The sequence below is a fragment of the Vespa mandarinia genome, chromosome 6, assembly GCF_050613455.1.
Source record: "Vespa mandarinia isolate Hongniang chromosome 6, ASM5061345v1, whole genome shotgun sequence".
NCBI lineage: Eukaryota > Metazoa > Arthropoda > Insecta > Hymenoptera > Vespidae > Vespa > Vespa mandarinia.
This window is the reverse complement of record NC_140815.1, coordinates 5305482-5593839: the sequence shown is the minus strand read 5'-3', so window position 1 is coordinate 5593839 and position 288358 is coordinate 5305482. Positions and strand designations below refer to the sequence as shown.

The 288358-nt window shown below is 33.8% G+C and overlaps 17 protein-coding genes and 1 long non-coding RNA gene across 33 annotated transcripts in view; 7 read left to right on the top strand and 11 right to left on the bottom strand.

Annotated features, from left to right (window-relative positions):
• Ephrin (ephrin) overlaps nt 1–22578 on the top strand; it is a 34425-nt gene extending 11847 nt beyond the window's left edge. Inside the window, exons 2-5 of the mRNA XM_035864953.2 lie at nt 17907–18042; nt 19198–19495; nt 20414–20725; nt 21354–22578. Of these exons, the coding sequence (XP_035720846.1) occupies nt 17907–18042; nt 19198–19495; nt 20414–20725; nt 21354–21499 (892 nt within the window). The 3' untranslated portion in view covers nt 21500–22578. The remainder of the gene's footprint in view (nt 1–17906; nt 18043–19197; nt 19496–20413; nt 20726–21353) is intronic.
• Nucleotides 22579–30571: 7993 nt separating this feature from the next.
• U3-55K (U3 small nuclear riboprotein factor 55K) lies at nt 30572–33065 on the bottom strand. Its single transcript, XM_035864297.2, has 8 exons — nt 32810–33065; nt 32413–32549; nt 32158–32255; nt 31845–32072; nt 31646–31755; nt 31364–31560; nt 30952–31289; nt 30572–30829 (listed from the first exon to the last, which is right to left on the bottom strand). The coding sequence occupies exons 1-8, from the start codon at nt 32858–32860 to the stop codon at nt 30594–30596; spliced, it is 1395 nt and encodes a 464-aa protein (XP_035720190.1). The 5' UTR covers nt 32861–33065; the 3' UTR covers nt 30572–30593.
• Nucleotides 33066–33596: 531 nt separating this feature from the next.
• On the top strand, nt 33597–34677 carry LOC146872958 (low molecular weight phosphotyrosine protein phosphatase). Its single transcript, XM_085658018.1, has 5 exons — nt 33597–33785; nt 33865–34055; nt 34156–34317; nt 34394–34472; nt 34538–34677. Exons 1-5 carry the CDS (start codon nt 33749–33751, stop codon nt 34546–34548), a joined length of 480 nt encoding a protein of 159 aa, XP_085514144.1. The 5' UTR covers nt 33597–33748; the 3' UTR covers nt 34549–34677.
• Nucleotides 34638–35612, top strand: LOC118440774 (low molecular weight phosphotyrosine protein phosphatase 1-like). Its single transcript, XM_085658019.1, has 5 exons — nt 34638–34772; nt 34868–34915; nt 34973–35163; nt 35228–35389; nt 35472–35612. The coding sequence occupies exons 2-5, from the start codon at nt 34879–34881 to the stop codon at nt 35556–35558; spliced, it is 477 nt and encodes a 158-aa protein (XP_085514145.1). The 5' UTR covers nt 34638–34772; nt 34868–34878; the 3' UTR covers nt 35559–35612.
• A 235-nt stretch (nt 35613–35847) lies between these two features.
• DhpD (guanine deaminase) lies at nt 35848–38943 on the bottom strand. 3 transcript variants are annotated; one of them, XM_035864298.2, is made up of 9 exons: nt 38803–38943; nt 37690–37836; nt 37333–37575; nt 36940–37158; nt 36751–36858; nt 36571–36678; nt 36341–36506; nt 36107–36253; nt 35848–36047 (listed from the first exon to the last, which is right to left on the bottom strand). In XM_035864298.2, the coding sequence occupies exons 2-9, from the start codon at nt 37786–37788 to the stop codon at nt 35848–35850; spliced, it is 1290 nt and encodes a 429-aa protein (XP_035720191.1). In that variant the 5' UTR covers nt 37789–37836; nt 38803–38943. The 3 variants fall into 3 exon arrangements, with proteins under 3 accessions (XP_035720191.1, XP_035720195.1, XP_085514143.1); XM_035864302.2 differs by having other exon boundaries at nt 37690–37826; XM_085658017.1 differs by lacking the exon at nt 38803–38943 and having other exon boundaries at nt 37690–38115.
• On the top strand, nt 38121–41712 carry LOC118440771 (uncharacterized). 2 transcript variants are annotated; one of them, XM_035864296.2, is made up of 10 exons: nt 38121–38544; nt 38939–39015; nt 39163–39505; nt 39590–39925; nt 40038–40320; nt 40397–40562; nt 40621–40763; nt 40830–41157; nt 41235–41428; nt 41510–41711. In XM_035864296.2, exons 1-10 carry the CDS (start codon nt 38427–38429, stop codon nt 41583–41585), a joined length of 2064 nt encoding a protein of 687 aa, XP_035720189.2. In that variant the 5' UTR covers nt 38121–38426; the 3' UTR covers nt 41586–41711. The 2 variants fall into 2 exon arrangements, with proteins under 2 accessions (XP_035720189.2, XP_085514142.1); XM_085658016.1 differs by lacking the exon at nt 38121–38544 and adding an exon at nt 38636–38645 and having other exon boundaries at nt 38939–39078; nt 41510–41712.
• Nucleotides 41713–42238: 526 nt separating this feature from the next.
• On the bottom strand, nt 42239–46051 carry LOC118440908 (post-GPI attachment to proteins factor 6). 2 transcript variants are annotated; one of them, XM_085657540.1, is made up of 13 exons: nt 45862–46051; nt 45584–45755; nt 45267–45480; nt 45065–45192; nt 44715–44998; nt 44355–44638; nt 44148–44276; nt 43859–44064; nt 43628–43785; nt 43307–43539; nt 43023–43217; nt 42800–42940; nt 42239–42621 (listed from the first exon to the last, which is right to left on the bottom strand). In XM_085657540.1, exons 1-13 carry the CDS (start codon nt 45950–45952, stop codon nt 42604–42606), a joined length of 2253 nt encoding a protein of 750 aa, XP_085513666.1. In that variant the 5' UTR covers nt 45953–46051; the 3' UTR covers nt 42239–42603. The 2 variants fall into 2 exon arrangements, with proteins under 2 accessions (XP_085513666.1, XP_085513665.1); XM_085657539.1 differs by having other exon boundaries at nt 42245–42727.
• Nucleotides 45680–49228, bottom strand: LOC146872957 (BBSome complex member BBS1-like). Of its 2 annotated transcripts, none has more exons than XM_085657541.1 (9): nt 49123–49228; nt 48574–48863; nt 48306–48483; nt 48027–48236; nt 47649–47944; nt 47332–47581; nt 47070–47249; nt 46063–46996; nt 45680–45861 (listed from the first exon to the last, which is right to left on the bottom strand). In XM_085657541.1, the coding sequence occupies exons 2-8, from the start codon at nt 48585–48587 to the stop codon at nt 46370–46372; spliced, it is 1755 nt and encodes a 584-aa protein (XP_085513667.1). In that variant the 5' UTR covers nt 48588–48863; nt 49123–49228; the 3' UTR covers nt 45680–45861; nt 46063–46369. The 2 variants fall into 2 exon arrangements, with proteins under 2 accessions (XP_085513667.1, XP_085513668.1); XM_085657542.1 differs by having other exon boundaries at nt 48306–48478.
• Nucleotides 46280–48653, top strand: LOC118440791 (uncharacterized). The gene is made up of 4 exons (XR_004837928.2): nt 46280–46418; nt 47370–47744; nt 47838–47989; nt 48097–48653. It is a non-coding gene; the product is annotated as an uncharacterized LOC118440791 (long non-coding RNA).
• LOC118440790 (uncharacterized) lies at nt 49195–50990 on the top strand. Its single transcript, XM_085657543.1, has 7 exons — nt 49195–49500; nt 49595–49688; nt 49759–49867; nt 49923–50045; nt 50133–50291; nt 50371–50511; nt 50649–50990. The coding sequence occupies exons 1-7, from the start codon at nt 49296–49298 to the stop codon at nt 50820–50822; spliced, it is 1005 nt and encodes a 334-aa protein (XP_085513669.1). The 5' UTR covers nt 49195–49295; the 3' UTR covers nt 50823–50990.
• Nucleotides 50991–51174: 184 nt separating this feature from the next.
• On the bottom strand, nt 51175–57065 carry LOC118440789 (protein dispatched-like). Of its 3 annotated transcripts, none has more exons than XM_085657537.1 (11): nt 56831–57065; nt 56300–56346; nt 56007–56144; nt 55259–55942; nt 54791–55178; nt 54511–54712; nt 54044–54431; nt 53371–53952; nt 53009–53309; nt 52634–52934; nt 51175–52559 (listed from the first exon to the last, which is right to left on the bottom strand). In XM_085657537.1, exons 3-11 carry the CDS (start codon nt 56085–56087, stop codon nt 52265–52267), a joined length of 3222 nt encoding a protein of 1073 aa, XP_085513663.1. In that variant the 5' UTR covers nt 56088–56144; nt 56300–56346; nt 56831–57065; the 3' UTR covers nt 51175–52264. The 3 variants fall into 3 exon arrangements, with proteins under 3 accessions (XP_085513663.1, XP_085513664.1, XP_085513662.1); XM_085657538.1 differs by having other exon boundaries at nt 56903–57065; XM_085657536.1 differs by having other exon boundaries at nt 56300–56896.
• Nucleotides 57066–57204: 139 nt separating this feature from the next.
• Pfdn2 (prefoldin 2) lies at nt 57205–58616 on the bottom strand. Its single transcript, XM_035864334.2, has 3 exons — nt 58447–58616; nt 58240–58363; nt 57205–58064 (listed from the first exon to the last, which is right to left on the bottom strand). The coding sequence occupies exons 1-3, from the start codon at nt 58593–58595 to the stop codon at nt 57888–57890; spliced, it is 450 nt and encodes a 149-aa protein (XP_035720227.1). The 5' UTR covers nt 58596–58616; the 3' UTR covers nt 57205–57887.
• A 2132-nt stretch (nt 58617–60748) lies between these two features.
• Vang (Strabismus domain-containing protein Vang) lies at nt 60749–63771 on the bottom strand. 2 transcript variants are annotated; one of them, XM_035864306.2, is made up of 4 exons: nt 63635–63771; nt 62214–62808; nt 61966–62124; nt 60749–61875 (listed from the first exon to the last, which is right to left on the bottom strand). In XM_035864306.2, the coding sequence occupies exons 1-4, from the start codon at nt 63769–63771 to the stop codon at nt 61039–61041; spliced, it is 1728 nt and encodes a 575-aa protein (XP_035720199.1). In that variant the 3' UTR covers nt 60749–61038. The 2 variants fall into 2 exon arrangements, with proteins under 2 accessions (XP_035720199.1, XP_035720200.1); XM_035864307.2 differs by lacking the exon at nt 63635–63771 and adding an exon at nt 63404–63559.
• LOC118440777 (DNA fragmentation factor subunit alpha) lies at nt 63615–70316 on the top strand. Of its 3 annotated transcripts, none has more exons than XM_085657586.1 (4): nt 63615–63783; nt 68139–68320; nt 68419–68731; nt 68810–70316. In XM_085657586.1, exons 2-4 carry the CDS (start codon nt 68143–68145, stop codon nt 68928–68930), a joined length of 612 nt encoding a protein of 203 aa, XP_085513712.1. In that variant the 5' UTR covers nt 63615–63783; nt 68139–68142; the 3' UTR covers nt 68931–70316. The 3 variants fall into 3 exon arrangements, with proteins under 3 accessions (XP_085513712.1, XP_085513711.1, XP_035720202.1); XM_085657585.1 differs by lacking the exon at nt 63615–63783 and adding an exon at nt 64111–64247 and having other exon boundaries at nt 68810–70315; XM_035864309.2 differs by lacking the exon at nt 63615–63783 and adding an exon at nt 64241–64324 and having other exon boundaries at nt 68810–70313.
• Nucleotides 64413–66727, bottom strand: LOC118440776 (D-beta-hydroxybutyrate dehydrogenase, mitochondrial). The gene is made up of 6 exons (XM_035864308.2): nt 66393–66727; nt 65824–65907; nt 65566–65740; nt 65360–65481; nt 65195–65299; nt 64413–65115 (listed from the first exon to the last, which is right to left on the bottom strand). Exons 1-6 carry the CDS (start codon nt 66600–66602, stop codon nt 64717–64719), a joined length of 1095 nt encoding a protein of 364 aa, XP_035720201.1. The 5' UTR covers nt 66603–66727; the 3' UTR covers nt 64413–64716.
• Nucleotides 70317–70396: 80 nt separating the features above from the next.
• On the bottom strand, nt 70397–72280 carry LOC118440778 (uncharacterized). 4 transcript variants are annotated; one of them, XM_035864312.2, is made up of 5 exons: nt 72052–72280; nt 71606–71690; nt 71420–71498; nt 71226–71354; nt 70397–70759 (listed from the first exon to the last, which is right to left on the bottom strand). In XM_035864312.2, the coding sequence occupies exons 2-5, from the start codon at nt 71675–71677 to the stop codon at nt 70533–70535; spliced, it is 507 nt and encodes a 168-aa protein (XP_035720205.1). In that variant the 5' UTR covers nt 71678–71690; nt 72052–72280; the 3' UTR covers nt 70397–70532. The 4 variants fall into 4 exon arrangements, with proteins under 4 accessions (XP_035720205.1, XP_035720208.1, XP_035720206.1 ...); XM_035864315.2 differs by having other exon boundaries at nt 71606–71681; nt 71960–72279; XM_035864313.2 differs by having other exon boundaries at nt 71606–71681; nt 72052–72276.
• Nucleotides 72281–100561: 28281 nt separating this feature from the next.
• Nucleotides 100562–104684, bottom strand: LOC118440880 (nuclear exosome regulator NRDE2). Its single transcript, XM_035864566.2, has 10 exons — nt 104274–104684; nt 103515–104188; nt 103078–103441; nt 102849–102995; nt 102497–102765; nt 102098–102426; nt 101467–102004; nt 101239–101388; nt 100988–101160; nt 100562–100903 (listed from the first exon to the last, which is right to left on the bottom strand). The coding sequence occupies exons 1-10, from the start codon at nt 104350–104352 to the stop codon at nt 100645–100647; spliced, it is 2982 nt and encodes a 993-aa protein (XP_035720459.2). The 5' UTR covers nt 104353–104684; the 3' UTR covers nt 100562–100644.
• A 2328-nt stretch (nt 104685–107012) lies between these two features.
• Nucleotides 107013–232589, bottom strand: LOC118440972 (MAM domain-containing glycosylphosphatidylinositol anchor protein 1). Of its 3 annotated transcripts, none has more exons than XM_035864755.2 (15): nt 232434–232589; nt 218930–219163; nt 205807–205939; nt 191099–191304; nt 169382–169492; nt 161165–161392; nt 154651–154802; nt 146353–146494; nt 121140–121270; nt 115658–115817; nt 114347–114694; nt 112241–112507; nt 107931–108170; nt 107682–107794; nt 107013–107349 (listed from the first exon to the last, which is right to left on the bottom strand). In XM_035864755.2, the coding sequence occupies exons 2-15, from the start codon at nt 219045–219047 to the stop codon at nt 107272–107274; spliced, it is 2427 nt and encodes an 808-aa protein (XP_035720648.1). In that variant the 5' UTR covers nt 219048–219163; nt 232434–232589; the 3' UTR covers nt 107013–107271. The 3 variants fall into 3 exon arrangements, with proteins under 3 accessions (XP_035720648.1, XP_085513800.1, XP_035720647.1); XM_085657674.1 differs by lacking the exon at nt 232434–232589 and adding an exon at nt 222553–223259 and having other exon boundaries at nt 107682–107814; XM_035864754.2 differs by lacking the exon at nt 232434–232589 and adding an exon at nt 222553–223259.
• Nucleotides 232590–288358: the final 55769 nt, after the last annotated feature.

Sequence of the window (288358 nt, the reverse complement as noted above, 5' to 3'; positions counted from 1 at the left end):
TGACACGAACTCGTTTGTTTTCTCTCATCCCTTTCGACAAGAAGAGAAAGAGAGAAGATAAAAAAGGAAGAAGAGAAGTATAAAAAAAAAAAGAAAAAAAAGAGAAAAAGAAAAAGAAAAAAAAAGAAAAACTCACGTAGCTAGAACCCCCATGCATCTATCTACGCGAACTTTTTAATCTCTTTTATATCTACTATTTGCTGCATACTTAACCGTATCTATACGCTATCGAGTTTCACTAAAATAGGAAAGCCGAAAAAATTCAACTTCTTTTTTTCCGCATCTCAAAAATAAACGATTCTTCTTTTTTCTACCTGGTGAAGGAAAGGAACCCTGGGTCCATCGTTGATTATCTTCTTTGTTCGACATATCTCTACATGTTTCTTCGAAGTTTACACATTTTTTTACCATGGCCACAGATGATTAATGGGTGGGATCTTAAAGGCCGGAAAACCACTGGCTAATGGATCGACATATAGACACGAATTTATTTGTTTCTCTACCGCTGGTGTAAAGATAATTCTCTTCACCCTCGAGGCGCCATGCAATAAAAAATAAAAGGAGAAAAAATAAATAAATACGAGAATATGAAGGAGGTCTCTTCTATTGGCAAAAAAAAAAAACTGTGTGAGAAGACAAAGAGTAGGTGGGATAGAAGTTGTTGCGATAGCTTCTTTTAATTTTAAATTTAAAAACAATCAGGAGAACTTTAAGAGAACGAAATACTACGTATAGGGAGAAATGAAAGCGAAATAAATTGATATGCCTTTTCAGAAGCAATTCGTTACGAGTCCATCGGGTATCTCTTCGAGTGGTTTCGATAAATATAGGTTCTTGGAGAATGGTTAACGAACGACTGTGGGTCGATCGGTTGGAACGCCATTGCCAGTGCGTCTCATTTAACGTACCATAAATTTAAGATTCGAAAGCAAAGACTAAAAGAAAGAGAGAGGAAGAGAAGAAAATAGAGAGAAGAAAGGCGGACAGAACTACCTGAAGCCAACTTTAGTCAAGCGTTTTCTTCCTTCCCAAAACCCTTTCTCTTCTAAGATACCCTTCGTACTACATATCTATAACACGCATATATATATATATATATTTTTTTTTTTTAATTTCGTGGTCTTACCCAAGCGAGAAGGATTAATGAGTGCTCGAGACTCTCGTTGGTTATCCTCAAACACCCTATTCCATCCACCCCAGGGTTGCCAGGTTCCTCGAAGTAGGAATGCCATAATCTAGATAACCGACCATAATAGAATACCTGGCTCTGGACTGGTCGCTTTCTACCTCGTTGCACCATCAGCTTCCTTTCTCTTCTCTTCACCCTCCTTCATTTCTCTTTCTTCTTCTTTTCAATGCCCTTATGCAGTGTTCTTTCGAGCTTGCTTTTCTGGGACGTAATACTCGAGCACGTCGTCGTCGTCATCATCATCGTCATCGTCGTTGTCGTCTTCTTCGACGGCCAAAGGGCATTCCTCGTGCTCGACAAGAGATGCGGAATGTTGAAAATCGAAGAGAAAGGGAGGGTTACAACCTATAGCCAGTTTTCTACCAAAAAGACATGTGTTCTTCGATGGACCGAGGGATCCTCTATCACGTTCAAAAACAAGGAAAACTGCTGTTTCTTCCAGGGTATGAACCGAAAACTACGATAGTATCGAATTTCTACGGACCATGCATCGGACACGCTAACGACAGCCTCTACATTTCTCCTTACGTCTTTTCTTTCTCTCTCTCTCTCTCTCTCTCTCTCTCTCTCTCTCTCTCTCGCACACATACACGAACTTGCTCCGTGAATGGCTCCATCGATGGGCAGCTACATGCGGCTCTCTCGTTACTTCTTTCTTCTTCCTCCTCGTTAACTACCCGAACGATAATTCACTCAATGCGACGAGAACGAGAACGACGACGACGAGGACGACGACGACGACGACGACGACGACGACGACGACGGCGGCGGCGGCGGCGGCGACGGTGGCGGCGGCGGTGGTGGTGGTGGTGGTGGTGGCGATGCGATCGAATCGTTCTCCCAAGAAAGCCAGTAGCCGGTAGCACGGTATTCACAGAATTTTATTTTACACGCTGTTAGTCCCTGGACGACGACGAGGCAATTCTTTTCTCGATTTAATCGTCCGCACGGATTCGCCTTCGATGTGTCCGCCTTTATCGCTACTTACGATTCTCCTTTCGAGGGCATTTTCAACACTTGGAGGATATTTTTTTTCACGTAGATAAGTAAGTACGTACGAACGTCAAAGGGTATCAGTTTAAGAAGAATTCGATCGAAGTCCTCCTCATGGTACTCACTTTTTCACTTTTTTCTCTTTGCTTTTCTTTTCTTTTTGTTTCTACTTTTTTAACGAGCATTATTTATCAGAGAAAGCAACGGTAATTAAGGAGTCTTCGCGAAATATTTCTCACGGTGATTAGTCAGTTCACTAGTTCTATTTCTATGGTTCAATGCCTTTAGTTGCACTGTAAAAGAGGTATTAAAAAGGTATTACTTAAGTGTATCCACGTCGTTATGTTACTTTAATTATTTTCTGACCATAACGACGACGATCTTTTCAGTTCTTTTTAAAAGAATATAAATAAATAGGTATATACGAACGTAGAAATATCGATCGTTGAAATCTGCAAATTGATGAGAAAATTTCTTTACCGAACGAGTTTCGTTCGTTCCACGAACGACCCAGGATAAAGGATAAGATATTATATCGCAAGCGTCAAATGTGTTGCTGCAAGTGCAGTTTGTGTATATCGCTTTCGCTACGTTTGACTTCCGGTTAGGCTGATAGGAATGACGTTCCGGGAACCAGCCCGAAGAAATAGTAGAAGCGCTACGAATAATCGAAGGTATTTACGTGCTTCTGCACCTGCTATCGAGACTAGATACAAGGTAAAAACCAGTTTGACGCACGTTATACCGACGAAAGTGGCATCGTTCTGTATCCATCAAGAAAGAAAGAGCTCGTTGCTCGCGAAAAAGGAGAAGGTCGAAGGATATCTTTTTACGTTTCGCATGTAACCGGTAATCGAATGGCAAATAAAAACGTGCGTCTCTCGAAGAACCAATTAGTGAAACGTGCGTAGGATAAAAAAAAAAAAAAAGAAGAAAAAAAAGGAAAGAAAGAAAAAGGATAGATTTACGAACGTTAACATTGTAAAATAAGATTGAGAAAGAGAGAAGGAGAGAGAGAGAGTGAGAGTGAGAGATGGAGATAGAGAGAAAGAGAGAAAGATCTTACACGCAAGGTGTCTCGCTCGACCATGATTACGAAATTAACGAAATTCTACTTTGTAAGAAGGCGCGTGTAATCGAGGCCTTTGGATCGGCCATGCCATAATCTCGATTTTGCACGCTTTGTTACGAGAGCTTATCCAGGAGAGCCGCTCGATTCGGCCGAAGTAAAAACGTTAATTGCAATTTGCAAAAGCGAAAGAGAGGTGAGTTCTCCTCTATTCGAAGCGCGTGTACACGGGGAAGAGGAGAATCGAAAAGCGGAGCAATGATGAAAGAGAAAAAGAAAAAGAAAGAGAGAGAGAAAGAGAGAGAGTAAGAGTGAGAAAGAGAGAAAATCTTGCAGCTTTTACGAGCTGCCAGTCAAGTGAAAGAGAGAGAAAGAAAGATAGATAGATAGAGAGAGAGAGAGAGGGAGAGAGAGAGAGAATTTGATGGCCGCCAAGTTTCAAGGCGTTTTCTTACTACGCTTCGCGGCACAATGAGGATCCTGAGTGTTTGACAGCTCCTAAAACGATAAGAAACGAGCGCTCGCTTCGTTCCTCATTCCCGTTTAAAGTTTCATCGAACGGTCGATGTGTGACCGATCGCTCGCTACCCCTCTCTTTTCGAGTCGAGTTTGAGTTTAACCGTGACGTTCGTGTAATTCTTTTTCCTCTTGGACGATCGACGTTCCGCTTTAATATCATTCCTTATCGTTCGTGTTCGATTATAAGGTAATCAAAGAGATTGTACGTATGATGATCGGAGATTGACAAATGGTACGAAGATAAACGTCGCGAAAATACACGGATTAAGAGTATTAATTCGTTCATCTTTTCTATGGTTGCATAGCGCTAAAGTTATTACGTCAGAGGTCGAGGGTTAAAACTGGCAAATATTTGTCGACGCCTTTTAATCTCTACCAAGCTCTTGTAAACTAAATTACACGTGCCATATGTTCTATTATTTCAATGAATACGACAAAGGAATAAATTTATGAACATCTTGAAATAATGAAAAATTCTTTGTCCTATCGATTTTTAATCGGGATATTAATTCTTTATCGGGTTTACATTATATCTCTATGTAGATAATGTAAGGTTCGTTAATACTACTTATTAACAATCTATAAGTATTCTTCTTCATAGATAGTATAAAAGATGTTTCTCTTACAATGATTCCGACTGAGTCATCGTGTCCTCGCATGTTGATCAATCGCTTTCTATTCCTTTGTTTTGATAAGTTACGTTAGGACAGTAATAACAAGTCTCAACAACGGGTGATTTTATATGTACAACATATAAAAAAAAAAAAATATTCGACAGAGAAAAAAAAAAGATTTATTTTATTATGCGTGATGTAAACTCATTACATCGTACAGCATTGTGAAAATGCTGATATATTAGTATTGGAGTCATACTTCGATGAGATCGTGTCTCGTAAAAGATTCTCTTCGTAACTCGTAAACGTTGCTCCTCCTCTTAACGCGAAAACGAAAGAAAAAGATATCTGTAACTCGAAATGTATCGAGCCGATCGTTTGCAATTTAATTACAGAGCTATCGAAAGAAGGAAAGTAGGAGGAGGAGGGAGGAGGAGGGAGGAGGAGGAGGAGTAAAGAAAAAGAAGAAAAAAAAAAGCCAGTTTAAATTAAATCGATGCTTCTTATTTCCTGAGAGTTCGTTGGTATCATACGATACATTGGTTAGAAGAGTATACGATTTAATCGAGCTCACTCGAAAAGTAGATGTTTTACTTTTAAACTACCCGTTAACCGCGAAAGTCCTTTTAAAAAGGACGTTCGATCGAATTCTTTCCATGTAAGGATATTGATTCGCCAAAATCATTATTTATCAGCAAAAGAATCGATGAAGAAAGATCGAGAGAGAGAGAGAGAGAGAGAGAGAGAGAGAGAGAGAGAGAGATCGATCGGGAACGTATAACGTTTGGCAAATTATCGGGTTTGCAAAGAAGACGCCGACGTCGTTCTCGCTAGCGGCACTATTCTAAAATCATCGATAAGTTATCGTCGATTGGCGGTAATTCGCCCATCATACGTGGAAGTTCGCCACGAAACGACGACTCCTTCGAGCTCTCATCTCAGAATCTCGTCGTATAATCGTACGCTCGTCTCTAAACCATCGAAGCACTTTACCTTCAGGGTACAAGCTCTCCTCTTCCTCTTTGCGTCCTATTCTTTTTCTTTCTTTCTTTTTCATCTTTTCTCTTACGTACATACACTTATCATGCGTCTCACGTGCCGCGAGAAATCAACGCGACCTTTGACGCATAAACGTTTACGAAGCTACGGAAAACGTAAGCTATGTGTCGAATCGTACTCTCTCATACATGTAACAAAAGTAAAACAAAGAAAAAAAGAAAGAGAGAGAGAGAGAGAGAGAGAGAGAGAGAGAGAGAGAGAGAGAGAGATTTGTGTACATATCTTGGCAGAAGGAAGGAAGACTGGTTTAAAGAATCACGCGTTAGTCGTCCATCTTTTCTATGAAATCCGATAAGAATACTACATATATTGAGATAGAGCAAAACAGAAAGAGAAAGAGAGAATATATGAAGAATATCCTATATAAGAAGTTCTTGATACGTTTAGATCTATCGTTCGTACGCGACAATTCCTTTTTATGGATTTTCATACAAACCAAAATGCGTTTTCGCTCACAGAAAATCCCATAGTATCGGGCATACTATTCCCATCGTTCGTTTTTGAATAGGGCATTCGGATCCATTGGAATTTTTATTCGACCGAATGGGGAACTTAAATGCAAACTTTCGATACACAATACCTTCGACAATCATTTCTTGTCGTCTTGTTTCCCTTTCTTTCTTTCACTCTCTCTTTCTCTCTCTCTCTCTTTCCCTTTCCCTTTCTCTTTCTCTTTCTCTTTCTCTTTTTCTTTCTCTTTCTCTCTCTTTATTCGTCCCTCTCTTCGATTCGCTTTATGTCCATGAGGACGCGCGCATGGTAGTCTCTCTCGCCAAATACACAATGCGCACGCTCGAGCGCTGTGTAAACGAGGAGCATTGAGATTCCGCGAAGACCACTCATCGTACAGCAAACATCCTTACGCCTTCGATGACTACCTCGAGAAGATGAATGAAATCTTAAGGAGTACATATTCAAGAATGAGTTTCGAATTGAGTTCAAACAAAAAAAAAAAACAATAAAAAGTAGAAGAAATTTTCTACTCCCTACGTCCACTTTCTTTCTATCTTTTATTTTTCTCCATTTCATAGGGTGGTCCATATCAAAACCGTTTGTTTCGGACAGGCCGATCGTAGTTTATGAAACGCTATGAAATCGACGTATCATCGAACAAGCCGAAGTGCTCGTCTCTATAATATTTTCGTTATTACTTGCATCCAAAAATATATAAGAGATATTATTATCGAGGCCTATACCTTGGAGGTAGGATAAAGGCTGAGAAAGGAGATCGGGGAGGCCGGTCTTTTGAGAACGAAGCCGATACGCGTACGGAGAAAATGTGCCGCGTAATGTGCCGCGGGCCCGAAATGAAGATGACCAGAACGAGAGAGATAGAGAAAGAAAGAGAGAGAGAGAGAGTAAGAGAGAAGAGAGAGAAGAGAAAGAGAAAGGGAGAGACAGATAGATAGATAGAGAGAGAAGGAGGAGGGAACGCACCGGGAAAGAAGGCAAGGCAGATGCGTGGCCCTGCCCAGAAAAAGAAGCAGCTGCGTGAAAGACGCATCGAGAAGAACTTATTCCTTCGACTACCTTCACTGAGATTCTATGAATTCCCTTTTAAAAGGGAGAAGTCGCAATAGGCTGTTTTCGAAGAGTCTTTGACATCTATTCTTCTCCCCTTCCTTTAACTATTTTCATTCGGTTCTCGACTTTTCAAACACGAATTCATTGAAACTCTTATGAAAAGCTTCGAAAAAAGACGTACGATAGTATCGTATCTTAACTAACGTTCGGTTATAGTAATCGTAATTTATGGAAGAACGAACCAACTCGGAAAGTACATTTACCGTTTTTGATAAGGATATCTCCGACGTGTAATCTAGACGATGAGCCTTATCAAATACGTGGAAGAATAGTCGTCTTCCGAGAAGAAGCAATCTAGCGATGTGCGATAAGCTCGTTGCATTCTGTTCTACCCTCTCTCCCTCTTCTTCTTCTTAAAGATTCTATGCAACCGAATCGAGCGAATCAAAGAGGAGAGAGCAGAAACGGGCTTACAACGTTATGGCCACTTTGTGTAAGCTGTTTACGAAACGCGTGGGTATAAAGTTAAATTAAGTCGTCGTCTACGCGCGATACCATCTGCTCCGTCGCCTTCACGTCTTCGTCACTTGTAAATCAGCGTCTGTTCTTGAGAATTTAAAAGCACGCTTTAAACGTCGAAGAGTATCGTATTACAAGTTGGCTACTCGTTTAGGAATGTTTCCGTCAAATCTAATACCACGACATATTACCTCCTATTTCTACCGGGGTTCAATTTACGAATTAAACTTTGGCTAGGAGTAGGGTGTAAATCAGAAAATCGACATTAATAAAATATTTTTGGAAACTGCACTTGAATTTATGAACTCGTACGGTATAGCAGAAAATAGGCAAGAGGTCGAGCGTGAGCATTCGAGAAAAACGCGAGAGAAAGGAGAAAGGCGAAGAAGAAGAGAAGAAAAAGATAAAGAGAAAAAGAGAGAGAGAGAGAGAAAGAGAGAGAGAGAGAGAAAGAGAGCTCCGGTTATCAAGGGTTCAATCTTCGGAGCACGGAGCCGGTCACTATATGGAATTCTAGGGATACGGGGGAGGTAATCGATTACCATGGGACCGATCTCTCTCCTCCTTCACCTCGAACTTCTCTTTTCCTTCTTTTTTCTTTCCCCTTCCCTTTTAGAACCGACGCCAAAATTTATACCTGGCGGGCTGCTCCAGAGATGCAGCCTTGTCTGAATGGAGGCTGGGCATTCAACAGCGCCGCGAACTGTGAAACGAAAAATATATGGTTTCCAAAAGGAACGGCCTTAGGTCGCGTCTACCGCGTTGTTGCGGAGGAAGGAGAATATAGCAACGAATATAGGAACGAAGGAAAAAGAGAACCAACACGATTTCTCTTCGATGGGAGAAACGAATTCTTTGAATTTTCGAGACCATGAAGATTAATGCGATCGAGGCCTTTTCTAATACTAGCACCATAACCACCGTGGCGAGGATCTTCCCGAGGAACGGTCTAACGATTAGGCACTCGAAATTGTCCGTATCGAAAGATTCGAAAAAATCTCGTTAGAGAACAAGGAACATCTTGTAAGCTTTCGGGATACTGCTAGCTTGCTCGAAACGTTGTAATCGAATTAAACTGAAGAGACAAAGAGAGATAGAGAGAGAGAATTTTTTCGTCCGATCATTTTTTTTCATGGGATATCTCGTCGCTTTCGTCACGCAGCCTCTGTCACCCTATCCACCCTTTCGTTTTCCAACTTGTCTGGCTCGTAGCGTGGCATTTAGAAAGGAAAAAAAAAAAAAGAAAGAAAACGTCTAGCTACATGCAACCCTCATAGACTATTAACTCCAGGCAACAATGCTGCGCAAACACGGCGTGCCACTTCTGTCCGCAATAATTTCTTTCTGCCGTGCTACCTCGGGGTCATGACAATGGGCCGGCGGTGTCTCCCTCCGACGACCAGGAAGGATCCAGATCAAGAGCGTAGCGCTACGTGCTCGTCGTCGCGCCCTTACCTAGGATACCTACGATCGAGTGCCAGTATTATTCGACGAAAATAAGCTCGACGATAGCAACCTTGTAAAGTGGTAGTAGAGTAAAGAGGATTAAAGAGGGAGAGGAAAAAAGAGGAAGAGAAAAGAAATCATGAGACGAAGACGAGTCGAAGGAAAATATCGTTGACGAATCGAAAAGAGGAAAAAAAGAAAGAAAGAATGAGAGAAAGATAAAGGGGACATACATTGGTGGTACCTGAATACCCAAATTACCAGTTCTTAATGGCTTCCTTCGTCTACTCCAAAGGTATATATCTCGTAATCTTTTCGTCCGAGACCTTGAAACGAAAAACGTTAGCGTTCGTTGGTTCGCTATAGAAAAGGGAGGCCGAATACACGTCTCTCTAGTTTATCCTCTACGTACGTACGCTCCGTTAGGCCTCCATTTGTCTAGGACTTTAGGATTTATGTCGAGCCTCATACTACCCCGCCCTAGGATCTTACCTAGGGCTTTCTAGCTATTCACGTTCAGTGCTCTTTGGACCACGAATGTAGGAGGAGAAGAGAGAATCCCCAAGGTTGATTTCTACGCCACTTGCCGGTATGTATTGGCACAACCACTTGCCTCCTCCGCTGTTCTTAGGGCAAACAAAGGCAGAAGATTCGGGTACCGTAGGGAGATCCTTTGTCCCGAGGGATACGGCGAACGTGGTGTCGTCCATTCGGAACTCCTCTCTTTCTCTCTCTCTCTCTCTCTCTCTCTCTCTCTCTCTTTTCTTTCTTTTCTTCTCTTTTCCTTTTTCTTTTTTCTTTTTCTTTCTCTTTTTCTTCCCTTTTCTCTTTCTTCTCCGCCCATTCTTCCTTTTTTCTTCTGTCTCTTTACTCCTAGAGATCGGAGTCACGTGCGAAAACGAGCGTAGGTAAAAGTCGACAGTTAAAGAGGAGGATTCGTAGGTTTCCGTTTTGAAGTAGCACGGTCTTAAAGTTTACTCGAGCGCTTATCGCATCATAAAGCGATGACGAGTTCCTTTCCTCGAAACGCAATGGGGCCAGATGCGAAGAGAGATCGAGCACGATGTGACGTAGGAAGGAACTAGAGGATAGAAGGAGAACTCTTCGTCGAACGGACTCGTCGAGTTGTTGACGGACGAGGACACAAAAAGTTATCTCTCGGGAGCGTGGTCTAAGTCGTGCTGTCGGAAAATAAACGATAACGACGACATTTCCAGACGCACGAGACCCGTCGACACTCGCGCGAAAAGCTCTCCTTCGCGTCTACGCTCTGTTATGAACGTTAACGTCTATTTTATCGTCGGTGAACATCCTCTCGTCGGTTTACGCGCGTACGACGACGCTCCGTTTCATATAATAATATATCTTATATAGGGAAAGAGGAGAGAAACTCGCGGATTATCGCTTCCCTCGATTTCTCTCTCTCTCTCGAGGGACAAAGGCCCATCTCGAACATAAGAGCGATAGAAGAATTGCAAGAGAAGGGTCAGGCTGGTTTAGTGATTTTCCGCGAGTGAAGCGACGTGGTGCTGGTCACGCGAATTCGTGACCAAATCTCGAGAATCTTGGATGTGTCACGCCGGCGTGAAACGTCACGGCGTCGGCAACTAGGAAGTGACCCCGAACTGTCGCACGGGTGTACCACCTCTCCTTCTCCTTCTCCTACCTGCGCGCACGACGATGTCCATAAACAATGGAGCTATCTTGGGGATATCAACACGATGGGTGCCCGAGGATCTGACCCAGGAACGGAGCCCTGACCTCGAACGTGCATCGAGACACGGGTTATCTTCCATATCGACTGGACAGAAATGTCTCAATGCCCGGCACGGATCCTTGTCGAAACTAGAAATCTTATCCGGCGTTCGTTCTATTTTAGATCTAAAGTCTATCAGAAAACGTGAATGAGGTAACTTCTATAGCTCGCATTTGCGATTCGAATCTCTCTTTGAAACACCTTTCGGATTCCATTGCCTTGGAGATCCGGTAAAAACTATACTTTAAAGGAAGTTACAAGTGGCCAGTACAGTGTAGGGAAGGCAAACATCGGTCTCGTTACATTTTCAGACCCTCGGTAGGATCGTTAACCTTCGGCCCCTTGTTACGCTTCTACGTCGAACATAACCGAGGACGTATTAACGATCCTCCGGAAAAATATACTACCATAAAAGTTTCCTCTCCTCGCTTCTCTCTTTTCTCACCATTTGGTATTCTAAAATTAAACGAATCGAATGGGATGCGGCAAAGTTACTTAAAATTGATAAGAACCGTTCCTTTTATTGTCAACTCTATCTCAATTCCAGCAAGATACTTTGGACGATACAATATCGATTCGTACGCGAGCTATACTATCGAAAATCGACCTCGATCGTAACATTTCTTTGTCAAAGATACGAGCATTTCTATAATCGTAAACCTTTCATCGGCTTCACATACACGCGTATATACAAATACTTTATTACAACACTACTGTAAAAACGAAGAAATTTTGGTTTACCAAGGTCGACAATCTTCACATACACACACACACACACACAATTTTCTACGAAAAAGGAACGGTACCTTACGTTGCTTTTCTTTCTAATCGACATTTTGGGGATCGTCGTAAACATGAGGATCGTAAAATCAAATCGTCGTTAAGTGTCATTCGCCGAGGGACCGTCTGAGAGAGAAGACCCAGTCGTACATCCGACTTTCTCACAAGGAGAAAGGAGATAATTGTAAGAAAGAAAGAGAGAAAAGAAGTGACAAACAAAAATCTTATCCACTCTTTCACGAAAAAAAGAAAAGGGAGGGATTGGGATTATAGATGAATTCTAAAAAAAAAAAATCCTGAAAGTTTTTGAATCCTGAAGAGTTTGAGATTTAAGAGAACGTTCAAAGCGTGATCTTTTCTTGAGTTATCGGCATATTTAAAATGATTCATTATTCATCGATAAAGCGAACCTGAAAAAAGTAATTAAGCGTTATATAGCTTATATTAATAATATAGAAAAATGAAGATGAAAAGTGTGCGAGAAGAAACACGTGCGTGAAGATCCCTCGAACTATTTCTTTTAACGTCAACCCTCTGATCTCTCCGACCGACACTGACACTCCGTCCAGCCACTTTAGAGTCTCTACGCCTCGACGAGGAAAGGAAAGAGGAAGGCGGTACGCGACGTGCGTACGACAAGCTGCAGTTCGTCGTTTGTACGCCGTTCCACGTTTCGGACCAATGCGGTTCTTTTAATAGGTCGCGAGAGACCGCGATCGATGAACTTTCCATACGTTAGAAGACACATTCCGAAAAGAATAGATGTATTAAAATGTATTCATGTTTTTGCGAAGTTATGACTATGTCTCGATAAATTAGAATGGAATATACCAAAGGTTAAAAAATCTAAATGTGATAGATGTCGAATTATTCAATGAATTCGATATCACAGAAATCAACCGATATATCAATTTATTTTAAATTTAAATACTTCAGATCTATGTCTGTTTATTGATTTTTACGGAAGAAGATAAATTTTTCTTTTCTATCTTTTTTTTTTTTTTTTTTTTTTGTGTGTAAAAATTATAACTGCAAAATCTATATCTCTATTTAAAAAAAAAAAAAAAAAGTACGGAAGAGAGACAATGATATTGATCGAAATTGCTTCGATGTTGATCGTATTAATTACTGCAAAAAATAAATTGACTTAAGGGTAATTACTAATTAGTAACGGAGATATTTACCTACTTTAAAAATCGATCTCTCGGTTGCTTTCACGAATGAAAGCGTGTAAAGAAATTTGTACGGCTCGTTAACCGTGAACGTATTCCTTATTGGTTCTCGAGGAGAATTATGTTGTTAATTTTCAGCGCTCGAGCAAATTACTCTACAACGTAAAATGGAAAACGTAACCGAGTGAGTATCGGTAATGAATTAGTCAGAATGGCTGCGACAAATCATTGTACTAACAAGATTTATATACCTATACGTGCTCGCTTTACACTTCAAATTTTCAAAAAAATGAAGACATAAAAGAAAGAAGAAAAGAGGATAGATATCCTCTGCGGAATTTAACCTTGGGCTAAAAATTAAGAACTGACGAACAATTTCGTTGACTTGTTCGTCTTCCGTGTTCCATGAAATCTTTGAAAGAGAGAAAGAAACCGTTCGCACGAACGCGCAAAAAGCTGAAAATTACAGGTGATTCGCGATACCAATGGGACTCTTCGAAACGATTGCTCGTAGAAGAGAAGACTTTTATAGTTGACTTTTCCACGTTTCTGATACATTCACGGAAAAGAGTTCAAGGTCTCGCGATTGCGCATCGTACGATTGTATGCAAAGTGCGCGTTCGCGCTTGCACATTCACCACAGTGGACTCGCTCGACTCTCTCTGCCTGCTTAGGAAGGAATACGAAAATAGAACGAGCGAGACAAATTCGCCGGCAGTGAGCTGCCGTCGAGTCTTCGAAGAAGTATCGGATAAATATTTCAAAGTTAACGAATAATAACGTTCCTGATGGCTTTCGAGACGTTGGTTAAAAAAACCTCGTGAATGAAATGATCCTCGAGCGCTTATACATTCGTCTTCTTTTTGCTCTCTTTCTCTCTTTCTTTCTCTCTCTTTTTTTCTTCTTTTTCTTTTTTCCTTTTTCTCAGTTGCATTTCTTAGCGTATGCAACAAAAGAACCGGTGTTCTGTAAAAGAATAAGACCACTCGAGGGAACCAATCGCGACGTCGACGTCCGACATCTTTCGAAGGGAAAGACAGGTGCAAGGAACCAATATGTAACACCTTCCGAGAAAGAACGCTTCGCTGATTTCGTTTCCCTCTTATTCGAGACTTTTCATCTCTAATTCGTATTTCTTATTAACTTATTACGATCGAGCAAATAGTATACGAGCTAACAATTTTGTACATTCCATGGGAAATCGGTAAACATGCAATATGCAAATTGTTGAATAAATATATGTTTTCATTGCTATTATATTACATGTACTAATCATTTGTTCAATTTATACACTATCGATATTACCGTAATTTGTTGTCTAAACGCATCGTTCGTATTCCCATCTCTCTTCCTTCTGTTCAAGCACGTTTTCCGACGATACGATCGCGTAATAATTATATGCGCATGTATAATCAACGCACGCGCGTACGCCATTGTATTCGTCTTCCTCGTTGCACGTTTTTTCTTCTCTCTCTCTCCCCCCCCCTCTCTCTCTCTCTCTCTCTTTCTTTCTTTTTCTCTTTCTATCTTTCCCATGTGGCAAGGTCGTTAGAAATATTCATATCTGACTTCCCCCATTGGAGATCGTAAGTTAATGTCTGATTTTTTGATAAAGAAAAGAATTCCACCAACAATAAAAGGTTTTACGGCGAAAAACGAGCAGCTATTCTCATTTCTAATCAATCCTCGTTGACATCAAAGAGTAAAAGAAAACTTCGTGGAAAGAGATGTACAATACGATGCACAATAGTTTCTTCGCGAATGAGTGTGATGAATGAGAGATAAAGATGAAGTCAAGCGTTGCACCCGTGTTTTCGTCCAAATGTCTTCGATGTCTCTTTTTTGTCCTACCCTTTCTTTTCCGTTCTTCACCTTACTTCTTCTTCTTCTTCTTCTTCTTCTTCTTCTTCTTCCTCTATTTCTTCTTCTTCTTTATCCTCTTTCTGGACATACCCTCTCTTCCCTCGCGCACAATCTCTTTGACGCAGACTTGTCTTTGATATTCCTGCCAGAAAATCCCACTTAACGCATAAGCGTCTGCTTTCTCCGTACGACTCCCCCGATCCGTCTCATCATCGTCTCGCACTCACGTCTTTCTACGTTTGTCTCTTTCTCTTCGTTTCTATTCTCTTTCTTTTACTCTTGGTACTCCTCTCCTTTTTCATGGGCATGCGCATCATACGTGAAAACGCGGCGTGACAGAAAGAGAGAGAGAGAGAGAGAGAGAGAGAGAGAGAAGTAAAGAGGAGCACTCGCCTTTCGTTACTCCGAGCTCGTTTAATTTAACGAAAGGAAGGTTGAAAGGAGGATCGATGATTAAAGGGTCGGTATGCGAGCATGGAGAGCGCTAAATCGTTTGTCCGTTCGCTCTTCGTTTAAATCGAATTTTCTCTATCTAATAACATTTGCGCGCTTCTTTTTAATCGGCGCTCATTGTCGTTGGTGAAGTCAAACTTGAGATCGAAAATCGACGATGACGAGGTAGACAACGAGGAAAGTAGAGAGAAAGAGAGAGAGAGAGAGGGAGAGGGAGAGAGAGAGAGAGAGAGGATGATATTACTCTCTCGACGCGATACTCGACGGATAGGAATTCTCGTTGGACTTGCGACGATGGGATCCGCCGATCGGTACACGCCCACTTTTTCGAGATTCCAATTAGGCCGACCCTTCCGTAGGTTTTATTCGGTAGTTAATTGGTATCCAGGGGACAGCGGTGGGTGATGGCGATCGGTAGTGGGGATCGAGTCTTATATTTATTGGCTCCTAGATAGCGAATTCAAAGGAAGTGTCGCGTACAAATTACAACCGAACGTTCCTCTCGTTGCTTCTGATCTTTTATAAAAATCCTTACTTTCGTATATTTGCACGGTAGCATTCGAATTAAACGAAAGTCAAACGAATACGGCATCAATTCTGCCATATTCGAAAAAGAAGAATAAGAAGAAGAAATGAAAAGCGCGAACTCGTAGGAAAGTGCTTTTTAAATATTAAAGACTATAATAAAAGAGGCGGATCGATGGCCATAAAACCACCTTGCATGGGTATTATTATAACGTTCTAGCCGGATCCACTGAGATCCATAGAAACTTGTCTACAGTCTGGGAAGTTGAGAACGTATCCCTGCACGCGTGTTAGAGTTTAAGAAGGGGTCACTAGGAGGCTCCATACATATTCATGCCGAGTATTTACCTAAGGCCAGAAAAGAACTGTTAAGAACGAAGGCAACGTATTGCATTAATACAAGGGTCCTCGAGGATCCTACGAATACATAGGTATATGCAAATGACACCGTTCTCGCGTAGAGAAGAAGGAGCCTTTTTTTCCCCCCTTTCTTTCCTTCTTTTAAATCACACATCGAGACTACCGAAGCGAAATGCATCAACTTAACGAGCACACCGAGATAATACAGAAAGGAGTCCGCCTTTGCTTCACCATGGGAAATGATAAACGCCATAAAAAAGTATACGGAGATAAACGAATACGTTCGTGCTTGGAATCCGGAAAGCCTTAGGGAGAAAAACGATCAAAGTCTCGCCGTTCGCGTCGTTGGAGAAATTGGTGAATGGCCAGGTTGCGAGTGCACGCCCACGCACGCTCGCACATTGGACTCTCTCTCTCCTCTCCTCTCCTCTGTCTCCTCTCTCTCTCTCTCTCTCTCTCTCTCTCTCTCTATATCTATCTATCTCTTTCTCTTTCTCTCTTCTTTTCTCGTACGCGCGATTCGTCGAGGTCGTCGTTTGCCGAGCTGCGTTTAGGGTCGACGTATAGTATCGACATGGGGGCACAAGGAGAGAGAACGGATATTATCGCCAAACGTTAATTTCGCCGAGGCCCGGCCTACCTTCCAATTTTCAAGCCCTTACACGCCCACTTACGAGATTGTCCGTTAATGCTCCGAAACGTCCAGACGCGCATATTCGACGCCCGCGTTTCGCTGCTGCATCTTGTTGCACCAACGACCGTATATGTCGTCATCTGTACATATGTAGGCACGTTCATTAAAGGTACGTCGAACCCATCGATCGATCGAACCAATTGATCCACTTTTCCCTCAGCCTCGTAAATTTTTATTGAGAATTCCCTGAGAATTCAAGGAAATTTTCTTCCTCTTTTTTTTTTTATTTACTTTAATTTAGGTGATTCTTTTCGACTTATCTTCAGCAATTGCATTTTCAGTTTGCGGACAAACGAGAAAAATCAAATACAGATCGAAGGGGGTTTACGAGAAAATCGAAAGAAATTCTCGCGAGGGCTAAATAGGGCGGCACGAAGGGCGAAGAGAACGTTACCGTACAGTCTCCTGTATATCGTATGGACACACGAAGAAACGAGCGTTAATGTGTGCGAGCGCCGTTGGAAAGAACCGGTTGTATAGGAACCGTCTTCCACCTTCTCCTCTTCTCTTCTTTTTCCTTCTTCTCTTCTTCTCTTCTCTCCTTTTGCTCATCCACCGACCTTTTCGTTCCATCCTCACCGACGCTCGGACTAGCTCCCATATACAGGGTGTTCGACCGTCTTTCTCCGATTCAAAGAAACACCCAACAAAGATTTTCCTAACTCATAATACAAAATACCTTTGGAGTTTCTTCAATCTGTATTATACCTTACTCGGAGAAATGCAAAGCTTTATAAAAGATGAAAAATAATATTACACTTATATACACTTTACCAATTCGTACAATTAAATCGGGGACGTAGAAATAAAATGAAATTAGAAAAAAAAAAGAAAAAAAAAAAAATATTTCTACATTTTTATTTCACGAGTGTAAAATTCGTAAACACGAGGAGAAAAATATCTCCGTTCTACGATAATTCATCGATTTGATAAAAAAAGAAAGAACAGAGAAACATAGGTGCTCCTCCGACTAAACGGCAGCGAGACGGCTTACTCCAAAAATAAACACCCAACGAAGTGGAAAGAGGAGGACGTCGAACCGGATGGTAGAAACACCCAGTATAATAGACTCCCTCGTGTTCGTACGTGCGCGATCGTGAACACGCGTGTGCGCGTAGAGGCTTCTACTTGCGCTTACGCGAAGGCTCCGACACTATAGGCGCCTGCCTATCAGACGTTGGGTGCCTACGAAATCGAGTCGACTTTTTTCTTTATTTTTTATTTATTTTTTTTTTCTCTTTTTTTTTTGTATCCCGTTCGGCTACCGAAAGGAGCCACATTATAGGATGCTCTAAACGAGACTCTTTTAATTTTTTGTAAACATTTCTTTTTCTTCTGCTAATGACACTTTTTTTTCTTTCTCTGTTACAGATTTCGAATAGACAACACGGATCATATAATAGACGTGAACAAGAACAACGCGGTGTTCGAGTACGATCAAGTGAACATAATTTGTCCGATGTATAAATTGGGCACATATGATCCAGAGAAATATCTCATTTACAACGTAAGTATATTTTAAAGATTTCTTTTTCTATCTATTCATCTATATACAAGATCAATGAGATAAATGCCGGATGGTTTAACTTTAAAAAAGATCACAGGATCTCTTAGTACATCGCGATTCTATATATCGTGACGATTTGTTTTAAGAATTTATTTACACGGAGATAAAAAAAAAAGGGGGGGGAAGAGATGGGAAGGAGATGCGAACACCCATGGGGTGCATCGATGACGGACAAGCCTTACGACGAAAAAATAGTTGAGGCTGGTTTCCGTAATGTTTAGACAGCTGCTACTACTCGAGACCAGTTCTTTGACTACCCGCTTTTCTTTCTCTCTCTCTCTCTCTCTCTCTCTCTCTCTTTCTCTCTCTTTTTCCTCCTCCCTCTCACCAAAAGTGACTTCGTGCGCGAACTTCCAATGGAAAAGAAACGAAGATGTTGCCGTTAACGATCCGTGCAAAGCTTAAAGAGTTCCTCTTTCGGACATTTACATTGTCTCGACTCGGTCGGGTAATCGGCATGCCAGTCAGCAAAAGGTAGTATAGCTTTCGCGACAACGACGGCGTCGCGACGAATTCTCCTTTCCCCTCCTCCCCCCACCCTTTGGAAACTTATCAAAGATTCTGTCGTCGTCCTCATCCAGATACCGTAGACGTTCGTGCATCGTTCACGTATTTTCATGAACTCATCGAACCGATCTAATCGCAGATCGTGGCCTTCCTCATAGCGTCCACTCCATTGTCTCGATAGCCGTTCTCTCTGTACGGCGATTAGGATCGACACAATAGATCTTTTCCCTCTTGTTCTCGACTTCTCTTTTTCTTTCTTTCTGCCACGAACGACGTGGCAAAAAGGCCGAGAAAGGGTTCGAAGGACGGACAAAAATTCTATTCGTATCCCAATACACAGTACCCCGGCTGTTGAAACTTCTTTCACAGTAGTCAATCAGCGATTAATGCCATGCTTGAGCAAAGAAAAGCATAGAGAGATAGATAGAGATAGATAGATAGATAGAGAGAGAGAGAGAGAGAGAGAGAGAGAGAGAAGAAAAGAATAGCTTTTTCCACATAGTCTGTGTTGACCGATCGTAACGAAAATGAAAGTTTTCAGGTTCACGATGTGGGCGTATCCGCTAATCTTTTTTCTGATCGTTGCAGGTGTCCAAGGAGGAGTACGAGACGTGTCGAATAACAAACCCAAATCCTCGCTTAATAGCAATTTGCGACAAACCATACGAGGATAAGTACTACACGATCACCTTCAGGCCATTCACGCCGCAACCGGGGGGCCTCGAGTTCCTGCCTGGCCACGATTACTACTTCATCAGCACCTCGTCCAAGGAAGATCTACATAAGCGTATCGGCGGACGATGCACCTCCGACAACATGAAGGTTGTCTTCAAGGTTTGCTGCAGCAACGACACCTCCTCCTCATCCGCCACGTCTCGCAACAACTGTGAGTATTGTATAGGTCATCGAGAAAAGAAAAGAAAAAAGAAAAAAAAAAAAAAGAAAAAAGATAAGAATAAAAAAGAAACCTAATTTCCAAAGAATATCTTTCCGTGCCCGCTTTCAATCCTTCAATTATTAAATTAAATACATGAGACAAATTACAGACGTTGTCTATATCAAAAGTCGGTACCTTTCAATTTCATTCTTGAAATCTTTTTCGCACTTCACGCGTTACACTCGCATCGTTCGTTCACGCATATCTTGTGTCGACTCAAAGAAGAATGAAGAAAGGAGAAGAGAAAAGAAGGACCGCGCCATAAATTCATTATCCCTTAATCAGTTATAAGAGGAACGACTTCCATAACAGGCGGTCCACTCACCGCTACTCGTTCGTGTCCTCCTCGGCAGTCTCATTCTTTCATATATTTCCTTTTCTCTTTCCCTCTGCCTCCGTCCTACTATTTTGCCCTCTCCATTTCTCTACCGGCCTTTCTCCGCCTCTTAAATAATCCCTATCAATTATAATTCTTAGCGCGCACCATTTGTTGCGGTTAGACCACTGTCCCAGAGCACGATAAATTCCACCATTTCATTCCACCGAGCGAGCACTCGTCTCCACCTAATTCGTTCCGAGCATCCTTCTCTCGAACGAACTGGCGAGTGCACACCGAGAATGATTCGTACTACGTAATGAGCTATCTTACTATCTCTCCGAGCGATAAACTCGTTCAAACTCATCCACGAGAAACTTGAGATTCTACTTTTTAGCGTACTCTTTTCCATCTTTTCTATATATAGTACCCTCTTTTTTACTGGTTATTGTATCAAACATTTGAATAAAATAAAAGAAGACAAAAAAGAAAACAATTAATTGCCTTCAAAAAATATCGTATAATAATAAAAAGCATTGTTCTTACTTTAGCCGTAGCCGTGACCAGCAGCACCGTGCCCAGCAGCAGCTCAACGAGCACCGCGGTTTTGGGCGGAGGAGCTGGTGGTATGATGCCACCACCACCGCCACCGAGCGTCCTCAAGGGTGGAGAACGATTCTACCCGGGAGGCAACATTCATCATCATCGCGATCATCATCAACCGGCTACGGTGATGCCGACCCACGTTCCCCCTTCAGCGTTGTACCCTGTACATCCGCATCAGCCACAGCCTCCGATTCACAATGGACCCCCGTCTGTCTCCTCGCCGCCAAAGACCTCGATTGGACAGAAGAAAAAGAATAGTACGTATATAATCTTATATATATATATATATATATATATATGTGTGTGTGTGTGTGTGTGTGTGTGTGTGTGTGTGTGTGTGTGTATGTATGTATGTATGTATGTATAAGTATCTACGTATAGCTATATACGTATTTGAGTATCTAGTTATATTTCATTCCGAACCGTCGAATTTCTTTGATATAAATGACTAAAAAACGTGAAACCTTTCCTGAAAAATGTAACACGGTTCATCTCGTTCTTGTCTCGCGTCCTACACCAGATGGAAAACCAATAAAAGTAAGACGAGGTGCGACGACTTCGTAGATCTCCCGAAAGCCATCTGTCGGTTTTGCCATTCCTGCATATCTTTTATCTTTTTCTTTTTCTTCTTTTTATTCGGGGAGGGGTGGATGGAAGGGGGGAAGGGGAGAGATTTCCTTTTTCTTGTCCTTCACATCAACGCCTACGATAATTCGAGTCGTACACAGCCGGTGCAGCTATTTTGCATTTGAGCGATAAACGATGTGCGCGAATGGCCATTAACGAGGCGTATTTCCGTGTGACTTGACCGTGGAGAAGTTTTTATTTCCTTCGCGTCGATTTGGTAGAAACTTTCTCACGTGGGTCTCTCTTTCAAATTTTCAGAGGAATACTCCGATCATCCTAATGAGGTGGTGAAGAACGAAGAACTAACGTACAACGGCGCGACGTCGTATGGGTTCGGGCAGGTCCTGTTCCTGATGGTCTCTAGCGTTTTGATAAGTGTTCTCATGCCGCAATTGCTGCGGTGAAGCGACGACATTACCAACGAAGAGCGTATCCCATGCGTCGAACCCCTTCTTCTGTGATTATCCTACGTTTAATTAATTTCTTGAGGCACGCAGCGCCTCTATCGTGCGCTGCAGGCCCTCGATCGTGGGACACGCGCGCAGATCAACCATCATTCGGTTTGACCCGAGACCGAATACTGAGAAGGAAAGAAGAAATATCTATTAGATACTGCTGGTAAGAAGGTATAGATATATATACAGATGGACCTAGAAAGACTACGTGTCTGAATAAAAGACTCGTGGCAAAGCCATATTAATTACTAATAAAAAAGGAAAGACAAGCGGGATGGCGTATAGATGTCGAGATGGTCAAGCAAGACGACGAACGACGAAGAAAGATGAAGGAGAGCGAAGAAAAAAAAAATGTTGAAAAAAAAAGATGAAGAAAAAGAAAAGAAGTAACAAGGAGAAACGCTGCTACTAGATACTATTATAGTACGCCCACTATTATCACTACTATAAATGGTAGTCGTATTGGTTGTCCTTCGTATCGTTACGCTAATTCTAGGTATTTATTCGAAATACAAGAGAGCGTGATAAAAGAGAGAGAGAGAGAGAGAGAGAGAGAGAGCGAGTGTATGAAAGTAATGTGTGACGCGTGAGAAAAGTTGTGTGCGAGTAGCGTGTTAAATATCTTCGGAGCGAATAACGTTAGCCGCGCATACGAGTTATAATCTAGCCAGAAAAACAAACGAACCTTCGTCGAATCGACGGAAGACGAAACTTAAACGATTTTTCTCGACAAGAACAATGAGATTATCCATCGTTGAAGAACTAACGTTGAATCGTTCTAACGGTGAATCGTTCCAGCTCGTTTCCCATTTGAATCGTCCTGCGCGTTTACCTGTACATTCGTTGACCCACGATAATTAACACGCCTGTAAATAAATTCCTAACAAATATGTACAAGTGACTCCAGCGGCTTCTTCGAGTTGCAAGGAGATTTAGGAGAGTGCCGTATACTAGACGAATCTTATATATGACGCACGAGAGAGAGAGAGAGAGAGAGAGAGAGAAAGAAAGAAAGAAAGAAAGATAGAGCGCGTAAATTCCCACTAAAAGTAAAGACCCGTTTGCGAAATTTATACAACAAAAACGCGAGAACGATCCATCGTCGATATTGAAAATTTCATAAAATCGAGCGACAGTTCAATGGATTTATCCCGATCATGTGCATCGATTCAAATTTGACAAATCGGCGATTGTCGACTATCTCTTCTCGCCTCGATCGTGGCAAAAAATATATATTATCCGTGCGAGAGAGAGAGAGAGAGAGAGAGCGAGAGAGGGAGAGAAAGAGAGAGAGAAAGAGAGAGAGAAAGAGAGAGAGAGAGAGAGTTTAAGCGCCAATGAGATAATTCTCTGTGAGTGCGTGAAAATTGCGAGAATGTGAAAATTTGTATAATACCTGTACCATATTGAACTCTATCTATAGATCTGTATTATATTTATTATCCGCTATTATTATACTACGAATATTCAATCGATATTCTATATTTACTAGTAAAATATTAAATTTAATAGCGAATAAATTGCGTATCGACGGTGGGAGACAAAGGGAAACAGAGAAAGAAAGACAGAAAAAGAAGGCTTATGAGAAAGGAGAACAATGAAGACTCGAGGCCTCTTATTCTCAACGTACGGCTAAACTCTCGTCGCATTTGTTGTTTTTTTTTTTTTATACTATCCGTTATATCGGATCTATGAGTAAGCATTATCTATTCGCGAATTTAATCGATTGGGCCGTTCGATCGTCTTCTTTCCTTTTTTCTTTGTATCTTGCATTATCTTTTTGTTCTCTTTCTGTTATTTTTGTAATTCTATTTATTGTCCGTCGTTTCACACGCCACACCTACGCATAATCCTACATTGATATACACGACACGCGGCACATTACACACATTATACACAATTACAGCGTGAGTTGTCGCACGCGAGCGCGCGCACGACGAAAACCGCGAGAATTCGAGAATGCAAGAGAATATAAGCGCGGACGAATTTTCGTTTCGCATTCGCCATTGAGAGATGTTTAGATTTAATGAATTATTATTGTAAATATGTGTATGCGAAAGAATATCGTATGATAATGATCATGATGATAAGACGATGCTGTTAACGCTGGAGAAAAGAGGGAATTTGCGAAAGAATCGAAAAAGACCGAGAGAACGAAAGAGGACGAGAGAGAGAGAGAGAGAGAGAGAGATATCCTTCTTATTCCGAATCGTAGATAAAGAAAAAATGATAGAGAGAGAGGATCCTTGAACGCATAGGCCGCTCGATCGACCAATCGTTTTCGTCTTTCGTCAAACGGATCGTCGTCCTTCCTGCACCGACCTAGAAAAGAACGAAAACAATGAATAAGATCGGCCAAAAGCGAAACAAAGCGAAAGAAAAGAAATAACTAAAACGCGTGTTTAATGTTATCCACTACAGTATTGTTAAGCCTAAGTATTACATGCCTACGATCCACGTCTGTTTGTCTGTCTGTCTGTTCGCGTGTCTGTTTACCGTTTGTATACTTTTTCCTCATACGTTATTAATCGCAATAGCATATCACAATGAATATTACGATGATGACGTTTTACGAACATCAATAGGAGACGATTTTATCGGCCGCATTAACGATTCGTCGAAAATTTTGTTTCTGACGTTACTCCGTTTATTTTCTATTTTATTTTGAAAATCACGGACATTTTCGTTTCCATTCGAAATACGTTTTTGCAACGACAGTCGAAGGCTGTAAACCGAGAACCTCAAAGACAATCACTCGCACATTGTAAATTATCCGAAGCTTTTTCTCAAAGTAGATTGATCGTAAACGCCAGAATCCCGTAGCTAATCGACTTACGTCCGAAATAGAAGAACTTCACGCAGATGTATGTACATACAATAATGTTCGGTTCACGGCCCGTCTCGTTCAAGAACGTACGTAAAGTTCCCTTTACGTTGTCACATTCGTCGTATAATTAATTATATTTTTTTTTTTTATTCATCGTGCGAACTTTGAATCGTAAAAAGCATCAGTGGAAATCGTCTCTCATTGTTAATTTCGTAAACGATCCGTCATCGAATCCACAATTGATCACATACACACACTTCAGCGCCAATAAAGCGATGCAGCAAACGTACATAGATCCACGTGAATGGTACTCGTTCGTACGGACGATAGGTGAATACAGTATAACAATAATATAGAAACGAACTATCGATAGAAAATAGACAAGGTCACTCACTGCAGTTTATTTTATTTTTGTCTCTTTCTCCTCATTTTATTTTTCACATCCTAACGCATCCATTCCATGCAGACCGAATCTCCTATCCACATTTTTTTTCTCTCCATGGATCCATGGTTCGCGACGTGACAGTGTTCCACTATACGAAGATATATTTTGATAGATACGAAAAATGTTCAAAGCACAGAATATCGCTAAAGAATTTGTATCTATACGTGCATAAAGTATATGTATACATGCTGATGTATTCAAGTACATATGTAGAAAATCATTCTACATCCTATGCAATACCTGTCTATTTTAGCGCGAAACTATCTATCTCGCTATCCTGGTCAACGTTACTGGCGTCCCCATATAAAATCGTCTGCAAAAGATAAAGTGGAACGCGTCCTGCCTTCGTACCTAAACTTTATATTATTTTTATTTATTTATTTTTCTTTTTTTTTTCTTTTTTATTTTTATTTCTTTTTTTTCAATATTCTCTCACAGCGACATACATATTTGTACTTTATGTTTATTCAGATCTTTTACGTCAACTTTTCATTCTCGCTTGTGTATGCGCGTGCAAGAACAATGTTGAGAAAATGTGGAGGTCCTTTGAACCGCGACCGAAGGACACGCGTTATATTCTCACCTATATAAAATATATAAAACTTATATGGAAGGATTCGTCCTTCTCATTTATCAAGACCGGAGTTAACAATTTACACCGCGTCTTATACACTGCCAGCGGTTTGATTAAACTGTAAAGGCCGAAGGAGGAAATAGGGAGAAAGATAGATAGAGAGAGAGAGAGAGAGAGAGAGAGAGAGAGAGAGAGAGAAAGAGAGAGAGAGAGAGAGAGAGAGAATGAGACAGAACATTTTTCTTATTAAGTAGAAAAGGAAAAGATAAAAAGAGAAAGAAAGAGAGAGAGAGAGAGAGAGAGAAAGTGAGCGAGAGAAAGAGAACGAAAGCGAGAGAGAGAGACATTTTTGTAAATAAGACGATCGATAAACAATTAACACAATGAAATTTATATTAAATGCATAGTAAGTACGAGATAGGTTTCTAATAACGATTTATTATAAAAGTGAATGTACGTTGATGTCTAAGATTTTTAACATGAAAACACACAAAGTGGTTATAATTAACTATGATTATTACTCATAGAACGAGAACACAAGTACTAATTAAACGAGAGGGTTTAAAATACGAAGCCACAGTTAGACAGATCGTGAATCTTTCACGGCGCATATATTATTTTATATTCGGTACATACATTGACACATACGCTCACCGTAATGCGGTAAACGTACACGGCATCATGTGAACAAAAAAAATTAAATTCTCACTGAATGGTTAAAAAATGATTGTCGAGTTCGTAGGTAAACGAAAAAAAAAAAAAGAAAAAATATCGACATACCGTCGATTTTTTAAAATGATTTATCTAACTATAATGTAATCGGGGATATCGTGAGATCATCAAGTGCCATGTACGTTTGTTGCAAAAACGGGTATGTTAGATTGCGTGTGCACATTCAGTACAGTACGTTGTTCATTAAACAAAGCATACAATACAAAGTAGTGTAGCGTTCATAATGGTAGTCCACTGTAGCGAAATAGTGTTTAAACAAAGCAAACAAAAAAAAACCGGAAAAAAGACATAATCAACAAAAAAATTGCAGGTAACCGTACGTAATAAAATCGTAAAACGATCTTCATAAAGGATACACGCATACACATATACACTGATACATCCATACACACATATATACACACACATATTTTAGAGAGCACAAGAGAAGCAACGAGAAAAAACACACGTACACCACTCGAAGAGAAGAAAAATCGTCTCGTTCACGCGGTAAAAGAGGGAGATTCCATGTGCGCGCGTGTGAGTGTGAGAGAGAAAGAAAGAGAGAGAAAGAGAGATGAGAGAGAGAGAGAGAGAGAGAGAGAGAGAAAGAAAGAGAAAGAGAGAAAGGAAGAGTGTGTGAAAGAAGAAGAATGTGAGAGAGGGAGAAAGAGGAAGGAAGAGAGTTAGAATGAAAGAGGACACAAGGAAGGATGCAAGAGAGATGCGATTGGCGCGTACGATGCGTGTTATCAAGAGTAGTACACGCAAAATGGAAAATAACAATGCGCGAACGTAGAAACGTTGGCGTCACATAAGTTATGTAGGTATATTGTATATGTATATCGATATCAGAGATATATCGATGAAAAAGTTAAAAAAAAAAAATACAAAAAAAAAAAAGAAGAAAGTAAAACGCGTGAAATGACACCTGACGAAAGGGAAATGGGGACCGAGTCTCCTTTTACTCATCTACACACATACATATACACCGATGCAATGGCATGCTCGCCTCGGTGTAGGTTTTGTTTGAAAGTACCTTGCGCGAATCGTCTCTGTAGTACAAAAGAATGCTCGATGTATGAGATATATACGATCGTTTCACTTGAACGACGTATATTTTTCAATCGCTGGTAAACCCATGGCATCGATTCGAATAATTAATTGTTCTGTATTTTTTTTATTTTTTTATTTTTTTCTATTTCTTTTTTTTCCTCTACATTAAGGAAAACAAATATAATCCTTGAAAATAACGTGAAAATTTCCAAATAAAGGACGTTAGAATAAAATAAAACATTTTATAAAGATTTCTTTTCTCATTTAATTGATTGGATGCCTTGGTCGAAGATTTTTTGGAGTTTTCATTTAAAAATGAATTTGCTCGTGTACTCGCCGTAAACATATCTTACTTTTTAACTCCTATTCTGTGAAAAAAGAGCTGAGAAAGAGAAAGCGCGGAAAAAAGAGAAAGAAAGAGAGAGAGAGAGAAGAATCATGAATGAAAGAGGGAAGGAAAGAAGTAAAGAAAAAAAAATGAATTTTTGTTCGGTCGTATTCTTGAATTTTTTCGCGAGACTTCAAAAGGTCTATTAATATATTTGTCATCTCATTTCGCTTCATACATTCCATCAAAATTGTAAAAGACACTGTGTATACGGACAAACGCTTTACACTTGCAGAAAGTAAAGATAAAGTATTTGAATTGTTATCGCGAGCAAAGGTTTTATGAATTGTTTGATGAACGTTCGAACGATGCACGTCATCGATTCTACTGAAGTACATTTTTAAATATCAATTAATTAATTCTCCAGTAGATTCGATTGGAATGATTTTCGGACTATTTGTGATTATCGTTTGGCCTAAAATAGCGAAAGCCTCGTAATTGCATATTAGAGACAACGAATTTTTCAAAGTAGGGCTATCAAGTTATATCCATCTAAATATTTCGCGTTCTCATTTATATTTTTAGCACGATGGCGATTCATATGCAAAAAAAAGATGGTTGTGATGTGATTTCGTTGTTTTAGGGCACGCTTCAGAACGAGATTCATAAACTTGTTTTACCTGATAAAATATCGCGTCGTTTAAAGATCAGATTTATAGAAATTTCTAATATTCCACGAAGTTTCGCAAAATTTTCTTCGAATTAGGCCTACGTTAATAAGAATCGAGATTCGAAAAAGCGGATAGTGTATTTGCCAAAGGTACTTTACGTCAATTATTTCGTGTAACGCTTCATTGTACGTGTGATCGATGATATCTCACCGTTTTGTCGTAAAGATAAATATGACTTATGATAGCATGGATGTCAATGTTTTCGAGACTAGCACGGTACAAAAAAGCTCACATCATGGAATACCGCAAAACTTTGTATAGCGACAGTTATAACTTGCACAAGGTCACCCAAAACGTGTAATATATTTGGATGTATATTTAGTCGAGGAACACTTGTTTGTGTCGAAAAATGCGAAGATGTGTGCATGAAAAATAATCATTCTCTCCGCTATACATAATTACGATTATTTCGTTCTTAAAAACCAATAAAACTTCATTTGCGTCCGAATTTTACGACGAGATAAAAGAAAAGCATCGATACGATAAGAGATTTCGTGAATGTAAAGCGAAATATTAAGATAATTTATCGTTAGTTCCTAGATTACGAAGAGTCCTATTACTTCGATGTGAATTGGCGGGTTATCGAAAAGATGGATAAAAAGATTAATTTATGAAAAGAAGCGAAGAAACGAATTTATATCCTATGAGGCTGCGGGACAAAAGACTTGAAAAAAAAAAAAATAGATAAAACGAGGCTGCGCCTTGAAATGATGTACTTTGATGCGAATTTCGATTGAAATGATGTTCGGTCGATTTATACTGAAAGTAGATCCAGCGGAGAGAAACGAGAAATTATTAATTGTGCGTAAATGCAGGGAACGATATCGCTTGATGATCTTCAAAACGCACTGGAAAGCACACTCATGATCTAGAAATAAATATTAAAAGAAAAAAAAAAAAAAAAGAAAAAAAAAGAGAGAGAGAGAGAGAGATTGAGGGATTAAAAAAGAAAAAAAAAGAAGAAAAAGAAAATGTGAAGAACGGCATGAAGAAAAACCACGTGGGAAGGCCCATTTGTCGCACTTGTTTGAAAAAAGAAAAAAAGAAAAAAATAAGATTATTACAAGAATGCACAAGTAGTAGTGTACACACGCATGTACTGTTTGTTACCGCGAATAAATATGCGAGTTTAAAATCAGGTTTGATTTATGTGTACACGGTGAGGGCCGAGCTTCGTACGAAAAGAAACGCAGGTGCTCGCGCGAGAATGATTCAATGATGGTCCTTTTTCGAATGAGGACGATCGAATTTCAACGCGTTCTACTTGCGCATCGGAAAAAAAAAATAAGGAAGAAAAAACAAAAAAAAAAGAAAGGATAATACAACATTTCTCCTGAGCACACGCGTTTTCTTAATACGGCGATATTGTTATTATATGAACGAACTCAAGACGGCATGGTATACAAGGCTAAGAACAAGACCTAAAATGGGGACATAATATTTTATAACTCAACTTTTGTACAGAATAAATAAATACTTGTACTGTGGACCAATATTTCTTTCATTTCATTCTCATTTATAGCCATGCACGGCGCAACGTTATTTAAACTTTACAATAATTGGCATGTGTAACTATTCCAGAAAAGAATAATTATGAACAAAAATTACTTCATAAATATATATTAAAGGCACTTAACTCTTTCACTCCAAACGATGAATATATATATATATGAAAAATGAACGCTCGGAATACTTATATATACGCCTATCATAATATATCATGTTCTGCAATTTTTCGCACAAAACTTTACGATTAACTCAATTGGCAATAATAGATCTCATTTTTATCAATCATTGGTAACTCAGTCGATAACATTAGATACTCTTTTTACTGACCAAATAATTCAGTCGGCAATAATGGATTAAATATATAGCTAATAAATCGAGAACATCTTTTCATTTTTAAACCTTTGAAATAAATAAAAACATATTCGTCGGATGAAAATTATTGAAGAATATTGAAATCTGAAGAATTCCGCACTGAAAGGGTTAAACGTTTTTTATAATTTTATCATCTAAATTACAAATATTACTTACATTAAAAATATATTATTCCTAAGAGAAATTTGAAATGAATTATGTTATTTACAAAAAATAATTTTATTTATATATACTGCAATAAAAAAGTACGTCATATCAACTTTATAAAATAAAAAAATCAATCAAGCATCATAAACGCTTCGTACGTCAGCGTCAAGTTATAAACGATGCGTCCGTCCATGGCAAAAATATTATTTCACAAGCATACTAGACCGAAAGAGTTAATTTAAAATTATTAAAATAAAGTTTATATTATGTATCATTTATATAATGTGCTTGGAATATTATATAAATGATAAAATGTAATAATTAATCTCTTAGATAATATATATTATTTGTTTGTTTTATTTTGGACTAATGGTATAATAACAATACAGTTTCTGGCTTCTGGTATACGCCACCATCTACCAAGCTTGTGTTCTTGACCAACACCAGCAATCAGATTATTACCATCTGGTGTAAATACCAATGAGTTTATAAACCCGACTAATTTTATTGTAAATAATGGATGTAATGATTTAAACGAATCACCGCATCGCCACAATTTGATCTCTCCATTTTGAGAACCTAATAAAAGGAAAATATTATTACATTTAAAGTTGTGTAAATCGTAATAAAATAAAGATATATAAAAAATATTCAGAATTTTTAAATACATATAAGAGGTATCTTATAAAGAAATATTTTACCAGATGCTACTAAATCAGTATTCAAAAGCGTTGCTATGCTCGATATCCATTTTGGTTGCCCATTATTTTCATCTATTCCATGAGCCTCGGGTACACAACATAAAGGTTTTTTTTTTAGACAACCCCATACACATAATGAGCCATCATTTCCACCACTAAAAAAGTTCTCTTCATTGATAAGTTTAACGATATCTATGCTGCCATTATGACCATTAAAAATTAATTGCGATTCTTCTACAATTTTCCATATTCTAATAGTTCCATCATATCCACCACTAGTTATAGCGCGTTCTCTTGATAAAGCATCAATTGATGTGATACCATTTTGATGTCCAAATCTAAAAATAGAATTGTACCTTACACTTACACATTTATGTGGAAGTATTAATTCAAATGTATAATATATACCTACAAAGATTCAACATATGCCATATCATCTAAATTCCAAACTTTTATGCTTCTGTCTTCAGATGCAGAGTAAAGTGTGTGAGTATCTTTTCGAAATATTAAACCAGTTATTATACCTCTATGTCCTTGTAAATTTTTTAAAAGATTTAAACTTTCCCCACAAAATACTTTAATATCCTTACAACCACCATCTCCAACAACCTAATAAAGTATTATTCGTAAATTAAAAACATATGTTTAATATATAGAATATAGATTCTATATATTATATATTGTATATATTTACCAAAAATTTGCCATCAGTACTAATTGCCATACAATTAATTGATTTCATTCCATCCTGTCCTTTTCTTTTTCCTTTTATAATTTTTAATTTAGTTCTTTCCTTTAATGACCCTACAGTAATATTGAAATAATGTAAATTACATTATTTTTATAAATATTATTTAATTATTTTTTTTAATTAAAAATTAATAAAAACTTACATTTAACTAAACTACCATCTTTAGAACTTGAATATAAAATGTTCCCTTTATTAGAAATACATAAACACGTAATAGAATCTTTATGAGCTTTACATCTCAATATTATAGGATCTTCATGAGCAATATAACGTTCTGCTACAATTTTTCTAAGGCATCCCTTTTCTTCCAAGTATTCATCTTTTAATCTTCTTGCAACTGCTCCTTCCTCAAATTCTGCTCTATCTTTCTCTATATATGTATCAAAATATATTATAAATTAATAATGCACAGATATTTGTAATAAATATATTACAGTTCATCTATATTCATTAACCTTCTTCCTCAATTTGTTGAAGATATTTTTTAGCCAGCCTAATACGTTTTTCCTGAACGGTTTCTTCAGTTTCTGATTCACTTTCAAACTCTGGTGATCTTAGATTATAAAACAAAATTTATTTTTATTTTTTACAAAGTTATCATTGCTTTTTTTCTTTTTTTGTTTCTATTAATTTATTTTCAAGTACAACATATTTTTTATGGAAAATGTATAACATTGTAAGCAAAATGATTAACTATAAATTTTACTCACTTTTCATTTTCTTCTGCAAGTTCTTCGTCATTACTAGATATACTCTCATTGTCAGTGGGTATAGACTTTTTTACATTTTTTTTCTTTCCTTTCGAAGTAAATGTACTTTTATCTCTATTTTCAAAATGTCCATTATACTGAAATATAAACAAATAATATTTCAATAGATAAATGTCAAGAGTATGTAATATTTAATAATTAATAAAATTAATCAAATACTAAATTAATACTAAATACTAAATTAATTTAATAAAATTTCAGTTATTAACTCTAAATTCTACTAAGTATCAATGCTATACTCTTTGTTTATAATAAACTGCTAAAATAAGTCTAACCTATAATAAGCTATTTATTACAGATGTTTCATTTTGTCAATTTGTAAATATTAGTAACTTACTTTTCTTTTAGTTGCTCCCTTAACTCGATTGTTCCTTATAAAAAACGACATTTTAACATGTAAATAACGTAATGTTTAATTAACTTCAGATATAATTTTCTAAATTAATATTAAGTATACCGAGCACATGGTAAAAAGCATGAATGTTACATTCTTACTGTCGCCCTCTAGAATAGGCTAGAGGGCAACACGTATAAAGTATGCGGCGGGTAGACAAAATTTTATTAAGACTATTCAACTTTGACTGTATAATGACTTACACCAACGATGAGAATGAGCATAATTCTTGACCGATTTTGATGAACAAGATCTCATTTTAAAAACGAAGGTTTAGCTTTTGAAAAAAAAAAGATTTTGCTTTTTCGAATTTTTAAGAAAACTTTATTTTCTTTGAAAAAAATTGTTTTAAAAAATGATACTTTTTCAAGAATTTTTTTTATGGTTTCCTCTACTAAAAGTAATCTACTTTACATTATTACTATTATTACTACTATTACTATATAATAATACATAATGTAATAATATAATAAATATACATATATATATAAGTATTCACTAATTATTTTTAACAAAGCATTCGACAAAATTTTGTTTTTACACACAATTTATATACTAATTATTATATGTATCAATTATATTTATTATTATCGTACCTAGCATAGATCACTGCAAAATGCGCATTATTATAAATCTACATGAAACCGATCGTTAGTATGAGTGAGAGAAATATAACCAACCAACAAGCTTATACAACTATACGATAGCATTTCCTGCTTGCACTTGTAGTTCATATTTTATCCTACCTGTCGCTAAAGTCACACACACTTAGAGCGAAAGTAGTAAAAAAAATAAAAATTATGTTTTATGTGCAAATCTAACTAGTAAAATAATAAAGATAATAAAATTAACAGTGAAATAATAAAAGTAATAAAATTAATCATGTCACAAAAGAAAAAAGTGCTTATGATTTGTTTAGGTATTTTTATAAACCTCCTTTATTAAGTTGCTTCTTTTCCTATATAATGATATAATCTTCATATGAAAATTTTTTTAAGGAAATATTTGCCGTTCTCCTATCGCAGAAGCTGTTTTTGATGATCAAATTAAGAAAATTGGTTTAACTGATCAATGGGAAGTAGATAGTGCAGCTCTTATAGGATATCATACTGGTAAAAATCCTGATCGAAGAGCTATGTCTGTATTGAAACAAAGAGGACTTACTAGCTATTCTCATCGTGCTAGACAAGTATGTAATGTTTCTGATAAATAACATAAATATAAATTATTTTCATATATATTATATATGTAAATATCATATAAATATCATATATTGTTCCTATTTTTAGATCACAGTAGATGATTTTAATAAATATGATTGGATATTTGGAATGGATGTTGAAAATATTCGAGAACTAAATAAACTAAAACCACAAGACAGTAAAGCGATAATTGAATTGTTAGGAAAATATGATCCAGAAGGAGAAACAATAATACGTGATCCTTACTATGTATGTTATCATATTTTTTATATTCTTATATACGTTTATTTGAATAAAATTTAAACAATATAAATTGTTTTTATAGGATGATGATAGTACTGGATTTGAGAAGGCATATGATCAATGTGTAAGAAGTATTACAGCATTCTTACAGAAGCATAAAGGTAATTAATTTCTTATTTAATTGTATAATGTTTGTTACTGTATAATTTAATGTTTATTTTTTCAGATGTAAAATAATGACAACTTAAAAATAGAAAGAAAAATGTTTATTTTCAATTTATAAATATTCTGGAAAAAAAATTTAATATTTTACCTACAGATTAATATTAAAGAAATAAATAATTGTCAAAACAAAAAAAAAGCATCATTTATATCTGTAGCACATAATGAAAATGTCGCAATCTTCTTATACAGTCGCGATTCATAATTTACAAATCATTAATTTGTAATATAATATATAAGTAAATTCATTTGTGCTACACTCTATTGTTTATTATTCTTTTCTAATCCATTTGTACATTATTATTGTATCTCTAATTATATATTTATTTCACAGTTTCGCAGAATATGATAGGAAAAAGAAAAGTACTTATGGTTTGTTTAGGTAGGACTGCAATTATAATAATATAATATTATGAATTGATACTATTTTTCATTATAGGAAATAGTTGTCGTTCTCCAATAGCAGAAGCAGTTTTTAATGCACAAATTAAAAAAATGAATTTAGTTAATTATTGGGAAGCAGATAGTGCAGCAATTTTGGAATATCATATAGGTAATCCACCTGAACCAAGAGCCATGTCAACACTTAAAAAAAATGGAATCACTGAATACTCTCACAAAGCAAGACTTGTAAGAATATTTTATATAATTTAATAAAAAAAAAAATTTGATATTATAATTATTGCTATTTTAGATTACAAAAGCTGATTTTTACAAGTATAATTGGATATTTGGAATGGATAGTTATATAATGGAATACTTGTACCCGTTAAAACCAGAGAATAGTAAGGCTATTGTTGAAATTTTGGGAAAATATGATCCAAATGGAGAAATTAATATAAGAGATCCATTATTTGTATGTAATTTTTAATAATAGAATCTATAGCAGCATCTTATAAAAAAAAATTTTATATCTACATGCTATAATTTTGTTATAGGACAATGGTAGTCATGGATTTGAAAAAGCATTTGAACAATCTCTAAGAAGTATACAATCATTTTTGAAATATCATAAAGATAATTAAAATAAAACTTGGGAAATATATATTCAGAACCGGCTTAAATACTCTTAAACTGCATTATTGACCATCTATGTGCTTGCATGCATTGCATAATTACTAGCACAGCTTTGTATACATGTACTAAAAATATACATTGATGAATCATACTAATTATACTTGTTTAAAATATTAATCAATAAAATAAAATATATCCAAGTTACAATTTGAAGATAAATGTGAAAATATATAATATATATTAAATGAAATGAACTATGTGATATACAAAGAATAAAAATATGTGATGCATATATTTCTATTTAACTTTATAACCAGAAACATAAACTTCAATAATGTTACGATCATCTCCAGAATATATAAATCTTTGTAATTGTTTTTCTAGTGAATAACTCATGAAATCATCTAATGGCCCATTACTTACACTCATATCTACTATAAGTGCATCAAATTCTTTACCAGGTATTAAATTACCTACCTCTTTGTTAATCCCTAGTGCTAAAAAATTTAGGAACAAATTAAGGAAAAAGCATTAGATATTGAATAAAAATACTTACATATAGCGCCTCCTAAAGTAGCCATATAAAACACTTCTTTATAGTTGAGACTTTCATAGTCACTTTTAAACATAGCAAGGTTAGTTGATACTTGTAACGCAGATCTCATTGCGTCCACCATACTAGAGCTTTGTCCACCTGCTACATCTAGTAAATAATAAATGAATATTTATTTATATATTATTTATACAAATTTATCTATCATTTTACAGCTTTTAAAAAAATTCTCAATACCTGTCCCTAGTCCTATTTTAAGTCCTTTTGATTTTAATTTTTGTATGTCACACATACCACTTTTTAAACATGTGTTAGAAGATGGACAATGTATAATTGCTGTATCATTTTGTTTAATAAGCATTATTTCATCCTCTGTGAGGTGTATTGCATGAGCTAATATTGTCTAAAAAAAATTTTTTTAATCTAATTAAAAAATGACTAATTTTTATATACATTTTTTAATTTACCTTATTAGTTAGAAGTCCAGCTGCATTATATACACTAGCATAAGATGGATACTCCTTGAACATATTTCTTACTGCTTTAATTTCATCTATATTTTCAGAAATATGTGTCTAAAATAATGATATTTTTATAATTATGCTCTGAAATAATTAATTATTGTACAATGCATTATTTATAAATACTTGTATGTGAAGATCTCTTTCTTTAGCCAGGTTGCCCAATTCTTTCATCAATTCCATATCACAACTCAAAGCAAATCTTGGTGTAATGATTGGTTTTATAAGATGATTCTATAACAAAAATTTTTATAAAATATTGAGATTTCAATAATCTAATTACCATGATTAGTTAAGACCATTGTTTTCACTTACATCAAGATTTAAAATATCATTTATAAATTGTATAGTATTTTTTATAGATTCTACAGTATTTTCATAGTATCCATCGTTACGATATGCATTCATATTTACTTTTCCTATAAAGGCACGTTGGCCTAAATGTGCAACTGCTCGTGCAAGTTCCATAGATGCTTTTCCATATAAAGATGCAAAATAACATGCTGTTGTTGTACCCATGGCAAGAGTACGTTTCTGAATATTATGTAAATATATATATATATATATATATATAAATATAAATATATATATATAATATACATATATATATTTATAATATATATAAATATATACATACAATATATATATATATATTTTTTTTTTATTTTTATTTTATTATTAAAAATTAAAATAAAAAATCTTACAAACCACAACAGTTTCAAATACATGTTTAGCAAATTCTTCATCGACATATTTTTTTTCTAAGGGGAAAGTATATTTTTCTAACCAATCTAATAGATTTTTATCATAACCCAAACCAAGATTAGGAAATTGAACTGCATGAGTATGACAATCAATAAGACCTGGCATTAAAAATTGTTTGTCATTTAAAAAAGTGACATGATCACCTATAAGTGCACTAGGTTCTGGATTCACAGTAACATCAATGATCTATAAGTTTCAAATGTTATAAAAATTATAACAGTTGTTTATATATGTTTATTTAATTTAAATAAAATCATGATAAATATTTATTGATATTTTATAACACATCTCAATTTATACCTTGCCATTTTCAACCATTACAGCAGCGCGATCAATCATAATTAATTCTCTTTTTTCGTTAGAATGCACCAAGGCACCAACGAATATTTGACGCTTCATTTTAGAGAATTTTTTAAAATGTTCAGAAATGATTTAAACTGAAAAATTCTTATAAAAGTATTATATATTTAAATCATTTTTCTTTTGTGTGTTATTTTTAAGAAAAAATAAAATTATCGTCAAAAAGAAAAATAAAAATCGATTTTCGATACTAATGCATCAGTCGTCTTATTTTATTGAGTCATTCCTACCAATAATTACATTGAATTAAATATTTTTGAAAATATATATCTTCTATGATCCATAAAGTTTTGCTCGTTTATTTGTCCAATGTTGGCGATTTGTCAACAATGGCAACGTTGTCGATTTGCATTCGGAAGAGCAGAGAAGTGATGCAATCTTTATTTAGCGTTTACAATGATTTATATTTTTAAAACATTTCTAATTAGTTATTAATTACATATAATTAGAATTTTTGATATATTGTGAAATAATAGAAAAATATCTATATAATGATCTCAATAATAATTTTTGGATTGGCAAAAAAGAAACTTTATCAATATATTGATCAAACATAAACACCATTGTAAAAAGATCTCTTTTTACGAAATATTTGTTTCGTGGAACTAATTTATATCAATTAACTTTAATCGTGATTATTTCTATTTTTTTTTTTATTTGCGAGTGCGATATTAAATATGGAAAGTAAAAAGGAAAAGAAACAAGAAAAACTGAAAAAAACAGAAAAAGTAATATCCGATCCACATCGCGAATATTTGGATATGGATACCGATGAGGAAGGCCATGAACGACGAGGTAAAATAATGAACTCTTTCATCAAAATTTATAATTTTTCTATATTATACAAAAATATCGAGTTCATTTATATTATATAAAAAGAAAAAAGAATTTATCGCGTAAGTAATTTATATTTTTACATCAAGTTATAAAAAGTTTATCTAACTTTAGATAAATATAATGTATTTTAAATAATTTAGTCAACGGATATTTTATTATATAATTTATCGATCGAAAATTTGTTCAAAAATTTGAAAATAATTGTAATCGAAATACCTGCTGCTATGCCAATATGTTTCCAGGAACAATAACAATTTTACCTGCTTTAATGAACGTGTGAAAAAAAATAATTATCGATTATATTTAAAAAAAATTAATTGACCTTATGTATTTATGGATATATAAATTGCAGAAACTTCCGAGAGTGAATATGAGACTTCTCCGGAACCAGAAAATCCTATTTATACGGAGCAAGAACTGATAACACTAGTCAGTATCATAATTGCTCGTTGAGCGGGAATATTTAAAATTATCAATCCTAATCAAATGCATGTACTTTCAACTAATAGAACTAAAACCAACTAATAAATTTAAAAAATTTATTATATTTTCCATCATAGAAGTATGTTTTCTTAGGTACAATACGTAAAGGATTTGACAGTACTTTCTCATCTTAAAGAATCGGATTGGAACGAAAGCTGCTACGAAGTTATACGAGAATATTTTCAATGCGTATCTCATACTATATTGATTATATTTTTCAATCGAAATAAATTGATGGCATCTTTGAATCTGTCCGATTGCAAGGAAGTAGATCTTATGTATTTTTTAAGATCACCATTACAAATCTATACAACTGATAATTTTCTCAAAACTATTTTCTGTGGGAACATTAACGAAGATAAAACAAAATCGTTTTTTAAGTTTCTACAAAATATATACGCTCCTGTTGCTTTAAATAGTAACGAGTGGCCAGAAAGTACTTTTTTTTATTATATCATTTTATAATCATAAATTAATTTATGACTTATATTGCATATATTTTTTTTTTATTATATTCTAGTTATACAGAATGATCTCTATTTGAACTTACACAATCTTTTAATGATTTTAAATGAGCAACTTTGTAAATCAATAAATCGAACGATTTTGTATGTACCAAGAGAACGTTTACCTGAATTACGTGGATTTCGATTATTTTATGAGCATGATTCTGTAATTAGAGAAGAAAAAAATACTGTCATACAAATGCAAGAATTTCATATAAAAGAATTAATTGGAAGATTGGAAAAGATAGTCAGATGTTGGATAAAACAAATACATGCGGCTTTAACTTCTACGGTTATTAGAAAAAATATCGAAAGTATAATGGATGAATGTAATCATTGGAAAAATATTTGTTAGTGCAATCATTCTTATGATTATTAAGAATATTTAATATTTTAGAATTTATTATAGTATATTATAGAATTTATTTTTAATTAAAATCATATTTATATGTATATTTTTAGATGATAATTTAAATTCTTTAAATAATCAATTATCGAACAATGAAGTCCAAGCTATTATCCAATTATTAAAAAATATGAATTCATCTAGTGTAGAATCATTTCCAATATTTATTAGAAAACTGCAGGAAGCATTGATGGAATCTTCATCAAATTTAATATACTTAAACATTTTATCTGAATATTGTACAAATTTATGTATCTCGGATAATATAGAAGTTAACGTGACGAAGATATTACTCCTGATACTACTCATTTGGATGGAATCACCTTTTTATAGTATAACGTATATATAAATACTTTATTAAAATATGTACAATAGAAAATTATGTGATATTAATATAAAATTTATATTTTTATAGAAATAATATAGGGTCCCTTTGTCGAGCATTAAGTACTCAATTAATATCTCAATGTCAAAGATATATAGATATAGAAACTGCAATTAAAGGACATGCAGAAAGTGGGATACATATGCTAAAGAAATCTATATCTACCTGTCAAATGTACAGGAAAGTTTATGAAAAAGTAAGAATACATCTTTTTTCATCTTAAAATTAATATTAAAATTTAAAATATTTTATAGTTTGTAAAAAAGATAGCAACTTCTATTAGTCCTTATAGAATATGGGATATAGATGAAGAAATGGTTTTTAATAGTATTAATGCATTTATACAAAGATGTCATGATATTATCGAAATTTGTAATGCACGAATTATTTTTGAAAGGTAATAATTTAGGAAATCTAATATTTGACTTCTTCTACCGTGTATATTATTATTATATTACCATAGGTGTGCTAAAGAAGAAACATTTGGAGGTGCAAAAGGAATAGAATATGAAAAATGTTGTCAACAAATTGAAAATCTATTTTATGATAATTTGAACAAAATTATTGCAATTCAAGAAAATATATTAAACATTAAAGATACTAATTGCAATATAGCTATACATAAATTTAAAATAGCTATAATACAATTAGAAAATATGATTAAAAATTTAATTAACCATATTTTTGAAAACATTAAAAACATTGATGAAGGCATTGAAGCAATATATGCTTTTGAAAGATTTAAGTATCGATCGTGTTTAAAAGATTTAATATATGAAAAATGGATACAGGTGAAGTATTTACAAGATAGAAAATATATGGTTGTTATTTAATATATTTATTTCTTATAATTTTGTTATGTGCATAGATGTGGAAAATATTAGATGAAGAAATAGAAATTTGCAATATAACTAAAATTAAAGAAATAGGTGCATATCATCCGCTTATCAAATCCTTTTCTAAGTACTTGAATGTGCAATATACAAAAAAATATTATTTAAAAATGCAATATACAAAAATGATAAATGCATCTTATTGGTTGGTAAATTGTGTAGATGAAAGGTGTGTGCAATATTGTGAATTCATGGTTTCAATTGTATTTTTTATAGAAAAGATATAGATATTAAATTTAAATAATTTTAGGTATTCCCTGGAACGTTATAACATTGTAATAGATCAGTTAGAAGATACTTATACTAATAATAAAATAAGAAGCTAATCAAACGATTTAAAGAATTCAATAAAAATGAATGCATATTAACTAGCAAAACAGTTGATCATTTAAATTTAACAATCTATATAAAATTCATACTTCGTTTTTTTTTCCATTTACTTATAATGTCATTTTGAATATAATTATACATTGATGATAAAAATATAAATATAATATTTATATAAATTGCAGATTCTAACTATTCTTAAATAAGTATTATAGAAAACTATTATGTATACTTTATGTATACAGAAACATATAAAGTATTAATAAAAATATATCTATAATATTACATCTATATATATTTATACCTTAAATACATCTTACTATATAAATTAATATGTCATGAATTCTCTTGTTTATAGAAAAACATTATAAATATTTTACTTTTTGATATTAATTTGAGTTTATTGTTACGTTTGTAGGAACTATATTAAGAAATTGCATTTAATTATTAATAAGAATCTTTTCTTTAAAAAATCTTATTATTAAATTAGAATAAGATATATCTCTATATTTATTAAAATAGTTTATATATATATATATATATATATATATATATATATATATATATTTATATATATATATATATTCTATTAGGCACTATGCACATATTTTCACATAAAATTGATTTCTATTAGCAGAGCTAATATCTCCTATATATTATGATTCGTATTATTATAAATTTTATGCATCTTATCCAATATATAAAATATGTTCAATTTAGAGATTAATATATTTTTATAAAAAATATATTGATCTTTTAATAAAGAAATAATTCTCGTATGTAATATACTGAATTATCATATTCTTATTTTGCTTATTAAACATATAAAAGATTCCTATACTTATAAACATTTTGTTAGTTTTAATTATCAATTATAATATTATTTTGGCATAATATAATTATAAGAAAGTTTTAAATGGCAAACTTTTGCTTTTGTTATTTATCTGAACACAATTACTATACTTTCTTACCTATTTATTACTGTAAAAACTGGACTTTCAAGGTAATCTTTATAGTTTAACAACTCACTATCTTCTGTGAAAGAATTAATATCCGAGTTATTTAATTGCTCTGTCCGTGCAGGTGGTAATAAAAATATTAAAGATATAGCTATTACTATGTGCCATGCACTATGGACATACTGTAATAAAATAAATTTATAATTTGTAAGATTTCTCTAAATAAAATCATTACATCAATTATATTTACATACTTGGTAATTTGCTTCTGTTTCAACTAAAAAAAAGAGCAGTAAGCCTACACCCGCTAATAATAAGCCTACTAACAGCTTTGATAATCTGTTAGGTTTCTTCCAACTTCTTAGATGGTAACTACGATATATATATGTTCCAACCTACGGGATTTTTAATATAATTAAAAACGTATCATTATAATATTTACAAATAGATAATTAAGATATGTAATAATTGACTTACTGGTATTATAACACCTATTGTCAAAGGCATCAATATACTAATTAAACTTGTTCTATCAGATTGCACTTCAAATGCAATTAGAAGTACACCAAGCATATGACAAAAAGATACGAAACGAATGGGTAATCTTGCCATAGCTACAAGTGTTACCCATAAAGCTAATATACTTGAAAAAAAATCGCAGTATTGTAAAACCTAAATAATCGTTTAGAAAAAAAATGGTAATTTATTTCTATATCTCTTTGTTTAAATATATAATAATATATAACTAAAAAGAAACTTACTTCAAATTTAGTAATACAATAATTTGTAGTACGTTGATCGCAGGCATGGTAAAGAGTAGAAGATAACATAGTAGATAAATAAATCAATCCTTCTGTATAAAGTTCTCGTTTTATAGCTAAATATATAGCTGGTATGAAGAATCCATTGCTTAATGTCAACATTAATGTTGTTATAACAGCAGAAGTACCAGAATTAATAGTAATTGTATCAGTACAACCCCATCCTTTATATCCTAAGTATGTAATAGATAATTAATAATTCATACTTTTAAATAAATATAAATTTCCTTTGCATATTTTACTTCGTGATAAAGTTGTTACCTTCAAAACAGTCACAAGCCGTATAGACAAGAAGATTTCTATGAATTTCTTGACAAATTCCATGATGACCACATGAATTATTACCAGAAAATACACATTGTCTTGTATGAATATTCAATGATACTAAAATTTCTTCCATTTCACAATTTACAGCATGGCTATAAATAAAATTATTCGCGCATAAAATGACTATACCATAAATATACGTACACACACAAAATATAATCTTACTCATTTATGTAACATGTGGCTTGTAAAAAAATATACCATGTATCTGGTTGTGGATATGGTATTAATATACTTTCATCATGTTTACCTGATGAAGACAAGTTCATAAATAGTTTTTTATCTTCACATACAACTTTGTTTTCTAGTATATTAGGTGCATGACCTTTTTGAATACAAACAGCTACAATGATTAATTGTTTTGTCATCGTCTATTAAAAGTAATGATAATTATATATTATATAATCTACACATAAGTATGTTTTCAATAATTTTTGTAATATCAGTTTCTTACCTCATACATTTCTAAATGAATATTAATTTCAAGAGTACCTCCAATATCTACTAAAGGTAAAATATTAAACTGTATTATTATTGGATATGAATCCATTAATACCAACCAAGGAGTTAACCATTCTCTTCCCTGAAGAAAATTATATATATAAAATAATATAATTTTTTATCTGTTATTAAGTGTAATGTTATTAAATTAAAAACATACTTGCAATAAATAACTTGAAGAAAATACTTGAGAATGTTTAACTCTAACAAGTTGATATCTTGGAAAGCATTTATCCTCTACATCAGAATTTTCTCTCCGTACATAAAACTGACTTTTATGTAGATCTATCAAATCATTAGATGAATTTATGTTACGATTCCAAACATCATAGTTTTTATGTTCTTTCAGATTTTTTGTTGATATTTGTGTCACTTTTTCAGTAATTGATGACACATCTAAGTACTGTTTTATAAACTGTTTCTCTATTAGTTTTATAGGACATTCTACAACGATACATTTTATTTTATAAAATTAAAAAAAAAAAAAATTAACTCATATTTATAATTACAGAGTACTTACCTGAAATACTAACTTTGACGTTAAATTCTATTATACTATCTGAAATAACTAACAAATAGTAATAACTATCTTCATATGGGGAAGATATTGTAAATGTATAAGAATCTAGCATGGTCAAATTTCCAGTATTACTTGAAGGAGTATTATTATATATTGGTAAAACACGACCTTGTAAAGCTATATTTTTAATACAAGGTTTATGTATATTACGAAAGGAATCTACAGTAAAATTACATCCCCAAATGTAAACACGTAAAGTTGATATTCCAGATGGCACATATATCCTGAAAAATATATAAATAAATAACTTTCAAACTTTTATCATGTCTTAATTCATTATATATACTTACTTGTAATAAGAAGATGTTTCTTTTGTTTTCAATGTGGTTTGATAACCTACAGGTATATTTTCTATAGAATTTGCTCCTACCCATAATGCTACAGAACCTATGCTATAATGACATTTGTGAAAAAGGCCCTGAAATATTAAATTAAATATCTTTTAATATTTTATCTCCTTTAATGATTATGAATGAAACTGTACAAGCATACTTGTTGTTGAACTTTTTTATCCCAATGAGATAAATATGCTGCCACAAACCAATCCCCAGCTTGTGGTCCATAAATTGGTATAACAGCCATACTCTTTGGTTCAAAAAATGTATCAGTTGAAATTACCAGTGTATCATTATTTAATGGATACATATTTGTTGGAAATGTCATATTATCAATAGATAATACAGGATAACTACCCCATCGTAAATGTCTACAAGATATTACTAAAACTTTTATCTTGTCCTAAGTTCTTTTTTTTTTTTTTAAATAAGATGAATTAAATAATGACATTTACAAATGGAAAAGGCACTAACATATGCACCTTCCTTTGGGGACAATTTGGTCCATCCATGAATGCTGCAAATTGCCATGTTGCTCTAAGGATTTCCTTTGGAACATTGAAATGAAACATAGATACATCTGAATAACTTTCAAAGGATTGAAGTATACTTTCTTGACTTGCTTCTGGTATTATACACAATGTACCTATATGTTAAATTAAGTTATTCAAATAATAAGAATAAGTAACATAATCCTGCATATCACAGATTATTTATATTATGATCAATGTTGACTTTGGAAACGAACATACCTGGAAGAAAAAGTAATAAATATACAAAGAAAAAGTAAAGATAATAGAAATGTTGACTTGAGAAAAAACGTTTCGAAAATATGGCAATCATTATATAAACATAAAGTATAATAAATATTAATATTTAACAAAACATATATAGAATTAAGTAAAAATTTTATTATGAATACTTTATAAACATAATTATAATTTCGTGTTTACAGGTAAAGTTATGTAGAAACCTTCGTCGATTCGCTACTAATACTGATGTTTGCGCTCTCTAGTGTTAAAATGTAAATTGAAAAAATTCTATCACATTCGAATGTATCATATTTATATTTATCAATTTATATTATTTTTTTTTTAATAAAAATTTATTCTTATAATCAGTAATAAATTATAATTCATAAAGATATATTTAAAATCTCATGAACAAAAAATGATCATCGAAATTATGATATTACGAAATTATTTAAAACGTAAAAAGTTATTCAATCGATCAACGATGAATATATAAAATGAAAGTTTTTTAAATTTCGATCTCTTCTTCAGCAGTTGGTAAAATAACATTAGTGAATGTAAGTGGTTTTGATTTATCCTTTTTGCAAAGTAAAACTTGTACCTTGCCAGAAATTTTATTTGTTAACGTAGCATCAATTGTTATCGGGATTGGTATACCACTGGGTAATAAAGGCAAGTTGACAACACGTTGATTGACTTCTGTATTTTCTCCTCTACAAACGATAAATAATCCAGTATCGGATAATCCATCCGAAATATTCGTGATCAATATTTGAATTCGATAATTGGGTCCTAAGCCAAGGACATTAGCCTCCAAAGATATTGGATCAAGTCCTGTATTTTCACAACCACTTAACAGATCAACAGCATTTTTGGCAATAGTTAAACGTAGTCGTAGAAAACCTTGTTGAAAAGTATTATGAATTTTCTTCGCTTCAGATCTTTCTCTTATTGTTTGCTCCACGAAAAGACGCGTTTTTTTTGGTATTACAAATTTTGTACCACCGTTTGGTGTCACGGAGAAAATTGTATTATGTATACTAAAATCTGCAGTTCGCTTTAATATCTTCACACAGAGACCACCACTGACTGTTACCATTGCCATTGTTCGTTCTTCTTGTCCCATCCGTCCATACTGTAAAATATCCGTTTTTTTTTTTATATAAAAGTTAGTTGATGATTATTATATACAGTAGATAAAAAGATACCTTTATTGCAGACACTGGTTCCATTGTCTTAATCGTGTCCACATGGTGTTTACCATCGTATATTCGTACACCATATCCAGCTGTACTGACAGCTAATAAAGAAAGTCCGCTTTGTGGTACTGGCAAACTTGCCATGTCTAATATAATACCTGGTACATTGATGCTCCATATTTTAATACCCTGTAAAAATAATATATGCATGCTTATATATATTCTTTTTTTCCTTTATTTTTTTTAGAGATCTTTGTTTCTAAATTTTTACTTTTTTTGAAAATCCTAATAATGTTCCATCCATAATAGCGACTGCTGCACCATCACCGTTAAGAACAGAGATGGTAACAATCGGAGCTTCAAGTTTTTCCCAGAGTTTCACAGGACTTCCTCTTCGTATCGCTCCTATATTTCCGTCTCTGCCGATCACCATAATTCGTCCATCGCCAGCCCATAAACCAGTAGTGGCAAATGATACAGGAGACCACTTTAGAAGATGCTTGTCCATAATGGTAAATGCTCTAAAAGAGGCGAAGAAAAAGTGAAAAATTGAAATGATTCTGTAAAAAATTAATGCATTTTTCGTACCTCGGATCCAATACGAAAATCTCTTTGTTTTCTGTACCGATTATAAGACAACTACAAGCGGGATCATTCCACGAATCCTTCCTGATAACACCAAGGGTAGTCACTGCATTATTTTTAATCAGAGGTATTCTTCTGTATTGTTCCGCAAAACTCATTCGTAAATTCACATCCATCGATAAAAATTTTAAGGTACGCGGAGAAATTGCTGCTGCCCCAAGTTCTTTCAATAATGAGTCTAGATCATCGGCCAATGTCAGCACATTTAATTCTTCTTCGAGACCAGCCTTATGCCATATCTGAAGAAAGCTCGGGTATATCGTGCAACGCAAATAATATTAATGGTACAGGAAAAGTATATAATTTTAATCTTAGACGCACTTCTCGCTCTTTAGGATGAGCTTCGAGATGCGGTAAGCAATATTTAAAAAATGGTCGTAAATTCTTAAAGATATAAACGCTAGAACCGGCTCCTGCAGCTAATACGGCTGATTTGGGTTCACCATTTTCTGTATAAAATCCAGCGACTCCGCAAGGTGGATCTACCATATTATGCTCCGTTATTTGATCACTCCCTTTGTAAACGCGTATCTTAAAAGAATAAGAAATTATTCTTCATGAATAAAAAATCACAATATCAAAAGGATTGATGTTAAATACCTTTGCTGAATCAGCATTAACGGATCCTAAATCGGTAGACACAAGACGCGCATCTCCATCGCCGATTGCATCAAGCATATCGAGTCCACCAGGAAGAGTATAAATTTTAGCGCCCGGTTCCCAAATGGCTTCCAACCACCTGCTTGTTCCAAGACCACTGCCTGAATTGTGATCTGCCCTAAAAATAATGATAATTAAAAAATACAAATTTTAACATTATTTTAAAATATGTGAGTTATATAGAATGTAAAAATTGATATATCTTTACCTTAATCCGTGCATATTGAAATTTTCGAATATTTTAATAAATGTTTACTTTTATTTTATTAATCAAATTGAGTTGCGCTTAACAAAAAAAAAACATAAATATATATGTTTATATAATCTTAATATTTTTCACAATGTTATTCGCTCTAAGTAATAGCGTTTAATATCACGTGCTATGTTTGGCTCTACGTATCCATGGGAATCTTTTACTAATATACGGCATATTAAGGTATCAGTAGGCATGCGCTCTTTAACATATTTCTTCAACTTAAAGCGATTAATTTATGAATCCTATAAAATTGAAAAAAATTTATAACCTCCGGAACAAAATAAATTAATAAACAGAAAGATATAATAATGAGCACTTTCGGAATATAAAAATAGAATTATTTTGTTACAATTTCTTATACTGCAACAAATAAAAAAAAAGAAAACAGTAAAATGTCATATTAAAGAACAACCATTCGTATATGTAAAGTATATTCGAGATAGTTTTATTCAATATACATATATTAAGATGTATTTAATAATTAGAGAAATGTTTACCTACATCGTAACATTGTTATCATTAGCATCATGTTTATTTTCCTTCTTAATTGAATAGTTACCAATCAACCTTCAGAGCTTTTGTTAACTACACGAACAGTAAACTCTTGAAAATTTGTAATGGCGATTTGTTTTTTCTTTCAGAAAGTCTTACTCTTATATTTTTCTTAATTGACAATGGAAACAGAAACTCCGTTATCTTATTACAGATTTAAATCAAGACCAACAAATAGACAATTGTGGCCACAAAATAAAGAAGGCGAAAGCTTGTTTAAAGATTGGATTAATCGTGTTAATGTAACGTTAGATCCATGGGATAGAATCGATTCTCCACAATTCATAGACTTTTTTAATATACCTGAACTCTCTGATAGATTTTTTGGTATACATTTATATCTTTTTAGTATAATAATTAGATTATCTTTTATTCTTACGCAAATTTATTAATGCGATTATAAATATTTCTTTATGTTAAGAAACGAAAGAAGAAGAAAAACCATTGCAGCACAGTGCAAATGCGCAGAGACTTCCTCGAACGAGTGATTATAACGATCAAAATGAACTAATTAAGTAATTGTCATGCTAAATTTTATGACTTTATATCTTACGAACGATACGTCATTTGTTGTTTTTCTTTTAGCTTACTAGACAATTTTTCTTTGACGAAAGAAAAGAAACAACAATTGGATAAAAACATTGATATCGATAAAGAAAATCGAGGGGAAAAGAAACGAGATTTAACAAGACAAGTATTAATTTAGTTTCAAAAATATTTGACTTGCTTTAATTCAATTAATATTTCAGTGTATTCAAATGAAACATAAAACAACGACAAGAGAAAACACAAAAAAAATAACAGAGAAAGTGCATACTGCCGTGAAGTCTTTTAATTTTGATTTGCGAAATAAATGCAAACAACAACAAGAGGTAAAATATATTTAAAAAGCATGTTATCATTTTTGATAATTTTTTATTAATAATTATGTTTTATTTAAAATTTTTATTATCATTAAGACATTTAAAGAAGACAAAAAATTGCATGTATTTGGAGCGAAACCTGTACCTAAATTTATTAAAACATTGGTACCATCAAAGTCTAATTATACAATTGGTGAAAAATTCAAAGAATCGAATAAAATAAATTCCGAAAAATCTATTAAAAAATGTCCGGAAGTACGTTATCATGTAATATTCTAATATTATTTGCATGTTTTTACTATGTATAATAAATACTTTCTTTGTTTGCGAAAAGATTTGGAAAAAGCCGCCATTCTTACCTAGTCTTACTAAAAGAATTTTAAAAATACCAGAAACTCCACTTCTTTTGACAGCAGTTAGAGCTAAAGAAAGAAAACGCTTCGAGGAAAAATTAAAAGAAAAGGAAAAGGAAATGGTAATGTTAAAATGTTTATTTCTGTATATCATTTATGTATATCTTAAACGTTCATTTAACATAATTTTACATTCATTACAAGAAATAACGATTCACATATCTTCAGATATACTTACATATAATTTTGTAATTGACAGATTGCTACAACTGAGAAGAAATTAGAAAAAGAAGAAATTGCTTGTTTGAGAACCAAAAATTTTCATAAAGTTCAACCTATTCGCAAGTATAACTCAAATTTTACGCGAATCGAGAAACGTCCTCTTATTGAACCACTAGATCCATTGAATCATAAACGCCGACGACGCGTTTAACAAATTTTTAAAATAAAATAAAAGAAAAGAAAAATAACAAGCATTTGCTTTGTTTTCTTTTTAACATATTTTCTCATTGAAATTTACATTAAGCTTGATATAATATATTTTTATTGCTACTTTAATGTTATTTTAAAAAAGGGCAATTCTTTTTTTGTAAAATTTGTATAAATACCGTTTGTATACATATATTTAAAAAAAAAATTCATAAACGAATATATTTTTGGCTCATTAAAATAGTTCAGTATAAATTTTTCTATTATAGAGACATAAACATCAATTGTTGAGGATTAACAAATATGATGATTTGAATGATAAAAATTGTAATCGTAACAATATAATATTTATCATACTTTACCAACAATTACTTTCGTACTATATATATTTCTTAATTATTATTATTATTACTTACCAACTTAAAGTGGTGAACAAAATTTTGCTTTTGTATTTATTTCTAGATTTCATTTTATTAAAATTTGTCCATGTTAATATTATAAAAAATAAGTAAGTATGTTATCAAGGAAATTGTAAATTAAGACGTATTCATTAAATTAACAATTTGTACCCTATACTTAGAATCAGAAAATAATTGTCTCCAATTCTCATGCATTTATCGCTAAAATTTTTTGTGGTCAGAGAGAGAGAGAGAGTATTTGTCCCTTTTATTAAAGATATTTAGCACTATTAACAAAATTACATATAATTAATCTTTTGATATAATAAATCTGTTTATCTACAATTAGTTAAAAAATATAAATTCAAAGATTGCAGAAAGTCTAACATTTATAAAGTTAAGCTTAACATTTAACATATATCAGAAGATTACTATATTGTTAAATAAGAATAATATATACTTGAACTTTATATGTAAGAACAATATTTAAAAATAATAGGAATACAAAACGATATATTATATAATATATAATACATTCATCACTAACGCAAATTAATACTGTTTCGTGAATTTGCAGATATGTAAGAGCTTTAAAAATTTTTTTGAATTGTCTCTCAGATGGCATTATTTGTAAAGAAATCTATTTACCCACATATATATATATATATATATATATATATATATATATATATATATATATAAATCACATGAATGAAGTTATTAGAGAATGAAAAATAAAGTGTATAGAGATCAAAAAGATAAATAGAGCTATACGCACTCTGTTATTACCTGCATGCAATAATATATATGTATATGTAGTATGTGTATTTGTGCGCGTACATACGCAAATATGTAAACCACATAAAGAATACAGGAAGCCCAATGAATGTCGACGACAGACAAACATATAAGTAACAAACAGTCTTATTAACTACGTGAACACAGCCAATGACACATTAATTAGATAAGATCGTAGTTCCATATAGTTCACAATGAAGGTAACACATGATCAATAATATTATGTTTTGAGATTTATGAATGTAGATATTCAATCAAGATCGTCCATTTGTTTTCGTCTATTATTCCACACAGTGGTTTGATTAGTATCTAAATAAAGTAATGCCGATGTTGGTGATGGAGGTAACGATGAAGAGGGAGGTCGTGCAATAAGAATTTCCGGTTCACTACAATGAAATTGACATACTGTGCTAGAAGTACTTAATGTTGATTCAGATAGCATTCCCTTTCCTTTCCCTTTTTTTATTATTTTACCGTTATCTCTATTTGTTTCTCCTAAATCTTCTGATTCTTTTTTATGAAAACAAAATAATAATTTTCTTCCCCTACAATTAATATCAATCTGATTAATATTAAAACCAAAAAATAAATACTGTTGTTTATATGTTCGATATGTTACCTCGGATATTGAAATTGAGCAAAATGCGATGATGGACCAATGACTGCTAACATTGGACATAAAAATAATGTAGCATAAATCCAACTTATTCCCATCACAAGTAATAGAAATACACCAATTTGTATATATGCCAATACATCAGAGGGTAACATGAGAGCACCAGCAACTCCACTTGTTAATGTTGCCATCAGTGTTGGACCACCCATTTGATCTAATGCTGCTTTAACTTTATCAATTCTTTGTTCTGAATTGCATGCTCGATAACTTACAGCATAATGTAAACTGAAATCTACTGCCAAACCTTGAGAAACATAAAATTCTTATATCCTTTCATATATATTTAATATTATCTATTTAATATATAATTAATGTTACCTATGGCAGTAGATACTGCAACACTTTCAAGAACATTAAGTTTCCAGCCGAGAAGAATTAAAGCAGCAACAGTCACTATAATGGCAGCACCAATTGTTATAATTGCATACATACTAACTAAAGGATTTAATGTTACGAATGCTAATACTGCAAGTGCTAAAATCAATGAAACGATCATAGCCCAAATAGTACCCTCGTGTAATGTACGTTGTAATTCATAAAATTCCAATTTACTAATGAACCATCCTCCTTGCATAGTTATAGGTGCAGTTTTTAATTGATCTTGCATCCAAGTCTCTACCTAAAAATATAATAATTATTCGAGGAGCCTTCTTAAATACAACATCGAATATAAAACTTACTTCATGAAAGAATTGATCCATATGAAAATATGAAAGACTGTAGTCATATTTACTATCATATTCTACAATTAACGCCTTTATTTCAGGCACTGGTAATGTCAAAGATTCTGTTGCATTTGTTGGTTCCAATGAAGTTTGTACTGATTCTTTCAAAAATTTTAAACCTGCATAGACTTGACCACCTCGATTCCACAAATAAGAAGGTGTGCGATAGAGTTGTGCAGCAGCTTCTGCTGCACACTGTTTTAATACATTTGGCTTATAAGGAAAAGAACTTCTTTTACAACATGGTGAATAATTAATATGCGTGTCTACAGGATCTTCACAATGCCTTCGCATCCATGTACGTAACGATTCAATAAAACAATTAGGAAGAAGTGCTCCTAATGTATTACGATAAAATGGCTGAATTCGTAGATTACGGCAGAATTGTTGCAACCATAATTGAGATTTCGGGTGGGACACGTCGAAAGATTCATCCCATACTAACATGCCCTTTTTATCAGGATTAAGATAATCTCCATTATCAACTGGTTTTATACCCCAAACAAATCGTAGTGGTAAGATCTCATCACCATCAATCTAAATTCATATAATTTGCATCTTTATAATAATATTTATATATTGAATATTATTTATTTAATTTATAATTTATATTATTTATAATTATTACCATTTCATGTTTTTCGAACCAGAATTGTCGAGAATAAATTAAATCATATTGTTCAAAAGGGTGAGAAGTTTCAAATAACTGGAAGTCAGGAGTATCAGGTAACTGCAGTCCTGGATAGTGAAAAACTACTATGCAACCAGCTGTAGCTAAGGCACCCAAACTCACAAGCCAAAACCATCTTAAACTAATTGCAATTTTTGTGAGGAAGACACTAAATATAAGAGCAATCTTATCTGTAAATGTTCGCATAGGACGAATAATTTTCCTGGTAATAAAACTCGCAGGTGACAAAGTAGTTATTCGACAATGTTCTGATACTACTACACATGCTGGTAGCCACGTGATCATTAAAAAAAAATTAGTAATCACAGTCATTCCTGAGAACAAACTATATATCACAATTATTAATATTACATAAAAATCTAAAAGAATGCATTTATGACATATCAATATAAATATTTTGTTACCTAAAACAGTTAATGGCAGTGACATTACTGACAATAGATGCAAAAAATGCTACTGCTGTTGTTAATGAAGTAACAAACATAGATGGTATTGCATGTTTCATGGTTTCCTGTACTAATCGTGCTAATCCACCATTAGAAAGTTTTTGTTGCTTACAACACTCCCAAACTTTGCAATATATAAATGCATCATCTGCACCAATTCCTTCAGAAAACATACTTATCACAATTATATATGATATTTAATTTTTATACAGAATTAAAAATATTAAAAGAAACTTACCAACTGCAACCACAATTGCAAGCAAATTCATAAATGGGAAGAATTTAATTTGCAAAACAAGAGTATATACTGCATATGAAATGCCAAGACTAAAGAGTACTGCAAAGAATGTAGTAATAGTTAATAATAAAGATCCAGTATATATCCAAATGCATAGAGTCACAAAGCCAAATCCAGTTAGAACCAGACTAAAATCCGATACCAAAAGACGATCAAATAATGTACTTTTTAATCCTAACTGCATGCCTTGTACTTTAAATTTCCCATAACTCAGATCATTATTATTTAACTCTTTGTAAAAATCTAAACTGGCTGAACTAGCTGCAATTGGGAGAAATAGCATTACAGATTGCAATGTTGAATGTGACTTATTTAAAGATTGTTGTTTCTGCAAAGAAATATATAATTTAATATAAAATTATTGCTCCTGAGTACAAAATAAAATTAAGAAAACAAATCGATTCTTACATGACTTGGAATGAAATTTACATCTAAAAGATAATGTAATAGATGATAAACTGCATTATGTAGATAACATTCTGCTGGAACACGTTTCTGACAATTAAAATCTTCTGCACAATTAATAGTCAATTCCAAATTATGATAATAATAAGCACATCTTCTTAACAAAGTTTCTACTCGAATAAGATCATTCTCAGTCACTCCCAAACAAGAACTTCGATTAGACAACAATGCTACATAGTTAGCAGGTGACCAACTTCTGCAACATTTATGTCCTATATTATTATGTTCCTCTTGAATCTGACATAATGAAGGAAAATGAGGATTTGCTCTAAGTGCAGCATCAATATGACACTGAGCTAGAACACCTTCCATGGTCCATAAACTTTTTTCTTCTGTTTCTGTGCCTATAACTACACGAGCATAAGCAGAACTTGGTAAATTACAGAAGAAGCTTTCACTGTCCAAATTATTATGATTTTTTTCATCTTCTATAATATTTAATCGATTCTTATTTCTTAATTCTAATAATTCTTCCCATTTATCTTTGTTATTATCATTATTTGAATCTTCTTCTGTTTCATTTTTTGTTACAATATACTTTTTTCCTTTTTTTCTGTTAATACTCTTAGGTTTTTTTCTAAGAATACCCTGACTTGTCCAACCATAACTTTGTGTAGTCGAGTCAGTCTGTTAAAAACAGTTATTTATATATTATGATATATCTTTAGAAAAAATAAAATAATTGAGTTACCTGTTGATTTATTTGTTTTAAATAATAATAATATTCCAAAGGATTATCAACAAGCTCTCCTCTAGGGCTGGTTGCTTCCATTAAATTTTGCCATGCTGTCAATCTTTGTGCTAACACAGTACCCCGTGCTTCAAATCCCTTACAATGATAAATACATATATAATATTTATTATTATATATATATATATATATATATATATATATATATATACATATATATATATACACATATATATATATACACATATATATATATATACTTGTAGAAGCACATAACAATTAATAATGCTCACCAATTGAGGATCAGAAAAATCTGGAAAATTTTGAATAGTACGAGGAGCTATTAAACATGTACAAGAAAATAGAAATACTGTCAATAGAATAACATATGGATGATGTGCAACTATACGAGAAAACCACCACGCTTCCATTTTTAGCCACTGTTATATTTCACATAGATATTATTATTTCAAATCTAGATTAGCATGGTATAATAATAAAAAAGTCTTGATAAAACACCACTTAAACACATTACACTTTAGAGTAAAAATAGATTATTTCATATGTTACTTTCAAAGAAATTAGTGTCAAAATATAGTCTAGAATTACTAATACTATATGACGGTTTTATAAGTATGCACTTCACGTTGAAATCATAATTTTGTATACGTAATGCATACATCTTCGATATTTTAAATGTTGAACTTTTATGATTGCCTATCTGCACTTTACTGATTCCATTTAAGAAAAATCCACCTTTTATATGTGCAAATAGTAATATTAATTAAAATATGTATATATCGAATCGATATTTTTTTACTTACATCGATTACGATACAAAAATAATCATATATTTATTATAATACAATATTCAAACTATTACACAATTATTTTACGGTATCATTGGAAAAGTAACATGGTTGATCCATGAGAAGGGGTGGCACATGTGTTTACATCGCTATGAGTGGTACGATCCGATAGCTTGTCCGAAAAGCAAATCGAGAAGTCGATTGCTGAAATGGTAACGTTCGTAAATTGTCTGTCTCATTTTTTCTATTTTATCTCTCTCTCTCTCTTCCCAATTTTTTATGTTTTTTATTTTATATAATAAAATATATACATAATACGATTTATTATGATTTATTTTAAATGATATTTTTATTTAGCAAACTAAACACACGAAATAGTCAATTGGACGATACATTAGTATACGCATATTTATGAACAAATCCATTAAAAATACATTGAAAAAAGTAAAATAAACAATATTATTTTTATTTACGTATCTTATGCCTGCAATATTTTATTTAATATAAAATACAAATTAATTTAAATATTGCCTTTTTTTGCTTACAGTTTATGATGTTAATCATTACAAATAGTATGTCTGTGTTCAGTCCATTACACTAATTTGTTCAACAAATTACTAAGCGTTAAGTGTACAATATTTTTCATATCATTGTATAAAGCTTGACTATGAAGGTTTTCTTTTTTTGTATTTATATGAAGTAATATACATACATGATTTTTTGCTGAATATTTATAAAAAGAAAAATAATTTGGTTATAACTCTTAGTTACCAATTTAAAAGAAACTACCCTTAATTTAAAAAATATTAAAATATGTTCTTTTTATATAATATTATAAGACTATATCACTTAAGTTTATCTACATTTAAAAGAGTTTTATTAATAAATTTTATAAATAAGAAATAAATTTGATATTGGTAACCAAAGGTTATGTGTGTGTTTCACATATTCATCAAATAAATAAATGCAAAGAAAATGATCTTTAATGTTACTGGTAGTTTATAGAATAAAGCATTGAAATTTAATTTTTTAAGATTAATATTTTTAAATTAAATGAAAACATTAACGATGTTTAAACCTCAATAGGATTTACAACAATTACATTCCTTTTCGCTTCTTTTGATTCTTCCTCCGGATGTTGTAAGTCATCCTGACCTCGAATTCTGATATTATGTTTTTCTTTATACTCATTTATTTCGATACCTTTTTTAGTTAATTGGTCATTCAAAGCTTCTATTACTTTAATCAACTAAAAATAATATAAACAATTAAAGTTATACAACAATAGAATATACTTTTATATAATTATATAAAAGTACATATTTTTACATAATTATATATAAGATGTTCTATATATTATAATATCATGTACATATAGAAACAATAAATTAAAAGATAAATGAATATTTATTAGTTAATCAAACCTGTTCTTTGTTTGTTACTAATGTGGGCATAACATCTTCGACAGTACGCTCACATAATACTCCTCCAATCATTCTATAACATTTCCTTTTAGGATCAACGTTTTTTAAAGTATCGATAACAATCCTAAAAAAAAATAAATTATTATATCAACTATTTTTATATATATATATATATAATAATTTGTAAACATAGGTTAAAGTGCATACTTATGTTCATTTAATTCCATTTCCATTTCGGACAATTTATTGGCCATCATTCTTTGTTCATTTCGAAGTGTTTGAAATCCAGCAAATATTTCTTCATTTGATTTTTCACCTTTTGAAGATGTTTTTCCTGATTTTTTTTCGCTAGCCATATTAGGAGATCTGACCACAACTCAAAGAAACTGAATTAGCCTAGTAGTTTCCTAACCTATACGATCATCTTGAGAGATGCAAAAATTATGGTATGTCTTCATGTTCTCGAAATTTATCATTGCATTTAGAACAAGGCGTATTTTTATAATTCGACGTCATCGAACTTATCGTATTCATTAGTATCAGCCATACATTTTTATGTAAATTGAAATAAATGAAGATAATGGAACTAGTATTTATAAAGATTGTTTTGAAATTCTAAACAAAAAAAATTATTACCTAACCTCTTAATATTTGTTTTTTTTTTATATCATGTACATTTTTTTTCATATGCTATATAAATAGTTTCAAAATATATTAAAAATAAAGTAAAAAAGTATTTGCTATTATAAACATCATTTTATGTACCAATCGGAATTTAACAAATAGTAGCAAGTAGATAACAGGAAAGATCCCAAATTTTAATAATGTTTAATATACACTTATTGTACATTTTTAATTTTCTTTAATATAATATTATATACATCTACACCTAAAATGTCTAAAAGTAAATATTCTTTTGTTTATCAAAGTTATAATCTTGTCTCTTATTATACAAATATAATAATACTGATGGGTCCAAATAAACTGTTATAAGCATCTGTACATCAAATGTATATTTCATCATTTATCGATACAATCACCACGCTCACACATAAATAAAATAATTTTATAAAAAAAAGTTCATACATTCCAAATACAACATATCCACAAATGCACAAGAGCACAAACTTACAGATAAACTTAAGTATTTTTTTAAGTACAGTCTAAATAATTTTTATACTCTACAATCTTATTCATAATACATTTTATAAACAACATGAGGCAAGCAATATATAATATTTAACATTAATGAATTAATTGTGATATGTAATTGTAAAAATAGCATCATTTCTAATTCGCACTAGATGTAAAATGCTTAAAATATTGTATTATACTATTAACAAGATATTTTTCCTTAGTTAGGAAAATTATTTGTCATATTTGGAATGCAAAATACATCCATAGGGATAATACAATTTGTTTTTTGTATAAAAAATTCTTTGCCGTTAGGCCTATAATCCAAACATTATAAACTTGTGTATATATGAATATATACAAGCAGTGAAGCAAGCATGAAATAGATTTCTGCTTTTTATTTACATGTCTTCTCTTTTTTTATATTTTGTATGAATAGATATCAGATGTTGTTTAATTGTGATTTTCCAGTCTTATGAAATTATATGTTGCTATAAATTCAACACATGATAGCAACAAATAAAGAAGTGCAAGTTTATACCTGCTTAGCACATATCTGGTATAAGAATACTATAACATTAGTCATGAAGTATTTGAAATGTTCATAATATATTTGGCTTTTCAAATCCCATTATGTATATATAAAGAATAAGTTACTATAATATCTAATCACAACTCACAAGAATATTCAAGGTACTAAAGTAAAAGAAATTTCTTGGTATAATTTAAAAAGAATGTAATGTGTATCTAAATTATCATTTTCATCATTAAACAATTTCATTACCAAAACAATTTAATGGCTTAACCTTGAAGTAATACTTTTAATTTGTTGAATAACTATTTTTACTCATAGAATTAATTACATTTAGTAATTAATAAAACTTGTAAATTCCAAATGACAATAATACTTTACTTATGATATTTTTACAGAAAAAAAGTCTGTAATTTTAAATATAAATTAACTAGTATATAAAAATCTATAATTATTTTAATTATATTTTATATATTTATACAAGTCATTCATATTCAATTTACTTACAAGCAATGTTTGCTTGTATAAAAAGGAAAGTGCTTTCATACTAATATTATTCACATGTACACAATTTCATACAATGTACTTAAAATATATTTCTTATATAAATCAGTGAAAAATTGATTAAAGATGCCTAAAAGATCTTCAATGAATAACTTATAGATTAAATGAGTATAACATAAATATAAAGTAAACTAGATTAAATATATAAAACTTTGTATAAAAGATATTTATAAATATTATTAAAAAAAAAAAAAAAAGTAAATAGATAATAAAAATGAGTATTGTATTTTATTATCAATAGATAATGCTATCAATATGGCATCATCTAATAATGCAAGTAATATACGAAATTATGTATGCAAAAGTATGTGCATATATTTATGTATTAAAATATCTAAAGCTTTTATGGCCTTGGAAATAAGTATTATCAATTTACTTGATAAATACTATATTACAAATAAAACTTGGTTTCAATTTATGACAATCAAATTGTTCATATATACTTTTCTTTTCAATGTTAAATATTTTAAAATTTGTGCATTTTTATGCTTTTTAAAATTTATGCAAATTCACATCCACTAATATGATAAGCACCTTGTAATAGGATGTCTAAAAAATTTTCAGTACTACTACACAGAAGTTTCTGAATTCAACCTCAAGAGAAACTTATTAGATTTAGGATGTGCAAGTTGTTCAGTGAGATGAAAATGCGGTAATCGATATGCTGTGCACAAAAGTGCAATCTCACCTTGTCTTAACTGAAATTCACAACCATTTGCAAGAGGTCGTGATGGCAACTCACCTTCGCAGATTAAAGCCCAATGATGAGAATCCTTTTGTCTTTCTTTTTCATTAGAAAGAACAGGACTTGTCGTAAAAAAAGGTTCCAAAAATGCACGCGGTGCTGCATCTTGTGCTAAACATCTTGCAAAACGATTTAATATTGATTCTACAGAATGACGAGGTTGTTGACGTGTAACTCTTAAATATTTTTGTAAAGCTCTTGCCATAGATGGAAATACTGCCTGTGCAGCTTCCATTGGGTCCATAGGGCCAGGACCTGGCGTGGATTCAACTTCAGAATGTAATCGTTTGATATGAGCAAATGCTTCTTCCGCAGCAGTAATTAAACGTGCTCTTCGCTTGCGTACTCTTCTCTCATAATCATGTTCTTCGTAAAAGCGGCCATTATGGCTAGAATCTCTACGTCGAGCTTGTGCAGCTAATACTGCTCTATCGCCGCTACCTCCACGCGACTGAACACCACTTGAAACACCTCCATCAACGTCATAAAATTTGAAACTTGATTGCTTTCGACTTGATTTAGAAACAGGTAAACGTTCCAAATATGGATTATAAATTGGAAAATCTGTATAATACCTTTCCAATACCCATACTGCTGCTCTTTGTATTGATAATTGTCCTATTGCATAAGATCTCGATTCACCATCTGGAGATCTCACAACCTATAATGAAACATTAAATTGAAGTATCAAATAAAGACTTAAATCTATTATTTATTATGTATATATTAAATTCATAAATTCTCTATATACCTTAACATAGAATGTCGGCTGCAAATGACGAACTTCTATAAGTAGCACAGCAACATAGTGAATGAATAGCAATGTATCTGCAAGAGTACCCGCATAATTTACTAAACTTTTGTACTCTGTTATTTCACCATTCGCAGCAGTCTTAGCACTTTCTGTAACCTAAAATTATAAATTATATTAAGTAATAAAATTATATTGTAATTATAATTATAACAGTTTATTAGATGATGTAGTAATAAATCACATACCTGAACAACATAAAACAACCAATAAGTACAAATGCACAGCATTGTAAGAAGTAACACACCAGCTCTGAATAAAAATACACGTGGCATAGTAGCATTTTGTGGGCGTAGAAATACAGCCCAACTTCCAATAACTAATAGTACTAATTTAAAGGCTAATCCTAGCAATTGGCCTTTGCATTCTGCATTGCATGAAAGTAATTGTAATTTTTGTTGCATTGTTAATGCAGTTGTTGTATCAGGAAAAAATCCTAATTTAGGTAGTATGACCATTGCTATAGGACTTAAAAAAGCACATATTCCAAGTAACACAGCTATTATTGGAACAATATGTCGATTGCAGGTAGATCCGAATGAAGTGTCAGATTCATTTGGCCAATGAGTTACATCTTCAGTCGATTCTGACCTATCAGATGTATTGCCAGTTACAGCTGTAGTATTTTCTCCCCAATTTTCATCTTGAGGTAATATTTGTACTTCAATAACCTCTTGACCTAAGTTATCCACACTATCTCCACGTACATTAACTGTTGTTTGAAAAGGAGCCATTTCGTTTGTATTTATATTCTGTCTTTCTTTTCTTTGACTTCGACTACTCCTAATTACAAAAAAGAATCAAACATAGAATAAAATCATAAATTATCTTGAGTTAATGCACGTTTACATCTGACATTATTATCTGGATATATGTATCATATACTGATTATAAAAATAAAATAATTGTTTAAATTGTAATAAACAACTAACCTAGACTAAAAGAAATGTATGCCTTAATACATGATTGTTTAATATCATTTATATATTTGTTTTTTAACAAATATATAGTATTTACATATATTAGATATAAAATATTTATTTATATTAGATTCAGATCTTACAATCATTTCACAATAAAATTATCAAAGTAAAAACCTGAGAGAAGAATTTGATTCAATAGAACAAATTAGCCTACACCCAAAACTATATAATTAACTCATACAATTTCTATCAGTAAATTCGAATTAGTAATGAAATTGGTATTTACATCAGTTCGTAATAAAAATATGAAAATATATTGTTGACATTTAATACATAAATCTTAAGTAGAATCTTTTGATCGTTTATATTGTCACAGGCTATGTATTTTTTGACACAATTATTCATTTAATAAACTCTAGATGTAAACGTACTATTGAATATCATACATATCTTACTTCATGCTCAATAATTCAAACAATCACGATAAAATACAAATCATTCAAAATATTATAAAATAAATACAAAATAATAGAAGATAAAAAATATAAAAGTACACAACAATGCAGTTGGTAAAGCGCTGATTAGCGCTAGCTTTTGAGGATCGGGATCGAGAATTCTGCAAGAGTTAATCGACTGCAGCGCCTCTAATTTTCAGAAAGAAAAGTACATCAAGATTCTTACGATACCTTGTAGTTCTGTGAGAGTGTTGTCGATGATGAGATTTGGTACTGTTGTTATATACTTTATGGTGTTTTTGCGAAGACCTGCTGTGCTGGCTATGGCTATGCTCGCTAGCCCCTGATTTTACGCTCTCCGTCTCCATTCCCCAGCATAGGTTACCGCTCTTGCATTACTCCATACAAGCATTCCCTTCTTTCTACGTGTATAAACGACAGGCACATTTACGGAATTCGTTAAAAAGTGTAATTAAAGTTTTATCTTAAGATCTTCAAATGACACATTATTGGCATTAAATCCTGAGATCGTTTTCTGTCCATAAATTTTCACATTTTAACATTTCGATGATTCGAATTTAATGAATCTATTTACGATGTTCTACCGTATAAGAATATTAAGTGCACTTATGATACAATTCCTTTACAAAGCTTTAAAAAATGACGCCGCCACGCCTAGCGTTTATCATTTCCATTCTTCTTCGCCTTCTTTTGAAACCACATTCTTAAGTAATCCCTAGAGATAAAATCTCTACGATATCTAGGGACTTAGACATATTCGACCAAATGGCGAAGAAATTCGATTCAGCAGATTCTAGGGTCTAAAACTAGTGATAGTTCCATTGTAAGTTACTTGAATTTTTTCTATCGTGTTCTTGTAAATATAAAAATAATTAGAAGACTTATCAAGTGTTTAATTTTGTAAGTGATTATTTATTTAAAACATTGCTAGATATTAATTTATAGTCGATACGAAAAAAATCTGAAATAATTTAATATTAAACGAAATATGATACATTATTTTATATACTTTATTAGGTTACATTTGCAATTTCTTGTATTTTGATACAAACCACCACAACCAACTCATTACATATAATCGCTCAATGAGACCATTAATTACAATAAACAACAATTAAAAAACATGGATATCTTAAAACTGTTTTTATCTAATTAGGCAGTGTTCTAGGTTTAAGATAATCATATGATTTTGCTAATGAAGCTTATTGGTGTAACTTAGAATGTATATAAAAAGCATTTGGGTATAATTTTCAAGTAATTTCGTAGGTGAACACAATGTGATAGGCTCAATATTAATTAGTGTACAAAATATCATAAATTGGTTTTGGAAGATAATCACTGCATAAAGCATGCATTCGTTCTTGACGTGATACTGGAGTATACCTTTGCATTGGAAATGTTTTCAATACACTGTCTGTTAAAGCTCTAGTAACAGATGTTAAGTCTGCTTCAGGTCCTTGTGTATATTTTTCAAGAGCTAACATTTCTTTTTGGAATAATTCTTCCCCATATTCCTTACGTGTTTGAGGATCAAGCTGCATCCACATATCCCGAGCTTGTTCCAGTAATGAATTATTGTCTTTTAACCAAGCATTACCAGATACATATTCTCCAGTTTCTACAATCACTACATCAACTCCCCATCTTCGCATTTCTAATCGAAGACAAGAACCCCATGCCTCAATAGCAGCCTGAACATGTTAAAAATGTTATATTCTAATCAACTTTTTAGTTTGATTTTTATTGTAACAAGTAAATTTCTAACATTACCTTGACTGCACAATAAATGCCTCTTACAGGACTTGGTATGCGAGCTAAGAGACTACTCACTATTACAACACGTCCTCTTGATCTTCTGACCAATGGTAAAAATACCTATAACAATTATAAATATATATAAAAATATTTATATTATAAATAGACTAATATTATTACCTGTGTCAATCGGGCTAGACCAATAAAGTTAATGTCTATACTTCGTTTTAAAACCAAAGGAGGTACCCATTCACATTCACCTAATGTTACCCATGCTGCTGCATGCACTAATGCCCATAATCCTAAGTTGGTTCATTGTTTAATAAAATATAAAATTTAATTATTTTATTGCATTTTTTAAACAAAGAAAGATTCATTTATTATACCTGGTGCTTCATCTGGTAAATTTTCATTCACATATAGAAAAATTGAATGTATATCGTGTTCACTAGTAATATCAAGTTGAAGTACATGTAATCTTCCAGATGCATCTTGTTTTAATTTTTTCATTGTTTCTTCAGAGTCATCTTTATTATTAAATCCAGCAAACACTGTGAAACCCTGTGATAAATAACAGTGCTTTGTTAAATAATACTATCAATAATAACAATACTATTGAATTTTTAAACAGATGAATACCATACCAAGTCATCTAATTGTTTAGCCAAAGTATATCCAACTCTTGAATCACACCCTGTTATAAGCACTGCCTTTCCCGCTGCAGTAACCTATTATGTATATAATTTTTCGGTCCATGATTTCTTACTATCGTATTATTAAATATACACGCATGAGAAGTTCTAAAAGACTGCATTGTTATACCAATATATTATAAGTATACAACTATATACAAAAAAAGAAAAATCTTTATGAAGTATCCCAATGGGAATAGTATGCAATTTAATAGTCTAATCAATTTAATATTACACAAAAAAGGTTAAAAATTTTAATGGCAAGATTTTTTAAGAAATTTGTACTCTAAAATAAAAATTCTTTGCTGATTTGATTAATTATATGTATTTGAAGTTATTATTTAATGTTATTAATATCAAAAACATTTACTGTTTCATTAAAAAGATATTGACAATAGAAATTTATTGTGATAATAGATAAATTTATTATATAAGTTATCATTTAATGAGAATATATGATTATTTTTAATGCAGTGTATTTGCTATGTTTTTATTATATAGGCATGATATGAATGACTCACCTTTAAATTATGGTAAAATAATGTAGAACTCACTGATATCACTAACAAAAGTAAGAACAGTGCAAAACTAGATGTTTGTGAAATACCAAAAATATTTAATATTGTTGCCAGAATTACTGCAACTGCATGTGAAAATGCGATTGGTAATAAACATCTTTCAGCTAACTCCCAAGTTTGACTATCATCTGATTCTTTATTAACACTTGGCATTTTTTTGTTATTTTTTAGAATATCCTAATTAAATTTAATTCTTTCCATCCAGATACAGCTTATGGCTCATTTAAGAGCCTCAACTGAGCTAAGCCTGGGCTAACTTTAATCTTAAGACAGTATCTAGTCTTGTTGGTCTAAATTTAGTTGCAGTGCCGTGTCCTAAGTTCACAAGTCCTAGTCAAATTTGATACCCGATCTAAAAATAAATTATATTTGATTTGTCTAAATCTGAATTTTATTTTGTTTAATTTTTCATATAATTTTTTAATTTACTAATATTATTTAATTTTATTATTAACTTAATAATATTTTGAAGTAAGTATAAATACAAACATTGTTTTTTATATTCGAGATATAAAATATTTCAATATATCATATATGTGTATACTTGGAAACATTTAATTAATAAATATAATCAATATAAATGAATTGATAAATTTATCTAATTTGATATTTCATATATAGTTGTTACTTTATTAGACATTCTTAACGTATATATCATTCTATACGTATATATCGTTATTTTTTTTTAATTAAAAATTTGATAAATAAATGAAATGTTATATGAAATATAAGTATAAAAGCATAAATCGCGAAAATGTATCAATAGTAATATTTGATTGTTAACATTATAAATATAATTGAAAATGGAATATTTTTGTTGGTATATTTAAAGAATTACTAGGTAAATATAAAGGAATATACATAAAAAAAAAAAAATGTTTTTTTTTAGATTAATGATAATCTAATATTTGTAAAATAATAACGAATCAAATAAACATATATAAGAGCAGATATATTATTTAGAAGTTTTTATTAGCACAATTCTTTGATAGTAATATTTATATAAAATTTCATCCATAAACAGTGGTATAGTTCGTCCGCCCGAAGTGAAAATATGTAGTCTACTGTAGGGTAGGTTATTGATTTCTGTCTAGATGCCATGTTGGTAGTGAATACGGTTGGGGGTGTCTCTTGAGTGTATATATATCGCAGCAGTCTGCAAGGAGTATAAATAGGAGGGGTAGTTGCACCATTGACCCAGTGTTGAGTTGACACACAGTCAGTTCAGTCACTCAAGCGTTATCGTTAAACATTGCCGTCTTCTACATTTTTTATTCTTTCATGTGAATCGCTAATGCTATACTAAAATTCGTAAAGAACCAAATTGATCCAATACAATCCTACAACACTGCCCTTTCGTATTTGCGTTTAAACCATACGAATTTTTATTCGAACCACATCAGTACTTATATAGTGCTTTAATATAACAACGTTTGTAAACGTTTATAGTTAATAGTATTGCGTAAATGTAAGCTCGATTGCATTTCATTTAAGGATATAAGTGCATTGTCCAACAAATGTGCAACGAGAATCAGGCCTTATAAGTGTCAATTTAAAAAAAAAAAAAAAGTGAATTTCTGCTCTATCAAAACCATTGTTTTTATTCATTATTGAAAAATTGAAAAAAGGCAATTTTTTCGAAAACGTATTTAAAAAAATTATTGTGAATCTATTATTTACAATTTGAAGCAACATGTCAGAGACAGCAGGGATAGTACAAGGATTGGGTAATCCATATAAGATAGTCGATCATGCAAGAGAAAGAAGAAAGGGTATCACTGCCTCTTCTTTAAAAGATTTAACTAATATTGCTCGAAATCGCTTGGCTTTACCACCAGATGCAAATCTTACAATTGTATTAGAGCAAGATGGTAAGAGTACATTATTATTGTATAGAGCATATCTTAAAATTTTGTTCTAAATTTAAATTTATTTTTAATGGTTAAGGTTTGGTTAACTTTGTATTTAGGAACCGAGGTAGATGATGAAGAATATTTTGCAACTTTGGAAAGAAACACCAGTCTAATGGTTTTATATGGAGATCAGAAATGGATTGCAGCAGGTAGTAGCAAAACTGCTTCTCGTTATATTGTTGTGGATGATGTGGACAACATAGAAGGCACTTCAAGAAGTACCGAAATCAGACGTCGACGTCCTCCAATAGAACCATTGGTTTCATCGCTACATGATGATCCATCACATATTTCATTACTTGGTGGAAATGATTTAGAACTGCTCAGTGATATGGATCCTGACAGCTTAGCTGATATAGTACCTGACAGGTCTGTGCTTAAATTTTATAAATATATAAGAATTTCGTCATGAACATTTCTTATCTTCTCTTTTGCCATTTATTTTAGGATTTTCCTTGAGCAATTGAAGGAAGCATCTGGTCGATTTCTCGCAGAAAAACGACAAGCACAGGAGTCAATGGCTCTTCTTCAGATTTATGCAAGTGGTGGAGAAATGGAGCGAGCGTAGGCCATGTGGGGGGTGGGCGCCCTCACATTGGCTAATATGTATCGAGTTAGGCGTCGTATTTTCTATAAAGGTCGCCAATTACAACAAACTTTAATCCTTCTTTGGAATTGAGCCCATACAACATTTACTTGCAAGCCTCATTTGGAGCAAGCAAAAAATCATTGTACTACAGCAAAAAATGAAAAAATTTATGGATTAAGGATTTACAATTCTTTTCCATATAAAACCTGTTTACCAGGGTTGTTTTGAAGAAAGTGAGATGATAAAGAAATACGTACAGATACACAAATAATTCTATTTGACTACAAATGATTTATGGAGTATTTGAAAATATTTATTCAGTCCAAAATTATCAAATTTAATAACCAAAGATAAACAAAATCGTGCTTATATATCTAATGAGTTAAATATTGTATAATTAGATCAGATTTTATCTTATGTTTTTGTTAATATATATATTATTAACTCAAGAATAGATACTTTGGACATATGTTAAGTTTAGTATGTGGTATATGGAATTGCTTTAATACAAAATATGATTATAATACAAATATATAAAGTACTTAGCCATTAAATAATCTGAACATATTTGATAAGAAAAAATAATGATGTCAAAGAAGGTATTCCGTCACGATGTTATCATATCAGTATTAGCACAAGAATATGTTTTATTTATATATTTTATGTAGATATATCCATACTGAACTTATGTTCAACGAAGATTGATGGAATATTTAAGACTGAATTTATAGGAAAACCGATTGCATCCCCATTAAAATCACCAATTCATTGAACACTAGATGTAGTGATGTATTAGAAAACAAAACAATATCAATCCTTTGATACCAAACGAAGTTGTGCATTTGATAAAAAAATCAGCAGAAAATAAAGAAAATAGACAGGTGTTCCTGAAAAGATTATACATATGCACAATTAGTAGATGAGCTTCATGGTACTAACTGTTCTTCATTTGTAATAAGCAAAATAATTTTTAAATATTTAAACAAATTGTTACTATTACAATTACATTATGTTGTATTTTACATTAAACTATATGTAAAAGTTGAATGACGCTATATTTTAAAAAGAAAGAAAGGAGAGAACAGTGAATACAATGTGTATGTCTACTCTTTACAGGTACTCCATATTTAAATATCGTGACATTCTTTGATATATATATCTTAACATACATATGCAGAATTTTAGTGTTTACATTGTTATCCTTACAATAAACGTCTAATTTATGTCATGCAAAACTAGTCAATGCAACGATCAGTATAAGGATATTTATTACTTGGTAATATATAGATACATCACTAAACCAAACTGCATTTGTTGTGTATTAGAATTATTTTAATTTCTAATAAATTAAAAGGAATATTATTCATACTTGAATTTTTTAGGTATGATAGTATATAATTAATATATTGAATAGACTGCCAATTACAAGCAACACACATTAGTGCTCAATATATTGTATTTAATGATTGTTTTTAATATTTGCATTCAATGCAATTTTGAATAACTTTATTATCTTCAGTCTATAGTATTATTATAAATATATTTTATTAACAAGGATATATTAACAAATGAACAAACAACTTATGTTTTAATAGAATGTAAAAAACGCGTATTTATAAGTTCATACAGAGCGTTAGATGCATTTTTAGATTTATTAGATGCATTACGCAATTGACAAACCGCCTCTTGTAAGACAAGTTCGCTTCTTAATAATTGTCTGTTGACAGCTGATAATTCTTGAACATCATTAACAACTGTTCCTTCTGTCATCTGAATTATATCTTTATCCAATGTTTCATTACATTCACCTATATAAAATATGAAAGTAACATTTTTTATTTGCATTACATTATTATCGTTATTATTTAAAATAGATAATATTTCATAAAAAATAATTTTTTCTCTTTATAAATATACAATGTATCATTTATACTATATATACATTTAAAGTATATACATAACAGGATAATGTTCTGCTTGTGAGTAAAACAAATTTTAGGTGCTAAATGAAATGGATCATAATCCATTAAATTCTTACTTCAGTAAAAAAATTGCATTATCGATAAAAATGTTTCTGCATCAAAAATATTATATACAATACTGTGTTTTAGCTATAGGGATGCATATTGTACTACTATAATATTAATGAAATATGATGTTATTAAAAGCATCTGTTTTACATTCTTTCTGTAACCAAAACCTGTAGGACATTAATGTATTTCTAAAAACATAATTATTCAGCCTTATCAAATAAAAAATCTTTGTATTACTTACGTAGTTTTTTATGAAGCAAGCTATTATATTTAATGCTGCTTTTCTTGGATTTTAGTGTTTTAACTTCTGCATAAGGTGGGCAAGTCATAGCATCAACTGCTCCACTGATACTGCTCAAACTTGTACCATCTATAAATATGGTATATATTACTTAAATTTACTATATAATGTATAAAAATTATTATCTGAACTACCTTCATCAGATTCAGGAGCTTCGCCAGTAATAATCGTGCCACAATAATTTGGTGTACGTACAGAGGGAAATCCTATGCCCTGAAAGTTAAAAAATGAAATTATATATACAAATATACACATTTACACAAATACACATATAACATATTATTTTTTAAATCATTTAAATATTATAAGAATTAATATACCATAGTGATACTAGCAGTATCATCATCTGATTCTGGTGCCTCTCCTGAGATAACTACAGCTTTCAAGTCCATTTTTCTATAAAATCTAGAAATTAATATATATTCTTTTTTCTTTTATAATTGAATTTTAATTGGTTTTAAGTTCGGTAATTTTAAAAACATTAAAACAAAAAATATAATACAATAAAAAAATTCAATAACGTCATAACAAATAATCATATACCCAAAATATATTATAGTAATCTTTTTTTAGGTTATGGTTGACGTATATTTTAAAATTCTAAATAAACAGAATATATTTCGATAGTAGGTTATAATGCTACGTTTGCTTTTTACACTTAATATTATATATACCTAATATTATTTTATATTTTTTTTTACTTAAAGGAAAATTATTGTTTTAGCTTAAAAGAATTAAGTCTAGGACTATGAAAGCGCAGGTTTACCGTTAAAAGAAGTTAACCAAATTTTATGACATTTAATAAAAAAGAGTTGACCACCACCTTCCGTTCGAAGCGTAATTTCGCGATAGATATAGATAAAATATGAATTAGAAATGTAAAAGAAGAACATTTTCCCCACTATGCGCCCATTGCGACGGTATATAAATAACTTAATTTAAAAAACTCTACTGCGTAATTTAATAAACGAGTTAGTGTGTAATAGACATTTTTGTATATAATAAAATTTTTTGGAACAAAAATAAAGATAGCAATAATAAAGAAATTAAAATGTTTCAATCCATTTTTCGAAGAAATTAATTTATAATTCAATTATATCTAAAGTGTTTATCTAACAATACATACTTTACAAAGTAAAGTGAAAATACATTAATGTTAAGTTACAATTCGCTAGAAAAATTTTAAAACATTATTGAAATATGCAGCCATTCGCTCGATAGTACTTCTGCTATATAATCGAAATTTAAATTTCAATATATAACAAATACTATTGACCCAGGTCTCACCACGAGGAGGTTGCTGCATGTGGAGACCCACGAGCTAACGGTGACTCTACTTTACTCTAAAAATCCGCGTTCCACGATACCGATTCATTATGCCTTCCGCTTCGGATATTTTGGGCATGGTTCAAAGCTAACAGGAAGTATCTAGCCTCAGCTACAGGGACTCCACTTACAGAAAGCTTTACCGTTCAACACCCTCCGCCTCAGGCATAACGAATTATTAAGCACATCTGAATTCGTGCATCCGAATTTCGAACAATCAAAGCGCATTAATCGCGTTCGCGACACTCACGTGTGTATAGTTACGTAGATTCTACTGTTCTATCCAAATTCGCGAAGTAATCTAATCGATAAGTCGAAGAAATTAAACAAAGTCCCCGGTAGGACTTTCAATCGCGCAAGCGAACTCTCACGTGAGTGTTAGAATAACGGTGACTCTAAGTTGAAATCCGAAGCGCACTCCGAATTTCAACACTAAAACGAAGTCCATGATAGGACTTTTATTCGCGCCCGGACACCCACGCAAGTGTTCGAAAATCGGCGACTCTACTCTAAATAAACTAATCGAATATTCGAGCAAACAAAACGAAGTCCCCGGTAGGACTTTTAATCGCGCACGCGAACACCCACGCGGGTGTTAGAATAACGATGACTCTAAGTTGAAATCCAAAGTGACATATGCTAACCGGTATTTAGACTTTCCATGATATTTGTCGGGATTTCCGCCCCGCTACCAAACATTAGGATTGTCATAACATCAGCCAGCTATGTACAGCACTACAAGGTAAACCGTTCGCGCACCCCAAATTTCAACACTAAAACGAAGTCCATGGTAGGACTTTTAATCGCGCCCGGACACCCACGCAAGTGTTCGGAAAACGGTGACTCTACTCTAAAAAAACGCGTTCGCGTGGTAATCTAATCGAATATTCGAGCAAATTTAAACGAAATCCCCGGTAGGATTTTTATGTCGCGCTCGCATTCATTCACGTGAGTGTTAGAAAAACTGTGACTCTATTCTAAATTCGCGTTTTCGATTCGAACTATCAAACGAGGTTTAATCGCGCCCGAGAACACCCACGCTTGTGCACGCCGACACGCACGCGAGTGTTCTTCCTATCCTGCCCGTATTCTCGCGTAAAGATCGATGATGAATCCAGCCATGCTACGATGACGCATCCGATTGCAGGTGAATCTATCTCTCGATGATCTATCCTGGAAAAAAAGAAGATAAGGAAAAAATAAGAAAAGAAAAGAAAAGACATATTGAATATCGCTCCATGATTGCTCGGTCATCCCTGAAAAAGAAAAAAAGAAGATGAATAAGAGAAATAGAAAAAATATATAAAATAGAAAATAAATACGTATAAATAGATAAGAGTGCTGGAGAATGAAAGAGCTCTACACGATGCTGAAACAGTTGCCCGCACCATCTCATGGGTCCTACCTAAAACTTATAAATCATAATTAATAAGAATATATTAATAACATACCTAAAAACATAAAAACATAATTAAAAAGAAATAACATAAATAAATGTTAAAGAAACATAATTAAAAGGAAATAACATAATTAAATTCTGGAAAGATATAATAAAAAGAAATAACATATTAATAACATAATTAAAAACATAATTAAAAACATAATTAAAAACATAATTAAAAACATAATTAAAGAAGAAAAATATGAGTAATAAAAGAGAGCTGCTGAAAGATAAAACAATAGAAGTAGCCCTGCATGCTGCTGAAACAACAGTCCGCTTCATCTAAATGTTCCTACCTAAAACCTGTAAATCATAATTAATAAGAATGTATTAAAAACATAATTAAAAAGAAAGAACAAATATATATTAAAGAAACATAATTAAAAAGAAATAACATAATAAAAATCTGAAAAGACATAATGAAAAGAAATAACATCTTAATAACATAATTAAAAACATAATTAATAACATAATTAAAGAAGAAAAATATGAGTAATAAAAGAGAGCTGCTGAAAGATAAAAAAATAGAAGTAGCTCTGCATGCTGCTGAAACAACAGTCCGCTGCATCTAATGGTTCCTACCTAAAACCTGTAAATCATAATTAATAAGAATATATTAAAAACATAATTAAAACCATAAAAACATAATTAAAAAGAAATAACAAAAAAATATTAAAAAAACATAATTAAAAAGAAATAACGTAATAAAAATCTGAAAAGACATAATGAAAAGAAATAACATATTAATAATATAATTAAAAACATAATTACATAAGAAAAATATTAGATAGAAAAGAAAGCTGCAGAAAGATAAGAGAATAGAAGCAGCTTTACACGATGCTAAGACAGGAACCCGCACAGAGGCCCACACCCATGTCCCCATCCCATGGGTCCCACCCGAGACTTATAAATCATAATTAATAATAGTAAATAAAAATGAAAAATATGAAATAGAAAAGAGAGCCCCAAAAAGAGAAAAAAGGAGATGAAGTTCTATACGATGCTAAGAGAGCAACCCGCACAGAGGCACACCCCCATGGACCCCTCCCATGGGTCCCACCCGAGATATATGAAGGATTATTAGTGAGAGTAAATAAGAATAAATAAAAATGACAATGGACATAAAATTGTGATAGATAAATTTCCTTGTCGTTCTGTAAGAAATTATTGTACAATAGAATTCTGCCATATTCCTTCTTTTGAAGTATTATTAGCGATATAAAATAGAAAAATGTTAATGTTCAGTTGGAATTAGATTAAAAAGATATTGGGAAAGTAAAAAAATATGCAGCCATTCGCTCAGTAGTACTTGCGTTAAAGATTCTACATTAGATTATGCAAGTAATACCGACCCAGGTCTCACTACGTGGAAGTTGCTGCATGTGGAGACCCACGGGCTAACGGTGACTCTACTCTAAAATCCGCGTTCCACGATACCGATCCGCTATACCTTTCCGCTTCAATGCACTGGCTTCTTAACTAACAGGGTATGCGTAGCTTTAGCTACTGCACACCTCTTACAGATAGCTCCACCATTTGCACCGTCCGCTTCAGACATAACGAATTATTAAGCACATCTGAATTTGTGCTATCCGAATTTCGAACAAACAAAGCGCACTCCTTAGACTACTACTCGCGTCACGACACTCACGTGTGTGTTATAATTACGTAGATTCTACTGTTAAGCCGAAATTCGCGAAGTACCCCCAACGAAATTTTGAAGAAATCAAACGAAGCCCACGGTAGGACCTTTAATCGCGCCCGAACACCCACGCGAATGTTAGAAAAACGATGATTCTACTCTACAATTCGCGTATTCGATTCGAACAATCAAACGTAATATAATCGCGCCCGAGAACACCAACGCCTGTGCCCGCCGACACGCGCGCCAGCGTTCTTCCTATCCTTCCCGTATTCGCGTGTAAAAATCGAGGATGAATCCAGCCAGGCGACGACGTATCCGTGTGCAGATGAACCTATCCCTCGATGATCTAACCTGGAAAAGAAGAAGTTAAGCAGAAAATAAGAAGAAAACAAAATACATAAAATAAACATAATTAAAAACATAATTAAAATCAAACACATAATTAAACACATAATTAAATACATAATTAGAAAGAAGCAACATAAATAAATATTAAAAATACATAATTAAATGGAAATAACATATTAATAACATAATTGAAAACATAATTAAAAATGAAAAATATGAGATAGAAAGGAGAGCCGGAGAAAGAAAAGAGAGCACCAGAAAGAGAAGAATAGAGAGTCCCAAAAAGATAAGACAAGAGAAACAGCTCTATATGATGCTGAGACAGCAACCCGCACAGAAGCCCTCGCCCACAGGCCCCACCCATGGGTCCCACCCGAGATATATAAAGAATAAATAATGAAAGTAACTAAGAATAAATAACAGCGGAGATAAAAGAGAGATAGAAAAATATCCTTTCCGTTTCTCCGAGAAATTATTGTACAATAGATTTCTGCTATATTTCTTCTTTTGAAGTATTATTAGCTATATAAAATGAAAATATATTAATGATTAGTTGGAATTAGTTTGACAAGATATTGGAAAAGTAATAAAATATGCAGCCATTCGCTCGGTAATACTTGCATTTAAAAATTTACAATTAAACTTTGCAAGTATTAACGATCCAGGTCTCACCACGAGGAGGTTGCTGCATGTGGAGACCCACGGGCTAACGGTGACTCTACTTTACTCTAAAAATCCGCGTTCCACGATACCGATTCATTATGCCTTCCGCTTCGGATATTTTGGGCATGTTTCAAAGCTAACAGGAAGTATCTAGCCTCAGCTACAGGGACTCCACTTACAGAAAGCTTTACCGTTCAACACCCTCCGCCTCAGGCATAACGAATTATTAAGCACATCTGAATTCGTGCATCCGAATTTCGAACAATCAAAGCGCATTAATCGCGTTCGCGACACTCACGTGTGTATAGTTACGTAGATTCTACTGTTCTATCCAAATTCGCGAAGTAATCTAATCGATAAGTCGAAGAAATTAAACAAAGTCCCCGGTAGGACTTTCAATCGCGCAAGCGAACTCTCACGTGAGTGTTAGAATAACGGTGACTCTAAGTTGAAATCCGAAGCGCACTCCGAATTTCAACACTAAAACGAAGTCCATGATAGGACTTTTAATCGCGCCCGGACACCCACGCAAGTGTTCGAAAATCGGTGACTCTACTCTAAATAAACTAATCGAATATTCGAGCAAACAAAACGAAGTCCCCGGTAGGACTTTTAATCGCGCACGCGAACACCCACGCGGGTGTTAGAATAACGATGACTCTAAGTTGAAATCCAAAGTGACATATGCTAACCGGTATTTAGACTTTCCATGATATTTGTCGGGATTTCCGCCCCGCTACCAAACATTAGGATTGTCATAACATCAGCCAGCTATGTACAGCACTACAAGGTAAACCGTTCGCGCACCCCAAATTTCAACACTAAAACGAAGTCCATGGTAGGACTTTTTTCGCGCCCGGACACCCACGCAAGTGTTCGGAAAACGGTGACTCTACTCTAAAAAAAACGCGTTCGCGAGGTAATTTAATCGAATATTCGAGCAAATTTAAACGAAGTCCCCGGTAGGACTTTTAAGTCGCGCCCGCGTTTATCCACGTGAGTGTTAGAAATACGGTGACTCTACTCTAAATTCGCGTTTTCGATACGAACAATCAAACGAAGTTTAATCGCGCCCGCGAACACCCACGCTTGTGCTTGCCGACAAGCGTGCGAGTGTTCTCCTATCCTGCCCGTATTCTCGCGTAAAGATCGATGATGAATCCAGCCATGCTACGATGACGCATCCGATTGCAGGTGAATCTATCTCTCGATGATCTATCCTGGAAAAAAAGAAGATAAGGAAAAAATAAGAAAAGAAAAGAAAAGACATATTGAATATCGCTCCATGATTGCTCGGTCATCCCTGAAAAAGAAAAAAAGAAGATGAATAAGAGAAATAGAAAAAATATATAAAATAGAAAATAAATACGTATAAATAGATAAGAGTGCTGGAGAATGAAAGAGCTCTACACGATGCTGAAACAGTTGCCCGCACCATCTCATGGGTCCTACCTAAAACTTATAAATCATAATTAATAAGAATATATTAATAACATACCTAAAAACATAAAAACATAATTAAAAAGAAATAACATAAATAAATATTAAAGAAATATAATTAAAAGGAAATAACATAATTAAATTCTGGAAAGATATAATAAAAAGAAATAACATATTAATAACATAATTAAAAACATAATTAAAAACATAATTAAAAACATAATTAAAGAAGAAAAATATGAGTAATAAAAGAGAGCTGCTGAAAGATAAGAAAATCGAAGCAGCTCTGCACGATGCTGATAGAACAGTCCTCTTCATCTCATGTGTCCTACCTACTGCTTGTAAATTATAATTAATACAAAATATATTAATAAAACAACTAAAAACATAAAAACATAATTAAAAAGAAATAACATAATTATATTCTGAAAAGACATAATTAAAAAGAAATAACATTATAAAAATCTGAAAAGATATAATGAAATGAAATAACATATTAATGACATAATTAAAAGCATAATTAAAGAAAAAAAAGTATGAGATAGAAAAGAAAGCTGCAGAAAGATAAGAAAATCGAAGCAGCTTTGCACGATGCTGATAAAACAGTCCTCTTCATCTCATGTGTCCTACCTACTGCTTGTAAATTACAATTAATACAAAATATATTAATAACACAACTAAAAACATAAAAACATAATTAAAAAGAAATAACATAATTATATTCTGAAAAGACATAATTAAAAAGAAATAACATTATAAAAATCTGAAAAGATATAATGAAATGAATTAACATGTTAATGACATAATTAAAAGCATAATTAAAGAAAAAAAAATATGAGATAGAAAAGAAAGCTGCAGAAAGATAAGAAAATAGAAGCAGCTCTACACGATGATAAGAAAGCAACCCGCACAGAGGCCCACACCCATGTCCCCATCCCATGGGTCCCACCCGAGACTAATAAATCATAATTAATAATTGTAAATAAGAATGAAAAATATGAAATAGAAAAGAGAGCTCAAAAAAGAGAAAAAAAGAGATGCTGTTCTATACGATGCTAAGAGAGCAGCCCGCACAGAAGCCCTCGCCCACAGGCCCCGCCAGTGGGTCCCACCCGAGTCTTATAAAGGATAATTAATGAGATTAAATAAGAATTAATAAAAATGACAGTGGACATAAAAGAGAGATAGAAAAATTTCCTTTTCGTTTCTCTGAGAAATTATTGTAGAATAGATTTCTGCTATATTTCTTCCTTTGAAGTATTATTAGCGATATAAAGTGGAAAAATATTAATCTTCAGTTGGAATTAGATTAAAAAGATATTGGAAAAGTAAAAAAATATGCAGCCATTCGCTCAGTAATACTTGCGTTAAAGAATTTATGATTAGAGTGTGCAAGTAATACTGACCCAGGTCTCACTACGTGGAAGTTGCTGCATGTGGAGACCCACGAGCTAACGGTGACTCTACTTTACTCTAAAATTCGCGTTTCGCGATACCGACCCTTATGCCTTCCGCTTCGGATATCTTGGGCATGGGACAAAGCTAACAGGAAGTATCTAGCCTTAGCTACAGGGACTCCACTTACAGAAAGCTTAACCGTTCGACACCCTCCGCCTCAGGCATAACGGATTATTAAGCACATCTGAATTCGTGCATCCGAATTTCGAACAATCAAAGCGCATTAATCGCGTTCGCGACACTCACGTGTGTTATAGTTACGTAGATTCTACTGTTCTATCCAAATTCGCGAAGTAATCTAATCGATATGTCGAAGAAATAAAACGAAGTCCACGGTAGGACTTTCAATCGCGCTCGCGAACACTTACGTGAGTGTTAGAATAACGGTGACTCTAAGTTGAAATCCGAAGCGCACTCCGAATTTCAACACTAAAACGAAGTCCATGATAGGACTTTTAATCGCGCCCGGACACCCACGCAAGTGTTCGAAAATCGGTGACTCTACTCTAAATAAACTAATCGAATATTCGAGCAAACAAAACGAAGTCCCCGGTAGGACTTTTAATCGCGCACGCGAACACCCACGCGGGTGTTAGAATAACGATGACTCTAAGTTGAAATCCAAAGTGACATATGCTAACCGGTATTTAGACTTTCCATGATATTTGTCGGGATTTCCGCCCCGCTACCAAACATTAGGATTGTCATAACATCAGCCAGCTATGTACAGCACTACAAGGTAAACCGTTCGCGCACCCCAAATTTCAACAATAAAACGAAGTCCATGGTAGGACTTTTAATCGCGCCCGGACACCCACGCAAGTGTTCGGAAAACGGTGACTCTACTCTAAAAAAACGCGTTCGCGTGGTAATCTAATCGAATATTCGAGCAAATTTAAACGAAATCCCCGGCAGGATTTTTATGTCGCGCTCGCGTTCATTCACGTGAGTGTTAGAAAATCGGTGACTCTACTCTAAATTCGCGTTTTCGATTCGAACTATCAAACGAGGTTTAATCGCGCCCGAGAACACCCACGCTTGTGCACGCCGACACGCACGCAAGTGTTCTTCCTATCCTTCCCGTAACCGTGTAAAAATCGATGATGAATCGTACCAGGCGATGACGCATTCGACCACGGATGAACCTATACCTTGATGATCTATCCTGAAAGAGAAGAAAAGAAAATGAATAAAGGAAAGATAATAAAATAGAAGTAGCTCTGCACGCTGCTAAAACAACAGTCCGCTTCATCTCATGGGTCCTACCTAATGCTTAAAAATTAAAATTAATTAGAATATATTAATAACAAATCTAAAAACATAAAAACATAATTAAAAAGTAATAGCATAAATAAATATTAAAAAAACATAATTAAAAATAAATAACATAATTATATTCTGAAAAGAAATGATTAAAAAGAAATAACATAATTAAAAACATAATTACAGAAAAAAAATATAAGTAATAAAAGAGAGCTGCTGAAAGATAAGAAAATAGTAGTAGCTCTGCATGCTGCTGAAACAACAATCCGATTCATCTAAAACCTGTAAATCATTATTAATAAGAATATATTAAAAGCATAATTAAAACCATAAAAACATAATTAAAAAGAAATAACATAATAATAATCTGAAAAGACATAATGGAAAGAAATAACATATTAATAATATAATTAGATACATAATTAAATAAGAAAAATATTAGATAGAAAAGAAAGCTGCAGAAAGATAAGAAAATAGAAGCAGCTCTACACGATGCTAAGACAGCAACCCGCACAGAGGACCACACCCATGTCCCCATCCCATGGGTCCCACCCGAGACTAATAAATCATAATTTATAATAGTAAATAAGAGTGCAAAATATGAAATAGAAAAGATAGCCCCAAAAAGAGAAGAAAAGAGAAGCAGCTCTATAAGATGCTGAGAAAGCAACCCGCACAGAGGCCCACACCCATGTCCCCATCCCATGGGTCCCACCCGAGACTAATAAATCATAATTAATAAATAAGAATGAAAAATATGAAATAGAAAAGAGAGCTCCAAAAAGAGAAAAAAAGAGATGCAGTTCTATACGATGCTAAGAGAGCAACCCGCACAGAGGCACACCCCCATGGACCCCTCCCATGGGTCCCACCCGAGATATATGAAGGATTATTAGTGAGAGTAAATAAGAATAAATAAAAATGACAATGGACATAAAATTGTGATAGATAAATTTCCTTGTCGTTCTGTAAGAAATTATTGTACAATAGAATTCTGCCATATTCCTTCTTTTGAAGTATTATTAGCGATATAAAATAGAAAAATGTTAATGTTCAGTTGGAATTAGATTAAAAAGATATTGGGAAAGTAAAAAAATATGCAGCCATTCGCTCAGTAGTACTTGCGTTAAAGATTCTACATTAGATTATGCAAGTAATACCGACCCAGGTCTCACTACGTGGAAGTTGCTGCATGTGGAGACCCACGGGCTAACGGTGACTCTACTCTAAAATCCGCGTTCCACGATACCGATCCGCTATACCTTTCCGCTTCAATGCACTGGCTTCTTAACTAACAGGGTATGCGTAGCTTTAGCTACTGCACACCTCTTACAGATAGCTCCACCATTTGCACCGTCCGCTTCAGACATAACGAATTATTAAGCACATCTGAATTTGTGCTATCCGAATTTCGAACAAACAAAGCGCACTCCTTAGACTACTACTCGCGTCACGACACTCACGTGTGTGTTATAATTACGTAGATTCTACTGTTAAGCCGAAATTCGCGAAGTACCCCCAACGAAATTTTGAAGAAATCAAACGAAGCCCACGGTAGGACCTTTAATCGCGCCCGAACACCCACGCGAATGTTAGAAAAACGATGACTCTACTCTACAATTCGCGTATTCGATTCGAACAATCAAACGTAATATAATCGCGCCCGAGAACACCCACGCCTGTGCCCGCCGACACGCGCGCCAGTGTTCTTCCTATCCTTCCCGTATTCGCGTGTAAAAATCGAGGATGATTCCAGCCAGGCGACGACGCATCCGTCCGCAGATGAAGCTATCCCTCGATGACCTATCCTGTAAAAGAAAAAGATAATGAGGAAAAAAAAGAGAGCAAAAAAATATATAAAACAAAAAATAATATATATACACATATACAAAATACAAATAGAAAATATACATAAATAGATAAGAGATCTAGAAAAGGAAACGAAAAGAGAAGCAGCATGCATCATCCCATAAGTCCTACCTAAAGCAACTAAAATCATAATTAATAGAAATATATTAAAAACACAATTAAACACATAATTAAAAACATAATTAAAAGGAAATAACATATTAATAACCCAATTGAAAAACATAATTGAAAAAGAAAAATATGATATAGAAACGTGAGCCGGAGAAAGAAAAGATAGCCCCAGAAAGAAAAGAATAGAGAGCCCCTAAAAGAGAAGACAAGAGAAACAGTTCTATATGATGCTGAGACAGCAGCCCGCACAGAAGCCCTCGCCCACAGGCCCCGCCAGTGGGTCCCACCCGAGATATATAAAGGATAATTAATGAAATTAAATAAGAATTAATAAAAATGACAGTGGACATAAAAGAGAGATAGAAAAATTTCCTTTTCGTTCCTCTGAGAAATTATTGCAGAATAGATTTCCGCTACATTTCTTCTTTTGAAGTATTATTAGCGATATAAAGTGGAAGAATATTAATGTTCTGTTGGAATTAGATTAAAAAGATATTGGAAAAGTAAAAAAATATGCAGCCATTCGCTCAGTAATACTTGCGTTAAAGAATTTATGATTAGAGTGTGCAAGTAATACTGACCCAGGTCTCACTACGTGGAAGTTGCTGCATGTGGAGACCCACGAGCTAACGGTGACTCTACTTTACTCTAAAATTCGCGTTTCGCGATACCGACCCTTATGCCTTCCGCTTCGGATATCTTGGGCATGGGACAAAGCTAACAGGAAGTATCTAGCCTTAGCTACAGGGACTCCACTTACAGAAAGCTTAACCGTTCGACACCCTCCGCCTCAGGCATAACGGATTATTAAGCACATCTGAATTCGTGCATCCGAATTTCGAACAATCAAAGCGCATTAATCGCGTTCGCGACACTCACGTGTGTTATAGTTACGTAGATTCTACTGTTCTATCCAAATTCGCGAAGTAATCTAATCGATATGTCGAAGAAATAAAACGAAGTCCACGGTAGGACTTTTAATCGCGCTCGCAAACACTTACGTGAGTGTTAGAATAACGGTGACTCTAAGTTGAAATCCGAAGCGCACTCCGAATTTCAACACTAAAACGAAGTCCATGATAGGACTTTTAATCGCGCCCGGACACCCACGCAAGTGTTCGAAAATCGGTGACTCTACTCTAAATAAACTAATCGAATATTCGAGCAAACAAAACGAAGTCCCCGGTAGGACTTTTAATCGCGCACGCGAACACCCACGCGGGTGTTAGAATAACGATGACTCTAAGTTGAAATCCAAAGTGACATATGCTAACCGGTATTTAGACTTTCCATGATATTTGTCGGGATTTCCGCCCCGCTACCAAACATTAGGATTGTCATAACATCAGCCAGCTATGTACAGCACTACAAGGTAAACCGTTCGCGCACCCCAAATTTCAACAATAAAACGAAGTCCATGGTAGGACTTTTAATCGCGCCCGGACACCCACGCAAGTGTTCGGAAAACGGTGACTCTACTCTAAAAAAACGCGTTCGCGTGGTAATCTAATCGAATATTCGAGCAAATTTAAACGAAATCCCCGGCAGGATTTTTATGTCGCGCTCGCGTTCATTCACGTGAGTGTTAGAAAATCGGTGACTCTACTCTAAATTCGCGTTTTCGATTCGAACTATCAAACGAGGTTTAATCGCGCCCGAGAACACCCACGCTTGTGCACGCCGACACGCACGCAAGTGTTCTTCCTATCCTTCCCGTAACCGTGTAAAAATCGATGATGAATCGTACCAGGCGATGACGCATTCGACCACGGATGAACCTATACCTTGATGATCTATCCTGAAAGAGAAGAAAAGAAAATGAATAAAGGAAAGATAATAAAATAGAAGTAGCTCTGCACGCTGCTAAAACAACAGTCCGCTTCATCTCATGGGTCCTACCTAATGCTTAAAAATTAAAATTAAGTAGAATATATTAATAACAAATCTAAAAACATAAAAACATAATTAAAAAGTAATAGCATAAATAAATATTAAAAAGACATAATTAAAATAAATAACATAATAAAAATCTGAAAAGACATAATGAAAAGAAATAACATATTAATGACGTAATTAAAAACATAATTGAAGAAAAAAAATATGAATAATAAAAGTGAGTTGCTGAAAGATAAGAAAATAGAAGTAGCTCTGCATGCTGCTGAAACAACAATCCGCTTCATCTAAAACCTGGAAATCATTATTAATAAGAATATATTAAAAACATGATTAAAACCATAAAAACATAATTAAAAAGAAATAACATTATAAAAATCTGAAAAGATATAATGAAATGAAATAACATATTAATGACATAATTAAAAGCATAATTAAAGAAAAAAAAATATGAGATAGAAAAGAAAGCTGCAGAAAGATAAGAAAATAGAAGCAGCTCTACACGATGATAAGAAAACAACCCGCACAGAGGCCCACACCCATGTCCCCATTCCATGGGTCCCACCCGAGACTAATAAATCATAATTAATAAATAAGAATGAAAAATATGAAATAGAAAAGAGAGCTCCAAAAAAAGAAAAAAAGAGATGCAGTTCTATACGATGCTAAGAGAGCAACCCGCACAGAGGCACACCCCCATGGACCCCTCCCATGGGTCCCACCCGAGATATATGAAGGATTATTAGTGAGAGTAAATAAGAATAAATAAAAATGACAATGGACATAAAATTGTGATAGATAAATTTCCTTGTCGTTCTGTAAGAAATTATTGTACAATAGAATTCTGCCATATTCCTTCTTTTGAAGTATTATTAGCGATATAAAATAGAAAAATGTTAATGTTCAGTTGGAATTAGATTAAAAAGATATTGGAAAAGTAAAAAAATATGCAGCCATTCGCTCAGTAATACTTGCGTTAAAGAATTTATAATTAGAGTATGCAAGTAATACTGACCCAGGTCTCACTACGTGGAAGTTGCTGCATGTGGAGACCCACGGGCTAACGGTGACTCTACTCTAAAATCCGCGTTCCACGATACCGATCCGCTATACCTTTCCGCTTCAATGCACTGGCTTCTTAACTAACAGGGTATGCGTAGCTTTAGCTACTGCACACCTCTTACAGATAGCTCCACCATTTGCACCGTCCGCTTCAGACATAACGAATTATTAAGCACATTCGAATTCGTGCTTCCCGAATATCGAACAATCAAAGCGCACTCCTTAGACTACTACTCGCGTCACGACACTCACGTGTGTGTTATAATTACGTAGATTCTACTGTTAAGCCGAAATTCGCGAAGTACCCCCAACGAAATTTTGAAGAAATCAAACGAAGCCCACGGTAGGACCTTTAATCGCGCCCGAACACCCACGCGAATGTTAGAAAAACGGTGATTCTACTCTACAATTCGCGTATTCGATTCGAACAATCAAACGTAATATAATCGCGCCCGAGAACACCAACGCCTGTGCCCGCCGACACGCGCGCCAGCGTTCTTCCTATCCTTCCCGTATTCGCGTGTAAAACTCGAGGATGAATCCAGCCAGGCGACGACGCATCCGTCCGCAGATGAAGCTATCCCTCGATGACCTATCCTGTAAAAGAAAAAGATAATGAGGAAAAAAAAGTTAGCAAAAAAATATATAAAACAAAAAATAATATATATACATATATACAAAATACAAATAGAAAATATATATAAATAGATAAGAGACCTAGAAAAGGAAACGAAAAGAGAAGCAGCATGCATCATCCCATAAGTCCTACCTACAGCAACTAAATCATAATTAATAGAAATATATTAAAAACACAATTAAACACATAATTAAAAACATAATTAAAAGGAAATAACATATTAATAACCCAATTGAAAAACATAATTGAAAAAGAAAAATATGATATAGAAACGTGAGCCGGAGAAAGAAAAGATAGCCCCAGAAAGAAAAGAATAGAGAGCCCCAAAAAGAGAAGACAAGAGAAACAGTTCTATATGATGCTGAGACAGCAGCCCGCACAGAAGCCCTCGCCCACAGGCCCCGCCAGTGGGTCCCACCCAAGATATATAAAGGATAATTAATGAGATTAAATAAGAATTAATAAAAATGACAGTGGACATAAAAGAGAGATAGAAAAATTTCCTTTTCGTTTCTCTGAGAAATTATTGCAGAATAGATTTCCGCTACATTTCTTCTTTTGAAGTATTATTAGCGATATAAAGTGGAAGAATATTAATGTTCTGTTGGAATTAGATTAAAAAGATATTGGAAAAGTAAAAAAATATGCAGCCATTCGCTCAGTAATACTTGCGTTAAAGAATTTATAATTAGAGTATGCAAGTAATACTGACCCAGGTCTCACTACGTGGAAGTTGCTGCATGTGGAGACCCACGGACTGACGGTGACTCTACTCTAAAATCCGCGTTCCGCGATACCGATCCGCGATACCTTTCCGCTTCAATGCACTGGCTTCTTAACTAACAGGGTATGCGTAGCTTTAGCTACTGCACACCTCTTACAGATAGCTCCACCATTTGCATCGTCTGCTTCAGACATAACGGATTATTAAGCACATCTGAATTTGTGCTATCCGAATTTCGAACAAACAAAGCGCACTCCTTAGACTACTACTCGCGTCACGACACTCACGTGTGTGTTATAATTACGTAGATTCTACTGTTAAGCCGAAATTCGCGAAGTACCCCCAACGAAATTTTGAAGAAATCAAACGAAGCCCACGGTAGGACCTTTAATCGCGCCCGAACACCCACGCGAATGTTAGAAAAACGATGACTCTACTCTACAATTCGCGTATTCGATTCGAACAATCAAACGTAATATAATCGCGCCCGAGAACACCCACGCCTGTGCCTGCCGACACGCGCGTCAGTGTTCTTCCTATCCTTCCCGTATTCGCGTGTAAAAATCGAGGATGATTCCAGCCAGGCGACGACGCATCCGTCCGCAGATGAAGCTATCCCTCGATGACCTATCCTGTAAAAGAAAAAGATAATGAGGAAAAAAAAGAGAGCAAAAAAATATATAAAACAAAAAATAATATATATACATATATACAAAATACAAATAGAAAATATATATAAATAGATAAGAGACCTAGAAAAGGAAACGAAAAGAGAAGCAGCATGCATCATCCCATAAGTCCTACCTACAGCAACTAAATCATAATTAATAGAAATATATTAAAAACACAATTAAACACATAATTAAAAACATAATTAAAAGGAAATAACATATTAATAACCCAATTGAAAAACATAATTGAAAAAGAAAAATATGATATAGAAACGAGAGCCGGAGAAAGAAAAGAGTGCCCCAGGAAGAGAAGAATAGAGAGCCCCAAAAAGAGAAGAGAAGAGAAACAGTTCTATATGATGCTATGAGAGCAGCCCGCACAGAAGCCCTCGCCCACAGGCCCCGCCAGTGGGTCCCACCCGAGATATATAAAGGATAATTAATGAGATTAAATAAGAATTAATAAAAATGACAGTGGACATAAAAGAGAGATAGAAAAATTTCCTTTTCGTTCCTCTGAGAAATTATTGCAGAATAGATATCCGCTACATTTATTCTTTTGAAGTATTATTAGCGATATAAAGTGGAAGAATATTAATGTTCTGTTGGAATTAGATTAAAAAGATATTGGAAAAGTAAAAAAATATGCAGCCATTCGCTCAGTAATACTTGCGTTAAAGATTTTATGATTAGAGTGTGCAAGTAATACTGACCCAGGTCTCACTACGTGGAAGTTGCTGCATGTGGAGACCCACGAGCTAACGGTGACTCTACTTTACTCTAAAATTCGCGTTTCGCGATACCGACCCTTATGCCTTCCGCTTCGGATATCTTGGGCATGGGACAAAGCTAACAGGAAGTATCTAGCCTTAGCTACAGGGACTCCACTTACAGAAAGCTTAACCGTTCGACACCCTCCGCCTCAGGCATAACGGATTATTAAGCACATCTGAATTCGTGCGTCCGAATTTCGAACAATCAAAGCGCATTAATCGCGTTCGCGACACTCACGTATGTTATTATTACGTAGATTCTACTGTCCAATCCAAATTCGCGAAGTAATCTAATCGATAAGTCGAAGAAATTAAACAAAGTCCCCGGTAGGACTTTCAATCGCGCAAGCGAACTCTCACGTGAGTGTTAGAATAACGGTGACTCTAAGTTGAAATCCGAAGCGCACTCCGAATTTCAACACTAAAACGAAGTCCATGATAGGACTTTTAATCGCGCCCGGACACCCACGCAAGTGTTCGAAAATCGGTGACTCTACTCTAAATAAACTAATCGAATATTCGAGCAAACAAAACGAAGTCCCCGGTAGGACTTTTAATCGCGCACGCGAACACCCACGCGGGTGTTATAATAACGATGACTCTAAGTTGAAATCCAAAGTGACATATGCTAACCGGTATTTAGACTTTCCATGATATTTGTCGGGATTTCCGCCCCGCTACCAAACATTAGGATTGTCATAACATCAGCCAGCTATGTACAGCACTACAAGGTAAACCGTTCGCGCACCCCAAATTTCAACAATAAAACGAAGTCCATGGTAGGACTTTTAATCGCGCCCGGACACCCACGCAAGTGTTCGGAAAACGGTGACTCTACTCTAAAAAAACGCGTTCGCGTGGTAATCTAATCGAATATTCGAGCAAATTTAAACGAAATCCCCGGCAGGATTTTTATGTCGCGCTCGCGTTCATTCACGTGAGTGTTAGAAAATCGGTGACTCTACTCTAAATTCGCGTTTTCGATTCGAACTATCAAACGAGGTTTAATCGCGCCCGAGAACACCCACGCTTGTGCACGCCGACACGCACGCAAGTGTTCTTCCTATCCTTCCCGTAACCGTGTAAAAATCGATGATGAATCGTACCAGGCGATGACGCATTCGACCACGGATGAACCTATACCTTGATGATCTATCCTGAAAGAGAAGAAAAGAAAATGAATAAAGGAAAGATAATAAAATAGAAGTAGCTCTGCACGCTGCTAAAACAACAGTCCGCTTCATCTCATGGGTCCTACCTAATGCTTAAAAATTAAAATTAAGTAGAATATATTAATAACAAATCTAAAAACATAAAAACATAATTAAAAAGTAATAGCATAAATAAATATTAAAAAGACATAATTAAAATAAATAACATAATAAAAATCTGAAAAGACATAATGAAAAGAAATAACATATTAATGACGTAATTAAAAACATAATTGAAGAAAAGAAATATGAATAATAAAAGTGAGTTGCTGAAAGATAAGAAAATAGAAGTAGCTCTGCATGCTGCTGAAACAACAATCCGCTTCATCTAAAACCTGGAAATCATTATTAATAAGAATATATTAAAAACATGATTAAAACCATAAAAACATAATTAAAAAGAAATAACATTATAAAAATCTGAAAAGATATAATGAAATGAAATAACATATTAATGACATAATTAAAAGCATAATTAAAGAAAAAAAAATATGAGATAGAAAAGAAAGCTGCAGAAAGATAAGAAAATAGAAGCAGCTCTACACGATGATAAGAAAACAACCCGCACAGAGGCCCACACCCATGTCCCCATTCCATGGGTCCCACCCGAGACTAATAAATCATAATTAATAAATAAGAATGAAAAATATGAAATAGAAAAGAGAGCTCCAAAAAGAGAAAAAAAGAGATGCAGTTCTATACGATGCTAAGAGAGCAACCCGCACAGAGGCACACCCCCATGGACCCCTCCCATGGGTCCCACCCGAGACTAATAAATCATAATTTATAATAGTAAATAAGAGTGCAAAATATGAAATAGAAAAGATAGCCCCAAAAAGAGAAGAAAAGAGAAGCAGCTCTATAAGATGCTGAGAAAGCAACCCGCACAGAGGCCCACACCCATGTCCCCATCCCATGGGTCCCACCCGAGACTTATAAATCATAATTAATAGGAGCAAATAACAATGAAAAGTATGAAATAGAAAAGAGAGCTCCAGAAAGAGAAGAAAAGAGAAGCAGCTCTATAAGATGCTGTGACAGCAACCCGCATAGAGGTACACACCCATGGGCCTCTCCCATGGGTTCCACCCGAGATATATATAGAGGATAATTAATGATAGTAAATCAGAAAAAATAGAAATGACAGTAATTATACGAACGATAAAATGCTGAATTTAATTTGATTAAACTTAAGAAAAACAAAAGATTAATTAAAAGGAAATGAAATATTCTGAACACATATATAAATAAATATTATTCTCTCTGAAAGAAATATTATATTTATTAATTGATAATATATGATAATATATGTACATGTTGTCTATAACTTTGCAAAGAATATCCTATTGTTTAAATATTAATTAATTATTCCTTCACGTGTTCGGGATCCCACGACTTAGACCTAGCTGAAAAGAAATAAGGAAAGAAAAAAGAATTAGTATATATGTATATTAATTATACGAACGATAAAATGCTAAATTTAATTTGATTAAACTTAAGAAAAATAAACGATTAATATAAATAAATATTATTCTTTCTGAAAGAAATATTATCATATTTATTAATCGATAGTAAATAACAATACATGTATATGATTTTTATAACGTTGTTAAGAATATCTTATTGTTTAATCGTTAAGATAATCCTATTTATTAATTATTCCTTCCCGTGTTCGCGATCTCACGACTTAGACCTAGCTGAAAAGAAATAAAGAAAAAGAAAGAATATGTATATATGTATATTAATTATACGAACGGTAAAATTCGGAATTTAATTTAATTAAACTTAAAAGCTAAGAAAAAAAAATATTAATTAAAAAAGAATGAAAAATTCTGAATACTGATCTAAAGAAATATTATATTACTTTTACATTTCATAGATATGCGATTTTAATATAGAACTCGATTTTATTAAAATTAAATTATGAATTAAATTGAACTTTAGAAAAGAAAAAATGTGCTAAATCTATCAATCGACTTTAACGTAAAATTTGATTTTATTAAACTCGAATCATAAATTCAATTAAGTTTTAAAATAAAGTTTAATATTAAAAAGGCATAAAATATGAAATAATCCTATTCGCGTACGCGTGGCAATGTGGGAATATTATTTACGGAAAGTTACTTCGTCTCAGTTTTTTAAATTTATACCCGTACACCCATCACCATAAGAGCATTTTGAGTGACAACATGGTAAAATTAAAATACTAACATAGTAAAACTAAGAGCCATTCTCGAAAGTTCCTAATGAACCTTCGAAAATAACTCAATAGCCTAATAGTTGTCCTCTTGAGCCACATGTTGTCTTCGGCATATAGCCTCTTCTTTGCTTCGTGCCTCAACCTAATCGACTATCACTCTAAAACTGTAACGACAAAATTTGATTCCAAATTCTAAGATGTGAAAGAAAACCCTAATACAACCCTAACGAATCTGAAAATTTATTATTATCCTTTCGAAAGATACTTTTTCGCTGCGTGGGAGAAATTACATATTAATTATAAAAAAATTAGAAATTAGATAATAGTATATTAATTGCTGAAAATCCTGAGCTAAAAAATAATTAATTTATCATCTAGGCTTACGGACTACGTCTCTTTGTTTTTTAGCAACCATTCTATTCGATTTTTCTCTTTCAAAACCAATGACTCTATCGAGACTTTTTTTGTATCAATTTAAATTGATTAAATATTTAATTAATAATTATTTAAAAATATAAAGCAAACCCTTGGACGTTCCTTCTTACAAACGAATATTTTATATATTGTAATAAAATCATCCACAGTTTCGTTTGTAATCCAGAGACTATCCATCGCGAGTGTCTTCTTGCTCCTTCTTTATTAGAACTTATGAATATCGATTCTTTACTTATTTCCGCGCGAGTAAAATATTTAAAAATGTATTAAAATATTCAAAATCTCAAATCATTATAAACGCGTTTGAGCAAGTAGACCCTATGCTGATCTAATAAATAAATCAAAAAATAAGAAACCATTCACGAGTAAATCTCCGAAGAAATTTACTCGTGGTCACTCAATGCTCTTCTACTAATTAATTACAACCAATCACCCGTGTCGATTCGGACCTTTCGTCCACGACATGATTGAGTGATTGGAGGGACTTAAAAATTCACTCACTACTTAAGAAGATCTGCGATGGCTCCAAAACACTCGTTCAGATCGAAATTCAGAGTGCATGATTCGTATGTGGTTGAAAATTAGGTAGGCCGACATCGAAGTTGACCAATAATCTCTTCAATGATGCACTGACTCTATTGCGCGATAGTTATTTTTTAACGAACGGTCACTGAATTTACTTCGCGAAACTCTAATGTCTTTTATAAATACAGCCTATGCGACTGTTTAAAAATTAATAAACATTGCAAACAAACACTGACTCTAACGACTGCATTGCACGCAGACGTTGCAAAAACTTTTGCTTTTTAAATCGCGAAACACGAACGAACGAACACTGCTTCTACTTCGCGATATTATTATTTAAGCGATACAAATATTCGATTACATCATTGGTTCCCGCCCGATTGTTATGATGTTCTGAAACAAAAAAATTAAAACAAATTTATAATATCACCGTTATAATAAGAAACTGTATAAATTATTGAAGGAATGTGGGATATAAAAATATATTTACCTTGATATTCTTTGATACTTGTAGCAAAAACATCCTGAGAGTCTTTCGATGTTTACTTGTAAAAGGATAAAGGAGAACTGATCGGGTAATCGTTCCAGTCAACAAAAAAACAAAATTTCAATCCTTACTTGCCGGAGTGTAAGAGGAAACAAACTCGGTAACTTTGAAAGTTGAGATAAAGCGTGTTTATGTTTATATCACACATGGCAATTGTCCCGAAATTAAAATTTTTAAGTATACAAATAATAAATTAAAATTATTCTAAGTCCCGCGCACGTATCAGATTTTTTATTTATAAAATAAATGTACTATTGTTTAAATATTCCTTTACTCTATTCCGCGTACTTGAAATATTGTTTAAATAATTGTAAAATTACCGAAAGAATTAATTTTTAAGTTTTCGCGAGTAGGAAATGATGATCACGATGTGCACACGCCGGAGTGCAAGAGAGGACTAACTCGGTAATTGTCAAAGCTAAGAGAAAGCGCGTTTATGTTTACATTATACAAGGCCGACTAACCCGAAATTAAAATTTAAAGGTAAAAGAATTAAATATTAAAATTATTTTAAGTCTCGCGCGCGTTTCAGGATTTTTAATGTTTAAATAAATGTACTACTGTTTAAATATTACTTTATTCTAACCCGCGTACTTGAAAGATTGTTTAAATAATTATAAAATTAGCGAATGTATTAATTTTTAAGTTTTCGCGAGTAGGAAATGATGATCACGATGTGCACACGCCGGAGTGCAAAAGAGGACTAACTCGGTAATTGTCAAAGTTAAGAGAAAGCGCGTTTATGTTTACATTATACAAGGCCGACTAACCCGAAATTAAAATTTAAAGGTAAAAGAATTAAATATTAAAATTATTTTAATTCTCGCGCGCGTTTCAGGGTTTTTAATGTTTAAATAAATGTACTACTGTTTAAATATTACTTTATTCTATCCCGCGTACTTGAAAGATTGTTTAAATAATTATGAAATAAGCGATTATTTTAATTTTTAAGTTTTCGCGAGTAGGAAATGATGATCACGATGTGCACATGCCAGAGTGCAAAAGAGGACTAACTCGGTAATTGTCAAAGTTAAGAGAAAGCGCGTTTATGTTTACATTATACAAGGCCGACTAACCCGAAATTAAAATTTAAAGGTAACAGAATTAAATATTAAAATTATTTTAATTCTCGCGCGCGTTTCAGGGTTTTTAATGTTTAAATAAATGTACTACTGTTTAAATATTACTTTATTCTATCCCGCGTACTTGAAAGATTGTTTAAATAATTATAAAATTAGCGAATGTATTAATTTTTAAGTTTTCGCGAGTAGGAAATGATGATCACGATGTGCACACGCCGGAGTGCAAGAGAGGACTAACTCGGTAATTGTCAAAGTTAAAAGAAAGCGCGTTTATGTTTACATTATGCAAGGCCGACTAACCCGAAATTAAAATTTAAAGGTAACAGAATTAAATATTAAAGTTATTTTACGTCTCGCGCGCGTTTCAGGATTTTTAATGTTTAAATAAATGTACTACTGTTTAAATATTACTTTATTCTATCCCGCGTACTTGAAAGATTGTTTAAATAATTATAAAATTAGCGAATGTATTAATTTTTAAGTTTTCGCGAGTAGGAAATGATGATCACGATGTGCACACGCCGGAGTGCAAGAGAGGACTAACTCGGTAATTGTCAAAGTTAAAAGAAAGCGCGTTTATGTTTACATTATGCAAGGCCGACTAACCCGAAATTAAAATTTAAAGGTAACAGAATTAAATATTAAAGTTATTTTACGTCTCGCGCGCGTTTCAGGATTTTTAATGTTTAAATAAATGTACTACTGTTTAAATATTACTTTATTCTATCCCGCGTACTTGAAAGATTGTTTAAATAATTATAAAATTAGCGAATGTATTAATTTTTAAGTTTTCGCGAGTAGGAAATGATGATCACGATGTGCACACGCCGGAGTGCAAGAGAGGACTAACTCGGTAATTGTCAAAGTTAAAAGAAAGCGCGTTTATGTTTACATTATGCAAGGCCGACTAACCCGAAATTAAAATTTAAAGGTAACAGAATTAAATATTAAAGTTATTTTACGTCTCGCGCGCGTTTCAGGGTTTTTAATGTTTAAATAAATGTACTATTGTTTTAATATTACTTTATTCTATCCCGCGTATTTGAAATATTGTTTAAATAATTATGAAATAAGCGAATATTTTAATTTTTAAGTTTTCGCGAGTAGGAAATGATAATCACGATGTGCACACGCTGGAGTGCAAGAGAGGACTAACTTGGTAACTGTCAAAGTTAAGAGAAAGCGCGTTTATGTTTACATTATGCAAGGCCGACTAACCCGAAATTAAAATTTAAAGGTAACAGAATTAAATATTAAAGTTATTTTACGTCTCGCGCGCGTTTCAGGGTTTTTAATGTTTAAATAAATGTACTATTGTTTTAATATTACTTTATTCTATCCCGCGTATTTGAAATATTGTTTAAATAATTATGAAATAAGCGAATATTTTAATTTTTAAGTTTTCGCGAGTAGGAAATGATGATCACGATGTGCACACGCCAGAGTGCAAGAGAGGACTAACTCGGTAATTGTCAAAGTTAAGCGAAAGCGCGTTTATGTTTACATTATACAAGGCCGACTAACCCGAAATTAAAATTTAAAGATAAAAGAATTAAATATTAAAATTATTTTAAGTCTCGCGCGCGTTTCAGGATTTTTAATGTTTAAATAAATGTACTACTGTTTAAATATTACTTTATTCTAACCCGCGTACTTGAAAGATTGTTTAAATAATTATAAAATTAGCGAATGTATTAATTTTTAAGTTTTCGCGAGTAGGAAATGATGATCACGATGTGCACACGCCGGAGTGCAAGAGAGGACTAACTCGGTAATTGTCAAAGTTAAAAGAAAGCGCGTTTATGTTTACATTATACAAGGCCGACTAACCCGAAATTAAAATTTAAAGGTAAAAGAATTAAATATTAAAATTATTTTAAGTCTCGCGCGCGTTTCAGGGTTTTTAATGTTTAAATAAATGTACTATTGTTTTAATATTACTTTATTCTATCCCGCGTATTTGAAATATTGTTTAAATAATTATGAAATAAGCAAATATTTTAATTTTTAAGTTTTCGCGAGTAGGAAATGATAATCACGATATGCACACGCTGGAGTGCAAGAGAGGACTAACTTGGTAACTGTCAAAGTTAAGAGAAAGCGCGTTTATGTTTACATTATGCAAGGCCGACTAACCCGAAATTAAAATTTATTGGTAACAGAATTAAATATTAAAGTTATTTTACGTCTCGCGCGCGTTTCAGGGTTTTTAATGTTTAAATAAATGTACTATTGTTTTAATATTACTTTATTCTATCCCGCGTATTTGAAATATTGTTTAAATAATTATGAAATAAGCGAATATTTTAATTTTTAAGTTTTCGCGAGTAGGAAATGATAATCACGATATGCACACGCTGGAGTGCAAGAGAGGACTAACTTGGTAACTGTCAAAGTTAAGAGAAAGCGCGTTTATGTTTACATTATGCAAGGTCGACTAACCCGAAATTAAAATTTAAAGGTAACAGAATTAAATATTAAAGTTATTTTAAGTCTCGCGCGCGTTTCAGGGTTTTTAATGTTTAAATAAATGTACTATTGTTTTAATATTACTTTATTCTATCCCGCGTATTTGAAATATTGTTTAAATAATTATGAAATAAGCAAATATTTTAATTTTTAAGTTTTCGCGAGTAGGAAATGATAATCACGATATGCACACGCTGGAGTGCAAGAGAGGACTAACTTGGTAACTGTCAAAGTTAAGAGAAAGCGCGTTTATGTTTACATTATGCAAGGTCGACTAACCCGAAATTAAAATTTAAAGGTAACAGAATTAAATATTAAAGTTATTTTAAGTCTCGCGCGCATTTCAGGGTTTTTAATGTTTAAATAAATGTACTATTGTTTTAATATTACTTTATTCTATCCCGCGTATTTGAAATATTGTTTAAATAATTATGAAATAAGCGAATATTTTAATTTTTAAGTTTTCGCGAGTAGGAAATGATAATCACGATATGCACACGCTGGAGTGCAAGAGAGGACTAACTTGGTAACTGTCAAAGTTAAGAGAAAGCGCGTTTATGTTTACATTATGCAAGGCCGACTAACCCGAAATTAAAATTTAAAGGTAACAGAATTAAATATTAAAGTTATTTTACGTCTCGCGCGCGTTTCAGGATTTTTAATGTTTAAATAAATGTACTATTGTTTAAATATTACTTTATTCTATCCCGCGTACTTGAAAGATTGTTTAAATAATTATAAAATTAGCGAATGTATTAATTTTTAAGTTTTCGCGAGTAGGAAATGATGATCACGATGTGCACACGCCGGAGTGCAAGAGAGGACTAACTCGGTAATTGTCAAAGTTAAAAGAAAGCGCGTTTATGTTTACATTATGCAAGGCCGACTAACCCGAAATTAAAATTTAAAGGTAACAGAATTAAATATTAAAGTTATTTTACGTCTCGCGCGCGTTTCAGGATTTTTAATGTTTAAATAAATGTACTATTGTTTTAATATTACTTTATTCTATCCCGCGTATTTGAAATATTGTTTAAATAATTATGAAATAAGCGAATATTTTAATTTTTAAGTTTTCGCGAGTAGGAAATGATAATCACGATATGCACACGCTGGAGTGCAAGAGAGGACTAACTTGGTAACTGTCAAAGTTAAGAGAAAGCGCGTTTATGTTTACATTATGCAAGGTCGACTAACCCGAAATTAAAATTTAAAGGTAACAGAATTAAATATTAAAGTTATTTTAAGTCTCGCGCGCGTTTCAGGGTTTTTAATGTTTAAATAAATGTACTATTGTTTTAATATTACTTTATTCTATCCCGCGTATTTGAAATATTGTTTAAATAATTATGAAATAAGCAAATATTTTAATTTTTAAGTTTTCGCGAGTAGGAAATGATAATCACGATATGCACACGCTGGAGTGCAAGAGAGGACTAACTTGGTAACTGTCAAAGTTAAGAGAAAGCGCGTTTATGTTTACATTATGCAAGGTCGACTAACCCGAAATTAAAATTTAAAGGTAACAGAATTAAATATTAAAGTTATTTTAAGTCTCGCGCGCATTTCAGGGTTTTTAATGTTTAAATAAATGTACTATTGTTTTAATATTACTTTATTCTATCCCGCGTATTTGAAATATTGTTTAAATAATTATGAAATAAGCGAATATTTTAATTTTTAAGTTTTCGCGAGTAGGAAATGATAATCACGATATGCACACGCTGGAGTGCAAGAGAGGACTAACTTGGTAACTGTCAAAGTTAAGAGAAAGCGCGTTTATGTTTACATTATGCAAGGCCGACTAACCCGAAATTAAAATTTATTGGTAACAGAATTAAATATTAAAGTTATTTTACGTCTCGCGCGCGTTTCAGGGTTTTTAATGTTTAAATAAATGTACTATTGTTTTAATATTACTTTATTCTATCCCGCGTATTTGAAATATTGTTTAAATAATTATGAAATAAGCGAATATTTTAATTTTTAAGTTTTCGCGAGTAGGAAATGATAATCACGATATGCACACGCTGGAGTGCAAGAGAGGACTAACTTGGTAACTGTCAAAGTTAAGAGAAAGCGCGTTTATGTTTACATTATGCAAGGCCGACTAACCCGAAATTAAAATTTATTGGTAACAGAATTAAATATTAAAGTTATTTTACGTCTCGCGCGCGTTTCAGGGTTTTTAATGTTTAAATAAATGTACTATTGTTTTAATATTACTTTATTCTATCCCGCGTATTTGAAATATTGTTTAAATAATTATGAAATAAGCGAATATTTTAATTTTTAAGTTTTCGCGAGTAGGAAATGATAATCACGATATGCACACGCTGGAGTGCAAGAGAGGACTAACTTGGTAACTGTCAAAGTTAAGAGAAAGCGCGTTTATGTTTACATTATGCAAGGTCGACTAACCCGAAATTAAAATTTAAAGGTAACAGAATTAAATATTAAAGTTATTTTAAGTCTCTCGCGCGTTTCAGGGTTGTTAATGTTTAAATAAATGTACTACTGTTTAAATATTACTTTATTCTATCCCGCGTATTTGAAATATTGTTTAAATAATTATGAAATAAGCGAATATATCCATTTTTAAGTTTTCGCGTGGAGGAAAATAGAATCACGATGTGCGCACTTCGGATTCACAAGAGAGGACTAAGTCGCTGATGATCAAATTTATTATAAGACCCTTTTATATTTATATTGCACAAGGCAATCAATCCCGTTATAAATTTTCAAATTACAGTGATTTTATTTAGAATTATTTTATGTATCTCGCTCGTTTTCGTCTATTTAATGTTTAAAGGAATATGCTGTTCCATAAATATTTCTTTATTGTACTTCACGTGTATTAAAGTTTGTTTAATTAGTTATAAAATTACCGAAAATAGTTATTTATTAATTTTCGCGACTAGATATAGAGAGTAATGATGTTCACTGGTCGGAGTGCAAAAGAAAACTAATTCGTCAATTGTCAAAGTTAATAGAAAAACCCTTTATGTTTATATTGCATATGGCCAACATCTCTGAAATAAAATTTCAATGTATAGATATTAGATTTATTTTTAATTTCTAACCAGTTTTCATTTTTGTAATGTTTGAATGAACGTAGTATTGTTTAAATATTATTTTATTGTGTCTCGTGTTTTTAAAGATTGTTTAATTAATTATATAATTTCCAAAGTATTACTTTATCCGTTTTTGCGTTCAAAAGACATGTCAGGCGTTGAAATTCAAAAGTATTCTGACTCGGTTGTCGTTATAATTAAGAAAAATAGCTTTTATGTTTATTTAACAAAAGGCTATTTTTCCACGTGTTGAATATTTTAAAGTATGATAATTTGAAATTAAAATTGTTTAAAGTTTCTTGCGTAATGTATAAACGAATCTGCTATTGTTTAAATATTAGTGTATTTTACTCTGGTACCAGTTTTGTGATATTAATATTTATTTACATTTGTTTATGAAATTATTTTTGATATTATTTACATTATATACACATATATTCGTAAAAAAAAACATTTATATTTAGAAACAAATTGTACATAAATAACTATTTTTTATAAATGACCACGCAAAATATTTAATTCTTCTGGTGTAACATGCATTCGTAATTCTTTTTCACGTATCACATCTTGAATTTGTGTTAATAATTGTGGTGCAACTTCAGCCGCATCAATATAAATACTTCTTGCCCAAGGACATAATGCTACACTTTCATGATAAACTTCTTCTCCTTTTTTCTCGCATAAATTATGTTCTCGAAGAAGAAGCATATATATTCTCCATAAAAGTGGGCAATATCTTATTTCTGGTGTTCTTAAAAACAAAGAAGTATAATAATTATAAATTAATGTATAAATAAGATTATATAATTTTTTAAAGAAATTTTTTAAGAGAAACCTTGCAAATATTCTATGAAGTGACAATAATTTGTTACGTGATGCACAAGCTGCATCATGATCAAGTTGCATTAAAAAATGAGTTCGTTTACGTCCAGCTAAACACAAGGATAATGCTTTCCAAACTGAAAACTCGGATTTTGTATTGTTAATTTTCCAACTTGGTAATTCACTCTATAAAAATATCTGTTGCTTAAAATATAGATACTAGAACATTAAATTTTACATTGATTTGCAAGTTTTCAAACTTACCTGTTTATGGGCATAAATCGATAGTGCATAAAAATTATCTGGATATAATTCTAACATATCATGTAATATTTTATTCAAATTATTATCCAGATCTGGAAAGTTTTCATAATGTAATTGTAAAATTACAAGTTCACTTTCATATATCATTTCCTGCAATAAATAAAAAGTATTACAATAATAACAATAAAAGAACAAGGGAACAATAATAGAACAAAATTAAATTTATACCTGTAAGTGGGATTCTTTGCAATGTTCTATACAACATTTGTATATATTAATAATTTCTTCAATATTATTATTTTTTACATATAAAAATAATGTATAACATACAATGACGTCACAATCCAAATTTGGTAAAAAAAACGTATCTATATCTTTATTCATTGGTTCTGTCTTTAAAAAATTGTTGACACAATCTCTTAAGTATTTCTCAACAAGTAATAATTGAGTATCAGTTGATCCTGGTACCATATGCTTAATGACATTTAATATCTTTTCTTTGTGTGCTTCTTTATATGTTTCAGTATTTAATAAAGTTTCAAAAAGTGTCCTATACAAGTTAAATAAAGCAGCTTTTTCTTCATGATCTGATATCATAGACGGACAAGTACAATTAGATTGAATAGCCGTTTCTAAAATATTAATACAGCTTTCAAATCTACCCATTTCTCTTTCTATTAAAGCATATTCTTTATAAAAATGTAAGTTATTTCTATTTACATCTTTTTTTAAAAATTCCTTCAATATAGATTTCAATTTTTTTCCCCTGCAAAGAAAATATTCATATATTCGTAGTATAAAATGTAAGGTATATTTCATTATTATTAGATTAGAAATTATTTCATTTTTATTAACTCACTTATTATCATATTTCAAAGGCTCATCTTTGTTAAGAAAAACAAGTAATCTTTCAAATCTCAACCACCATACATATATATTATTGCGCTCAAGATTTGGTAAATTATCAGCAATTGTATGAAATGTTTCACGTATAAAATCTAAGTATGGTTCTTGTGCAGGATGAAATTTAAGATACTGAGGCCCAGAAGTTAAATGTCCTTCAAGTATCCCATGCATTAATGCTTTCCTTTTTTTATGACCAGCCATTTCACCTACTATCGGATATGCAAATGGAAATAATACTTCTGAAGAATCCACACCCCATGCAAATTCTTTTAGACCTAAATTCTATATGTATAAAAATTCATATGAAGACATTAGAAATTATACTTCAATCTAAAATTATGATTCAGTTTACCTTCAAGATGCAATTTCTTGTTGGTAATAGCGGTATTTTTAAAACTAAGAGACTATAAATTGCCATACGAAAATTCGAATCACGACTAATTATTGGATGTACAAAATCGGCAACATCTTCTGGTATAACAAACCTACGAGAATCCCCAACTAATTCTAATTCCTCTTTACTAACACTGATCCAATGACAATTTTCTCTTAATGATTCTGTTCTCAACCATAGTTGATTTAATGGCAATCTTGACATTAATACCACCTCTTCCATTCCAACTGAAAATATTTATAAAATCACATTATATTTGAATAAATTAATGTTATAATTATAAGTCTAATATAAAAATAAATCAACTTACTTAGTTTTTTTTCATCTATAATTTTTTTAAAAACCAAACTATCTCTATTCAGATTGAGATTTAATATTAGATTTAAACGTATTGTTTCCCACATTTGTTCCCACAAACCAGTATGTCTCAAGAAAACTAAGCACTGGTATAGCATTTCTAGTATTACAATAATGAAAGTAGTTTAGAAAAAATGGTATATAAAAATTAAAATATTAGCAAAAATAATTAAAAATACTACCTAATAATCGTTCATCATAAATGCGCGGATTTGTCCGAGATCGTTGTCTTAATATACAAAAACATTTTGTATATAAATCTAAAACTTTAGGGACAGTGCACATTGCTACTGAACCTTGTGTAGCCATTATTAAAGCTTGCCATAGAATAACATTTCCTGTGTCCTTGTTAACTAATGTTTCCATTTCTTTTGAAAATTCGTCAGCAGGTGATATTTCTTCCATAAAGCGCAATTTTAATTTTAATAATTCTATACAATCTGAATTTTTTTCTAAAGCTTTTTCAACTATTGATAACTTCCTTAAAACTGTAGAACGTTGAATATTCTTAGCTAACTGATGTTTTTGAAATTTAGTCAGAGTATCCTATTTGTAAGATATAAAAAAATTGTATTACAATTAATTTTTAATAATATTATCTTTTTAATAAATAAATTACCTGAAACTCAATGTATTCCAACCATAGTTTTATGTTTTTAGGATTTTCCAATAATTTTTCATTATATTCTCGTGTTTTTAATGTTTGCTCTTCTTCTAAATTTGTACACCAAGATGGAATTTCTTCATTTTTATTTATTGTTGTATCTTTGGCGATTTCTCTTTTAATTATTAAATCATTCTTTTTTGTTTTTTCTGGTAGATCAATGTTATACGCATGATATCTTTGATAAATATTTTTTTTAATTTGTTTATAGGAGACAAAACCAAGATATTTTTGTCCGACATTATAATATGGTCTTGCTCTAGAACATAATGTATTTACTGTACTGTTTCCTCTATCTCGATGTTTGTCTTCAAAATATACATTTGCTACATCTCGTTCATATTCATATTTGTTTTTCTTTTTACTACTAGATTTTCGTTCTTTCTTACGTTTTTTTGTATGTTTAGATGTTTTTTTTCTTTCCTCACTTGTACGTGATTTAACCAATTTAATGGAATTATAATAGGAATGTTTATTTTCGTGAGAAGATGTATTAGAAATAGGAACATCCGTGGAAGTAGAGAAATCATTATCTGACGAATTGTCTGAAGAAATATCTACTACAAGTGTTTGCGATTGTAAATATGTTTGAAAACTTGAATTTGATAACCAATTTGTTGATGTATTATCTGATATTATAAATATGATAAATAAATAAATTAGAATTTTGGTTTTACAGGAAAAGAATGTCGATAATGGTTTAAGAAAGTTTACCTTTTTGCAATTGTTGTGAAACATTGCTATTTGGTGATTCAATTACGTTTTCATTTGAATAAGCAGGAAACAATGACATTATTTTTATTTCCAGTTTAATAAACACCACAAATTAATTTATAGGTTATGATCTTTTTATGAATCTTTCATGTTGACAGTGTAGCAACATAAAATGCGGTATATTGATTAGTTATGTTGGCAATACACATTTTTCATAAGGCGTAATAGTAATGTTTCAAACAAACGCGTTGCACAATTGGTCGTCCATACATTGCAGTACCAAAAATATAGACATTCGCCTTACTGAAATTCTATTGCTACGGTTCTTAGGTATAGCCTAATGACAAGTATAGACAGTCAATGAAACAAATATATAATCTCGATATATACTGATCGGACGATAAAACTGGTATGTACTATTCCTCAAATTCTATGCGGTCGGTAAAATAGAAATTATTTTGGACATTAGTTCGATCGACAAAAATGGATTCTATAATCAACGGCACGACAGTAAAGCAAGGATCTATTATTACTAGAATGTTTACTCTGTTGGTAAAGAAATTTATATTATCACCTGTCATTTACTCGGTTGGTAAGAAATAATAAATAATAAATAATAAATTGGTCAATTTTGTTTACCGTGTCGATAATGCTATCTTATTTTTTTTTTATGTTCTTATAATACGGTAATTTTTGTATTATTTTTTTTATGCTCCCACAATCCTAAATTATCAATAATTATTGACATATATAAAATAAGATGGCAAAAATTTGGTCTAATGGTATATGTTTTTTATTATCAATATAGAGTACTATTAAATCGTGTAAATGTTTCGATTTTCGGAAATAATCATCGAAATTTCTGATCTTTTGTATAAATTTCATGTATCAAAATTTTTAGATTTTATACGAGTAGAAGATTTTCATATGTATCAATTAAATATTATATATTATCTTGTATCTCATTATCATTGGTTTGAGGCTATATCAGAAAGGAGAATAATTTTAAATAAGCGCTTATATAGAATAACTTGTATTTAGAACTTTAACATTATATTGTATCGATAATAAGATTAAAGCAATAAAAAACGCACATTATATTTTTGTTTAATTTTTAATTTTTTTTAGAGCAAAAAACCGAGAAGATGAGATACGAAAATAAAAAGCATGCTAATTCGTGTGAAGTAAGATATTAAACGAAAAAGCAAAGTTTAATTCGAAAGCGGTTATTCGAGAATTTGAGAAAGGCAATATTTTTCTAATGTTCGCTGCTTTATTCGGTATTTTCGAGTAGGTATACGGAAAGGTCTATAGAATGAGTCGAGATTTTCGGTTGGCGGTTAAATCAGCTGCTTGATTTCCCGAAAATAGGTAAGAATCTCGTGCGGTTTGGACGAGGGTATGCACCCAGCAAAGCAGCCACAGTGTTGCAGTTCTACATAGAAATTCCATGCTCGTTCGTTTCTACTCGTGGATCGTAAACGGACGTGCTCGAACGTGAAATCATAAAAGTTTCAACCTGCGAAGACGTTAAGGGGATTCTCGGTACGTCTGCACGTAGCTCTTAGGTAAAACTCCACGAGTAAGATCCTTTTTCTCAGCCATTTACCATCCGCTACTTCTCTCTGCTCTTCTCTCTGCTCTTCTCTCTTTTATCGCTCGATATCGTGCACGATACCTCCAAGTATCTACATATCTATGACTTATGAGTCTATCTAATAAATGTAACTATGTATATATTTTATATATCATTTTGAAATTAGATAGATTCCCTATTTGTTTCTATTTAGACGTTCCGCGTTGGTAAAAAACCATTAAATATATATAACGAATCTCTTGCGAAAAATCGATTTTCGTTAACAATATATATTTTTTAATATTTTTCATTTGCAAATTGTCTCAAATTCTTTTTGCTGTTTTCATTTTAGAATGCGAACCGATTTATCGTTATAAAAGTTTTTTTTATAAAAGTTTACTAACGAGTTCGAAATGTTTGAAATAATGATTGGAAGTACGTAAGTATGCTTTTTTAGCATTTAAAAAAGTGGCAAAAAAAAGTCGGCCAAAAGTTCAAATATCATATTATATTCCGGTCAAAGTATTTTATGTGCTTAGGAACAATTTGCATTTTTGATAAGCAATTTATTAGAAATACTGAAGAAATAGGAAAAAAATAAGGAGGTCGAGATATCGTGGAAGAGGAATTGAAGAGTACGCCACGATCTATCACAAAATATGTCTATCTAACAATGCGAAGATTTACGCGCCCTAAAACAAAAATCGTTACGAAAGGAGGCCAAGATAAATCTCGTACTTTTTTCGTCCCACATTTTAGCGGTGACAACTGTGGAATCTTTCTACGAGTATGAAACGTTTGGTTACTTAAATTATATTTTTCGTTGTACGATAGTGCTTTCTCTATAGATAATGATTTACTCTTGAAACATTTGTTAAAGTCTTTTACGTTCGATCTTGAACATATTCGTACGCATATAGCATTACTCTTGATCATATTTTATAAACATTTTAATATTCCTATATATATATATATTGTATATATGCACACATATACATATGTATATATATATATATATACATATATTTATAAAGAGTATACAATTTTAAGGAATAAAATTTTGTTCCCGGCAACGATAAATTGGGTTTATTGGATGTATGTTTCTCGAACGTAACACGAAATTGATGTGTTTTTATTTATATACAATATTTACAAATGCATAGTGAATGGTTATAAATGTTTTCGTATGGTCGAACGTGTACAACATGGCGTAAGCATGATTTGGCATTTTCCACATGTCTCCATCTCTCGTCGCTTCTTTTCCTCCGGAATCCATTTATAAATCAGAAAAACCGTTTACCCTGCTGGACGTGATTCGATGATCGGGCTTCGTACGAAAGATTCGTATTTTGCTGCTCGTCTTTTGGCAGGATCTTCAAACCATATTGTTATTTAATGTCCAATTCTTTTGAGATTTTCTTCTTAAATGCAGCTCTCCTGTATCGCCGTATTTCTCATACTTTCGGGATAACGATGTGGCCTTTGAAGACTATAGAACGTCTGGAAATAAGATAGATTATAGGTTTATAAAGCTATTATTTCTAGAGATTCACTTATAATAATTAAAATGCTTAATTTTAAAGTGAATTTAAATTATTTTTAAAATTACGAATCGACAAACCAATTGAAGATGTAGACACATATTGTTGCAATATGTTATTAATGTAAAGTAATGTAATTAATGTAAAATTTTGTAATATAGAATTTATTTTATTTTTTATCTTTGTTTTTGTTTTAACATTTTACATATATAAGATATAATAGAAAAAGGAAGAGAAATGATTAACGAATACAACGTCGACAATAATCACAATAAAAATTCGATTACTTACACTAGGCGATGTTCGAGAGTAAGTTGAGTCTTCTAAGACATCGTGCGACATCTCTCGTCCTTCCAATTGTCGAGGTCGTCGTGGCAAAGAGCCACAAATTGGAATTTTTCTATCTGAAATTGTATCGAAAAAACTTATCGATGTTATTATTTCTGACTATATAATTTTTTGATTATCTGAAGAAATCTTTTGATAACAGTTTTTCATTTCTATTCGAATAAGACGAATATCGAGAAGATAAAAAATTACCTGTTAAATGATGTGATAAGGCCGTTGTTGGTATAAGATCAGGATTTCCATCCTCTTCTTCGGCTTTGCTTGTAAAAGTCGCAATGCTAGATTGTTGAAGTGGTTTTGGTTTTGTGGGTGTCGCCGCGTGTCTTCTCCAAAGAGCCATCAGGACGCCGGTTACGATTAGACCCAACCCGGTTGCCGTACCGCCTAGCCCGATCAAAATTGGTGACATGTCGACCGAAGAAACCGATTCGCCTGTAAACGATATTTTGACAAGTTCCATTCGCAAATAATCAATTTGCTTTTGTCCTTCGACGAATTTAGTCTCTCAGAATTTTTTCTTTTCATTTGTCGAAGTAAAACGATACTTTCAATATTTCGCAGGAGAAACAATAAAAGAAGGATCGAAAAGAAAAATAAAAGGAAAAAGAAAAAAGAGAAAGAAAAAAGAAAAAAGAAAGTGAGAAGAATACGGTATCTAGATATCCGTGTATTTCTATTTTGTAACACCACTAAGCTTTTCACAGAGTAGTCCGTTATTTTAAGATAAAATAAAAAAAAAGATCAAGATGCAACCATCGAAAGAAATAAAGTTGATATATTTAAACGGAATATCTAGAGACAGATGATTTCTCGAGTTTGAATATGAGTGTAATTTTTATTTTACAGATGTCTGAATCGATCGTTCTTCGTACTTTAAAACTTCGTAAACTATCATCTTCCATCTTCTCTAACCTATGCTTGTGCAAGAAAGATCGTCTTATTTGACCATATATCCGTTACTTTCTCCGGTCACCAACACGAATCGTTTTCTTATTTCAACGATCTGTTATATGGGCAAAGCCTGGGGATAGAAGTAACCGAGCGTTCCATTTAAGCTTTCCTTGCACGAGCTATGGTTAGGTTTGAATTGCTTCAAGAGATATACGTCTCTCCTCTTTCTCTTTCTCTCTCTCCCTCCCTCTCTTTCTCTCTTTCTCTCCGTCTCTTGGATTCTAATTTCCTTGTTCGCTTTGTCTGGTAAGTAGTTGGTGCAGTTGATAGATGCGATTCGAACTGCGTTAACTCAATGTATATATGTAAATCCATACACACACACACACACACACATACATATATATATATATATATATATATATACGTATACATGTTAATGTGTGAGACCACAACCGTCAATGGCTAGAACGTATAATTTATTTTTAATTAAGACAGTATTTTAGTAAATCATAAAATGACACCTCAAATCTTTATCTCGCAATTCTATTAATTCTACGGGGCAATAGGTATTTTGGAAAATTTTCCATGGATATCGAATATTCTTTCAATTCGTTCAATTGTCTTTTATTTTTCTAATCTTTTGGTTTTCCTTTCATTCTATTTGTCTACCATTCTACTCAGCAAGGTTTTACTCAGCAGTACTCTACTGGAACCATCTCTAACCGTCCTAGACGGTTTAATGAAATTCCTAGATGACGTTCGACTGTCTTCCCTGGTTTAAAATGAAATTTTACAAGTTGAAATACTTACTTCGTGTCGTCGACATTACGAAATGATTTGTCAAAATTTCGAATAAATGAATCGTTTTATTCATTCGAAGAAAACGCCCTAACGATAAACGATATGTCCGTATTTATTAATTGAATAAACGATAATCGTTAAAGGTATTCATTAATCGTCCTTTCGTTGAAAAACAAATAATTTCTATCCTATGGAACAATGCAAAGAGCTTTGATAATATGAATTAAATTTTTACGTTATATCGTACGATAAATAATAATGGAAAGTTTTTCCTGAACTTTTAGGTATCTCGCAATTTCTGTCTTCCGACGCTAAATACAATGAATAAAATATGTGAGAGTAAAAAACAAGAAAAAAGGAACGTTGGAAGAGGAAGAATTTGAAAAGATTAAACGAAAATTAATTTGTTTTTCATTAAAATCTCATCGGGGATGTATCGCGAGAGGTAATACTATCGTTAATAATTTTGGAAGGAGTATGGTACGGAACGCTGGACGAAAGAAGATAGAGGGGAAAGCTTACGAAAGAGCGTAATGATTCGTCGTTCGCGCTTTTCGCCTATCAAGAGCTCTTCTCTCCTTTATTAATGGACGCGCATAAGCGCGCCCGTGCGCGATCCTCTGTCACGGAGGAAGATTAACGAAGGTGACGAAAATTTTCGGTGCACGAAAATAGTAGCTCGGTCCGGCACGTTTATTGGAGAACGTACGGACGACGACGACGTATGGAAAGGAGGGGTGGATGACGTAAGGGAGGAAAGAGAAAGAGAGAAAGAGAGGGAAAGAGAGAGAGAGAGAGAGTGAGAAAGAGAGAGAGAGAGAGAGAGAGAGAGAAAGCAGACGAAAGGACGGACCACCGCGGACGAGAGAAAACAGAATGCATAATAATAGCTCATAAATTTTGAGGCTTGTTTCCGGCTTCTGTAGAGGCACACCGTTTCATGTTTCACCATGAAACGGGTACCGCCACCATCGTATCCTGACCTGACCCAAGGCTGACCTCTCTCTCTCTTCTCTATTTCTATGCGTATTTGGCTATACGCCGGAACTGTTCGGCCGAGAGATCATTTGCATTCCGATAATTCCGTTTATTTCCTTCCCACGGATGTTCGTTAAAAAATAGGATTTCGCGGCGGACCTTTCGGCTGTGTTATTCCACGGTTATTTCACTCGCGGCAAAGTGTAAAATTGCTTTCGCAGTGAACAGAATAGGAGGAGGAAGGGGAAAGGGTGACTCCCCTCCGGTGGGAAAGCTACGATTCGCTCGATTCCGGTATTATCGCACAGTAAATCTATGGAAAGCTTTTGAGTTCTACCGTAACGATCGCATGCGGAAAAACGTTTATTTAATTTGGGATAGAATTATGGATACACAAAATACAATGGTGGTGCGATAACCGATGTCGATCTGATAGACAATCAACGTATAGATTGATAAATCATCGCAAATAGTTTCGTTCGATGTATATGATCTAATGCTAATGACCCAACGTTCGCGATTAGATTCGCGTTCGCTTTGATTGGGTACGATCACGTCGACGATTGTAAAAATTTATGTGGTCTACAGTTCCGGTATCGTGATTTTATACTACATCTACATGTATACATATGTGCATTTCGATGACGTGATGAAAAGCGAAGCTTTCGAACTGGAACGATCGCAAAAAGCTTTTTTTTTTTAAACGACCAAGTGGCAGATGGTACGTTAATATTGTTTCGATCATTCTCTCTCTCTTTCTCTCTCTTTCTCTCTCTCTCTTTTTCTCTTTCCTGTATCATTCTGCAGAAACATGTTGCCTCAAAGGATTGAAACTAGCGGCCGTTTTCCGTGCTTCCAAATGTCGCACTTTCGTGCTTTATAAGTGCTGAAAAGATAAAACTTTTTTATGACTCCTAACTGTTAATTGAGAATATATAATATGAACTCGTATATCGTGCGTATTTGAGTAGGAGCAAATTTTTTTTATTGATAATAGTTATTTTATCAGTTTAATTGTACAGTTTAATTGTATTTGAAAATCAAATAAATCAAGACATACGTTTAGATATCGTTAATAGTTTTTCCCAAATTTGTATCATGAGACCCTTTGAAAATTGATAAATAGGCCATAGTTAACGTCTATTATGTTTCCATGATATTTCTATAAATTCATTCATTCAATAGACTATAGTACGATTTTAATTGCATATATATATATATGTATGTCTATGTTATTTATAAAATAAAACGAATTTTTTCATTTATTATAATTTCTATACTATTCTATATATACTATTCTATCGTGTTATTAAAGAAAAACCTTTCTTTTGTGTATTTCATTTATAAAATTGACTAATATTCAACTGACCATTGATTATTCTATAATGAATGAAACAGAATGAAATAACGATTCATGATTTTGTTACGATTCGGAAATGATTCAAATAAACTTAATAGTTTGATAAATTGTGGAAACTATAATAAATAATGTTCGAGATATCAAAACTAATTAATATTTGTTATAAAGAAATACGACGAAATAAATATTAGTTGTTTTTCTTTTCTTTCCTACGAAGATGGAAAAAGAATGTGAGAAGAATATATTATGGCAAATACTCTAGCAAGGATTCAGAGGGCGTGGAAAATCCTTATTATCGCGTTAGAAGATTCTGAAAGGCTACGGTGGAAAGACGACTCATAGAATTGCATCGTAATTTAATTCTGAGCGGACGGTTCGCAATATTTTTCGTTTCTCTTCTTCTTTTTTTCGTTTTGATCTTCTCTCGTAATCTTTTAGAATTTAATTCGCGTTAGCGATACTCACGCACCGGTATATTTCGCTACGCCTTTCAATGCGACTCCTTCCATGATGACTGGGTCGCTCGAACCTTTCACGTTCACTGCATAAAGGGCAACAGTTGTTGGTTTGTGAAGCTTCAGTTCCCATATAGGATTCAGCGATTCGAACCTTTGCTTGTCCACAATGGCAACAAACTTTTGGGGTAGTCCGCCGTCGTAACCCTCCACGCAGGATATCTTTATCCACGAGTCGCTTTGATTGTAGGCGGTACAATTTTGCAACGGGTAAGGTCTGCCTGCGAAGTAAACAAGCTTTTTTTATCAAAGAAATTAACATGTCAATATGTATATATATATATATATATATATACATTAAATATATTAATAGTACTTTTCACCTTTGAAACAATTTGTCAAAAGAAAGAATTATTTCGATATCAAGTTTGCAACTAGAACGTTTTATTTAGAACATACGCGGAAATAAATGTGTTCGTCATTAACGGAATAAATGGAAATGTTGAACCCACGAGACGTAGATACTTCAATATGTGTTGCAGAAAATTCTCTTTTTCGAATAATAATCCTTCTCGACGAAACAATCGATACGAGCGAAAAATGGAAAACCGGAAGAGGCAAACAGTGCCTGCTATATGAAGAACGGCAACTATTGCTCGGCGAACCGCGTAACTTCGTATTATTGCACAGGGGAAAAGTGCAACGTTATTTGGAACCTATAAGCGAACGTATAAAATTACGATTCTGCATCATAATTATCCAATTCATTATTGACAGTACGCTTAGCATTAATTGTCACTAACATATACGAACATATACGTAAATAAAAGCAATTGTAATATCGGTGTATTATTTTACGTTCATTTAAATTTTCAATCAAATTATGAAGAGACAAATAAATGAGATCATCTCGAAGATTTGAAAAAAATTCGAAGATAAAAAGGGATAACATTCGTTCGTTTTCATTCGCCGCCGTTGGCATGCATCGTCGTTTCGTTTAACGATTTAATTACCAATGAACGAACGTTTCCTATTGCTTTACGTAAATAAATATACGGAGATATTGTCAGTGTACGACGATAGAACGTAGATAAAAAAATGAGGAGTGCGAAGAAAGCAGGGAAGGTTACGAGAAGAGAGCAAGCGGGAGCAAAAAAGTGCTGTCCGGTAATTACATAAGAAATACATTGGCCCTTCGTGTAAAATAAATTATGTGTCCAATTACCGCAAGCAGCACATAGAAGGAAGGGTGGGATCCAGGGAGTACTTGAGTCAAGTCGACGCGGCGAAATATTCGACCGAGTCGAGTCTGGATCGTTCCCGTGGTGATTTGGACAAAAGCATCTAGTAGCGAATTCGCACGGAAGCAGCAAAAGTTCGGTACACTCGATACGTATGTCGGTACTATGATACCTTTGGACAATAGTTTTACGTTTTCAGCATCGCCTGTCTCCATTGCCTCTCTTCGGTACGTAATGAACATATTCAATTATGGTTTTCATTAAATTTTCACAAATACGCACGCACCAGGAGGCGCGACGTGGAAAAGTTTTGCACGATCATGGGCGCTCGGGCGCAATGCACCGAGGTGTTTTTCGCTTTCTCACTCCGATGGATACGACGGATTTTTCTTTTAATCTCTCGTTTAAGAGTCTCGAAGAAGAGAATGGAATTCTTTTTTTTTTTTATAATCGTCAAACAGTTAGCTCGAAAACGTAACGCGCTTAGAATAAAACGCGTACATAAATTTCATATCGATGTACATTGACGCGAGCTTCCGGAGAAACAATAAATTATCTCGAAAGCTGATTTTATGTTGCATTTGTTGCAATCAAATCTAAAATCCTATTTAAATCTAAAAATATATGTAAGATAGACACTGTCATAGGAAATGATAATAAAATTGAACGAGAAAAGACGTACTTAACTATTTGGTGACTAATATTAGATATATAAGATAGGTATTTTCTGACGATAAGAAGGACGATACCTTGTCGATGTTGTTTCTATTTCGAGAACTTAACTAGACGAATTTCGGGAGAAACATGCTGGTGGATGGAAAGGACCAATGTGTAGGAAAGGTAGGATGAGGTAGGAAATAGGATTAAACTTGCACGAACCTGCTGCTATAACCTGATACAGGCAAGGTTGCTTAGATTGGCCAACGACGTTGCTTGCCCAGCATCCGAGCGTCCCATAGTCCATATCCGTTGACGGAGTGTAATTCAGTCTGCTTATCGTACTCTCGCTAGTATATTTCGTGGACGGAATGTCGTTCAGATCTCCGCTGCTGTTGAATGTCCAGTGGAAGGTCACCGTCGTTGGATTCGCTTCAACCTCGCAGACTAAGCTTATGGTTTCGTGCTTCAAGGCACCATGCACGTCTTCCGGAACATTAAAAGGCGGTGGCGTGGCGTTTTGATATCTCCAACCTCCAAAGTTTAACACGTGCTTACAGATCGGTGAGACTAAAGTGGAATGAAGTATTTTATTTCTCCTTTCTGTTTATAATATGTATGAATGGCTGGGGTCGTTCGATATAATAGAACCAATGTTATTAGAATTTTGTAAACATACACTCGGGAGGATCTTGGAAGGAACATAATATCAACAAGCTTGAGATGACTTTTAAACAGTCGTTAGCCAGCAGCCGTACGGATCAGTTGTGTTTTTCGTTTCGTTCTATGTATTTGCGTATATCTTTTATCAAAGTGATTTTATTATGTATTATTATATCAGTGATATTTTAATCGATTATTTTCACGTTTAATTCTCTCTAATATTCTTACAGAATAATTTATAATAACAATTTTCTATATAAGATTCCCGTGCGTTATACATGTCGTTTTGTTCGTTACCTTCAATGAAAATTATGTATAAAAGACGTATTTTGATCAATTTTAAGTTTTACAGCAAGTAATCGTGCAGTGTGAAACGTGTATTTAACAATGGAAGAACGAAAGGAGATCGGAGTGATTCGACGGCAAAGAGAGAAGAAAGAGAAAAAGAAAAGAAAGAAGAGAAGATTAAGTTCAAACAATAGATTAAGTGCGACGTTGATTGTATCATCGAGCTTTTGTGGCTTATGTGTGTCGTAAACGTAAGTCGAAAATCTACGATCATTTCCATCATGAATTTATTACTTTCACACTTATTTATTACATATTCGTATTTAGTTATATTCGAACATTTAATCGATTTATGAGGGACAGTAATTTTATTTTTTTTTCTGAATCATGTTTTATCGCAAAATCGAATCGGTGAAAAGCATTACGTGTAGCAGCGTTATATTTATAGATCAATACGATACTAAAGTTTTCATAAGAAACATTTCGTTCATCTACCTTTTTCTTTATTGATAATATTTGATCGTAAAGAAAGGTCGAAAGACGGGGAATTATAAAAATAATGAGTACGATAAACATACTCACACATAACCTCTAGATTGACGACGTTAGAACTCTCTTGACCTTCGAGATTGGTAGCCATACAGGTGTACTTCCCAGCGGATTCTCGTGTTATGCTTTGAAGTACCAGAGAATGGTCTGAAAGCACTATGCCGGCGGTAACGTCGTGATGGAGTTCTTCCTCCTAAATAAACAACCAAAAAATATTGAGGACGTCAAAGAACTGCGCATTAGATTTTGTTGTCGTTTCATCGTTAAGGTAAAATAAAAGAAAAAGAGGGGATTAATAAAATGACGTACAAAGAATAACAATATGTTGTGTAATAAAAAGAGGAAGATTGGATATACGTACGTATACATATATACCAGAAATGTGTACTTCGTTAAAAGTAATACAATAGTCCATTTTTGTTGTTTTTTTTTTTTTTTTTGTTTTAATGAAAACTTCATAATGTTTGTTTGCGGACTACAATACTCAAACTTGTCTCGCAACTTTTCTAGTATTCATAGCCAAAAGAATTTTATAATTTGTTTTTTCAATGGCAGGTTCGGCGTAATTTAAAAGTAATTTTACGATATGTGGTAGACGAATAATAGCGTGAGATGAGTCTTTATTCGTCGGGTAAGGCACAAGGGAGTAGAAGGAAAGTCGAGTTGAGCGGCGATTCGATTCTCGGCGGTTGACGCTCTCTGGTCGCGAACGGTTAGTTCGAAAAGTTAATTCTCTGGATGAAGTAACTTGGAAAAGTTAACGTAACCTTCGGCATATCTTTCTTCTCTGTAATTTCTCTATTACTAACTATATGACACTTTCCAGCATCTTTTCTTCTCCCTGATTTATTTCTTATGCATTCTAATTTACAAGTTATTATAGTTCTTTTTTTTTTATTTTTTTCTCTAAGATTCCGTTGTTACGCAAAGTATTTCTTGAAATATTTCGTATATTGCATATTTTATTCGTATTAGAATATCTCCGATTTATTACCATCCATCAAACTACAAATTGTGAAACTTCTCTGCTCATTTTTGATTTTATTCTTTTTTAACATACGAATCAAAATTTTTTGCCTTCGATTATTCAAATAATTTTTTTAACATCATACTTTTTAATCAATATCGAAAAGAGGGAGAGAAAGAGAGAGAGAGAGAGAGAGAGAGAGAGAGAGAAGAGAAAGAGGGTAAAGCAAAAGTGATTCATTTATGTATTTTATATATATATATATATATATATATATATATATATATATGTAAAAGGTGTGTCAATAGTTTTATCGAGTAACTAAGTTAACGTTCAACTTTGTATTCGGCGGAGTTGCTTTCTGATCAACGAAAGTGACGAGCGTACTCGAGGAAGGAATCACGGCTTGTTATACATTGACTTTGTCATCGTCGTCGTCGTCGTCGTCGTCGTCGTTTCGACGGAAATGGCAGGACAAAGAGAATTTACGATGTACTAACTCGAGTAATGTCTCGTCCTTCATTCTATGTCTTGTACAACATTCAACGTGTCCATTTGATGTCCTTATACTGACACACATAGACACGTAGTGTCAGTAGATACATTAGTTTTGTCTCTTCCTAACTCAAGCAACATTTATTGTATATGGATATCTGTATACACAATAGCGACATTATAATTTCTAAAAGTAATGAAAAAGATTTACAGATCAAATGAAAAATAATGCGATTGAAACGAGAGAACTTTTTTAACGACAGAGATTGAGTTTAAATCTGGATTGCGCTCTTTTCAAGTTTTTGACGTTGATGGATACGATGTGAAAAGATTGTTTTATGGTGATATCTAATAATCCCTTTTCTATGACTCTTACAAGGGTCGTAACTTCTTCAAGTTTTCATCTTTGTATGAAGATTTTTGTATCGTTGAATTTTTTATTTTTTTGTTTCTTCATTTTCATTGTTCCGTCGTTATTTCCCGTAAATTTATATTTACGATAATATCTCGTAATACAGGCATACATTAGAAAAGTAAAAATTTTTGAAATGAACGTTGTAGTCTTTTCTCGAAGCAAATTGGCAAATGTGAAGTAGATCGGAGCGTCGTTTATTTGTTAGGTAAAAATTGTTACAACTATCTTAATTAAAGTTTAGATATTTTGGGAGAACAAAATTATTCGACATAGAGCTTTCTAAGAATTTTAGGTCAATACAGATTACGTTATTATGGATTTTCGACAGTAAAAGAAGAAAATATTACGATTCTAGAAAGTAATAATCATACAAAGGAAGTTCTCTGTCGTGGAGAAACGAAAACGTCAAGAAAAACGTGTTGGTTAATTCACGTCGAAAATTGAGTTACTCTTTGCGGCTCGTAAATACGAGTGAGGGCGAGAATCTTGGGTGTCTCGAGGTTCGTTCGAGAAAGTTTCATGTCGAGCAAGGATCTGAATTTTCTACGTGAATATATTCTCTCTCTCTCTCTCTTTCTCTCTCTCTTTCTCTCTTTCTATATGTTCTTCTATATATATATATATATATATATATATATATATATATATATATATATCTTCCTCTTTCGTCGACGAGTTGGCGGAGCTCTAAGTATTATTTGCAAAGTACGTCGAGCAGAGGGAAGCAGAGTAGTCGCTAAATTTGGTTGGCACATACAATAGGAACGACTAAGATCGTGTCGGATCAAATAAGGTGTACTCTCGAAGAACGATGAAACGAACGCACATAAGGCCAAGTATCGTTCTATCTACTCGAAAGTGCTCACACGCACTCACTGTAGCGGCCACAAACTTTCGTGTTGTTTTATAAGTATCTAACGAGTACAGTATATTCGTTTATATTTGGTATCGAGGAGTTTACAGAAACTTGAATTCTTGCTAACGGAGCAAGTAGAACAGTTTGAATTTTAGCTTCAATATGTGTATACATTTGAACTTTATATTTTTATTTTTCACTATTTATACTTTTATTTAACAAAAATTTCCAAGACATAGGGCTTGGGTTTCGTATGGAATGCTAAGACAAAGAAAGATATTTTCAATAAAATATCTTTATTATATATTATTTAGAAGTAAACTAATTATTTCTTCCTATCTGTTCGTTTAGAAAACATTTCGATATCTAGTCTTAATCTTTTTTGACTGTTGTAACAAATTGATTAAACCGAATAAATTTTTATATTCATGTGCAATTTCATTGTATGCAAATATATACATATGCATATTAAGGTTTTATTTGTTGGTGAGTTTTTTCTTTTTTTTTTGCTTTACTTCTTAGTACTCACTGTGTTTATTTTTACTTTAATACAACATAAGAAATAAGGCAGAGATGATGCCTGGAAAGTTATCTAGAGCCGTCGCGTATCGGAGAATATTTGGTATTAAATATTCGTATTCCCTGTCGGAGCGATAATAGACCTACCGGGTTCATGTCTTCCAGCTATGAAAAAGCTTGGAATATACGCGCGGCACGTGCTCCTTGTATGCATGTGGCTGTCTGCGATCTCGGTTCTTTTCTTCTGACTTTCTCGAGACTAGCATACACACATGTTTATCTGTATTATAGTATTTATATATAAGATATCTACCTATGCCCTATTTTTGCGTCTGAATTGTGAATTATGCATCTTCGAGTTATAAATCGTGTATTTACGAGTTTATTATAAATAACCTATCAACGAATCATAATTTCGATTATTCGCAAGCTAAAAGATGATTTGTTATTATATGTAAAGTTATGGAAAATATGTAAATTTAATGTAATATTGTTGGAAAGTATACCAAGCGAATCATGCGAAATCCTTTTATTCGTATATTTTTTTCGTTATAGTAACGTTCATAATATTACCGAGAAATCCATGACTCGTGCTATGCTTTATGATAGTCTATGAAATTAGAGTAATATTATATTCCGGTATGACTCTGTTATTAAATTAAGACCAGGGCATTAATTAAAACTTCATCGACGCATTCGAAAATACAGTTTTTTCATTACCGTACGATTCCAAAAAAAAAAAAAATGCAACAATTTATATTTTGCATTTACATTAATGTGATTCGCATGAGAAATAATTATTTAGTTGTAAATTGAATTTACCGTATTGAATTTACGTAGTTATGAAAAAAAAAAAGAAAAAAAATAAATTAATTGTTATTGCAAGATGTTATTCCTTTCACGGATAAAGTATGTAGTATATTATACATATTTACAGACAACAGAAAGAGAAGCAGTTTTTCGATTACATCGATGTAATAAAAGAAAAAGCTTTTATTATTATGAATGACTTTAAGGTCGGACTACGTTGAATTTCGTCTAGCAATATAGTAGTATGGTAAATTAAAATACGATCTTTTCATTCGTAGGTACAGTTAAACGACTAAGTGGACTGAACTTTCTTCTGTAATAATCCGTAATATTTTTTTTTTCTTTTTTTATTGAAAAATAACGATTAAAGGAACATGTAATTGTATGTGCATGCACTTTCCGACTGGAAAATTTCTTTTTGGTCGCATCAACGATTCTGACGTGTTACTTTTAGGCAAGATGCATTTGCGCTCTTACGAGATTAAAAGGTACTACCCAATGTACTTCAAAGAATCGACGGAAAAGTAGAGAAGAGTGAATCGATAATACTCTCTATTCTTTCTTCTTTCTCTTTCTCTCTCTTATTCTAAAAGTTTTATTTCACGACGAATGATGGGATAGTGCCGTACGGTGAAGAAAGCGGTAAAACGAGAAGGAGCGATAACGAAAGAGAGAAAAAGAGAGAGAGAGAGAGAAAGAGAGAGAGAGAGAGAAAAGGCGGTCAGAATCTTTCTAGGATTTCCCTATTGCACCTTGCTGTTGTTCAAGTATTCAAAAAAAGCTCGGTACCTAGCACTTGAAAAGCTCCGCCGTTATCTTCGGTCACTCGAGGATCGTCGTGTTAAGCCTCTTAAGGAGGATTATGCTTTCCATCATTTCCTAGTCCGAATCAGTACGCTTCCTGGGAGGATTGGCGAAATCCTACGTAGCATCCGCCTAGTCTTTTCCTATTCTCATCCTCTCTCTTTCTCTTTCTCTCTGAGCTTTCCGACAACGCGAACTAGGTCCTCTTGTGTTCTCTCCACGGGCCCTACGCTGTCACCTCGGCTCCAGCGATCTTGCGTCGCGTGAACAGCCTCGGGACAAAACGAAACTAAATAGGAAAACTGTGTCAGGTTAGTTGGTCACACTAATCCTTCGAGAAAGATACTATTCCGAACGACATTTATGATATTTTAAAGAAATTTTCTGTCACAATTATCGCACTATTTGCAACAAGTAACGATTTATTTTTTAATAGGCATTGTGTCATCGATTTCATACGCGTCTATTGTAAAAGGGACGTAAGTGAAATATTTAAAAAAAATAATAGCATCAAATCCTGAATATATGTAGGTATTTCGTAGAAGTTGCAATTTGTAATTTTCCAAATGTATGAACATTTTTAAAAAGGATAAAAGGAATGAGTTCTATATAATATATAGTTGTCGTTTTAAGATCGATTGATTCTTACCTCATGAAACCAAGTTAGTTTATAGGCTCTAGGATTGGACCTGACGGTGCACTCGAAGTAAACGCCGTCGCCCTCTTTAATGCGCTTCGGATCCAGGGAAGAACCCATTTTGAGAGTGACGATAGGCGCATCTGCAAATTGAACAAGTCAAGATATTGATTAGATTAGAATCAGTTTTATTTAAATTGCAATTGACTCGAGTCGAATAAAGAATCGAAATAAGAGTTTATTTTTCAATAGATTTCGGCGAATCTTTACAATTAAACATTTTAAATGTGTAATGTACGATGTCTTTAATTTTTTATGTTTATATGTACGTACATTTGTACTTACATCGTACGGTTTGTTCTATTCGTAGAAAATGACGTGTTTATGCGTAATCGGATTTCTTATAATTTCAAATTTCTACATCATTATTTTCATCCGATTATAGTATTATCATTTTATCCTAACGAACGAATTATCATATTTATACGTAATTGAAATTTTATGTCGATTAAAATTTCATCTCAAAAGAAAAATTTGTATATTTTTACCTGCGTTTTCCGAATTCTTTCTCATAAATTTCGTCGACAATTCAAAAACAAGACCCATCGAGGAGTAATTGGTCAATTAGCAGAGTTCTCAACGAAGACTTACTTTTCATCCATATGTAAAATTATTTTTCTTGGCAATTGATCTTCTGGAAAAATTTAAGAAAAAATCAATTTCATTTATCTCGAAGAAATCTAAGAAAATCGGTCTGTCCGTACCAGCCAAATGCCAAAATCTGTTTTATTTAATGATCGATAAATTCATATTAATCATTGTAACGTTGCATTATTTATATCGTTAATAATTATTCATTGTATTACTGTTGGTAATTAATTAAACATATTTGTTTACAAAATTTTACAAATTATTCAATTTGGATCAATTACCCAATATTAATTTAGTTGTTAGTCCAGTTCGGCGACCATCGAAAAGAATATCGCGAATTGGCAGCTTTCGAGGTGGTGTACCATGATGGCCGAACTTGGAAACAACAGAGAGAATACGTAAAATTAATTGTTATTTAATTAGTTTATATTTATATAGATATAAATAGAGATAGAAAATTTTAATTGCAAGTATTACTGATTTCACGTTTCAAATCACTCTTTAATATCATTGAAGTTATTTTATGGAAATTGGTGATAGACTGATTGTTGCGTGATAATAGGTAAACCTAAAAAGATATTTGAGTAAAAAGAGTAAAAGAAATTTTTCAAATAATTCCATTTTTATAACGCATTTACTTTTCGTCTCATACATTTTATAATTCGCAAAGTTTATGTCTAAAGATGAAATATTCTTATCGTGAAGTTTTTCGATCGAACGGATTACATAATACTTCTCATCGTTCAACGACAAAATCGTTTCTACCGAAATATGCAATAAACGAATATGGAAGTTTTCGTCTTTGTAATAATTTTTGAAAAAGAAGGTAAAGTAAAGATTAATTTAACAAAATAGAAAGGAAGAGTGAGATATCATGATATTTTCGAAATTATTTCTACTGCTTCCACGAAATGTTATTTATGAACCGAAGGGGAGCAAACCGCGCCACAATAATATGCGTACCTATATTATCGGGGGCGGCGTTTAATGAAATTTGCATTTTCGCTTGCGCTCGTATTCAAAGTACCAAAGTCAAAGGCGAATCTGCGACTGAAATGCGACTAGCGTAATAACGTCACGCACGAATTAACACGAAATATTTATTCGACTGCTTCCTAGTACGAATTACGTGTCGAATACTTCCATTGATATACCTATTGTTTTTTAAATACTCAGATACGCAATTTTTTGATAATTTTCTTTTGCAAATAACTATGTTTTCCTTGAATCGTTAGATAGTTAATATTATAATAAATTTTAATATTGTAATAAATTAATATAAGATTTATAAAATTTTGTAGATTTAAAAGAGTAGAATATTAATTTTTAAAAATATATCTTTACATGTTGTAAAACGTGTATTTACGTATAAGTTACGTATTAAATATGATATTATTTATCAGTATAGACTATCGACTTAACAATATTCTTGAGATCTATAGTCATATAGATTTATAAAAAGTATAATATTAGAAAATTTTTAGCTTATTTATTTTTTCTTTTTTTTTTTTTTAATACTTTTACGACGTATGTATGTATTATAAATGACATAGATACGAAATATAGAGATTCGAGAGTCGATATATAGTAAGACCAAGAAAGAAGAAGGAAAAGAGAGAGAGAGAGAGAGAGAGAGAGAGCACAGATAGCAACGTAAGCGCGAGCATGTGGCGACGAACGATATGCGGCACGCACGCGGCTACGTCGAAATGCGAGAGATGCGAGATTGGTCATGCATACGTATACGAACATATGTAGATATATACATATGTAGATATATACATATGTAGGTACGTATATATACTGTATACACCTTTATGCATGCATGTAACCACTTATAGATTGGTGGACGATCGCGGGAACTGGGAGTTCGTACTACTGCGGCTAGTAATGAGTAGTAAATATGTACATTGTGTGCATATATGTATCTATTTTCAACGATCACATCGTCAACATTGTCATTATCAATATTAATATAATATCATGTTGTAGGAAAAGCGCATGTTACTTAGCTTTTTTCCCCCTCATTTAACTAAATTATTTTCAATTATTAAGTAAAAACATTTGAGAAGCTTTTGGTTTATTCATTATTATCTTCCCCCGTTTTTCAACACACGATATAGGGGTGACAGTTTATGATCCATATAATATCCGAATTTTGTACAGATTTAATTTTCCACTTTTTCTTGTTCTTTCTTCTCAAATCTATGCCAAAGTGGAAGGTGAAAGAAAGAGAGAAGAGTAAGAAATAGAGTCGCGACTTTTTCTCTCAACTTCATTAACGTGGTTCGTTTGGCCTCGACTTTTTTTGATTTTCTAGCAACCCTAATTCTGCTACTAGCGACCCTTTGTGCCACAATTGTTCTTTATAATGAAGAAACGAAGTACCTCGAGCTAAAAGAGCTCAAGACTATATTCTCTTCCGGTCGAGCGACCCGGTTTCAATGAAACCATTCTCAACGTTCCCATTCCGCCATCTTCTTTTTAACCAGAGAAAATATATACTTCAGACTATAAAGACACGCCCGGTAGCGAGCGAGTGCGCGCACATCTTTTTATGCGGTTCGATATATCATATGCTTTCCTGTCTACCGTAGAAAATTACGATCCAATACGACGAGATACGATCTTAAGCGCGGCAACGATCGTTCTTAATCGTTGCCGTAACCCAAAAAGAGCTCTCGAGGTTTCACCACTTTAGTTTGTCTTCGTAAAACATTTATAAAATGTGCTCCTACGACACTCAAGTAACCATTTATCGTGCCGTAACGAGGTGCGCATTGCTCCGAAATATTAACAAGTGTGCAGTCGACGAAGTTAATCTACCTCTCACTAGATTCCGTTTTCTATCTTAGTAAAACCATATCAGGATATATTATTATTTTTTTCTTTACTTTTGTTTTTTTTTTTTAATATACAGTATCATTGTTTAACAGAGCACTTGCGATACGTTTATTTTTTATATTTCTTTTTATTTCCTCTTCGTGAGTGTTTGAACGAACGCGTTTGAAAAAACTCGAAGAACTGAGTACGAATACGAAAAGAAATAAGTGTCGATGGGAAAGAGTGGCAAGCCGCGTTCCAATTTTCTTTGCGCACCTCTTTTAAGATCTCTTCTCACTTCTTATTTCCCCTCCTACCTTTCTCTTTTTCTTTCTCTATCTCACTCCATTTTCTTTTTCCTTGAGTTTGTTCTCTACATTTCCTTGGCTTTCCTCTTGCTTTCTTTCCTACCCTATTTGGCAAGGGGTTATCGATAACCGAAGAAAAGAGGTATCGAGTCAATTTATCCGAGACCGATTTTTGGTCACAGAAAGCAAGTGGACCGCTCTGAATGTACACGTTCACCCAAACAAAGAATGTTCGCTAGATACTCTATCTAAACATCGACGTTTCTTTGTCTTCTTTTTGCAACGTAGAAAACGCTTTTTTTTTTATTTATGTTTTTCGAATTAACCCTTTTTAATATTGCGACGAGCGATATCGTTTTTCGTAATCGTATATCGTTTATGAGAATTCTAATTTCTAATCTTTTTTATTTTTTATATTTTGTCGAAGTTTCAACGATATTCGTTATTATATCGATTGAAGGTGACAGACGAAGTTTAAAATCATTGATCCGTGTAAAGAGAATACAGCAGATGTTTTTGAATTTTGAAAGGTGATACGTCATACTCTCATTCTTTTCATTCGTTCCATTGTTTGTATTAACACAGCCATCGATTTGAATTTTGTCAACGGCCAAGACCGATTTCGGAAAGCAATTCAAAAATATTATTTGAAGATACGAACGTGAGAGTAAATGATAAGTTGATGAAAATATTGATAATTATGATTTAAAGAGATACATTAATAATTTTTGGTCAGTTTATTAATTGTTATAATTTCGCATGTTTCGTTCTGTTGAGAAAGATCACGAGAAGTGTTTTTATGAACGTGTCACGATATAAAATTATTTGTTCGGAATTTACACTACGACATTTTCGACGGTTTAATGTATTTTACAAGAAAAGAGAATGTCGTTTGACATTATTTTGATTACTTTTACAAGGTATTTTTCCAGATGAAATGAAATAATGAGAAAAGCTCGTTAAGCAGTACTAAGAGGATGTTTCGTTAGTAATGACGTTTATGAAAGGAAGTTTGACATTTAGATGTGGTAGTTATTTTGCTGATAGTCATTAGAGCCTGTTGGTTTTATGGTGGTTTCATTCATAATGAATTCAATTCGTCAACTTCATTGTCAAGTGGAAATTCTTTGACAAAAGAAGGAAAATGATTAAGCCTCCAAGGATAAATACGCGCGAGTGCGTACGAGAGAAAAAGAGAGAGAGAGAGAGATAGCATAGAAAAGATAGGTAGTTCGGATTCAACTAGAGAGTGACTTAAGGGGGGATTAGGGGGAAGTATGGTCTGGATCCTGGTCTATCGAATATGTTCGAGCGGATACTTCGCGATATGAATTTTGCAACGAGCGTCGATAGATCGGTAAGATATTGTGAGCCGGATTCCAACACTGCCGAGTTGTCTTATTGTGCAATGGCCCGATAGATATTAGCGTCCACGATAGGCTTCGTGAAATTTTTTAAATGTTGGATAAAACGTATTTTACGAATTTGAGAAAAAAAGGATAGGAGGAAATGAGAGAAAGAGAGAGAGAGAGAGAGAGAGAAAGAGAGAAAGAGATCGTAACATTTTTTATCCTTTGAATTTTCATACACGTATGCTCGATCTATGTTTAAAATTCTGTCTTCAAAAGTATTACAAGTACTATTAAATCAACGTATTGTATTTATCGGAAGACCTATTAAAATCATTGGATTATTGCCTCCTTATTTTTTTATTGCAATTTATTCACCTATCATCTTCACGCACTTTAAGCACACTATCTCTTTATTTTCCTTCTTCTACCTAAATAAAATTCTAAAGAATTCATGGTATATTGTATGTAATCAGGGGTGTTGTTTTTTTTTCTTTACGGCGACAATTTAATAATCGTAAAAAATACGTTTGCGTTTCTAGTATTCTATAGATCAATCGGTATAAGATGAAAAGAAAAAGAGGAACTCTTATGATCGGAATTTTGAACAGATTCTATTCTAATCAGAATGAAATTGAATTCGTGCTTCGATAATGAGTCGAAGGAATGTTAATGCCCGCATGTAATTTAATTAAAACTTTATTACGATTTTGAACGATTTGTCGCAAGCAGAAACGCGTTTCTCTTGAAGGAACGTAGCAGGTCATGCTCTAACCGACCAAAGTGGAAATTAAAAGCGAAGGATCCTTCTGCCAGGTTAATCGGTAGAGCTTAACGATTCAAAGAACGTGGAATTTCCTCGATGGTATTTCTTAGGTATCGAATTATAGGACAGTTGGGTAAGGGTAGGTGGTAAAGGCATGCTCTTTGAATTACTCGGAGCCATTTAGCAGTGGAAGTAATGCAGCTCGATAATGGCTTTTCTACGTACGAAGACAATGCCTCTTAGATTTATCGTTTTTACATGGCACTGACGCTCTCTCTCTCTCTCTCTCTCTCTCTCTCTCTCTCTCTCTCTCTCTCTCTCTCTTTCTCTTTCTCTTTCTCTTTCTCTTTCTCTATCTTTCCCTTTCAGAATAATCATGACGCACGTTTGCTTTCTTCAAACTTTATGGTTTCCTAGCAATAAATATATGAAGCGCCATGCACAAGAACAAACATGCCAACACCGATATAAGAAAGGATTCGGTAAAGTTGTGCGATATCAAGCCTTACTGCTCGCTGTGCGACTTTTTAGAATATGTAACTAGAAAAACTTTTGTTTCAGTTACACAAACGAAATTGTATTTGAAACGGGTTTTTAGTTCTTCCTTCTTTTTTCTTTCTTTTTTCTTTTTTTTTTCTTTTTTTTTTTTAAAGTCACAACTTAGCATATACACGGTAATATAAACTTAGCATATCAAGATAAAAATGTTCAAGAGTTTGATAAAGAATTGAAAATCGTTTTGTTTAAACAAAAATTCAATTATGTGTATGAAAAAATGCCGTTGAAATACTTAATAACAATAATATAGAGGTAAAAGTATAAACATGAAAACTATGTAGCATGATCATAACAATAGTCGTTAACCGGTAATGTCGCATAATATCTATCCGATAGTAGGAATCGTGTAGTGTGCTTTGGATAACCATATAGATTAATCGTTTGCGTAAATAAAGATCATGATAAAGATACTAAATTTGATGGCGCGATAATGAACGCGTCTAGAGTATGGTAATAACAGACAGAGTTGAAAATCATGCTTCCGGTAGAGTTAATGGTAAGACTAGATGATAATTGGCCGTAACGAGTTAGAAGTTGCGGAAGATAAACCGTAGACTGTAGAACATTCGAAATTGGATGTCTTCGCGTTTGCGTAGCGATAAGATGTTACCCGGGTTCTGGTTTATATTTATGTAATCATTCCATTTCTCAATTTGCAGTTTGCAAAGAAAACAAAATTTTGCAATTAGTGTTTGAATTTTTGCACTTTACCGTGTATACCGCGAATAGTTGAAAATATGCGAGTATATATCCTATATATGATTTATATATATCTAAAAGGCGTATAATCCTTCGATCTACTTCGAGTTTTCGTCAATGTTAGCAAACTGAATAAGTTCGCCTGAATAAGTTTCTTGTGGGTTCTTCGGTTGCTCAGAGGACGATGTGGTTGTTCCTTTTGTGACCTTTTGAGGTTGTAAGGCCCAAGTTCGACCATCGTGGTATACCACCTTCAAAGGAGCTTATTTGTGATGCAACCTTTGATTATTGTCAGATTAGATTACACGGCGAATTAATATAAGTTAATCGGAAAAAAAGTTATTGGGGGAGAAAAAAAAATTGGAAATAAGTTATTGAAAAAAAAAAAAAAACAGTTAGAAAAATAAATGTATTCAATTAAATAAGAATTAATGATTTGAGGTATAAAAAAGATGAGATATATTTTATAATGAATTTAATTGTAAATATTTTTTCGATTAATTTTTCGTTTATAAATGGAATTCTACTATTGGGGAAACAGACCATTTTGTAATTTTCCAAATTCGAAGAAAATTTTAAAGCACATTTTATCAAAGCTTTTTTAATTGGATTTTAACATGTTTAATGAGTTCCTGTCGATTGACCGATATAAAAACTGTTACGCAAATTGGAAAAATGATAGAATATGAAGATTCGTATTGAATGTGAAAGCTATTTAGTTTTCAATAATATATTTATATATAAATAAAACTATAGAGAGGATTTATAAAATGTAAATACAAGAAACGAGATAGAATACGATGATAATAAATTTGGAAAAGAATGACAACAATATTGTAAAGAATTTTCCACTATTTTCTGGAGGAAGGAAAGAAAGAAGAATCTTGGGTCGAGCCATGTATCTCGATGTAGCGCTAAGAACAATTGAGGAGCAAAAGCAATGGAAACAGCATGAGAGAAGGTCCAACTTCCATACCACATATTGTAGAGAGCTTAGGAGGATATCCTTGGAAGGAATACGCGTTTAATTGTTTAAAAAGTCCGGCCGTTGCCTCATTCTTGCTTGAAGTAACTTTATATCACAGATATTTCCTCTATTGACAAAAAGGATTACATCTATTAATCCGATGTATAACAAGGTGAGAGAACGCATGACATGAAACTGAGTGGTATAGAATGATATAGCATTGGCGTAAATGTTCAAATATTTTTTACCCGTGGTTGATCGTAAAATATAAGCGTACTCATTGTAAATATGGAAATCTTATGACTATGTCATTAAAATTCTATTCCATGGGCTTTGAGAGTATTAACGATAGGGATAGATGAGTAATATAAAAATATTCACAAATTAAAGATTCTTACGTGAAACTGAAATCTGGGAATCAAACCGAGCTCAAATGAATGTGCATTATAGAAAATATAAGGAGGACAAATTTGAGTTTCGAATTTTAAGCCGTTTTATAAAAGAAACATACAAAAAACATGTAAATATGTTTTTTAGTTATAGAAATAAACTATGTATAAAGAATAAGGTCCTTAATTAGAAAATGTGGAGCAAGTGGAATTAACGAAAAAAAAAAAAAAATTGTTATGCTCGAATTTTAATAATTGGTATTCATGAGTGTTTGTTGCAAATTTTTTAATCCGTTTGAAGATCTGTAATTATCAGATTACTTGTTGATTATATTAAAAAATAAAGTCGAGGGTAGACATTCACTGAAAAATGTGGAGTAGAATTGTCGATATTTCTGATAAATCAGAATTCCAAATCAAATGCATACGCATCATACGTTTTCATTCAGATGAATATACTTATCTATTGAAAATCCAATATTCGTGTTAACAATCGCTCTATAGTTTTGACGTTTATACCGGAGTCCTCGAATTTTACAAGACAATAGGATTTTTATCGTACAAATGAACGAATTTATACGAGCGGTGTTCGAAACGCGTATCTACTCCAATTCGTAGCTTTTAACGCGTCCTCGGTGAATCGAGTCAGGTTATCATGGCGTTAAATCGTAAATGGTTTTACATTATACCGAAACTTGGTGAATTTGTGAGACTAATCGTACCATTTACTTTTTAAGACGTGATATATACCAGTACAACTGAGTTCTCGTAAAAGCTTAGTAAAACTATTTCATATCCATGTCACGAGAGATTTCCTTTTTTCTTTTTTTCTTCTTTTTTTTTTTTTTTCATTTCATTAAAAGTATCGACCCAAAAGACTTTCGTACGCTTCTGGGATTTCGGGGAATTTCATCTTTAACATCTGGAAGTGAGAGTCGAATCGTTAAAATTATGTTGATGAATTCGATGATCTAAATTCGAAATACTCAAATGATATTCATATCTCTTAAGGGAAAAAAATTATTAATAGGATCGACAATAATTCGATCAAGAAAAATAAAGAAGTTACATACATGATGAGGGAGAAAATAGACAAGCAGTATTTTATCGTTTCACTTATCGATCGCTGAGGCCCATAAAGTTAGGCATACACGCTCCAGTGAGAAAAGGGAAAGAATCCTTTTCATGATAAACAGAATCATGACGCAAAAGGCGACTACGAGGGCGTTACCAGCAAGTCCGACATTTTATTTCGTTGCTGGCAAAGCAAAACTTTTCCTTGTCTTGGCTCTTTTACGATCAAGGGATATCTATTGCCAACAGTGAATCAGAAAAAGGGAATAGAAAAGAGTGGACGTTTCAGGGATTTCTTTTTCCGCATTTTATTTTTATTTGAGATAGAGTCGTCGTCGTACTAGCCGCGTGACGCAGTAATCGTAAAGCCGATCGTCGAGAAGGGAATGTTTCTATGGATTTAGAGATTAGAATTCGTATTCCATGAACAGACGAATTTGTCGTACTCGATGGGTCCTCTCTACGAGTCCTCGCAATAACGCCTTTTATGAGGCTTCTTGTACTCGAAAAGCGTAAAATAAGATCGTTCCTATCTTTAAGAAATTTGAAGTCGACGAGTTTAAATCGAATCGTGATGCACCTTACGAATTTATAATGCGATTTCATTTGTTAACATTGAAGGATCTTCTAATTATATTTATTAAACATTATACGTATCATTGTACTCGAAATATCGTAGTTTATGTTAAGAAATAAAATAAATCTCTTTTAATGCATTCTAGGTTAAATATAACAAGTAAAGAATTACATCGATTAAGAGCACGCGAAAGTAATGGAATAGGTGGATCGAAATTAGACCGTAGGTAAACCGTTTGTAAATATTCATGGGACTTTCTAGGAATTTGCTATGGTTTTCCTCTGTCGAAAGTAATCTGTTTGTAGTAATTAAGGCGATTAACGTGCAAGGTACTAAGGAAACTACGAGAAGAAAGTTGCACTAGTTGATGCTTCTGCGTATCTTTTTCAAGAGAAAAGCTCGGATAGAAATAAAGCTATCAGCAATCTTACAGTATTGTAATTAAATGAAAAAAACCCTCTTTGCTCTTTTAGAAATTTATCGATAGCATTATCCTTTGTTTCCTGGGAATCATTAACGAATTCACTGAGCAATAATTACGTAAGATAATTGAATCTTAAAATAACTTTTTTCATGCATTTTTGATTTTTATTTACTCGATAAAGTCAAGTTGAAAGATCATTTTTGTTTCAGAAGTATGGCAATAATCGTTTATCTCTTTTTACAAATTAATTTTATAAAGTTTAATGAATAAAACAAAGCGAAAAATTACAAGATTTTCGATTATCGATTTTAAACGGAGAAAAGAAAGAAATGCTATTTTCATGTAAGATTTTATACAATGAGTAAATGTTATCCATAGGATGATAAATAGGGAGAAAGAGATAGAGAGAAAGAGAGAGAGAGAGCGTAGTGAAGGGAGAAGAAAGGTGATGTCTGTGAAAAGTTGGCGAATAACTCGTTTCAAAGCAATTTGATGAGAACGATATCGTCTATGCTGCGATTTCGATTTTGCCGCGGCACGTTTCGATGTTCCGGATGTAAAGATACGGTGCAAATGTGAGAGGAGTGGCGGAAGCGGCCGTATAAAATCTAAATAGCCGGCCGTAAAACAAGAAACACGTCGTCCTTACTCGACTGGGCTGGAGAGAAGTCTCACTCTGTCTCTTCCGTTCGATAAAATCTGCTCTAGCTTCGTTCCTTCTCTGATCTCTGTTCGAAGCGCAATGGACCCATCTTCTAACGGTCTCTCGAGCGCGTTGATATCGTTCGCTTTTCGAGGATCGCTTGTCGTAAATTCTTAACGAAAACCTCTCGCGAAAATCGTTCGAGAACGTCGTTATTCCCTTCTCCTGAAGGACGAAACGGACGTTACGACGAATAATTTTTCCTTGTGAAAATCGAAGCTGAGAGAATCAGAAAACGTGCGCGTTTGCATCGCAATATAGGAAGGTAAGGTTTCTCGTAGAAAATTTTATTTCTTTGACCTTGTTTGATTTTGCATTTAAAAGAGATTGAATATATAAGAAGAATTTGTTTATTTTTAAGAAATACATTTTAAATGGGCCATCATTATATCGTATTATAGATTTATAAAATATAAAACTAATAAGTAGAGAACCAATGCTATTTATAAATATACTTTCTAAGAAAATGATTGTATTTTTATACGATACTTACAAAAACTCAAAATTATATCCAACCATTTGAATAATATTTTTGTTTGTATCATTGAAGGAAGTCTAAATTCAAAGACTTGGAATTTCTTCTATATCAACTGAATATTATTACGTGATTGTTATCATTATCCGATTACGTTTTGGGTGTTTTCATTGATTTTGGACCTCGAGATGAAAGCTGACTCATGTTATTACGAAGTTCTAAGCGTCAACGTATGTAAAATTCGTTAGTCACCGCATCAACCAACTCGCCCCATTCGTGAGTAAAATAATAAGCCGAAAGCTTCTTTGTAACCGCATAGTGGAGAGTAATTCTTTTTTTTTTTTTTGTTTTACTTCTCTTTCAAGGTTTCCCCACTCTTTTTCTCTGGACTGACGTTGGAATAGACCATGATCCTGAATCGCCACAAGGCGTTTTCTCATAGCTACATTTCGGAAAGAGAATGAGAAAAAAAAGAAAAGATATAAAAGGAGGGAGAGAGAGAAAGGCAGAGGAAGAGAAAAGAAATAGTAGAAGCAACGAAGGGCTTTTAAAACGCTTTTTACCGATGAACTCCATAGAGTTTGGACGGGGAACAATGGCACGCTTCTGAGCTTCGTCGATTTACGATCGACGAACGATTTCGATCTATTGTCCCCGATCCATTAATTAAAATGTATTCCGCCGAGAGGACGCGCGTACGGATCATTTGTTTTCGTTTGCCGTCGGATCGAAGAACGATACGAAGTACAAAAGGATGTTTCGACGTTCGATGAGAATCGTTACGTTCGATGCAGCACTATGTTTGCGTCTATCGCGAAATGGTACTTTCCATGAAACGAAGTTTTTTAATCAACGATTTTTATATCACCGTTCGGCCATACGGACGATACTTTTTCCTTTTTTTCTTTCTTTTTATTCAAACCCATGGAAACCGGCATGCGTGTTAAAAATAGATATATGTGTATGTATGTATTCGGTTAATCTTTTCTCCTTTTCTATCATTTATACAAACGCGTCGCGAATATATAATTTTTCAAATTGTAAACGTGTTTCGTTAACAAAATACATAATTACATTGGAAAAGTAATTAATAAAGGAATATAATTTTGCGTTTCTATGTGAACATACATTACAATGGAAATCGAACGATTTGCAATAAAGGTAATTATTCATTCGATTTAATTACCGTTAATGAATCATTTATAGAAAATGTATCGATAATACTCCTATAATTTTCAAAGCTTTCCTTATTTTTAGTGTCAGCGAAATGATCATAAAGTAACAAAAAGGATCACAGTGTATTTATTCGTATGTATAATTCCATTTATAATTGGACGATTCTATTTATCAGTGTATTACGAATATGTTCATAGCTAATGGAATGTTAGTAGAATTCTTGTCATGAATTAATATTGGTTAAACGATTTAAAGGAAACGAAAGAATTGCTATACGGGGAGAAATCTGACGGATCGGACGTAGAAATAGAAAAGAGAGAAACTGGAAGAAAATGTAGGTGGGGAAGGACGTAGAAGGGATGTATGTTACCGGTCAGTTTTTCCATCTTATTCGATCATTTCAATATATTCTCAGCTTTATTTGCGATCGCTTTATCTCTTTTTCTTGCCGAGCTTTTTTTGCTGATCACAAACAAGCATCGTTAAATATGATAATTTTAGTTTTTGCCTAAGATTTTTCTGCGAATGGAAATAGAAATAAAACAATTCAAATAATCATTTACATATAGGTAATGTAGGATAAGCGATTGTTTAAAAAATTAGAATAAAAATCAAATTGCAGATGCAACTACGATTTTTCATTTTCCCAATTAATATTAATTATTATCAAATAGTTTTTATATATCTATTAGATTATAATAGATTCTTAATTTATTTATGTAAGTTAACGATTAAATAGCGATTTCTCTCTTTTTCGATGAAAGAATAATACTTCTCTTTATCTTATTTCTTTCATTCTTTCTCTTTCGAGTTTTGTCCTTTTATGTCCCTTGCGAGTTCGAGCGCGAACTTTATTAAATATTAAAGAACGACCCACGAAAGCTACCGCTTTCTGTCTTTGCCGTTTCTCAAGAGTTTAACTTTTCTCTTTTCCACTCCAAATTTCTTTGCTTCTTTTTCTCGCTTTTTCTTTCTAGTGCCTATAGTTGCTTCCATGTTTCTTTTCCTTTCACATTCAGCACGTTTCTCACAAATCTTCACCTTCTTGTCGAATTTAGATTTAATGATGAAAAGAAATACTAGGACTTATGTAATATATAGGACCTGAATTAATTACTTTGTAAAATGAAATTCTGCTACAACCGATATACTTATTAGGCACTGCGTTTTGAGCGAATCGAAATATATAATCGGATTTGGTGGAAGCTAAATAACGCAAGTGGACTGAACGATCACTTTGATGATATCGAGGTGAAAAAAAAAGAGAAAAAAGAAAAACACGATTCTGGCAAACGAAACGAGCGAAAAATATGCGACAGAGAGAGAGAGAGAGAGAGAGAGAGAGATCGACCCGGACAGACTTTTTTGGTATAGGTTTTGAGCGGCCGGTCATCGATTTTGCGTATGCCGGTAGTCGTACGGTAGTAGGATGTTGAAAAAAAAAAGAGCGAGCATAAAAAACAAGCTGGAAGAAGGATTGAAACGTGAGTGTGATAAACGTGATTGATGAGTGGCGGTCCACGATCGTTCTGCATTTCCGTGCAATATTTTCGTGGGGTAGAGTTAAAAAATAGAGCGATGGGGTAGTGAGGCTTGGAGCTGGTTGTGGCTGGTTGGAGGATTGGTGTAGTAAGAGAGGCAGGGAGGGAGTGAAGAAAAATCGTGTCAGCGTGTGCAACGAGAGATGGTCGACGAACGATGGGCGCACTACCGCTTTGGAATCCTGAAATTTGCATTTATGATCCTCCAATTAGCGATTTTCGAGTTTTCCCGCAAACGCACGCTTTTGTCGGATCGTTACGTTCCAATGCATAAATGAGAATATGTCCATTAAACCATCTGCAAGCGTCATGCTTTTTTTTTTTTTATTCTACTTTCTACGCATTATCGTTTCAATTTGTTAGTCTAGTACCGTCGTGTAGTCATCGTTGTCGTCGTCGCTTTTGGATTCCTTACCTTCATAAATCGCAAATCCAAGGATAGCTACGATCGTTCTTTTCTTGTCCGAGGATAAAGCGATGCTCGCTGAAGAAAGCCGGAGCTCTATTTTGTCGTAAAAGAATCGATCAACGAAGAAAAAGTGGAATCTTTAACTGCTAGCGATAGAAGGCAAGGAGATAAATTTTTTTCATTATAAATCATTAACGAGACAAGGAATCATTGAAAATCTTTCTTGAAAATATATAAAAATATTATTGCTCTAAATATTTTACGGGAGAATAATATTAACGGATGCGACGTGAAGATGGAAAATGGGTACTTAAAATATCGGTTCGTATTTTGATGTAAAAAGTTCAGATGGATGTTACATCCTGACCGCTTGTTCGTCCAAAGATATATATAGCCCCCGTTATTAAATACGTTCCCTTTTTTAATTTAAATTTCAATATAAGTTTAAACGTTATGGCAATACTCTGACGAGTGTCGAAAATATTTGCGTATGATACCCTGCAATTTACAAGTAACAATTTCTCTCTCTCTCTCTCTCTCTCTCTCTCTCTCTCTCTCTCTTTCTATCTCTTTTTTTCTGTTTCACTTGGCAAACAAAGCCACTTCTGATATTTTCGAAACGGATAAAGAAATAGTCGAAAAGTTTTATTTGCTTGCGTACACAGCTATATGAAAATAGTTCTCGTTTACATGGAAAAATGATGAAAAACTGATATTGAATAAATAAGAAAGCACTGGTATCATATTAATTTTGGTCAAATTAAATATAACGAATAACGAAGTGTCAATTTAATTTCCAATATTGATAAATATGCAAAATGTTCGGTTGGACGATATTTTGTTCGAATACGTGTACATAAATAGTAGACAGATAAATTGGTGGAATTGTACGAGAAAATGAGATAGTGCATCAAAAATGATTTTTACAGAATTAAAATTTTCTGAAAATATTAGTTCGATGGTAATATTCAAGTATTTGTCGATTTTTCAGAATTTCTCATGTTGAAAATTCGTGTGGATAATTTTTAGAGAAGAAACGATGAAATCATTCTTTATATAAAAAGAAGGGCGATCGATTCTAGAGATTTGTCATTAAAATATTTGGGTTCTCAGGAAATATCTGAGAAAGGGAATGCTTGGCCCGTTCGAGCGCAATCTCCTTGTGGCTTGAGAGGACACGGTTTACTTTGTTGACCTTTATCATGTCGTCTCTTCTACTTTCCCCTTCGCTTGGTTCTGTAATCACTACGTAGAATATCAAGCGTTCGAGCAAAAGACCGGATTTTGCATTGTCATTCACTTTTATTTCTTTTTTCGTCTTTATATTCCATTCTTATGTACGAACGATCGTAAGGAGCAAAATGAATTCTTCACAAGGCAAAAATTATCGCAAGACATTAATACTCTTGATCGTTCCTTCCTGGAGAGCTGTTTTATCGTCCCATATTTTTCTTCAATGTATCTGCGCAAGAAGTAGTAGCGTATTCGAAGAATTTTGTTTCCGAAAAGAATATTAGTCGTCCATTTCAACTTAAAGCCTTTCGATTTTGAAAAGTATTAAAAAAGAAAGCAAATTATTATATCTATCTACAGATATTATTATTTTTTTGAATTTATTTTGTCTTTTAATACTTTTTATGGAGTTTATCTACGTTTAATTTCAAGAATATTCCGTTATCCCAATATATATATATATATATATATATATATATATATATATTTATGTCGAAGAGACATTATAATGATATTAATAATCAAAGCCTCTTACCGTTACCATAGATTTTGATAACGTAGCAGAAAAGCAATTCGTGTTTTTAAAATCGACCGCCCTCGGTAGAGACATGTTTCAAACGTTTTTTCAATGAAATCTTTCGTGCGAGCATCGAAAAAATCTTTCGTGCATTTTCATTTATAACGCTTATCGGTGATATACTATCGCGAGAGAGTACTTTCCAGTTTAGATTACGATATGCAGGAAAATGGATTTCGGAGAGCGTATCGTTTGAAGCACATACATACAGAGAATATGAAAATAGCGAAGGGAAAGGGCGATGGCTTTGGAAAAAGACGAGAGTGGTCGGGTACTCCGATCCTTCTTCTATATTTCACAAGCACGTATATTTTTTTACATTCAAGTCGTTCTTTTAGCTCGTTCGCTCGTTCGTTCACTTTCTCCTTCTCATCCCTTCGAGTGATAAACGAAATGAAAAAATCGAAATGATAAAAGCTCCTCGAATATTTCTAGAATATTTAAATTTGACGTGTGCTAAATTTTATATATTCTTTAAATTTCTCTTTTTCTTTCGACAGGTTCGTGCTGAAATCTCAAATAGCTCATAGTTCAAAGATATTTATTGTTTCAACGAAGGAACGAGAAAGATAAAAGGAGTTAATGAATTTAAAGAAACAAAGGATTTTGATTATACGAAAAAAAATCTAATATATCGGAAATTTATCAATTATAGAACGGAAGTAAGCGAAAGCAACTAACTTAACTCGAGTTTTTTTGTCGAAAATTTTCATTCGTGATCACACGGTGCCGATATCATTTCCGCCGCCAATAACCTTTCTTTTATCTCCTATTTGGCACTTTTACAAGTTTGCATGGTAATATCAGTTCGAACGATACTGGCCATACTCCAAGGACGAAAATTGAGCTAAGCTACGACTCGAATATCGATGCTCAATCAGTTAGTAAGAATAACGGATGATGAACTGATGTACATCGACGATCTCTATTCGTGAAAAGTGTCTCGATTATTGCATTAAACGTAAGGCATCCTATCACAATTTCTGGATTCGTTCCGTGAATAAATGGACGATCTGCTTCGTAGCAGTAAAGCGGTGATATCGTAGTAAATACACTATAAGCGGACGGTTTCTTTGTGATTTATTGCAAATAAAGGTGCCATCGACGGATAAGAAAATGCTTGGCAGAAGGAAATAAGGTTAGGCCAGTGAAAGAATGGGGTCGCAGAGCAAAGCCTGCCAGAAAGATATGTTCTTAGGATTCGCGTGTGCAAGCCAGACGCGCGATGCGCGGAAATCGGAAGGCCTCGTAAAGTCAAGACCAACCCCTCTCGCAAAGAACTTTCGGCTTCCCGATATGTTCGATGCATCGAGCTGGCCAAACTCACAAATTTTCTCGGAATCTTTTTCTCCGCTTTTCCGTTTTTTTCGCTCTTTCATCGTTGCTTTCTCCTTTTTCAACGTAGAAACGGAATCGTTTCTTCATTTTAAACGAATGGTCTCTTTCGAGAACGTGAGAAACTCTTGCAAAGATGCATCTCCCAAGACGAATTGCACGACGCGTTTCTTCGCAATAATTTTCGAACGAAATTACGAAACTTTTCGTTCACAGCGACATCCAATCTAATTTCCGACGGAAACTTGTTATCGAAATGAAGCGCATAAATATCATCAATCTAAAGAGATATTTCAATTTAATAGCGACTTACGGAATTATTTGCTTCTTCTTTTCGTTTCTTTTTCTCTTTTTTCTTTTTTCTTTTTTTTTTGGTTTTGTTAGTTTTTCGTCGATCGTCGAAAAAAACTCGGTTGAAGGAAAATTTGCAAAGGAGGACGATATGGATTTTCTATATATGTTTCGTTGCCTCGAGTCGAGGCTGAAAACTCGAAACTCGATATGCAACGAAGCTTCGCATGAATTTATTTAAATACCAGGAGGAAACAAAGAGGAAACTTCAACGGGAGTATCGCTTCTCGCCGAGAGGAATGAGGGAAAATAAAGTATCTCGAGCACAACCATGTCGTGTTTCTCTATGCGAATGTGCAAAATGCAGGGTGTCCAATCGCGGTGTTGATGGTACTGGTTATTCGTTCGTGACACAATATCGATGCGACAATATGCAGCCGGATTAGATGAATTTTGTTTACTCTCTGTCTGTAACAATATAACCTGCAGAATCTTCTTTAAGCAGTAAAACAAAACTTTTGGGGTGGTCCGAGCCGATGTAGGTAATAAATAAAATTCTCACGTAGCGCGATAAAATACATTTTAACGGATGTCGACGTACGGCTTACACCAAAATAAAGAGATTTATAAACGCGTAGCATACATGCTGCTTATAGATACCTAATGCAATCGCGTTATCGTTATTAAATGCTTTCGTCCATAACCTATTAATCCGAGTATTCGTTTTACGGGGGATTTAATAATCGTATATTCCATCAGCGAGAAGATCATTATTTGAATACGTAAAATATTTGAAAAATAAAAAAACATGAGCTCTGCAATATGGCCTTTGGCGATATTCCGATAAATTGAAGTATCGTATCTTCAATCGAATATCGTAGCGATACTATTTTGCTACGTGAGATTAAGGATTTAGAAGTTTGCAATTATACGGCAATAGTAATAAATAATTATAATCCGTCAACATTTAGATTAAAGGTGGAAACGTTTCATAGTTCGTTTTCGTTTTTGCTCAGTTATAATTTAAGAGTAAATTCTATGAATTAATTAACGTTGATGTAAATACTTTTAATGATAGTTCTGTAGTTGACATAATCTTCAATGTTGTCTCTGTGACGATTCACTACAAACAAGGTTCGAAGTTTTCCTCGATTTTCTTATATTTCCTTTTTCACGTAAATACTTATTTCTATGAAAGATACAAGGGATATCGTATTTTATGAGTACTTTAAGTATTTAATTGAGGCTTGTTTTGTGCCAAGACAAAAGGAATCTTCGATTTAAGAGGATTACCTGTCAATTATTTATTTTTTTTTTTTTTTCAATAAAATTACAGATTCAGTTCTCAAGGCACAATAAATCGATGAATCGGATTTTATTTTTACTATTTTCGAAGATGTCGATTAGGCGATTCTGCGAGAGAGTAACTAACACGAATGAACCTTTATCTTGAGTATTCGCTCTTAACTCCCATAGCCGCGCATGGTAATAAATAACTGGGTAAAACCAGCGGTGAACATTTATCGTACGCCGTGATTTGTGGAGTGGGTAGCTCTTTACAATGGTGCCTCTACTAGAGATGCTGGCGAGGAAAGCAAAGGAAAAGCCGCTTCTACGTTCCCTTAGAAATCATTCCCTATGCTAGCTATCGAATACCTTATTTTCTTTATCAAGAATCAAATTTCCTTTACCTTTTCCTTTTAATATGTCAGTGCCTGTATCGAAGTAGTATATTAATGACTCAAACGTATCTTTCGTCTAATAAGCTTTTTGGTTGTCACAGAATAGTAAAGTAATTATTCGCTTTATATCATTTTGAGGTCACATTTTTGTGCGAAAAGCTTCGTGAGTTTTTTACAATTTCTTGATGTTCCCTGCAAATGGTTAAATTTCTTCTTTAAAGTAGCTAGGTTTTATCGCGAGCGAACGACAAAGTTCCGTTCGTGCTTCGCAAGTAGCAATCCTTTTCTGTCCAATTTATAGAGCTCACGTTTGCTCGATCTCCTCCTCTTTTCTCTCGTTCGAAACAACTCTCTAAACTAAACTGTTTCCAGTTTTCCAAAGAGCTTAAGGCTCTTACAATTGCTCAAAGACGATGCCAGGGTGCATTATAGCTTCCCGTTAGAAACGTCACGTTTTTTTTTCTATTGTCTATTTCGTCGTTCTGAAAAATCACATGAGCAGATAAGAAGAAAAGAAATCTATTCGTCGTTTGTAACGTCTGTTTTTCTTTTCATAAATTCAAGCTTTTATGATTAAGACTATTTTGTAGAGTTTAATAAATGTATGTATGATATCACTTAAATAAAAAAGTTTACCGACAGTCTACAATATATAAGAAAATAAAATATTGTAGTTTGTAAATGATACATGTCAAAAAATGAAAATAAAATCAAAATGCAAAGCTATTGCGTGAAAAAGATAAATGCGAAAGTAAACACAAGAAGACTAATTAAACGTAGGAAAGTAAAATGAGAGTGTTGGAAAATGTTTAGAGATTCATTCTGACGGATGTAAAATGAAATGAGATGAGCCAACTATTACTTTTAAAAAAGATATTTCATTCTGTATAAATCCCTGAGATCTAAGTTTCAAATTTTTCCGCATTTTTTTCATGTCACTGATGATCAACGAGAAAATGACAATTTTTTTGGACTAAAAAATAATGAATGCGAATAAATGAATAAATCTGACGATCAAATGAAAATATCGGTTGAAATAAAAAAAAAAAAGAAAAAAAAAGAAAAAAAAAGAAAAAAAAGAAAAAAAAGGAAAAAAAGAAAAAAAAGAAAAAAAAAGGAAAAAAAAAGAAAAATCGTTGATTTGTCTAACGCAATTAATAATGGGACAATGATTGCGAAGGCATCACACGTCAGACACAAAATTAATTGGCGAGTTTAATGGAAAGGAAATTTCAAGAAAAAGCTTTAATATTCGAATGAATGATCAAAGAGAAAAGAGAAAACGAAAAGTTTAGAGGTGCGATTCTTCGTTCGTAGGAAGGGAAGGTTGGTTATGGTGAATTCGAGTTTGTATGACTCGTCCGATAATGGGAACTACGAAATAGCTTTCCAGTAAATGAACACGCACTATGCCGCGCATTCCACGTGGGACGACGCACGAGAATTTGCGATGAGGAGCATTCGCTTGAACGAACAGATCGTTAACCGTCTGACGCGATACCGGTGCTAACTCGCATGGCGTCGAGCAACCCTCGAAGAACTAACTCCTCCTGCGATTTCATTTTCATCAATGGTTAATAGACTCCGATCTTTCATCCAGCGAGATCATTCAGCAAGTACAATTTCGATTTCGATTGAATATTACTTCTCAACGAATTTTGCTTTGAATCGAATTTTTTTCTTTTACAATACAATGATAACTTTCTTAATGTATCATATAAGATTAAGTATATTTATTTCATTTTTGTAATTCTCATTTCTTCGTACGGTCTAACAAGAATGTAAATACTTCCTGCATTGGGATTAAAGTAAAATATAATACATTGACAAATCTTTTATAGTTTTTATTAATCTCTATAATAATATTTGGACTATGAATTATTAAGAAATAATATAAATATATTATAATAATCGTAATATAATTTTGAATGATATAGAATTCGAATTTATTCCACTATATCATGTAAACGATATTTCGTCGGTAGCGCGGCGATGTTACTCCTCGCTGATGTTATTGTTACTCGACATTCGTCCATCCGTATCGATTAGGCAAATGTACTAACGTACCTACAACGGATACACATATCGATGGAAGAGATTCCGCTCGAATAGAGATTCCGTTCTATATCTCTTTGTGCGGTTATTACTCTTTACAAGCTCGTAAGCTTTTCCAAAGGATATGTTTTGCATCGATAGTGCGAATGTTGATCACGACCTATCTCTAACACGAGCGCATAAGATATCAACCAGATTAAATCGATAGTAACAACCAGATTAAATTGATTATATTAAACAGATTAAACCGACCGTATTCATATCTTTTACAACGTTTAAGATCGATTTTAGCATATTTCGTATGTTAATGAGAATACCTTTGAAAAATAAAGTAAATAATCATTTTTGTAATAAAACCGGAACGATATTTATTCGATAATTTTAATAGCTCGATCAGGGCTTTTAGATTTTCATTGATAGCATATCCGCCTCGTTGATCTATCGAAGGAAACAAAATATTTGTGGATACCGAAAGAGCTCTAATCGTGGATTTTACGTGGTGCAATAGTTTTCATGCGACTGAACAGATCGTTAACCACGTGACATGGGGTATGCGGTTAACCTCAGCCCCCTTTCTCTTTCATCTACGTTCTAGTTATTCTACACCTACCATTACCCGCTTACGACCTTGCGGCAGAGACCCAATCTAGCCACATGGAGTCGAATTGTATGTAACCATGTTGATTATTAATACTTCCCCAGGGATAAATTACATTGCACATCGACACGCCTAACGAGCTAAATTGGTATTGGAAATTAACCTAGTGGGGCATAATCGCTAGAGAATCGCTTTGTCTTATCTTTATCTAGTGTATCTGTTTCCTATTGATATTATCGAAATATTTAATATAATCAATAATCGTAATGGTTCTATGTCAATGAAAATTTATTATTGTTTCGATTGGAAGAAACGTATAACGAAAAAGTCATTGTTAATGTTTTCTTAACCGCAATCGTGTCGTATTGCACATTTATATACATACGTATAGGTGTATACGACGCGTGTGGTAGCACAGACTAGGATGGTCATGCAGCACGTGTCTGATAAAGTACATATCGTTACCACTGACAGGGCGATGCTAACGTTGATAGATGCACGGTTATGAGCCACTTTGTAACGACGATGGCCATCCATCCTATCCACGATATACTTCATTTTGAAATGCATTACGATTCGTCTCACATACCGAACAAAATTAATGTTTCGAAGAAATTAATATTATCATTTTCGTATATTATTACTTTGGTTAAAGAGAAGTTAGATGTATATTAACAATTTTACGAAATCGATATGTAATCAGGACATACATGTTTCTTCTTCGAATTTAAATTCGAATCAGAGTGACGCGTTATGAAAGGGATCGATGCAATAATTCAAGAAATTTTATCCAATGGGAAGTTTTTATTTTTTTGAGAATATCATTTCATAAGCACAGATAATGGAAAAGTATTCGGAATACAGAGGGAGAGAGAGAGAGAGAGAGAGAAAGAGAAAGAGAATAAAAGTGGAAAACGCACTTTGCTCGCGTGTACAAATAACGAGAGAGCAAAGCAAGAGTGGAAGAGATCTCTCGAAAATATCCCGAGTACGTTCGTTGCACTGTTTCCCACAGGAATCTGTTTATTGGTGGAAGGTTATTAAGCGAAAGTTTTGTCTAGAAAACTACATGTCCACTGGTGTAATGTTCTTCCCTCAAATTCTTTGAATACTTCTTATAATGCGATTCTCGCAAAATTCATTTAGTTCGAAATTAATTAAATCAATTTGTTCATAAGATTTCGAATTACGGAATTATAGGAAAATGTGATACAGAAGAAAAGGCAAATGTAAAAAACATACATTTTTAATGATTTATAATATGAGGAGATGTTATTTCGCAAATTATTATACAACGTTATTCAAAAAAATCGGAATGCTTTAAATGTATGCATAACATGGAAAATACTAAAATTAAGTGTTATGAGAAAATTTATATTTTCGTAACAAAGTGTTGGAATATTTTTATTAGATTTTTTGAATAGTTATCATGCAAATGGATTAAAAATAAATCGGTTAATATGCGAGAGCATGTATTTCGAAACAGATAGAATAAGAGATAGAGAGAGAGAGAGAGAGAGAGAGAGAGAGAGAGAGGGAGCGAGAGGGGGGGGCAGAGTAGAGAGAAACAGATAGACAAACAAGAAGAGAGTGAATTGGCTGGCACTATAGTTAGCGGAGAAATCGGGTACTAACATCGAGATTTCTACGAGAATGTGCGCGTGATGCCATAGCGATTACCTAGCGAGTTAATGCCAAATGTTCGCATATACATGGGAACGGAGGGATAATACAGGACACATCGAGTGGCCGATCGGACATTGTCGTAAATAAACGGATAACGATAGCTCGTATCTGCCGGAAACAAGCAGACGTTTCCGCTGTGCGATCTCCTATACCTAAATCTTCTTCACGATAAATTAGATGTAAATGGATAAGGAGTACATAATTTCGCGTGAGGTTCCCAAATTTGAAGGGGTGCGGTCTATTATATCCGTTTCGATCTTTCTACGAATATGACAAATCGCGATATTCGTCCATTCAATTATGTTATCAGAATATCCGGAGATTGATATTATGCGATATAACTTTGTACTTTCTTATCAATATTTATAGCATGGATATGATTTTTGTCCGCTAAGTCGATGTTGGTGCAATTTTGAATCGAGATAAGGAGATTTTTCAAACCTTTCTTCTCGATTGGCTTTTTGAGCAATCAGTTAAATCTTTTAGGTTCCTTTAAAATCAATGTAATAACTCGGTCGATCCGTTTGAATAGGAAGCGTTAAACTTTTCTTTTGTTTGGGACGAGGGAGAAGAACGTTTCCTAACGTATCAAAATGATTTTCCTTTAAAGACGACTGAGAATTACGAGGATCCTTGTTTGAGGAGGATCGTATTGTAGAATACGCTTGCTTTCGAATGAAATTCCAATCCCGTTTGATACGTCTCTCCTCTTTTGTCCTTACTAGCTTCGAAGAATTTATCGGAATAATCGAATTTATTCTTTTCGTTATAGAGGATCGCTTCGAAAAAGTATCGAAACCGCGATATTCTTCACCCTTCTCTTTTTCCATTTTAGTTTTCCCCATCGTTCAGGAGGATCGAATGGAAGACCTTACTCACAGTGCACTTTCAGTTTCCATCGATCCTCTATGGCTGCTTCTGGTAACTTTGGATTCTCTGCACGACACGCGAGAAACTTGCCGTCATCGTCGATGTTTGGTATCCATTGGAGCACGCTTACGCTCGTACTTCCATCCTGAAACTAAACATTTTTTGTTGAACATTAAAAAAGAATTTAATCAAATGAAAAGTTTTTAATCGCTATATGTCATATCAATTGCTATAGTTTTATTCCTTTACGATAGATCGTAACTTTCATGTAACATACTACACCTATTTATGTCTCATTAATTTCAATTTTCCTTTTATCGATATAATGCCATTTTGATAAATAAAATTACTTAAACATTTTTTATTATTACATGATCAAGTATAATGAGATAGAGATATGTCGATCGATAAGAGCATGTAGTTAGTCTTGTAATTTTATAATTTGAAAAATAAAATTACACTAAACGTCTTGAAAAAAAATGTAATTGATTTTTAAAATCATCTAAGAATTTCTAATCTATCCTCTATTATCGAATGAAACATATTCAAGTCCATAATAGTTAATTCGAAAAGAAAATTAACAGATAAATAACCCAGTGATATAATGGATGGTGTATAAGATATTCAAGATGATATAAGAAAAGCGAAACTTCATCATTTTCAATCGGATCAAGCTGTAAATCGAATAACGAAAAATTTAACAGAGAAACACCTTTTTCTTATGTTACTCTTGTATCTTTTTCTGTATTGGTATTAAATTTTATCAGAGCCATAGCAATGAGATTTGATGCCACATGGATCAAATTTGTTGGTCGTTCGATGAATTGCATACTGTTGTCCATCTCTTATTACGAGTTTATAAATTGATGATATGCAAAATGGCCGTTCGTACTGAATTCCATAGGTAAACGTGGCCACGTTGGAATTAACGCGATATCGTCTATTTGTACGGTCAACTCTACTCCCCTTTCCATTCTCTCTCTCTCTCTCTCTCTCTCTCTCTCTCTCTCTCTCTTCGTCTCTGTCTCTGTCTCTGTTTCAATATCGATCGTTACAATTTCCATAAAATTTCAATTGTCATTGAGCTGAAGAAAAAACTGCATAATACTAAATTCATCTTATTTCATTTTATCGCTTTACGGCGAATAAACGATGAATGATTACTCGCAAGGTTCGGTATTTTATTTAAAAATTATAATAGACGAAAAAAGCTTGTGATTTTATGTCAGATATGTATAATACATTTGTTGAATAATCGATTTTTATTATAATGAATAATTACGAATTGATATGTAAAATATTTTATAGAAAAAGAAGAGAATATATAATTTTCCATAATTCAATTTATTTTCCAGAATTAAGGATGGGGCAAGAGAAAGCATCTCATTCGATGTCGGTCGAATTCTTCGATATTAAAATCACGCGAAGCGAGATGGAATTGGCCTTGATATTAAAAGCATATCGTGTATGCGATATTATACGTATACGCACATTATATGTACATGTATATGCATGTAAATGCACATATACGAGTATACAAGTATAAAGAGGAAGATTCTGCCGTCCGATGTGAATTACGAGAGATCTCGCTTGCAAGTTGAAAGAGACGTAGATAGTAGCAAGGTATATGGAACTTTACCGGGAACGAGAAATGCGAACCGTTGCCAGACACAATTTTTATCGCGCTTTTTTCTCTTTATAATGCGTGACTCTGCATTTCGAAGGACTGAAATTAATTTCTTTTTTATTTTTGTTTTATTTATTTAAAGAGAGAAAGAAAGAAAGAAATCAATTTTCGAAATTATTCGTGATCCGAATGTATTCGATATTGACACGTTCGATTTAGGATATTATCTTTAAATATTTGCTCTACGAGACATGATGATACATTTTTTGTTTATGTATAACAGACGATTCGTGTTGATGTCCGAACAGTCATTTCTTTTTTTATGAGCTTATTATTTATGACTATGTATTTTCTTTTATCGATCACTCTTTTCAATATCACAGTGAAACGGCAATGTATTAGAGGCACGTACGGAATAATTATTGTTAATTATTTGTACAATTGCGATAATGATCGATATATACGTCAGAATGGTACCAGCTGTGTGCTGCGCGGTATTATTCGAGGATCGGCTTGGAGAGATAAATCCGCATGCACATTTTACTCTTCGGAGGATTTCCAGATACATAGAGCCAAAGAAGGAAGAAAAAGAAAAAAAGAAAAAGAAAAAAAAAAGAAAAAAAGGAAAGCTTCGCTTAGAGATTTCCTGCTTCCGCAAGTTTTCCTTTTGCCTTTTCTTTGGCTTCCATTTCGTTCTCTACTTCGTCTTCTCCTTCTCTCTTTTTTTTTCTCTCTCTCTCTCTATCCCTCTTCCTGTTCTCCCTTTTCCCTCGATCTCTCTTTTCTTCTTACATTTTTTTCCCTACTAAAATCACTACGTTGTCAGCATTTACCAAAAAAATAAATAAAAAAAAAAAAAAAAAAAGAAGAAAAAAGTCCAAAATATCCCGTCTGGAATTAGAGGGTTGGCTTCAGACAGACCGTATTGTATATAACAGGTCGTGCTTTTCTTACAATGACTCAGGTTCATTCTGTAGAAAAAGTAATACGAGAAAGGATATGCGCGGTTGTTCGACTAATTTTTTCTTTTTTGAGAATCCACGTCCGTTCATTGCTTTTCTTCTTTCACTTTTCGCGTCTATGATGAAAGTTCTATGTCGTCCTCCCGTTGTCGCCGAATCTTTTCGTTGGTATTATGGAAAAACAATCTCGAGTCAGTCTTGCAAGAAATGTTCTTCTCTTCAAAGAGGCTTTCATATATGTAATTTTTTTGTAGTAGCAAGTTCTTCTACATGGAATTCTTTCGAGTGGATGCGTCTTCGAAGAAGGGAAAAGGATCTTTTAATGGAGGCGCGGACATAGACACGGTTGAGCAGACATATCGTTCTCGGCAAGGCGCCACCTATTATCGCTACGCCATCGCTATTACTCTCGTTGTCAGCACTTCGAAGAGGGAGGGCAATAGGGAACGACCTCTCGTCCTGACTAATGGATTTCACGAATTAGGTGCCGGCACCTCGGGCGTCGACGGTGTCGCCTTAACCTAAAGCCGCTTGGCAAAACGTGTCTGATTAAACACAGTCTGCTTTCCTTTGCCAACCAGAAACACGTAGATAAGTATAACACAAGTCGGCCGGTAACACGGACAACTTGGTTTGAAGAGCGACGTAAAGCAGCAGACGAATGTAATTTGTGCGCCATGTGAACAGTCTCTTGATCCTTCATTCGTATTTGATTTGTTATCGTCATTTAAAATATACAAGGGGATTTGAATTTTTCGAGTGAAAGAATTTTTCTTTTTTTTTTTTTTTTTTTTTTTTTTTTTAAATCTCCATTATATTTTCAACACTTCGAATATTTCGAATGATTTATGTTTTGGTATAAGTTCAGCTATTACGTTTTTCATCATTTAATTATTTGTCTTTTATCATCAATGCATATTCTTATTATAAATATTACGGATGTGAATGTTTTTTTTTTTTAGAAAAGGTCCATTATTTTATTATTTTAAATGTCAATGAATTATATTTTTCTTTTTTTTTTTTTATTTAACTTTAATACGTAATTACAGTGAATATTTCGAATTATTTTAATAATATGTTTTACAGGGAGAATAATTTTTTTAGAACTCCCGCAGTGCCAGGAAAAATTATGGACAAGAGTGAAAAGCTGCGAATTCAGTTCATTTTGAGATAACGCTTCTTCGAAACTTCATTATATGAACAACGACGATTATTAATGGTTTCGCTATCAGTCCAGATGCTTCCAGGTTCGATGGCAATTTTACGGGTAAGCTCGATAAATTATTATCAAACTGTCTGTCGTTCGCATGAAACAGTTAATCCGAGCAGCACCGGCAGTTTTGGTACATTGAAATTCTCATAAATCATTAAGCTCTCATATTTTCTCCGAATATCGGGCCTTTATTTAACGCACAGGATGTTTAATGAGCGCTGCACAGATTTGTCGAAGGTGAATCGAAATAATGGGAGGAAGGGAATAAAATGACGTATTAAAAGCTTTATTATTTACGTGATAGTTCGAGAGTCGAACGTCGTTATATTATAGAGATAAATTTATCGTCAATTATCGCCCTTCTCTATCTCAATTGAACTACGACCCGTTGAGATATATACATAGTAGGTATGTAGGCACGTTTGCTCACTCGTAAATTAATAATTGAGTTTCCGAAAATTTCAGTCTTCCATTCATGATTCCTACGAAAGCCTTTAGGTTTATATAATGAACACCTTATTGTTGCTAAAATTATTTTACTGAGCGACGACGTTTGATCGTGATATATAGACTACGGTATTTTGTTCTCCTTTCGTTGTCTCGTCAATGACTACGAAGGCGTTTAAATGCATTGCCTGATTGTTTCTTCCTTCGATGTTATACCATAAGTTAAAGAGATTGAAATTCTTCTAATTAGAGTATAAATTCTTTACAATGTTTCGTCTTTCGTCGTCTTTTAACGAAACACATAGTTACCTTCAACATTCTTATTGGATATCAAGGCCAAGTTTTCTTTTTGAACTTTCTTCTTTTCATATCGACTTCACAGTAATAAACTTTTAATCTTGATAATATGAAAGACCTTCTTTTTAAGATAATTGCCTATTATAATTTGTTATCTATTTATTTTTATTCACTATAACTTGTTTTAAAATTATTTATTTTAAATTTATAAAAAAGAAAAAAGAAGTATCTTGTAAGAAGCGATATTTATAAGAGAGCATGATTCTTTATGAGAAAAATGATTTTGATGATGAAAGGATAGAGAAAGTGAAAAACGTATGGCAAACTTTGTAAACGAAAAAATTTGATTTGACGTAAATTGAATCCACCTGATCATCAGAAAGCACTAGTTTTGTCGTATCTTTTATTTGCGGTCCATCAATGTGAGTGTCCATATCGGTTTTGAGATTCGCAAAGGCGATTCGAAAGGTTTCGATCGAATCTCGTCCTGTCATGCAAAATACCACGTCAGAACCTCTTTCATCCTATTCCTGTACCCAAGGGAGAAGAGATCAAAGACTTTAGAGAATGTATTTTTATGAATGTAGATTTGTAAGGAATCTCGTCCGTTCCTCGCAAAGACGATCGGTCAAAGTATAAGGACTTTTTTCCATAGACAGTCTAGCAGTCGTCCGACGTTGTTCAGCGTTTTTCTAAATCCGCCTTTTTCCAAACACTAAAGGTATGGATATTTCCATATCAACGACATATTTCGATCATCCTCGGATCTTTCAAGTTCGCGTCTCCTTCAAAAACTTATACAATTGAATTGAAAAGCAACTTAAGTTGCTAAAATGTAATATATGAATGTGCTCTATCGAAAAAAACCATCGGCTAATACGAGTTTTACAATATAATATTATTACGATACAATATTACAGATATGATCTCTAGGAGTGCTTATTACTATCAGCATGTAAAAAGATAATTCGAAAGCTTTATGCTTATATAATCAACAGTTTGATTTAAAAGTAACTTTCTTTTAGAAAAGATTTTTGATTATGACTTTCATTGATAAGGAATTATTCATTTATATGAGAAATAAATCAATATTTATCTTTAAAGTGTATCTATTTTTAATAATAAGTGTATCGATCGTATTATCACCAGAAACTGAAATAAAATGAAATATGAATTCATTTCGAAGTATTGCTTATGATATATTAACTGTTATCAGTGAGTTATGTTCTATTATCTACATAGTTCGAACGAAATATCTTGTAATGCTTGGGGATATTCGACTTACGAATCTATTATATTATATCGGAGTATTTAATCGCATTCAGAGAGTTTTCACAACAAAATATTATAAAAAGAAAATAAACGTGTGTTTACGAAAACTATCGTTAAACTATTAGCCATTAACACGATATTTCAATCCCAATGTATATTTATTTATCGTTTCGAAGAGTATTTCTAAGAACTTTAAATATTGTACTTACAAAAATAGACACTATTTCGTTTCCAAATATAGTTCTTTAGTGCTATTCGTATGATACGAGTAGTGCGAACGTATAATTAGGCAAACGGGTCACCCAACATAATAAGCTCTCGAGCGTAATCCCTTCCAGGCACGAAAGCGCTTTCGTGCTTTTTCGTTAGCTATGCGAATTCTAGGTCAATGAACTCCCAATGATCGTCAAGTTTCGACGTGAAGGAGAATAATTAGTTCTGCGATCGAACGATTCGACGAATTAGTTGGGATCTTAAGATAAACTCGAGATGCCAAGAATTCATATCGTAAAAAATCTTTCAAAGTCATCGATGCGATTAATACGCATTTTGTTTTTCTTTTTCTTTTTTTTTTTTTTTGCAAGAGCAAAGTACTCATGCAAAGAAATACGTGTCGTTGGAGCAGTAGAGTGGTTGTGATAAATAAAAATTATTTTTTTATTTTACATCGAACGAACGTGAAGAATAATGTATTAAAAAAGTATTAGATAGAAATTCGTTAGTTCGTTTCGTCAATATCGAAAAAGGAATTAATTTTATTGAAATCATATCTCGCCCGTCTAATCTTCTTAGTATCATCGTGTAAAAGCCAGAGGAGCCTTTTGTCGTCGTACTCATTACACTCTCGATTCTGCGAGCTTCATCCCCCAACGACAGCGACGACGACGACGACGACGACGACGACGACGACGACGACGACGACGACGACGACGACGACGAGTAGTAACCTTCCTTCTCCCTTTTAAGAGAAATACTTTGCTAGAAAGTAACGAGATGTAGGAAAGGCACGGGTGGCGTGTTGAAATAAGTCGAGCTAAATGAAATATGCAAATAGAAACTTTAGAACCAACTGAGATATTATATCGTTTCAAGGTACAAGCTGGTCTCTTCCTTAATCCAATCTATTAGTGCTCATTTATAAAATATCTTCGCTTTATAGGAACAGTTCATATCATCAACCATTACCAACTCCTGGAACATTGCCTTCATGTGCGCGTGTCTATAACCTCAATAGAATTCCACTTTCGAAGGACAGACCTCCTAGTTGTCGAGTAGGCGAGCGTGCTTATCTTTGTTTAACTTTCAAAGTAATTTGGCTCGTTGTGAAGTAAGGAAAGTTCACTTGGCTCGATGGTTTAAGCTTAAGCGGCTCGCCACGAGCAAAGCTGCTTCCGGAAGATGGACCCAGTTTGAGAAGAATTTTACGACTGATATCTCGTCGTTCTCGCCCCCTTTTTCAGATACTACTGTAGAGAATTTCTTATGCTCCTGACACAATGGAAGATTATTTTTCAAATTTTTTAAGATATCGAATCAAAAATTTTTCGAAATCGCGCTTAAAAATCTTTTACATTTCATTTAAAGAGTTGTTATATATGCGAGCATAAATTCGATTATCTGTGATGAAATAATGAGTATTTCACAAATTAGAAAATGTATATAAAATTTCGTACGATTGGTGGTGAAAAGAAAAATCATTTGAAATGATCGGTTTGGTTGTAGCTTTTAATCGATGTTAATGTGTAATTAGGGACTGTTAATTGCGTGATATATTTTTCATAACTAAATAACGCTACAATTGCGACTATGTTAAAAAATATCGAATTATGGAATTATAAAATGAATATTTTCACAAATGCTTTTAAGTAACTTAATAATTTGTGACTTTCTTTCCGTGGATGTCGTGTTTTCAATATATTTTCTATACATTTATGATTATGACAATGGACATGTCATTTTTATTATTTCAAGCTTCGGTAATCTTTATGTTTTTTTTCGGAGATAAAAGGTGAGAATCAATTGACGGAAAGGTCATGTTTTAGAGTGGCGTACCGCAATCTAACGCATAGGGTTCGCGGTCCAGTGCTTCTACTACCGTTATTTTTCGCTTACGTCACCATGTTGAGTCTCTGTGCACTCGCGCTTTCAACCATTATTTTTCATTTGCTCGTACGTTATACCACCGACTGGATATCGATTTTTCAACGAGCAATTCCATTGGATGCTACGATATTCGCTAAGCCGATCTATTAAACGTGACCGATAACCAACTACGACCTATTTTGCATTTGTGATATTATTTGACTTTTTATCTATTTCCATCTTCTTTTTGTATAGAAGCAAAGAAAAAGAAACCAATACGGTATTCATTGAAATAAGAAGATTGAAAGGATAAGTTTGAGAAAATTATTAACGATTTGTAAATTTGCCATAAAGGAAGCAAGCGGGTTAAATAAATTTATGTACATTAGAAAAGAGTTCTTACTCACATTTTTTGCTATCTTTTTAAGCTGTTTCGAAGTCTTCCACCAAGTCAAATTCGCCACTGGTTTCGAACCTGTACTTCGACATTCGACCTCGTATTTTTTCCCTGCCGAAAGAGTTTTGTCCTTCTCCAAGATTTCCACTTTCAAGGGTTTCACTGTAAAAAAAAAAAATATAATAATAACCTGAATCGATTTGTACTTTTACAACGTAGGAGTTAGATTTTTGACCTGAAAGCTTGTCAATCGATGTACTTTCGAGAATTGGTTTCGCTCCGATGAAAAACGAAAAAAAAAAAAAAAATAAAATAACACCGACGCCGATATTCGTGTGACGTAGCGTACAATTAAATCAGTTTTGCTTATCCGAAAAGAGAAGGTTGCCTTTTGGTGGTACTTAGCGCGTAAAACGTTTCCGTAATTTAAACTCGAAATTACGTTTTACGGATGGGCTTTCGAGTCCCGGCAGATGCTTTCCGGTACGTCGGGAAATCCCGACTCGTTATTAATTCGATGGCAGTCAGGGCAGTGAGTGCACGCGCTCTGCACCGTCCAAGGTTTCGCGCGGGGAGAAAACGAGCAAAGTATTAATTAAACTTTTTGGTTGTCTCTTTCTTCCTTTTTCTTCTTTTTTTCCTTTCTTTATTTCGCTCTCCCTCTCTCCTCTTCTTTCTCTTTATTCACCACGGACAGTCTACTTGTAAATCGTTATTGAAAACGATATTGGTGCTTGTGACAGTACATACGCCCGACCTTCCAATCACGCATCATTGTTCGACTCGTTAAAAACTTCGTTACTTCCGCTGCACGCATGACGCGCCTTTATTCCCTATAACTTTGGCACGGATTTAACTTTTTCGCCAGAAACGTGGTACGTACTCTTTTTTATTTAAAAATTTCCATAAGATTCAATAAACTTTTCGTACCTCTCAAGTTTTCATTTGTAAAATTGTAAAGATGCCGAACTTCAATTACATCCTGTATTTTTATCTCTATGCAAGGAATGAAACAAATTTACTATGAAATAATGCAAGCGATATAATATAATACTTATCGTATCATTAAATATGTTGCATATAGTTTTATATGTATCGCAAGAAACAAAAAGAAATTAAAAAATAAAAATTTTGTAATCCAATGAAAAAATTGATTATGCCATCAAAGATGCAATGTCAGTTTAACACATTGGAAAAGTAATCAATTTCAAGATCTACGATCTATGTAACTATATTATTTTCCAAATTAGAGAACATTAATTAAAATATAAAAGTAAATATTTCTATGAATTTATAATTTTTAGGAATTTATATAATATTTATAATATTTATAATTTATATGAATATAATTTTTATAATGAAATAATGTAGAAACATTAAAAAAAAAAAAAAAAAAAAAAAGTAAAGAAAGATTTATCCTAATTTTTTTCAATTAAGTTTAATAATATTTTTGGTCAACATTGAAATAATATTTTTGGTCAAGATTGAAATAATATTATTAACCGAACAACTGAAAATTATTAAATTTATTAAAGTATTTCACGATCGTTGAGCCCTTTCAGTCACTGCACCTTTCCCCTATAATCGTAGATAAAGTGAAGTTTTTACCGAAATATGATTTGAAAGCTTTGTAGCGGTGTCGCGGTGTCGCATTGTCGGAAAGAAGAGTCGTAACGGTACTCGAGCTTGGCGAAAAGTACGTCAGTAGCAGACGCGTCCGAAAAACTTTTTGGATGGTCGTCTCGCCGAGTTTGCGCTCGTCGGAGCTGTCCCTTCGATGCAAGCGCTGACCGTGTCGAGTTTAGCATATTTCGAAACGTTTGCGCTGCGATGCTTTGTTTCTTGACATACAGGCTAAAAAGTTTTGTAATTTACGGAAAAAGAGAACGGGAAAGAGAACGGGGTTCTTTCTACTTGTTTTTCTTTTCCATTCATATAAATAAACAATAGGAGAAGAAAATGATAAAATTCGGTCCGTTTCTAATTATTTTTCATTCATGGTTTGATAACGAATGCGATCTATTCAGAAATTTAATTGTTTTTTGTGTATCCTAAACGTTTCAAGCTGATTTCACGCAGAATAATTATTTTATAATAATATTTGTTACTATTGGCACTATTATGTGTATACAATTTTGTGTATACAATTTTCGGACGTCTACAATCGAGGATCATAGAGTTCTGCTATATAAATAGCGTAAAATGACGTAGGATTATGTTGTTGATTTTCAATTATAGATTTTATAAATGATGTTAACCAATTCGAATATGTGAGTAATTGATTTCTATATATAGAAATATTCTTTTCAAAACTTTTACACAAAGAGTTTCATTTATTTAACATTTTACTTCTTTTTAATTTTTAAATGAAATACGATTATAAATAAAATAAATTTATAAACAGAATATAAATTTAATTTTTAAACAAGATAATTAACATTGCAATCATTAAGTATTTTTTTTTTTTTTTTTACAGGCAATAAATGAAACCCATTTAGGTATTACTATATAAGTATCAATTGAAAATAATCTACATGTGTATACAATAGATACTTAATGAAAAGACTATAAAGTTGTAATAGACAAAAGAGAAGTGCGTTAAATAGCTCGTTTGCAAGTTTAAATCGGTTGTTTTCAGAACGAGTGAATGTTACGGAACCATTCCGGCTTAAGTGAAATTCCTGAAGTCTCATTGTAGTAGTTCTTAAGTGATATTATTCGCATAATTTGGCAAGGACCAAAGTCTTTGGTTGGTAACGTTACGGTTTCATCGAATATATATACAAAAATATATATGTATACGTTTTCCCGATTATGAGATGGTCTATGAGAGATACGTTTAGAAACACATGATGTAATTATATAAAAAGTTTTTCTTAATTAAAATATATTCAATAAAGAGATATCATTATGGGAATAGTAAGAAATAATTAAAAGACACGTATATTCGTTTGAAAAGAGTAATATAGCATTATTTAGTCATGATTTTTTAGATCATTATTGCAGAACATATGAAAGGATATTGCAAAATAAGAACTAAAGATATTAATCTTTATAGATATATGTATGTCATCTTTAAGTTATTTTATTTCGTATTTTGCAATAATTTTAATTTGGAATGTGCAATTGAATGTGCAATGGAATATGCAATTGAAGCAATAAAGTAAAATTGATTTTCTTGAAATTTCGAGCTTGGAATGTTACAATTATATAATTAGATATTTTTGTAATTAAAAATTATTAGAGGATCTATTTAAGAGTGATAATCGAATCGAGTTACGAGTTAAATTTGAAAAGTTTCATTACTTAATATAATCGCAGTGTTTTTAACAAGGGGAAATAATGATAACGGAGTCGAAATCACTTTTGCTCCTACGAAATGGAGCAAAAGTAATTAGAACTGTTTTATCGAGTGGAAAAAGAGAAGTAAAAAAAAAATGAATACTTGGAGACGATACGTATCAATCAGTAAATTATCGGTAATAATCTACGATACAGCTATACGCGATCAATTGAACTGTCTGTTCATTGTTAAATATCTACTAGACTCATGAACGTTTGATACTGGGGATAGACTAATGAGACTTGTACAGAGTTCATACGATACGATAGAGGTTCATTAAATTTCTTACTAATCGATCTGCCATCGATTCTGAATCTAGCTTGAACACTTTTGTGAAATGGATCTTTTATATCGAAGGAACGTGACGCGAGAAAGATTCGAGTTATTATTTCTCGAATAACAAAAAAGAAAAAAAAAGAAAAATGAAAAAATAAACAAAAAGAAATGTGTTTCCTGGAAATACCTATGGACAAAATTTTTTATTTTTTACTGTTTCTATAAACAAAAACTGTCATTATCTTTTAAATTCTTGACATATTTCATATTGCATATTTAAAAATTTGATAAAGCTCTTGTTTCAAAAGTTGTTCATTTTCAAATAACATTTAAAAGGCATATATCGATACAAAAATACCATTCGACACCATTTACGTTGATATTAAATTCATAGAAGGAATATAAAATGTAAATTAGTTTGACTATATGTGCGTATGTGTGTAGGTAATATTTTACTTATGCAAGAAGGAAAGCGACGGAAATAGCATGGCAATGTCGGGATCGTTCACGTGACGATGTAAATAAATTGTCTTTACGGCGCGTCCAAATTTCCACACAAAGTAAGTATCGACCGCGAGATTCTCCAACTCGTTAAACTTTCAAGTAGTTGGACGAAGGATAATTCCGATTATTCGGTGCGTACTTCACCCGAGTGCGGCTCCAATTAGTAAAAGATCAAGAAGCGAACTCGTTTGTAGTTCTTACGTCGTTCGAAAAGAAGAAAAGAAATCTTTTTATCCGTCTGAACTTTCTCTTTTTCGTATGACTTTTCTATTTAGAATAAAAACTTAAAAAGGAATAATAATTTAACGCTTATAAGGCGTCTCGTTTGTAGACGAGACATTCTTTTAATCAATCTTTACATCTTCGTTTTATTATATATGCATATAATAAATAAGAAGCGAGACAATGGAGGGAGAATAGAATATTTTTTAATTATTTTTTAATTTACACATATTTCGCAAAATATAAAAGATTTATTTTGTTCGATTCATTGTTGTCCGATTTGTCATATATATTTTGGATGTACACTCTTTTTTTCAACATATTTAGAATCCGCAATTTTTTGCATTTCATATACGGTAAATGTAACAAATATTTTTAGACTTTAAATTTGAAATAACTGTTATATCAAATATCCAATGAAGAATGTGAATAATATGTTTAGGTGCTGATGACTTGACTGATATTAATCACTTTCGAAAATATTCTGATTATATTATCATTTCGCTTCTTACATTATTCGTCTTCTCTATGTCTTTCCATCTTCTCTACGAAAATATTAATATTAATTTTAAATCTAAAAGAAAAATATGAAAAGTTTCTTCATATTATTACTTTTATTAAATTAAAGAAAAAACCAATAAGAATCGGCTGACTTTGTACATAGCTGCGATTTAAGAGAGAACCAATCAAATAATCCGTAGACGTAAGCGCGGAACGAATTTTATCATGGCGATTTGTGCAACGTGCAAAGAGTTCTTCTACACGCTCGAATGCTTTTGTTTGCCGTAATTTTCCACTTTCAAAATACGAGCACGCTGTATCGCTGTCACTTGCAATTTACTTAGAAAATTCAAATGAAAAATGTATTCGAGCGTTCTAATAAAATATAGCAGACGAGCGTGGTAAAGGATTAAAGTAAAAGTTTTTTTTTTCCGCAATCAAAAATTTGTCCTATTTCAATTAAAATATCCAGTCTATTTGTGTTCGTCGACATACATATATGTGAATGTTAAAGCTACAGCATTCACGTTAACTAAATATGAATAAGCAATGACACGAGTAAATTATAATTTCGATATTCATCATTAATATGATAAATCGTGATCTATTTATCGATGATAAATATGTAGATATTATTGATCTATCATTAAATCCAAATAAAGTTGATAACATTGATCTCTTTCTTATATGTTTTAATTATCGCCTTACGTAAGATTTTTCTCATGTTAAATTAAGAATACGAAAGGAAAGATTATAAATACATAATAATATCTGTACGAAATATCTGTAAAACACAAAATGGCCGCAAAGCGATTATACTTTCTCCTTTGTCACGTTTTTCATAAAGCTTAATTGAATGCTTTCGTGGCTATTTCCTTCAGCAGCGAACCGTACGGATCGTTGGGATTCGAAAATTTCGAGTGGAATCGGAAGCTGTGTTATTAATGACGCAGAGAGTTCGATTGCTTTTCGACGGTGAGCCGCGTGACTCGGTACCACTACGTTTCGCGAGCCACCCTCCGTTATCCAATCCTCTCCTTCTTCCTCTCCTCTTGTCTATGTCCTGCTGTAATCGATGAAAAATGTTTCAATTTTATCTCGACGAATTTAAATATTGCCCTGAGGATAACGAAAAAATCTGTTCGACAAATCGGATTGTTCGATAAAATATGCATTCTGTCACTGACTTATTCGCTTTTGAGCGAAGAATAGGATTGATAACTGTGGCACTCGATTGCACTTAAAATCAGTTTACTCTTAATATACTATCCAAGGGAATAGTAATTGATTATTCGCGATAGTATGGTAGCTATTGTTAGCGAGCATTGTAATTAACACGAGCGAAAGCCTTTTTCTTGTAGCAATTAACTAACTAATTTATTAAGAGAATTCGATTAAAACTCATAAGTGAAACGATGGGATATATGCTGTTGTTCCAATCGATATATCTACATATAGATACCTATGGCAAATATATTCTGTCGAAATTAGCTCGTTAAATGTTCGAAAATGGTGAACAATCGTTTCCTTTTTTTTTTTTTTCAATTTCGCAAACGATTTAACATCCCTTTTCTCTATGAGAACGAACCATTTTCATCTACCCATTTCATTCTATTTCTATTTCAATGATTCGGTGATATTCAACATAAATCTAAACTGACTTAGTCGTAGTACTTACTATTTAGTTCTATGGTGACAGTAGTTTTGGGCGGTGATGCCAAGTGAGTGTTACTTGCCTCACAGGACAATTTGGCATGATGATGACTTCTCGTGAGGCCTTTCACTGTCACATTGCTTATCGTTATGACATTGCTTTCCCCTTCAGGCCCTTGTGTCTCTCGAACCTCCGTCGGTGCATCGATTTTCTGCGGCCCGAGAGACCACACGACTTGCGGTTTCGGTTTACCTGTCGCACAGAAACAGAGAAGGGGAATGAGAGAGACATACAGTATATGTTTGTATGGATGTGTATATGTGAGAGATAGATGCAGAGTGAGAGAGAGAGAGAGAGAGAGAGAGAGAGAGAGAGAGAGAGACGAAAATAGCTTTCCCGAAGGGAGATAAGTTATGGAATCTCGGGAAGTTTCCAATTTCTCTATTACAGAGATGGGATATGGATCTTTGACTGACCTTGAGACGAATGTTACAACTTTATTATTTGAATGGTAATTTATAATATAATTGATTCTCAGATCATTCATTCGATTATGAATAATGTATTAATTCATTGTTGAATGCTTTTTTTGTTTCTCCGAGAATATAAAAAAAGTTTATTATAGAATGACAATAAAATAAATATCTATTTTTATTTTAAGTTTATTATAGAATGACAATAAAATAAATATCTATTATCGCAATTATACAGAAGTAATATAGTTAACAATATTTTATAGAGAGGAAATAGTTATATAGATTAGATGACGGTAAAAAAAAAAAAAAGAGAGAATTGACTATAAGTTTTGTTTTGTATCTCTACAATGAAAGAACGAAAGAGAATAATTAATACCGAATGAAACATTTTAATATATATTCTATATGTTGAATGCTTGGAACTATTGGAAACAACTGTTGAAATCATATTAATTAATATCAAAGTTATCTGAGATTGTAAATAATTCATAATGTTTTCATCGATATTCCTTGTTACTGACGTTTCAAAGGAACGAAGAAAGAGACGATGAATGTGTGACAGCAAATCCAAGTTAACGGGATCATTTGGACGGAATCAAAGAGACAATCCGTGTTTCCGTCTAATCTAGGAATCGATCTAATCGGATACTAGGACGAGTCAGGAGAAACATCGACATACTCTGTAGCGTCGTCAATCACGGACAACGACAGGTCTTATTTGCTCGCGACAACAGCCGATCGACGTTGAGGTCGCTGCTGATGGCATCGCTCTCTCAATCTAGACCCCGTCTGTTTCTCCAATTTATTGGCACCGCTATATCCGATGGAGATGCGCGCAAGACTTCCTACTGTTAATTACGTATGTGTTCACATTTTCATTTCGTATTGCCATCATTGTTATCTGTAAAGACAGGAAAGCTATCTCTTTGAAATTCAAAGCTTTTGTCATTCAAAGATTTGTTTGATTATTTCGATATAATACAGAATAGTCATAATCATTTTCTTTCAATCGAATTCTATAAACTTAGTTGTAATTTTACAATTTCGAAAAATAAAAAGATATAATTAAATTGAAAATTTTTGAAAAAGAATAAATGATATTTTAAAACATCTAAAAGTACAAATTTTTATCACATCCTGTATATATTCGAATAGAATACAAATTGCCTGATCTAATAATTATTTTTTAGTTTTTATATAAACCATGTATGGTGATTAGATACGCATCTATTCCATATGATTTTGAAATTTTCAATTAGAAAGTATAATCTGGTAGATTTATAGATAGCAAATCCATTTTATAAAAGAAAAAAACAGCGTTACTTTCGACAACATTTTCAATAGTTTATTATTTAACAAACCCTCGTCTATAATCTCGTACTCTCTTACGGCGAATAATAATTTAACACTGAAAGCGCTACGTGTGGTGCATTTTTAATTAGCCAAAACCGTAATTTTACAACTTTAATATTACAGAGTTGTGATCCTACCTAGTATGAATGCGTATATTTATTACAATGGGTCTCTATTTCTGGTATATTTTCCATATGTTTCAAAGTTAATACCAAAAACTTTTGTCTTGAAGCAGCTATCTACAATTTTTTTTTCTCTTCTGCAATGCAGAAAGAGATACGAATGAGTTTCTGATTAAAAATAGTATAATATTATTAACTTTAAATTATACATTTTTAATCTATCATTAATCTATCATCAATCTATCATTTAATCTATCATCGGTTTTCGTTCTTTTCTTCGTCATTGATTTTGTCGATTTATGAACAATATTACGTCTATATCTGATATTTATTTTCTCTACATGTAGGAAAAGAATTATTAATTAATGGATGTTTTGTTAATTTGTTTGACAGATGTAATTTCAGAAAGAGAATACGACACATGCGAGGAGGTTGCATTTTTTTAAATGCAAGTTTTCGTATCTTTCTGTAGCGAATTATTCACTTAATGAGAGTAATCAGACAAAGGAAAGAGAGAGAGAGGGAGAGAAAGAAAGAGAGAGGGAGAGAAAGAAAGAGAGAGAGAGAGAGAGAGAGAGAAAGAAAGAGAGAGAGAGAGAGAGAGAGAACATACAAAGCGGGGATAAAGGCTTGAGGAAGGAACTAAAGGGTGCATAAAAGCGGAGATCAGGCGAACGCTCCTCTCGCTTGTCTTTCTTCCCCCATAACTTCCGAGGAATTATTTCATTGCCGGAGGAAATGAGAGAGAGAGAGAGAGAAAGAGAGAGAGAATGATGAAGACAGAGAGATAAAAAGAGAGATAGAGAGAACGAGAAGAAGATGCTTTATCGTTTCGAGGACGCTTTTATCTGTGTTATCTTGGATGTTGACGATGTATGTGTATTCTAACAAAAGATTTTATATATCTACTACAATGATTCATTTATTTAAAATTGAATTGATAAGATAGATCAAATAAAATATTCAATAATGATTTACTTTATGATCTTAATGACGATCACCTATCTTTTATTTGAATTAGATACTTAGTTATAATTTGTTTTTTAAAATGTTGTATTTTTAAACTTATTTTAATTTTATATCATATTATTAAATTTATTATCCAATTATATTTCCTTTATTTTACTTTTTTTTTTTCTACCTGACAGAACATTACTACTGTATCTGTTTTTATTATATATACTCTTGAATTTGTATATATGCGTCTTATGCTTGATTCTATTACAGTACATATATAGTATTATACTATATACATAAATACATAGGTACAATACGTACATATATATATATATGTGTGTGTATGTATGTATGTGTGTGTACTATTATATTATAGCATATGGACAATGTACATACGTCCTTTGTGTTCCGATGAAAGCCTGAAGGAAATTAAAGTGGACATGCTTAACGCACATGTACATTCAATTTTACTATTCGAGAAATTTCATTTAACCAATATTACCAGATGACAACCCGTATCATTTCATTGTAAAATAAACCATCAATGCGTCGACAATAACAAGGGACATGAGAGGACATGTTATACTCTTCTGTCAACACAGAAACTTTAGTCAAATAATAATTTGAAAAGATAGTATTTAATCGATACAGTGTTGGAAGATAATATTTCGATTTATTTATCAATGTTACACATTAGGGTATTGCATTCGTTCGGAAGTAATGCATTAAAATGAAAAAAATCATAACTAGGAGAACCATTTCATTGATCGATACGATACAATTTAATTGAGTAATACGCTTGAAATTATTGATCTTATTAATATGAAATTATTGATGAAACTATAGATCTTAAGGATTGGATAATTACTCTTTAATTTATTAAAACATATTTTTATATTTTTTCACTTTTAATTTTGTGTTGTGTACATCGAATAAATGGAGTAAATTTCAGGAGACAATCGAGATAGAAGAATTTTGGGGTTGAGAACGAACGTTCCAAGATTTTCATTGCTCGCGTGTCGCGTTAAAACAAACATTTTATCGCGGTCGTCGCGGCGCGCCGTTGTAAAATTGCGTTCGCGGCGACATTCTAACAATACCGGACGAGGCTCGAGGGAACCAAGAGGAAAGTGAAGAGGAAAGCGAAGAGGAAAGCGAGGAAGAAAGCTAGGAGGAGCGTGGAAACATGGTGCATTGTGAAACAACAATGCAAGGTATAATGCACACGGTGAGGCCTGCCGGAGAAAGCTTTTTCGAAGGTGAACACAGGATAACGTTGCACCATTTTTAAACGTATCCAACCCGTTGCGAATACTTCTGTTTCTATTATAGCTACGATATATCTGCTGTATCTTGCGATCGGATAAGCCCGTAAGGTTATAAGGTGAACATATCGTGACCTAGACCGACGTCAATTTTAAGAGAGAAACGGTATGAAAAAGAAAATGAAATGTTTTCTCTTTTATTTTTCCTTCTTTTCTCGATTTTCTCCAAAGTTCAAAAAGCCGATATGTGGGTGTAAGTATTATGCCTTTTACGAACACTCCAATAAACGAGCAGTAAAGTTAAAAATACAGACGACACATTTTTCTTAAGCGAGAATTTTATCGACTTTGAAATTGAACCAATTGAACGACCGGATGAATTTAAACGAATTTACGATGAGATAATACTGACACATACAACGACATCGATAAAGATCTCGGAGCCGATAGTATCATATTAGTCTGACCAAAATACAGTATCTTTTATAGTTTTATGACACGATAAAAGAAATTAAAGCTGCCATGGGCTTTGTTATTGCCTTTCATTCTCTCTTTCATTCTCTAACTCTTTTATTCTTTTTTTTCATGATCCGGAGCGTATGTATATATATATATATATATATATCAAGAGTTGTGATTAGCAAGAAAAAAATCTACTTTGCACTTGTGCATGTAAAAGGCAATGCAATAAACCAAGTTGCATATATAACTTGGATAAGTTACTTTTAGCTGTACTTATGAATCTTTCTTTCTCTCCCTTTCTCTTTCTCTTTTTTTCTCTCTTTCTCTTACTTTCCACACTCACTGATCTTTCTTTTCCCTTTAAATCGCGAAGGGTAATTCGTATCTTTCGGCTTTACTAGAAGAGATGACCTGCTTTCCGGCAAACGTTCTAACTTTATGAGATGAATATACGTACACAAACTGTTTTCAAAAATATTTTTTTTTTACGTGCAAACTAATATCTATCAAATAAAAGAATTTATTTTCTCTTTTAAGCTTGTAATAAAAGCTTATTTTTAATAGCAGTAAAATATTGATTATTCGAACTACATAAAAGGCAAATTATTTCCCATAAGTTATTTATATTTTTCTCTTACGATATGTAAATAATAATCTTTCGTGGATTATATGAATTTATTATATATATATATATATATATATATATATCATTTCCAGCAGATACATTTACACACACATATAGTTTTAAATGTTTCCCAATCGTATCTTTTATCGGTGAGTTCGAAATTTCTTCGTTCGTAGCTCGATAGCGTCGCAGGATAAATCATACGTCCCGTGTGAACCTGCGACTGGCAGTGATAATAAACAATGCGAAGATTAACCTGCAAGGCTACTCTCGAGTTCTATCTATGCTTGCTGGTGTGCGTACGTTCACACGCTACTTGCAATATAGACCATAATAGACTGCATTGATGTACGTAGGTCGTTGAATAAAGTCGTGAGAGACGTTCGTCATTGTGTGCTTTTGTTCAAGTTTCATTGAAAATGCTCCGGCGTATCTTTCAAAATATTCATTTCATATTTCTTCATATTTCTTCATATTTCTTTTCTTCCAAATTGATTACATTTTTTTTTTTTGCAATTTACTCGCGACTACGAATCAACATTTTTTATTAGTTTTCTTTTTTTACAATCTGTATATGTTAATATATCAATGGAATTTATTTTTCTCATTGAAAATTGAGAATGTGCAAACGGAACAGTCGTTTATTTCATGAAGTATTTAGCTGTCGACTACATAGTATTCCTTCTCAAGTAGATACTGTTTTGTCGTATTGTTCCTTTGAATTATCTTCTTACGTTCAGTGAAGTATAAAGAGAGAGAGAGAGACAAAGAGAGAGAGAGAGAGAGAGAGAGAGAGAAAGAGAAAGAGAAAGAGAGAGAGAGAGAGGAGAGAGAAAGAGAGAGAAGCATTGATTTTGCATTATGTATAATTTATCCTATGATTTTTCGCAGAATTGAAAAGATTGTCGATACATTTTCTCACGGGACTTCTAAGCAGAGATATATCGTAAAGAATACGTAGATAAATTTAACAAAATTACAGGCGAAGATAAATATTCTCTAGAAACATATTTACAAAAGACAGACCGGAACGCCGTTAAGACAAGTAGGCCTTCCAAGGATGTCTTTAGGGAGAAATGGTTATGTTTGCATTTGCCGTTGATTTGGTTTGATTCTCTAAGAGAGGAATTCCGATATTCGAAATTCCCTCGAGTTCTAATTCCCCCGACGATTTCAGACACGACGTAACGATTATATTCGCGGCCAACGTTTAATCCAACTTGATAACGAACATTTGATAATTGAATTAGTCAAAGGACACGCGCTAGAATTTCCAGTAGATAACACTTACTTCTTCCAATCATCTTTTTCCGCTCGCACGCGTTTACGTTTCGGCAAACTTCTTGTTACGAGATAATAGGTCAGGTATTCGGTACTAGCGATAGTGCACGGAAGCGAAAAACACTTCTAGTATGAGTAAACTTTGTTTCGATCTACGGTGACAAATCGTTCGTTTGAAAGTTAGGAAAAGCGTTTGGAAGAAAGTATTTGCATAAGGGCTATCGATGCAATTCCAATCGATCGATGTGAACGTTATCGAAGTTGAGACTTTTCTCGACAAAAAATACCTATCTTGAAAAATAAAAATTTTTCTGTGATAAATAAGTATAATTCGACGTCTAATAAAGATGCGTTAAGTGGATAGCGTGAAAAGGATCGTTTAGAGAACGAATCAGGGAAACAATTTTTAAAGAGAAGAGTAGGGCAATGAGGGTTCTTTAATGTGTTCGTTCGTCCATCGAGCAAACGATTTCACGTAAATCGTCTGAAAATGGGTGGGAAAAGAGGAGAAGGCGTCTTTCCGCGAATCTTGCGTATGAAACGAAAAATCCCATTTCCCTGAAAACCGCGGGTATCCTCTGGCACAAGGCCAATTCCATTTGAAGTAGCCATCGCTCGAGTCCTCCTCGGTCCTTTCTGAAAGAGAGAGAGAGAGAGAGAGAGAGAGAGAGAGAGAGAGAAAGAGAGAGAAAGAGTTGGAGGTTACAAATCCGGCTTACTTTTTCGTAGGCGCGCACGAGGCGTCGTGCTGCGTACTGTCGAGCTCTCTGCTGACTTTTTTGGACTTTAGCCAATTTTTATTTTTCCTTCGTCTACATACCTTTTCCTCGCAACACGGGTGACGCGACCGTACGCGAAATTGCGCCTTAGCGATGCTCTTCTTGGTTCCATATCAGGCTCTATTATCACGCTGGATATCGTCTTTCTGTTGTTTGCGTCTTCGTACTACCCGCATTCGCAAAGAATCGCTTTCTAGCACTTTGGAAGGCTTACGGACCAACGTTGAAATTGCATTCGATCGAAGACACTGCCCTTCCAATAATCGATCTACTATTCCTTTTTGACTCCTCTTATCGAATATTGGGAAGAATGCGACGATAACCAAAGATTATCCTCTTTTCTTTCGTTTCTCTATCTTTCATGTTGATATCATTGAGAAAGTAAGAGAGAGAGAGAGAGAGAGAGAGAGAGAGAAATAGAAGAAAAAGAGAGATAAAAAGGAGGGAGGGAAAAAGAGAGACAGAGAGGCAGGTAGAAAATTATTTTCAAGACGGTTTCCGTTCCATTTTCATTTCGCTGGGTTATAACCAACGATTTTTCGTCAGACCTCATTACCACGAGCACTTAGGAGCGGCGTGCGATTTGATCGAGTATGACGGATGTTCGCTTTTTCGTTCTTAAACGCACGGCACAAGCACTTATCGTAATCTAGATCTTATTTTCTCAAAACGAAGTGTCCGATGATGGATCGACATGACTGCTTATTCGTATTTTATACAAATCTGGCATTGGAACTTCAGTATATCAAACATTTTTTGTATAGTTTCTGTTTGAAACGAAGAGACTTTCCTTTGAGAGGACAGCTACAGTGTCAGACATTGCAAAGTTTCTCGAATATCGATCCATTCGATTGTTTTATCTCGATCGATCCAATATAATGTTGAAAACAGTCTTCAAAAGTTTGGATGGTTTATACTCACCTCCGTGAACCTCGCAGACGAGGGTGAGGTCGGCCCCTTCAGGGTAGGCTTCGAGGAGTTTGCTCATGTCTCGTCTCTTCGTGTCGTAGATTATCGGTTTCGACGGCGGAACTGTAAGCAGACAAGAAAATACGTCGGTCGAAAGTAATGCACGATATCAATCTTTCATTTTTTAAAGTATCTATCCCATAAATCCTTTTTATAAGTATGTTGGTTTATCTATAGGTAAGAAATATACAAAATTGATGCTTCGAGTTTCCTCGTATGCATAATCGATGAAGATCTAACCTGTTTTTAAATTTAATCCAAGATTCGATTTCAATTTAAATTCCTGGATTCGAATTCTCCTTGTAAATAGATAGGTAAGTTATATACTTGTATACCTTGATCTATATACATTCTTCTTATCAATCTTACAAGGAGAAAATCTGTCATGATATAAATTCATACGCGAAGCTTATGAGCTTATTGCACAAGAAGTATGAGCTTATTGCACATTCAGAAAAGAGAATGTCTATCTACTTCACATAAAAACTCCTTTATTGGAATCAATAATTAAGGGACGTTTCAAAGTCGTGGCTTATCTCCTCGGTAGACATACTGGTATCCATCGTGAGTATACATTGTACATTATCATCTTCTCGTGGTTTTGAAAACAGAGCCCTAGGCGGTTCGTGGTACGTGGCTGAAAGAATATACTGGTGGATGAGGAAAGAGAGATGAGGGAGGAGAGTGGAAGCAAATGGGGAGGACGAAGAGGAAAGCGGCTTCTATTTGAGTCGAAGCGGTCTCTACCTCCTGCGTTTCCTCTTTCATCACCGGCTCAATCCACGATACAGAGGAGGCAAGTGCAAACAGGCCGAGCTCATCCCGATATGTTCTCGGCCGGATGCCTCGTGGAAATTGCCTCGGGTTATTGTCGCCGCATCGCTGGCCGGAGGCGCGCTACAACAGAGCTAGACGAGCGAAGTCTGTTGAGAGGGAAAAAGACTGCCTGCGGAGGGAGAGACGTAAAGAGTTTCGAAATCGATGCAAAAATCGTAGAAAGCTGGCAAGTGTGGTTGCGAGGTAAAGCTCGATAAGCGAGCTCAACTTTGGTAATGCTCCTTGAAGAAAATATACTTCTCTACGATTCAAGAAAAGCACTCACTATTGGGCCAGACTTTCGACTACATTTAAATTTGTGGTGAGGTAGTGAACGCTTTCGCACTCTTCGAAACTTGTCTTCTCGTTAGTCGATTTTACCATAACGTATATTTTTCAATATCGTAAATACTTTCCATTGTTTTAAATTATTTTGTTTCGAAAACAACATGAATAACAAAACAGAGAAGAGAGAAGATCGAGTAAACGGCATAGGTTTAAAGCGTACGATTCCCTTGGAATTTGTACGTATGTACATAGGTATGTACATATGTACATACATGCAAGTTGCCGCGCCTGCACTTCTAATCTTCCTTGAGATTAGAGACGCGCGAGGCTTGCGTCGTTTTAGCGTTGCTAATGCCACCGCTCGGAACCTTTCATGGCTCGCTTATCCGTAGGAATCATCTAGGAAACGACGTTGTCCTTTCTCAAACTGTGATTTTGCTTCGAGTTGGTATTGTTCTCTCGACGAAAATCAAAAGATCTCTTCGCCTAGGACTAGTATTGTTTCGAAAAAGAAAGACACTTTCGTTGGTCGTACGATGCGTGATTTCCATTCGACCGACTTTTCGCATTGCTCGCAAGCACGACCATCACTCGTAAGTACAGCGTTTATTTTAACTGACCCATTTGATACGATAAGAGCTGCATTCGCCTAACACGACTACTTACTCTTCAAAAGAGTATAAAACGTGACACTTATTTTATCGATTTTTACTGATGGAATACTTTTCGCCGAATTTCTTTAAAAAGTCGTTCTACTTACGACAATTTCGATTTAAATCGATTTATACCATTCTACGTAGATCTTTTAAAATAATTATTTTCCGAGATTTTAATAAATAAAATGTACAGTCTCCGTTATAATTATTTCCATTATAATTGGCATCATTAAAAGTAGAAATAGATTATAAAAATATTTTTCGCTCATAATGCTGACCAGATTACATGAGAGATTTATTCGTAAATCCGAATGAAAATAGACTTTCATCGCTTAAGGTATTCTCGATGGTATTCGAAAAGCCAGTAAAGCGGTTAGAATCGGAAAAAGCTCTGCTACAAGCTACATCTTCCAAATGTTCTGCGGACGAATATGATTTGCAGGATTCACAAGAGTCATCCCTCCTTCAAGTGCAATCGATGCTTTCGTTGTTGATACAAGTAGAAAATGACGGTGATTTGCCTTTGTGAATTCTCAAATCAAGCGTGGTATTTTTCGAAATCCCGTGCTGGAAAAAGGAAGAGAAACAAGACAAATAATAATAATAATAATAATAATAATAATAATAATAATAATAATAATAATAATAATAATAATAATAATAGTAATAATAATAGTAGTAGTAGTAATAGTAGTAGTAGTAATAGTAGCAGTAGTAGTAATAATAGTAATAGTAATAGTAATAATAATAATAATAATAGTAATAGAACAAAAAGGGTCGCAAAAATAAAAGAACAAGAATGAACTCATGAAGGGTGAAAAGGGCGCGAGAACGATACGTATTCGTGACTTGGTCATAGCAACGGTTATCACAAAGTACCTTAGAAAACTTTTTAAAGAATTTTTAGCGTCGACTTGAACAGAAAGTCGTGAAATTCAAAATGTTGCTGTCTAGCTTGATACTCAGAGTTAGTGTAGCAGTTGTAAATGGAAACTGTCGAGCGACGCTTCGCGCGCGAGTCTTTACGCATTCAACCGCTAGATCTTACCCTCGAAAATTTATTAACGAAAACTTTCCGCTCCATCGTACCGAGAAGAAGAAACACGATATTATGGTCGAGCATAGGTGTATCCAACGCGTTTTCTTATAAAATATTTTCCGTTGTTCCGTTAGACATCCTTCTCTACTAAAACTGCTTCCCGTACAAGATATTACAGGAGTTTCATAAAATTTACGAAAGACACAGGGTATCGCGATGTTTTGAAAAATTCTTGCAATTCCGAATTTATTCCGGTACAAGGATTTTGTTCGTTATCTCACGGCTATTTTAATTGTAACATGATAACCATTAAATATCGCACGAGCACGACCCATTTTTTGATGGATCCATTCTCTGAAAGAATAGGAACGTTAAATGATGGACGTTTATTTACAGATAGGTAAAATTTTAATAGATTATAAGAGTAATGTTCTCGGAAAAGGGCTTTTACATAATTTTTCTTCAGTGTTTTTTAAAGGTATATTTTAATCGGCAAAATTTAAACAAACAGAAGAAATTAAATGGCCGAGAAAACAATTTTCGTTCATTTTAAAGCGAAATTAATTTTGGGATACGTAAAATATTAACTTCAAAGTAAATACACGAACGATGTCGGAAAAATTGTTTGTGAAAAGGTTGACTCACTTAACCGTGGAAATTATTAGATTCAGTAATTTCTGTCATATTTTTAAATAAAGTAAAAATTTATATAATTTTGAAAAGAAAATTTATATTATTATCAAAATATTTTCTATTGTCGTCTATAATTTGTCTTTATTAAATGATCAACAGCTTGTTAATTTTTGATGAAAAACAAAATGTAGATATCTCTTTGACGAAAAAATTTTAACACAAGCGCAAAAACTGTATGGAAAAAAGATTGAACAAAATGATCTAATTCATCATTAATAAAATTTCAAAGGCAACTTACTAGTTGATACTAATATTTTACCATTGATGATACGCTACTATTTTACTTTCAAGGGTTACGATACTGGTTTCTTTACGATAGATCCATTAAATTTATTACTTCTATCTTGCGTGGCATAGTTGCACGTTTTTTTTTCTTAAGTTTGTTGAACTGATAAATTACACAGTACGACTCGTACGAGACATTTGTCATTGAATCGATCATCCGTCGATAATGCGGTTCGATTTCGTTCTACTTCGAAAATCAGCGAATTTATTATTTCCGAGTTTCGTTCTTTTTCTTTCTTTTTTTTTTTTTTTTTTTTTTTTCTTTTTATGTTACGAGCACCCGACAGAAACTAATATTTATCGAGGAAATTAGAAATTTATGCAGAGCACGTTTCTTGTACGGTTATTTTAAGATGGCGCGCCGCATGCAAACGAACACGGCAGAAAAGTAATATATTTTCGCGACTACCGTAAATAAGGAAGCACAGCCTAGATTTCTTATGACCACAGCAAAACGTGCTTAACTGCTTTGCTTTAAGGTATCCTTCTTTATTCACATCTGTGTTAGCATCTTATAAGTATCTACAATGTTAGATTTCATCCTGACGATATTAAACTTTAACTTACGCTGACGATATGACATATTTTCTCGTGATACATCCGTAGAAACTCACGATCCACTCATCGTGAATCGTCTCGTTGGAAATCGCGAAGAAACGGTAAATGGAAGAAATGTAAGAAATAGTAAGAGAGATAGGAGAACGGTTTTACGAAGTAGTTCTTCGTAACTGAGGTCGGTAATAATCGACGTCTTTTTCCTTGGAGTATTTGCTGGCATACTTACATGTAGCTGTACACGTAGACGCGCGCATGAGTATAGATAGGATCAGTACCTACAGGGTGGATCGAGTGGACATCCACGATAAGAGTGGCAGAGAAGGAGCTCTAGTGGATTCTCATGGTCTAGTTTCAGTCTCGTCACGTCCAACAGCTTCCCAGAGTCTTCCGAAGTGCTAACGCGTCTCTCGTCCTACTCCTTATTTAGTCTTTCGTCGTATATATACCTACATCTATTCTCAACGTATATCTACGTGTACATGTGTTTATACACACACACACACATATATATATATACACATATATATATATATACACATATATATATACACACATATATATATATGTGTATATATATAGGTATATTTTTACTCGTACAAAGAATGAAAAAGAGTAAGGAAAAGAGAACGAAAGTCATGTAGAGGCGCGTATATGCGAACAGTGAAGGCAGGAAAAGGAACGACCGAAGAAAGACGAAGAGACGCTTCTTTCGCATAAGCTAGGAGTTCACCTATCCTTTCCTCACCACGAGCAGGATGCAACATTTGCGGGATATTCTTCCGCGCTATCGGTTCCACGACGTGCTCGACGAGCGTACACTAGCCGTCGTTCTACTTCTTCCCTTTCCTCTATATGGGAATAGTCGCCATAGATTCAAAGCCATTGACTATCCCGGACACGAGAACCGTACGCGACGTGACCGTCTCCGACGATTACTATAACTCATCCGTAAATGCGACTTCTCTTCTTCTTCCATATCTTTCTTTTTCTTTTCTTACTCTCGTTCTTTGGTTCTGAACTGATATTCTCTTGCGTTTCTGAAAACTTTTCACGAGTCTATTGTAATAAGAATCACTTACTTGTATGCATATATATATATATATATATATATATATATATATATGTATACGTACGTGTAGGAGAATTCCATTTCGATTTTATTCTATTATGGAACTCTTTCATTCTTTGAAACAATAATAATTTGATAGTCAATAAAATGATATCGATAGAAATATTGATATTCTTCATAGTGTCATCACATATCATTCATAGTATCATCAAGAAGAAAATAGGAACGTATCTATATTGTACAAGGAAAATGTTGCAACAATTCAATTGCGATGAATATCATAAAATGGTGAGAAATATTTATTAATCTGTCGACACGAAATTAATTTAATAATCAATGTATCAACTCATTAAGTGACTGAACGCTGACACGAGTAAGACCCGGACTACGTTCTCTGTTAAATGCGTGAAATATGAACGACTAATTCATGGAATTATTATCTTTCTGAATGATGAAGGGATATTGGGTAGGAGGTCGATATAACGAAGCTGAAAATACCCCGTTCGTATTACAGGATGTAGAGACGGTGATGGTATAATTGCTAAAAATGATATAGCTGTATTCTGTGTTAGTGTATTATTAACGGTATTATTATTCTTAAGAAATTACTGTTCTGATTACTGTTACTGACGAGATGCAACATCGATAATATTTCAGATATTGCGAGCGTGCTTCTATTCTAGCATTACAAATAGGTAGATATAATTTTGTTATCGCGTTATAAACATGACATATCTAATTAACAGATTTCTATAATAAATACAATATAATCATAATATTGTACAATTTGTTCGATAAATATAATATAATCTTAGAATAGACGACTGTTAATTATTTCCATTTTTTGTTTTCATCAACCGTAAATAATATACATATTTCATTGATAGATAATATTATCAATTTTAATAATTGATCAATGATCAATATGTATTTAATTGAAGAACGAGTAGCATAAGATACTATTTGAACTAGGTCGATCTAGATGTAATCTACTTCAAAGGAAACTGCATTCACAGATCTTTTTGTACAATGAGATAATACGATTACTTGAGGACAGTTCCTAAACTAAGAACATTTGTCATTTCATCATCTGGTATAGTGACTCTTGGACTATACATCCTTAGGATAGTAGGAGGTCGATCTTAAGATATGGATTTACTGGATCGTCGAGCAGATAAACACGTTGAGTCGCCGAGTCAACGGATATTCCACCAATCTGATTCCAGGTCGCCTTTAGTTTACTGGATACTATCGTGAATCTATATTCGAATTGCTTATCTCAAACGCATTAATGATAAAGTCATATGCGACATGAGAAATGCTCGCTTCTCTTTGTTACATGTTTCCTGTTTCCTGCTCCTAAATCGACCGGTGAGATGCTGACCTACATTATGATCTCTCAATTTGACATATGCTCAACTTGTAATCACTTTCTACGTTTATCACGAAATGATATTCGAACTATCTCAAAGTGAACCTAATTAAAATCTTCATTTTAGATTTGCTTCATGTTTTTCTTTCTTTTATAATAATCAATTATTCGTGCGTTGTGAATTAGGTAAGTAGGTAGATAGGTAGAGAGAAAGAGAGAAAGAGAGAGAGAGAGAGAGAGAGAGAGAGAGAGAGAGAGAGAAAGAGATAGTGGGTTAGGAAATTATTTATATATTATTTAATATTAAATAACATTTTCCAGACTAGGAAATGTAATTTGAATTGTTGAGTAGATAAAGAAAAATTAGCGTTCTATATGTTGCAGCAGAAAGAAAAATTATAAAATAAGCTTCTGTTTTAAGAAAAAATTAAAATTTTTCTTTCATTGTTATTACAACGCTCTTGTATATTTTATCCTTTATTCTTATGTTTCGTATCAAGTAAGTTATGTTTACTGAATACGATTATTAAAAAGAATGAGAAAGAAAATCAAGCATTGTAGGAACGAAAAAGAGAAAAAAAAAAACCAATTAGAGAAATAATTTAAATGGTTGGAAAACAAAATTAGAGGAAAAGAATGGTCGGATTTTCTGAAATTTCATACGAATTAAGTAACATTTCAGATTATCATAATAAAGGATTCTTACCTAGATGTTTTATAAATGTTATAGTTAGACTGTGACATTTATCAAACATATTGATTTGGTTGATATCTGAATACAACAATTTTCTATAAGAAGAAAGAAATCTCAGAAATTTTATGATATAACTTTCAAAATATAATCTCGTTTTCGTTGTTACTTTATCATCAATATATTTTACGATTTTTTTTACGATATTTATGATTTGATTTTGAAGAAGACATTTTCTATATCAGGGAAAATCATAAATAAGAAACTAATTGGACAAAAGATGAACAATGTATATCGATATTACACGATTATACTGATTGATCAACGATCAATCTTGGAAATGGATCGGACTTAAGCTATAAACTTAAATCAGTTAAGTTGACAGAATAGCTCGAAGAGAAACTTTTCGAAAATCCATGAACAGTACGTGGTTTACGAATCTCTTGGAACATAGATATTCGAGGAAATTGTATCGAAATAAAGAGATCTCTTTACAGTTGGATTTTTCCAAGAAAAAGAAATTTTTATTCATTGAGAAGATGGAAATATTCATAGACAAATTGTATTGAGTAGATCAATAAATAAAGCCTATGCGCCTACATAACAAGTTTCAATCAAATTTAATATAATATCATTATATATATGTGTGTGTGTGTGTGTGTGTGTGTGTGTGTGTAACATTATAGATAATCAATAATTTTGATTTGAATAGAAAGGTAAACAAAAGTACATAAGTGTCATAAGACTGATATGATAGAAATATACACATTGATATTCGTCTTTGTTTATATAAAGTTTGCAAATAGAAATAGAATATATTTATAACGTTTGGGCGAAATGTGTGTAAAAAATTCTCTTTTTAAATTTCGCGTCGATATTCGTGCGTGATGTACGAAGGTAGAAAATATTCGAGCGATTCGAATTTATTGAATTTCTGGAGCGAGCAATGGAATTCCTTTTCTTAGTCCGCTTGTACAGGAGCAGGCGTTCGTTTGCATGTGATTGCGAATATACATATGAAGGTACACACGTAAAAGAAGAGGTGTGAGGGCGTCCCAGACATGGTGTACAGCTTGAATTATAACGCTAACCTCTTATACGATAGTATAGTCTTTCTTTGTGGTAGTATGGTGGTGCTCGCGGTGCCGGTGCTCGTGCGTGACTCGGATATCGAACTAAGCCCACGTAGCGATTGCCGTTAAAAATTTAGGGAAATTCTCTGGCGCGGGCAAGCCAATGTTATTTTCATGCGACGTTACAAAATGACGCTCGTGTTTCAACTCCGAACACGTATTTCTTTGTGGAGTTAGTTTCCCCAAACCTTTTTGGCTATACAACTTCTTACTCTTCCATTGATCGCAAAATTACAAAATTGTCGAAATGAAATACTTCGGAAATCTTAAGCAGGTTAACTTCGTTTCACTTTGATCGAATTCAATTTGTGTTATTTATTACACAATATTTGTCCTTTTTTCATTTATCACGAGTACGTTAAAAGGGGGAAATATCGCGAATGCGAATTGTAAAAGCTTTCGATGAGCGAGAAAACTTTTCAGAATTTCGATCGAAAGTTCTTTCTTTTCGGAGAAAGCCGGTAGTTTATTTGGGAAACGTTCTCTTATTCCCCGGGCAGTTCGTTTCGCGAAGAAATCGAATACTCTTCTCGTAGATTTTCTCGATCGGACCACTCGGACGTAGGAATCCTCGCCAAACGAAAACTAGGAGTCTGCTTCCAATTAAAGCACGCGAAAGTCCTTGAACGTTTCTCGTACGAAATCCTATAGCTTGTGAAACTGTGCATTACTAGAAACGTCGAAACGCAAAGAAGAGTGGGGAAAGGGAAAAGAAAAAGTGGATACCGTTGATGGAATTCTCGAGAGAGTAAAGGTAAATTCATCTCTTGGGTTTTACACATTGCTCTTTTGAGAAGTTTTAGCTATCGAGAATTTCGTGACTTCAAATAACTAGATAGATATAAACTTTGTGGAAAATGATTTGATCGTGATATGGAATAGTTAACAATTTTACTCTTATTGGGGATGCCAAGATGACAATGAAAATCATCTTCGAATGAGTTATCGTTATAAAGGTAAAGAAAAAATTTGCAGGACAGAAAATTTAAGTCGATACAATTAGCTTTTCTTGCCCATCTATCGAGGAACAAAACGTTTGGTCGTTTCGACGAAACGGTTCGTGCTTAACGAGCCATCGCGGGAAAAGCTTCCGGAAAAAGTCCAGATCGCTTACTTGGCTACCTTTGTGAGTTTCGTACGTATGGCAAACTTTCTCTCTTTCTCTCTCTCTCTCTCTCTCTCTCTCTCTCTTTCTCTTTCGTTCTCTTTCTCTTCAAGAGTAGTACCTAGTAATCAGCGTCGCGTAATCGTGGATAAAGCGACCAATGGGGATGAGGATTAATGGGGAATCACCGTAAAGTCCAAGAGATAACGCGCTACTCCACTTTCGCGAAGGTTCTGAATTACCGGCTCCTTTTTCGCCCTCGCTCGAACTCTATTTCTTCGTACGACCTCCTTCCCCCATGGTCCTTCGCGAGAAAAAGTTTTAGAGTTTGAATGAGCTTTTTATCCAGCTCGGCGATTCCGCGATACCGACGCTACCTCGAACTTTCTACCAACGAATTCGCGTATTTTCCGACGGTAACTGCTCGGCGAAAATTCACCTAGACGAAAATTTGGACAAGGTATCTTTGTCCGACAAAAAGGATCGAATTATTTCGAGGACCGACCGTCGTTCTTTTATTCTTTTATGATCTTTTACTTTTTAGCTGCAACTATTCAAGACAATTTATATTTGAACTCTTTAAACAATTTATTATTCAATTATCTATGATCGTTCGTATATGTTTATTTCATCGAAATATTAAGGAGGTATCATTTCAATTTAAGATTTTTATTACCATGGAACGACTAATAAAAGAGTACACCTAAACCATGATTTGTCTCGTTGTTCCTTCGAGAGCGAGAGAGGATTCCTGCAATTTTGTTCGACCTATTCCAGAGGTCAATAAAGATTATACTAAGGGAGGTTAGACATGCACCGGCGATGAAAATTCCGTAAGTATCATTGGCTGAGATGATACAAGAAAGAGGAGTCGGAAGAAAAGCCTTCATGGAGGTCATTTCCTCGCGTCGAAATAGTAACACCGTGACGTTTCATAGGGTTACATCCTCCACGGAAATTGGAAGTTTTACGGACATGCCGACGTCTAGAAAACGTGACCTAAGAAGATTTTTCTTCCCCACTACCTACATTGCCTCTCGTCATCTCTCTTCTTTTATTCTTTTCTCTTCTACCATTCTCTGTCGGTCCATTCTCTTTCTCATGGCGCTGACGGTTTGCGCTTGACAAGCAATTTCTGCGGGAATAAGTCGCGAGGCTAAGAGTTATCTCGCATTTCTCTTAGAAGAAAATGTCTTCTTTCTTCCGTAAATAGACATACAGTCAAAACGTATCGATCATCCCGATAAGTATGGATATACGTATTCGCGTCAGATGATATTTGACTTTCCTTTCTTCTTTCCGTTTCTTCTTGAATATCGAAGTTTCCTTTTCTCGCTCTTTTTTTCTTCTTTTTTTTTTTTTTTTTTTTTTTTTTTTGTAATACTATTTTTGCGGGAAAAGATTATCAGAAGACGAGAGAAACAGATAGCAGTCGAGTCTTCTCACTTTACCAAGCTTGGCAACCTTTCCGTGTCATATAAAATTTTCATAAATTACTGTCACGCTTAAAACGAAGAACTTGGAAAAGTCGAAGTTTCCCTATTCACTTTCGTTGCGATAGCTTCCTCTTTCTTTCCTTTTCAGCGAGTTTTACGTCATTTATGAGTATTAGTGTTCACCTCCGGCACCACCGGTAGATCTTTCTTTCGAACAGAAGGAAGAAAACGAGTAGAAGACGGTACCGTTGGTAGTCGTAATATTCAAGATCTCGATTTTTCATCGTTCTTCAAAAATTTACTTTTTCGTATTTGAAGAAGAACAAGAGCAAGTCTTTTATTCGCGATCTTTTTCGTTCAACGACTGGAAACTCGAATAATGGAAAGTCTTTACTTTAGAACGTAGAATATTCGATATTGGTTTGACCGTTTTTGGGAATATAAGCAAAAGCGATTTTATGGCGAAAGGAATGATTCGATGAGATTCTTCCTCCTCGTAGAAAAATGTCACTACTCGTCCGATATGCCGGACTATAAAGCTTGTTGGATTTGAGGGAATCGAAGCGCGATAGAGTGCTCTGATGAGATTTATCGGGCGAAGCACGATTCTTCACGGTGGAATAGTACGTCTTTTATCATCGTAGGTGATCGTTTCGTTACGCGTCTCATTTAATTTAAATTCAACGACGGGTCGAGAGTACACATCAAAGATTCTGAAGATAAAAGGACCAGGAAAAAAAGTTCAACGGCATGATGATCAGATCATCGATTCAATTTATATGCATCCAATTCTCGATAGGAAAAACGTGATAGGGTCATTTCATGCGAAATCGATTACTTTTTAGAATTACATTTTCGTTTTTATTTAAAATCAAATATATTCTAACATTTAGTTTCCCGAATAGACGTATGTAAAGAATAAAAGAAAAAAAAAAACAAAGAAAAAGAAAAAAGAAATATTTAAGCCAACTCGAAGTTTTTACACGTATTTGCTATAGAAAAAATGAGCCATAGAATAGGTCAGGATTCAGACCAGGGCATTCGCATTACGTATGCGGCGCTTTAAACCCATTGAATTTCATTTCCGCATTGCCTTTTTAATTTGACCATAGCGCACATTTTATATCTTTATATAATTAATTATAATTGAGTTAATTAACAACAATAAAGTTATTGTTGTCAAATAATTTTAATTTATTCCTAAACGAATTAATACGAGAAGCAGGATAAAAGTATATTGATAAGATAACGAAACATAAATATGTATATAAGAATTATATTTTGTTACGAAGGACGATATCAAACGAAAATTGAACGTATAGTTATAGAGAAAGAAATGAGCACGTCGGGAGAAAAAAAAATTGTTACGAGAATATCTGTGGAAGGGAGAAAAGAAAAAGAAGAGATAGAGGACGGTTAACAGGATTAAATTACGAGGGTGTCGGATCGTTTACGAGGCCGTAAAAATCTTCATTTTTCATCAGTCCTGTATCTTGTGGATAACTTGGCAGCTATTTTTTTTTCTCAAAGAAACACTTAGTAAACTGTCTTCTTTTTCTGTCTAGAGATAACGTAGCAAAAAGTGTATCGAATTACGATGATTCGTCGTGGTTGATAGTTGACGAATCAAAGCGCATAGGAGTTTCGATAAGGGAACGAGAACATCAACGAAAACTCGATTTTGTTTTATCGCTGCGTCGAAAGGGTGATGAACGTATGCAGAAACGACGTAGAACGGATTCTGCGAGGGTGATAGAGGAAAGAAACGAGTGATACGCATTCTCGATAGAGAGTTGCCAGTGTGAAAATACCTTGACGAAAATGGAGTTCCGATTGGACTGGAGGACGCTTTTTCAAAGGTGTCGATACAGCGGTCTTGCGCAAAGTTTTCCGTCAGGAAAAAGAAAACGAATAACAGAAAGCGAAGAATCTCGTAAAACTCCGTCAACTGGCGCGATCGTTCGCACACGAAAATCGTATTCGTATCGTCGAAGAAAATATCTTCGATTTCTCTCGGGAGGGGGAACGGGAGAACGGAGAAACTCGCTGACAACACGTTCTCAAAATCAAGTTGTTGTCGATGCATCTACAAAGCTGTTTGTCTTTTCGATACGCTTTGGCGTCCTATGTTGTTATATCCACTGCATTATCTGTCTGTAGAACAGGTAAATAATGTTTTTATCTTCACTTCGTTAAAGAATCTTTTACTCGATGATCGATAGAAGCCGAGACTGATGGAAGTCTTCACGGTTAACTTTTCAAATAGGTCGTTCGGCTATTACATCTTATAGGTACACTCGATTGTTCGGTGTACGAGCATGACTGAGAATTATAAATAAAAACCAAGAGCATTAAAAAATCTTCGTTAACCGTCATTGATTGGAGCTGATCGATAAAGTGAGACAAAGAATAACGAAAGTTAAAAGAGACAGCAGATAAAAGAGCAAGAATGAAAAATTTTAAATACGACGTTACTAATTTTAACTATTTCCTTGATCTTGCGTATTTTATTACAACTGTCAACTTAGTTGCTTTAAATGTGAAAAAGTAGAAGTAAATACAAACGACGACGTCCTCTTATATTAGCATTTTCGTGTTTGCGTTGGAATCGTAGAAAGATGAAAATTTTTGACGTTCGTTGCTTCGCGTGGTACGAGATGAGAGTGGATGAAGAAAAAAAGAAAAAAAAAAGAAGAAAAAAAAAGAAAGGAAATGGAAAAAGGGAAAAAGTGAAAATAGAGATAAAAGAGAGATAGATGGTCGAGTAAGTCCTTACCGCGAGCGTCGAAGATCTTAGATTTTTACGAGGGATCGGAAGTTCGTCTCCAGAGACGAAAACTATCTCGAAGCGCATCTTTCTCACCGTAAATGTTATCACTGGCTTGTCCGTTTAAAAACTATTAGAATTCGAAGTAGCGACGAGTGAAAAGAATCAGAAAGAAGATCAAGAAAGTCACAAAATCGGTTTAACTACGTTACGTTTTTTTCGATAAACGGTATAAATCGTGGGAAAAAGATTTAATTGTTTTTGTAAATCGATGATATGACGATATCTATGCTAATTTTTTTTTTTTTTTTTTTTTTTATGAAGACAATAAAAAAGTAAAATAATCGCGAAATTTAAAGAATTTCGAAATCAAAGACAAAGGTTTCCGATCGAAACGATAAAAATGGATTTTGTTTTGTTGTTCGCAAGAAGCCAATGAAGACTGAAAAAGATGATCATTTTCTCGAATATTATGTAAAGATGGAGTTTGTTGAAGATAATTCATAGTAATTTTTTAACGGAAGTATGAGAAGTTAGGAAGGTATATACGTTGACCGAAGAAAAGAAGAAAGCGAAGACAATGGATAAAGATATGGTATCTTAGGAAACTATCGAGGAAAGGAAAGGAGGAAGTACCGTTCATAATTTCGCATCGGAATATAAACGGTAATTGCAGCTACCCCTGTTGTACTTCGGCTTTGTTGTCGAAGCGCAGACTCTCGGTCGGTCATTTACGATTAAGAATGAATAAACTGTCGGGGATTGACGGAAGCTGGAAAACTGAAAAGAACGATACGAGAGAAAAAGAGAGAGAGAGAGAGAGAGAGAGAGAGAGAGAGAGGGTTGAGAGAAGGAGTTCTGATAAAGAGAAAGACAATCAGAGAAAGAAGAAAAGCAGACGAAATCAGGACGAATAATAGCAGTTTACTTCGTATTTCTGACATCGAGAATGTCAAAGACGTCAAAGTTAATGTCTCTTTGTCGTAGTTGTATCGTCTCGATAAAGTTTAAGCTCAAATAAATGTGTTTATAATATTTTTGAGATTAATACTGCGTATTGAAAAACTATCAAAAGTATTCAATGGACATTAAGTAAATATTGTACGACATGTCTGTCATCTGAATTGTATCTGATAATATTATACGTTTCATTCGAGCTTATTAGCCAATATTGCCCATTCCATTTGCGGATCTCAAAAGCGGAATTTTCTTCTTTGGTCGATTGTCTATTCATTGCAAATTGATCATGTTAATTATGTAATTTGCCGTTGTATCTGTTACAAGGCAAGAACGTCTTTGAAGTTAACTCGAATCCAAGTGGGCGGAAACGTAGTAGGAATGTCGAGAAGCACTTAAATAGGAACGCATCTCACAAGCACAAACGAAGATAGATTGATCGACTTTCTGTGTATCAGAATGGTATTGGTGAACCCTCCATATGAACTGAATATTCTTGCAGCGTAAGATTTTTCCAAACTATCCTCATGGACGATGATAGTCCGATGGACTTATTGATATTCCGATGGATTAAACCTACTCCATTTTCTCTTAAAAGAAATAATGTGAAGTACTCTTTCTACCTGCTGTCTCTTCATTTATATACATATATATATATATATATATATATATATATATATATATATGTATATATATATATACACACACACATACACATACACACACATATATCATATCAACCAATATTTCAATCATTTTTTATTTATATCTCCGTGTGGTATCTTGTGCTATTTCGCGTATTTTCGAATAAGCCCCGAATATCAAGAAGAACGTGCACGATTGATGTGCGATAAATGTGACCAGTTGAATTTCAAGAAACACTCGATAAAATATTAAAAATTTCTAACAATCCTAGTTACCGTTTGTAAAATAATAAATATCTATATATCTTGAAAAGAGACATGATTCTTTTTTTTTTTCGTTGCTAAATTGAGAAAAGACTATATCGTCTATGTCATTTATCTTCCAAGGTCGATAGTACGGTTAAAGCGTTGAAAATAGACGTGTCAACAATCTTTCCATCTTCGAAATGCGTTTACGATATCTTATTTCGAGAAAAAATTGCGCCTTCATCTTATCTATTTCGCACGAAGAAGAAAGGGATAGAGGAGAGGATAGCTCGAAGATATTCGAAGAACCATAAGGAGGGTGGAAGTCCGTAGCAATTCGGGTGCGAACGTCCGCAAAGACGAATGAGCTCTTTGGTGCAGAAAAATATGGCAGCTTTTCCGTTCACGAATCGTTCCATTGGTTCTTTATGGCGCTCGACAGCCGTCGTTCGTACCAAAGGACAGAGGATTTCGAAGGGCACGACCAGTGAAATCTTTTATGATTCATGACGCGCCGACGAATCGATTGGTAATTTTTTATATGATCGCTTCGAGGGATTTCGCGAAAGGACATTTACCGTAGTAATACTACTATAAGTTGTTACTTTGTAAACTGTTACATGAGAATGTCTTGCATTTGAATCAACGGGCGTAGACGCGAGAATAGGCCGATTGTCCTGATTTTTATTTCTTTGCTATTTATTTTCTACCATCGATATTTTACTTAAAAATACAATCATGTTTTACTTTTGGTCGAATGTTTACTATAGTCTATTGGCGATAAAGTTAACACCTTCGTATTTTCTTTTCTCGTATGAGAACGAGAAATACCTCAAAATTCTTGCTACTCTTTTCTCGTCTAACGAGCAACGCTGCGTTTTCTACGTTTTCCCTCTGGCGGTTGACGAACTTTTGCAAAGAACTCGCAAAAGAAAACGAGAGGCAAAAAAATGAGAGAGACAGAGAAAAAGAGAGGGAGAGAGAAGAGTGAGTGAGTGAGAGAGAGAGAGAGAGAGAGAATAAGGGAATGAAAAATGAGAACGAAAAGATAGAGATGATTAAGAAAAAGAAGAGAACGATTCAGAAGAGAAGTATTTCGGAACATGAACTTCTAATAAAGAAACTCTAGAAGAGATTCGATTACACCTTATTCTATGCACGTATACGTATTACATTATGCAAGTAGTATAGGCGCACGTGTACTCAGCCACCGGTGCGAAGTTGCGCGACGCGAAACGTGAACTCGGCCTTCTCATTTTGTCTTTTTATTCTTTTCCATTTTGTTTTCTAGAGATAAGAAACTTCGGGAGAAAATATTCTTACGTATTTCGATTGGTTCCGAATTAAAAATGGGATTCAATAAGAAGATTCGCTTTGGTTAAATCAGAATTTCTCAGGGAGTCTTAGCTTTCTTCCACCTCTTGCTTTTAGTTGCATTTTTTATTTTTTTTTATTTTATTTTATTTCATTTTTTTTCTTTTTTTTTTTTTTTTTTTTTTTTAATACATTTCTCTTTACCATCTTTCCGTCTCTTTCTTCCGTTTTTCGTCTCTCCGGGAAATCCCTCACCAGCGTTTTCGCAGGAAACTTTCTTTCCAGTTTAGACCGCGTCTAACTACCGTGTCGCTCTTCTTATTTCTCTTTTAACTTTTTAATCTTTTCCTTGCTCGTGCACGCGAGAGACAAGCAAATGTATCTTAAATATGCGTTTTCCATTACCGACTCGAGAAATGTTTCCTCGACAACGGTGAGTCACGTCCACAATAAATTATTTTTAACTGGTGTTCGCTCGCGACGTTCAAGAAAAAGCGACTCGTTTATCGAGATGCGTTAGGTAAATAAATGCCAAGAAAATATTACTCGTCGCGGTAGTAGTATATTTGAACTGTCTCTTATTCTCCTTCTTCATTTTATATTTTTTGTTGTGATTTTATCGAGAATTTCATGCAATATACATTTAATATAGTTCCTATGAATTTCTTTTTATTTCGCAATAAACATCGTGAGATGCCTTGATTCGTTCAAATAGAATATTTTAATAAAATTTCTAAATGTTTCTTTCTAAATGTTTTTGAAAATAGTCCCGTTTATATGATTTTACATTTATCGTCTTGAAATTGTTAAACGATAAAATAAATGGGCGTGAAAATAGTATGGATTTAAACAACGATGGTGAATCAACGAAGAGGAAAAAAGTACGACGTCACTGCGGAAAATATTTGAACGTTTCGCGTTTTGTGTGAGGCACAAAAAAAAACCCGTCGGAAGCTTTTTGAGAGCGGGAACGCGGAACTTCCCGGAGAAATGACAGATTCCATGCACTGAAGTATAGAAGGAATAGGAGAAAAGAGATGGCGGAAGCGTCGACGTACGAAAGATAACCGCGGGTGAGACGTTTTTCCAATGGGAACCGCCACTCTACGCAAACTAGAAGGGCGCTTTTGCCCGTAGGTCTGTTCTGAATTTTCCATAGGAGCCGTTAACGATGAAATACGAGTCTCGTCGTCCAGCCGCGTAGTAAATTTCAAAACGTGTCTTCCGTCTCTACCTTCTGTCTTCGTTCTTTCCCAATTTCTCTCTTTCCGCTTTTATATTTCGCCATTATCGTAAGCTTCCACGAAAAATTTGTCTTCTTTCCATGCTATTTAATCTCGATGAAAGCTTTGCGATACCTTCTTGGCAAAGAAACATGGTTAAGCCATACGAGCCGAAAAAAATGTCATCAACATGAATATTTTGAATATTTTGAAAGGATTGCCGAGATAAATATAAAACACAGTTTCATTATTAAGTTCCTCTATTACTTGCATAATACATCAGAGTGATTCACTTTTCATATTTCTTTGGTTTCATTGAATTCGACGTAGATCATAATACAGAGCTTAGAGACGTACAATATAGGATTTATTTCAAACATAATCTATTACCAAGAATAAAAGTACATCAATGAGATTCTATTGGGAGAAGATCCTCTTATAATTTTTCATGGTATCAAATATTAAACGTTACAGCTCGTATTTCGGTCAGTGTTATGTTTCTTAATTAATTCCAGCATATTCAGTTTTGTGTATCTTCAATGAAGCCCGTTCGAAAAGGAAGATCGTTTGCAAATTTAATAAGGAAAAATGATTTTATTATAACGCCTCGAAAGATTATCGTGCTCATGGAGAACTATGGGCAAACGCATATATTCAATCGATTAAAATTGTACGAGAGTTGGGCATACAATCGGTAAATTATTATTTATATATCTAACTTTAGTAAATTTAATAAAGGTAATGATTATGTATCACAGATAGTTTTTTTTTTTCCTGAAACTTGTGATATCGGACAAAATCAATAATCAAGTAAAGAATGTCTTGGAATTATTAGGGACGAACAATTATTCTCACTTTTATAGATCAAATGCGCTAATAGAACATAAAATGGAAAATATTGAAGAAGTCTTTTACTGTTTATACGAAAAAGTGTAGAAAAAAGTGATTTCGCTTTAATGAATGAAATTACGATGAAATTTCTCAATGATAACTAACCATCTAAGATGGGAAAGGAAGTATTGAGTGAGTGAAGAGTCACGACAATAAGTAAATTAATTTTATAGTATAGACCATTCTAACGATATAGAAAAACTTTTGTATGGATGTTTTGATGACAAGATTGATTCATTGAAGCGTAAAAAAGATTCGAAATCAGGAAGTAAATGTTAAAGAGGAAAATGAATATAGCTAAAAAGTCTCGATCGTTAGGAAAGCTTAATTCTAACTTAAGTACTTCGAATTCGTTCTAAGTTCAAGTAGACGTATAGCATGAGTATATCCTTTCGCGCATTCGGTGTTTCGTGTATTTTGGAATTAACCATGAGCACCGTATCGGCGCTGACGCGCAACGGACCGTAAAACGAGGTATCCGGCGCGTTTCGTTGACGATGGTTTCTCGGTCACTAAAGTTGACTATCCTCGATTTGACTTCTCGTATTTCCTTTCAAAATAAATTTCTAAATGTCAAAAAACGAACGAAATTGGTGGAAAAGGAGGAAGGATATCGTAGTGATTCGGTCGAACGCTTGTATCGTCGTAGCTATCTCTTTGGACGCATCTCTTGCTATTGCTCTGAAGGCGCAGAACCGACGAACCACGCTTTAACTCGCAATCAGTTTAATGGTCGATCGATGGGTAAATTCGGTTAGAAGCTTCCTGAAAGGACTTTGGCTTTCTCCTAGGCAAGAAGAGATGCACGAACCTCGCGCGTTTCCAAGGAAACGCAAGTCGTAGTACCGCTTCGATTCTATTAGCAACAGAGTGTAGTCAAGCCATGCTCTGGGTCTCTGTTACTCTTACTTTCTCATTCTCTCCTTGTAGACTCTAAGGAATCATCTCCTTCTTGTAGCATCGTCGTCCGGCAAACTTTCTTCTTTCAAGCTCTTATCGCCAATGCGATACTTAGAACTCTTCATATTTTTCTTCTTGGATCAATAAAAAAAAAAGATGTTATACCATATAGATACTTTCATCAAAGTCGAAGTCAAACGCAAGCGTACGTACGATGACGGATGAGCCGAGAAACAAAGCTCCGTTATGCTCGACGACATTCCAATGCAAATTAAACGAAATGCTTCGATGGCTCGTTTGTAGATAACTTCATCCTTGTATTTAATTGCGAATTTCTCTATTTCTGCATCAAACTGTATACTAACGGAAACCTTAAACATTTTATCTTTGAAGCATGTTCGTTTTCAATGCTTGACTGATTGTTCAAGTAGTCAGTCAGATTCGCGTTAACGGGCGCCGTTCGAATGTTGGATCTATCGTTGCTACGGTTATTTTTTTACTTCTTTTCCGACTCCTCTTCCTCCTCCTTCTTTTCGTTCTCTTCTTTCTTTTATCCTCTTCTCTCTTCTTCTTTCCTTTTCGATTTACTGAGCTTCTTTCGTTGTCTTGCAACAAACGCGACTTCGCAAAAGCTCAGCAAGTTAGCAAGTAGTTTCGTTTCCTGAGTACAAAACTTTTGTAACGTTAAAGCGAATATGGCTGCTGACTTGATACGATCGTATTCTAAAATTTAAATAGTATTGTGAAAGACGCTACTCAGCTTTACGTGCTTCCATCGTCGGAAACCACATAGTGGAAAGAGGAACGTGAAACAGTTTCCTAATTCAACGCGATAAATAACTTCTCAACTTTGTACAGAGGAGTTTACGTTTCTGTTACTTCAAAGAGTCGTTAGGAATCGATCTTTTATCGATCATCTATATAAATAATTTTAACGTCTAAGAGAAAACTTAGAGAAAGTTATGGGAAATTATGCACGTCATTCGTTCATATTGAATTACTACTATTTTACCGCGTTTTTTTTTTTTTTTGCGTGATAAGATACTTTCCCGTTGTTACTTCTATTTCACGTAATGAAGACGAAAATAAATTTCACGTTATATGACGGGATGAAGATTGATTTTAAAAGTGTACTTAAATGAAGTTTTGATCTCTCTTTGGAACATCTTGGTCTTCTTAATTTCTTAAACAGGAAACTTTAGCATAGTTTTCGTTACGCGTCGAACCATGTTAAATATACTTGATTTAAAGGAGTAGTTTATAAAGTTCGAATCAAAAAGATATGAAGGCACAAATTCCAATCGATCGAATCGATTTAAAAAGAATTTCTCAAAAGACATAGCAAAGTAATGTATTAATATAATTTTTATTAATTAATCTCAGAGAACTTGTAATAATGGTATATATTATTATATCCCAAGAAAACGTATTAATAGCTTCTTATCGATTAGTTATGTTTGACTATTATTAAATAAATAATAATTGTTGAATATTTACATACGTAAAGATTTCGCTATTCGTCAATTCGTTTATTGATGATCAAGATAACAACTTTGCAACTTTTGATTTTGAATATCTTGACTTACCAATAACGGTGAGATTGACTTTGAAATTTCTCGTAGGAGAATTTCGAAAGTCGACTCTGCACCTATATACACCTTCATCACTCTCTCGAATATCTTGAATCATCAGCTGTGCCGGTGGATTTGCACGAAAAGTAGCACGATGACCCCAAAAATTTGGTGCACTCCATAGCTTTGCTTTTCCAAACTGTCGAATTCTTGCATCGTAACTGTAATACAAAACGAAAGTCTTTAATGTTTATAAAACTAAAAATGGATTATACGGTTACAATGAGTTTTTAAAGTAACTTTGGCGATTCGTCATAAGTCGGAGTAAAGGATAAGGAAAGGTTCGGTATTCTCGTTCGAATCCCCAGTTCCGAATTCGATACAAACCAAGAAGTGCACTCGACTGAGAGAGTCAGATAACCTCTTACTTCGGACCTAGAAAGATAGTATTAGGGACCGACCAAGAGTCTGGGTTGCAATACTCCAAAGAATCTCCATCCCCGTTGTATATCGTCCATGAAATGACGATAGCTCGTAACTGCCAGACGGTAAATATCACTCTACTTTTATTTTACGTATCGTTGCTTTTTAATGCTAGTTATACGAGCTGTCATTTCCTGCGGAATACGAATATAAATCGCCTAATTGTCCATTTTCATACTACGTTTGACATCGTCGCGATAAAATTTCTTTTGCTGTAGTTGTTGATAGTAACGAAATAATCGTTATCCTCAGACAAGTGCGTTAATCGTCATGACGATATAAAGAATAGAGATATATGATTGTAACGACTAAACGTGTATACATATTGATATATGTGCTATAGAAGGAAAGTAATATCGCAATATCTTTTTCAAGAATTATTCAATTTCAAGAGACAGATCGTCATTATAGTAATAGTAGTCGTCGTAGTCATTGCCTTCCGTCCTCTTTGTTGCTCCATAATTAGCTTTAATAGAACAAACCCTCCGTCGTCTTTGGCTACCTCACTCGGTCCTCTTCGATTACCAGCTCAAACAGGATCGAAACGAGTTGGAGAGTCTAATCGAGCGACAAAGTTCGAGGAAGTTTCGTGATAAGCGCTCGATCCCCAAAAACGACGTACACCGCAGACATCTCTTCGAGTTTCGACGGTCGTCTCCTCATCTCCTTCTATTAGCTTTATCCGAGACCGTAAGATAGATTGGATCGATTTTAAAGGAAGACGATGAAACAGTAACTTAAGACAGCTTCGATATGCAAATTTATTGCCGTGATTTAATACGCGTCTATCCTTGTCTTCGAATATATTACTGATGTCCATCCTTCAGTTTCCAAATTCAGTGTCCAAATTCGTTAAGCGTCATTGTTTATTATAAAAATGAAGACGGTAACTTAATAGATCAAGTTACTAGAATAATAGATAATTCTTTTTCTTTCTGTTCCGTTGACATTGGAAGCCTTGTAAAAGAATCTATTGATGCTCCAATTCTATTAAAGTATCACATCGTCAAAGAGAATCCAATTAATAAAAGACTTCCAGAAATTTCAATTAATAAAATCTTTGAAAAATTAAGTTTAAGCAAAAACTATTTTATTAGAATAGAACAACGATTTTACATCAAAATACGGATCGCGGTGTGATCTTATGAAAAAGATTTCGAAACGATGTTTCTTAAATTAAAAAATCTTTCTCTAAATTAGAAACTTTATAATTTAATTAATATGTTTCTGATGGGGATCTGTGATGATATTTGGTATATGAGAAGAAATATAGTGAGATTTATCATTTTCACTTATAACATGAGCTATCAATTTTCTTCTTTTTCAATCTTAAGAAAAATCTAAGATTTCTTGTTTCAATCTAAGATTGAAAATGCAGGAATCTTGAAATTAACAAAATATATGTCGTTATGGATTATCGTTCCGACGATAAGCGTATTATTCAATGAATCCGATGCGCTTTTCGAATATGCTATCCATGACTACTTTCACCTTAATAGTCGAGATAGTTCCATTATTGTTTGGTTGGTTCTATTATATTTCTTACTGCATCTTACTTATCGCAAAGAGTAATAAGAAACATCTCTAGTGTATCGTTTAGTCCATTATCGTTTTCATATGTCCCAATGGGGCGTACTATTTCACAAATAATAGAATATTGCTCTGCTCTGGAGTTAAAATCATTTTTTATATTTTTTGAATCCTTTTTGCGCTAGCTGATAAGAGTCTGTTAGGTGTCTCCGTCTTGTCATCGAACGAAAGCTTGACCATATATCTTTCATGCTATTCATACGTGACGTATTCAGGAAAATGTCTTTTGCAGATCGTCGCTTTTTCGGATAATGGTCACGTATGTGTCATGCGCTCGATCTCTCAAAATTTGGCAAGCTGCTCATTAAAAATGAGAACAAGTCGTTGTGAGATTGAAAATGATCGTCTCCTACTATTTGTCAGTTTCTTGTACTATTTCGAAGACTATTTATCCTAATTTAGTTTTTGCAAGACTGTTTACTGCATCGCGATATTTTAACTGCCTGACGCATTGAGGTCTATAAAATATCTCTACGTTTAAGAGAATGTAAACGTTTGAGTTTATTGTGAATTCAAGTGTAATCTTATATTTCTGTATAACTACTGTATCTATAATTTATTATAGTAATTTGCGTAATTTGTTATATCAAGAATCACAGTTCGGTTGCGAAGCCATTTAATTTTACTTAAATGATCATGTAGATCTGTACTATAATGAAATCATTATTATAAAATTAACCAGAGAACTTTACTATTTGACGGAAACTTATATGCATATACATTTTGTATCATTGCTAACAAACGGCACGATATCGCTTATTTCTATCTATGTTTGTAGATCTTACCATACTGTTAATTGTGCAATACGGCCCGATGCACTGGCACTTTCAGACATGAAATGTGAATAGCGCGATAGAATTGCATAATACTCAAACGATTAAGTTGCACCACGAATTCAGTTATAGCGAAATTATACGACTAATGAATGATACAGATAAAAGAAACATGATAATTTAATTTAAGCTTAAGTTTAAATCTTCATTGTTTTCTCTTTGTTCAATTTTAGTGCATATAGAGCTAAATCGATATATCTATTCGTAAGCTGTGGTCGGTCGCTTGTTCCTTCGTTATCTTTCAATATATTTTGTATCCTCTTTTGTATTTGATTTCAGGTGATTAACTGTTCACGTGTTAATATTTCGGATAGTCAAATTATCCTCTATAATTCATTGTTTATTATAATAACTTATTAAAATTGTATATTGATCGCGTTAGAATTTAATTCGGTTCAAAGGACCATGAAATATAATATGGAAGAACTTATGGAAGAATCAATTAATGCTCAATTCTAGCCAAAGTACCGTGTTGTTGAGAAGATTTAACGAGACCTGTATGAGACAAGTTTAATTTAAATTAATAAAGTTTCTTCACAAGTTAAAATAGGCCGATATGATCGTGCGGAGAATATTTTTCATTGTTTAATTTATAGTTTTGAAAAGCACATTTTGATATGTTTTAGAATATTGCATAATCCTTGTTTGTGTCGCGAATTATAAGCAAATTTGATTTGTTCTTAAGTTAGAAGAAGCCTTGAAAAATTAATAACGTTATTAGACATCTTTCGATCGATTTGCAAAATTTTTCAATATATTAGAGGAGTATTAATCACTTTCGTTTTACCGTCGATAATATAGATTAATCATTTTTGTCTTCTTGAATTCTTGGAAAAATTGGAAGTTTTATATTTCATATTTTTGTAAAGCCATTTATTTTAAGTGTTTTATAATCATTTTTATATTTTTATTAAATTTCATGTCATATCCTTTCTAAGTTTAGCACATTCGGATTTTCTAAATAATAAACTTTCATTCCTTTATTCTTATTGTCTCGTTACGATAATTTCTCTCTATAGGAATCTAAAACAAAACATTTTTGATAAATATTGTATTACGATGATCGTATTTGCATTTTCGATGCTTGTAAGTTTAACTATATGCGTAGTTATATTGAAGGATATAAAAGGATACCAAGGCTATCGCTCATTGGCCTAATTCAGAGAGTTAACTGTAGTGACTTGTACGTAGGATTGGTTGATGGAAGCATCAAAACTGCATAGTTAATGTTGTTGTCAAAGAGGAAATTAGAAGAGGATGTGCAATATATTTTGAGGTCGATAGCGGAAATTTACATGGTTGCGGTTCTATGGGTTTCCAGTAAAATTACATATTAATAATATTGTATAATATTGGGGTTTGTATAATGCTTAGATTGTTAGACGGTAACATTGATGAATTTTTCGAACAGCAAACGTCGTGAGAAGCTTTTAAAAGAATAAAGACGTCGTCCGTTAAGGATTTGGAGACGAACATTCGTTTTAAGGCGCGAGAAAGAAGAAAAACAAGAGGAAGGAAAAGGAAAAGCGAAATAAGGAAGGAAAAAGTAGACAGAATAGAGAGAGAGAGAGAGAGAAAGGCATAGGAGGTGAAAGCAAAGAAGGCAGATGGCCTCTAAACAAATTAAAATAATTGCTGGCGCCTTCCGAAAGCGGCCCTGTCTTCTACGAGCTAAAAGAAGGTAGTCCCATGAATACGGTAGTGTCAGTAGAACGAATGTTTCATGGAGGGGGTTGGAGGATTTAACCACTCCCGGGACTCTTAAAAGGAGCTTAACTTCGCGCATAAAATTAAAGCATTGTAATTGCAGACGGCGTCGCCACTGCGGCACTGTATTTCTTTCTTTTTCTTTTTTCCTTCTCTGTGCTCCTTCCTTTTTCTCTTTAGCCCTTTTCTCCCTCGTTCTCGCTCTTCCTTTCACTCTATCTTTCTCTCTCTCTCTCTCTCTCTCTTACTCTTTCTTTCTTTCTTTCTCTCTCCCTTACACACACTCTCCATCGAGGAGGAAATATAATTTGCTAGCTCTAACTTTCGTTCGCTCTACGACACGGGTGCTCGCCCGGAGGCCGGCAAGAGTGACAATGACAAAATGATATTTAATTACGAAAACTCCAGAGGCGAAAAACCTAGTCCGTAGAGATTATATCCTTCTGACGTAGTAATAAACGGGGTTCGTAGAAATTCTAATAACGTGGAGGCGTCGACGTCGAGTGAGAGGAGAAGGAGAAGCGACTGCAATTAGCGTCTAGCAATGTCAGTCGGCTACTCGTTACGCAGTATACATATTTTAAAATGTCATAAATAATATACCGAACGAACGTATAAAAGCATTGACGATCAAAAAAATGAGTTATTCTTATATATAATTCATGTTTAAGATTTAACTTAACAATACGTTGAAAAGTATACAACGAATGAGATAGGATATCGAGTGGATGATACCTTTTTTACTTTTTCTTTTCATCCTCATTCACTTCCATAACCGTTTTACGAACGAACGAAATTCTTAAGCTATAACTTTTATCTATTATGAGTCGCGTGCTGTCGCGAGTGACAATGACAAAACGGTTTTTAATCGCAAGATAGATTTGTAAAAGGTTCTATGCTGTAAGATTTGCTATGAGATTAATTTTTTTCCTTGTAAAATTAAAAACCCTTTCACACATAAAGTAATATCAAAGATCTTAATAAAATAAAATAATATTTTGTATTTTGTATCGTTTGTCCAGCTTTTTTTTTCATCTACGTATCCAAACAAAAATAACTTGAATACATCAGATCAGAGGTATTTTGTTTTTTTTTTTTTTTATTTTTCCATTGGAATTGAACGAAGCGACAAATTCTCGATCGAAGTTTTTCTTTGATTTCGTCAAAGCCCGTTCGAATCACAAAACCAACTATTCGCTCATCTTTCTTTTATTCAAATATCATTGTGAAATCCACCATTTTCTTCCATTATTCTTCGAAATGAGAATCCTGCCGTGGCATAATGAGAGAAGGATATCGATTCGATGGTTGAATATAATATCCGATTATGTGGCCATTACTGACATTTACAACGATTTAGCGTCGCAAACGTTGAACAAGATTAATACGAGATGTGAAAATTTCGTCAGTTTGAAGGGTTCACGAAAGGATTCCTAATGCATATTCGATTCGAATTATTTTGTAATATTAGATTTCATTGAGAAAGCTTTTATTTACGGATCGATTGACTTTTTATTAATCATTTTGGATTAGAAAAACATTTGACATGGATAATGATAACAATAGTTATAACAAATTACGCCGTTATATCTCTTCGTAAGTCATTCAATATCGCACAACCACGTATTCTTTTGCTAGATCGTTCTCTTACGAAAGCAATAACTCCGATGCCGTCCATTACTCTTTTTCTTCTTCCTTCGATTCCTTATTTCACTCTTCGCTCCAAGCCAAATCTCGACATCGTCCGCTATCGATCTTTTTGCTGAGAAAATGGTTCCTTCGATATTTCCCAGACCTTTTCAGGGACTTTTTAATATCATCGAATTTCAATATACCTAAATCCATTCCAGCTATCGTTCTCAAGTTGGCCAATAAAATAAGTGGGATGAAATTTCTTTTATTCGTGTTTTTGTTTATCCCATACTCATAACTAATTTTTACGTGTTTGTCAATTCTTTCAAAGATCACGATGCAATAATAGAAATGAAGGAAAGCGGTTGCCTTTCTTTTATCATCTCTTTCTTGCATGGTTTTACTACTCTTGGCTTGGAATGCGTGCGAATGATTAAACCAGCTTGGAATAAGTCTGTGATGTGGTAATAGTGGAGTTGCAAGCGAGAAGAGAGTAATGAAGAATAAAGAGAGTGATAGAGAGAGAGAGAGAGAGAGAAAGAGAGAGAGAGAGAGAGAGAGAGAGAGAGAGAGAGAGAGAGGAAAGAGCCACGAGTCGAGTTGGTGGGGTCGGAGGGATGAACAGAAGAGGCGCGAGGATTAAGCAGCAGCAGTCGCCATGCATAAATGGATGACAGAAACAAAAGGGACTCGCTTCACGGAGGGAACAACATTTTTATATTCGTCGTTTGGACGTCTTCTCCGGTGTGTTTACAGTTTACACATGGTTCGCGTGCGTTTTTCGTTCCAATATAGACCGCTTCGCACCTCGAAATAAAGCATAAGCAGATAAAAGCTTCTGAAGTCCGCGGCAACAGCAATGACGACGTTCTTTTTCTTCTTTCTTTTTTCTCTCTCTCTTTCTCTCTCTCTCTCTCTCTCTCTCTCTCTCTATTCCCTTATTATCGTTATACAGGATAGGCGAAAATTCTGTTTCTCTAGCACTTTTTGAGTTCAAGTAATGGAAAATTTAATTTCTTCGATTAGTTCCTTTTTCAAATGATATTCTCGTTCAAGTATCGTTCGACATTAATAAAAGTATTCCTGTCGAAGGATACTTTCGATTTTTACAAAGTATCTGAAGTATTTCGTTTTTATCCGCAATATAGGACATTTAAACGTGCGACATGAATGGTATATATCGCGTATAACCTATCGGAGAATGTAGCGGGTTAAAAATGACCCGGAAACAAGTTTGAACGGAGATAAAGCTGTTGCGCTGCTGTTTTAACACGATAAGCACGAACATTTCTGGCGTCTGAAAAAATATTAATAGTTTAACCAAACGTTATATATTTAACCGTAAAATACTCTAGCTAGTTCTGGATATAATTTTTATAGTATCTATGCGGAAAAAGTTCAGACATAATTTACTTTCGAAATATCTTCCGACCATTCAATACTTTAAGCATGGACTATTTAAAAGTTTTAATTTTCAGTATTTATTCCAAATGACACCCACAATATTTTAATGTGCTGCCTTTATTAAATTTTTAAAATGCTAGTTAGATATTTAAATTCCATCTGGCGTTTAATATTATTCTTATATTAATTTTCATCCATGCATTTAATAATGAAAGAATGGATAGAGTATTTATAACAACGTTCAAATATTGAAGTCAGTATAAAATTATCATGAATGAAAATACGAATATCAAAAGACGAGGTTAACGTGTACGATAAGAGAAACAAGAAAGGTTTGTACAGCACTCATTTTGCGCCAGAGGAAACATCGGTTCGTTCCTTTCGACGTAAGTTAGACAAGTATGTATATTCGAGATATCGAACGAAATTGCCGACCAGAGCCGAAAGTAGACGATGACTTGGAAGAAATCGATACTTGTAATTCTTCATCGATATATTTTATAGTTACACAATACCATAGAAGTACTTAATGGTTTTAGACGATCTTAAGAAAAATGGATATAATCGAAGGACAGCTTGCCGTTCGAATGTTACAAATGATCTTGGTCTGTATCGAACCGCATCGAGTTCTATCATTATTTACTCGTAGTATCGGTGAAATGAGCGTGTTTGAAAAGTATCGGAAGTTTGTGAGATATATTGCTCTTACTTTTTAAAAATTATACGATGGAACACGATCAAATCGAAAGTCTCCACGTCTCCTGATATTATCAAATTTATTAATAAGGAATATTTTGCAAAATTGTAAAAAGTGAAAAATAATAGAAGTTTAACGACACTGACGAAGTCGAATTACTGAAGTTGCGAATGTCGAAAAGGAAGGTTGAAAATCCGCTGCATCCTCTAGAAAGAAGAAAAACAACGGATCATCTTTTATCTTTGTCGTAAAAAAGTTGGTTGATGCTTTTCTGCGGTGTATACGAGATACAGTATAGAACGGAATAGCCCGTATGAGCATATTTTAACTTTGTATAGCAATGCGCAAGTGTAAGCTTTGCCAATGCATTTTACAGTTTTTTTCTTGCCGTTCGTGTGCTTTAAGCGAACGAAATGCCGACGGTAAAATTACTGCCTGTAAAATGAATGCATTTGAATCCGTGCAAGCTATTTATACCGTCGGCCTGAGTGCGTAATGTGAATCATCGACCGAGATATTGTACGATAGTAGAAAGTTGTTTGGCGTTGTATTTTCGATAAAATTATACAAAGATAGATATATCTGAACATTTTTCGAAAGCTTTGCAATTTATTTCCTAGCTGTGTATAAAATGTTATAATATATTAGGATAAAATAGATTCACGTTGGTCCAGATAAATGTAGCTCATAACAAACTATATTGGACGTAAATAATTTACTTCGTAGCGATTGATCATCGAACATTTGCGTATCACTGTAAGGCACAGAAATCGTGATGTCCATTTGGAGAAGTGCTTTAATTATGTACTAAAATGCGCTCGATGACGTTATACGAGTAAACCGATGGTATTGTCGGTCATAAGTGACGGGATCGATCATATCTCGAAATGATACGTACCTATAAACCGTCGTGAAATTAGAGCATTGTGCGTATTGAAAGCGGCTAACATGAAACGAGAACAATGTTCACAAATCGATCGTTGTTCGTCCTTCGATAGTTGGGACTAATTAGAAACAGTGATGATGGCCATGACAGGACGAGACTTGAGTTTAGAATATAATCCTACATACGATACGTATACCTGAATCTACTTATAATTTTTTCGATAGTCTGAATTTCTATCATTTGATAACATTTAAAGATAAATTATAATATTTGTCCAATGCGTTTTCATTAGTTAAATAGCTCTTAATGATGGGACCATTGGCGCAGGCAATATAATACCATTAAAAGTATGGCTCACCGAGCATATCAGAGTAAAGAGCTATTATTTCATACATTACGCGTATGGACGGCGTATCGATCACTGTTCATTGAATTGCAAGTAAATTGCATATTTTTGGACATCGCAGTGCGTAAATCAGAAAGGACAGCAGTTTAATCGTGGAACGAACGACGCGCAACAATAGCTGACAATAACTGATAATACCAATGGCTTGCCGATTCGTTCATAGAACGAAGCATATCGTAGAAATCCGCCGTTATATCGTGCGACGATGCGGACAATAGTACGATAATTCGAGCCGGTGTGTAACGCACACATGAACACTATCCTCGTGCTTTCTCCCGCAAGAGAGAGTATCCAAGTATGAACGGGCAAGCATGCACCCCTAATCGGTACACGTAAGGCTACCACAATGGAAGCGCGAACGCGAGTACAATTGTCCGCTCGATCGACGAGAGAACGTTTCCGCGGAGGTAGCGTTTAACTGAATGTCGCGAGGCTTTGCACCGTTAACACCTAACGACGACGTGTCAGCGTCAGCATTAGTACCATCAGTGGTTAACCGTTAGCGCGATCAGCGCTTCTTGTCAATTGTTGGCCTTGCTGTTCGAGAAATTCGTGAGAAAGGTATCTCTATCTTTATATCTTTTCTATCTTTCTTCTTTTATTTTAATCGATACCACACGCAGCACTCTTTTTCACTATTAATAAATTATATATTTATAATGCTTTTATTATTTTTTGCAATTTGATATGTGGTTTGACATTACGTATGTAATAATATACATATGTTTACGATATATGCGGATTTTATTTCAGATATGTTTGCTGATACGTGATTTTCATAGAAAATTACAAATTTATTCATATAATATATTTGTAATATAACTAAAACATGATTTAAATTTTGCATTTGATGTATTAAAGGATGAATATTCCAATGAAAAAATTGACAATATAGATTCGTTATGCGAAACGTATACATATCGATGCAATTGACTAGCGTTCATTGATATTAATTAATTTATATCATTTACAATAGCATAGTGATACGCTTATATATATATATATATTATTTTTTAAATTATAGATTTACAAAAAAATGGGCTTTGGTTAGGTCGTAATCCGAACGCGAGTCTTCGTAATTCGCGTGCGATACTCTCGTCATTAAATTATTCAAAAACCTGAAATTTTTCATAACATAATAATTGGCGTCTTACACGTTTATTTCGTTTTAGTTAATTGTAAAAAGAATTTAAAGGACTGAGAAAAATAGAACAATAGGATAGAAATAATTTTTGTAAAAAGAGGTCTTTCAAATGGAACGCGTCAACAAGCTACTTTCAAATGAGGGTTGAAAGTTCGATGAGAGAGTAGGATAGGAGAGAACACGGCTTAATAATGTACCGAGCGCAATATCACGTCGTGCACGTTTAAAGATTTAAGGATGTGCCCGAGGACACGTTTGCATCCGTGTTGACGATGCTCATTGGATCCTAACCGGAGCAACGAATTGGGACTTCCTCGTTATCCGATATGTTAAGTTATAAGAAATCGCTATCATGACCGCAATGATAGATACGCACGTACATCCCTTTCTCATCTACAGAACTAACAACAAGACTTTTGAGTTTCGATGTATCGTTACTGTGATCTTTTCTTCCCTCCGTTGAGCTTATTGCAATCGCTTGTTGCAATTCTTTGGAAACGTTACAATAGTCATTGTAAAAATTCTTTTGAGGGAATATCTTTATCGTTACTTCAATCGTTTTCTATCGTCAATGGATCATGACGTGTCTTTTATACTTATATACATCTACTTGTACATACATATAGTAAATAAAAGCAATTATAATAAGGATGAAAACAACAGTGATAATGGAAATAAGTATATCTTATGATCTGATTCACAAATGAAAGCCATATAATGACTATATTGAATGTTCTAACTAGAGAAAGCAAAACTACTATATACTTTATTGAAACGTGCATTCAATTATATATTATAATGACGTGTATTAGAAATATATATTGAATATTTATTTAAATATTATCTATTTTATATCGTAAACATGGAAATAACTAATTAAATTTGATACATTAAAAATGATATAAATATTTCAAATGAGAAATACAATATTTTTAATAAATGCATTTTGCAAATATACAATATTTTTATATGAAGTGATTTTAGTGATAGATTTATCAAATAAACATCGAATAAAGTTTCGGTTCGGTATATAAAAAAAAAGAAAAAAAAAAAAAAAAAAAGAAAAAATTCATCAATATTGCGAGTAGAGTGTACGAGGACAAAGTAAATAACAAGTTTTAGTATTTGTGATAACGTTCATTGTTTTTATTCTCAATCTATTCTCATGCGGAATATATCATAAATGTTTATGTATTTGTATAAATGTGATTCACGAAAATAATTGAGCCTTTAGTTGAAAAAGGATAGGATTCGAATATTATTTTAAAAAACAAAACATTTTTTATTTGTATACAAAATATCATTTGTAAAAAAAAAAAAATTGTTAACATTTTTATTTATAGCTTTCTTTAATTATTAAAAGGAAATTATATCTTTTTTTTTTTTTTTTTTTTTTTTAACAAAACGTTTAATTACGCATATTTGGAAAGGAGAATTTTTTTTAATAAAATTTTTCAATATCTGTAACGTCTTCGGAGAAAAAAAAGAATGGAAAAAGGTCGAAACTGTAGGGGCATTTTTCACTCCCTTAGACTAAAAACGGGCAGCAATAAAGAATAGCATTGTACTACGGAAGGAAATTCTCTACATATCTACGAAGTTTCATAATTTGTTGAATTTTCAGGTTCGAAATTTTCTCTTGTAAATTATCCAATCCCATAGAGGGTAACTTTCTCATAAATGTCTATTTAAATTATGAATGGAGATGCTTGTAGTCATTTATATCTATAAATCGTATATAACTATAGATAAATATAAATATGCATGCATCACCTATGTTGGGATAGGGAAAATATTCACGGAAATTGATCGACAGGTACGTAGCTCGAAGAGCATATTACTATCATCTACTTGTGAAAGATGACGGGATATGCATGGGTATACTCGTGTCTATGATATTATCGGTCACTGAATATCCGAATTTGTACTTGAATTCGATCGAATGTCCGATAATAAGGGGGATACATGACTATAAATTCAAATCGTTCGATATCGTTTTATCACGATCATATTCGATTATCGAATATTCTAAGGGAGAGTATCATCGATATTAAAATGATAAGATCGAAAATACGGATGATATAATATGTTGGTATTTATAATGAATAAAAGAAGAATGATTTTATGAAAAATAGTGAAAATTTTATATAAAATTTGTCTCCTTCAAGAGATTATTGTCTGCGTGTTGTTAATTACAGTTACATTATAATGAAAAATTTTTTAACATAGCTCTATGATATTTTCCTAGTTGTATCTTGGTGTAAAGTGCAACGTGGTATGAAACCCAATAACGCTATGCGAGTCTACGCTATAACGAAAATGCATGTGAGAGCTATTTCAAAGAGCCGTTATCTGTCCTCGTTAACTATAAAAATCTGCTGCTCGACAAGAATAAAACGTTTACAAGGGCTCGTCTCGTTAGTACCTTCGCCTTATATCATTCAGCGAATTATGATTGAAGAATGAATTCCGTTGAGAAAGAAGAAATTTTGAGATAAATTCTGAAAGCTACCTTACAAGAATACGCATTACGCCCTACGGCGATTACAACTTTAACATCTGCAGAATCTCTCTGTCTTCAATTTTTTCCATTAAAATAATATTCTTCCTAATTATAAATAACACTCGTTGATACTAGTAACGTACTAAAGTATCACCCGACGATACGTTATCACGTTATCTAAATAAAAGAAGTCTATGATTCTAATCATTTACGAATACTTCCGCTACGAATTATTTTTGGCTCGACGATTGAAAATTAAAATTACAGTGAAATTAGCGAAACAGTTTTCTTATATAATATTTTGATTGTTACAGAAACAACTTCATCGTCCGCTATCTTTTTCTAAAATCATTGTTAATAAGATTACATCAGGCAAATAAAAATAGTTATGTTTTTGGAAACTTAGCGATACTTTCGAAGATACGAGCAACATCAAAACGTATTGCTACTATTGCCAGACAAATAAAAGTTCGTAATGTTCAAATAGGAAGATGTTTCCCGAGTAAAAGGGGGAACGAAACATTTTTCTACGTGCTTTACCACGGAAAACGGTAGTACTTTCGGTTCGGTTCGGTTCTGATCCTGCTTTTATGGCTCTACCAATAAAGAAGATATTTACGAGGCTCGAATCGTCCGTCGACAAAACTAACGTGTAAAGGATAGAGCATAAGACGATTTGCGGTTTAGCGAAATCCCTGCTTTCCCGTATGATCGTCTCTTTCTCTCTCTCTCTCTCACTCTCTCTCTCTCTCTCTCTTTTTCTTTCTCAATAGTAGCGAGCGAATCCATTATGTTGATGGGTGTACAAACGATTGTGAACTTATATTATAAGATAACGAATAAGAATAATCTTTTTTTTCTTACAAGAAAAATAATTACGTTTGGTAATGCGGATGTTTTATATACAATATTTATGTGCTGATCGATGATTATGATTTTACTTCGTCCGATAGTAAATACGATAAAAATGAATTTTCTCTGTCGTCCCTCCATCGCCAAACGAGTAAGAGGAAATAATTTACTCCCATTGTAACCACCGACATTTTAGCTTGCTGGTTTTCTCTTTCGTTCTTCCTTTCCCTCTTTTATCGTTCCTTTCCGCCAGAGAAAAGACTATTTATTTACAAAATCTAGATATTACGTAGCCTTGCAAACCACAATAGAGGACATTATTTATCTCCTTTTGTACGAATCTCGGTACGATACCAAGAAGAGGAGGACAATAATTATATCAGGATAATACACTTAAATTTTATTCATTTTTATTTTACTTTAAAGTGGATATTTTTCTTTCCGAAGACATTTAGATTTCTTTGGTTCAGTCAATTCTTAAAAAGTTCATTGTTAAATATAAGTCTTTAAAATCGTACGAATGTTTTTGGGAAATTAAAAAAAAGAGGAGTAAGGTTTATGAATCGTATATACTCGCGTGGCTTACCTGTATAGCGGATCGCCGCTATCTTTCTTGAACCATAAGACCATAGTGACGGCGTCGTTTGGTTCCCGTGGTTGTAGGTTACAAGGTAAAATCGCTCTTTGACCTGCCACCCCTTGTATCGACTCCATGGGTACTGAAACACGATCGATGAAAACTGTGAGCGTCTTTCAAGACTAGCAAAAAATTCGTTCCTAAAGAATAGAATTTCTTTAGAGATTTTCTAATACAAGAGAATATTTTACGTTTTCTCTTAATCATTAAAAGAAAATTTTATAATTACAAAGAAAATGAACGAAGTACTTCTTAACTTTTTCAACGAAATTCTTATGCGATAACATTACGTTTCTTATTTGAAAATATATGCTCGAATTTAATAATTATCGTTGATTATCATGTGAGAAATCATAAGAGAGATAGCGCTTACGAAAATAGGATAAGATCTTTTCGAAATACTCTATTCGTCGAGTATCGGCCACGAGGGCGCAAAAGAAATGCGAACGTGCAATAAAGCCAAGTTCCTGTATAAAGCAAATGGGTCGACGTTCGAAGCGAAGTGGATCCTTAAGCACGGTTCGCGACACTTACCATTCGGTCGCACGGTCATGAGTTCGTCGACGAGCACTTCCGGCAATAATGCAGATTTTTATCGGGTAACTCGGTCTCGTATTCGCTTTTCCAACGGCTCATGAATAATCTTACCGCATTCGCCTTTCGCGTACGACCGAATCGTTCTGACGCAGTCAATATAATTTTCTTTTTTTGTTTTCTTGTTTTTTTCTTTTTTTTTTTTTTTTTTTTTTCTTTTTTGTTGAAAAATCTTCCGGAGAAGATTTCGAATTCCATGAAGAATTATAACCCGAGGGGTATCCTTTGATTATACCAATATTATGATTATCATACATTAGCATTATGTCATTTTATTAATTTTATATAATATTGATTTGATTTAGAAATAGGTACAATTTTATTATAATAATATTTTATTATAGTAATATAGTTATATCGAAATTCACATGTTCATTTATCAATCCGATAGTTTCACTCATTTTGCTTTTATTAGGAACGACCGTCACACACAGTATACCGTATTTTAACTTCAAAATGTTTATATATCCAACCCGTATGCTAAAAGCTGTTCTCGCCTCTTCGTGAAAGTTTTATCACATTAGATACGGCTGATGTAGTCGGCTTGCTGCCTCTCAATTTCTTTTATATCAATTCGACCGGACAGGAAGCTTTGTTTTTCACTTTAATTGCTATTGCTATTTTTAAACTTTTTCCTTTAAAAAGAATTACTTGATTTTTTCAATTTTATTAAGTACTAAATTGTGTTTGTAATATTTATTGGTAGTTTTATTTCTGTTATTTAATACGCAATTCTATTATGTCAAAGATTATCATTATGTATTATATAGAAAATTTTAACACATATTTGTATAATATAAATTTATATTACTAGCTCAAATTATTTTACAAATAGATATTTTTAGGAATTTTTCAATTTTTTAAATGCCAAGTGTCCAAATCGAAAATCTGAATTTTTATTCTATGTAATCTGATTTTCGGTACGAATTTTAAGTTAATTTATCTAGACGTTTTAATACCAGAATATATATATATATATTTGATAAGTCCATTTTATATGTATGTCTCCCAACATACTATTACTGCTATTACCACCATTATTAACAATTGTTAAAATTATAGTTTTTATTATATTAATACATTATATTATTATAATTATTATTACTATACCATTATATAGAAGTATCGTAATTTAATCACGCTCAAGATTCTGTCTCCACTCTTCAACGATCACGCACATTTTTTTTTTTTAGATTTCTTTCTCTTCAAACTTTTTCTATCCCTTTCTTCTAGAAATTCTCAAGTGATACATCCTAACTATAAAATTATCGCAAATACAATAAATTAACACGTATAGAAATCATAATCAAAGAATAATCATGCTGAGATTATAAGTAATTTCCAATCTAAAATTTAGAAAGATAGATCCACGTATATTTAAGATGATATTTAAAGATCAAAAAATACATACACACGTTATCGTGTGCTACGTTTATTTGGATACATTCTCTCGAGTTAAAGGAATTGATATCGAATTAATGAATCATAGTTAACTCAACGTATTCGTACTATAATACAATCTCGCGGTGTTGAAGCTTGAAATTGGATCAGCGACGAAACGACATCTTTATTGGCCTCATCAAGTCTTTTCTCGTTAGTCCAATTATTCTTAAGGTGGCTAGGCCGGGGCAACGACAGCCGTGATAAATGTACGTGACTTGATATCGATTACCTGGTAGGTAAGCAACGTTGGTGAAGTATTTGAAAGGAGTGGCCTTACATAGGAAATTCTGTTTGAGAGTACAGGGCATCGTTATTTGTTCTCGTTAACGACAAATGCGATTTTCGATCTAATCTTATAGAGAAGGGAGAACATCAAACTAGTCGTTTGTCGTTTCGATTGGAGGCACGCTTTTAACTCCCATAGGATCCAATCTTGTTCGATCGACGACGTTGGTTAAATGTTAGTTCCGGATAAGAAGAGATCACGATATTACTTACGAAGTCGTAAGACATTGGTTAACGTCATTATGGATATAGGATAGAATCACGTTATAATTTATTGTCCGAACTCGTGTTACTTTTGAAATACTTTAGTAATATCTTCGAAAAGGAAAAACATCTTGTATTAGAAAATATTATCGGAAATTTATCCGATCAGTTATTGTTTGAAAGAAGGAAAGATAATAGCAAAAGATGGACAATACGAAGTCTAAAATGAATCAAAAAGATCGCCAGACGTTCATTTCTCTTTTCTTCTTTTTATCTATCTCTTGGCATTCTTGAAATCTCATAGCATAATTTTGTGGTGTAAAATTGATTTGATGTTTCGACGAATAAAAAGCCTTTGTACCAGTTCATAATTAGGTTTCACGTAAAATTATAATTAATTTGCAGATAGCATTGTCAAGTTGTTAGAGACGTAATCTGCCTCTGACGCGTTTCATAGCAACGAGCATAATTAGCAGAGCTAGACCTGGACATAACCAAACGAATTCGCTCATGGTTCTATGATGGCGACGGTCCTTTTGGAAATCTTTCCCTCACTTAGAAGATATTTCTTATTTCGTAATTACTCTTTCTCCTATCTCTTTCTTTCTTTCTTTCTTTCTCTTTTTCTCTCATTCTTACTAAACCCAAGAATGGTGGAGTAGAATGCAAACTATTGAAATATCTTTGCCGTTCTTTATGGTTGGTCGGTGAAACGAAAAGGTGACCGGACTGAAAAGGAAAATGGGTTATACGGATTTCGCTTAAGATGGTTGGCATAGATTACGACTTTTTATTCAGTAGAAAAAGAAAACGAAAAGCGCATGAGAGAGAGAGAGAGAGAGAGAGAGAGAGAGAGTGAGAGAAAGATAAAAATCAGAGTGCAGCAGTTAATAGGATTCGACGAACGAAATTCAAGAAAATTCAACGGAAAAAACTTACGATTGCTTTTAGTTCATAATCATTGAAATTTTTACATTATTTCTTTCTACAGAGATTTTAATGAATGAAATATAAACATTGTATACATATAACGCACATAAACAACATTGACAAAATTGATAAAGACGTATATAACCGATAGCATATAAATTAATTTAGAATCGTACTATGAAAATTTGATTCTGCAAATGTTATAATATCAAGATACATCACCGTGCGTATCTACGTATTTTAAAGCGTGTATATACATATATATATATATATATGCGCATGAGTGTGTAATTACTAGTACAAATTAGTCAGCGAATTAAATATTCACGTCTCCGATATAATAATCAAATCTAAACGAAATGTAATTTTTGTTTTCTGTTGTTCTCTTTCGAAAGCGAAACTATTAAATCATTGGGTCGATATAATGAATCGTCCAAAATGAGTTAATCAAAAAATATTTTTTAAAGGATTTATAAGCACTTGCTATTGTTGGTTTCGTAATAAATTGGCTCACTGCGAGAGCAGATCCTCGATCATTTATCTGCGTGGGAAGCGCGTCGAGTGTTTCCAATTATTTTCAGCAAATGACAAAAGAGACGTCCACGGACTCTTAATGGAATAATAATGCCTCGACCACGGGCACGCTTAAGGACTACGCTTACGGATGCATTTACGGCCATGACTACCGTTCTCTCATATGATAGAAGCTGACCTCAATAGAAATTGACCTTTCGTGAACGTATGTTTAGATTTTATATGATGCTTCTCGTTTCATTTTTATCATACGTCTGTCTGTTCATCAATGTTCGCCGCAGTACTAGTTTCCATCTTTTTTCTTTATCGATTATTTCTGTCGGACTTTTATCTCACATTAAAATATACGTACGTATTCTTCAACGTCACATTAAAAAAAAAAAAAAAAAAAAGAAAAAAGAAAGGAAAAAAAAGGAAAAGGTAAAAAGAGAAAAAGATCTTTGCAGAGGGTACTCTTTTTCGTGTTTTAACCCATTCCATTCGAACTGTATTTCATTCGACTTCCTTTTCAGGTTCGACCTTCCGCTATCGTTTGCGATTGTACGTCGTATATTAATCCGGCATTCAACTGTGACTACGTTCAAATGGAAAGGTAGTACCACTTTACAATCTCTACTTCTCTCTGCAAATGTACGCATCCTCGCGTAATCTGTTCATTTCAAATCTGATCTCCAATAATCGCAACTTGGAATAGATACTCTATTTTCGTATATGATAGAACATCATTTATCTGTGTAAGTGGGAAACCATTTGCCCGATAAATCGTATCTGTTTGCTTATTTTGCTTATTTGCCTATTTATTGTCTTCAATTATTGCAAATATTTTCTTACTTAGAACATCTGAGAAAATTATTGAATATCCTAACAAATAATAATAATAGTGAAAAAAATAATCGCCTATTTTTTGTCTTATTCATGATCGGATGGAATATTTTTGCACATAGTGTAATAATTGAAGGTACGAATGAAATATACGATAAATATAATTTCTCATGAATATATTAAATATTCGAATTTATAAAAATTACTTTCGTTATTGTTTCGTATTAATTGTCAGATGAATAGAACCACATCGCTGGAAAATAATGATTACTCATGTCAATGAAATATTTCATATATTTGTATCTAAGCATGATATTGAAATTGTCCATGATAATGAACGGTAATGCATTTATATTATTACAAAAAAGTTTCTTTTCATTTTCTACTTTGCATTATATTTTTATCCAAATATAATTGCTCACTTTGGCGGATGTATCCGCTTTATCGAATTATCCATTAGACAAATTGATTTAAAGTTGTAATTTGATAAAATATTGTTTATTTCTGGATAGATTATTAAAGCGGCGGATTTGTAATAAGTATCTTGAAACTATGTGGTTGCAACGTTAATGTTATAATTTTAATGGTACGACTTCTAGTTGATTAATATATCGTTTTGGTTGGCTAACGGGCGTCAGAGAAATTTGATTATATCGCAATGATTATGGGCAGTAAACTTTGATTTTGCAATTACAATTGATGTATGCAATACATAGGTATAACGCTAATCGTGTTCTATGTAAATTGATTGGATTACGTTATGTTACCAAAGGTCGACGATTGACAGACAGCCATTAACAGATTTGTAAAAAGAACATTTGTTAGATAAAATTTATTTAAAAAGGAAAAGTCTTTTTAACGTTTACGCTATCCTAATTTCACTTTTTCAATTAATCGATTTACTATCAGATTCTTTCATCGTTTATGTTAGTAGCCTTGCATCGTAGTCAAAACGGTGTTTGTCCTATCGAAAATGGATGAAATTTCGAAAAGCTAACTAGCGTAACTGAACGAACATAGATTGGTATGTTCTCCTAGTGGCGGAAGTTGAAACAAGGATTTCGATTCATGCCGACTGATACCAAATCGGGTCTAGATTTCGTAGAGAAATTGTTAGTTGGGTGAATGTGATGTGAACTATCACTACCGTTTGAATTCGATTAGAGAGTACCTCTCGCGTACGAATACAGAGGAACATAGATAGGCAGTCGCTTAGACGTAGGATCCTCCGATGCGTTTGGATGGATTAGGTTTGATATCGAGGAAGGTTCATGCATCTTGACGAGGCTAAAGTCCCGCTGTTTATCGAGTTGAGATCCATGATAGCCGATGGAGGTCATCGTCGGATCGGACGAAGGTCACATAACCGCGGCAGGACGGCACCGGCCAAACCCTTATCAAGCTCGCCATCCATCCAATATAGTCACCGCTTCTACATACATATAGTTACATAGTATACCTAGCTAGCCTCGAGCTGATTTGACTCACAGTTGACAAACGGTTGCCGGCGTGTCCGCCTCCCTGCTTTATGCCTCTCTCTCTCTCTCTCTCTCTCTCTCTCTCCTTCTCCTGCTCCTCCTCTTCACCACCTCTTCTAGTGCTGTATCACTAACAATTCGATGTCCGAACATTTCGATATTCGAAAAATCTGTTGTTTCAGAAATTCGGCTTTGAAATATTTTACAATTTTTTTCTCTGAGCTATCTTTATTCCGCGCTTCTGTATCATCTGTTGTTCTATGACCATGATTTTTTTTAGGATATTTTATCCTATTGTTATCGATATAATAATGAAGAAAAAAGACAGGACAAAACGGAAAATTTACGGATCGTCGATATTTTTAATGAAAATTTTAATATATTGTTATTTTCCCTTCAATTTGAGCGTTGTTTAAGTTAATCAGGGAAAATATAATTAGAGAAAAGTGGAACGATTAAACTATGAATATGATAGGTATAATCTTTGAAAAGTTAGATCAATTGATTAAAGCGAATAATGGAACTCAACACTTTAAAGTTCTTGTTTGTGCGACCGTCTTTGTTCGATAACATAGTTATAATGAACCGATCAAAGTATATAAGTCGTGATTAGAATAAATAATGTAAAATGTGTAATACCTACACATATAGATAAGAGAATAAAAGGAGTAAAATGTTAAAATTTGTAATTCATTTGATTTATTGTTAGACTGAATAATTGAAATTATTGAAAAAAAAAACAATGCGATAGATTAGTACAAACAAAAAATTGGTATTTCGTTTCGTATTTTAATTTAAACAAATGTTACCAATATTCGTAAATTTATTGATTGCGTTATTATTTTAGTCTTTTACTTAAGAGTTTACTTTGATGCATAAGAGGGTTATTAATTATATTGGACTTTGCTCGTGTTTAAGGATGCATAGAATGTATATTATTCAGAATATTCTAATTCTTGGTCTATTATTGGAAAGGAGCTAATTTAATTATTGCTATCGTTCTGTTGAGAACTGTAGAATGACTTTAATACTGGATTTATAGAGAAATATAAATTAAATGTGTGTGTATGTATGTGTGTGACGAATATCTCGCGCATCGTTAATTCATTTTCATGAGCGAAGTTTTGTGTATTTTTCGGATATATTTGAGCTTATTGTCGTGTACTTCTTATGCAAATCCATTGCCGTTGTTTGAAACCACGAGAAGCGGGATGCGTATCGTGAAAGTCCAAAGTTTCTTGGAAATAATCGCTGTAGCGAAACGCCTGTACAGACGAACAGCGAAACGTCGAAACTTTTGCGGGACTATCGTTTGAGTCTCGTTCAGGCTGCGACGCTGTTACGCCAAAGCAAGCCTTTGTGGAAGATGCCAGAAAGCTATCCGATGAGAAAGGAAAGAGGTGAGAAAAAGAAGAACAAAAAAGATTAATAAAAATATTCTATACGCTTCGTCTTTTGCGCTCTCGATTAATTAAAACTTCCATTCCCTTTAGAAAATCTGTTTACCAAGCCTTACTTTACTCTGTTCCGAGATATAATTGCTTGCAAAGGTTGCTGAAGCTTATTTTTCTCAAAAAAAGTTGTATATAATTATATTAACTAATTATATAATAAATACCTATATCGTTTATATATACCTATGTATTATAATCAATTATCTTCTTACTGTTTGAACATGATGCGATCATTATGTAATTTAAAACAGGATCGATTTTAGAAACTTTTCTCAATCACCGGGATTATGATTTTATTTTCAAAACTCGATAATTCGTTAAATTGATTACCTAGAATAAGTATAAATTAAAATTTGTTTTTTTTTTTTTTTTTTTTTTTCTTTTTTTTCCCATGATAGGAACTCTATGCATCGTAGAAAGGTATTTCATGTATATAAATTACGATTATATACGTGCTGAGAATCGAATATCGTATTGATAGAAGCAGAAGAAATAAATAAAAGTTCGGAAAGCTCGAATCATTTTCTTTTAACATTTTAAAGTATTAATGAAAGGAGAAAAAAGATTTATTACGAATAATTGAAAATATGTAAAGAATTGGTATTTTTTGTCTCTAATAAATTAATCGTAATACGGCGGTTGGATTAATTATCGGATTAATTTCTTTAGTAATTTAATATACTTCTAATGTTAATGTCACAGCCAATCAAAGTGAAATATTCTATTGAAAGAGATATAGAGCTTTTAATTATCGGAAAGAAATATTACTGCAAGAGTAGATTCGATTGTTTCATTTTAATCACGATAGAAAATAGACTTTACAATTTGAATATATGTATTGATTTTTATATATATTTTGATTTTTTTTCACAAAATATGTAGATTACATTGCGTCGCTATTTCTTTATTCGTATGAACGATTTTATAATGCTCGGTATGCTACGACAGTCGTTCTTCAACAAAATATTACATAAAAGGATAAAATTAGTTAATTTAAATGTTCGAAAGGTAACATGATACGTTACCCTTTCGTATAGATACTGATTATAACGAACGTGGAATACAATAAGGAAAATCAATAATAAACGTCGGATCAAAGATAATTCCGGGCAAACGATACATTTTTTTTATGTAATGCACGAATGAGTTTTGCAAACTCGATACTAACGTATCTACCAACATAATCATTCGATTAAATTTTCAAACGATTTTATTTCGATGTACGTCACGAATTGTTTGTAAATGATAAATGGATTTTCTCTTAGCGAAAGTTCCCTCTTTGTTTGATATATATTACACATATACCAAACGAATAAATTAATTTTTGGTTTTTTCATAATCGAGTAATAATACTCAATGAATTTATATTTTAGATGATAACTTTATAATTTTATTTAGAAGAAAAAAAAAAGAAATAAAATTCGTCCATCTAGATTGAGAAATGAGAAAACAAATTGATGCAATGTAATGAATAAAGAAAAGTATATAAGTTAATGGTTACCGAGTATAAAGTATCAAGTATTAAGTAAATAAATGCAGTGAAAGTATCTATTACTTAAAAAAAAACGAATATATCGTTCGTCGTAGATTGCGACGAAGGGTGAGGTCGTTGGTTACAGGTACAACCTCCAACCCTCTCTTATTCAACTTCGACACCCCTTGCTCGTCCAGGACAGTTAACAAGCATAGTTTAAACACTCGTTAGAGGTGCTTGATCGTTGTTTCAAACAAGCCGGTGCGCTCGGTACCATCGTCGGAGCGAGAGGCAATGTTCAAAGGTGAAAGCTGCTTACAACGAAAATGAGTCTGAAATACATGAGACGTAAGACGAACAATTGTGTTGGTGAGGCAATTAAACAGTACCCTATGAGTATCACTACGTTTCAAACTATTTTTTGCTTTTAAACAATGATTTTAATTTAAGTCGTATCAAATTGTCGTTTTTTCTTTCAGGATGTGAAAAAATTAGAATTATTATTAGAAATGCAAAAACGATTGTTTTATGATCGAATTTATGCCCTAAGTATCTTACGAAACGAAATTATCTATTTTTTCAAACCACGAACAGTTGGAATTTATTAATTCGATGAAAAACATTGACATACCAAATCGTATGTCAATGTTTTAATTAACCAATATCATTAACTCAATGTAATTTCATAATAATTTGATAGTATTAAAATGATTTCATGATAATCATGTGATAATCGCATCTATGAAACCGTTAGATTTTCCTATAGACTGTGAGCGAGTTCAATCGATTTCCCATTCGAACAGAAAGTTTGACGTCTCCCGTGAGAAAACGTATTTCGATGAACTCGGTAGGTACTTTCGCGAAGCTGACGCCGTTATAGAGAGGTCGATAGGAGGGTCTACGAAAGGCAATGAAGGACGTTCGATATTTTCCTTCTCGTGCTCGAGGAAAGCAAGCGGAAACGTTCCTAACGTGGCTTCCGCGAAAGTGGGAGAACTCTACTCCGAGGACTCGCTAAAAGCTACGAGCGGAATGGTTAAACGAACGAATCGATCGTCGGTAGTACCGCTGGAATGGAACGAGTTCCATTAATCCAAGGACCTTTAATTAGGGAACGACCGTGACAAACGTTGGAAATTTTTATCTAAACCTTCTTCGTTCGGCGAACTCCTCGAGGGGATAATTTTTCCGCTATATTTCATTTCCTTTCTTTTTCGCCCCTTTTTCCGCGGCGGAGACCCTTCTATTCGGGACGAAGTCTCGAAAAGTCTCGAGAATCTCTACTCCTACCATCAGCGTTTAAAGGACCATGCATTTATCGCAGGTTCGTGCCATCTGACCCTAAATTGTAGCCCGAGGAACTCCTTTCCATTACGTCTTCCATTGTTTCTCTCGAATATAAAAAGCCCGCGGCATCTTCGTCACATTAAAGCGTTTAACCTTTCCGGATATGCCTCGAGTCGTAACTTCTCTACTAACGCTATTTCTTTTTATCTTACGATGATTACGATAATTTGAAGTATAGTAGCTTGCTCGATAATATGAACTTTTCGATGTTTCATAGTAATCTAATTATATATGCATGACAGATTGACTGAATATTCGCGAAAAGTCAATGAAGTTTTCATAATCTCTTTTAATACGATTTTATGCGGTTATGTTCCCAAGAGAGATATTTAGGACTGTCATTAAAGGATAAAAGATGCAATTTTACTATCGTTAAGTAGCGATTCTAAGAAAAAAGAGAAAAAAGCAAAGGAAAGTATAGGTATCGTTAGGTTCCACTCGTCAACGAGATTACCATTAACTCGATAGTTCGTCCCACGAGTCTCGAGGAGCCTGAAGGAGCTAAACTCGCTCCTTGTTACGAAGAGGACTTGCCTCGTTTCTACAACGAGGTTATCGTTAACCCAATAGTTAAGTGCAAAGAATCTAAAGTAATTCTATGTTAGAAATCTCTTTCCATCTATTCACCGATAATGGAGCCTTGAATTTGATATACTTGTATCTATACGAGTTTATATCGAAGTGCATATATCACCAAAAATCTGAGAGGTCAGGTGGAATCTCGTTTAACTATCCGCACCCGCGGGAAATGAATGTAATTTCATTAGACGCTGCAACGAACCAATTACCGAGAGTACCTAGTCCTCTACGGTATACGGATTTCGAAGGCAATAAGTCAAGGATAATAATCGTAAAAGATGGTGAAACGTAAATTGTTCCAAGATTTTATCGATAAACCTATCTTGATTAGATCCTATATATTTTTATAACGACGAAAAAAGAGAGATTTATAAAAGCGAGAGAGAGAGAGAGAGAGAGAGAGAGAGATAGAGAGATAGAGAGATAGAGAGAGAATGAGGAGAAATATGCTCGGCTAATGATACTGCAAGAATACTAATGATAATGAAAGAATAGCGCTAAAGGGATTTCGCTTCATGGTCCAAACTAATTTACCTCTAGAAAGGATACACGTGTCCATATGTCGACGACACGTGTGCTCGAACTTGCAAGCGAACGTTACACGTGTGCAATGAAAGGACGAACGGATGCGACACTTCTCGAAAAATCCCACGCTATATCAAACATTCTTGTCGTTTTTCTTTCATTTCCATTACATAAATTATTCAATATTTACCATGTGTATTCCATTAATTATACATTAGTTATGCTTTTGATTTATTTTCATTGAACGTTATAAGGTTCACGTAAAGTTAATATAGTGCGACAGGGCGCGTTACATCATACGGGACAGTATAATATATCGTATGGATTTATCATATAAATATGAAAAGTAGAAATCAAGGATGATTTGCAAATTTTCACGGATAATGCGAATATTCGCTCGTCGATTTGAATCAATGATATATGATGAGTTTCGTTGAAGTCATTAGAAAATTATTCATTCCGAGGAGGATCGATAAAATTCTTGCCTAGATAACAGAATTTCGATTTGTAAATATCATTAATGGCGAATTCCTAAGGGAAAGATAATAGAGAAGGCGACATTTGATAATTGACTGGAGTTTTGGAAAATTTTGAGGTCTGTAATTAAAAAGCTTTCATTGAATATGAAATTAATGATCGAACTATTCTATATCGATTTTATAATGTATTATTCTCCTTCTAATTGCGGTTATGGTATGTATCGGGAAAAGTTTCAAAGTATAAACGTTTGGAGGCTACTCTCGTGATACTCATCCATTAAACATTAATTTCGATATCCTCTGCGGAGAACGAACGGTCGAGCAAATAAATCAGCGGAAAAGTTCTACCGTACGGTAATTTACACGAGTAGTTTAGTGTCTCCTTTTCCGACTTCTCTTCGTCCTCCTCTCTTTCTCTTTTCCCAACGTCTCGTTTACACAACATGATAGTTAAAAAGGAACATTCGCACGGGCGAAAGCACGTACGTCTACCCATTTTAACAAATTATTTTCCACCCTCCGCTTCTATTCTCTTGCATTTTTACCTAAAGCATCTTTCTCTATTCTTTCTTCATTCTTTTTGCCTCAACGACGAAGAAGAACAGTCGTAATGATGTTGCGAGAATTAATAAAAATGATAAAACGTTAAGCGTACCGAAATGAGATTTCTTTTTAACATTTATCATTGTTATATCAACGATCACAATGCTCTTTTTTTCACTTTTCATTTCTTTTAACCTTTTACATACGTTAACAATCGTAGTTTTGATCGTACATATGTATACGCTGATACTTATTTTTATTTAGCTAACGCCGAATATATAATAATATTTGAATCAATTTTTCTCGAAATTAATGATGTAAATGAATCGATCATTTCGACGATTACGACAAGATAAATTCATATAGCTTGGATATACTCACCCGGATGGTCAGGTTCGTTATTGTTTGCATCTTCGTCCAAGGACGTTGTCCTCTCCGATTGCGCATCAGCCAGAGTCGATACCTCGAAGCACGTCACCACAATCAATATCCACAGCATACTGGCAAACAACGTCTCTTGTCTACTTCACCCACGAATCATCCTCGTAAAACTCACGAGGCCCACGTCGTATTCCGTTGGAGGAGCTCGCACGTAATGTTCGATCTCCTATCGCACTGTCAAAAAATATCTACGTTGATTATATATTCGGACGAATGATCCAAAATGTAAATAGAATCAAATCGATAAAAGGAGATAGTTATAGACTATCGGTGTGTTCTAAAAGTAATCAGTGGAATAATTGAAGATACCATCATGAAAATCAAATTATTGCAACTTGTCGATCGGTGAGAGAGGCAAATTGAATTTCGCACGGTTGGCTTAGTCGACGAGCGCTGGCTCGTCTTGAAAGATTTCATCGGAACACTTTTCCATGGCGAGGCATGGCGATCCACTTTCCTTGATCCTTATTCAGCACACCCTTTTTATTTTCTTCCTTGGTGAAATCTAGACGGTATGTCCCGACGTTTTTCGAAGAAGAAAGAAAAAAGTTACTGGCGAAGAAAAACGATTCTTCTCGCGGCTGGATATCTCTTTCTACTATCTTTCTTTTCTTTTCGAAATCGATCCGGTAGAGTGAAAGCAACTAGCAAAACGAATATTTCATCTTTTTTTTCGCATCATTCTTTACCAATAAGTACCTATATATTGTATATTATACTCTTTTATGTTAATAATTACATTTTATAACGTTCTTTTTTTAATTAACGTAATATTGATCGATCGATGAACAATCGTACACTTGTCTCTCATAAATTCATTAATATCGTATACGTTTTGTAATACAGTTTGATAGACTTTCATTTTTTATTTTTTGCTTTTTAGAAAACACAATCGATTCAGATTTAAATTAGATGTAAGTATAAATAAAGTCTCTTACTACGTTCAAAATTGATATTATTGAGAAGCGTTAGATCGTACATGTTATTTCTTTTCCCATTACAGGACACGTCCGATGTTCTCGGCAGTTTGCAAGTACTTTTTGCTCTCTCTCCTTCCGCTCTTTCCTTTTCCTCTTGAGCTTTCCTTGAGACGAGAGGACGTGGACAAAGGTTTCCGTTTGTGTAAGTGCGACAAACGTACGGCAAAAGAGAGTCGCGTCCTTCTGACGTGTACCACATCGGACAGGCGGACTCACTTTTCTCGTACTTTCTAGCGAACATTATGTGGACCGACTACGTGACATAAACTCTGTCCGCTTGGAACGGACCCGCCCTACACTTCTATGCGAGATATTCGTCGACGATGTCGTCTTCTTTCTAATCCTGTTGTACTGAAGAATTGACTAGTCGTCGTTTCCTTCGTACATCGTATAAAATAGCGCCCTTTCATTTTTAAATTCACGTTGTACCTTGAAAAAGACTATCTACCGTTTTTCGTCTTATCGTGACCTGTCTAAATCGCAAAACTTTGAAACTATTCCAACACGAGCATTCTCGCATAAGTACATACCTATGTAACGTAGAGTCACGTACAGTGTAAACGACTCGTTGAAGAACGAGATATGAGAAACTTGGATGTTAGTGTAAATCATTCCTTTGGTGATAATAGCATATTGTCAGAAGAAGCGGGAAAAAGCATTCAAAGAAATGCATCAGAATCATTCAAGAATGATTTTGATTTCTTATAAAAGTTGAACGGTAAAGATGTCGAGGAATCTCATTCGGTTTTAACTTATTGACGATGAGGCCATTAACAGGACCATTAACAGGATCGAATTTAAGAAAGAAGCGATTATTACGAATCTTTGAAGTTTCAAAGTCTCATAGATGTCAAATACGAGAATTATTGTTTGATAATCAAGTAAATGCAGTTGAATAAACGCGAACGAAGAGATTGCAAGAAGAAGATAATTACTATATTCAGGACGGTAACGTACAATAGAATTTAGAGGATAAAGAGATTAATATATCCAATAAACGATATATTTGTAATAATAAATAGAGATAACATTTATAACAATGTATTCCAGTGTAATAATAAATTAGTGAATTGCTTTAATAATCGAAAATTTAACATTTTTCTTATAATATACGATATAATCGATTATAGCATTCAAAAGGAGTAGTAATATAAGCATTGTTTATCCAAATGTTTCAGTTAAAATGTAATTCGAGCATAATAGATTTGCCAATAATCATTATTTATAAGATTTAATTTTCCGAATGACGTTCATTTTTCATAGAAACAAAACGTGAAAACATAATCTATGCCTTTAAAATCGCTCGATTTGCTTTAAGAACAAAAACACTATGACGTACTCGGACGTTAAGTTAAGCGTTAGGAAAATTCAATGTAATTTACATTTCATGGTTGCGCACGGTTCAATAGCTGCAGTTGAAAATGCGAGATAGGCGGCCATTTCGTTGGAATTGCGAAAGAACGCACTGAACGATTTTTGGGCAAACGGCGCGCATAAAGGGTAGAACGATAATGACAAAATACAGCGATGATCGGTGCCATTTCTCACGCGTCGTGAATTGCAATGCATTTTCCATCGACGCGCGCCGTCGAACCAATTTCCGAACGCGCCGAACTACTCCCAACGGGGATTTATCGTACAACGAAATCGTTAAGAACGCATCGATCAATGAAACAAACTGAAAATATGGCTGAAAGAGAATGAAGTAGTGCGATACGTTATATTCATTCGCGTTCTATTGCTTAACAGAGAAAAAAAGAATTGTAACGTCAACATTGTGGTACTTTTGTAACAAAAAGTATTTTTGAGATTGTTCTAGCTTTTCTCTATATATATATATATATATGCATGTAGTAAAATGGTTATCACTCTGGTGCCATTCGAATGTTTTGTAAATCGATACGATTCTTCGACGTTGATTCCATAGGTAGTTAGACATATTTATATTGTTTTTGATGACTACTTTCAATGTAATCAAGTCGGAATTGAATTGGTTTTTTTCTGAAATCGAACTTTTTAAAAGAAAATAATCAAACAATGTCCAATGATGATTTTCTTATCGTCGAAAAAACGTAATGGGATTTTTCGGCCGACTAAAATTGAAAACGGCAATAAGCATCAAATTTTTATAAACTCCTGAGAAAAATCTTCTTCTCTCCAAAAATTCTTCTATATTCAAACGAGTTTCCTATTATTTCTTTAAAGATCTGTTTGATCGCACGACGAACATGAGTGGCTGCGAGACATGTTTATTTCCTTTTTCCATTTAACATTTTAAACATCGTTTATCGTAAATTGTTTCATTACGTGGTAATTTCAAAGGAAAATTTTCACGACGCAACCGTCGACAACGTCGTTAAAAGCGAAGCCTTTATCGTAGAATGTCGTGTGCGCGAACGAGCATTTTGTTAACGTAGATAACGTCGGACATGTGTCATCGAAAATCGAAGGCGTATTCGTTTTGATGCACTTTCATGTTCTTTTTCATTGCATGTTTCTTTGTATCTTGTAACGTATCCTATTTAAAAGAATTGACGTGAAAGAAATGAAACGAAAAAAACCAAAAAGCAATCTGTTAATTACCTAAGCTGAAAAAATTTGTATTCGAAGAAAGCTCGGTAGAGAGAACGATCAGCCTTCAGTTGATCGATACTGGTACATCCGCTGTTAGTTTACTTTATCGAAGTCGACATAATCTTCCTTTACGTCTTCCGTCGGTCGCGCGCGATCGTTTAGTTAGACGTGGCGCGGCTCGCGTTAGTCGATTCACGAACGTAGAAGCAAACACGTGGTTCGAGAAGAGCCGAGCGTAATCATCGGCTTTCCGATTCCGGCTTTTTTCTGCACTATTTTCACTGTGATTTTGGTTATCTCGTCGTAACGCGACACGATTATGCACCTTCGTATCTCACCGTATTCCTTCTTCGTTCCGTCTCCTCGCGCACCCCGCACGCGCTGTTATCCACGATATTTCCGATCGATATTCGCTCGCGCGACGTTTTAACTTTTTCTCAAATTTTTTATTAAAATCGAAAGATACTGATTCCTTTTTTCCTTTCACTTTGCACTTTTTACTAATTTTCGTTATATCTCTTTCCCTCTTTTTTTTTTACGCGTTAATACGCGTTCCTCTTCCTCGTTAACTCTCGTCAAACTTCACTTCCCTTTGTAACGTGATGTTCGTACGTTAGTCGAGAGAATTTCTCTCTTTCTCTCTCTGTCTCTGTCTCTCTCTCTTTCTTTCTCTCTCTCTCTCTCCCTCTCTTCGTCGAAGGATGCACGAAGCGCGCGCCTCGAGCTCCGCGATGTCACTGGATGCTGCCGGTAAAGTTACGCGCACGGACGAGCACCCCTTGCGTCCGACCTCCCGTTCATCCCCGTCCAACCGCGTCCGCGCACCCTCGTTCACTCTCGCTCGCGACCAGACCGTCCCACGCTCCCTTTTTCTCGGCACCCATCTGCCCCTCCTTCGTCACTCTCTGCTTCGTGCAAGCTCGATAATCTTCGTTCGAGTTGACGACGCCGAATCTCGAGGCCGAACCAAGTAGAAAAGGGGGTTAGATAAGGACCAAAAAATAAAGAGACAGAGAGTAGAAGAGGTAGAGAGAGAGAGAGAGAGAGAGAGAGAGAGAGAGAAAGAGAGAAACAGAGAGAGAGAGAGGGAGAGAGAGAGAGAGAGAAAGAGTGAGCTTCTCCGTCCGTGACGAAGATTGGAGCACTTCCGGTCGGCTGCACGACGACGCGCGCGATATGCATCCGGTCGGTGCAGCCTCCTTCTTGCGAGAACGATTATTCGAGATTAACGAAGCGCAGTCGCAATCCGGTTCTTTTCGTTAGACCTCTTCTACCCTCTTCACTCTCTCTCTCTCTCTCCTATTCTATATCCTTTTTCTTTACCGTTATTATTAATTACTTTTTTTTCTTTTCGCGAGCAGAAGAAACTAATAAACGTTAATTAAAGTTACCACTGAACATCGAAATCTCGATGAACGCGGAGTACGTTTAAAAGCAAAAGAAACTTTTTAATATCGAGAACGGAATTGCCATTCACCGTTAGTATCTATTTTTATCAACTAGCTTAGAACATGAAAGTTTTTCTTTTTTTTCCTTTTTTCTTTTTTCTTTTTTTTCAGTGTCTTTTGTCGCGGACATTGTGATTTGACGACACGCTCGTGGTCGACGTTGGTTAATGAATTTTTTAAACGAATCACGCTCGATCGATTTTTCGCAGAAGCTAAAATTTGTTTCGCTCGAGTTAAAACTAACAGAAAAGAAAAATGTAGTCCCGTTATTTTATATTACAAATGAACTTTTAGCTCCTTCGTTTTGTATATCGGATGTACGTTAATTAATAAGTCGTAAATCGTACCTCGTTTTTCCTGAGCGTCCTTTAGTAGAGTTTAATTAGCCGTAAGAAATTTTCCTTTGATAGGACGTCTCGAGTCAGATGATCGTCGTCGGGCCGGAATAGATAGAGTACAGTGTAGAAATTTACGGACGAGATTGTAATTAGCATAGCGTGAAACTTAGGATACAGTTTCCGAGTGAGTTTGGTCGACGACTGTGTTACCGAACGTGTAACGCGCAGAGGCGGATAGTTAAAGGCTAATTTGTAGTGTAGGGACAAGCGCAGCGCGTGATCGTATAGAAAGTAGCTCGTTAGATCGGTTGGTTCAGGTAAAAGCCTAATTACCATATCAGTTGATTGGCCGTTAGGGATGGCTCGTTGAACGATATTCTCGTTGCCTTGGGCGGTTTGTCGATCGACGGTCACAGTGAGTCGCGCGTCAATCGCAAGGTTATACGTAAGCTTATACCCCTATCATGTCGAAATTCTCTTTCCCTTTCTACTCCTTCAACCATTTCTATCTTGCTTACTTATCTCCTTTTGGAGCTGCACGAAAGTGATTTGTAAAGATACTTATTCTATTATATATCAACAAATTTGCTCTAACTAATTATGCGGTATCTCACCTATTGTCACTCTTATTTTATTAAGTTTAATAGAAATTCTTGCCTTTGATTGTCTTCCTATCAATTTCGCAAAATGTGATTTTCTCTGTTTCGTTCTCGAGTTTGTCCGTTGATCTTGTCGAATAGTGTCCTTTTGATCGTATTTACCAAGAAGTATTCCATCTATTTCGTAATTGCTAGGAAACTTGATCATAGAACAAGTTATACTGTAACTAAGTATCAAGTCAGAATGTTTCTGCTCGACATTTTGACCCCTTATCTCAGATTTCGAACTGTCGAGGGTTTGCCCTTTCTCGACAAGTTTTCGTTGGAGAAACATCTTATAAAAGAGGTTACGTTAAAGTAACACCGACTAATCTTTTTGCAAGACTAGCAATATTTAAAGACATAGAATTTGAAAGTCGAATAAAATCGACAAGATATAGTGTAATAAAGAAATACTTAGAGTAGTTACCCTACTTGTTCGTAGAGAAGAAAAATTAAAGGAAGATAAGATTTTCCTCAGACGTCGACTCATATTTTATTCAACAATTATTCAAGTTAATGTAATAACTTAATAATAATTAAATAATTATTAATGTCTCAGGAACAAATAGAATGAGTTACTGAAACTAATTAACGTTCGTTTCGATAAGGTTTGAGAGTTTTTCGATACTCATCTAATCCTAAGTATCAAATCTCCATGATAAGATTTAAACATAATTTTTTATTACATGAGATTAAAATATGATGAACTAGTTGGATCCAAGAAAATGTTATCTTTTTCATTCTGTGTGTCATAGCTATTCCACTTTTTTCTATCTACGTTGAGACTTTTTCTATCAACGTTTCTTTTCAATATCAACGTTTGTATTTCCTATGGGAATTGATGGATTGATAGAAATCAACTCCTTTCCTTCTTCAAAGATGACTCACTTTATACAATTATTATACAACCATTTTTTGTACTTACGTTAGACATGTAATGTGGATATCACCAATTATTTTAACATGTGCCAATTATTTTAAGATTTGATGTAATTTCTTTATTTATCAAGAGTTATTTACAATTACTGTATTAACAGAACTTTCTCGATAATGAGCAATGCAAAAAATATGTTCATTCCTAGAAAATTTCTCGACTGATAATTATTATTTTCTTTGTTTTCATCGAAATTCTCGAATCTAAATCGAAATTAAATGTCATAGAAATTGTTTTCTTTTTCGAGTAAAAGTTTATTTTTACAGACGTACAAGCTTAGTACATTTATTCGTATAACAATGAGATCATTATGAATTATATTGAATATAATGAAAATATTTGTGTTATGAAGTAAAGCATTAAAAGATACCTGTTATTCGACCGATATTAATATATTGGTTCATTTTGTTTTTCACTTTCTTTATAACATTCGATTCGATAAAAGACAATGATGTGTAAATCTTTTCTTTATTATTGGAGTTCGAATTTGTCCAGAGTTATGAGGTAGTTTCGAACAAATAAAGAGGAAACTGTTTTTGAATACTGTTTTTGAAACTGTTTTTAATAAAGAAAATAAGAGAACATAGATTTTTCAAAGTCTGAAATAATCTCAAGCAACAACAGATTTTTTGGCATCGAACATATAACAAGGAAAAGTATGCCCAATCGATTATCATAATATGCCAATTTCAGTGCATTTTTCTATATGTTTCATTGCGTTAAGAGAGAATTCTTGCACAGCCGATCGCGGTTTAAACCATTTGAGAACTTCTTCGGTTCACTGTTTCTAACGATAACTCCGAAAGTAATTTGATTGATAACAATAAGTTATCTTTAAGCGAAACAAATAGAATTGTAAGATCTATCCTTATGAGTTTTCTTACTGCAATAAGGAAAACTTTATAATTGGCAATCGAATGAAAATTGACGAGTAAGAAAACAATAGGAGGAAATAAACTTCGATGAATTTCTTCGATTTTATGATATTATCTATGAGATGATTGATCGAATCAGATCGTAGATCGAGTTCTCGATAAATCATCATAATAAACTAATTTCAGTGCCTTTCGAAAGTTGTATCACATAAAACAGAATTGTTACGTTTCATTTCATCCTTCATATCTCTATACATACATTGCTCCCCTACAATGTATTTTTGAGATAGCATAATTTTATCGAGAATAATGCCATCTATTTATAACTATTTTCTTCCATTATCGTATCGTAATTCGTACTTCGTATTATTCATTCGTACATACCTATCTATATCCAGTTATCACAAAAAGTATAGAGGATAATTCATTTACTCTTTACGATGCTTATTCTGATAGAAATATTATTCAATCGGAAGACAAAAACAAAAATCATTCGTGACATTTTCAGATATAGGTTCACATATATATATATATATATATATATATATATATATATATATATATCACTTACATACCTACATACATACGTACGACACAGTTATCATCCTCATGACAATATATAACCAATGAAAGCGTAAATAGCATAGGTCTTGGTACGCTGTACTACCCGTTATACCTAAGACATTTCTCATTGTCGTGGTCTCATACTCGAGCCATCGCATCGACTTGCTTTAGCGTTCTCATAGCTTCTTCATTCCCCTTCCTTCTCCATCAACGACGCCTTTCTCTTTCTCTCTCCTTACTTCTATATCCAACCATCCCACTCTCTAGTGTTTCTATTTCGCAGTTCTCTTCCTCTCATGGTATACGGATGAATCAATTTTCAAACCGTTGCCATGAATCAAACTTATCGATGCTTTTGCCTTTCTCTTCGACTCTCTCGCAGCCATCCAACACCACAAGCCATAAGTATTTATATTGAATCTGAGCTTCGCTTGTCTTTTGCAAATAATTCGCGAATAGTTTCTCAAGTAATGACAAAAGAAAAGTAGGTTTCTTTATGGATTAAAATAATATTGAGATATAGGTATAGATATCAGTGTAAGATAAAATTTTAATTGGTAATAGAAATAGATACTTTATATCAGAGTTTGACATGGATAATTTGTGACTAAAAATTTATTTTAAAATATTATAAGTTCTTATGCAAGTAAATATCGATAGATTTGATTTCAAACGTTTAATCCAATATTCGATATTCGGATAACATTTACTTGTAAATATATTCGTTAATTGCTTTTTACACTTCATTGCCTATAATTATTTAATACAATCGTACCTTATTAATAATTTTTGCAATCCTTTCAATATTTCATCTTGTTTTGTTCAACGTTTCGATTCATATGTATTTATCACAATATAGCCATCGAGGAATATTTCCGTATATGTAAAAGGAAGCGTTCGTGTTATTTTTATCGTGTCATAATTTCTTTTTTAGCGGTATTTCGTCATTGAATTTAACGAGCACTATGCGCGTACGTAGAATATCGTTTCCAATCTCGCGCCCTCAAAAATCGAACGTAAGTATTTTATTTGTAGATTTTTATAACCCGATTCGGTCGAAGGAAAAGCCGTTCTATTGCGACGTTCGTCGTAACATTTTAATGCGACTCTGCCTTCAAAGCTCTATTTTCTGATTTTCGTTCAAAATTGATTTGACTCGGGACGGAGACGTCAACCCGACGATGAAAGTGTACTATCAGTAATGTCGGCAATAAATTGGACAGTATCGTTTTAATCGGTTGGTGCATTTGAAAAAGTAGGACACTGCGGTCGACGCTCCTCAATTGTTCTTTTCTCTCTCTCTCTCTCTCTCTCTCTCTCTTTTTCTCTTTTTGACTTTTATCTTTTTTTTTAAATTCTAACCTCCAGACCTTCGATTACATAGTTGCAACGTTAATCCATGACACCCAGAACAAGTCGAGTATACCCGTTCGTCACTCTGAGAGTTGAGACAGTTCTGTCGTGAAACAGTTCCGCAACTTTCGTAGTAAATTTTTCACGCCATGTCCAACTGACTTATTAATTTAAAACATTGTATCCCACTAACTTATTTAGTTCCTTCTCTTTTTGTTACCTCTCTACCTTACTCTAAATAATTCTTCGACTTTTATTTATCAAGCTGTAGCTACGATACCTTTCTTTTTTCATCGATAATTGTAATTTTACAAGTTCGTAGATATACAAATATATCAGTCAAATTTCCATTATATTTGACGCCTTCGAAGAGCTTATCAAAAATCAATTTGAAATTTGCAAAGGTCGGAGAAGTATACTTTAAAATTAAGTTATAACTTAAAATGATAGGATGGATTAAGAAAAGTCATTTACGAGACGTCACTTGGCCCTTTTACTATACATGTATATTACAATACTTCCCTCTCTTGTCATATATGTAATGAATGTTTTAAGGAAATATTATAAGAAAGTATAATATTGAGAATTTTAATATAAAATATATATAAATATCTGAAGACGTTTCGAAAATAATCTTTCTTTTTCATTTTATTTTAAATTAAAATTAATTTTGATCTCGCTTCGTTCAAAATTATTCATTAAAATGATGCCGTACTCGAAAAAGGAATGTGAGAAACACGTTAGCATTGCGAGAATGAATCTCTCTAGACATGGCATACGCTTTTTGAGAGTGCAAATTGCTTGGCAAATGAGTAATCCCGCGGATAAAGGAAGTTTGAAAGGAGGAAAAGGAAAATAGAGATCCCTTCTCGTAAACATTCAGTCTAGGTAGGTTTAATCAGAAGGACGGATTTATCAAATGAGGTTGCTTCAGATCTTTCTCCTTTCTCTCTTTCTTCTCCTCTTTTTTTTTCTTTTTTTTTTCTTTCTTCGATTTTTTTTTTCTATCCAAGAAGAATGTTACGTTCTCCTTTGTTGAGAAAGAAGCGACGGAAATACTGTATCGCATCGATTACTATCGGTAAAAACAAGTCTCTTGAGAAGAAAACTTTCTTGAAAATCCAAGTTTCACAATTGCAACTTTCTCGCCGTCTTGCGTCGTTTCCAATGCCTATCCTCCCCCTATCGGTTTTAATTAATAATTGCCAACGGAGCTACTTTACCAAAGTTCTTTATCGAAGTTTCGAATAATTGTATCCATTTTATATTTTTTACGTATCTTTAAATAAGTAATAGTCGTATACTCGCTGCGTGCAATCATTGTAGGATCGATTCGATGAAGGTCATAAGCAAAGAATTAATTACGTTATGGTTGAACGATAGATCTTAGATTGCATTTGAACGATTTATATATTTATACCAGTTGAAATTTGATAAGTAATTTATTTTGTTTAAGTGAAAGAATTTTAAGAAATCTTATTATTTCATTATTTCTTTGACATTGTTAAAAAATCGAAGGCCTTAATATATGAAGATCTCTTTGGAGATGGACATTGTTCAGATCTGATGTTCTCATTGTTTCTTATATTCCTCGAACAATTAAACAATTATTTGAGACATTGAACTGAAAAAATAGTAAAATAAATTCTTACGAGGCAATATTGACAGAAACTCAAGAATATCTGCAGTGTTGGAAAGCATCAAAAATACAGAGAGAACATTTTGCTGAGCTATTGTTTGTATTACCGTTTATATCTGCCCCACCTTAAAATCAATACTTATAACATTCATCATCAAAATATCTTGTGAGATATTTTGTCGTTCATATCGGTTTTAGTAATGAATCCTGTAAATGATATTTTATATTATTTCATAATTAAAAAATACATATATATATATATATATATATATATATCACCTCTTCGAAATGATCGTTTTCACTTACATGATACTGTAATCTCTGCATTTTTGCGTTAAGTTCCAAGAAGAAGGATGTTGTAGAGTTCTACGAAAAACGTATAAGGAAGGAAAAGAAAATAGGAGGATACTAAAGTAGAAAAGAGAGGATAGTCATAAATCGTACCTTGTTGCACGAACATCGAGATAGGATGTTCTTTTCGATACGAAGATCTTTCATCCTCCGGATTTTGAGAACTTAATCAGCGTTTCAGCATTTCGCAACAGTATTATGCTATTGCATATCAGAATTCTTTTTATAGATTATTTTTCCAAGTATTTACGTACGTGAAAAATTTTTCCTCTCGATATGATTTTTATCGGGCTGACATTACAACCAATTAATAAAAAGCAATTTATTCTTTATCCGTAGAAAATTTTTGTTGCTTTTATTGATATAGAAAATTATTTTCGAAAAAATGGATCGTACGAAGAGATTGATAACAGGTAATTTAATTCAAAAATTATTATACATTTTGATTAATATAATAAACACAGTAGATATAAAAATGAATTCAGTAACCTATGATGAAATTATTTGAATAATTTTACAAAGGAAAAATCACATTTGAATAAACTATTAGAATGATTTGAAAACATCAAATAAATTGAATCCTTAACACTGAATCGGTGATTCTCTTGTTCGCTCAATCACATATTATTAGGTTTTTGCGAGAGAAATTGTAAAACCAGCAATTTATTCTTTTTTTTTCTCTCGTGAACTTCATTCGGAAAATTTGTAAAAAATGAGAGTCCACATATTATATATTGTTTTTAATGTGATGTTGATTTATGTATCGTATCGCGTTTTGAAATCGTAACAATCGATTATTAATTATTTCTTTTCTTTTTCCAATTTTATAATATTAACACTACGTAACTATAAATTTTATATATATCTTGGATAAAAGGAAGAACGTGTTTAATTAAATTATTATTCTGAAAGAGTTAATCATAAAAAAGAGCAAACACCTTCGATATTCTAGACGAAAAGAAAATATGTGTTTTACTCCATTCGCAAGCTCTTTGTTACTTTAGCGCCTTTTAAGTCTTAATCCAAGCATCGTTATTGCGAATGGATCCTAAATGTGACAAAACGTGAGGTAACGAGTATAGTCGGTAAAAGTAAAGGAAAATCAAAGAGGGTCAAGAGAATAGAAAGATCTTTATCAAAGTCCACAACTTACTCAATTATGGCTTTGAACTCGTAGGACGACTTTTCTTTGTATACATTCTTACAACGTAGTGCACTTTTCAAACGATGAAGTCTGTTGTCTGAGTAAACGAGGTCGATATGTTAGCGATAAAATTTCGAAAAGATTCACGTTAAAAATGTTTTCTGATTATTTTTGAGTTTTTGATTCTATAAAAGAAAGAAAAAAAAAAAAAGATGAGCAATGAAGAAGAATGGGATAAAGTTATGTTTTTGTCACTCTTAATTAATAGTCTCTCTACCTTATCGAATAGAGTAGAGGACGCATTGTGCGTCCTTTCCTCCTTTTTTTTTTGTAGGAATTTCCGTGTCGGACTGAATAAGCCATAGCTTATGAGCTTCCATAGATTATTGCATTAGCCGAAGAAATAGTTCAATGTGGGGGAGAAAAAGAGAGATGAACGGAAAAGAATAAAAAAAGGGAAAAGAAAGAAGAAAAAAGTAAAAAGAAAAAGAATGATCTCTTTAATATTGAAGTTGTAACGCGTACCTGCCTATTGCGGCGCGTTATTGCATCAACATCACGTTACTGTAGCCACTCGAATTTCAATTATCATTGATTCTTTACCTCTTCCTTTCCCGCCCTTTCCTAACTCCCCTTCTGGTAGTGACGACTGACGGGAATCCGCCCCACTCTGACGAATGTTTCGCTTTCTCCAACGCAACAACGACGCGATAGCTATAAATCGATAACCGTTCCAATAACGATCGACAACGTTCGGCCACGGTCGCACGACACGCATTGGTCTCGGTTTAAATGACAAGGGGGATTAATCGTTTCTCCCTCCCTAGCTATTTCTCCTTCCCAATACCTTCCCCCGATCGTACCACTTTGAATCTCGTTTATTTCTTTCCCACTCTCTTTTTCTCTTCCCTCTCCCCCTCCACCCTCAACCCCACTACCTTTATATATGCACCTACCTGTCCAACCATCCATCGTCCATCCATTTATTCGTCTATCCGCATATCTATCCGTCTGATCGGCCGTCCATTCATCCATCTATTCATCTATTCGTTCACGCATCCATTCGACCTATCTGCATCGCTACTCGTTTATCCATCTTCTTGAGCGACGTTCCGCTCGTACTATGATTTGTTGACCAACATCAAGACTCAAGTTTGCCATGGCAGTAGTGAAATGAACAGCACGATCAGTTAAATATATGAGAATGGTGTTGTTTAACGCCCTCGACGATTTTCTCGAATCTCTACGCAATTATATTAAACATCGTAAGTATTCAATAAAAAACGAGTCTCATTCGCAGTACGACAAGTTAGAATTGTCTTGGTTAATATCAAGGATCGAGAGATTTTTCAAATGGAAAAAAAGTAATCGAGAAAAATATATTTTAAAGATATATTGATTAATCACGTTGACCGATTTTTGGCTCGATTTTATATCGTGAAATAACTACACGGCGATCATAGTAACATCGATCTCCTATCTATACATATGATAACAATACTCTCCTTCTTTTTTTCTTCCTTCCTTCGATATCAACGAACTTACCACAATTCCGTACGATTCGCAATTCGGGTCACGCCGTTCACGTAACAAGAATTCTTCGAATGTTCTCTCGATGTTCAAGAGTGAATTTACCAAATAAAAATAGCATACCATTTTGTATTTGTTTTAGAATTATCGGCGTAACATTAAACATTGACTTTGTCGATAATATACGAAAGTGTTAATTCGATAAGAAATAGATTCGACGTTAGTGTTCATTTATCAATGAAGTAATTTAATCGAGTAAGTGGAGAAACGTTTAACTAATCAGCCACTTTCGAAATTCGTCATCCGATCAATGATTTATCTCAAGATTGGAACCTTTCATCAAGGAATTCATAGTGTAACAAAGTAATTTTTTCAAAGAAGTCCGTATCGCAAATTTGGCCCATTTAAGGACGAATTAAAAGGATAATATGATAGAAGCAGTAATCTCCTTTTTTTTTCGTAGAAAATAATTTGTACTCTGAATTTGGATGTTTTCAAAAATGATCTAAAAAACTGTTCATCTGATATGATGCAAAATATATTACTCGGTTTGTTAGAGTCTTGTCGAACTAAACATATTTGCTCTTTGACTCGAATATTTCAACTTTTCTTCCTAGTCTAATGTACATATATAACATATATGTACATGTACGTACAAACGTTTACTAATATAAAGCGACGAGAGGGAAGAAGATTTCGTTGAATGTAAAATACACGAAAATAAGCATCCACGAAGGAGAGTCGTTTAAAACCGTACAGACAGATCAATCGCAATATTTTCATTCTAAACTCATGACTATTTGCATGTTTAAATACTTTTCAAGAAGACTCGTATATGAAACTGAGTTTGGAAAAAGGTGAAGAAGAAATAAAAAAATAAGATAACCTCAGCTGTTTTTCCCCGTATCTTCTCCGTTATCGATCAGTTATTGAAATAGTTCCCTATTCCAGGGCGAAATATGTCTTATAAGTTATATTATAACTTGAGAAAGGTGTTGTAGTAGTTCGCAATAACGTTGGATATTGTTCATAAACAAATAATTGGAATGCTTTAAGATGCATATCTCTAGTAACCAAACTAATTTATTTATTTTTTTCATAGATCTAAATAATATAAACCTATAAGTAAACTAACGATTTAGTTCTTTAGCTTTTCAGCTTGCATGGTAAGATGTTTCAGGGTCGCGCGAATGTCTCTTGAGAGCTCTCGATTCGAAGATGCGGAAGGAGAAGGCAGAAATTCCTGAGGGAACCGCGAACCTCCAGTAGGAAGTGTTGCGGCTTACCACCAGTCCGATCCTCCGAATATAGTTCACCGAGTAACGAGCTACTCTCGGCCTCCTACGGGGGACAGATGCAGTTCGGAGGTTCTTGTGGTTCTATTGCAAATGAAACTCTTGGAACAATTATATATTACTTATGACTTTTCTGTTTTTCTTTAGCTGTTTACGAAGCCGAACCTTTCATTGAATTGACTTTTATATTCTTCGCTATTGTCCAATCAGTCACGCCGCATAGATGGGCGTTTTTCAAGTTTGCTGACCTTACGAATGTATCACTGACTTCCGTATTTTCAGTATAGGGAATCGATTAAATACCTTAAATCGTGCTGACTCGTACAGACGTGCATCTTTTTTCTGATTTCATCTGCTCTTCTCTTAATCTCAGTGTTTTTCAAAAAAAGTTCACGAGAAAAAAACTGGCTATAAGCTTGTAGCTTAACACACTGCGTTTTATGCAGTAAGATTTAAATTATCTCTTAACTTTAAACTTTACATTATTTGCATCAGCTTGGTTAAAACAAGCTCGTATGCGCATATTAATAATACATGAGTTGTACAAGCGTTGACAGGACGTAGGTGTGTCACGGAAATAGTGAGTTATATTAATTCAGTTTACAGGACGATAAATTGGAGAATAAGAGAAACTTCCGTTTTTCTCTTTTGGCTTTTTTTTCGAGACAGTGAAATGTTGTTCTCATTTGTCACGATTCGACAAAAGTAAGCAAACGATATATTCGTTTGATTTACATATCTTCGAAGAGTATTTTTCTTTGTCATTATGTCGGACCTATTTTGAATGAACGTATCTTATCGTTCGTATAAATTATTTGTGATGTATAAACAAAAAAACTTATCAGAATGACGAGTCCAAACATTTCCCGAAAGGATTTCTGGTAGAATGAGATGGTTATAATTTTTCCTTTGCATATCGACGAACACGATGACAACTTGCCTTCTCCATGTTGATAATTTTTTCAGTGTGCCTCGTTCGATTTTCATTTTATGAGAATGTTTCCATATAGAGGCAAAAAGGAGACGTTTTTACGAAGCACGTACGATGGAATTGAATTGCAAATTACATTGGGTTATGTCGGCGCTTTGTATAAAATGCATGCCAGGCATGCTCACCTATTTTCTACTCTCTGTCACATGAGCGGAGCATTCCTTAAAACCTTCGACGAAACGAGGTTACATGGTCCGTGAAAGAATCGATTTTCTGTTTTCATTCGCTATCATGACGATTCTAATCGTTTCAAAAGTGATCGAAAGCTCGACCAGTGTTATTCTCACCTTTCGTCGCTTTTGAACGATTTATCGCTGAAACATTGACGATATACGTAACATCCATTTACATGCTAACCGTTTGAAACATTAGTCTATCGCTTTTTCAAGCAAATCTTTCATAGAATGAACTCTTCAAGCAAAACGTGTTTAGATTGTTTTACTGTTTTATGTGCACTTGGAAAATGCTAAGCAACTTTAAAGTATAGCCGTATCTCGACTTTGCACGATATACCTACCATATTACGAGATAGAACACGAGCACTGACACTCGTCTCGGTTCTACATATATATAAATATATATATATACATATATAGAACGTGTGGCAAAGTGACGGATATCAAGATGCATGTGTACACTGCTGATGCGTAGCAAAGAGCACGGTAAACTGACGTTATACTGAACTAATCTCTGATATGGCTTCGTGTATTATTCCAACGTTGTGAAACGCGCTTTTGGACCAACCCGTCATCAGGAGCTTGCGATTCAAACGTAGACAACAGAAATTTCTTATTATCTCTGTGTGAATCCAAAATCCATCAAGCAAATAATTAACACTTTGTCTATCGGAAACTTATTTATATGATCTTATCAAAAGTACTTATCAACATTCAATCTATTAATTGACTAGTTTCTTACTTATAATTATGAATCGATAACTCATTAACATACTTTAAGATGGTAATATTTTAAATAAAAATTGCTACTTACGTTTGGTAGAATTATAAATTTTGAAAAAATATTCAAGACCCCTTAATGAAAAGGATGTATTATTTTAAAGAGTATTTTGAATGAAAGCGCATATTATCATGTAATAAAAAAAATTGAAGCAGGTATTAGTGACTTTTTTACGTTCAAATAAGCCGATAGAATATACGCATTTCGTTCACTATCAGTAAATAAAATTAAACTTTAAAGCAATTAAAATGAGAAGAGGAAGTTAGTTTTCGTACTAGTAATCTTTATGAATGAGAATTATTCATTGATTTCGAAATTTATGAAATTTTTCGTAATAGGATAAAAGCTGAATTTTAATATCATGTGATGTAGAAAATGGATTTAAACATTAAATGATATCAGTCGAAAAAAAAAATTGTAATACTACTAGCGAAAAAGCAATGATTTAATTATCATTTGACTATGAAAATGAAAAGTATTTTTTTCTCGCGAAGAGAGGCTTTGATTTTTCCTGATAGATACCTTTCCTTGATTATTATTTATAATTATTAAAATTTGTTATTTAATTTTACAAATTATCATTTTTTTTTTTTTTATACATCATCTCACTTCGCTCGTTTATGTGTTTCTTTCGGTTTAAAGTTTCATTGAGTACAAAGAGCACGTATAACATTAACGCAAGCTGACTCGAGCTGACGTAGTTAATCGAAGATAGACAAACGAAGAGAAAGCGAGAAAGCGTAGGTAAACCGTAAGGTAAACTTATCGAGATCTAACTTCGAGTCCGTATTCGGTTTGATGCACGGCCGAGTTCGAGTTCCAACTTCCGACTGAAGATCAGGGCTAGAATGCGATGTGATTTAGGAGTATTCTCCTTTGTCTCTTCCCCTCTCTCTCTCTCTCTCTCTCTCTCTCTCTCTCTCTTTCTCTCTCTACTCTTTCCAGCAAAAATGATATCTTCGTTCATATCGTTCATGCAAAATTTTTCACGAACGATAAAAAGAAAATTTTATTCAAGAGAATAACAGAGAAAATTCGGTCGCGCGAAGGATCACGAGTAGAAAAATTGTAAATTCATAGTATGGGCTTTGCGAAACAAATTCTCTTTAAACGAGCATTTTTCGATGTGAAATCGTAGAAACGAGAGCGATGCTTTTTTTTTTTGCGGATACTTGGAATCGATTTGTTCTATTTCCGTTAACAGTGCTCTTTTCTTTCCTTTCTCTCTTTCCTTTCTATCTTTTTCTTCATTCGTTTTTCTCTAACAAGGTGTTAATTTTCTACGAACGAGGACCATTCCGTTGTCGTATTCACGAAAACAGTGTTCAATTCGTATTTCGCTTGATATGTTGTTAGTTAGCTCGTTTCTCATCGTGTACAACATAAGTCTTGATTGTAAGAAAAAAAAATTACAGGATAAAGGAAAGAAATAAGGGGAGTAAAAGCAAACAAGCAGACTCGATGTTTACGTTTCGAAGGTTATGATCGATGATCTCTTGTATATTATAGCGAGAAACAGGCCTTTCTACGAAAGGGCGCTCTTTGATTTGGCTCGTCTGTTACCGACGTAACTCAGTGCGACGATAAGCATGACTAATTGATTTCGGATTACACGGCAAATATTGTGTTAATCGAACGGTGTACGGTGAGTTTGACCGAACATTGATTTTTTTTCTTATTCTAAAATCCAATGTCGTAAGGAGGCTTGAAAGTCGTTTCTATATTTATTATTATTATTATTACTATTATTTTTTTTTTCTTCAAAAAATTCACATTGAAAGCTTAATAAAAGATTAATTAATAAAATTCCTTGAGACAAAATTAATGATATATATTATGATTCAATGTCAATTGGCCGAGTAAAATGCAATATTGGGATAATTGTAATCAGAGGCAAAAGCTAAGGTAAGGTAGCTTTTACGTGACGTAGCCGGCAACAAATCTCGCAAAAGAGGAGAAACGTGCGGCTGCTGCCTTTATCTTTGGCCATGCATTACGCAGTTTTAATGCTACGTAATTCTCTCTGGGCGCATAATTTCCCTGGCAGTGATTTAGATGCTAACTTACTTTCGTTCTCGCTCCTTCGACCGATCGTTTTCCTCTCTCTTTCTTCTTTCTCTCTTTAATCCGTGAATCCACGCGCATATTATAAAAAGTCACTGAATTAAAACGACATCCTTGTCGGTTAGTCAAACTTTCAGCTGTAATTTCTTATTACTTATTCTTTTTAACTTTCAATCACTATTACAAAAGGAGATAGAGAAAGAAAGAGAGAGAGAGAGAGAGAGAGAGAGAGAGAAATTGTTACGTCACAGATACTTTTCAATGGAACTTACTTTCATTCACAAGAAGGAAGGATGAATCGCGATGGAAAAAAAATATCAGATCGATAGAGTCTAACCTATCATCATTGAAATAGTTATTCGTCGTTCTAAAGGTAGTTTTCATCGCACGAAAAATATTCAAAAAGGAAATTCTCGAGGAATAACAGACAGAGTAGCTTTTGCGGTTGGTGATTCGGAGTTCGTTCCTCACGCAACGTGAATCAAATCGCTTTCGATATTTCTTTATCTTCAAGTAGAATTGTTGAATATGAACGAAGTATTTGTATTCGTTGATAAACAAAAATATGAAAGAAAAAGGGAAAAGGACAAAGGAAAAAAGGTAAAATTTTAAGATATTTGCAATCGAGAATTGTATCTATCTTATACTTTTGCAACAGAGACAATTCTATCTGGTGACGTATTTCCTTTCTTCTTGAACTTTCCACTCTTTCGTCTTTTATTATTTCTTTCTTTCTTTTTTTTTTGCGTTCAGAGCTTCTCTTTGAAAAGCACTGTGAGCTATTTCTGAATCTCTCTTAATATTTGACTGTGCAATTAAAAATACTGAAAGGTTTCATCTATTCTCTGTTTCTTCGACGGGAATTGTACAACCTATTAAACTTGACTTATTTCGTATTTATTCGTTCTGCAAACAATATTTATTATATATTCGTTATTGTCATTGAGTTATAGCTCGAATCGATGTAAATTCATTCGAACAATAGAAGATGCTTTTTTTTTTTTAATTCTTTCGATGATTGAATATTTTATACGACGGTAATCAAATAAATAGAAAATATAAGTTATGAAAATTCTTTGAAATTTATAATTTGTGATTTGTAATCGAAGGTAATTGAAGATAAGGAATAAAAGTTGACCTTTGAGCATTTCAATAATGTAAAATTATACTAATGTCAAACGAGGATACAGATGGAATACTCAGCATGTAGAGAAAAAGCAAGAAGTCGGTAACTGTAATTGTAGCACGGACGGATTGTTTCGGTGTTCGTAGCCGCAAGATACAATTACAGTAGAACTTACTCAAATTCAATTCTAATGCCCGCCGGGCAGCTCCTCCTCTTGTTCTCGCAATGTAAGTCGTAGTCACGTAGTAGATGCCACCATTATCTATAGAACGTAAGGTAAGACTCGTGTTCGTATTCCGAACGTTCTAGCCAAAAGAGACTTCGTTTAAATCTTGGTTAACGATATTGTGAAACTCCAATGACGTCTAAAATACTTGAACACTTTCCGTTTAATTCGAATTATTCAATCGATAAGTATTATATTATAATTATTATTACGTTGATAATGAAAACTTATCATTATACTTTTATCTTTAGAATTTGAAATCACCTTTCGATGTGATCGTTCGAAGTACCGTTTCAATTCACAAGGAAGGAAAAGGAAAAGAGAAAAGGACTCGTGTACGACGAGAGCGTCCATGTCGAAACGTGAGAGAACCATCGTCGATACGTGTCGTCGTGTACCTATCGAGCGTCCCGAAACCTACCAGCAAATCGCATTAGGTGCTTATAGACCGCGGCTGTAATCGACAGCTGCCGACGATGACGTAAAGCCTGTCTTTAACGATTTCAAATTTATATCAGTTCGCTTTTACTTCTTTCTTCCTTCTATCGTATATTTTTAAAATATTTTCAATATACGCTTGATCTTTATATTATAACTTTATCAGATTTTATTTTTTCTTATGATATACAAGTATATTAAATAAGGATGTAATTTATTTTATTTCACTTTTTAAAATACTCTTTTAATATAAGTTTAAATACATTCAACTATATTCACCTAAAGTAACTTAGTTTTCTTATCGAATTTCTAAATGAAAAAAATTAAATATAAAACTCTTAAATTATATATTATTTTATTTAAGAATATAAAAAGAATAAATACGATTAATAATCTGTAGGTACTCTTAAGATGTTAATATCAAGTTTACTTATAACATTTATTTTATATACATAATATTGAAGGGACAGTTTTAATAGGAAATAATTATTCTAACAGGCGAGCATAACATGTAATAAGGATTCGGTATGATGAGCGTATTTCACAAATATGTTAAATTTAGAAACAAAACAATTATACGATATGTAAAGATATATTAATTGTTAATAGTTGAAAATATCTCCAAAATATCTCACTATGAAACTATTTTAAAATCTAAATATATAAAATCTATAAACTACATAAAATCTAAAAGCCTTGAATATCTCAGTTAGACATTTATGGCAAGTTCCGTGGTTCAGATATCTTGCGAAGAATCTTTCAACGATTTCATTTTGACACAAGACTCATCGATTTTGGTGCTGTCAGCCGTTTGGCCTCGTACACTTTATTTTCCATATATCTGGAATACCAATGTCGGGAAGAGACATGTGACAGAAAAAAAACGTATCGAGTGATAGGCGCGTTATATACTTTCCTTCGTTTTAACACTTGTGCAGTTCCACGTATGAGTTAGTGTGTTAAATTGTCATTTTAAGTTTTCCCAACACTAACAACAAAATTCCTACCGCTAGTGCTGTTAATTTACCGTATTTTGCTCTAATTAGTGTCGGTCGTCGGTGGGCGTTTTAGGTCGTTCTAGCCGGGCCACCATCCTTGGTTTAACAGACCGCTAGGTTAATAAAGACATAGTCGTTATAAGCTACTACACGAGCGACGAAAGATTAGACTCGAACCACCGACAAACACGGTGCACAGGTGTGCCACAACGCCACTCCTCTTCTCGTTATGTTCCTGATATTTAATGGCTAACCAGCGATGATGTTTAACGACTCGTTCGTTAAAACGTTTCGTGTATGAGAATGTGGCTGCTACCTAACTAAAACTGTATCTATGTCTTTCTCGTTCTCACGTGAAACTTTATTTTCCAACAAAGTTGCTTATGATATCGTTTGGAGTGGCTTTCATTAAACTAAAGCGAGGCTTTAATTAAGTCGACTAAAAACCAAGTGAAACGGCTCGTTTTCGACTTAAAACGTCTAAGCATGTCGTATTAGTAATACACAGATACCACTGTATACCAAAGATTAAACTAAGAAAACCATGTATTCAAGGGACTCAACGTTTCTATGGTTGGTAGAACAATTAACACGTTATGTACCGTATCTATGTGTCTACATAATGTCATAATGTGTCTGTCCATGTATTTACCAAGTTACAAATTCAAAATTGTTTTCACTTTTCAACTAGAAGCAAAGTCATTGAAAATAATTAGATTTAGGTACTTTTTCTTTTCAGCGATACTCTTTTATTTTTTCCGGCGGATTTTCGTCTTCTTATTTCATTAAATCTTTTGACAATGTACAATCGAATGTGCTAATAATGAATATAATAACGAATACGAGCTCGAACTTATCTCTTTGAATTTGCCGATTGTTTTCTGCGATCAGAAGAGATACATGTTCTATTATTTTTTTGTAAGCGGAAAGATAGAAATATAAGTGATAATAACTTTGACTCCCGATTTCCTTTGTAGAGTGGTGCTTTACAATATAAAGTTACGTTCTTTCAATGACATACATATAATTCTTTTTTGCGAATTCTCGACCTCGACTGCGAGTCAAAGTTGGTTATGTAACTGTATCTGGATGTCAGTAAGTAGAATATTTCAATGATATATCAAAGAGATATTTCACGAACATTTTGATCATTTTAATCGACGATATCGTATAAGCTTTTTGAAAGATTATAGACTATCCGTTAGCGGTGGTTTTTGTTAAAGCATTTGTTCTTTATAAAGAACATATCTAAATCAAACAAAAAAACAAATATATATATATATATCCGGTTTTTCTTTTACGTCCATCCTGGAATTTATAAATGTACGATATAGTGGCATAGATGGAATGTATTTCGCGTGCACTGTGAAAATTGATTGTCGGGTTGAATATACGTAGCTTACTGAGTAACACGCGAACTAATGAGGCTCGAGAGGAAAGAAAGAATTAGGATTGAGGATTATTTGATTTTTCCGTTTCTCATTAGCGCTTTAAGTCGTAAAGAAGAAGAAGAAGAAAAAAAAGAAGAAGAAGAAGGAGAAGAAGAAGGAGGTAAATGATGAAAACGAAAATGAAAGAAGGAAGAGGAGAGACGGTTAAAGCGATGATCGCGTGCTACACGTGGGCGAAAGGTAAGGAATAAAAGTAGAAGTATAAAGAGGTGGAACATTGATTCTGTTGGTGCGGTGTTAGGTAGAGAGAAGATATAGTAATGATATTTGTAGTCCGATGCTCGCAGATTTGAATAATGGTCCCGCATAATGGATGGTACGTCGAGTACATATTGCCTCTGGTCGCGCGAACCTCGTCGTTCAGCCGAAATAAAGCGGATAAGGGTGGTCGCTACGAGGTCGTCCCGTTCGTAGGAGGTGCCATCGATTCGATTTAATCTGATCACTAATTTCGACGATCCACAGTTCACTGCTTGCACTTGGTCAAACTCGATCGGTCTCTATCCTTCCTCAATTTCAATAAAGGGTATACCTCTACATGCATACATATGTATTTCGCTTTCGTGCATTCGTCTGTTAGTATTAACCCTCAGTAAGGAATGACGTATATGTTCAGGTTAACGTGTTAAATGGTGACAAATAGCTCTGAATAAGCATTGTTAAAGTTCGAAGAAGATCAAATTTTTAGTAAATATATATATATATATATATCACAAATGAATGTGATATACTAATGTGAAATACTTTTTTGTTAAAATATAAATATTCCTTTAAGAAAAATTGAATAAATTTATGCATTATCGTTTAATTTGCAACAATTTTGATATTAAAGATAATGACTAACAATGGCAAACAAATGATTATTGTTGGTGCCTAAAAGAATAGAGATTTGGCCACGAAGTGAGATAAACTTTTTTGGAAAGAGAAGAAATTTCTGGCAAGAGAATTGATCATTTAGTTCTAAAACTGCTTAGGAATTCTATCAATGTCTAACACACTTTCTGGTCTATTATCCCATTTAATAGCTCTGCCATTGTCATTTGTAATATCTCGCAAGAATTTTTGGATAATTTCTAAAGTGCTAATTATTCTCCAAACGTTTAACGAGTTGTACTCGTCAATTCCGTTAGATGTAAAAAATACAAATAAGTACCATTAAAAAATTGAATCGATTACAGGATATATACTATTTTACATTTAAGATGAGAAATCAAGAGTATTTTTTGACAGCAACGACGTGTTAATCATTGATAAGAACGTTTTTGAGTAGAGTCTCGAAAAGTTTAAAAAACAAACGAGAATTTTTCTTTAATAACTTTCTTAGCGATCTTCATTTTAATTCGTAAAATATCGTAAAATATATTTAATATCCTTTAATACCTAAAATTAGCTTAACGTCGAAACCTTCTTTAAAAAGAATCACTTGAGCGTCTTGCAATGCGAAAGGCAAAGCCAGACTTTGGTTCATTAATAAACTCGAATGTTTCTTCTTTGATGAAACTAATTATTTGTCATTTCACTTTCGAGAACATAACGAGAGATATCGATTTGTGTTAAAACTTTATAAGTTAGTTAAAGTAACATTTCGAGTTCAAAAAAAAAAAAAGAATAATGTAAGAGAAAAAATAAGAGAAGGGATAGAAACAAAAGAAAAAAATCTTAATGTCGATAGACAGCAAAAGTGTTTAATTCGATTATTTGCAGAACGAATAATTTCATATGGAACTAACGTGAATGTTTTGTAAAGTAATTGAATGTTCCGTCCGGTACGGATATACGTAACAATATTATCGTATAATTGGTGATATAAGAAAATAATGAATCTGTTCCATTATTCCATTTATGTTCTCTCTAATGATTCATTAGTTGATACAGACGAAGAGTTAATTATCCTCCGTTAATCATATGAGGTTTAGTAATATGGATTACATAGTGTTCGTGTTTATTCAGCGAATTAAACGCATATGGAAAGGTGAAGGTTTACTCTTTACCCTTTACGATTTAACGACGAAACGTTCGATGCATCGATGGTGAATTAACGTCGTTATCATTTTTACGAGGTCATAGTCTATGCCTCGTAAAATTTATCTTGACGTTTCTTCCCTCCTACTTTCGACCGTCTTCCATCCTCTATCTTCTTCTTCTACTACGACGTTTACCGAGTATTGACTGTTCTTCGTCTTTTAGGGACTCGAAGAAATCTCGCACGTTTCTATCGTTACGAAGTGAAAACGCTTTTATTAACTTTGTCGACGCAAGATCGACTACTCGACGTTCTACCATTTCTTTTTCTTCTTTTTCTTCTTCTTTTTCTTCTTCCTGTACCCTTTGACCTTCCTTGATTACAGAAAACAGCGATGTGAAATCTTGGAAAATTGCTCCGACTCTTCTCGCACGAGTCTGCGCATCCTACTGTGCGTTCACACCGAATCAACTTTTTGTTTCTTTTTTCTATTCTCTCTTTTCGACTCCGTTTGATCGAGTAGGGAAACAGAGGATGAGAGTAAATGAGAATGGGACACGGACGAACTTTCGACACGCCAGTCACGTCGATCGGCGTTCGGTTTCGATGCTCGTTACCCGAGGAAAACTTCATCGCGCTGCAGACTCTATAAAATTCAATATCGATAATCCGACTGACAAAGACAGATCGGGAATATATCAGTGTCGAATAGTTTCGAGTTCCGTCGTACTTTGTACGAGATTCTCTCCACAATTCGTTTCAGTTCCTATTCTCTACTTGTGCTTTCTATGCGTGTAGACTCATATGGCTGTTATTTTTCGTTTTATCTTATATTTTCAATAAATCTTTACGAATTGTTTACTTTCTATGATCGTAGCTAATTAAGCCTCGATATATAATAATATCAAAACATTGTTTTCTTTAAAGAGATCTGAAACTTTGCTTTAACTTAAGTCCGCGATATATCATGCTTGTACTTTTAACGAATAAATCGGCGAAGCGTGTGGCCGATAACTTACACGTTATCGTTCGTCTATATAAGATCTCTACGGTTCTAATCTTTTCTTTCTAATATTATTAGTTTTAGCGCTTGACCGTTTCACTATTCTAGAAGTATAGTTGGTAAAGCTCTTTCTAAAACAATGGCTATCAAAAATGAAGTATTAAGGAATTAAGTTTCTTTATCGTCGAAGTACAGGCTTAAAGGAATACTCGCGTGACGATAAATAAAAGATAAGAAAATAGAAAATAGAAAAAGATTAAAAGGTATCAAGTTCTATGGTTTCCTGGCGAGCGAATAAATCGAGCGGGCACACGATTGTCTATAGGGAAAAAAAAAGTCACAAGCTCACGAGGCAGTACATGAGCGATTTACTCGATTAGGTCGGGCTCGGCTTCTCTTACGATCTGGATGTATTTTCTCACCCTGTTTCGCCATCGTACAGTTTCTCTTCCTCTCTGGCACTCTCTCGCAGCTCGTTGACCCATTCGCCTTCAACTATATCCCTTCGGTCCTTTTACGCCCCATTAGACTTACGAGCATCGATCCTCCTATACTAGACTCGCAAGTAAGCGAACGCGAACGTGGACGCGCATGCCGTTTTCGCGATATTTTTGAGGTTATCCACCGATCGATCATAAATCTCAGCGGATAGCATACGTTACCTGTCTATCGAGGTAACGATTCATGGCTATTCGTTTATAAAGCTGACGAAAGAAAGAAAACGACCTCGTAGAAAAGTAAAAGCAACGAAAAGAGGAAAGGGACTATAGATAAGCGCACCAGTTCGACGACAAAAGGTTGTCGCTTCTTTGAAACAAGCTGGACTTTCGGTAATCCGAGTTTTACTCGAAGAGTTTCGTTTAATTCCATTCCGTTTCATTCAGAGATCCTTTTAATCCGATCTTTAGGATATCGTCCCGAAGCTCATTTCGTTTTTGGAACACTTTGGAGTTTCGACGAAACGAACGCTATACTCTATTCACTCGTTACGTTAACTAACGCTTTTGTTGTTTATATCAAGTTGAAGGACTTAAGTAGTAATTAATAACTCGAAGAAGTGATGCCCCTAATCGCATCCAAGTAAATATTGATAAGAGGCTTAACGAGCTACCTGCCGGTGCATGCTCTATTCATACATAATTGAGCGTAATTTAGCGGGCTCAAAATCGTTTGAAGATCTCGGATTAAAGAGGATCGGTTTCGACGGAAATTTAACGTATAATGCAGTGTATTACCATGAGAAACAATGTTCAGGGATAAAACAGAAATGGACGTAAATGTCGTTGAACGCTCTACGTGTGAGAATTTATTGCATGAGATTAGGTAATTTGTGATGTGCAAGTGCCATGCACGAGGGCACGACCACAGTGCAGACATTGATCAAGCTTGGTTACCTACGTGAACTATGTCGCCCACAGCGGTTCATTTCCTTACGAATATCGCTCTCTCCAATATTGTGATCGTCCGACTTCTTATGCAGTTACAAATTTGCACGTAGTGCAAATTTTGCGTTTACCAATTACCTTATCTTGTTAAATTTAACATAGGTGTTTGTATCAAATATATACTTGTTTGTACTTATTACACCTTGATCGATATATTTTTTGAATCTTCTTTACAGTAAATCTATTTTTACTGGTATGCATAAGAAAATTTATTAGTAACAAAGTGAATCATTCTCTACGAAGTCATTCAATACTTAGCCCCGATACTTCGACAGGATAAAGTCCAGTGAACCGAGATTAGGGTTAGCGAGGGTCGATATAGATAGTATATTCGGCGCCCTTGTTACAGACATCGCGTCGGAGAGACACCGTTGATGCCTTTATGGGTTTCGAGTATGGGGAAATATGATGACAGACTTTTACTATCCGACCACCCCCTTTTTTCTTTTCTCCTCCTCCTCTTCCTTCTCAAAAACTTCCTTTCGATATTGGTCCCGTAACGATTTTTTCAGGTCAGGGATTTCGGTAAGCAGATAATCCAATTTCGTGGCACGAAGTATTCTTGTTGACGTTCAATCGAAATGCCATTAAACGAAGGGCCAAATAAAGAAGAATCTCGGTAAATTTAACGTCACGTTCTTTGGAATTTGACCTTATACGATGGACTTGGTCCAAAAATTCTAGTGGCTTATCGACTGCTGAAATCACCAATCGTAAAGAATGCACTAACAAGATTTTCCACGCAAATGCGTATTATTTTAAAATGAACCTAGAGGACGGTAAAGCTACAAGATCAGTACTACACATACTACTCTCTTTTTCTCCTTTTATTTTCTCTCTCTCTTTCTCTCATTTTCTCTCTTCCTCTACGTAATAATTAATGCAATCCTACATGTCCAGCGAGCTTTCTTCTTCTTTTTCAATTTGGTCTTTACATATATGTACCCTAGAGAACTTCCATCGTAAATGTTTTCCTTTGCGGAGTCTCCGTCTCTACCTTCCACTATTGGACGTAATAAAAAAGGACTCGGCATTAAAGGCAACAGAGCTTTTAATTCAATTATAATAAAGTCAGCGTTTTTATTCGACTTTCAAATTGATATATCCAATGTGGAATGCGTAGAATATTAAATTTTAATTGAGTATTTTTAATATATTGCGATAATAAATATTTGCAAAAAATAACTGTGATGAAAATAGTTCTTTCAATTTCTCCGAATAGTCAATCTTGCTTTTCGTAACATCAATACTAGAGAAACAAAAGTAATATTTAATTTTGGATGTCCGATATGGCAAAATTTATGACTGTCGTGACAAGCGAAATGTTCATACGATATCAAGATCTTGCAAGTTCATAGTCATTTAATTTTAAAACTCCCGACTCGACAGAATTTTGCTGCTTAAAGTGCAACGTCGCACAAAATTCGTGCATAATATCGCTCATAACGTTATTCGGTACATCATTGAATTTCGCACGAAGCAAGCAACGAATTTAATAGCAACGCGGAACTGCGTTAAATTTTTGTGAATAGGAAAGAAAATAGAAAAGAATGAGGATTCGAAGGATTGATTCTAAAAATATTTGTGTTAAATAATTTTTCTGTTTCATTGAAACTAATTAAGTTATTTATAGATATCAAATTCTGACTACGAAGCTTTATCAATTATTTCAACGTTCCTTTCATAAAATATCATAGGCGCGTTGTTTAATGTAGCGTAAAGAAATTAAATTCCTATCGGAACTGTCGATCCATTCGTCGACGAAGTGATGCCGTAATTAAAATGTTCCGTTGCGCGATTGCTATTGCGGCTGCTTCGAAAGTCGATCGATCAGAACGCGTCGAAAAGTTTCGTGGAAATGGCGAGGACTTTGAAAGGGGTTTAGCAGTCACTTATGCACTTTAAATAAAATTGCGAAAAAAAAAATAATAATAATAATATACAGAGTGAGTGACAGAAATATTCGAACATTTTAAAAAATTGAATTATTTTTTTAGGTTCAGTAAATTACTTTGAATTTTTTACTAAATATGGGCTAATTAATATGCTAAATGAATTACCATAAATGTATAATGTATTGCATTGCAAAAATAGCATGCACGTCTAACCACGACATAATTTGAAATTCTTATCGGTTCTATTATAGTATGTAATTAACAGAAATGCTCGAATCTTTTTTTTTTTTCTTTTCCGTAATCACTTGTATTCGCTTCTATGTTGGAAGAGTAACAAGGAAAGAGCAAACCACGTCGTTGGGCTATTACCGTATACCGAAGATATGGAAAATACGTGATCACCCATATCGTTTAAAGTTTTATAAAATAGTTACGTTCACGGAGTTAAACGTTATCTTGTTTCGTGATACAAGAAAAAAAGTATTTCAAGTTTTTATCAAACTTTATAATAATAAATAAAATAAGACAGAAGAATTTCATTATTTATATAATTTTTCTTCATTAGTTGTTACGATGTTATTTAAATATTTACGTTAGATTTTGTATATGTTTTTCTATTAACGTAATATTTATGTTTTGCTTTTTTTCTTTCTTTTTTTTTTTTTTTTTAATTTCACTTGTACCAAAAATAAAATAAATCCAATTGGATGTATCGACGACTTTTAAACACTGTCTCAACTGTCTTTTTAACTCTTCTCTCTATACATAATTATATCTTTATTCTTAAAAATAATAAAATTTGTAATTCATAAGATTTATTGTACATCCGATTGAGACGTCATTGTTAAATACAAGAAAAACTTTTTCTTGCCGTTGGTAGAAGAACATAGTCGTCAAAGTTTAAGGCGCGCTTTCCTTTCTATCGACAATTGTTAGACGAGGAAAGGAGGAGAACGATTTTCAGATTCCATGGAAGCAAAAGTGTTCGGGGAGGGTAACTTCGAAAGCTGAAGCGAGCTTGAGACGAAAAAGAGAAAAAAACGAAGAGAGGAGAAACGAGAAAGGAGAAAAGAGAAGGAAATGTGGCATGGAAATGTGAAGGTAGCACGGACCAACAGAGGAATCTCCGGCTCGACTCTCAAATAATAAATATGTATGCCGCCGCGGAGCATTAGCGAGAAGTAACTCTTCCTCTTAAGAAATGCAAAAACTTGCGGACTCGCGAACGCCCGTCTAACCGGAAAAATATTGCTGCGCTGACGGGTTCTTCTTTCTGCTTTCTCTTTTTCTTTCCCTTTTTTCTTTTTTTTTCTCTTTCTTTTTTCTTTTCTGCTACTCCTTCCTCGCAGACGTCGAAAGCCTTCCAAGAACGTTTGGAGTTTAATTCTTCGAGAAGGTCTCGCGTTCGACGTAAAATTCGATGGAAAGTTTCGGAAAGGGTATTGAACTTTTCCATGAAATGCAAGTGTAGTTGTTAAGGATGTAGCGAATTCATAGACTTAATTTATACGTTCTTCTTATTTTTCGTATAAACGGTACACTTAATGTTTGCTTTGTTTTTCTTACAAAAGCCATCCTACGAATAGAAAACAAGAACGTGCGTTCATGATTATGTGATTATAAAGTTCAATGAACTTTAGTATTGTTTCATCGATCAAACGTTTTTCTCGAAACGATAAAATAGCGATAATATGTGAGAGAGCGAAGATTTGAGTTAATGAAAAAGCATTCGCAAATATTTGTCTTCATTTGATCATATAGCCGTGATTTTTCTTGAAACAAAGGAGATATCACGAGTATACCAATTTCTCAAAATATTGAATGTTGGTAAACAAATCGTGAGCATGCGCGAACAGGTTTTGATAGCTATAGGCAAAACAGGTATATCGATGGAAGCAAATAAAAATCGACTTGCTCGATGACGTTTATATAACTTCGTGGTTCGTTTCCGCAATGAGAAAAACCTGTCCTTTTATTTATTTTGTTATTTTTCTTTTTTTTTTTTTTTTAGTCGTCTTCTTTAACAGAAAAATCACGAAACATATCAATTGGGATTTATTGGATTTTCAACTCGTATTCTTTCATTGATATATCTGTTTTGTCATGTTTATTTCTCTATATGTTTATATCAACAATATGATAGGTAATTGAAAACCAGCAAGTTCTGAATCATTTAAAAAGATCGTATGACATTCTTTGGATTATATTATTTTATGAAAAATTAATTATACAAATATACTTAGGGAAATATTTTCCGATCGAATGTAAAATGTAATTATTTATGTTACTGTTTAATTGTCTTACGTTATTTATTTCTTTAAAAATTGATTAAGATTTTTCTTTACACTTCAATGATTTCGAAAGTTTGATAGGGGTACGCGAGATATTTTTATAATACTCCATTAGAGCATTCCGCAGATTAGGGACGTTAACGCTTTAAGAGTATAAGCCGTCTTAAGGAAAGTTTATATCATAACGATGGCGAAAGTAGCGGTACGATAAGAGCAACCCTGAATAACCTCACGTAAGAGTAACGATATATAAACCGTTTATGAAACGTAAAGTCTCGTTCTCTCGTGTATCCGATTATTTAGAGAATCATTGGTAACATTTTTGGACCAAATAGTCGTATATTTGTACGCTAAATTTTTCATAACTATTTCAATGATTTATATAGATGAAATGAAACAAAATAAATACATCAATTCATACATATTTCTGACTTTCAGATCATTCATGATGATCTGAAATTGTACCTCTTAATACGAAAACGTAAAAAGAAATGAAAAAAATCAAAGGTTAAAAGAGAACGTATCGTGTCGTTTCGGTAATTGTCCGATTTATCGATGATTAAATTAATGATTCTGATAAGAGAAAGACAAAATGAGTTCACAAAAGTCACAAAGATCTAGATCGATTTTGTATGCATATACGTTTAAATTTGATATTGCGTGACCTTAATTAAAACTTAGGCTTTTATAGAGAAAAGTTAAAGATATATTACCGCTCACTGATCTCACGTTAGCAAGAAAGAGAAAAGAGATGGCCGATTCGTGGCTAGATGTGCAGCACGTTTGTTCGTCCGTGCTAAGAACGCGAGATTAGGAATCCGAGCTAGTTTTACGATCACTCTGAGATAAATCTTATGTTAGTGAAGGAGAACTAAGGGGAACTTCGACTTTCCTCATTTCTTCTCGATATTTTCCGTTCTTCTCTGTCTTTTCAAATGTTTGTTTTCTTACGTCTTACGGGCAACGATCCGAATTAGGTTCGCGTTAAACGTGTTCACGAACAATTCGGGTTAATGAAACGGTCCTCTCCTGTCGTAACTTTGTCCGCATAGAGAAAGAAGAATAAAATAAATTTTCAAGAGTTTCTCTTGTATCTGCAAACGATCAAATTACGACATTGTTTTTGAACGAAACTCAGACAATATTGGAAAGAATATTATCAAGGTGACTCAAAAGATACCGTCTGTTTACTTTCTTTCCTTCATCTTACCGATTCATCAGATGGCCTCAAAATAATATTCTTTATATGCACAATTGAACTTACGAAAGAAGATAGCCTTAAATAAAAAAAAGAAAAAAATGAAAAGAACAAGCAAAATAATAAAAGCACACTGTATACCGCCAAATTTTTAATAGAAAATCCTATGTAATTCTTGGTATTTAAAACAATATCTCGTACGTGATACCAACGCGCATACCTTTTTGCATTCTTTCAGTTTTTACTCCATCCGTATGAATAGTGCAATGAGTAGAATTTAATTTGCAGAAAGTTAGTTTGTAGTAATGCGCTACCTCTATAAACTTTTACCCAGCTGTTGAATCTTTTCTCAGAAATCTTTTCCCTCAAAATTATTAAAACTTCATTCATGAATGTAATACCTACGTCTTTTCAAATTGTATTCCTTTTTTTCTTTTTTTTTTTTTTTTTTTTTTTTTATCTTGAGAACGATAACCGCTTAAATTTTCTTATCGTATTCACATTTACGTTATCGCAAATTTTGAAGAAACAAGCACGAGGCATGAGGTAGACATATTCATGATAAGAATAGTTAAACGAACGAGAAGGAAAACCGATCGATACAACGAATTCGCACGAAGTACCTTCAGGGTGAGTAAAAAACTCAGCGAAGGGTGACTTTTGACTGTTTGGTTGCACATAGTCTATGATGCGCTTCGGCGAAGCGTTATATGAGTGACGTTCCGCTTCGATTTTTGCATGAGGTATACATATTTTATATTTTTCACAATATCCTATCAAACATAATAAAATATTTACGAAGCAATAGGTCCACTTCATTGTATAAAGATATATTAAATTCAATGTTAAACTTTTAAAACGAGTAACGAGAAAAGAGAAAAGAGAGAGAGAGAGAAGGAGAGAGAAAGAAATAGAGATGCTGAGGGAGAAAGTGCAAACGTCGATGGTGACGAAAAGTTTGAGAAACAGACGCAGCCTGCTTGTGAGCTGGAGGCACATAGTGCAATCTCGTGTCAGGCCGCCGCATTCATAAATTGATTAGAACTTGGAGGAACCAAGACTAGCACAATCCAATTAGTCTTCTATACCAATGCTCAAGGCTATCGGGCCAGTACGGATAGAGATTACTTACGCGGAATCCGTTCGTATCGGGAATATCGGCTTGAAAGTTTTGCCTCTTTAGTGAGAAAATGGCTAAATCAAAGAAAGAAATAGAGAGAGAGAAAGAGAGAGAGAGAGAGAGAGAGAGAGAGAGAGAAGAAAGCAAGAGAAAATATCATTGCTAATTCATTTTGCGACTTATCGTAGAAGTTTTGTAGGCAAACAGAATATACGAGCACCATCCACTCATCCACGTCTTTTATAAATTTTTCATTATACTATTCGTTTGACGTTTTGAGTATATCTTCGATAGATATAAAAATCTATTTGATTATTTTAATGATAATTATTTTATAAAAACAAAAAGAATTTACTTCAGCGATAGATCGAATACTCTTGATAGTATAATATTAAATATATATTATATATAAAAGCTTCTTTATTATAAGTTTATTCGTCTCGATATCTTTTGATTTATGAAAATGCGTACATATTCATATACTTATATACATGTATATCTATGCGCATAACTTCGTCGATGTGAAAGTTTTCGATAGAGATAGAGTAGTTCAGAAATGAGACAATGCTATTAGTTTAAGGAAAACTATTTAAGACGAAGTTAGAAGCGTTGAAATAGAAGAGAATCGAGGTCTCCTTCCTTAGGCCAAAGCCGAAATTGAATTGTGATATTGAATCGGAGAATGCTTGTGAACGATGAAGAGGAAGAACGAGCGTCTCGGAAGGAACTTGTAGGTGTTCTCGTTTCCTCGAGAAGTCCATCGGGAAATCTAGGATTTTCCGTTGTACGAGTGTAACCCTCGTTCTTGCCATCTCCGTCATTCTCGTTGTTATCCTTCTATAGAATCAAGGCCAGTTTGCTGACCGTGGGCTATCTCTATACTGTTCTATTTCTTGTTCCTATGTACCTATACCCGATACGCTTCGTGCTCCTTAATTACATGTTATACGAGTGTCCAGGAGATTCTGATCACCAGAGGAGAATCATGAGTTCCCTCGACGCCGATAACATGATCATAACTTGACCCAAGTATACGTTATTTCGCGACGTACTATCGTTCGTGGTTATTTCGATGCTTTTAATACACTATCACGAATATAATATGTTATTTCGCTTTCGCACAAGCTTACATATAGTGATTCTTCGCCTTTCAATTTAATAAAATTACGTTCCATTACAATGATTTTATATATCAATACATATAGAAATTTTTATCGAATACAGATACGTTATATTTATTATATATGAATGAAAATCTCTTCTGAAAAACATTTTATTATAACTATATAGCTTGAATGATCTCTAATAAACATAATTTGTAAATGGGCAAATACATTCCTTTATTTATTTTTATCCCTTCAGCTTAGGCCCATTGCATTAGAGATACTTTTCTTTATGTTTTCGATCTGTCTGTTATACGCGAGGGAAACGAATATCCGATGTACACTTGGAAGATTCTGCGAGCAGGAAACACGAAGCAGACCCATTTCACCCGTTCAATCTCGCTAAGTAACAGGATTTAACCGAGGCGGAACATAACCTTCATCTTTTACCTCGATTTGCGCTTTCTTCTTCGTATCAAACGTAAAACCCCTGTTGGTTCTTCTGTTCTTTTGATCTCATTACCACCAGACTCGTTCTACACGTCATTTTCAAATGCACTCGTACACACGATAACACAATAAACACACTATATTCGACTTTAACTAATTTACACATTACTATGATATTACTTATTGTTTATTTTTATACCCAACATTACAAATTAACTTTGATTAAAGCAGAAAGGATATTATATCACGTTATATATCGTTCCCATTTTTGTTAGTTAGTTTAAATTTTAATGGAATATCCCAGGATGCGTATTATTCTAAATGAAAATAATTATTTAGATATATGTACGTACAACGTTTCCTTTTTGATACATTTTTACGATGGACGATAGTACTCATAGATTTCATATTGGTAAAGAGGACACGTTAATGTATGTAAATAGAAAGACACGAACATTAACGAATACTAACGACCACGGAAAGGCATAAAACAAAGCTGAAAGCGTTTGCCATAGTTAAAGTGATATTTATAATGCAATAAAACTATGAGGCGACGTTTTGCTCGTCAGTGGATACCTGTAATATCGAATGGACGATTTTTCAAAGATCAAAGGAGGAATTAATGCGAATGAAGAACCCATTTAGCGAACGTTGTATATGCTGTTCGCGTGTGTATGAGTCACGCTTCTTCCCCCTCTTATTGGATCGCGCGTTTACCATACTGGAACGATCGTTCCGCCCAGTGAATAAAGCCGCGGTAGAGGAGACGATTAATTACGACTATCAATTAAAGGTCCGCCGCGGGACTTTCGCGAATGAACCACCAGTAGGAAGAAAAGCTCCGTGGGTAATTTCTCCCATGGGCATGCAATCAGCCTTTTGCGAACAAACTATAATCCGATCGTTTCCTTGATTACACGACGTTGCATCGTTGTGCTTCGTTTCGCGTCTTTTCGTTGAATTTACCTTTCAAATATATTTTTCTCTTTCGTTTTTTCCTTACTTACTCTTTCTCTATTTCTTTTCCATGCGAAATGCAGCCAGAATATACTAAAGCAATTATAAAATATGTAGTAAGGATACGATCGAATTGGATAATTTAACTCGATAATTGTCTTTAAAGATAACCAACTCGATAATTGTTTTAAGTAATTGAAGAATTTTTTCAGAGTCAGCGCTAAAGACCATTAAAAAGTTAATTATTGTTTTTCTTTTTTCTTTTTCTTTTTTTCTTTTAATCTGAACGATGCGCTTTCGCTAACTTTCACTTTTTATTATGTATATTTATTATGTTTTTATTAATTTATTTATTTTCCCTGGCCATTATTAAATACGTAGTGTAGTTATTTTGAACGAAATCAAGAACCGTTCTTATCTGATATTTTTAAAGTTTTACAAGAATTACGAAGGTATTTACGAGTATACGTTTTAGGATATAGCGACGTATTGAAAATCCTGCTCTTCTATGACTTTTCCCCGAGTGGTCACTTAGGTAAACCGGATTTAAACTTTCTTCTTGTGCCTGCACTAGAACTACCGGTAGGACTTTTAGATATTACAACGGAAGTCGGTATACTTGCATGGCCCCAAGCTCCAAATACCATAATGAACTTTACCGTAGTTTTAAAGACTATTACGAACTACTATCTATAGGAAGATACGCTGCTGATAAGATTTTAACTTTCTCTAGATCTTCATTCCTCCTTCTCTCTCTCCCCCCCTCTCTCTCTCCCTCCCTCTCTCTCTCTCTCTCTCTCTCTTTGTATACGTTTCTTCATTGTACAAAGTATACGAACGTGTATCGTTTTGAAATATTTTTCACGGTCTTCTATAATTAATGTTCTCGTTTATTTTCAAAAACAAGGACTTTCTGGAAATTTTGAAAAGGAGAGAATATTTATCTTTATTTTCTTCTGTCTCGTCTCCGGCAATCTTGTTTTACGGAAGCTGATTACAGAAATATTAATTACAATGTTTCCATAGAGCAACGTTAATTCAAAATATTTTTCCAGTGAATAGAACTTCAATAAAGGAACGCGTTCATCGTGGAACGGAAACGGCGCCACTTGCTTCTCAGGGAGAAAACTTTTTTACTTTGTCTCTACCGCTCGATAGAAAGCAGAATATTAACGTCTTGCTGTTTCGCGTAATATTCCTCGGCTCCCTTCCAATCTTTTATTCCTTCTCACCCTTCCGTTGTTTCCACTTGCTCTTTTTCTCTGTTCGCTTTCATCGTCTCGTCCTTTTCTTTTTCTTCTTTGAAAGAGAGAGAGAGAGAGAGAGAGAGAAAGAGGAGGAGGGGGGGAAGACAGAGAAAATATCTTTTCTTCACGAACTTTCTTCGCTTCATTTAAAAGAGGCACATCCTATCGTCTTTGCTTGTCTTCGAGTTGAAATCGATGATTTCCTCTGAATTTCGCGAACCGCGGAGACGATAATGCTCTTCTTTGTTTAACGAAGTTCATCCTCTAGGATTCTTCATTTAAACTCCGTCCACGACTCTTCTATTCTTCTACTCTTCGCTATCTATACATAAAGTAATTTCTAAGAGAGTTTATTCCTTCTTGAAAGATCCTTTCTCCCACCGAAGATATTCTTTCTTTTGCGTTTAACGATACTTACGATAAATTTATATTTTAAATCTTTCATAAACGAGATAACGTTTAAATATGTAAATATATACTACTTTTTTCCTTTTTTTTTTCCAAATTCGTCCTCTTGGAATTCGAAGTTTCTGATGTAAAATGCTTGTAATGTCTTATCGATTATTCATACTTTTTGAAATGACAATGATTTAAATACAATATCATTAAGCAAAGATACAAATTTATTATCGTGTTTGAATTACGTCTATTCAACTAAATCGCTATTTTTCGACCAATTAAATGATCTTCTTCTAAATAAATAATTTACTAATTTATTATTTACTTAATACTTTAAGAAATTTTGCTTATTTATTTAAATAAGCAACTTACTTTAGGAAAACAATATTTCACTAGTCGCTTCTGATTATAATGAGATGAGTCAGATATTCATTTATTACATTTAGTTTCAATAGTTAAATCTCGTATTTCGCTTAAAACGTTTATTCCAATTTTCTAATACTATTTATATTATTCTCATAAGATCAAAGAGATAATTTCTTAAAAGGAAACTTCCAGGGATCATTAAATAATTATATATACAATACCTAATTCATACTATACTCTTATTCTCTGAGGGATTCACGAAAACCACGAGAAACGAATTTGCGCTTGTTTCGATTGAACGATAAAAATCGCCTGACTTAATCCCGTAGAATGTAACGGTAGGTAGATAGCTAGGTAGGTAGGTAAGTAGGTAAGTAGATGTACGAAGAAGGAAGGAAAAGATTCGATTCGAATTCTATCTATGAATTGTGTCGGTACATTTTTTTTTTTTCGTCGTAGATGAGAATGTAGAAAACCGAATCGATGAGAAGGAAAGAGAAAGGCTGGCATGCGAGAGATACAGTAGAGCGTGAGAAAAGCAAGTCGACGTACAAAATTGATCGACCCTCCAAAAATTCTCTAGGTAGTTTCATTTCGTGTTACGGAAGAATCGAGATCACGATACTCGTATCTAGAAGTAATATACACGTATATGTGTTTGTATATATATATATATACATATGTATACGTATATGTTTATGTATATGTATACGTATATATGTATAAATGTAGTAAGAGCAAGGAGAGAAACGCATGCCAATTCTCTGCGTTGGAGAAACAGCTCTCGATTTTGGTTCCACAACGAAACGAGCTTCGTTGAGCTTTGAACATTCTGCTTGGGGCTTTATCATCCAACCGGAAATAATTCCTATGCTAATCCGTCTTTGTTCGTGTATGAAGCAACGACTGCTTCGAGGGCAAGCTACATAACTTCCCTTTGCTAATGCTTAGACGATGCAGAGACGGTTTTCAGGACGACACCGAAAAGGATGATGTTTCTTCGACGATTGATTTGATATCAGTCATCAACATTAGGGTATTTATTTATTTTACTATTAGTTTTCCCTTTTCGAAAGAAAAACTAACCACCTTTTATATATAATATATATCTATATATTTTTTTTCATGAAATTATAAAATGCAAGACTCAATTTTCACGAGCAAACGAAAAGCGATTTTTCTTTAGAACATTTCATTCTTTTTCTTCTTCTTTTCTTTTTCCCCTTATTCATCCATTTTTCTTGGAAAAATCATGAAATAGTTTCGATACGAAAAACGTTTTTCTTATTTACTCGGCCTTCCTTCTTTCCTCGGTTTTGCGAAGGAAGCTCATCTAGTTGAACGCGTCGATTATAATAAGGGAAGGGAATTCGAAGAGAAGACTGAGTTTCGTTCAGGCGAGTGCCGTAAAGCGCGATAACGCTACGATGTCGAAGGAACAAAGCCATGTTTGCTTTCCCTCTACGATACTCTCTTTCTTTCTCTTTCTCTGTTTCTTAAAGGATAAGATGCCGTACAGCGTCCGTAGTCGAAGCAGTAATGATGAAGAAGTTGTGACGAGATCGAGATTTCGCTCTCTCGAATACGTGACTTGCTCATTGATCGAGATCGGAATTCGCGACTAGAATATGAGAAAGCTTCGAGTTAGCGAGTCGCAGACTTGGTATATTGGAGCTTACGCTTCGAGTCGAGAAGAAGAGATATACATATTCTGGACGAACTTTCGAACACCAAGGAAGAAACGTTAATTTTTCAATTACGTCCATCCACAGCGACTATTTCATTTTCGTTGGATTTGTCAGAAAAAAAAAGAAAACAGAGAAACGAGTTCATTAATGTACGAGCATTCAATTCACCTACTATTAGAAAATTACATCAAGTCAGGAATAATAATAGTCGATATAATAGAGATTTTTGGTCGAACGAAGTTAGTAAAGGCCTCACCTGGGAAACCTTCGATGAACAAACGAAGCGAGGGTGTATGGTGATAGGATCGTTGGGATCACGTTTAGAACGACTCGAAAATCCTGTTGCAGTTGTGCTAACTCACTAGGAGTAACCTGCAAATTTGGATTATACTCTCGAAGACTTCCTCTCTGTTTCGAGGTCCCTTTCGTTCCATTTCTCCCTCGATATCCAGTATGACCGGTCACCGAGTTCAGAGAACCGCTACGAAGGCAGCAAGCGGGAATAATCGAATCCATAAAGTCAGCAGCGTAGCTTGCTTTATGGTTCGCCTTGACTTCCTCCCTTCCTCACCTCTGTTTTAACGTTCCTCTTCCAGAGTCGGTAGTTGAAGCACGCTTCGTGACAGCAAGACAAGGACTTTTGATGCAACAGAGAACTTGGCTTCCTTTCATAAACCTTACTACCACCTTTGCTGTTCCTACCAATCAACGACGAACTCAATATGATATTTCTACGGGTTTTTCTTTTACTCACTATTCTGATGTTTCTATCTCGCTATTCTTTCTCTTTCATTCTCTCCACAAACTTACCTTTCTTTCAAGAAAATAACTTTCTACTGTGGATATAGAGACGGTTGTTTCGTTCTATAAAACAAAAACAAAAAAAAAGAAAAAGAAAAGAGAAAGAAAACTGCAGACGTCGAGATCGTTAATAATATTAACTGGCAGGTTTGACGTTATCTCGTAACGGAACAGCTTGCTTTTTCGGACGTTTTACAAACCCGAGATCCGAGTAAATCTCATGGATTTACTCGTCACGCATTCTTCTTTCTCCCATAGTTGAATTCAATTTATGTAAATATATCGTACTTTAAAAAACTTAAATTCTCAAACGACGTTTTTAAGAAATTAGTAATAATCTCTTAGAATTATGTATCGGTCGAACATGTAGCTCGTCTGATTTTTTTGCAAATAACGTAAAAACCATTCATAATTATTTATTCGAAAAAAAAGCTTTCAAAAAGTGCTATCTGTTCATGAGACGGATCATTTTTATTTGATAGTTGAGACAAAAAATACGTCATTGCGCTTTAACCAAGGTTCGCAACCCTCTTCGATCTCGGAGCTTGCTTTACTTGTCATGAAATTTCTCACCAAGCGGAGGCTTCATTCTCGCCATTTCTTTGCACCCACACCGTCGCGTGACCGCAACCCCAACCACAGCTCTTTTCCTTTCTCTTCGACATCACCTTCATTTCCGTCTCTTTTTCTTTTTCTCTTTTTCGCTCACACGTGTGCGCGCGCACACACAAAGCCTCCACTAGAAAATACTTGGAGAGTAGAAGAGAACGTCGTGATATTAAAGACCTGCTATAAATTATAAGGCTTTGTATTTGAAATCTTTCTCTCTTTCTCTCTCTTTTTCTCTCTTTCGCACGCTCTTATTTAGCTTCTGGCTCTTTTCTTAACTCTTTTCTCTCACTCTGACGTCAACTCTTTTCCTTACTTTCTACGAAAAATAACGTTGACCTAGCTCGACGCCTCCGTCAGATAAGGACGTGTTTATCATTGGTCTTGCAGCGTCGAGAGCTTAAAATATTACGAGAGAAAAAGAACATATATATATACATATATATATATATATATATATATATATATATATATATGCGAACGAGGACATTTTTGAATGTACGAGTTCCACAACAAAGTATGTACTCGAACGGCAATGCGCTTAAACGCAATGTTTCGTATTTCAAATCTAACTGGAAAAAGGATAAATATCTGCTTGACATTTTGGTACAAATATATCGATTTCGCGACAGGTATCGTGCGCGTACACTCCAAAGTATCGAATTCTCTTCGATTGTAGTTGCTGTGCACCAACAGGTAACCTTTCAAGATAGACATGCGGACCCATTGTGTTTTGGAGCGTCCATTATCGTACAGACAAGGTTGAAAAATATTTTCAAGAGAGAAAGAGAGAAAGAGAGAAAGAGAGAGAGAGAGAAAGATAGAGAGAGTAAATATGAGCGAATGACAGTATTTTTTACATAGTTATTCGACGAGATGTCTTATGATTAAGTACGAATAATATATTTTTCGATTGCGAATAATAGGTACTTGTATCTGTTATAAATTTTACACTTCTAACTCGCTCGATAACACATTTCGAATTATTCAAATAATAAACAATATAGTGTTTCCTTTGTCAAAATTTTTCGTTTTTAAACGAGCATTTCTATTGTACTTTTTTCCCGATTAATATCAATTTTTGTTATGATATATTACAATTAAATTAAAATTAGTATACTTTGTAGTGCTCTCTATAAAATGTTTTTTATTAAAACTCATCAGAATTACTGTTTTGACATATAATAATAATGTAAAGATGACAAAGAAAGAAGTCTTTAATTATTTATGTAATATATACGTATTATTATAATAGTCTTCCAAAGAGATTTCCCCGTCGTTCTTACTAAGCCAGTTCGGTTACGAGTACCTTATTTTGTCTTATCAACCTAGCAACCTTTATCTTAGATTCTAGTGAAACAAGATGCGAAGGATTTCATGAAAAACATTATATCTTATTGAATCTATATATATTTATAAATAAGGGATATTCGTGAAACGAAGTAAAGAACAATGAAGAAAAGTGGTTGTTTATTATTAAATAAAAACTGTAATAATTTTATTATAATGTCGTTTGCAATCTGTAAAATTTCGATGAAGTATAAAATGAATTGAGTTATTATTTCAAAAGGTCGACTAATTTTATGAAATATCTCATACGATTCTTTAATCTATAATTCAAGTTGATTGTCTTCACGTTTATATAGATTGTAGTATGCAGTTAAATAATGAGCGAAGAATAAATCTTAGTTTGAATATATAAAACCCTTCAGTATCAAGACATAATGTAACACTTCTCGTTTGCACCGATAACCTTTCGTATCTTTGAGCTTTGTGCAAAGATATTTCGAGAAACATTAGAACAATAGTAGAAAGTATGTAACAAACAGGCCGTCGAAATACGGTAAGGTGAACTCGCGGTAAATTTCTATCCACGAATCGAGCTACGCGTATCCTCTAAGGCACAAACTTATACATATATAATACATAGTATAAGTCGTAGATATTATTAGTAAGAAATAAGAACGAAGAAAAATTCAATCCGTGATTGCTAGAATCGAATCACATTTTTTTTTTGTATCAAATAAAATTCACCAAATTCCATTTGACGATTTTAAATAAAATCACTGCAATCTATAATTTACTGTATGATTAAATTTATTCCAGGTAACGCGTATCGTGTGCATATTGCATGTACTACATACATATTTAAAACATATGATATTTAAATGATCGGATGGTTTTCATTGCTCGACATTTTTGAATTACAAACAATGGTTTTTTTTTCAAGTGTCATATTTCTGGCTTTCGATCTCGCAATTTATCAAAACAAAATCTATTCAGATTCTCTAGAATATTCGTGAGAAACATTGTGAGAGTTGTAAAAAAAAAAAAAAAAGAATAAGCTTAACCGATTTCGCCGCGATGCGTCAGATACGAGATACGAGATGAAACGATTTAATACATGCAAAAGAACTTTAGGATATTCGAGTAGATGAAAGATGTCTAAATTAGTCTAAAAAAAAAAAAAAAGAAAAAAGTGAAATTTGTTTAATTAGAGATCGGAAAGGAAATTTTATCTTGAAAATATAGTTTCTCTTGTATTTCACAGCATGTTATCGATACTTTATACATAGTTCGATGTTATCTCATCATTTCGCAACTTTGATATTTTCTCGTTTGAGTCCTTCGCAGAGAGTTATGCGTAATAAGGCGATTAACGATAAAAGGAGAGAATTGAGTTTTAGTTTAAAATTCACAAATGAGATTAAGCGCGTATTCTCGAGGGATATGCATTCGAGATTATAGCGGATATGTAATGCAAAAGAGCAAATATATATATGATGTTTCAGAATTTTCCGGTCAAAATTCGCAAGTATCCTTTATGAATAAAAATAAGAAACAACATTTATATTAATATAGTTCGTTTAAAGCTTTATTTAAAAAGTATAACAATTCCATTTATCTTTGATAAAATTTACGGAGATCCAACAAAAGACTGTGAGGAGGCTCAATCTTTCATATTTAATTAGAAAAGATAGAGATTAAACAAAACAATAACAATCGAACATTCAATTAAATTGTATACTTTTTGACTACACGTAATAATTGATAACACTTTCGAATTTGCTTTTTCTACAAATTGTTCTACGTTCTTGGCAATTATAATGGAGTTCCAAGTATCGATTGTTTTTCATTTTTATTGGACACAGTAATTGTAAAAAATTGGAAGGATATTTAAAGAAATTAAGACTATATCTTAATTTGCATCCGTATTCTAATGTGATTTTTACAGTGAGAATTATTATTTTTTTTTTTATCTATCAAAAGTAATTTGAACAAATGATTTTTGTGAGATAGAATTTTGAAGATTATTTAAACGGCGAATTTCTACGAAGAGGTCCCATATAATTACACACATTCTATAGAATCTCGTTAATGGGAAGAGGAATGGAAACCGAACGAAGCGGAAGGTTGCTCGTTATGACCGCTTAAAGAGTGCACAATCCACTCACGCGAGACTCATTAATGATTGAGGAGGTACTAGAACGAAGTAATTCATTTTCCTCCCGCTGTGATAGGACGAGCGGGTCCTTTTATCCGTCGAGTGAAATTTAGTGTGTATTCCGAAGGGAGGGTGCTTCGAACCCTCTTCTTGAAGTATCTATGATAATGCCAAGAGCGAGATGGGATCTTGTATTAGTTTAGCATAAAGTAATTCTCCCTATCCCGTGTAACTATGCTACGTATGCGAGGTACGTGCAATATTTAGAATCTAAACTCGAAAACAATTCAATGTTATTTTATTGTTAATACCTTTTTGCAGTTGCGTATAACTTTAAACGATTAAGCTTCAAGAAAAATCCTAGTATATGCCATGGACTGTGAGCAAAGAACGAAGAGGATGAAAGGAAATATAGCTTTGCGATATTTCATCTTTCATAATCGAGCCATTCTTTCGTTAAACCAAACGGCTTCGTGAAGATTCACCAAACACAATACAATAAACGAGAACGGTCGACACGTACCATCTTCAAGAGCAGAGGAGGGATTGAACGAAAGGGGTAGGTATAGGGGTAGTATTTCTAGGTATAATCGTGAATGACTGGAAGCGTTCAAATTTCGATAAATGTGATTTTCAACTGCGATTGTGCGGTATAATAGTGGTGCCTCTCTTTCCTCCTTTCCTCAATGATCAATAGTACGATCTGCAGCAACGATCGTTCGATAACGATATCTGATCGGTAAATGTTGAGGCAATGCTCGCCGTAATAATAGATTAACTTCGAATACAGTGAACCGATATAGATATCGATTTTAAATGGTCTCAAACGATTGGTAGGTCTACGTTAAAGGATTGCAAACACTTGAGCGTATCGATAGAACAACCATCAACATTCATTTTCACGTGATTTCGTCTTTTGAAAATTCTTCAATCAGTGGTATATTCAGAAAGATCAAGATATTAAAGTTTTAATAAAAGTATAGTTTTAGTAGAAGAAAATGTACGGTATCATTAATAATAGTTTTTCATATAATAAAAGTGAGAATTGCATGATACAAAGTTCTACTAATTACTATTTTCTCTATATTTTAAAAGTTCTTTATAATTAGAACTTCTTTAGGTATATATTATTATACGGATCGTGGTTTTTAGATGATTTGAAAGATTACAAAATTAAAGGAAATTTGCTATTCACAAAGAGTATGAGTTCGTTAGAAAATCACATAGAACATTTGGTTGGCGTAATTGGAGAGATATTTTTGTAAAAAGATTCAAACTATTTTAATATAAAAATATTACATCTATATGGGCACATTTTAATTATTTATAATATAAAAAGTGTTATATTTATATTAAATAAATATAAAAAAACAAATTATAAAATCTAGTTTATACAATAATTAGCATTAGATCAAGCTAATTTAAACAAATAAGAATAGTATCACTCATTTGTCAGAAACGATCAATGTTCTTAGTTAAAAATTCCAAAAGGATTGGCCGCATTTCTAAAAAATGCGCATTGTCCCATAAGAGATTAAAGGAAAGAAGATTTTTCTTCAACGGTGCTTCGCTCAATTTTGCTTTAACTTTTCTCATCGGAATGAACAACTTTCAAGCTTCTTCGAAATGTTCCTCTCGCAAATTTTCTTCTCAATTTTATGCAACGTGTTTGAAAGTGAATAGAATAGATGTTATTTTAAGAGAAATTTATATTACTCACTGGTATCCGACTCGTTGGGATAATTAAAAAATGTTTATTTCAACAAAATTTCTATAACTAGAGTTGCGCTTTTTTTTCTTATTCAGAAGAAAAATTCGTAAAAGCAAGCGTAAAAGTTAAACGAGCGTACGTTTTACCACTTTATTGCGAAATACTTTTTATACTGATGCTTGGTCTAAAATCTAAGTAATGAGATCGCTTATATTTTTTAAGAGCATACTAACCTTACCTTTCATTATAGCTATATACCTTTCATTATATATATATATATATATATATATATATATATATATATATATAATAAAATCATCTTCGAAATCTGAACTTTGCAGATAGAAGGTTTTTAGAGAAATGACAAAGCACAACAAAAGGCGACGTTCGTTCAACTGGTTTCTAATGATTATTAGAAATGCATCGATATTCGTAAATGCAACTGGCGTTCGGAGCAAACGTAAGACCATGCCAAAGTAATGTACGTTTCCTCGCTCGGTATCTTTACTTAACTTGCCTCTAATCCACCAGCCAGCTTAACCAAACTACCGTGCTGAAATCTATTTGGTCTACTTTCTTGGATTAATTAAAAATGCATTAGGAGTAATGATGAAGTCGTGATCTGGCCACTGTTAATGTAGATCTAACGATATAATGGGAGACGTTTGTCGGCCGACTGTCATTTAACCAGTTCTTCCCAGGCAACGTGACCCGCATATTTTTTTTATTTTTTTTTCTTCGCAGAAGCTGAAAACATTCACACATTTGACCACACCCATCCTTATATAATTCTGTCCCTATACAGTTTACAACATCTCCCTCAGCAACTTGGAACAAAGGTCTCTCTAGTTACCCACGCCTCTAATCTGTTCCCCGGACATCTTGAAACAGCTTTTCTCTATTTTGGTCCACCCACTATTTGTTTTGTCACGCTCACTTCCGATTTAGCCACTCCCCTGCGCATTTTGCCCCGGCCGTTACGTAGTTAGACCCTGCGCAGATGAAACATGCGCCGACAGGCACTGCGCAGTTACTCCTCCCACCTGCGCAGATGAAACATGCGCAGGCAGGCCCTGCTCCTCCCACCTACGCAGTTAATTCCTGTGCAGGTAGAACATGCGCAGAAAGGTTCTGCGCAGTTACTTTGTCCCACCTGCGCAGTTGCCACTGCATAGGTAGACCTCCGCCCATAAAGGTAAGCCCCGCCCTAAGTATTTAGGCCCCGCTCATATGCTGTTAACCACGCCCTCTGGGTACTTTGGCCCCGCCCCCTAGATAGTTAGCTCCGCCTCCTGGGCAGTTAGCTCCGCCCACTGGGTACTTTGACCACGCCTCCTAGGTAGTTAGCCCCGCCCATTGGGTACTTTGGCCACGCCCCGTATGCAGTTAGCCCCACCCGCTGGGTACTTTAGCCGCGCCCACTTGGTAGTTAGCCACGCCCCCTTGGTAGTTAGCCCCGCCTCCTGGGTAATTAGCCCCGCCCACTGGATACTTTGGCCACACCCCCTAGGTAGTTAGCCCCACCCACTGGGTACTTTAGCCACACCCCCTAGGTAGTTAACCCCGCCCACTGGGTACTTTGGCCATGCCCACTAGGTAGTTAGCCCCGCCCCCTGGTTAGTTAGTGTCGCCTCCTAGGCAGTTAGCCTAGCCTCCTAAGTACTTTCGCCCCTCCTCCTAGGTAGTTATCCCCGCCTCCTGGGTAGTTAGTTCCGCCCCTGGGTACTTTGGCCCCGCCCTCGTGGTACTTTATAACCGCTCCTTAGATAGTTAGTCCCGACTCTTGGGTACTTCAGCCCCGCCTCGTAGATAGTTACCTACTCCCCCTAAGTGGTTTACCCCCTCCTCCTCTTGGTTATCCAGCCTCCTGTGTTATTAACCTTTCCCCCCTTTATGTTTGTTCCGCCCCGCTTGTTAGTTGCCCCTGTACCCATTTACTTGCTTTTCATTTGCTTCAATTGGAAGCTACATGTGTGCTGTGATCAATGAACGATACTATTTAATTTACATTTCAACGAAACGGTGTTTTCCACATTTTACAATAGATACGTAAATATTTGGCGCCGTTTATTCACGTTGACGCTTTCATCTGGCCTTATTTTTCTAGCTAGAATCTTTTAGAAAGTTTATATCGACATCTTGTTACATTCTATTACAAACATTGCTTGTACAACCTCGGCCGAGTTATATTCAAAACAAGAATGTTTGAGGGCAAAGCGGAGAACTACTGACTTCGCCTTCGAAGCACGGTATGGCAAGCCACTGTAGATGGACACGCCTGCGAGTGAGATGTAATTAAACATGTAGCCGGTGCTTAATTTAATCGAAGCAGCCTTCCTCGACAAATGCCTCTTCCATGATCCGCTCAACTGGCTACAATTTTGCGGTCAGCGCCTCGGTTGTTTCGTCTCGTCTTTGCATCTATTTCAAAGAAAGTCTAAGCTTTTAATTAAAGAATTAAAAGAGATCGCGACTTGTTCTAAGAGGAAGAAGAAGAAGAAGAAGCATGCGAGGAGTCCAAGAAGGAAAGAAAAAAGAAATTCGTTTATGGTATCTCAGCGAGAAATCGATTTCGTCGACCCGCGGGAACAATTTTATTTCAAGCCTTATAGAAAGACGAGTAATACTGCCATTTATTGTTAAACGACGATACTTTCGATTCTGGTTTTATTTCCTTCCGGTTGGAGTTTCTTCGAAACTACGAACCCTCTCTCACCAAAATTTTCTCTTTGCTTTACTATAAAAAAATATATTGTCAATGAAAATCCTTTTTTTCTAAGGCAAATAAATTTTATTCGTTCTTATTTTTTTCGTCGATCGACCAAAAAAATTTTTAGTCTACTTCAATGAAAATTTATATTGATTATGTCGGTAACATAGAACGTATTCCTGTTATATTTTGTTTTGGAAAAAGGATGATTCGAAAGTTACATTGTAAATGGAGAAAGGTGGTTAACGTCGTGCTCATCGTTCGTAGTCGCTAAAAAATACGACAACATCCACTCCGCTTTTTTTGCGTGTTATGAAGCACCAAAGAGATATATGTCGAGGATGAAGAGGAAAGAGAAAAGGGGAAACGAGTCATGATCGTTGGTGGATTAAGAGGGAAATTTTCTAGAGTAAGGAAGGAAGGAAGGAAGGAAGGAAGAAAGGAACGGAAGAGTTCGAGGCGCGCCTTCGTTTGCCATTTATCAAAAGTACCGTTCAGTCTCTTTCTCTCTCTTTCTCTCTTGTCGTATCTGCCGTCCGTGCGAAAAAGTTTTCTCAGTCCTTCCGGGACGGCCTCCATCGTTTTCTTCGAGGACGAATACCGTGAAAGAAACGGATTACAAGGATAGGGCAAAGTCTTGAATCTCTCTTTCTCTCTTTTCTCCTTTCTCCATCTACTATGAAGGCATCCCTTTTTCTTTCTTTCAGCCTCCACCTGTCGCCCAGACCGGCGCCCTCACCACGGGTACGACCACCACTTTCGACGTTCTTGTAGTCGTCTTAAAGTTTCTGTGACTGTCGCTCGAAAAGTGCCGGATAAGAAGAAAAGCTTTGGAATTATGGTAATCCCATAGCTTGTCAAAGAGAACCGGAGACGAGCGCGAAGGATTCAAACGTCGCACGGTCTTGTACTTAAGTTTCTAGTCGGAGTCTGCTTTCCCGATACTTTTTCAAATTATTCTGGTTACATCAAAGTTCTATTCGTTCGGGTAGAGTTTTAAAGAGAACGCCGGTAAAAAAAAAGAAAAAAAAAAGAAAAAGGGAACAGTAGCCACTTCGCTACCGATCAGCCTGCTAACGACGAACGCGACTTTTATAAAATATTCTTAACTTTATATCCATGTCTTATTCAAAACTATTCGACGATCGTCTAGAGACCTTTGAAGAAGAGATAAACAGATAAAGCCACGGGAGTCGTGGTTGGTTAAATTCGTGCGAGAAAAAGAGACGACGGTACTGTTCTGTAGTGGGACGAAATCGATGCAAGCTCATTCGCGGCGCACTGGAAACCGACCAAACTAGGTACTCTCCTTGCTAAACTTTCGAGCCAGCTAGCTACCTGTACTCTGACTTCGCTCCTCATCCTCCTCGACCGTTCACGGTTCTTGCGCTTAGAGCCGCTCTCACTCTTCCAACTTAACTCGTACTCTCGGCCGGTATAATTAATAAATGGAAATGGCCGGCTTCGGAGTAGAAAGCGGTACATGATAACTGCTTACATAACCTCTTGTCCCTCTCATTTCCCATCATCCATGCTCCACCAAGTGATAGCCTTCAAAAGGAACGTCGGATCACTAGGCGCTCGACAAACATTGACGAACCCGATACTTTTGTCCAGCGGGAAAAGTGAAAAAAAAATTAAAGAGAGAGACAGCGATATACGAAATAGGAACGAAGAAAATGAGAAAAGCGTTTTGGCAGACTTCCCAAGTATCACGAGTACGCGGCACTGCGATCTTTTTGTCATCTTGGTTTAGATATTCTTTTTATGGGAATCGAACAAACCGTACTTTTTATTCTTTGTTATTTTTTTCCTTTCCTCGAACGAAGAATCCGTCGCTATCTTCAAACTATAGATATTTTAACGTTCAAATTTAGATGTTCTTTCTCGTGGAAGAAGAGCTAAATGAAGCGATTCGTACGTGATGACATTGAACATTTTAAATTAGGAAAAAACGTACCAATGCTTAAAGCATCTTTCAAACGTGAATCAAATTATGGGCCATGCTCTTAAGAAAAATATTTAATCGAAATATTTATGCCGAATGTAACATTAAGAAATATAAGAATAATATAAAGATTATTGCATAAATTATAATTTATCATATCTGTAATATGTACTTGATAAGAGAGAGAATAAATTATACTAATAACGAAAATTTCGAAAGAAGAAATTAATAATCTTGTGAAACGTCAAATGGAATTTTTATTAAAGATAATTATTCTGTATTAAACTGAAAACCCAACGAAACATTTCATCGAAGAAACCCGAAGAAAATACCTTACGCTTTCCAAGATGCATAAGGTACATCTGTGCAAGCTTTCCCGAGAATACCCGAGAAACAGAATCTATATCTATCCACAGTGGAACATGATTTGCATTCTCGGGCGTAGTGCGATCGAAGAAAACTCAACATCGCTGACTCATTTTTTTCGTAACTTTTATTCCTTCTTCTGGTTTTTCTTCTTCTTCGCAACTCTCGTTCTTATTTGTAACTTGCCAAGTGAAGACGGCTAAGAAAAAATGGAAGGTGCTGATATAACGGGTAAACGCGTTCTTCAAAATGCGTGTCGACATAGTGAGACTACGCAAAAGAGTGAATACGTTGGAAGTAACGTGACGTTACAAACTACATCTTGACGAAGAATGATTCGTGCGCGTTTAACATTTCCATGATGAGAAGAAATTCGTTCGTTCGTAAACTCATAAATACTCTCTTACTCACTAGAACAAGGAGCATAGAAGTATTGTGGAAGGAAAATTTAGTTTCTCATAATTTCTTATAGAACAATGCACAGTTTAGAGAAACACTGCGTAGCGAAACACAGCCACTACCTTTCGTTCCAAGAGTCTGTTCATTAGTGAGAGGTATGGACAACAAACAAGCGCAATAGGAAAACTATCTCCATTATATGATCATTGCATCGATATATAAGTTCGTATAGGTTATATTCCTGTCATATGTTAATTGGCAATCAAATGAATGTGCGACAGACATTATTGTCTGTAGTAAAAAAACACATTTATCAAAAAGAATTGATTTTGGAAATACATTGAAATATGCAGCCATTCGCCCGGTAATACTTGGATTATATAATCTAGATTTAGATATTAATATATATCGCAAGTAATACCGACCCAGGTCTCACCACGTGGAGGTTGCTGCATCTGGAGACCCATTTGGTATCATTAAAATGTCCATTAAAAAATGCACGATTTAAAGATTATTCTACTTCTATATTATTCTTTTAAATCATTAAAAAAATTAATAAAGATCTTGTTCATTAAAATCGACCAAGAATCGTACCTGGATTCATTGCTGACGTAAACTATTGCAAATCCTGAGATGATGAAAAGCCTTACCTTTTGGTTCGGGTAAACAATTGCGAGAATAAACCAGGTATAAACAAACTAGGTACTTAAGTAGATACTTGTTTGGTGAAAAAAAAAAGTAAATAGTCTGCCGTGTCCGTCTATCATGACGTTTAAAGTTCTTGCTATTTCGACTGTTGACGTTCTTGTAAAAATTGTCGTTGAGGCAAAATGCTATTTGCTTCTGTTGAAAATATTTCAAGGAATATAGATTTATTTTCTTTCTATTTTTCTCGTGCCTTATTTTCTTTTCTATTCCTTATGGCCAAGTATTCCAAACATTACGTAGCGATTACGCGATAGAAAAGCAGTGAGCAATATATAAAGATGTCGTCTTTTCGTCAACGTGAGAATGAGCACAAAAAGAAGAAGAGGAAGAAAGAAATTGGAGTTGAAGAAAATAGAAGAAAATGAAGAAAGATAAAGGAGAGAAAAGAAGAAGAAGAAGTGTAAAATCTCTCGTTACTCCGGCTCCAATAAACGGTTCTCGAATGGATGTCTCGTTACGAGAGAAAAGTCGTTACGATTTGGTCGCTAAGGAGAGTAATTGCAACTGCGATTGTGCCATGAACATTATTTATATCTTTACGATAAATTCGAGTAACATGGTACGTATTTTTGAAGAAGATATGTCGTAACGATACTAAAGCACAGTGGTAACATTCTTTTTCACTTTACCAGAGCGCAAAGAACTAGTTTTAGGATTCTTCGATAATTGGAAATCTTAAATTTAATACGTTAAGTGCCAAGCCAATCTTGTACAAATCAATCTTCATCAAATCTTCATCTAATATATAATCTTTTTATAACTTTACATAAAATTACAGTAAAATTAATTGTCATAATTTTTACATTGAATCCTACTTGAAAGTATAGTTTCAAACAAGAATAGTCGTACAAAGTAATGTCTTCATAATTGGTTGCCAGCCATCTGTGGTCCTCATGGCAAGGCAATTCGATTACTTTTATTTTATTTGTTTTTTTTTTGTTTACAGAAACACGAAAAATATAGAAATGCTTTACAACTTAATGAGTGTTTAATTAATATGAGAGTTTTATGTAAAATTTTACGATTTTATACAGAGTACGAACACTTTTTGATGCGGAAAGCAACAAATTTGTTACCGTAACAAAATTGTCGCTTTACTGTTTCCTCATGCGTGATAGTATCAAGAATTCAAGAGCAGGACGACGGCTGATATATGACGTGGGTTCTTACAATTTTGTAAGTGGTAATATAAACTCGTGGGAGTGTGCCATCGATAAAATTGGACAGGTTCATAATAGAAATGGAGTTATGGGAGCATCTTGTCGCGAAATACAAAGCATACGTTATTTTAAGGGAAGGACATATAAACATGTATGTATTTCGTTATTTCACACAATATAGAATCCATTTTCGAGAGCAACATTATTTTTTGATTTCTTAATAACTAAACAGCTTTTATATGTACTATAAAATTTAGATTTTGTATGATATATCCAATTAGTATATAATTATCTCAATCAAAATTTTAATAAATTTTTCTTATAATTGCATATCAGGTATAATATTAAAATCGTATAAGATTATTACAAAAATCATGTAAAAACATATAAAATGAAACAATCTATACAGAACTGTTAAATAGCAATGATATAAAATGAAAACATCTATTTTACGCGATTAATTATACATCAAACCAATATTTTCATAATTATTATATTTGTATTAAAAGCGTCATATCGTTCAAAACTTGATTTTAAATATGCAGATAAATTAAAATTGTAAGACTTCAATTTATATGCTAACAATTTATATATCACTCAATTGTTATTCGATTTTGAAAGATTGATCGTATAGTTTTATATAAACCATTTTCTTCCATCTATATACATGTCATCGTACGAATCATGTCTTATCGAGTCATCCAAGCGAATGCGTTAGATATGCGTTTTCTGTGTCACGTAGGATCCTCTCTACGATTCTATAAATTGCGGTGTACGAGCATGAAATCACGTCGGGAGATCGAGATTTATTCGTCGAAACTCGATAATGGAGCGGAATTACGAGCACAGGATAACTGTCATCTCAATTACTATGTACACCTAGACAGCATAAACGGATTAAAGCTCATTGTTTGATATAATATCCTTCGTGTTTATATGTTCTGTCATTTTCTCGACGAACTCGTTGTCGAATAATTTATTACAAAACTCTTGTTTCGTAATTACACTGCATATAATTATAATTTTGTTCCTTAATAAAGTTAAACAAATACTGATTGAATACGCAACAAACTCGTACGCAAATCCATTTTATCGTAGCATAGGAGATATGTTTTTTGAATTACTTTCAAAGTTATTCTATGAAAATACGTAATAGAAAAGAACTGAGATTAAAATAGACCTGTGTTATATAGCTATAACATCGTATAACGTCATACAGTTTCGTACGGTGCTCTATAGATTTGTATAGCATTATATTAAATTGTAAATGGAATTGTGAATTATACTTTATGAAATATATTTTTGAAATAAGTTCACGTATTCAATATGTCCTAAACTTCGCAAATTAATATATAAAATTTTCGATCATGATGAATATTATTTTCTCTTTTATCATCAATATTTTTTGTTATAATATTGAAATAAAATCAATTCGATTATAGAGATGTTATTTTTAACGATGTCCTAACTTAATTGCCTTAGTCGAATTCTATTAATTCGCGCTTCGAACAAAGCTTAACTTTCTAATCAAATTTGTCAAACGCCAGATGGTTGGCGTATCGTGCCTACTATCGAATCGCTCCCTTAGTAATTTCGTCTAAGCGAAAATACAGTAGCGAGAATAATTGCGATTTTCCTATTTCTCACTTTCGTCTACGCGAATGCGTTAATCTTATCGTCGTACAATCTCTCCTTACATCTATTTCGAACATAGAAAGCTTCGCTAATTAGAAATGTTATATATTCGAGCATAGAAACGATATTTCAATAGGCAAATACGATTCTCTTAAATAGCTCGAATGAAAATAAGAGTTTTATTTGAAAAGCGGTACTAAGAAAGTACTATTCATCGGCTTCGTTGGTCCGCAATTATTAAACATTTAACGCATTCGTATCGTATACTTAACTTCAGCTTACATTAATAGCTACTTGACATTCTATTCGAATACAAACATTATACAAATATCTAGGCGTCTAGGGAGTTGGTTCATTATATCCATAGAACAGATTCGTTTAAAATGAATCAAATTTATTCAAAATGTGAAAATAGAGAAAGAAAGAGAGAAATAGAGAGAGAGAAATAGAGAGAGAGAGAGAGAGAGAGAGAGAGAGAGAGAAAATGACAGGGAAAAGGAAAAGAAAACAGCATGAGGTAAACTTGAAAGAGAGCAAGTTTTAGGAAGGATGCATTTTTCGCGCACTATCTCGGATATTCTAGCCTCAGTTAGGGAGGAGGAGAAAAAAAAAGGAAAAAGGAAGACGTCATTGAGCTCGTACGCGAGAAGTCTCTCGATAAGGGCAGTCTGCCAAAGGCGATATCGATCTTCGAACGATCGCTCTCGTCGGGGAGGGTAGTAACGACGAATAGATTAGTGCCGAATTCCGGCGTGCAGCAATTTGTCAAGCCGCAGGACATTTTATCGCGTATGCACGCGCACACAAACGAGACAGAGTTGAACAGAGTCGTTTCGTATATATATGCGTTTATATATACATATATATATACATCTCGGCATACGATACGTACAACGCGTACGACCTTAGAAACGCTCGTTCTGCGAAAGGCCAAATGCTCGAGTCTATCTACCATGCTTTGCTGTTATTGAATTTGAAATTTATGACTTTAATAGAGACTAACTTTAGACGATCATAATTCAGAGCACGTTGCGTGTCCAGCAGGCGTAACTGGCAGAAATCCTCCTCTTCCACTCTTCTACTGCGTCCACCTTATTCATCCCTATCTTACGTTTTCTACTTCTTCTTATTTCCATTCTTTTTCCTTTTTGATCTCATACCACCCTCGAGCAGTCAAGTCTATGGGAAGTGAATTCCCACTGAATATAAAAAAATATCCGATGATTTAATACTTTTCAGCCTCCATGAAACGAAAAGAAAAAATATATTGTCAAAAATTGCTACGTACGATTACTTTGCAAATATATAACTAACCGTATATACGTCGAACGTTTGAGACATCGAATTTTATTGAGAGCAACGCACAAATCCGTCCTCTCTTAGCATCAAACAGCGTAAAGACCAGATACAAGCGAGGTAGGAAGATGAGAGGAAAAAAAGGGGCGTTGAAAAAAAGAAAAAAAAGAAAATAACGGATAGATTCGAGTGTACGGCTCTTCTAACGATTTCCCGTCAATCTTTTTTCCGTGAGCGTAAAATCGAACTCGCGCCATCATTCCGCGTCAAAAGCGTAACGTAAAATCGGAAAACGCACTAGATAACGCAAGCCAATGGTAGAAAAAAGAATGTCCCATGGAGCTATACCTATGATGAGTAATATACTCCTAAAACTTGGAAGCGTTGGCATCATATTTTTAAAGAGTGAATCGTCATTCATTTCTTCTCTCTCTCTCTCTCTCTCTCTCTCTCTCTCTCTCTCACCGTCCAAAAAGAGAAAGCTTTCGTTCAGGTCATTGTTGACATCGTCGTCGTCGTTGTGATATTAGCAGCCGTTCTAGCCGACAGTGGCACGCTTGTGGCGAAACAACGGCGCAGCGAAATTCGATTATCATCTCTGGTATAATTTCGGGTACGCGCTGGTTACGTTCATTACTTCCGTCCTTGTGCCATCGTTCCAGTCGACGCGACGTGGCAATTTTGACGGGTTCGCCATAGTCCTGTTGACTGTAACCACTCGGCAACCGTCCAACCGAGGCTGTGTTCCATCAGACGAGTTAGATTGACGGATAATAGAATCGATATATCGATTCGAATATCAAGTAATAAGAAAACATGAGATACAAAAAGGAAATATTATGCGATGGAAAATACTTGAATTATCTGCAAAATATAATATATTTATGGAGAAAGAAATAATAACAGGGATTAGTGATAAACGAACGATTTAGATGTTTTATTGATCATTCTTTGTGGAAGGCATAGGAAATAGAAAGAAAGAACGAAAAAGAAAAATAAATTGAAGCGACAAATAGGAACGAAGCGATGTCGAAATGAGAGTCCATCGTCGGGTGAATCGATTCGATTAGTTTTTCGATTTCGATCGATTTCCGTTGTTATTATCGTTCTTTCCTCTATGCATCTTTCCACCTACATTTTTACTCTCTACCTTTTCGTATAATCTACTAGTCTATCGAACTCGAGAAATCAGACTCAATTGGTACTACAAGATCGAGACTCGACTCAATTGACTTTTTTAGTTTTCTATTTCGTCGCTAAGATTTTGCGATTCGTTTTAGTTTAAAAGTTTCTTTCCTGTTTCCCGTCGTGCTACAAATTGTCGAAGGTTTGCCGTCATTCGATTCCTTAATAACGCACACCCAGAAAATAAGAAAGAATAAAAAGATTAAGAGAAAATTTTGTTCGTGACGCGACATAAAGTCGATTTACGCGAGAGGAGCCGTGAGTTCGTGCGAGTACGATCGAATAAATTTATCGGGTGGATTCGTGTCGCATGAAATTTCGAATACGACGCTATCCGGCCGATTGGATTTTCACGCAACGCGTCGGGTTAATGGCGTTACTCGGTCGTCCGCCTCGGTCGTTTTATCACGCGTGCTGAACGCGCGCATTCGCCTGGGTTACCTTTTCCATGCCCCTCTCGCCGTTTTTCTTTACCGTCTCGCGAACAAAAAACGAAAAAATAAATATATAGGAGAGACCTATCGTTGGTGCGCGCTCCATCGTCAAGCGGGAGAGTATTGATTTGAATTTTTCGAGTCGGACATATATCTAACTATCTATCTATGTTAGATACATGGTCACATTGTATATGTGTACACGCATGTATATTCGCGAGGAACAAAGGGAGGAAGAAGAAGATTATTTACATATCGATGCGTACGATGAATAGTATAGACACTAATACTCTTGCTATATAGCATTTCTAATATGTTTCCATTAAATGATGAATTAAAATTAAATGATGAAGAAAATATTCGTGTCGTCCTATTTTCTTTTTCTTACACTCTTGTTTATATCTTTTTAATCATTTGTACCGCATAAATTAATCGTCCCATATAAATTTCTGCAGACGATAATAATGGACGCTGAACGACGATAGAACATTAATCTTAGTTTCTACTCGTGAGGAAACAAGGAGAAAAAATACTAGCGAAAAATTGAACGGATCAAGAGAAATGAATGAAACAGAAATTTATTAAAGATAGAGAATGATAACGAGGTCACGTAATTATATAACTTCATCGTTTTTTCTTTAATAAGCGGCAAAGATCCTGACGGATGTCGATGAAGGACAAACGCTAGGAAATACTACCGAGAGAAAGGGCGGCGTTATTACGTTGCGCTATTCCTGAATTACATCTACTAATTAATTTACGAAGGTAAGCCTGCTCGAGCATGGAGCAGTCGTTACCGCTGGACGATGGATCAGAACCATGCGGATATTGTGTCAACATCTGCGGTCGATGTTCCAACCTTGTATCAAGTCTGCATTTTATATAACAGGATGCGGTAAAACGAACGAGAAACAGAAATTTCGTATTTATTGTCTTTTTAACGATTCAGAGCAAAGGACAGATCTTCGTACTGTATAAATAATTAAATTAATAAATAAATTGAATTCTTTCAACGTTTATACAAATTTATTCGAAATTATGTACTTCAATTTTTAAGTAAATATTATCAAATCAAATATTTTTCTTACATACGCTTAATAAATAATATGAATAAATATATCATTCGTACATTGAAGTGTAAACGAAATCCTTCAAAAATCTTGCACGTTTTTAATGGTTTATACTCATCATTCTAGTAAAAAGGTCGTAATTTGTTTTCATTAATATGATTGAACTGGTAGGAAACGTGAGAAATGTCAAATATTTTAAAAGTCGTAAATCACTTTATACCAGTTAATATGGAAGTTTGTTTTGTTTTAAAAATGCAAATGTAGAATGAATAACATATTACTTTCGAAGTGCTAAAATTCTTGAAATTCAAGGTGATGCATTTTCATATAAACAACGATACTTAATAGATCCAAATATTCAAAAAGAGATTAGAAAAAAACTTGGTATAATGTAATTTACAAACTGCAAAATATGTGATTACGAAAATACTTTTAAATTAACAATTGGATAAAATCTTTTACGTCATAAGATATTTCTCTGATACAAGCAAAAAAATATAGGCTAATTAGCCATTGTATTCTTACCATTCCTATTGGTGCTCTCATTTGTATATTTAACGAGTCCAGAAATAATCTATGTAGCAAGATACTCGTATTTGTACAATGTAATCCTAATTAACTCTTAAAACAAAACAGCTATTATAAAATGACGTTCAGATTACAGAAAGATCTTTTTCAAGTAAAAGGTAAAGCTTATTTATACATTTCAAAGGCTATGTTTTTACTTTGGATTTTTGCTCATGAACATTCACATACTACATTTACATTTTACACATACTAAATTTACATTTACATTTCATACGTTACGATGTTCCCAAAGAAAATAATTTTTCATTCAGTTTTCCGCGCATAAAGTTATGACGGCGCTTTTCTTTGTAGGAACAATCGATTTATTCGAAAACGTAATGAACTTGGCTGATCGATACTAGTCACATTTGCTTTCTAAAAACCACTGCGGCAACTTTTCTTCTGAAAAAGTATCGTAGACTCAAATAAATGATAAATATTAATGCTTATATCGACGTGATATGATTAATAGATGTTATACCCATTTGAGTTCGTTCGTAGATTTCTTAAGTTTGACTTTGGGTTCTATTAAAATTTAAACTCAAGCAACATTTCGAATAGATCTTGTAAAAGTTACTGTTTTAAAGCAAACTAAAAATGAGATCGTGCACTGATACATTTCTTTCATTTGATCAATAAAACATAACCTTATTGTATACGCTTTTGAAGATATTAAAGTCCATTTATATATAATTGTGTCGTGGCCAGTCCGTGTCTGAGTGTTTATATACAATCGTAGACTGTCCATGGATGTATGTCGATCAGTCAAACGTTATAGCATCATGTACATATAAGATACGTTCCGACACGTACCGGCACGTTTATACAAGTACGTGCTGTGTCCGTCCTTCTAGCTAAATCGGGAAACAAGGAAAATATTGGTGACTAACAAGCGTAACCGGAGGACGTCCGGGTCACGACCGATGACAAACACAGTACGGTTGATGTATAAACTGTTACGTATAAAATTATAGTAAACAATTCGAATCCATTGCACGATCGAGACATTGGAACGATCACTGTACGGTTATAAATAAATGAACCTTTAAAATTATCATTTGATATAGAAATTCACAATCAGGATATAATCAGTTCTCTCTACTTTCTCTTCTCAGTGAAAAGATGTGTTTACACTTATCGATGATCTTTCGAAACGTTTAAGCATACTAATTATTATTATATATGTAAAATAGTCAATGTTGATATGTAACAATAACGCTAATACGTTGGTCAGCATTGTTTGATTCCACCCACGTCGTTATCGACAGCTGACGCATTTAAAATATAGAACTATATGTATTGCTTGCATTATCCCATTAAAGCAATCTGTTCGATAGACCTATACACATGTACGGACTGAAAGTATAACAGAGATAAACGCAATTATTCTACAAAATATTCGACACGACCGAGACAAGTTGGTTTCGACGGTCGTTCGCTTGTCAACCAATGATCTCGTTATTGAATCACGGTTATCTCTAATGACTATTGAAATTGGTTCCAATTCGAATTTTGGTATATAGTTTTTTTTAAAGCAATTTGATCGTACGATCAAAGAGAAGTATTGAAACGCACGTACGTTCGATTGAAACATAAACTTTGGAAAATAAATACTCAACTAGAATTTTCCAAAAAGGAAAATAAAATTTGCCTCGCTAAACAGAAAAAAAAGGATGTTTCGAGGCCATTGGAAAGAGCTCAACAAATAAGGAGAATGGACAAAGATTTAGTATGGATCCATGGCAAGTGAAAAACGAAAGGAAAGAATTTTACAAAAAAAAAAATATTCATAGTTGTTCGCTTTATGAAAGACTTTTATGAAAAAAGATTTGTGGACATGAATTTTATTTGAATCAAGATACTTTATACGTAGTGTAAGTCGGTTAAACGTTTTTCTCGAAGCAAGTCATTTTTTCGCGGGTATTTCACTGGCGTCGTTGACATTTTCGTTAGAATGACGTTTTTCTCTCATAATCCGATCTATCGTGTCGCTTGGCTTCGGAAATAAATTAGGGGAAAACTTGAATTCGTTTCATACTCGATGAATAATTTAACGCTGCTATGAATAAATTAACTTTCGAACGAAACACATTGTTCGCGTTACTCTAGTTCGCTCATTGGAATCCTTATAGTCGATTTATTTTTCGGTTCGGCCTCGAATACAGAGAACGTCCGACGTAATCGTTAAAAGCTCATACTCGTATATCGTTGTCCAAGAGAAAATCTAATATCGCATACGAAACGAGTGGCAGTATCTCTTGAACATCTGAAAGATATCTCGTTCGCGTTTAATTCGTACGATTCAAAATGATTTCTAAGAAAGGCCAAAATATTACAATTACAAATTACATCTTTTGACATATTTTCTATTTACAATAATACGGCTTATATTTCGTCCAATATTATTCAGAATTATAAATTATTATATATACATAGAATATGAACGTTCGAGTAACTTAAAATTTAAAAATCGATTTTACTTACAGATTCTTTTTCTTACATGTAATATTATTTCAAAGCTTCGTATCATGTTGTTTTTTATTTCAGATGAACTTCCCTCTCGGATATATTCTCGTGAACATGAAAACTGATCCTTTGTAATTTTATACAAAGGGATAGTCACTTTTCGACCGCGTACGTAGCATTTCCTAAAAGGATTCCTGCCTGATTTACGAATTCCGTTTGCCTTCCTTTGAGTGTACCTTGTCAATATCATGCTTAATTTCGTATTTCGGTAACATTTAAATAAAGAGATTTTGCGAAACAATATTTCTTAAACAAATAATAAGATCTTAATAAATATTTAAATAAACATTAAGATTGACGATACATCTTTTTCCATTATACGACAATATAAATATAAAAAAATGCAGATATTCCTTATCTAATGTATTTGTAGATTACATCTATATTCACGTTACAGTAGTTTTACTCGTTTATTTACGAACGTAAGAATATCCGTTAATGTAAATTGAAATAAGAAAGAAAGAAAATAAGAAGTAAAAGGAAAAAAAGATAAAGGAAGAGAGAGTTCATCGACAAAGGATAAGTAAATTAAAAAACACAGTAGAAATAAATAAAATGTTATAATGATCAACGTTCATTGTAGTAGCGATGTCACTGCTGTTGCTACTCTGTTACTCTTAAAAGTAATTGACAGGATATTTCATTGTAAGAAGCTTTCTTTCACTTTGAAGAGCTTACCGTATTCTTTCCTTTTTCTTCTCGAAAGCTTTACTTTTACGGATATTTTTTTTTTTTTAAGATGAGTTCGCTTATTTCATTCAGCTTTGATCAATTTCTCGTTCACATTTTCTATTTGTAATCAATTTTTTTCCTTAATAAAGAATTTTCATAATGATAAATAAATACTTGATAAATTAAAAACTTGAGAAGGTGATAAAAAAACAGTGGATTAAACGAACTAATGGATGTTCGATTCTTATAACTACTAGGATACGATTGATTGTTTTCCAACCAACTAAGTTTAATGCATTTTCGATATTACGTTTTACACATTTTATGTAAATATTATAAAACGATCGTGTATTCTTACTCAATATTTGGTTGATACGATGTTTTAAAAGTAATCGGGAACTGCGTAATAAAGTATTACAGCTACTTGGCCAAACTGATAGGATTGGAAATTAAAGTTTCATATCTTTTCCATCACCGATAGCTTTGCAGTTTAGGTGTACTAAAGAAACCAATTTCTCATTTTCACTTATATAGAAAAATAGACGTATCCTTGTGCAAAATTGGGAATACCTGTGTGCCTGCTTTTTACCCTTCTTGGAAAATTCCCGAGTCTAGTTCTATACGTATATCTATTATTTTTCGTTGCATTAAGAATTCAACTTATCAAACTTGTCTTGGATTTATTCGCGAAGGATAGAATATTCCGTAGAAGGTTGTGTGGTTTTCTAAGATAAAGATTCTTTCTTCTCTTCCTTATTTAGATATAAAGAAGCGCGAGTGCTCTATAAACCTTTCTTCCATTAGTTATAGTCGCATCATGGTATTTTCAGTATAAATTTTTCTCTACCAAGTAAAATGATATTTCAGAAAATGTCAGATAATTTTGCAAATTTCGTTTATTAAAATATTCTTAGAGATATTACGTCGTATATATAAGTGTTTTCATATATTAATGATTTATAAGATATTTTGTATTAATTAGGAAACAAATGGAAAGAGAATAGAAATAATATTGATCTTAGTCTTTAAGATTAAGCCTAAGGTACCTTTGTGACGTTATATCTATAGAATGGCTTAGAATCTAGGACACTCAGATTTGATATACTTATGTTTTCCATGATGTACTTACATTTGATTTTAATTCTCGAACTCCAATTTCACATGTGAATCTTTGTTAAACATCACTATTACGATAGAAAAAATCACACTTTAAAAAGAACGCGCGTTAGATTTGTTAGAAAGAAGTTTTCTTACTGAAGTCTTCTTTCGTAGACGCATTTCCAAGAGTCGACTCAAGTGGGATAAGCTATATTTACGTCGTTACAGAGACGAATGAAGGACACAAAGGAGAGAAATTGAATCGTTATTTCGACGTTATCTCCTTATTTCGTTCTTTCATGAGATAAGAAGACTTCGAACTTACGTAGATGCGTACTCGTGAGTTTAGAATATTTCGTTCGAAGCAGAGTTTAGATCTTTTCCCTTAAAATTTATTCGAAACTGTGTTGAGATTCGCGTTTATTAAATGTCTGAAATAAAGATCTGTTTCGATTTATAAATGTAGTAAGAATTGCACGAAACATTTATTAACGATCGTTTTGTATTAAAGAGATTCGAAGGATCATTTAAGAATTTTTGTGGACTCATCTGCTACGGTTCTATCTTTGCACAACGCAATGACGTAAGTTCGCTAAATCGTTTTTATTTCCTCTGCGGGCAATAGTGCCTCATAACGTTATACCGTGCTTAACTTTAAATCCCATGCACACAGAGTCTCGGTTATAACCGTGAAAGTGTATAACCGTGCGAGATAAAAGATTTATACGGCACGACTATGCATCGTACCAAGGGAGAAAGAATACGTTATGGGAAATGTCGAGGAATTAAGTTCCACGATAATGACCTTCCCCTTATGTCGAGCAACCGTAAACTGTTTATCTTCTGAACGTATTGATTTAGAAATTTTCAAGAGTTTTATCAGGAATAAAAACATTCAATAAAGAACGTCCTTTTTCCTTTCAACGATTTGACATTGAGGATATAGAAATATATAATATTTGGGATGTAACAAATTCAATACTAACGCGTTCGCTAAATATCTTGTTGATGTTTTTTTCACATATATACACACACACATATACATACGAACTCCTTATTGACAATCCAAAGGACTCTATACACGATAAGTTCGGTTAGTCATTCGTCTTAGAACGTCGGAGAATGAAACATCCTATCTGATCGAATAGTGAAAGTGTGCACTGTGGATTTGGATATATTGATAGTTTATCAGTGAGCTGTTCATGAATTATTAAATAGTAGAAGATAAATAAGTATAAGCTTGATTTTGGTATGTATATATGATGGTCTATAGAACTTATTCGTCTCTCGTATCTTTCTCATTTCACAAATGTCAGGGTTGCAGTTACCACCCGGTAGAATAACAGCTTATCGATCCAATTTCTAGGGATCAACGCGCGAAAGCATTGAGCCAAGGCACATGGTGCTGATCACGACTGGATTAAGGACGTCTTAAATCTCGAGTACGTGTTTACTTACGTCGATTCAAACTACGTTTGTTAGCAATATGCAATCGTTCATACATATATATTATGTACATACACATGTATATTTATATCAGCGTTTGCTAAGCACGGCACCGTATTCCATAATTTCTGAACGTTTTTCGAATAAAAGGGATCCATTAGTATATGCGGAATTGTAACTGCGATTCTCACATGTTGAAATAATACATTGACGTTTTAAAATATCTTTGTTATTTTTATGAAAGAATTTTAAAGGATTTCAAAATGAGAAAAATTTTGAGAATCTCTTCGATTTACGCGAGAAATTCAAATGTTACGCGATTTGCTTAGCAAAATAGTTCTCTCGATGTATGCGTTACAAGAATTCGTAATAACGATCAATCCATTCGGTGACGACCAACAACATAGTCATCTGGACCGTTTGTAATCTACAGGCAGTCTGTAATTTGTCGATTGTCCTTCTCGGAGAATCGTGCAGTTCGTACTGATTTTTCGCACTTTTCGTTTTACAGTAGTGCGATTCGCAACGTCCGAAAGTCGTTGCTCGTACGTTCGACGAGTGTTTTATTTTTTATTTCTTTTTCCTGTAAAACTCCCGACGATCCATTCGCGTACAATAAATCACAAAATCGTTCGATTTTTCGGCTAGACGTGAATTTCATCGACGCGAGAGTGCGACGTTACCCATCTCTCTTTCTCTCTCTCGCTCTCTCTCTCTTACTCTCTCTCTCTCTCTCTCTCTCTCTCTCTCTCTCTCTCTCTCTCTGTCTGTCTCTCTCACTCTCCCCTTTTATGATTTTTTACGATCGCGGTCGCAGTAACCTTAACAAGAGAACCGTATGCCATCATAAAATCTCCAAAAAATACCGCGAGTGCTTTCCGTATAAACTCCTAGAAGGTTCTCGCGCTTGTTCCATCAATAACAGACACTCTTGGTCCACTCATTGTCAAATGTTAGGTGTGCTTTCGACAGGTGAATTACCGGAATCAGTTTGTCCTTCCGAAAGGACGCTCGGTCGTCGTTCTAAGGAAACGAATGCTACATTCGTTTCTTTCTCAAATGGAATATCGCGCTCGTCCACACACACACACACACACACACACAACTGTGACAAGAAAGCTTTCTCGCGGATAGATTCGTACGAGGGAAAAACGTTTTCTCGTCTCCTTATGTGACGAGCAGACGATGACAAAAAAGTCGATGCACAGAAGGATATTCGTGCCAAGTGTCTACAAGGAGACCGTACGCTAGACGCTTCCAAACGTGAAAATGCATCGAAATACATTATTTTCTCTTTCATTGAATTTTTTCACACCTTTCGGTAGTTTCAACGTATAAACCAAGTTGTGTTTCAACGTAGAAAGAAGATATGCTTGTTTTATCGTTTCGTAGCTCCTTTTGAGTTGTGGATGTGAATTTTAATGACGCGATGTTTATTTGACATAAACAAGAAAGGATCATACAGTATTAGACAAACAACGCTTCCAAAATTTAGATAAATTAAAAGATAGATACATTATATTTTCTTCTTATATTTTCTATCTCGTCTTCCTTACTCTTTCTTTCTGTTTTTCTTTTATTTATTTATTTATTTTTTTATTATTATTATAGGACATATTATTAAGGTACAAAACTTACACGTACAGTCGTACAAAATATTATATCGAAATAACAAATAAAAATAGAAACAAATCAAGGCAACACCTAATCATTATTTACGTAATTTTATTTGTAAATAGCATTATTATAATGCTTCACGATCTTGTTACGCATATGTTGAAATGTAAAACATTAATTGTGGCAATTAGTTGAAAATATATAAAACCATGTTCATGTCAATTTTACTATATCCAAATTATAGACTTCGTTTAATTGAAAATTAAAGAAGATGAGTCAGATTGTATTCGGTATAAAAATTTCATAATCTTTTGAGTGTGTTGTACAACGAGAACGAGGAAATATTAACGAAGGTAGATATTGATCTCCATTTGGTAACGAATATTGGAACTCGAGGATTCTCGATATTAGGAATATTTTTTTTTCCCTGGATCAAAAAGAAATTAATCCAAAAGATTCATTTTTCTTAATAATTTTGAAAAAGATATCTACGTATCCAGATGTTTACTAAGGTTAAAGAAAAATTAAATTGTAGAGAGTGGAAACAAGAAAGATTTCATTGGTAAGTACTCACATATACTGGTACGAGGTCGAAGAAGAAAACGCACACGTATGTATGCATACCCGCTTGTACGCTGCAATTATGTAAATAACGGTTGCAGAGTAATGCAGCTACTTTTGTTTCAGGTTCGTTAGGAAACCGCGCTTCCGCCGACTCATCTATTTTGGTATCCATTGCTACGGCTTTATTTTACTTCTTCCTTTTCTCTTTCCTATCCCCTGTCCATGCACCGAACATTTCCCTGCAACTTCGTCGTAGTCGTCTCTTTTGTTTCTACATCCATTAACCGAGCGACAGTGGTTGCGTCCTTGCTAATGTCGCTGCTGGTAGCGACGTTGCCATTGCTCTTGCTACCTTCTTTA

Excerpts from the sequence above, each read along its gene's own strand:
- U3-55K (XM_035864297.2), bottom strand. The coding sequence starts at position 32,860 with ATGTCGTTTTTTATAAGGAACAATCGAGTTAAGGGAGCAACTAAAAGA. Across the intron at positions 32,073-32,157 it reads TCAACAAATTGAGGAAGAAG|AGAAAGATAGAGCAGAATTT; the intron begins GTTAATGAATAT and ends ATACATATATAG. Across the intron at positions 30,830-30,951 it reads TACTGATTTAGTAGCATCTG|GTTCTCAAAATGGAGAGATC; the intron begins GTAAAATATTTC and ends TCCTTTTATTAG.
- LOC146872958 (XM_085658018.1), top strand. The coding sequence starts at position 33,749 with ATGTCACAAAAGAAAAAAGTGCTTATGATTTGTTTAG. Across the intron at positions 33,786-33,864 it reads AGTGCTTATGATTTGTTTAG|GAAATATTTGCCGTTCTCCT; the intron begins GTATTTTTATAA and ends AATTTTTTTAAG. Across the intron at positions 34,056-34,155 it reads ATTCTCATCGTGCTAGACAA|ATCACAGTAGATGATTTTAA; the intron begins GTATGTAATGTT and ends TCCTATTTTTAG.
- LOC118440774 (XM_085658019.1), top strand. The coding sequence starts at position 34,879 with ATGATAGGAAAAAGAAAAGTACTTATGGTTTGTTTAG. Across the intron at positions 35,164-35,227 it reads ACTCTCACAAAGCAAGACTT|ATTACAAAAGCTGATTTTTA; the intron begins GTAAGAATATTT and ends TTGCTATTTTAG. Across the intron at positions 35,390-35,471 it reads ATATAAGAGATCCATTATTT|GACAATGGTAGTCATGGATT; the intron begins GTATGTAATTTT and ends ATTTTGTTATAG.
- DhpD (XM_035864298.2), bottom strand. The coding sequence starts at position 37,788 with ATGAAGCGTCAAATATTCGTTGGTGCCTTGGTGCATTCTAACGAAAAA. Across the intron at positions 36,679-36,750 it reads AAAGAGATCTTCACATACAA|ACACATATTTCTGAAAATAT; the intron begins GTATTTATAAAT and ends TCATTATTTTAG. Across the intron at positions 36,048-36,106 it reads TACTTTAGGAGGCGCTATAT|CACTAGGGATTAACAAAGAG; the intron begins GTAAGTATTTTT and ends TAAATTTTTTAG.
- LOC118440771 (XM_035864296.2), top strand. The coding sequence starts at position 38,427 with ATGGAAAGTAAAAAGGAAAAGAAACAAGAAAAACTGAAAAAAACAGAA. Across the intron at positions 40,321-40,396 it reads TCACCTTTTTATAGTATAAC|AAATAATATAGGGTCCCTTT; the intron begins GTATATATAAAT and ends ATATTTTTATAG. Across the intron at positions 40,563-40,620 it reads ACAGGAAAGTTTATGAAAAA|TTTGTAAAAAAGATAGCAAC; the intron begins GTAAGAATACAT and ends AATATTTTATAG.
- LOC118440908 (XM_085657539.1), bottom strand. The coding sequence starts at position 45,952 with ATGATTGCCATATTTTCGAAACGTTTTTTCTCAAGTCAACATTTCTAT. Across the intron at positions 45,756-45,861 it reads TTTATTACTTTTTCTTCCAG|GTACATTGTGTATAATACCA; the intron begins GTATGTTCGTTT and ends TTTAACATATAG. Across the intron at positions 42,728-42,799 it reads AAACAGAAGCAAATTACCAA|TATGTCCATAGTGCATGGCA; the intron begins GTATGTAAATAT and ends ATTTTATTACAG.
- LOC146872957 (XM_085657541.1), bottom strand. Across the intron at positions 48,237-48,305 it reads TTAATGCTGATTCAGCAAAG|ATACGCGTTTACAAAGGGAG; the intron begins GTATTTAACATC and ends TATTCTTTTAAG. Across the intron at positions 47,250-47,331 it reads TATTAGGATTTTCAAAAAAA|GGTATTAAAATATGGAGCAT; the intron begins GTAAAAATTTAG and ends TTATTTTTACAG.
- LOC118440790 (XM_085657543.1), top strand. The coding sequence starts at position 49,296 with ATGGAAACAGAAACTCCGTTATCTTATTACAGATTTAAATCAAGACCA. Across the intron at positions 49,689-49,758 it reads GATCAAAATGAACTAATTAA|CTTACTAGACAATTTTTCTT; the intron begins GTAATTGTCATG and ends TTTTTCTTTTAG. Across the intron at positions 50,046-50,132 it reads AATGCAAACAACAACAAGAG|ACATTTAAAGAAGACAAAAA; the intron begins GTAAAATATATT and ends ATTATCATTAAG.
- LOC118440789 (XM_085657536.1), bottom strand. The coding sequence starts at position 56,437 with ATGGAAGCGTGGTGGTTTTCTCGTATAGTTGCACATCATCCATATGTT. Across the intron at positions 53,953-54,043 it reads GGTTCGAAAAACATGAAATG|ATTGATGGTGATGAGATCTT; the intron begins GTAATAATTATA and ends ATATGAATTTAG. Across the intron at positions 52,935-53,008 it reads TGCAGTATCTACTGCCATAG|GTTTGGCAGTAGATTTCAGT; the intron begins GTAACATTAATT and ends ATGTTTCTCAAG.
- Pfdn2 (XM_035864334.2), bottom strand. The coding sequence starts at position 58,595 with ATGGCTAGCGAAAAAAAATCAGGAAAAACATCTTCAAAAGGTGAAAAA. Across the intron at positions 58,364-58,446 it reads ATGGAATTAAATGAACATAA|GATTGTTATCGATACTTTAA; the intron begins GTATGCACTTTA and ends ATTTTTTTTTAG. Across the intron at positions 58,065-58,239 it reads TAGTAACAAACAAAGAACAG|TTGATTAAAGTAATAGAAGC; the intron begins GTTTGATTAACT and ends TATTATTTTTAG.
- Vang (XM_035864306.2), bottom strand. The coding sequence starts at position 63,771 with ATGGAGACGGAGAGCGTAAAATCAGGGGCTAGCGAGCATAGCCATAGC. Across the intron at positions 62,809-63,634 it reads CACTCTCACAGAACTACAAG|GAGTAGTCGAAGTCAAAGAA; the intron begins GTATCGTAAGAA and ends TTTTGTAATTAG. Across the intron at positions 62,125-62,213 it reads GGTTGTTTTATGTTGTTCAG|GTTACAGAAAGTGCTAAGAC; the intron begins GTATGTGATTTA and ends TTATAATTTTAG.
- LOC118440776 (XM_035864308.2), bottom strand. The coding sequence starts at position 66,602 with ATGCCAAGTGTTAATAAAGAATCAGATGATAGTCAAACTTGGGAGTTA. Across the intron at positions 65,741-65,823 it reads CTAAACAATTAGATGACTTG|GGTTTCACAGTGTTTGCTGG; the intron begins GTATGGTATTCA and ends TATTTATCACAG. Across the intron at positions 65,300-65,359 it reads GTCTAGCCCGATTGACACAG|GTATTTTTACCATTGGTCAG; the intron begins GTAATAATATTA and ends TAATTGTTATAG.
- LOC118440777 (XM_085657586.1), top strand. The coding sequence starts at position 68,143 with ATGTCAGAGACAGCAGGGATAGTACAAGGATTGGGTAATCCATATAAG. Across the intron at positions 68,321-68,418 it reads AATTGTATTAGAGCAAGATG|GAACCGAGGTAGATGATGAA; the intron begins GTAAGAGTACAT and ends CTTTGTATTTAG. Across the intron at positions 68,732-68,809 it reads GCTGATATAGTACCTGACAG|GATTTTCCTTGAGCAATTGA; the intron begins GTCTGTGCTTAA and ends CATTTATTTTAG.
- LOC118440778 (XM_035864312.2), bottom strand. The coding sequence starts at position 71,677 with ATGGACTTGAAAGCTGTAGTTATCTCAGGAGAGGCACCAGAATCAGAT. Across the intron at positions 71,355-71,419 it reads AGCTCCTGAATCTGATGAAG|ATGGTACAAGTTTGAGCAGT; the intron begins GTAGTTCAGATA and ends CCATATTTATAG. Across the intron at positions 70,760-71,225 it reads CTTGCTTCATAAAAAACTAC|GTGAATGTAATGAAACATTG; the intron begins GTAAGTAATACA and ends TATTTTATATAG.
- LOC118440880 (XM_035864566.2), bottom strand. The coding sequence starts at position 104,352 with ATGTCATTGTTTCCTGCTTATTCAAATGAAAACGTAATTGAATCACCA. Across the intron at positions 104,189-104,273 it reads TTCACAACAATTGCAAAAAG|ATAATACATCAACAAATTGG; the intron begins GTAAACTTTCTT and ends TTATAATATCAG. Across the intron at positions 102,766-102,848 it reads TATAGATGAAAAAAAACTAA|TTGGAATGGAAGAGGTGGTA; the intron begins GTAAGTTGATTT and ends AAATATTTTCAG.
- LOC118440972 (XM_035864755.2), bottom strand. The coding sequence starts at position 219,047 with ATGCTGTGGATATTGATTGTGGTGACGTGCTTCGAGGTATCGACTCTG. Across the intron at positions 121,271-146,352 it reads ATGGAAACTGAAAGTGCACT|ATGCGCCTATCGTCACTCTC; the intron begins GTGAGTAAGGTC and ends TTCAATTTGCAG. Across the intron at positions 107,350-107,681 it reads ACTCTCGAACATCGCCTAGT|ACGTTCTATAGTCTTCAAAG; the intron begins GTAAGTAATCGA and ends TCTTATTTCCAG.